This window comes from Xenopus laevis, chromosome 5S (genome assembly GCF_017654675.1).
Source record: "Xenopus laevis strain J_2021 chromosome 5S, Xenopus_laevis_v10.1, whole genome shotgun sequence".
NCBI classification, from domain to species: domain Eukaryota; kingdom Metazoa; phylum Chordata; class Amphibia; order Anura; family Pipidae; genus Xenopus; species Xenopus laevis.
Window position 1 is genome coordinate 134,431,597 of NC_054380.1, and position 288,358 is coordinate 134,719,954.

At 41.6% G+C, this 288,358-nt stretch overlaps 3 protein-coding genes across 6 annotated transcripts; 2 read left to right on the forward strand and 1 right to left on the reverse strand.

The window, feature by feature from the left end:
- Positions 1-13,919: 13,919 nt before the first annotated feature.
- Positions 13,920-64,401, forward strand: rcan2.S (regulator of calcineurin 2 S homeolog). Of its 3 annotated transcripts, XM_041565089.1 has the most exons (7): positions 14,021-14,063; positions 18,609-18,670; positions 18,945-19,035; positions 29,167-29,393; positions 56,789-56,962; positions 58,645-58,816; positions 63,756-64,401. In XM_041565089.1, the coding sequence occupies exons 3-7, from the start codon at positions 19,029-19,031 to the stop codon at positions 63,914-63,916; spliced, it is 741 nt and encodes a 246-aa protein (XP_041421023.1). In that variant the 5' UTR covers positions 14,021-14,063; positions 18,609-18,670; positions 18,945-19,028; the 3' UTR covers positions 63,917-64,401. The 3 variants fall into 3 exon arrangements, with proteins under 3 accessions (XP_018121485.1, XP_041421023.1, XP_018121486.1); XM_018265996.2 differs by lacking the exons at positions 18,609-18,670; positions 18,945-19,035 and having other exon boundaries at positions 13,920-14,063; XM_018265997.2 differs by lacking the exons at positions 14,021-14,063; positions 18,609-18,670; positions 18,945-19,035; positions 29,167-29,393 and adding an exon at positions 48,607-48,906.
- A 9,740-nt stretch (positions 64,402-74,141) lies between these two features.
- On the reverse strand, positions 74,142-105,750 carry trim62.S (tripartite motif containing 62 S homeolog). The gene is given in 11 exon segments (NM_001095963.1): positions 74,142-74,983; positions 75,126-75,179; positions 75,358-76,817; positions 79,705-79,835; positions 80,898-80,920; positions 84,597-84,830; positions 85,865-85,960; positions 87,389-87,838; positions 96,307-96,503; positions 100,851-100,925; positions 105,433-105,750. Coding segments are annotated over 9 exon segments (1,902 nt in total). The 5' UTR covers positions 105,590-105,750; the 3' UTR covers positions 74,142-74,983; positions 75,126-75,179; positions 75,358-76,278.
- A 12,722-nt stretch (positions 105,751-118,472) lies between these two features.
- Positions 118,473-194,217, forward strand: clic5.S (chloride intracellular channel 5 S homeolog). Of its 2 annotated transcripts, XM_041565091.1 has the most exons (7): positions 118,473-118,533; positions 118,695-119,187; positions 166,402-166,511; positions 169,333-169,458; positions 175,073-175,179; positions 191,033-191,214; positions 193,438-194,217. In XM_041565091.1, exons 2-7 carry the CDS (start codon positions 118,741-118,743, stop codon positions 193,600-193,602), a joined length of 1,137 nt encoding a protein of 378 aa, XP_041421025.1. In that variant the 5' UTR covers positions 118,473-118,533; positions 118,695-118,740; the 3' UTR covers positions 193,603-194,217. The 2 variants fall into 2 exon arrangements, with proteins under 2 accessions (XP_041421025.1, XP_041421026.1); XM_041565092.1 differs by lacking the exons at positions 118,473-118,533; positions 118,695-119,187 and adding an exon at positions 148,449-148,780.
- The last annotated feature ends 94,141 nt before the right edge of the window (positions 194,218-288,358 follow it).

The following is a 288,358-nucleotide window of genomic DNA, read 5'->3' on the forward strand; positions in this document are numbered from 1 at the left end:
TCGGTACCCAGAGCAAAACAGACTTTGCAGAGCTGAATTATTTATAGGAAGCATGGCATCCAAGCTGTTGCTGAAGTACAACCCCTAGCACCCCCCAATGAGCTTTGACAACAACAACAACTAAAAGGCTGAAGTTTGGGCAGCACTGATAGAAAGTGTTACTGTCCCATCTTCCCTACTGTGACCATATTGTCCTGCAGTCTCCATCATGATCTTCTGCCACCTCTTTGATCTACTTTCACCATCTTTCATACGATCAGGTGCTGTACTTGATGCTCCGCTATGAGCAGGTCCCTGAGCAGTTCTTGTTATTTGCACCCACCCCCAAGACAGCGCTGCTAAATGGGACAAGGGTTTATTGTGAACATGGAGTGTTTGCAGGTAGCACTGACAATAGGACATGCAGCCATGAAAATTTCAGTGAAACCACAGCCCCCTTCTCCTGTTCCTCTGACAGTAACTCTAATAGTCTAACAGAACATTTCCTTGTTAAATAGAAAGCTGCTCTTAGGAAAACAAATACCTGCGTTCAAATGTGATCCCAACCAGGGCTGAGGCTTGGCTTAATTAATTAACACTCGGGTCAGGGGTTAGGGAGATTGTTATAAAAAAGACACTAATGTCAGAATCCTGGACAGAGCGTAGCTAGAAGTCACTTGGTTTCTTGCCAAACATTGGGGACCATCACAACATCCATCAAGAACTGTATCTGGGCTCACTTGACTCAAGGAACTCATTTTGGCCAAACATGCTATAAGTCAGATGTTGAGGGCTGAATTTGACATGCATGCACATTTCACTACTCTTCTTTATATATGTTGTCTTAGGAATGCTTTGACCCCCATGGTTCCCAAATAGCAGTTCCAAGCAATTCCTTCCAAACCAAACACCTGCTATAGGCAATACCTTTCACATTCAAACAAGGGCCTTAGCCAACCACCATTCCCTACTTAACCGGCACTTTAATATTTATGGAATGTAGCAGGGCACTATCTTGTGGTCTTACTGTGTCAAACAAACAATGAGGAAAACTGAGAATGGAAGCATGTTACAAATAGGCATGGTGGTCAGCTAAGGCATTCTGACTGCCACAATTCTCCCCAAATGGACCATTGTGGCCAAAATGCACCATAAGATGTGCTACCAGGATATCCATAGTGTGCACCTATACTTAGAAATGTATTTTAAATCCTAAACACAAATACAAGAGTTGAAAGGGGGTCTGCCATGTATTATCCAGCATAAATAATATTTTCCATGGCCATAAGATGAGGAAAATGTGAAGTCTACTCTTAATCACTCAACCAAGACTTGATAAATGTGTGTGGCAGGCCAGCAACTCAAGTTGCACGACCCAACCATGACGACAGGTTCTATTTCCTACTCAACCGGCACTTTAATATTTATGGAATGTAGCTGGGCACTAGCCTGTTGTCTTACTGTGTCAAACAAACAATGAGGAAAACTGAGAATGGAAACAGGTAACAGATAGGATTTCGCTGGCAGAAAAACCGTGTCCAGTGTTTTGCAAAACGCTAGCAGGGCAGAAAGGTTTGTTTACTGTATTATCTTGGCTGCAAGAAGTCAGAAATGTTCCTAACATTAACAGAGTTATATGGGGGAAAAGAATGAAAAAAACAGATGACTAGTAAAAAATATATGATGATTGATAGCTAGGGCGTCAGTAGTCTGAGTACAAGCTTTGGGACTTTCATTACATTACCCACATTGTCCTGCAAGTTGGGAGCCTTGGCATCTGTCAGTTGAGGGAAAAGTTTAAGTACGGTGTGTTAAAGAACTGTTCCTTGTGTATTCTAGCCAACTCTTCAACTCTGTTGACTGGATGGTCAGTAAGACCTTGGATATTATCCACAAGCCATGTTGGTAGAAAACTTGTATTACCCTACACTATGCTAGTGGTTTTACAAACTTACAAGACTTGAATTGGACCAGGATGACAACTGAGTTGTGGCATTTTATGAACAAAAACTATGTGTACAGATCATACACAAATGTAAAGGACTATTGTGTTCTATGAACTTCACCAAAACTTGAACTTGACAAAAACTACCAATTTATAATACAGATATATTAGATGTACTAGGAACCTATATATTAAGGGGCAGATTTATCAAAGGTCGAAGTGAATTTTAGAATTAAAAAATGTCTAATTTCGCCAAATTCGAGTTCGATTCGAAGGAAAAATACTTCACAGATCGAAAATCGAAAATCGAAGTACTGTCTCTTTAAAAAGCTTCGACTTCGACACTTTGTCACCTTAAACCTGCCGAAATTGTTATGTTAGCCCATGGAGACCTCCTAGAACCTACAGCCAACATTTGGCTAAGTTTTTAGAAGTCGAAGGATTGTTTTGTAAAATCGTACGATCGTATGATTAAATAGTACAATTGTACGATTCGAAGTACGATCTTACGAACATAAAAATCCTTTGACTTCGAATGTCAGACTACCCTATTCGATGGTCGAATTTTGACGTTTTTTTGTACTTCGAAATTCGACACTTGATAAATCTGCCCCTTAATGTGTCTTTGGTTTATTGCCTTCCTTCCTCATCTTGAAGCTCTTTTCCAGCATAAAGTTCCATATTTCCACCAATAACAGTCAGGAAATGGTTGGGCTCCATTTAAGTTGGGTATCTCCACCTGAGTTGCAATACTTCCAGATTCTACTGTGTGAAAGAAGGGAGCAGTAGAAGACTGTGGGATGGATTCAGATGAAAGTAGAGATGAGCAATAGGAAGAGCTAGGAGCTGCATATAGCCTAGGATTATTCCATACAGAGGACTTTGTCTGGAATCCAATGCTGCATAACACGTGTGAATATATAAAAATACAATACAAGTCAGTGTCACATTAATATACTTGCATTCTCTGGAACTTACATGTCTTTATTCTTATCTCTTTTCCCATGTTTTGATTATATTCTCAGTGTTTCTTCTCTCTGGGTTGGCCTTCCTCCAGTAGATCTTGTTCTATGCTCTTCAACCTTGATAACTTTATCGGTCAAACTGACTGCCCCTAGGTGTCCCTGTGATGTAAGGGGGCAAGGCCATCAGTTCTTGGTACTTACCACGTTTGGGCAAGGGAAATTTTATCAATAAAGATATTTTCCTGGAAAGCCGTCAACAGTGTATCACCCTACAACTTGCAGTGGTGACAACCAGGACTAAAGGCCGCATCTGCCTTCACTATGATGTTGCCTGAGGCCATATCCTGCTGACCTACAGTGGCCAACTCCAGCTTAACAGTTCTTTATTTCATGGTCATGTGAGAGCATTTATTGGAACACAGGGCCACATTTAGAAAAGATGAGACCGTTTGGTAGTTGGAGTTATGGTCCAACAAAAGCAGTAGGGTTACAGGCTAGATATCTATGATGTGTTTTTTTCTCCCCAGGGGCCGGGCCTGGGTGATACTAAATAAGGGCTATGATTTGCTACTGGTAGCCCCTATGTGGACCGGCAACCTACAAGAGGATCTGTGTGGCAGTACCCCTTGTTTTTATGTGGGGAATTTAAAAATAAGCACCTGCTTTGAAGCCACTGGAAGCAACATCCAAGGAGTTGAAAGCAATATGGCTGGGGATCACCGCTATAGAACAATAAAAAATCTTCACTTAGTGAGAACTCAGCAACCCGATGGGCCGTGCCGTGTTCAATACAAGCAGAGAAAATAAAAGTTCTGTTTGAATACCAAGATTAGTAATTAGCAAAAGCCCCATTCTTGCTCTGGCACTTATCTTTTGGATCCAGCTTATTTTGTGATCACCCACACAAGTGACATAACATTCATACCTGAATCTGCATCCATGCATTGACACATACAACCTATACCAGGAGCAGAGTGGCCTACCAGGCCCTAGGAGACCTTCCAGTGGGTCTACACCACAACCTATCCTACATTGTTGGTCATCATGATAGCTTCAACTTACCCACGGCTACTGCAACACTTCTAAAGCTGGACTTCTAGAGCTGGAATTCTCTCCCTGAACCAGTTGTACAGGCTGATACATTAGATAGCTTTAAGAAGGGGTTGGATGGTGTTTAGCAAGTGAGGGAATACAGGGATATGGGAGATAGCTCATAGTACAAGTTGATCCAGGGACTGGTCCCATTGCCATTTTGGAGTCAGGTAAGAATTTTTCCCCCCCTCTGAGGCAAATTGGAGAGGCTTCACATTTTCTTGCCTTCCTCTGGATCAACTGGCAGATAGGCAGGTTAAAAAAAAAGTAAAAAGGTTGAACTTGATGGACGTGTGTCTTTTTTCAACCTAACTTACTATGTAACTATGTTACCTATTTCACAGTCACTGCTTATGTGCACCTCAGCTTGGCCCCCAATAGAAACCCAATTATCACCATATGGCTCTGTATATGTAGGACCCCAGAGGCCTCCATGATATGCAGTGGAAAACATTGCAATTTAGGACACTAGAAGTAACTGTATGTTCTACAGCATTACTGCTTGTAACCACATCTGTTGGCTCTACTGGAGAATCAGTGGATATGGGGTGGGAGTATTTGAGGGGGGCAGCCAGGATAAAATGTATAAATATGTACAACATAAAATAAATGGGAGATGGGGTAGGAGACAGAAGATGTTGGTGGCCAAAACTGGTCCAATCTGCCTTCTGCTTTAAAAAGAAAGAAGTGATGATATCCATTGAGTGGAAAGTGAGAAGGGAGTCAGACAAGCTCTATTTACAATAACAGAAGTGTAGGAGGAGATACAAATACAGGCCTGGGATTCATTATCCAGAAACCCCTTATGGAAAGCTCCGAATTACTATGGGAGACAACCTTTCTGTAATTTGGGGCTTTCTGGATAATAGGTTTGGGGATAACGGATCTTATCTATTCCCTGCGCCGATCTCCTGGTAGCAAGAGGCACTCTCCTCCAGCCAAGACTTTTCTTCCATTATGCCTCATGTCATGTATTCTGCATATTTAGCTGGACTTCCCCTTTAAATGGAAGATATGCTAAATGTACCAGCTATATTTTGTTTGAGTGTACGAGGGGTTTAAGAGAACACTGTTTTCTTTTAGGAGTGGGAACTTTTTATATTGGCCATGACTCCAAAGACTTCAGTGTGAGTATGGGATCCGTTATCCGGAAACCCATTAACCAGAAAGTTCCGAATGATTTCAATTTTTAAAGATTATTAAATTTTTCTCTGCAATAATAAAACAGTACAGGTATAGGATCTTTTATCCAGAATGTTTAGGCCCCCAGGTATCATTGGCACCATCCATGTAATATGTGGTTCCAAGTCAGAATTTCTGCACAGTATTCTCAGAATAACGTTCCATGTCGGTACAGTAGAAAAGGAAATAGGCAAAACTTGACCTTTTTAATGCAGATGTGGTGCATCAGGCATGCAGCCCCCCCATTGCTACGTACTGCTGCCCCGTATTCATTGTGACATTTCCCATGTAATATATGCACAATGGGGGCCATACTCTACATTTAGAAATGCAAAATTCAACATTTAAAGGGATTGCATAATTGCTGTGACATATCCCAATTTTCTTTTTTTTTTTTGCTCTGCTAATGTCATTTTAATAAGAAGAGAGTTAAAGGCAAACTGCTGAATCCCTAATATCGTTGAGACAAGATAATCTCATGGCAATTTGTGTCCAACCAACTCTGTTCTGCATGAACATTTCTTTGGCTTCTTTGCCCCAAATTATGTTTATTTGTACTTGAAGGTTGGGTGCATGCTGGGAATTGTAGTGCAGAAAAATCACAGGATTAGATTTCTTCGAGCATTTTGTTATCCCATCGGTACAGCTAGGGCTCTTACACACAGGCGTTTTTTGCTGCGCTCCCTACGTTGCGATTTCTTCCGTTCAGCTGCAGGGGAGCGCAGAAGTAGACACACTCAGTGCCGGCCCAAGTCAGCCGGGCGCCCTAGGCAACACGGCCAACTACGTCGCCTCGCCACCGTTCTTGACGAGGATGCGCAGAAGACCGGAAGCAACATAGGCGCGCATGAGCGAAAGAGCCGAGGACCCGTGAGTGTGCATGCGTCGAAGAACGGGAGCGCGCATGCGCACACTCACTATTCAGTACTGCTGCAGATTAAGGACACAGAAATGCTGCAGGTTAAGGGAACAAGGGTCCGAGCAGGGGATGGCGTCAGAAGAGGTACGTGCCTGGCGCCCCTCTGCTTTTGCGCCCTAGGCATGTGCCTTTTCTGCCGACCCCTAGTTCCGGCCCTGGACACACTCCATGTTGCATTTCACCTGCGTTCGGCGCATACATGCGTCTGTGTGAGTACAGCCCCCTTCACAATAATTGAATGCGTCTACTTCTGCGCTCCCCTGCGGCTGAACGGAAGAAATCGTAACGCTGGGGGTGCAGCAAAAAACGCCTGTGTGTAAGAGCCCTAAATATTTCATGATTACAGTGATTAGCGAGTAGGCAAGGTATGACTTGTTCAGGTGTGGAAATGTAAACGAAGATGCATTGTGCTTTTTAGCTGTTGCCGAAATAAAACCCAGGCACGTCCAATTATGTCAAAACCCCAAACCATTCCCATTTTTTCAGCAAACCACATAGGGTTGCCACCTCACCCCTTTAAAACGGAACACATATGGAATCCAGAGCCTGCGTGGCTAATTAGCAATACCTTTAGATGCATGGCTGCACATAAATCAGTTCAGTCTGCAGCATGCATCTAAATTAATTGCTAATTAGCCACGCAGGCTCTGAACTCCATATGTGTTCCGTTTTAGAGGGGTGAGGTGGCAACCTAAAACCACCCCTTTGGGGGTCTGAAAAATGTGGTTCCCCAAATGGACTCCCCTGATTTTGTCTTAATGTATTAGTCAATGAGCGTTTTTTCTTATGGCGACCTTGTTGTCCTAATGTATTAAATTCAGTGAGCGTATTTTCTTATGGCGACTTTTTTGTTCTAACGTATTAAAGTGATTGAGCGTTTTTTCTTATGGCGACTTTTTTTGTCCTAATGCATTAAAGTCAGTGGGCGTTTTTTTTCTTATGGCGACTTTTTTTGTCCTAATGCATTAAAGTCAGTGGGAGTTTTTTTCTTATGGCGACTTTTTTCTCCAAATACATTAAAGTCAATTTTTCTAATGGGCGTTTTTTCATAGCAAATTTTTGCCACAGTTTCGTGAAAAAATTCGCACATGGCAAAATTCGGAAATTTCACGTCAAATCCATGGCTGGTGAATAAATTCGCTCATCACTAATCCACAGCCTGCATGGCTAATTAGCAATTCATTTAGATGCGCATAGTTGCACATAAATCAGTTCAGTCTGCGGCATGCATCTAAATGAATTGCTAATCAGCCATGCAGGCTGTGGATTCCGTATGTGTTCCGTTATAAAGAGGTGAGGTGGCAACCCTAAAACCACCCCTTTTGGGGTCTGAAAAATGTGGTTCCCCTACAGAACTCTGTTCCAGTTTTCAGCAGCCAATGGTAGGTATCAGTATTGTAGATTTGAATTCCCGCTGTGAATATCTGAATTAGAAGGTGCAGCTGAGAGCAGAGCGGCTGTATTTATATCCCTGACTGTCATCTCCACTAGCAGCAGGTCCCAGGGCTCTGCTCATTGCTCCGCCACACAGGCTTAATGCTGTTTTCCTTGGTGAATCGCTGAATGGCAGCTGCAGAGCCCAAAGTAACCCAAGATCAGACTGAGCCCCTCTCTGATCATATTTCACTGGCCTCTTCTATTAGAAAGGTGAACCCCCAATAATTGGGCCTATTTAGTACACACTGGAGAGAAACTGTTGAAGATATTCCTATATTACAGAATTTGCCCTTCTTGAGGTCTAATCATTAGTGCAAGTAAAGGGCAAATTCATACTCGTCCAAAAGCGTTGTTTCAATGTGTGTGTGATTAATTGCACCAATTTATGTTCTTCTTTACTAAACAGACCCTTAGAGGTTTTGTCACGGTCGGCACCCTAAACCAGAACTAATGCCAAGCTCCCTGGTCTCGGCTCAGCTTCACCAGTTGTATGACTGCCTTTGGCTTCGGGAGGAGCCCTCAGCGTACTCAGATGCCACCTGGACTTTTCGAGAGGAGCAAAGCGAGGAGTTCTGGCAAGCAAAGGGGCACGACTGTTGTAAAAGTCAGTTAGGCCGATGGTCACGCTACAAATGGAGCAGGCAAGAGAATCGTCAGACAGGCAGGATTGAGGCAGGCAGATATCGAGAATCGTCAGGCAGGCAAGGGTCAAACCGGGTTGTCAATCAAGGGATTTAGCAGGAAGAGTTGTCGAAGGCAGGCAAGGGTCAGGTTCCAGAGATCAGAATAGTCAAACAGGCAGGCAGGGGTCAAAACAGATAATCAGGATCAGATTCAAACGGAATAGCAATAGCTAACAGGAACAAATCCTATCACGGGCACAGTATTAAACTAGAGATCCCTTTAAATACCATTTGAATTTCGCGCCACTGGGCGCTGCATGCGCATAAAACCCAGGAAGAGGCGCACGCCCTAATTAACCGGTGCCTGCAAAGGATATAGATCGGCGGGCATCCCCGCCGAGGGGGCGGCAGGCGTCCCTGCCGTCCCCCCACTAGACCACCAGGGTAAGGATTCCTCACAGGTTTCATCCCTGATAAGGTTTCCACCTGGATCCAGGAAAAGTTTCCATTCTTATTCTTGTTTTGAAACAATCCCCGGAGGTAGAGCAAATGCTGCTCGGAGTACCGGGAAAGGTCAACTTACATTGAACATTTGTGCAATAACATTATAAAGGAAAGCTTAAGTCTTGTAGTAAGTTACAATCTATAGGGTGGAGGCCCCTTTCTTCCTCTAAAGCAGTGATTCCCAACGAGTGGCTCCATAGCAACATGTTCCTCACCAACTTCTTGGATGTTGCACCCAGTGGCCCCAAAGCAGGTGATTATTTTTGAATTCCTGGTTTGGAAACAAGTTTTGGTTGTGTAAAAACCAACGTTTCTGCCAAACAGAGTCTCCTGTAGGCTGTCCGTCAACACAAGGGCTACTAAATAGCCAATCACAGCCCTTATTTGGCTTCTCTAGGGACTTTTCTTGCATGCTTATGTTGCTCCCCAACTCATTGAATGTTGCTCACTGGCAAAAAAGGTTGGGGACCCTGTTCTAAAGGATTTCACACACAGCAGGCTGACCTGGGCTTCAAGTCAGGGCACTGGGTACAATAGGGCAAGATGGGGCCGTGGGGATAAATGATGGCAGCAAACTAATGTTCTTTAAATGCTGTTAAAGGGATACTGTCATAGGAAAAAATATATATTTTTTTTAAAACAGTTGCTGTTAAAGCAATATTCTGCACTAAAATCTCAAAAGAGCAAACCATTTTTTTAATTTTAAAATCTGACATGGGGATATACATATTGTCATTTTCCCAGCTGCCCCCAGTCATGTGAAGCGCTCCGAGTGCCATCCCGCCGGACATTTCCATTCTAGCCAGCGGGGAGGCAGTTCGGGGAGATTAGTCACCCTGAAGAAGAGAAGATTTGTCGCCAGGCAACTTATCTCCGCGAATTGCAGTGTGTCTCTAACAACAGAACAATGGGAAGGTAACCAGATAGCAGCTCTCTAACAGCTGCCTGGTAGATCTAAGAACAACACTTAATAGTAAAATCCAGGTCCTACTGAGACACATTCAGTTACATTGAATAGGAGAAACAACAGCCTACCAGAAAGCAGTTCCATTCTAAAGTGCTGGCTCTTTCTGAAAACACATGACCAGGCAAAATGACCTGAGATGCACCTACACACCAATATTACAACTAAAACTATACACTTGCTGGTTCCGGAATGATAATTTTTATTGTATATTGAATTATTTGCAGTGAAAACAGTGTAATTTAGAAATAAAATCTACATCATAAAAATCATGACAGAATCCCAGCAGCAAGAGCCGAAGGGCCACAGACGGGAAAGCTTTGGGTAAATAAAACAGGCCAGCACAATATATTGCCACAACTATAGACAGTCCTGATTGTATGGCACCATCACTATATCATGGAGAGACGGAGCTGCCACACTGATTATGCCTTTTTGGGGTACTAGAACAATCTAGATCTTCCTACAATATCTCTCCACTAAAAACAGCCCTTAATGTATGACACAGTGCTGCTACTGCTGCTGCTGGTGCCACTTATTGGCCATAAGAATAACTGGAGAACCATCAACATGTACTGGAGACACTGGATCCTGGTAAACAGCCAGCACCCTGGTTCTGCCTCTTGCAGCAATAGAACCCCATTCTCTCAGTATTGTCAAGCTCACATGGTCCTTGATATACCTCTGCCTACTGGCCCCAAGGAAGGAGCCCTCTATCCCCCAAACTGTGAATGAGGGGGTACAAGGGAGCTTCTCAAGAATCTCTATTACCTGTAGACAATTTAAAGGACAACTAAAGCACCTCGGCTAGGCTAGAAATGATGCCCCTAGGACTCACTGTACCAGCAAGATGTATATTATTCTTAACTTACAGATTGAACTTTTTAAGGTCAAATATTCTGTTTTCTAAAGTTCAGCACCGGCCCAGTCTGTAGAGGGAAGAAGAATTAATTAACTAATCACATATTCTATGTTTGGACCCCCCTTTGCTGATGGTGTACAAATTGAGTTTTTTTGTACCCGTCCAGCAGTTCACTTTGGGTAAATTAATCACATCTAACAGCCTTTAAGCACCGTCATTCCAACGTATGCCATCTCCAGCATTGTTAACACGGGTCTGACCTTTCTGCAATATTTAGGACCTCATGCTGACTGATTGCCAGATGAGGATCAGTGGACGTGAACTGCTTATTTAAGGAACAGTTCAGTGTAAAAATAAAAACTGGGTAAATAGATAGTCTGTGCAAAATAAAAAAATGTATCTAATATAGTTAGTTAGCCAAAAATGTAATATATAAAGGCTGGAGTGAGTGGAGGTGTAACATAATAGCCAGAACACTACTTCCTGCTTTTCAGCTCTATAACTCTGAGTTAGTCAGTGACTATAAGGGGGGCCACATGGGACATAACTGTTCAGTGAGTTTGTAATTGATCCTCAGCATTCAGCTCAGATTCAAAAGCAAGTTATGATCCATATGGCCACCCTCAAGGCCTGGTAACCAATCAGTGGAAAGCAAGAGAGCTGAAAAGCAGGAAGTAGTGTTCTGGCTATTATGTTACACATCCAGTCACTCCAGCCTTTATATATTACATTTTTGGCTAACTAACTATATTAGATAAATTTTTTATTTTGCACAGACTATCTATTAACCCAGTTTTTATTTTTACACTGAACTGTTCCTTTAAAGCACCATGTAGAGTAGCCAGGGAGAATCAGGGACTTGGAACAGAGAAGCATCCGGGAGGAACACTGGGTTTGAAAGAAAGCGGAACAAGGAATAAACAGAGACCCTTGTATTAAAGGGAAGCAACCCCTAACCGTGAAAAGTCTTTATGAACATAATAAAGGGGAACCCCCACCCAACAACTTGTTTTTGTCTAATAAAAGAAATGTCATTCAAAGCAACTTTCCAATGTAAGTCATTAAACAATAGCAGTGGTTCTAAAACGGGTTGAAAATGCAATTGTACTTGAAAGCAGGGGTTGTTTATGTCTTTCTCTTCTCTAATTTTGACTCCCCGTCTCTAATTCTGACTCTCCAAAGAGTGTAGCAGAAAGCCATTCTATTTCAGAACTGTTGTTTCTGCCACATTGTTTCAATAGTCAGGATCAGCAGTGCAGGCAGTGTAAACTGTCAGACAGGTAGCAATGTTAAAGGGGTGGATCACCTTGACGTAAACATTTGGTAGGTTATAAAATTGCAAATCCTAAGCAACTTTTCAATTGGTCTTATTTTTTTATATAGTTTTTGAATTATTTGCCTTACTCTTCTGATTCTTGCAGGTTTCAAGAGGGGTCAGTCATCTAAACAGATTCCCTGTAATGCTACAAATGTATTGATATTGGTACATTTTACTCATATTTCTATTCAGGCCTCTCCTATTCATATTCCAGCCTCTTATTCAAATCAATGCATGGTTGCTAGGGTAATTTGGATCCTAGCAACCAGTTTGCGGAAATTGCAATCTGGAGAGCTGCTGAATAAAAAAGCTAAATAACTCAAAAACCACAGATAATAAAAAAATCAAACCCAATTACAAATTGTCTCAGAATATCACTCTCTACATCATACGAATAGTTAATTTAAAGGTGAACAACAAGTACTTGAATTTTGCAGCCTCGTATTTGCTTGCTCGTTTTCTGGGCCAATGACTAGCTCATAATAATGTCTCTGGGAAATGAGTGTTTCCCCATCCAATTCCCACCACCAAAAGTGCCACTAATTGCACCATGTTTGTCAGACGTCCTAGAGCCTGGGCTTTGTGCCACCCTCTGAGAGAAGATCTGATGCAAATACCTGAGGGGAGTGAACTACATTGTTCTGCTGCCACCTGAGCTTGGCGCTGGCCCTTACCTTCTCAGTAGGTGCAGCTGGTACCTGAGTCCAGATGGAAGTGTTACAGGGGGTACAGATTATTGAGGTAGGCAGTGCCTGTATCTGAAGAAGGATTACAGTGGGTACAGTTGGCACAGGAGGGTGCTGGGAGTAGGATTACAGTGGGTACAGTTGGCACATGAGGGTGCTGGGAGTAGAATTACAGTGGGTACAGTTGGCACAGGAGGGTGCTGGGAGTAGAATTACAGTGGGTACAGTTGGCACAGGAGGGTGCTGGGAGTAGGATTACAGTGGGTACAGTTGGCACATGAGGGTGCTGGGAGTAGAATTACAGTGGGTACAGTTGGCACAGGAGGGTGCTGGGAGTAGAATTACAGTGGGTACAGTTGGCACAGGAGGGTGCTGGGAGTAGGATTACAGTGGGTACAGTTGGCACATGAGGGTGCTGGGAGTAGAATTACAGTGGGTACAGTTGGCACAGGAGGGTGCTGGGAGTAGAATTACAGTGGGTACAGTTGGCACAGGAGGGTGCTGGGAGTAGGATTACAGTGGGTACAGTTGGCACAGGAGGGTGCTGGGAGTAGGATTACAGTGGGTACAGTTGGCACAGGAGGGTGCTGGGAGTAGGATTACAGTGGGTCCAGTTGGAACAGGAGGGTGCTGGGAGTAGAATTACAGTGGGTACAGTTGGCACAGGAGGGTGCTGGGAGTAGGATTACAGTGGGTCCAGTTGGCACAGGAGGGTGCTGGGAGTAGGATTACAGTGGGTACAGTTGGCACAGGAGGGTGCTGGGAGTAGGATTACAGTGGGTACAGCTGGCACAGGAGGGTGCTGGGAGTAGGATTACAGTGGGTACAGTTGGCACAGGAGGCTGCTGGGAGTAGGATTACAGTGGGTACAGTTAGCACATGAGGGTGCTGGGAGTAGGATTACAGTGGGTCCAGTTGGCACAGGAGCGTGCTGGGAGTAGGATTACAGTGGGTATTAGAGGGTGCTGGGAGTAGGATTACAGTGGGTACAGTTGGCACAGGAGGGTGCTGGGAGTAGGATTACAGTGGGTACAGTTGGCACAGGAGGGTGCTGGGAGTAGGATTACAGTGGGTACAGCTGGCACAGGAGGGTGCTGGGAGTAGGATTACAGTGGGTACAGCTGGCACAGGAGGGTGCTGGGAGTAGGATTACAGTGGGTACAGCTGGCACAGGAGGGTGCTGGGAGTAGGATTACAGTGGGTACAGCTGGCACAGGAGGGTGCTGGGAGTAGGATTACAGTGGGTCCAGTTGGCACAGGAGGCTGCTGGGAGTAGGATTAAAGTTGGCACAGGAGGGTGCTGGGAGTAGGATTAAAGTTGGCACAGGAGGGTGCTGGGAGTAGGATTACAGTGGGTGCAGTTGGTATATTAGTAATAAGGGAGGTATATTGGGTGCTGGTGTCAGTGCCAGTAGTAAATAGCTGAGAAGAGCAGCAGAGAGATAAGGCGCTTGATGATTGGCTGCAGAGGGTTTGCCGGGGGCGGGGTCAGAGAGCTCAGGAGCTGAGAGTGTGAGAGCCGCCAGAGCGGGAGGGAGAGCGGACAGGAGACTGATCGCTGTGTGAGACCGGGAGCAGCTGCAGCAGGTACAGAGGGAGGAGGGATCCAGGGGCCGTGCGGGGGAAGGACTGGGAGACAAGGAGAGAGTGTGCGGGAGACGGGTCGGGAGAGAGAGTCCTGGGGCGGAGCACAAGTGGGTACTGGGGAGACACGGACTGTGTATAAGAGACGAGAGGTAATGGGGGTAATGGGAAGTGTATGGGGCACATTTGGGGGCAGAGAGTACGGGGAGGGGGGGGGACAGACAATGGGGAGACTGAGTGGGACACAATGTGGGGGGTCAGGGAAGAGGCAGAATATACTGGGGAGAGAATGATGGACTTGTAGAATGGGGGGCAGGAGAGGGAGAGACACAGAGTATGGGGGGTCAGTGCAGAACTGGAAGACACTGTATTGGGCAGAGATAGAACTAATTGTGTCTCACACATACAGGAATACTATATGTGTAACGGGGAGACACTTACCGGTAGGGGAGACTGGAGGAGACGGAGGGGTAGGGGAGAGTGGAGTAGAATTAGGGGAGACTATGGAGGAGACTGAGGGGTAGGGGGGAGTAGAGGAGAGGGAGACTATGGAGGAGACAGTGTCAATAAGGGATGAGTGACAGGGAAGAGATGGAAGTGAAACTGTTTATAGGGGACACAGTGAGGGGAGAGAGAGCAGAGGTTGTACTTGGGGAAGAGAGGGCAGTGCAGGTAAGTGAGAGAAATTGTATGGGAATGACTGTGCAGGGTGGGGGGGGGTTAAATGATAGGGCGACAGTACAAGATGGTCAGATTATAGGGGTGTCAGAGCTCAGGATTGAGTGTGTTAAGGTTATAAGATCATGGGAAGAATCAAGGAGAGTTACTGAAAGCCTCAGTAGAAGGGCAGCTCTGCAGATACACTGGGGACAGAGAGGGACCAGGTCTGGACTGGGAGTCAAATAGTCCCTGGCATTTCAGGTACACAGAGGCCCAAACAGCCCCCCACCAGCCAAATATATAGTGACTGTCTATGGCAACTTACAGCAGCCCCTCTGCCATTTGCCAGAAGCCACAGATTGTCAGTCAGGGCCTGTGAGGGACACTTTGTATTTGGGGGGAGAATGTATTGGGGACACAGCACAATGGAAGGAGACAGTGTATGAGGAAGGGCAGATGAAGGTGGGGGGGAGAGTATATGAGGAGAGGTAGCGGTGTAAGTAACGAGAACACAGGACAGTACTGAGAGGAGATACTACATAGGGTGAAACAGTGTGTGTGTGTGTGTACAGAGTGAAGATGCTGGTTTGGAAGGAAAAATATAAGTCAATAACACTGGGAAAGGAGAGAATGTACAAAGGAGAGGATGGGGGTCAGGGAGAGAGTGTATGGGGGGAATAAGCAGGGGATGTTTGACAGGAAGATAATGAGAGAACACATTGGGGAGAGGATCCTTCATAGAAGATTATTGGCATGAAGAAAGAAACATGCACATTGTATGGCCAAATGCAGCACAATATTATATAGAAATTCCACAGCAGATGCAGAGGGAAGAGGAGCTGGTACCCAGCAGAGCAGACATGGAGACACATGCAACAAGTGGGAGCCGTGGGGAGACCAATAGGAAGTAGCTGAGGGGCTGTAAAAGGCACCCAGGGTTATTAAGGGCTGTATAAGACACCGGGGGTTATGAGGGGCTGTACAAGGCACAGTGTAACATCAATGTAAATCTGCTGGATTGAGTCTCAGGGAAAGATGCCATTACTGGCGCGACAAGGACAAGTCACACTGATACTGAGGAGTAACATACAGGAGGGCATGAAAAAGAATGAGTGGATTAGACATGATTGTGAATCACACAATGGGAGCAGAAAAAGTGGGGTTCATTACAGGAGATTTTGGGGCTGCTGAAAACACTAAATGCTTCTCAGTCATGTGAGCCATAACCATCAGTTCATTTGCCTGAAAATCCCAGTAGGTTGGGTAATGGCTAATCGTTAATTCTATAAAAATGTCTGTGCTACAAAAATGTGGTTTATATCATAACAATGCAGTAAGTACCTGTTCCCCTATAATGTTTGTTAATTTATATCCATGCTTCTTTATTGATATTGTTATAATGTTTTAACCTGTAGGCGGAGCTCCGCTTCAGCCATCTCACCTCGCTCATTATGCGCATGCGCGGGACGTCAGAAGTGCATTTGCACACGAGATCTGACTGACATGGCCGCTCACTGGTGCAGGAGGCCTAGCACTGGTGGGGGGCAATTTAACTGGAGAGCCCGCACCAGGTCCGGACTGAGAATTTAAATAGGCCCTGCATTTCAGGTACACAGGCCCAATCAGCCCACATAGAGGCCCAAACAGCCCCCACTAGCCCACTAAATACTGACTTTCTATGGGACCTTATAGCAGCCCCTCTGGCATTTGCCAGAACCCACAGATTGCCAGTCCAGGCCTGGCCCGCACCTTTGGTTGGGGATAATATTTTTGCTCATTAAACTAGCAGGGAAAAGCAAAGCAACGTGTGTGCTCACAACAAAGAAGCAGGAAGTGACATCATGTAATCATGGCAACCAGGAAGTGTTTCAGAACACTCCACATAGCTGCTGAATTTATATTAACATCCGTATGAACATTGTAGTCCCTGTTCAGCCTCATTGAGTTAAATGAGTTAATCCAATATACTTCACAATTTTTAAGTTCTGTCCAGAATGAAATAGGGCCACCAGTTTGTTTCCAATGAGAATATCTCACTGTTTTCCTTCACACACCAAAACAACCGGCATGGCACTGGACTTAATGAAGCAGACATACACATCGTTACGTCGCTGCATTTGGAAAAAGACACAAATAATATTTACCATATAATGGATCTGCAAAGATAAAAAAAAATTCCCTCTGAGGCACCAGACCTGCACCCCAAAAATGTATTTCTGCCTATATAACTAGGGATGCACTGAATCCACTATTTTGGATTCGGCCGAACCTCCGAATCCGTTGCAGAAGTTTCGGCCGAATACCAAACCGAATCGGAATCCTAATTTGCATATGCAAATTAGGGGTGGGAAAGGGAAACATGTTTTAGTTCCTTGTTTTGTGACAAAAAGTCACGCGATTGCCCTCCCTGCCCCTAATTTGCATTCCGAATCCTGCTGGAAAAGGCTGAATCCCGAACCGAATCCTGGATTTGGTGCATCCCTATATATAACAGAAATCCGGCAATTACCTGTATAAGCACTGCATTAAGATATCATAACATTTTTCTGCCAGAACAGACACTTCTGGGATAGGATTCCACATCTGTCACCGTAAAAAAAGAAAAAAAACAACCTTTTTCGCACCTTAAGATGAATTCTCCTCTCTGCTGATCTCAAGGGATGTCCTTGTGTCCTCTAGAAATGTCCACTGCTGATTAAGGAGCCAACTATATTTATACATAGTGTTCATACACCCTTCCCCCCCCCAAAGTACCTCTACTACAGCTATGGGACCTGTTATCCAGAATGCTCGGCACCTGGGCTTTCCCGATAATGTATCTTTCCATAATTTGGATCTTGATGCTTTGTCTACTAGAAAATGATGTAAACATTAAATAAACCCAATAGACTGGTTTTGCTTCCAATAAGGATTAATTATATCTTAGTTGGGATCAAGTGCAAGCTACTGTTTTATTATTATAGAGAAAAGTAAATAATTTTTTAGACTTACGTTTATTTGATTATGATGGAGTCTATGGGAGACAGCCTTTCTGTAATTCGGAACATTCTGGATAATAGGTTTCCGGCTAAGGGATCCCATACCTGTATGTAAACAGTCCTCAGCCTAGCCAGCCTTTCCTCATACCTGAGACCTCCTATTGCCTTTAACAGCTTAGTTTATCTTCTCAGAGACCAAATCTGCACTGCATATTGTAGATGGGATTTACCAGGTTAAAGGTTGGCTCACCTTTAAATTAGCTTTTACTATGTTATAGAATTGACAGTTATAAGCAACTTTTCAATTGGTCTACATTATTTATTTTTCACAGTTTTTTGCCTTCTTCTGACGTTTTCCAGCTTGGGGTCACTGACCCCCTCTAAAAACAAATGCTCCGTAAAGCTACAGGTGTATTAATAATGCAACTCTACATTACTCCTCTTTCTATTCAGGTCCTCTCCTATTCATATTCTAAACTCTTATTCAGTTGAATGCATGGTTACTAGGGTAATTTGGACCCTAGCAACCACAAGGCTGAAATTGCAAACTGGAGAGCTGCTGAATAAAAAGCTAAATAACTCAAAAACCACAAATAATAAAACATGAAAACCAATTGCAAATTGTCTCAGAATATCAATCTATATCACACTAAAAGTTATTTTAGAGTTGTACAACCCCTTTAATACAGGACAATACCATTTTGGTCCTCCCTTCTGTTGACTGCCATTGCTTGCCACAGCTAAGTCTATTATCCACATGTACCACCAGGTCCTAGTCCATTAAGAATATGTGTAATTTAGTGTCAGACTGAGATGTTCGGGGCCCACACCCCAGTTGCGAGTTCCAGATGTAGCCCTTGAAAATCCCCCCCCCCCACTGTAAATCACATGACTTACTTTCTCCTTGCAGAAGCAATCGGGGAGGAACACCAGCGCACAAAATTGCCAGTTGGGGAGAGCGGACCTGGATCGGTAGGGACCCACTGGGTTTTTGTCCCACTGTATTAACGGCCCAGTCTGACCCTCAACTTATTCTTATAAATGGTATAAAAAACCTGCATATTCTTAAACCCCAAATGCATGAAGTTATTCACGGAGAATGCCCATTGCACTCCACAGATTTGTCCCATTTTACCCACACATGGGTGTACACTCGAATTGATCTTTTCTGCAAGAAACTCTATACTTAGCATGTATCCTATTTATAATCCAAAGCTGGTCCATGTAATGTTTTTTTTACAAGCAGGACTGAAAATCCATACTGCACAGATGAAATTGGGGACGGGGATCGTTTACATTGCGGCCCTGAGCAGACAGCTATAAGAATCTAATGAACGGTATCCGTCGATGATCCCATTTTGTGTAGAAATTCTATATGCACTTGCCTTGAGACAAGGGTGAATTTGCACCTTATTAAATATTCATCCCCTTAGTAGCCATTTGCAGCAGTGCAGCCCATTTAAGCATTTGCTGACAAATCGGTCTTGTTGAGCCTAAATAGACTATCAGGAGAAATATAGAAGCTGAGACGTCACATTACTTAACTGCATTACACCTAACTTGAGACACTATCACTGCAGGAAAGTCACCTTGCTGGCCCGATTCAGTTACAGTAGCACATGTATTCAATAGATTTAACTATACAAGTCCAGTTCCTTAGACACGGCCGGTTTTACCTGCGATCTCCTGTGTTGCGCTTTCTTCTGTCCAGCCGTTGGGGAGCGCAGGAGTAGACGCACTCAATTATTGTGAAGGGAGCTGTACTCACACAGACGCATGTAAGCAACATGCTGCATCCCAACCTGCTTTTGGTGCTTACATGCGTCTGTGTCCCTTCACAATAATTGAGTGCGTCTACTCCTGCGCTCCCCTGCGGCTGAACGGAAGAAATCGCAATTCAGGGGAGCGCAGGTAAAACCGCTTGTGTGTAAGAGCCCCTAAATGCCTTCTCGCCGGCTAGAATGTAAATCGCCGTTTTCCAAAGCCGTGCGAAGTTGTCTTAAAAGGCATTTAGGGGAGATTCGTGTCCCGAAGAAGAGGCGATTTGTCGCTGGGCGACTAATCTCCCCCAGGAGCAGCGTGTGTCACTGCCCTTAAAGGGGTAGTTTGCCTTTAAATTAACTTTTTAGTACGATATCGAAAGTGATATTCGGAGACAATTTGCAATTGCAATTGGTTTTAATTTTTTGTTGCTTTTGTGATTTTTGAGGTTTTTTTTTGCTTTTTTATTCAGCACCTCTCCAGTTTGTAACTTCAGCTGTCTGGTTGCTAGCACTCAAATTACCATAGCAATCATGCACTGATTTGAATAAGAGACTGAGATAGGAATAGGAGAGGGCCTATATAGAAAGACGAGCAATAAAAAGAAGCCTTACAGAGCATTTGAAAAGCTGAGAATAGTCAGAGGGGAAAAAAGCAAATAATTAAAAACTATAAAAAAAATAAATAATGAAGTCTAATTGAAAAGTTGCTTAGAACTGGCTACTCTATAACATATTAAACACAGAGCTGGATTTACATAGGCCTTCTGAAATACATCCACCATGTCCCCCTCCCTTTTATTCACGCAAATTTTCATCATCGGGACCAGAGCAGAGGGGATTGGCAGTAACGTAACTGGAGGGGGCGGGCCCTGGTGCGGGACGTGCAGCCGGGCCCCCGCTCCCCTCCGTACCAGATTATCTGCCCCGAAATCAGCCGATGCGGCCGGAAATCGGCAGTGCGCGAGCTGCCAGGGGGCCCTGAGGGGGTGCGGGCCCTGGCCCAATTGCACCCCCTGCTCCCCCGGTAGTTCCGCCATTGGGGATTGGTGCATGGGAAATATAAAAAATTATTGGATGTCCTGCGCATCTCCAGTGTTTCTGAACCAATGTGGGTGTGGTTGGGCAACATGCCGCCCCCTAAAATCCTGCCACCCTAGTCCCGGGCCTTGCTGGCCATTTCACAAATCCGGGCCCAATTAAACATTAATGTAAAGGTGAAGACTGAGTGATTTGGGCACTTTGGCTTTTGTGCAAGCAATTGTCAAAATTTGAAAGGCCAGTGAGAACAATTTTGTGGCAAACCAATCGAATTTGCTTCTATTAGGGTTGCCACCTTTTTTGGAAAAAAATACCGGCCTTCCTGTATATTTAGACTTTTTCCCTATTAATAACATTGAGATCAAGCATCATTTTTAAAGGTCAGGTGGCAACCCTAGCTTCTATGTGTAAATTCTGTGGAGCCGAGGGCATTTCGACTGCCACCGTGCCCTAGGAACAGCACTATGGTGAGCAAGACTCCCTACTTTCTGTAGGCTTTAAATGCAAAAGTAGAAATTATACTGAGCATTTTTAGTTCATTAATCATTAACTTGCAGCTGTATACAAAATATTGCATAGGGTTTATCAGATCCCCGTGCAATTACTCATTTACACTTGCCTAAATAACCGCACAAGTGGGATCTTATCTAACAGTGGTAAAGTGTTTCAGCTAGGTTACTGCACTCAGCAGCAGGTGATGCAGGCACTTACCTAATTGAATTGAACACAGTTCATTAAATCAGTTAAAAATACCCTTGTTGATCTGAACTGTGTGGTGCCCTATATTCTGGAAAGGAGATGGATTTATTTATTTATTTGATTTTTAAAGGGAACGTTCACCTATAAATCATTTGTACTGTGGGCATATTCTAAGGGCTCTTACTCACTGGCGTTCTGACCTGCGCTCCCCTGCGTTCCGTTTTTTGGCGTTCAGCCGCAGGGGAGCGCAGGAATAGACGCATGTCATTATTTCAAATGGGGCTGTACTCACTCAGGCGCGTGTAGGCGCCGAACGCAGGTTGAGACGCAACATGCTGCATTTTTCCTGCGTTCGGCGCCTACATGCGCCTGAGTGAGGACAGCCACATTTGAAATAATGACATGCGTCTATTCCTGCGCTCCCCTGCGGCTGAACGCCAAAAAACGGAACGCAGGGTAGCGCAGGTCAGAACGCCAGTGAGTAAGAGCCCTTAGCAACACATTATATTTTATATTGGTTTTGAGTTAACGATGGTGTATGAATTTCCAGCCTGCATTGGAAATACGTTGCAAAAAAACTGATTGTGAGGCTTCTGATTCATTGCTGTTCTTATTTTCTGCTGCTTATCTTATATGTTTGGGTTACATTTATTAATCTTCCGTTCTGACAGCTGCCAGGATGGTAGGTTAATTAAGCCCTAGCAACCAGGTAACAGAAAAAACTCCTACAACAAGAAATAAAAATAATGCAATAATAAAAAAATAAAATGCAAATTGTGTTAGAATACCAGTGTCCAGGGGTGTAACTACAGAGGAAGCAGACCCTGAGGCTGCAAGGGGAGAGGGCAGGAGGTATAGGGCCCAATGACACCTTCATATACAATTTCAATAAATATTGGTAAAACTGGTCAACCTTTACACATTTTGGGGGCCTGAAAAATAATTTGCTATGGGACCCAGTAATATCTTTTTACACCACTGCCAATGTGTACAACATTCTAACATGAAATTGTAAATTGAAGTACACCATATTCAGTTTATAGCCTTTCCCTTTGGGCTGTCTTCAGCACTCCGAGCGTTCACAAAAATCATGACTGCTTTACTTTGTGTTCGGGGTGTCTTCATAATGCTGTACTTGGATACAATGTCCAACAGACCGCAGCACACTGACACTTTGTTTCTTGTGAAACTTTTGTGATTTATTGGCTCAGTAGACAAAAAAATGCGACGTTTCGAGTCTCACAGGACCCTTTATCAAGCATGAAGTTACATTCATTACTCTGTGTTAAATAGTGAGCAAGGAGGGCGGGGAAAGGTCATAATGCTGTACTTGGATGACCTTCTCATCAAGGCATGGTCCAAGCAACTGGCCAAATGCAATGTACAACTGACTGTTCAGAGTCTCCACATGTTGTTTGTCAATCAACATTCAGAAACCCTCGTTGACGCCCAGCCAGATCATGCACTTCTTGGGATTGCAGTTCAACACGGCCCTATAGAAAGTCCTCTTTCCACAGGACAAGCAGCACAAGATTCAGACAGCCGTCAGATCTCTGAGGTCGTCACCACTCCCGACCAGGTGTGCATGAGGGTTTTGGGACTGATGGAAGCAGTTCTGGTTGCCCAATTTCACCTCCGACCACGCCAGACAGTGGTACTGAAGGGGTGGAACAGAACATCGCTCCACCAGAGAATAACCCTTCCAGGCACTGCGCAGAAAGCCCTGAGCTGGTGGTTGACACCAGGTCACTTAGGTCTGTAAAAAATCTGTTAGGAATTGTCGTGGCAAATTGTGACCCAGATGCCGGCCTCACCTACTGTAGGGCGAAGTTTCAGGGCCTCTGTGCTAAGGGTCAGTGGTTGCCGGGCGAAACAGACCTGCCATTAAACATCCTGAAACTTTGGGCTATCCTCAGGGCCCTTCAGTCATGGGAAGATCTTTTGAGAAATTAGGCAATCCCAATCCAATCGGACAGCGCCATGGTGGTGGCATACATTAACAGGCAGGGTGGCGCAAGAAGCACATTGCCAAATTCTTTAGTCAGAGGCCAATGTTCAATGCTGTAAAGGAAACCATTACTCACCGCTATGCTTCGCTCCAAGATGGCGCCCTGCTCCTCTGCGTGGATCCTGCTGGTCGCAGCGCTGTGACGCCAGCGTCTTCTCGCCCACCGATTGGTTGTCAGTGTCGAAATGGACGTCGGCGTCAGAACGGGCGCCAGCACGCCAGCGTCAGGACGCCAGCGTTAGCGTCATGACGCATCATGTCCAGCTTTTGGCGCCAAAGCAGGCCTATTTAAAGGAGCTTGAACACTGCAACATTGCCCAAGTATAGGTTTCACTTTGTGCATTCCTGGATGTGACACTAGTATTGTTATATTGATTCCTGTTTACCGACCGTTGCCTGAATTACCGTGTTGACCCTATTCTGCCTGGATTGACCCTTTGCCTGAACTCTGACCATTCTATTGCCGAACCCTCTTGTACCTTGAACTTTATTTGATTAAACTGCCTCCTCCTTGGTCCGCACTACTAACTGTGCCTACAGGCACTTACAAACACAAGCACCAGTTGGACATAGGAGCATGGGAACTGCGCCAGGACGCATTTCAGACCCTAGTCGAATGGTGGGGAGAGCCAGAGATTGAACTAATGGCAACAAGGATCAATCAGAAGGTAACGGAAGACATGGATGCCATGACCATGCCCTGGTGATTTCTAGCATACATGTTCCCACCTCTACCCATGCTACCTCGCATACTACGAATGATTGCCAGAGAACCAGTTATAGTAATTGTTGTTGCCCCATGCTGGCCCAAGAGATCCTGGTATTTCAATCTTCTCAACCTTTCACTGGAAGCCCCTTTGGCACTACTCTCATCCCCTTAGCTTCTTTCTCAGCATCCACCTTGGGTTTTTACCACCACGAAAGCCACCATTGCACGTTGGATTAAGGAGACAATGAGGCAGTCTTATCTGGCATGGAAGAAGGCGCCTTCACATCAAAGTTAGGACCCACTCCACTAGAGCCCTTGTGCTCACAGAAATTCAACTTTAGCCTAGCTAGTTTTTAGGGTGACTACCTGGTCCTCCCTACATACCGTCACGAAATTCTATTGGTTTAATACTTACCTGTCTACAGAGGCAGCCTTTGGAAGGAAGGTTCTCCAGGTAGTAAACTTTCAGAAGTCTTCCCTCCCTACTGTGGGGTTGCCCATGGTCCCTTTGTCCCCTAGACATGGGAGAATAGGAGATTTATGTACTTACTGTTAAATCCTTTTCTCTCTAGTCGTATGGGGGGCACAGTACTTCCCCCTTGAACTCTTGCTCTGCTGTTTGTTCTGCAGTTATGTTCCGGGTTACTTGGTTCTTCTTGGTTACAAACTGGCACCCTTTAAGGATAGCAGGGAATAAAGGGAGAATAAAAGGGTCTTCAGCTCAGATGTCATTAGTGTCTTTCCTATTGATGGGAGGGACAATTAACCCCACTGTCCCTGTGTCCCCCTTACGACTGTAGAGAAAAGGATTTAACAGTAAGTACATAAATCTCCGTTTTCGGTTGACTTGCTCTTTAAATTATATTTTAGCAGACAGAAGGTATATAGATTCAAATTACGGAAAGATCCCTTATCCTTATCTGGATAACAGGTCCTATACCGATATATCTATCCAGTATCACTATTACCCACTATACTCCCTCCCATTACAGGTGTTGCATTACTAAACTTTTCCACATTCTTCTTCTATATACCCACTGAACTCACCAAAAACCGCCTGGAAAAGGAACGTGACAGTAGGACTTTAACCTTATAAGTTCCATGGGCTGTAAGAGTTTCACAGTAAATTTACAGTTATGGGGTGCATCTTTCTCATATTTACTGGTGCGGCAAAATTACCTGGCACTAATGTGATATTTTATTTAACATCTTTATACCCCTTACGCCCCGTTACTCTTCTTCCAGTGCTGTCTCAAATGACTTGGGGTCAGGGCAAAGACCTCATGTAAATAGTGCCCTATGGCTACGGTCTTGGCCCTTGCACCCAATTAGCCAGATTTTAAAATGATACTGGCACACATCTGTTAAAACATCTCCCTTGAATATGTTTCTGTAACAGCTACTCTTTCTTTGCTTTTTTTTTTAAATTATTTTAGTTTCCCTTTAACCTATTAATGGCTGCAATAAAATATTCCCTCCCCACCCACTTAATATCCCTGGCACCAGAGGCTTAAAGGAAAGGACCATTAAATATTTAGCAAAGCCTATGAAATACTATAAATGATAAATGCAAAATGTTAACGACCCATTACTTCCAGGGAAAATATTTACCCAAAATAGACTGGCTTTTATCTTTGATATTTTCTACAAAAATAACAGAACAATAACAACTCGTTGGCTGACAGAATTTTCATTAAACCAGCTGTCTGAAGTTAATTTAAGTAATTAACTCTTTCTTTACACAAGGATCCCTGTTTTCACCCTTTCATTATATGGCATAACTTTACCTCCATGCAATGCACCCTGGCCCCATTTGTGGCATTTCTAGAATGAAGTGTAATGATTTCCCTACTTATTATTGGAATTCCTGTATAGAGAATAAAACCTCAGATAAAAGCTGTTGCTTTATGAAAAATGGATTTTGTATACAGGTATGTCCCTGTTAATAATGACAAGTTAATCATAATTAAAGGCACACTAGACCAGTGTAATACTCAAGTGAAAGTCACATGACTGCAGGTATTCAGCATTCTCATCTTTATTTCCTGCTTGTGGGCTGAACCCTGCCTCGGCTGCTTTGTTGCCCAAGAACAGAATATTTTAGAGCTAGAACAGAGCACTGAGCTCTCTGCCCAGTCCCACGCTCGCCCCGCAGTAAATATGACCCTGTGATTAGCCTTGTGTTGAGTGAGTTGCAGGGAAATAGTAGATACGGGGTTGTATGGTTCTATATGTGAATTCTTGGGAAGGCGGCGGTTTCTTTGAGACTAAAGCATGGCTTAAGCCAGTAATACTACGAGGAATGCCTTCGGCGCTGCTCTGGCATTTTAATAAGGTTAAAACTTTCTAGCTCAGATGAAAAGCTATTTATCACTCGGGGCTCATACAACTTTGTGTAAATAGGGATTATTCTGTGGGATTATAACTTTATTACCCTTCTGCCTTGGCCTAAATAGCATGACGTGCAGTGCCGGCTGCCTTTAACTCCCACCTGCACTTGATAACAATGCTCTGTTTTTCTTTGTGGGGCCTGATTATATAAATAGGACTGCCCAACATATGGTGCTTCAGCTGCTCCTGAACTACACGTCTCATCACCCAGGTGGTGGGCCAGTGATGAACTGAATTAAAGAAATCGGTTTACAGTATGGGCCTATTACCAAATGCGCCAGATATTGTTGTTGGTCTGTGTGAGGCTAACAATTAATGGGGTCATGTAGTAAAAGGCAGGGCCGGAACTAGGGGCAGGCAAAAGAGGCACATCCCTAGGGTGCAAAGGTGGGAGGAGGGTGCTAGGCACGTACCTCTTCCATTGCTTACCGCCTAGGGTTGCCACCTTTTCTGGAAAAATATACCAGCATTCCTATATTCTTGCCATTTTTCCTATTAATAACATTGACATCAAGCATCATTTAAACCGGCCAGTCCAGTAAAATACTGGCCAGGTGGCAACCCTATTACCGCCTAGTCCTGACCCTTGTCCTCTCATTGGCTGGCATGCCCGCTCTTTTCTGTAGCATCCCCGTCTGTGCACATGTGCAGTTGCGCATAAGTGTGAATGGGCGCAGGGGGTAGGGGCTAGGGTGCCAAAGTTTGCTATAGGTCTAGCAGCCAATCAGTAGATACCAAAGCAACAAAAAAGCAAACATCTTATTAATTACTATGGATCGGCAGACCACCGTGGTCACCGGGCCTCTGGGCTCCTCCCGAAGCGAAAGGCGGTTGTTATAGGTGGAAGCATGAGCTGAGGCTGGGACCTTGGGGTTTGTTCTGGGTTTGGGACATCAACCACCATCAAAGGCTACTGTGATACTAAACTCTATAGTTAGTATAGGTATGGGTATATAGAATTTTAATTAAAAGTAGAGAGGGGTGTGTGTATGGATGCTGGGTTTTCATTTGGAGGGATTGAACTTGATGGACTTTGACTTTTTTCAACCCAATTTAACTATGTAACTATGTAACCGTAACACTACCCCTAGTTCTGGCCCTGAAGGACTGACTACTGTTGTATCCACCAACAACACTGGTCCAATTAGAAAATGCTCCATTTACCACCAATCTTTGTAATCTATCCTTCAGCCAGTTCTCTGTCCAAGTACAAATATTATGTTCCAGGCTAATATTCCTTAATTTTATAAGTAACCTGGCACTGGTTTAAGTATATCACATCCACTGCCATCCAAGAGTCAAGGTTCTTGCTCAGCTCCTTGTCGAAGGCAATTAATTGTATTATTGTTTATTTTAGAGGGAATACAGGGTTATGGAAGATAGTTCGTAGTACAAGTTGATCCACGGACTGTCCCAATTCCCATCTTGGAGTCAGGAAGGAATTTTTCCCCCTCTGAGGCAAATTGGAGAGGCTTCAAATGTTTTTTTTTGCCTTCCTCTGGATCAACTGGCAGTTAGGCAGGTTATATATAGACTTATGGTTGAACACGATGGACGTGTGTTTTTTTTTCAACCTAACTTACAATGTTACTATATATATGACAGTTTATATTTATCTATACACCGTTTAACAATCGGGGGCCTATTTTCATTCAGAAAATGTATTTTTTACCTCTCAATGTGATTGCCGTTGCTACACTGAAAAATGTGTTTGTGTCATTTACTAATCCCTGATAGTTCTGACTCAAAAAATATGTTTTTGTGACTGTAGCTCACTGTACTAAAGCTAGAGGGAACATAAGTACCAGTTGCTGTACTGCCTTGGGTCACATATACAAAAAGTAAGTAGTAAAGAATCAGCAGAATACTGGATTATTGATTTGGATGTTAAAGTGCTTTATTATCCAATAAATCTATTCCGCCATCAAAATCCGTGCACTGCTGATTCCTCACTGCGTAGCTCACTCCACTATTGGCATGGGGTTGTACACAGGGCTGGGGTTTTACAGAGGAAATTACATTTTTCAAACTATTTACTCATTAACAAGACTGTGGCAAGGCCACACACAAGCTCCATTTACCAGCCTAAGTACTTACTATTGCCATACTGTATGAATGGAACGCTGATGCAGGAGTTACTATTGCTATGGCCAGACTGTATGAATGGAACGCTGAAGCAGGAGTTACTATTGCTATGGCCAGACTGTATGAATGGAACGCTGATGCAGGAGTTACTATTACTATGGCCAGACTGTATGAATGGAACGCTGATGCAGGAGTTACTATTGCTATGGCCAGACTGTATGAATGGAACGCTGAAGCAGGAGTTACTATTGCTATGGCCAGACTGTATGAATGGAACGCTGATGCAGGAGTTACTATTACTATGGCCAGACTGTATGAATGGAACGCTGATGCAGGAGTTACTATTGCTATGGCCAGACTGTATGAATGGAACGCTGAAGCAGGAGTTACTATTGCTATGGCCAGACTGTATGAATGGAACGCTGATGCAGGAGTTACTATTACTATGGCCAGACTGTATGAATGGAACGCTGATGCAGGAGTTACTATTGCTATGGCCAGACTGTATGAATGGAACGCTGATGCAGGAGTTACTATTGCTATGACCAGACTGTATGAATGGAACGCTGATGCAGGAGTTACTATTGCTATGACCAGACTGTATGAATGGAACGCTGATGCAGGAGTTACTATTGCTATGGCCAGACTGTATGAATGGAACGCTGATGCAGGAGTTACTGTAACTATGGCCAGACTGTATGAAGACTGGTGCAGCCTGGCTGGAGATGCACATATTAAGTCCTGTAACTAACATTGCCTCTCTTTGTGCTTGCAGGGATGAGGGGAGAGCCATACTACGTGGGGATGAGGGACAGCGGCTATTTCGCCTGTGCGGTGGGAGGAGGGGAACTGCTTCTCTTGTATCCCATGCACAGAAACAGAGACCTGTCCAGATACCTCTCAGAAGAAGACTTCCAGGGCATCACTGATTTCAATGACCTCCCCAACTCACTTTTTGCTTGCAACGTCCACCAGTCTGTGTTTGAAGAGGAAGATAGTAAGGTACAAACTCTCTGTTTTACCAGTGGCCTGTCTCTACTAGATACACCCAAAAGCCCAGCATCACAGCGGGGTGAATATCTATTTGCTGTCCTTCATACATTCTATCTAAACTATGACTTAATGATACACTGTAGAGATGTGTGGGCCGACCTCGCACTTCTCTTTGTGGGTGGCGGGCCTCCTTCAAATGCTGACTTCCGGCTTTATAGCCGAGCGCCTGCTTGCCCCGCCTCTTTTGTGACGTCATTAGGGTTGCCACCTTTTCTGTAAAAAAATAGCAGCCATCCTATATATTTATCTTTTTTTTCCTATTAATAACATTCGGATCAACCATCATTTTTACCAGCCAGTAGTGATGTGCGGGTCGACCCTAACCGGCCTGCTCCCTACCCGCATCCCACGCGGGCCCGCAGCACCCCTTTATTTATAGACCCGCGGGGCAGGCGGAAGACTATAAATTCCGGCGCCGGAAGCCGGCAGAACTAGGTCGCGGGCGGGGAGAGCAGGAGAAGAGCTCGACCTGCACCCGCCCGCGACCCGCACATTTTGTCCAGGGGTCGGCCCGAACCCGCCCGACCAGCGGGTAAACCCGACTCGGGTCGGCCCACACATCACTACCGCCCAGGCCGGTAAAATACTGGGCAGATGACAACCCTAGACGTTATCGGCGGGGTGGGTTGGTGCGGGTTTATAAAAGGAGCCCGGAAGTTAGATGCGGGCTGAGGGAGGGCAGGTTAGGGTCGGGCGTGGGTCGGGAAAAACCTGATCCACACATCACTAATACACTGATCATTTCTTGTACTCATTTTATCAGCTGAGGCTGTATTTTTGTGGTTCTTCCCTATAAATAACATTGGCATCAAGCAACATTCACACTGGCCAGGACGGTAAAATACCAGCCAGGTGGCGACCCTTACTGAGGGGGTCTTGACCAAAGGTGGATATTTATTGTACGGCCCTAACTAATGGTTGGACCTTTAAGCTGGGGTTTTACAACCACTGCCTTAAAGGAGAAAAAGTACAAGCTACTGTTTTATTATTACAGAGAAAAAGGAAATCATTTTTAAAAATATGGATTATAAATTGGATTTTAAGGGAGATGACTTTCCGTAATTCAGTGATTTCTGGATAATAGGTTTCCGGATCCCATACCTGTATTGGTTTTGAATTATTAGAGTTCCTGTTCTGCATTCTTGTTTTGAGAATGCCATGGGGTTTTTCTTGGGTTGCCCAAGGAGCCTAAATGTGGTTGCTAAGGAGTTAATGGAAGATTCGTTTTTCTCCATTAAAGAGGAACGAATAGGCAGATATACGAATACAATGACTGTAGTAGCGATTGTAAAGTATCTGAAGGTACAACGTTTGCCAGTGGTGAAGCGCGCCATAGATGTATCCCTAAACTTTATCTGAGCTAAGGGGGGACTTCTGACCAACTGTTGGACCGAAAATGGGGGGCTTGAGCCGAAACAGTGCGAATGCCAGTCTGGTACAGTATCTTGTGCTGATTTAATGTTTAAAACTGCAGAAGGTTATACATAAGCTTTAACAATGCTGACACCTTGTGGTGATATTTGTCATTATCTGGAATTCAGTATTTAATAAATATCCTGAATTTGTAACAAAAAATGTTATATCAGAAAAAGGCTGTGCCAAATAAGCATTTCTGCTGCATACTTGCTTAGACTGTAGTGCAGTGCAATTATTTGACCTTTAAAGGAGAACTAAACCCTTAATTAAAAAAATCCCCGACCCTACATAGACCCCCTCCCTGCTCCCCCAGCCTAGCTGTTACCCCTAGTAAATGCCCCTAACTCTTTACTTACCCCTCAGTGCAGATTCAGGGCATCGGAGTTCACGGGCGTCATCTTCTTCTCTTCGGTAATCTTCGGGAATAGATCGGCATATCAGCACGTGCGCATGTTGGAGCAATCTTCCGTTTTGCGACAACTGCGCATGCGCTAAAAGTCACGGAAGTTGCTGAAGCATGGGAAGACGACCCGAAGATTACCGAAGAGAAGAAGATGGCGCCCGTGAACTCCCCATCGCTACACAGCAGCTTGTTTATATAAACTATAGTAGTACTTATCTGTTATCAACTGTGTATCCTGTGCTTGATTGGCTGCCCCCATGGCTACACAGCAGCTTGTTTATATAAACTATAGTAGTACTTATCTGTTATCTACTGTGTATCCTGTGCTTGAATGGCTGCCCCCATGGCTACACAGCAGCTTGTTTATATAAACTATAGTAGTACTTATCTGTTATCTACTGTGTATTCTGTGCTTGAATGGCTGCCCCCATGGCGAAGAGCAGCTTGTTTATATAAACTATAGTAGTACTTATCTGTTATCTACTGTGTATCCTGTGCTTGAATGGCTGCCCCCATGGCTACACAGCAGCTTGTTTATATAAACTATAGTAGTACTTATCTGTTATCTACTGTGTATCCTGTGCTTGAATGGCTGCTCCCATGGCTACACAGCAGCTTGTTTATATAAACTATAGTAGTACTTATCTGTTATCTACTGTTCATCCTGTGCTTGAATGGCTGCCCCATGGCTACACAGCAGCTTGTTTATATAAACTATAGTAGTACTTATCTGTTATCTACTGTGTATCCTGTGCTTGAATGGCTGCCCCCATGGCTACACAGCAGCTTGTTTATATAAACTATAGTAGTACTTATCTGTTATCTACTGTGTATCCTGTGCTTCAATGGCTGTCCCCATGGCTACACAGCAGCTTGTTTATATAAACTATATTAGTACTTATCTGTTATCTACTGTGTATCCTGTGCTTGAATGGCTGCTCCCATGGCTACACAGCAGCTTGTTTATATAAACTATAGTAGTACTTATCTGTTATCTACTGTGTATCCTGTGCTTGAATGGCTGCTCCCATGGCTACACAGCAGCTTGTTTATATAAACTATAGTAGTACTTATCTGTTATCTACTGTGTATCCTGTGCTTGAATGGCTGCCCCCATGGCTACACAGCAGCTTGTTTATATAAACTATAGTAGTACTTATCTGTTATCTACTATCTAGGAGGTATAGGGGCCCATGAGGCCCTAATTAATAAGCAATTTTAATATATATAATATAAATATAAAATATACTGGTAAAACAGGGCAACCTCTGGAGAGTTTGGGGGCCCCCCAAATTATTTTGCTGTGGGGCCCAGTAACATCTAGTTACACCACTTCCCAGAATTCTCAGTTTTACATGGTACCCCCATTAATACGTAAAGAGATTTATAAATGTCATTTCTTTTGCACTAGTGATTGGTAAAACATAGGTTACCCATCGTTACAAATAAGTCCCAGAGTCTCACTGCCTTCTTGTAACTGTCACTTCCTTTAGCTGCTGTCTCTTATTAGTCTCTCAGTGTCCCCGCTGCTGTCTCTTTATTTTTGCCCTTGTCCTGCCCAGTCTCTCTCCCGATGCCAACTTATAACTTGCTTTTCTGCCTGGCATATAATTAGCACTTATAAGAATATCATTTTCTGTCCTGTCCATTGACGTTCTTGCAAAACTGTCATTTCATCTCATTTTCTGCCACTTCCATCAAGTGAATTATTCCACTTTGCCCCTTGATGGATCTGTTTATTGGGCACAGGGAGGGAATGCAATATTCTTCTGCATCAATAAAACTCTCCTTTAGCCCGATTTCTGCAATCCCATTGGATGCGGCGTAATTTCAGGGAATTAATCATATTGGGTTTGAGATTTGTGTTCAATTGATTCCTGCAGCCGGGCCCATGTAACACGTATTTGTGATGTATGAGATGCTTTCTAGGGACATTGCCTGAGTCTCTCTCTAGATTTCCTGACGTCAAACTGCTTCTTTTTCTGCAGTAGAAATGTGCCCAGTTTAGTGCTGACTCCATCTATTCTCTTCTATCTGCACTTTCCTTAATTCCTGCATTTCTCAAGTTAGTGGGGGGGAGAGAAATAAAAATACGCAAACCAGAGATGCTCAGATTACAGCTCCCAGCGTGGACTTCTTACTGCTGGAACTATAGCAGGGGGACACCCCAATGTTTCTATATATCTGTAACCTTGTTATGCGCTAAGGGGGCCCAGTCTGAAGGTCAGTTAGGGGGAGATTTGGGGTGAGTGTTTATTTGTACCCTGGGTACCCCTGGAACTATAGCAGGGTGACACCCCAATGTTTCTATATATCTGTAACCTTGTTATGAGCTAAGGGGGCCCAGTCCGAAGGCTAGTTAGGGGGAGATTTGGGGTGAGTGTTTATTTGTACCCTGGGTACCCCTGGAACTAAAGCAGGGTGACTGTTACCCCAATGTTTCTATATATCTGTAACCTTGTTATGAGCTAAGGGGGCCCAGTCTGAAGGCTAGTTAGGGGGAGATTTGGGGTGAGTGCTTATTTGTACCCTGGGTACCCCTGGAACTATAGCAGGGTGACTGTTACCCCAATGTTTCTATATATCTGTAACCTTGTTATGAGCTAAGGGGGCCCAGTCTGAAGGTCAGTTAGGGGGAGATTTGGGGTGACTGCTTATTAGTGCCCTGGGTACCCCTGGAACTATAGCAGGGTGACACCCCAATGTTTCTATATTTCTGTAACCTTGTTATGAGCTAAGGGGGGATCTGACGAAATGTTTCCCAACAAGGGAATGCTTCAGCTCAATAGGTCTGAAAACCACTGGCCTGTATGTTTAACCCTTTCCTGCCGGACTCTTTGATCTTCCATTTTACATACCCACATACAAGTTGCAGGGTTCTGGGTTCACCATTAAACACATACACCCTTTTTTTTTGCAAATCCATCCCTCGTTGTACATCTGTGCCTGATTAAAGTTCAAGCCCCAAACAGATCTAGAACCCGATAAATACATGTGTGTGATTATTCCTAGTCCCTCCGGCAGCAGAACAACAGCCCCATGTGTGATCCTTGCATGCGATGGTTCTTATCAGTGGGAAGGAACATTATTAGGAGGCTCCTCACATCTGATCCTTCAGCATTGAGACCAAGTGGGAGAGCTCATTTCCTATCTAGGGGGGATGGAGAATGGAAGAAGGGGGCAGAATGGATACGGGACTCTGGGGCCATGCATGAGAAAGAACTTCTAATTAGAGATCTTTGATTTGCTGCCCTCCAGTTGTAGTTGTACTAAACTCCCAGCATCCTCCAACAGCCTGTGTTACCCCATCATGTAAAAATATAATAAAAAGAAGAGCGCACTCCTAGTGTAAGACTGTATAATAATCAAGTTCTTTAGTAAAATTAGGTAAAAACCACTGAAAACACTGAGGCTCCCACTGCTTCATTGAGGCTTCACAGCTTTCCCTCCAGCCAAGACTTGATTTGCAGATGTGAAGATCTTACACCCAGTAAGTAACTCGTTCTGCGGTGATGTCCACCTGCTACAGTTACTATTGCTTGGAGTCGCCCCTTATTCCTTAGCACCTTGGGTAGTGATTGGTCCATAGTATAGAGGGTTTGTAGATCTCCGCTGCATTCAGTCCAGCAACACCAGTGGGACAACACAAAAGAAAAAGGGGTAAAATATCCCTACACGTTTCAGGCGCACACCTCCCGTCTTCTAGGATTGCAGCAGCACTTTAAAGTGGTGAGGATTAATTTAGAAGGAAAGGCTAAAGCTTTATCAGAAAGGTCTATATAAATACACCAGTAAACCCTCAAAGTAATGCTGCTCTGAGTCCTCTGTCAAAAGAAACACAGTATTTCTTTCCTTCTATTGTGTACTCATGGGCTTCTGTATCAGACTTCCTGTTTTCAACTAAAACCTCCAGGGCTAGGGCTTGAGCATGCTCAGTTTGCTCCTCTCCCTGCTGTAATCTGAGCTCAGAGCTATGAGTGAGCAGGGAGAGACTCAGGCAGGAAGTGATGTCACACCAAGCTAATATGGCAGCTGCTATCCTATACAAACAGAGAGAGCTTCTAGAGCTGTTTACTCATGTATGGTAAAGCATTCTGCAGAATAAATATAGTGTTCTAGCTTGCACTATTGTGGCTAATGTATTGGCAATAAACTACTTTGGTAGCTTTCCTTCTCCTTTAACAACATTCATCGTTTACTTAATGGTGACACTGATTGCTCTTAGTGATTATGTACCCCGTTACTTATGGGCTGATTCTGATATCTGTTCTCCTGTGGCTAAGGCCACGGCTTCAGGCTTGGGCACAGACCCGGTAGACTGGAGACACTTTTCTCATTGGCAGAAATGCCCAACATATTGGCTTGAGCAGCCCTGGAAGAAGAGATGTGAGATGAGTCAACTGCTAGTAAGTAACTGAAGGGGGACAGAGTGCTTTAACAAATACTGCAGAGAAACTGGTAAATCAGACTGACTGCACTCTGCTTGGATTCAGGATGATGGGGTGTACTTACTTATACCAGACACTTATGTGCCAGTGTAGAAGCCCTATAATGAAATAACATTGAATATCTCACCCTTACATGGCCATGAGTCCAGCTTATTTGATGCTCAAAACCATATTGATGGATCGTTGACTTGTTGTTACTTATTACTCTTCCATTAAAGGGCATGTAAAGGCAAAAATATAAAATCCCATTTTTACTTTCGTCAATGAAAAAGAAACCTATCTCCAATATACTTTACTTAAAAAATGTGTATCGTTTTTATAAGAAACCTGACTGTATGCAGTGAAATTCTCTCTTCATTTACTGCTGTGGATAGGAATTGTCAGATGGTCCCTAACTGCTGAGCAGGGAAACAATCATACTTATGAACAGCAGGGGGAGCCCCCGCCTTACTTCCCAGCCATGCAGAACTCAAGCAGCTTTGTTTGTTTCCCTGTAGAGCAGTCGGTGACTGTGTAGAGATTTGTATTGGATTTTATTTTTGCCTTTACATCCTCTTTACTGTTTCCAACTCCAGCTGCAGGGACAAAGATCATGGAGCCAGATTTAAACAGATAAACTGGGATTCTATTTGGAGGATTATTTTGCTGCAGCCACTGGTTCTGCAGAGTTGGATAAAGTTTGTATTAAACAATACAAAAACAATAAAATCCACATTAGATTTCATGACAACACAGGACCCAGTGCAGTCTGTATATTCTGATTATTAATCAGTCTTGCTGTATCGGCTTCTGGCAGATATTATTTGACTTGTGCTGTTTTGATAATTTATGACAATCCCTAAGCAGCCCAGACCCCACTGAGCATGTGCACAGTCTTAGTCTTGCAAAGATGTTTAACAAAGTTACAAGATGGTGACCCCCTGTGGCCAACTTTGAAAGCATAAATCATTTGTTTGATTAGGCTTGTGGTGCAGTAAGTTCATGTTTATGTTTAGTATACAAAATACAGCATTTCTAGCCTTATTCTATTTTAGACTTTACTTCCCCTTTAATGCAGTTCCCAACTGACTAATGCAGAGGGCTTTGTTCGGTATTGTTCTACTGTGTGACTAATAAGTCCTTATAGCTGATTTTGTGATGCAAAAGATGCATAGGAGCAGTTGCTGGCATTCAGGAGGCAACATCACTACTGCTGAGAATGTGCACCAATATGGCTGTAGAAGGAAGTAGGTGGGCTCCATTGGAGTGTAATAGTCTAACCTGAGAACTTATTGCCTGTAATGCTTGTTATTGATAAGCAGACCCCAATGGCCGGCCTATCGGGAGGTAGAGTCCTGCAGTGGGTCGGGTACAAAAACCTGCGGTACCCTGCGGGTTTCTGGTAGAAGTTTCGGGAGCGGGTATAAACGCAGGTTGGCGGTTCTCCGGATTTGCGGGTCGCGGTTCAGTTTTACTCCTTTTTTTCTGATCACGCCTACTTCCAATGATGTCACTTCCGGTTTACAATGACAGCACTTCCTGTTTCTTGATGGTCAGCAGGTCGAGGATTGGGTTGCAGATAAGGTACTTTCAAGCGGGTAAGTATGTGGATGCGGGTTGGGGTTTAACAAATTGGTTGCGCGCAGGACTATCGGGAGGTAGAGCCGTGGGCAAGGCACTCGCTCATCAGTTTCTCAGAAGGACGTGTTTATCATAAATAAGAAAAAAATGGAAGCTTTAGGGGTTGAAATGGAAATGTGGATTTTTATTAACGTTCGAATATTAATGACTTATTTCATTTTTGCCACATACCTTTCCAGCGTGACCTCAGAGTTCTCCCTTACATGTCCATATACCTTGCCCCTACTCCTCTCTACTCCAGTCTTACACGGCTGAGCATTTGTAACTCATGGGGGGGCCCATCCACTGTAGATTTGAAGATGTTTCTGTCTTACCCTTTCACCAAAAAATGCTTCTCACAATCTCAGTAAAGGGGAAGGTTGTCTATAAATTAACTTTTTAGTATGTTTTAGATGAAGCAACTACTCAATTGGTCTTCATTATTTAGTTTGTCTGGTGTTTGAATTGGTATCATTCCTGTTGGCTGCAGCTGACAATCTCATCTGGCTGCTGGGGGTCAGCGACCCCAGCTACAATAAACTACATTGACTATGAGGCTTCGTTTTCATTGTTAGCCCTTTCTTTCTACTCACGACCTTTCCAATTCCATTCTGCATTAAGGTGAGGCAAATTTCTAACCTTGTGGCCTGGACCGGTGGCTTTCCAAACAATTGCCCCAGTAGCACGGGCGACTAATAACATGCGGTGGGAAGATCAGCCTCTGAATGGCTAAAGGTAGCAGAGAGACGGGCAATGGCAAAGGTCAGTAAGGGCATGGGACCATAAGAGATAACATGGGTTTTCTGTAATTTGGATCTTCATCCTTTATATCTACTAGAAAATCATGTAAACATGAAATAAACCCAATAGAACAGTTTTACCACCCGATAAGGGTTAATTATATCTTAGTTTGGATCAGGTACAGGTAAGGGATCCGTTATCCGGAAACCCCGTTATCCACAAAGTTCCAAACTACATACTACATAGACTCCATTTTATCCAAATAATCCAAATTTTAAAAAATTATTTCCTTTTTCTGTGTAATAATAAAACAGTCGCTTGTACTTGATCCCAACTAAGATATAATTAATCCTTATTGGAAGCAAAACCAGCCTATTGGCTTTATTTAATGTTTACATGATTTTCTAGTTGACTTATGTTATGAAGATCCAAATTACGGAAAGATCCATTATCCAGAAAGCCCCAGGTGCCAAGCTTTCTGGATAAGAGGTCCGGTATCTGTATTATGTACTGTTAAATAATTGTTTAATTAATTTGGAGCTGTATGCTTTTATTAGTGATGAACACTAAATGTGTAGTGTTATTTGATCACCACTGATATGTGCCATCCAAAGACCAGGGGGTGCACATTATGACCTTTAAATTAACTGTTAGTATGATGTAGAGAGGGATATTCCGAGACAATTTGCAGTCGGTTTTAATTTTTAATTTTTTGTGGTTTTTGAGTTATTTAGCTTTTTATTCAGCAGCTCTCCAGTTTGCTGTTTCAGCCATCTGGTTGCTGGGGTCGAAATTCCCCTAGCAACCATGCATTGATTTGAATAAGAGACTGGAATATGAATAGAAAGATGAATAATAAAAAGTAGCAATAACAATAAAGGTGTAGCCTTAAAGAATATTTGTTTTTTAGATGGGGCCAGTGACCCCCTAATTTGAAAGTTGGAAGAAGACAAAGGCGATTATTTAAAAAAAAAAATACTAAATAAGTAATGAAGACCAATTGAAAAGTTGCTTAGAATTGGTCTTGTGTAACATACTTAAAGCTAAATTAAAGGTGAACCACCCCTTTTTATACTGCTTTACCAAGTATAATGATGCATTCCTGTCCCTTTTAAAAGCTTAACTAAACAAGTAACTAGAAATGTTGTATATGATGTTTTGTGCTTCTGTACCAGCCCAAGGCAACCACAGCCCTTTAGCAGTAAAGATCTGTGTCTCCAAAGATGCCCCAGTAGCTCCCCATCTTCTTTTCTGCTGATTCACTGCACATGCTCTGTGCTGCTGTCACTTACTGAGCTTAGGGACCCACTCACAATATACAGTACACATAGAATAGAAATGTCACAATATAAGGCTGATTAGTAATTAATACACATAATTACTACATGGCAGCACAGAAACCAGTGCAATTAGCATCAGAATTGAATAATCAGCAAACCTGTAGCATCAGCTTATATTACAGCCAGGGAAGCTCATTTTCTGCTGGATAATTAGTGACGAGCCCTAAGCTTAGCTTCTCAACAGCCAATCAGAGCCCACTGAGCATGTGAGTGTCACAGACACTTTCCAAGATGGTGACCCCCTGTGACAAGTTTGAAGTCCTGGATCATTGCTGCTATTGACAAGCTCAAACTTTAGCCTCGTGCAATAAGTTCACTATATAAAACATGCCATTTTTAGTCATATTCATGTTTAGGCTTTAGTTCTCCTTTAAGAATAGTGTCACATCCTATTGGAGCACTAGTTTATTTTGTTGCACACTCCTGCTGTCCTCAGACTCTAAGGGGCCCATTTACTTAGCTTGAGTGAAGGAACAGAAGAAAAAAACTTTGAATTTCGAATGTTTTTTTGGCTACTTCGACCATCGAATTGGCTACTTCGACATTCAACTACGACTTCGAATCGAATGATTCAAACTAAAAATTGTTTGACCATTCGATAGTCGAAGTACTGTCTCTTTAAAAAGGTCCCCATAGGCTTTCTAACAATTTTTAGGTAGAAGAAAAATCGTTCGATCGATGGATTAAAATCCTTCGAATCGAACGATTCGAAGGATTTAATCGTTCGATTTTTCGTTCGATCTAACTATTTGAGGTAAATCCTTTGACCTTGATATTCAAAGTCGAAGGATTTACATTCGGCAGTCGAATATCGAGCGTTAATTAACCCTCGATATTCCACCCTATGTAAATCTGCCCCCAGATGTCACGTGGTTTAAGGTTGAATTGAGCAGCAATATTGAGTACGAGGGAAGATAAAAAGAAGGAGAAATCATTATCCTGTGAGTGCAGATACAGAGAGACGGGCCCCATTGATTGGCTCAATGTCACAGGCTATTTGTTAGTCCTCACAGCAAACACCTTCGATTAAGTCAAGAAGAATTGTTCTGTAGATCGATAAGAGTTAGTGAGGCAGGACTGTCTGGTACAGAGAAATATCTTCCCTTACAAACATATATAACAAATACATGGATGTTTACACTGATACCCCAGTAAGCTAGAAACATTAACAACTGGTTTCAGCTTCTTTGTTTTTTTTGTGTTATTCAGATCATTGGCAGTGACTTCTAATATCCTTATCATTTACAGTAGGGGGTACATTATCCCTTATAATACATGAGTGATACTCAGAGTTCCCTGTATAACTCAGCCTGCAGCCTTGTGCCTTTATATGGTCACAGAACAACCCCTCAGTGACTTCTAATATCCTTATCATTTACAGTAGGGGGTACATTATCCCTTATAATACATGAGTGATACTCAGAGTTCCCTGTATAACTCAGCCTGCAGCCTTGTGCCTTTATATGGTCACAGAACAACCCTCAGTGGCTTCTAATATCCTTATCATTTACAGTAGGGGGTACATTATCCCTTATAATACATGAGTGATACTCAGAGTTCCCTGTATAACTCAGCCTGCAGCCTTGTGCCTTTATATGGTCACAGAACAACCCCTCAGTGGCTTCTAATATCCTTATCATTTACAGTAGGGGGTACATTATCCCTTATAATACATAAGTGATACTCAGAGTTCCCTGTATAACTCAGCCTGCAGCCTTGTGCCTTTATATGGTCACAGAACAACCCCTCAGTGACTTCTAATATCCTTATCATTTACAGTAGGGGGTACATTATCCCTTATAATACATGAGTGATACTCAGAGTTCCCTGTATAACTCAGCCTGCAGCCTTGTGCCTTTATATGGTCACAGAACAACCCCTCAGTGACTTCTAATATCCTTATCATTTACAGTAGGGGCTACATTATCCCTTATAATACATGAGTGATACTCAGAGTTCCCTGTATAACTCAGCCTGCAGCCTTGTGCCTTTATATGGTCACAGAACAACCCCTCAGTGGCTTCTAATATCCTTATCATTTACAGTAGGGGGTACATTATCCCTTATAATACATGAGTGATACTCAGAGTTCCCTGTATAACTCAGCCTGCAGCCTTGTGCTTTATATGGTCACAGAACAACCCCTCAGTGACTTCTAATATCCTTATCATTTACAGTAGGGGGTACATTATCCCTTATAATACATGAGTGATACTCAGAGTTCCCTGTATAACTCAGCCTGCAGCCTTGTGCCTTTATATGGTCACAGAACAACCCCTCAGTGGCTTCTAATATCCTTATCATTTACAGTAGGGGGTACATTATCCCTTATAATACATAAGTGATACTCAGAGTTCCCTGTATAACTCAGCCTGCAGCCTTGTGCCTTTATATGGTCACAGAACAACCCCTCAGTGACTTCTAATATCCTTATCATTTACAGTAGGGGGTACATTATCCCTTATAATACATGAGTGATACTCAGAGTTCCCTGTATAACTCAGCCTGCAGCCTTGTGCCTTTATATGGTCACAGAACAACCCCTCAGTGACTTCTAATATCCTTATCATTTACAGTAGGGGGTACATTATCCCTTATAATACATGAGTGATACTCAGAGTTCCCTGTATAACTCAGCCTGCAGCCTTGTGCCTTTATATGGTCACAGAACAACCCCTCAGTGGCTTCTAATATCCTTATCATTTACAGTAGGGGGTACATTATCCCTTATAATACATAAGTGATACTCAGAGTTCCCTGTATAACTCAGCCTGCAGCCTTGTGCCTTTATATGGTCACAGAACAACCCCTCAGTGACTTCTAATATCCTTATCATTTACAGTAGGGGGTACATTATCCCTTATAATACATGAGTGATACTCAGAGTTCCCTGTATAACTCAGCCTGCAGCCTTGTGCCTTTATATGGTCACAGAACAACCCCTCAGTGACTTGTAAATTAAAAGGACCCTTCTGATTAGTAATGTATCCTTACTGTAAATTATGAGGATGGCTGATATTCAGAGTTAATGTATAAGCTTACAGCCTTGATGACCTCTAATATCCTTATATTTACAGATAGAGACTAGGGTATCCCATACATGAGTAATGCTTGGTAATGAGTATTTATTTGAGTTCTGTGATGTCTTAAGGTACAAGGTAGATGTAATTGTCAGTGTAAATAATGTTCCATTTGTGGATTGTCACATAAGGTCAGATGTCCCGTAACTGGCTGGAGTAGATGAGACATTGTCAGCACAGTGACCAGGCCCAGAACTCTTTAGTGTGATGTAGAGAGGGATATTCTGAGACAATTTGCAATTGGTTTTAGTTTTTTATTTTTTGTTATTTTTATATTTTTCAGGTTTTTTGAGTTATTTAACCTTTTTATTCAGCAGTTCTCCAGTTTGCAGTTTCAGCAATCTGGTTTCTCGGGTCCAAATTCCCCTAGCAACCATGCACTGATTTGAACAAGAGACTGGAATATGAATAGGAGAAGACCTTACTAGAAAGATGAGAAATAAAAAAAAAATAACAAATGTGTAGCCTTACAGAGCATTTGCTTTTTAGATGGGGTCAGCGACGCCCATTTGAAAGCTGGAAAGAGTCAGAAGAAAAAGGCAAATAACTATAAAACTAAAAAATAAATAATGAAAAGTTGCTTACAATTGGTCATTCTATTACTAAATAGGGAGATTTTAGCCCCTATGAGTGGTCAGAAGTGGTGGATATTACTTTTAATCACCTTTCTGCTTTTTCTTAATTTTTTTGGTATCACTTAGTAAAAAGCCGTCAAGTTGTGCCCCTCCGGAGCCAGTATCAGCTAATTGGCCTGTGTATGGGGCCTGGCTGCAAAACTGCCAGATCTCTATTGGGCAAAGGGTCACATATACACAAATTGGTTCAGTCCTGTGTCCTCCCTCGACAGGAGGTATATCGTTCACTCCCAGCTTCACATGTCTGCCTCCTACATTCTAATCATTTTACATTTTCATGTTATTTTTCTCATATTTATTGATTTTCCTTTTGTTCAACGGATTTTATGTTCCCCAATTTCTGCTTTTTAATGCTGCCAGCCATTGTTCTGTTCTCCCCATTTCGTTTCTGCCCCAATGCCCTAAAGGAGAAGGAAAGGCTAAAACTAAGTAAGCTTTATCAGAAAGATCTATATAAATATACCAGTAAACCCTCAAAGTAATGCTGCTCTGAGTCCTTTGTCAAAAGAAACACACTATTTCTTTCCTTCTATTGTGTACTCATGGGCTTCTGTATCAGACCTCCTGTTTTCAGCTTAAACTCCTTGCCCCAGGCGTGAGCATGCTCAGTTTGCTCCTCTCTCCCTCCCCCTCCCAGAGCTATAAGTGAGCAGGGAGAGACTCAGGCAGGAAGTGATGTCACACCAAGCTAATATGGCAGCTGCTATCCTAAACAAACAGAGAGCTTCTAGAGCTGTTTACTCAGGTATGGTAAAGCATTCTTTAGAATAAATATAGTGTTATAGCTTGTACTATTGTGGATCATCTATTGGCAATAAACTGCCTCCGTAGCTTTCCTTCTCCTTTAAATATTTATTTTTAAATGTCTTTCCTTTCCCCCTGGTTCTCCTTTCTCTCTTGTACTCTGCCTTCTGGCTGCTGTTTTCTCTTTGTCTCTCTTCTCTCTCTCCCTTTGCCATTGTGCTGTCACCCCTGCATGTAGGCAGCTGAATGTCCTTGGCCCTAGCTGGCACTTGTGCACGAGGGTGGCAGTTTGCTTCAGTAAAATAAAAAGATATTGGTTTGTTTCAGGGGTAGAGATCAGTTTTATGCAATACCTCCCATGTGCACTTACCATAAGGGATTCAGTGACTCACCTGGCATTTATATTTAGGAGCCTGTTGTACCAAAATAGCCACATTTAGTTTCTTAATTTAAAAGCCTGTAGCCATTTTGTACCTTGAGGGTGAGACAATGGCCTCAGGAGTGAATCTGCTGTGTGAGCTGGTTCTTTTACCCTCGGTGTTTAGGGAATGAAAGGTATGGGATCCGTTATCCAGAATGCCCTTAATTACAGAAAGGCCGTCTACCATAGACTCCATTTTATCCAAATAATCCAAATTTTTAAAAATAATTTCCTTTTTCTGTGTAATAATAAAACAGTATCTTGTACTTGATCCCAACAAAGATATAATTAATCCTTATTGGAAGCAAAACCAGCCTATTGGCTTTATTTAATGTTTATATGATTTTTAGTAGACAAGGTATGAAGATCCATTATCTGGAAAGTCCCAGGTCCCAAGCATTCTGGATAACAGGTCCCATACCTGTAATAATAAAACAGTCGCTTGTACCTGATCCCAACTAAGATATAATTAATCCTTATTGGAAGCAAAACCAGACTATTGGGTTTATTTAATGCACCGAATACACTATTTTGGATTTGGCTAAACCCCCTAATCCTTCTCGAAAGATTCGAATACCGAACTGAATCCGATTTTGCATATACAAATTAGGAGTGGGTAGGGAAAAACACTTTTATACTTCCTTGGCAATTTCCCTTCCCTCTCCTAATTTGCATATGCAAATTACGATTCAGACGAATCCTGCTGAAAAAGGCCGAATCCCGAACCGAATCCTGGATTTGGTGTATCCCTTATTTAATGTTTACATGATTTTATAGTAGACTTAGGGGCAGATGTATCAAGGGTCGAATTTCGAGGGGTTAAATCCCTCGAAATTCGACTGGGGAATGGAATCGAATAGGCAATTCGGGCGGATTTATGCGCTGGTGAATAGTTGAATGGGCGAATGTTCGCCAGGCGAATAGTCGCACGATTGAATATTCGATCGAAGGATTTTCATTCAATCGAATGATCGATCAAATGCCTTTTTATTCGATCAAAAACGTAGAAAACAAGTGTATGGGACTTTCCCATAGGCTTTTAAAGCAATTCGGTAGGTTTAATCTGGCGAAGTAGGCAGTCAAAGTATTTTTAAAAGAGACAGTACTTCAACTATCGAATGGGCGAATAGTCGCAGCGTTTTTGCACTCAATCATTCTACTCAGGTGAATTTACGCCGATTCAATAGTCGAGGAGCACAAAAAACTACTCGAAATTCGAGTTTTTTTTATCTCTATTCATTCACCCGAGCTTAGTGAATGTGCCCCTACAAGTATGAAGCTCTAAATTACAGAAAGATCTGTTATCTGGAAAACCCCAGGTGCCGAGCATTCTGGATAACAGGTCCCATACTCTAATACCAGTATTGAGGGAAGAGATTCTGTGTATTTTAATCATTCAGTTCAATGCAGAATATCGGTTGTGCTCTGCAAGAACGGAATAAAGACTCGGCATTCCCATTATCCGGATAATCAAGGGGAAGGGGCTTGGCGGGCGAATTGCTTGATTAAGATTAGGGTTCGTTAGTATTTCTTAGTCACCCAGGAATATCCCAAATGAATATGGTAATATTTATTTCTCAGTGTACTACTTTCTTTCACAGTTCTCATGCTGGTTTGTTTATCAGCATTACAGGTGGGTCAGTGAGTATTACAGGTGGCTAGAGCTCGACAAAGGACAGACAGCAGTACATATGGACTGGTTAAAGGGGTGGTGCACCTTTTAAAGGAGATATAAACAATTAAAATGAATGTGGCTAAAAATGCCATATTTTACATAGTGAACTTATTGCACAAGGCTAAAGTTTGAGCTTGTCAATAGCAGCAATGATCCAGGACTTCAAACTTGTCACAGGGGGTCACCATCTTGGAAAGTGTCTGTGACACTCACATGCTCAGTGGGCTCTGATTGGCTGTTGAGAAGCTAAGCTTAGGGCTCGTCACTAATTATCCAGCAGAAAATGAGCTTCCCCTGTAATATAAGCTGATGCTACAGGTTTGCTGATTATTCAATTCTGATGCTAATTGCACTGGTTTCTGTGCTGCCATGTAGTAATTATGTGTATTAATTACTAATCAGCCTTATATTGTGACATTTCTATTCTATGTGTACTGTATATTGTGAGTGGCTCCCTAAGCTCAGTAAGTGACAGCAGCACAGAGCATGTGCAGTGAATCAGCAGAAAAGAAGATGGGGAGCTACTGGGGCATCTTTGGAGACACAGATCTTTACTGCTAAAGGGCTGTGGTTGCCTTGGGCTGGTACAGAAGCACAAAACATCATGTACAACATTTCTAGCTACTTCTTTAGTTAAGTTTTAGTTCTCCTTTAAGTTAACTTTTAGTATATTATAGAATGGCTCATTCTAAGCAACATTTCAATTGGCCTTCATTTTTTTCTTTTTTTTTTTATAGTTTTTGAATTATTTGCTTTCTTCTTCTGAATCTTTCCAGCTTTCAAAAAACTGACCCCATCTAAAAAAACAAAAGCTCTCTAAAGCTAAAAATATATCGTTATCACTACTTTTTATCACTGATACTTCTGTTCGTGCCTCTCCTATTCATATTCCAGCCTCTTATCCAAATCAATGCTTGTTGCTAGCGTAATTTGGACCCTAGCAACCAGCAAACTGGAGAACTGCGGAATAAAAAGCTAAATAACTCAAAAACCACAATTAATAAAAAATGAAACCCAATTACAAATTGTCTCAGAATATCCCTCTCTACATTATTCTTAAAGTTTATTTAAAGGTGAAGAACCCTCATTCTAGTTGGTTCAGTCATGCTTCCAGCTGGTGAGAACCCAAACTTTCTAAATGTTGCTATAATAGGACCCACAGCCAACCTGTATCTTGCCACTTTGTGTGCTACCTCTGCCCGCCCCTTTGGTTCCAAGACAGGGAGTCTTCATTAATGGGCTCCCCCAGTCTGACCTACATCCAACCCAAACTTGCAGTGGTCACCCCCCCCCACACAGGTTTTGGCTTAACCTGGAGCTTCTCACATCCTCGTCTGTGTTGCGGTGAGGGCATCTGCTGAATTGACACAGTGATGTCACAGCAAGCTAATATGGCAGCTGCTATCTTAAAGAAACAGAGCCAGTGTCTAGAGCTGATTACTCAGGTATGGTAAAGCATTAGAAAGAATAAAAATGGCGTTTTAGCTTTCACTGATGTGGCTAATCTATTGGGGATAAACTACTTTGGAAGCTTTCCTTCTCCTTTAACACTGTAAGTACCAGCAAGCATGGAGGGCAGATAGATAAGGGGATCACTGCTGGCATTCAGCACTCACAGGGTTAAACTCCTCATTTTGGAAAGTTCTGCTATTAGTGACGCTCAGTGGGGCCCATTTATATACACTGGGCAAATCTGCACCTGGGCAGTAACCCATAGCAACCCATGACTTTTTTTACAGGCAGATATTCTTGGATTTATTTCTCTGTAAATACATTTTGATTACATTTAAAGGTTGATGGGGGGTAAAACAATATTTACAGACAATCGCTCTCTGTATGTACAGAGCATACGCCGCGTGTGATTGGCCATCGCAAACAACATGGAAATGATACTTCCCCTTAGTGCCATTTCTGGTTAAAGGGATACTGTCATGGGAAAACAGTTTTTTTTTCTTCAAAACACACCAGTAAATAGTGCTACTCCAGCAGAATTCTGCACTGAAATCCATTTCTCAAAAGCACAAACTGATTTTTTTATATTTAATTTTGAAATCTGACATGGGGCTAGACATTTTGTCAATTTCCCAGCTGCCCACATTCATGTGACTTGTGCTCTGATAAACTCCAATCACTCTTTACTGCTGTACTGCAAGTTGGAGTGATATCACCCCCCCCCCAGCAGCCAAACAACAGAACAATGGAAAGGTAACCAGATAACAGCTCCCTAATACAAGATAACAGCTGCCTGGTAGATCTAAGAACAGCACTCAATAGTAAAATCCAGGTCCCACTGAGACACATTCAGTTACATTGAGTAGGAGAAACAACAGCCTGCCAGAAAGCAGTTCCATCCTAAAGTGCTGGCTCTTTCTGAAATCACTTGACCAGGCAAAATGACCTGAGATGCACCTACACACTAATATTACAACTAAATACACTTGCTGGTTCAGGAATGAAATGTTATATCGTAGAGTGAATTATTTGCAGTGTATATAATAGATTGTGTTGCCTGGTAGTACTGGGGTTAGTGGCTGAGGTTGCTCAGTTGAGGGAGGGGTGGGTGGGATTAAGCACACAATCACGTTCCATTTGCTCCGCTGCACTGCCTGCAGATAAAAGACTTCACAAAATAGATTTGGCTTATGTCAGTGCTGATGTCATTGCTGCTGGGAGAGACGGGAGGCAGTTGTTACTATGCTGGGCTGGATCATTGTGCAAAGCTGAAACTGCACGTGGGACACAGAGAGGCACAACAGACGGGGTCCGGGGCCACATCTCAGATGATTGGGAGAGAGAAGAGTAAAGGTGTTGCAGTATAGGAGAAAGTCCCTGAGGATCCCAACCTCCTGCTCGGACTGTAACAAGATCAGAACATGCCGTCCCGCACTATGGACATCGACGTGTGCTCTCTGGTGGTCTGCACCGTCGATATGGAGCTGTTCAACATTCCCGGGGTACAGGTAAGGCTGATGTTTAAATCCTCTGTATCCCTAGAACAGGCAGGTGCCCAGTGCTGAACATGGAGATCCTAATACAGGGAGTCTTACAAAGCAATGCAGAAACTTGCTTGATGGTGGGGTTTTACCCAATAACTGGGACCCCAATATGATGATGTTCATTCATAAATAACATCAGATCAATACACACGTTCCACTCTGCATTCAGTCAATAAGTGCAAATGGTTTCAAAGCAGCTTCTCTCTGTCCTTTTCTGCACTGGCAGTTCTGACTCTCAAAAATCGACGAATTGCACGTTGATTGAAACAATAGTTGCAATACAAACACTAGGCTTCTTCCCAGGTCCGTTACTTGAAACAATAGTTGCAATACAAACACTAGGCTTCTTCCCAGGTCCGTTACTCGCATGGATTCAGCTACATTGTTTCAGTAGTCAGAACCGGGGCTGCAGAGGCTGGAAATGGACAGACAGCTGCTGCTTTCAGTATCAAAGGTCTTCATAAACCATAACTAATTACGTGAATAGTGATGGGCGAATATCTCCCGTTTGGCTTTTACCACAAAATTCGTGAAACGGTGAAAAATTCGCAAAAAAATCGTGAAATTGGAAAGTTTTCAAGAAAAAATCGTGAAATTCGAACGGTTTCACGAATTTATTCGCTGGTGGCGAAATGCGGAAATTCACCGCAAATTTGTGGCAGGCGAATTTATTTTCCCATTACTATACGTGAAGGATACTGGTCTGCAGAATATGTCAGCACTATTTACACAGGAGGATAATGCTCTGCAGTATGTCATCCTTATATGAAGGCTAAAGCTCTGCAGAGTATGTTAGCACTATATAAACGACGGACAAAGCTCTGCAGAGTATGTTAGCACTATATAAGTGAAGGACAAAGCTCTGCAGGGGATGTTAGCACTATATAAGCGACGGACAAAGCTCTGCAGAGTATGTTAGCACTATATAAGTGAAGGACAAAGCTCTGCAGGGGATGTTAGCACTATATAAGCGACGGACAAAGCTCTGCAGAGTATGTTAGCACTATATAAGTGAAGGACAAAGCTCTGCAGGGGATGTTAGCACTATATAAGTGAAGGACAAAGCTCTGCAGAAAATATAAGCTGTATAGAAGTGTAGTGTAAAGCTCTGCACATAAGCAAAGGATAAAGCTGTGCAGAATATGTTAGCACTATAGCTAAAGGATAATGCTCTGCAGAATAGGATAAATCTAGTACCTGGAGGAATTCTTGTCACACCAACTGTTGATATATACAGGTGTGGGACCTGTTATCCAGAAGGGTTTCCGAATAACGGATCTTTCCATAATTTGGATCTTCATACCTTAAGTCTACTAGAAAATCCTGTAAACATTAAATAAAGCCAATAGGCTGGTTTTGCTTCCAATAAGGATTAATTATATCTTAGTTGGGATCAAGTACAAGCTACTGTTTTATTATTACACAGAAAAAGGAAATCGTTTTAAAAAAATTGGATTATTTGGATAAAATGGAGTCTATGGGAGACAGCCATTCTGTAATTCGGAGCTTTCTGGATATCAGGTTTCCGGATAAGGGATCCTATACCTGTATTGGTTTTGCAACCCACCTTCTACTTGTTCTTTGTATTTTGGTTTTTATCCCCAATAGGACCATGGGGATTGAAGGAGCGCAGTCTTGACCAGTATAAAATCTTTCCCCCTTCTGTCACAAGACTTCTATTTGTTCTGTTATCCAGAATGATTGGGACCTGGTGTTTTTTTGATAACGGATCTTTCCATAATTTGAATCTTCATACCTTAAGTCTACTTGAAAATCGAGTAAACATTAAATAAACCCAATAGGCTGGTTTTGCTTCCAATAAGGATTAATTATATCTTAGTTGGGATCAAGTACAAGCGACTGTTTTATTATTACACAGAAAAGGGAAATTATTTTTAAAAATTTTGATTATTTGGATAAAATGGAGTCTATGGGAGATAGGCTTTTCCGTAATTCAGAGCTGTCTGGATAACAGGTTTCTGGATAATTTGCTATTTTAATAGGTTACCGTTGTTCTCATGCAGGAAGGATATTGGGCACTTTCCAAATCATTAGTCCTATGTCAGACGCAGGTGAGTTCATTGTAATCTGTTAGCGTTAAATGCTAATTAACTGATCTGTAGCCGCTAAGCTGCTCCATCTTTATGATTATATTTCTAGCGCATGGATTATGACTCTCAAGACTAATCCCTCGCATACTTGGATACGGAGTTAGATCGGGAATGATTGTCTTGCCTTGCTCACATTCTGAACCTTAAAGGGGTTGTTCACCTTTGAGTTAACTGTTAGTATGATGCAGAGAGGAATATTCTGAGTCAATTTGCAATTGGTTTTTATATTTTATTATTTACGGTTTTTGAGTTATTTAGCTTTTTAATCAGCAGCTCTCCAGTTTGCATTTTAAGCAATCTGGTAGCCAGGGTCCACATTACCCTAGCAACCATGCATTGATTTGAATACAAGACTAGAATATAATTAGGGAAGGGTCTGAATAGTAATAAAAAAATAATAGAAAGTCAGAATATAAATACATTTCTAGTCTTACAGAGCATTTGTTTTTTAGACGGGGTCAGTGACCCCCCCATTTGAAAGCTGGAATAATTCAAAAACTTTACAAAATAAATAATGAGGACCAATTGAAAATGTGCTTAGAATTGTTTATTTTATAAAACATACTAAAAGTTAACGTAAACATGAACCAACCTCTTTAACTCCTGGCAGTGCTCTCAAGCTACTGCCTTCCAGGTGTTGTTGAGGATTCTGGGAGTTGTAGTTCAACTGCATGTTCCAGATTCACCAGTCATAGCAGTTAACTACTCCCAGCATTAACCCCTCGTTATGAGGGTATAGCAGCCGTTCGGTTTGCTCGCTTCTGCCCTCTTGCTGTCATTATAGTAATTATCAATTCCGCAGCTAATTGCTCATCAACGACCTCTGTTCCTGCCAGAGAGTTTCATTGTACCAAAGAGATGTTTCCATGTTTCTTTTGTGGGTGATATTCAGGTCATTGGGTCGGGATCTTCGGGTGCATTAAATTAGCTGCTGCATATAAAGGGGAAATAAGCCCAGGCTTCATTCACAAACACAGAGGAAAGGTCGGAGTCTGGTACAAGATGTTGGAGGGGTTGGAAACGGTAACTATAGTAACAGCATGAACAAAGCCCACCGAGTCTCAACGTATCCTGCTTGTTCTGGATTCAAATATTAATATTCATATAAGAAGCGAATTTATATCTCAGCCAATCCATGAGGCTGTGCACTTTAAAGGGAAACTGCGCCTCCTTCTTTTTTGTCTTTGTGTTTCTCTAGCGGAAATATAAACTGAGTTGTTACACCCAACATTGCCCCACAAGGAGCCTGATAGCACAACAAATATGGTCTTGGGGAGACAAGATTAAAAAGCTGATAATGTATTTCCTTGTACACCCCCTCCCCCCTACATCATCGCATTTACAGGGAGAAACCATAAACCAGTGCCTGTATTGTTGTACTAATCACAATTCAGCAGGAACAGATGCCTGTATTGGTGTTACCATGTATGAAGTACAATGCAGCGGGCACCTACATTTGTTCATTTGTACAGAAATATACGATAAGATACCATAATATGATACCAAATCTATGGCAGCATATGTATTCCCCTGTACTAAGCACAATTCAGCAGGAACAGCCCCTAAGTTTGCTCATAGTCTGTACAGAGAGATCCCATAAAACTATGGCAGCATAGGTATTCCCTGTACTAAGCACAATTCAGCAGGAACATATAAGTGCAGTATATTTATATTATAATGATATATTATAATCAGAGGCCTGTTCATATATTATGTTGTCCTTCCATCAGATGAAATGATCTCTCCCAGCTTTGTGCAGCAATACTTAGGGCCCACCTTACCCATGACTTTGTGAGGCTGAAGGGAACTCAACAAATGAGATGACATTTGTGTTCAGTGTAAAAATAAAAACTTGGTAAATAGATAGGCTGTGCAAAATAAAAAATATATCTAATATAGTTAGTTAGCCAAAAATGTAATGTATAAAGGCTGGAGTGACTGGATGTGTAACATAATAGCCAGAACACTACTTCCTGCTTTTCAGCTCTCTAACTCTGAGTTAGTCAGTGACTAAGGGGACCACATGGGACATAATTGTTCAGTGAGTTTGTAATTGATCCTCAGAATTCAGATGAGATTCAAAAGCAACTGATATGACCCATGTGCCCTCCCTCAAGTCTCTGATTGGTTACTGCCTGGTAACCAATCAGTGGAAAGCAAGAGAGCTGAAAAGCAGGAAGTAGTGTTCTGGCTATTATGTTACACATCCAGTCACTCCAGCCTTTATACATTACATTTTTGGCTAACTAACTATATTAGATACATTTTTTATTTTGCACAGCCTATTTATTTACCCAGTTTTTATTGTTATACTGAACTGTCCTTTAAGCCTGACAGGGCAGGGTGAGACGCTGTGTAATTGGCCAGGCTATTCGGGGGAACAACTGTGCCTTTTCAATGAGCCTCTGTATATATACAGTATATATATTTATATGGGGGCCCTGATTATAAAAAAAACAATACCTATTCATACCTTGGGCTCTGCTAGCCTTACCGTAAGTGCATCGGGTTTGGGATAAACTGGGAGGAGTCTCTTGTCATAACTGGGTGTGGCCTGATCAAATTATAATACAACTTTTTGAAAAACTGATTTCAGTGCAGTCTGCTGGTGCAGCAGTATTAACTCATGCATTTTGGGGGAAAAAACATGTTTTCCATGGACAGTATCACTTTAAATATAATAGGGTGCATTTTGGATAAATTGTTCACTGTGGGGCTATAGCAGAACTTGTAGATAGAATGAGCGAGGGAGAGCAGGTACAGCAGGGCTAAACAGAGACCGTAGAGTCAGGTGAATGCAGTGGGTTGAGGTGGAGACAGTAGAATGAGCACAACTAGCACAAGGTGGAGATAGACAGTGAAAAAAGATGGAGACCGTAGGGGGAGATGGAGACAGTAGAGAAGTAGGGAGGGATGGAGACACAGTGGGGAGAGGTGGACACACAATGACGAGGTGGAGACAGTAAGGAAAGATTGAGACAGTAATGAAAGATTGAGACAGTAAGGAAAGATTGAGACAGTAATGAAAGATTGAGACAGTAAGGAAAGATTGAGACAGTTAAGGAAAGATTGAGACAGTAGGCAGAGATGGAGACACTAGAGAGGTGGAGATAATAAAGAGGGACAGTGGGCGAGGTGGAGACATTCAGGATAGGTGGAGACCATAAGGAGAGGTGGAGACAGTAGGGCAGGGATCCCCAACCTTTTGAACCCGTGAGCAACATCGAGACGTTAAAGGAGTTGAGGAGCAACACAAGCATGAAAAATGTTCTTGGGGTGCCAAATAAGTGCTGTGATTGGCCAATTGGTAGCCCCTATGTGAATTGTCAACCTACATTGAGGCTCTGTTTGGCAGTGCACCTGGTGTTTATACAACCAAAACTTGCCTCCAAGCCTGGAATTCAAAAATAAGCTCCTGCTTTGAGGCCACTGAGAGCAACATCCAAGGGGTTGGAGAGCAACATGTTGCTCGCGAGCTACTGGTTGGGGATCACTGCAGTAGGGTATGGTGGAGACATTCAGAAGAGGTGGAGACCATAAGGAGAGGTGGAGACAGTAGGGCAAGACAGACAGGATAGAGTAAGATAAATGCAGATGGGTGAGATGGAAACTGTAGGGCAAAGGTCCTCAAACTATGGGGCAGGTTCTTGAGAGGGGGGCCTGGATCAGTGGCCGTGGGGTCTCAGTCTGAAAGCCAGTTAGGGAGTTGGTTTATTTCCTTAAATACTCCTGGATGCCCAGCCTGAAGGCCATTTAGATGAGATTTGATATCCTAGATAATTTTAGAACCACTGCAGGGTGACTGATACACAAATGTTTTTCTAAATCTGTAACCTTGTTATAAACTAAGGGGGGACCCTGAATAACAGTTGCACTTCCAAGTGGGGGGCGTCAGCTGAAGGAGTCCAACAACCTCCGCTGTAGGTGAGACGGAGACAAGCTGGTCTGTTACGGCTGAAAGAACATTTCATTATGAGCCGTTTGATCAATTACCCCATCAGCAGCAACACAAGTGCTATTTATATATGCGGCACAGGTAGGTTCCAGTAAGTAGGTCACATGTTCAGGATATAAGGTCACATTCTCATTCCCAGCCTTCCTGGGACACAATCTCTATTACTTGGTACCAGAGACACAATGGAACAAACTAACAGATCACCCAAGTCATCTGTTAGGGCAGAGACACACGTTCAGATTCGGGGAGATTTAGTCGCCCAGGGACAAATCTCCTCTTCTTCTGGGCGACCAATCTCCCCGCGCTGCCTTCCTGCCGGCTAGAATGTGAATCGCTGGCTGGATGGCACTGGATGGGAGTGCTTCGTTTTCCGAAGTCGACTAAAGTTGCCCAACGAGGAAACTTCAGAAAACGAAGCAATCCCATCCAGTGCCATCCAGCCAGCGATTTACATTCTAGCCGGCAATTCGGGGAGATTAGATCCCGAAGAAGATTTATCGCCGGGCGTCTAAATCTCCCCGAATCTAAGCGTCTCTGCCCTTAAACGCTTACTGCCCCCAAAGTGCATCACGTAGCACTTACTGCCCCCAAAAGACCCCACAAGTCCCTGGGAACATCAACCAAAAAAGCATCTAGAGAGGAGCAGCATGTGACTATTTGTATCCTTAGTGTTGGGTGGGTTATTGGTCGTATACGTGGGAATTTCGGTGTAAAATGACCCTGTTTAAGTTTTTTCTTGATGGTCTTGACCTGCCTAACTGTCCTGAATCTGCATTGATTTGTTTATTCTAATATCCCAATACTAATCTTCCAGCCAGTAGAGGAGTAAGAGCCTTATGAATTGGATGAGACGGGTACTGTCCTTCTCCCCTTGTTCAAACAGTATCCCCATTAAATGAACCTGAGCAATAACACATAGACCCGTTTATGTAGCGAATAAAGTACCCCCTTTTGTAAAATATAAGGATATTATAAGTTACCGAGGAGTTTCATGACCATATAAAAACACGAGGCCGAAGGCAGAGTGTTTTTATACAGGTCAGGAAACTCCGAGGTAACTTCTAATATCCTCATATATTACACCTGGGGGTACTTTATTTATTATAATACACAAGTTTCGGTGAGTCATGTGACAGAAATGACATCAGAACTCACCGTTTATAACTGATGACATCAGAACTCACCGTTTATAAGGATATAATGTACAGGATATTCATGGCTTTTGTGTATTATATAATATTATACAATGAGCTGATTTGTCTAGAATCCATTCTGTATATTTCATAGTGCTTTGATTTCATAGTATGAGTGGCATTTGAGTTCTACTGTTCCTTTAAGTGAGCGCCAGACGTGGGGCTGCATTTAGCGCCTCTCATGTGTCATTACTTCTGCACGGCTATCAATGTATTCTCTGGGTCAGGAATGGCTGCATGGAAGGCTGCAAAATGCTACCCTGTTTTTAACCAGCTGGGTGCTGGGTCCTACAGTGTGACAAATAAGGGTTACTGCAGCGAGCCCCCCATATGAACTAAACACGCTGAGACAGAACAGATACATGTGGGTTGTAGTTCAGCACTGGCTATACAAGGGGAAAGTGTTTTCGGAAGATGTGAATCTCCCACACTGACATTGATTGGTCTAATTTGATTGACAGTATAGCCGATGGGCGGGACCCACCTGTTACACTCACAAAATGCTGTGGGAGTACTGGCCCGTAAGGTCCAAGCTGACGTTTATTTGGGTAATGACTCATCTCAGGCCTATTTTTTCCCTGTATCAGGAGAAATTCGAGGGTCTGTTTCGCGCCTATGATGAGTGTGTGACGGTGCAGCTTTTCAAGAGCTTCCGGAGAGTGCGGATAAATTTCAGCAACCCCAAGGCAGCGGCGAGAGCGAGGATAGAGCTCCACGAAACGCAGTTCAGAGGGAAGAAGTTAAAACTGTACTTTGCACAGGTGAGAAGTCTCAGCCCAAACGCAGAACATTCTCCGACCCCACAACTGATCATTCACATGGTCTGGCTCTGAACATAAATGTTATCTGCTTCCAACTAGGGTACCCCAATTTCCCCCACACCCCAGAAACATACAGGCAGGTTAATTGGTTCTGATAAAACTGCCCCTGGTGTGTGTGAATGTGATACTGACTTTAGATTGTAAGCTCCACATCATCAGAGCCCTTTTCCAGCCTTTCCCCATGGAGAGCTAAGGTGATACTGACTTTAGATTGTAAGCTCCACATCATCAGATCCCTTTTCCATCCTTTCCCCATGGAGAGCTAAGGTGATACTGACTTTAGATTGTAAGCTCCACATCATCAGAGCCTTTTCCAGCCTTTCACTTCTGGAGCGCTAAGCTGATACTGACCTTAGATTGTAAGCTCCACATTGTTTATAGCTAATGTAACACAGTAGTAAAGGGGTTGTTCACCTTTAAAATGCAGTTTAGTATGATATAGACACTGCTGTTGGTTTTCATTTTTAATTATGTGTTTTTTTTTTAAAATATTTAGCTTTTTGTGCGGTGGCTCTCTAGTTTGGAAATTCGCCGGCTGCCTGGTTGCTAGGGTTCAATTGAACTTGGCAACTATTCAGTGGTTTGAACGAGAGACAGCAAAATGAATAGAGGAGGGACCATATGGAAAGAGAAGTAATAAAAAGTAAAATCGTAGCTTCACAGAACAATAGTGTTTTGGCTGCTGGGGTCAGTGACCCCTATTTGAAAGCCAGAAAAAAGAGGAATGCAAATAATTAAAAATAGTGAAGACCAATGAGAACAGGTCATTCTATAACATACTAAAAATGTAGCTGAAGGTGAACTAGGCCTTTAAGGCACACTGGTCTTATTAGTTGACGTATGGAGCCAACATGACTCGCTCTAGGACCCAGGAGCACTTTAATAATGGGCATTAGGGGCATATGCTGAAGGGTTTACCATGAGTTCTTATACATGCTCATCCCCTAAAAATGTCTGATCCCTCGTTTTAATTGGCTGCAACACAACAATAAGCTATGCCCTCATACTGTACTGGAACAGCAAAGCAGTATGGCAGCTCCCATATGTATGTTTAAAGGAGAAGGAAAGGCTAACATTAAGTAAGCTTTATCAGAAAGGTCTATATAAATACACCAGTAAACAATCAAAGTAATGCTGCTCTGAGTCCTCTGTCAAAAGAAACAGCACATTTCTTTCCTTCTATTGTGTACTCATGGGCTTCTGTATCAGACTTCCTGTTTTCAGTTAAAACCTCCAGGGTATGGCCTTGAGCATGCTCAGTTTGCTCCTCTCCCCCCCTCCCTTCTCTGCTGTAATCTGAGCTCAGAGCTATGAGTGCGCAGGGAGAGACTCAGGCAGGAAGTGATGTCACACTAGGCTAATATGGCAGCTGCTATCCTAAATAAACAGAGACAGTGTCTAGAGCTGATTACTCAGGTATGGTAAAGTATTCTGCAGAATAAATATAGTCTTATAACTGGCACAATTGTGGCTAATCTATTGGCTATAAACCGCCTTGCAGCTTTCCTTCTCCTTTAAAAGCAACTATGGGAATGAGGAATTGAACATAAAGCAATATGAGGGGCACTTTGTCTGCTGCTTTGTCTCCTCTATTAGTATCTGATTTCTCATCTCCTATAAAGGTTCAGACCCCAGAGACAGACGGAGACAAACTTCACCTGGCACCCCCCCAGCCCGCCAAACACTTCCTCATCTCACCCCCCGTGTCCCGCCCCGTGGGCTGGCAGCCAATTGACGACGCCAAACCCGTTATTAACTACGACCTCCTTTCTGCAGTCGCCAAGCTCGGCCCAGGTAGGTACTTGATTTCTATTTCTTCTTGTCTATACAAAAGCCACTGGCAGCGCTGGAATTAAACCTGTTGTTGTCTGAGCCATTAGCGACCCCCGTTAGCCTGTAATTGCAGGAGGGGTTTCCCACTATGGGGTCTATTTATCATAGAGTGAAGTTAGAGATCGTTACAGTCCTCTACAGTGAAATTCCGCCACTCTCCATTCATTTCTATTGGATTTTGAAAGGCATATTTATCAAACACTTTCCCCCATTGATAAATACTCTTTTATAAATCCCATAGAAATGAATGGAGAGTGGTGGAATTTCACTGTGACGACCTCTAACTTCTCCTCTATGATAAATATACCCCAGTGTATTCTGCCTCTGATAAATGGAATCACAGTTGCACAATGGGGCAGATTTACTAAAGGGCCGTCACTAGTGAAAATTCGCCGAACAGGCGTAGAGGACAATTCGCTAGCGAAAGAGACCGTCGTTAGCGCAGTTTTGCTCCCTATCGCCAGGCGAATTTTCACTCAGGTGAACGATCATGAATGTTACAGAACGTTACCTTTTCCGCTAAAGTTTTCTTCGCCACCTTAGACCCGGCGAACTGATAAGATGAAGCCGCATCCCCCTCAGTCTTATGTCAGTGACATCATATCCTGTATGCCGAAAAGTTATAAAAATTAAGAAAAATGCACTGAATCCACCATTTTGGATTCAGCCGAACCTCCCGAATCCTTCGCAAAAGATTCGGCCGAATACCGAATCAGAATCCTAATTTGCATATGCTAATTAGGGGCGGGAAGGGGAAAACATGTTTTACTTCCGTCACCAGTGGTTGGCTGCTGAGACGCAACTTTGCATTTTAGTAAATCCGTGTAGTGGTAGCGGATTTGTAGCTGACGTTCGCTGGTGAAATTTCCTTTAGTGAATTTGCCCCAATGAGTTTTCCCTCCCTCTATATGTGACTTTGGGTGATACAAGTTAATTAGGGGCAGGTAGGGAAATCACGTGACTTTTCGTCACAAAAGAAGAATTTTTTCCACTTTTTCCTTTCCTGCCCCTAATTTCCATATGCAAATTAGCATTCGGTTTGGTATTTGGCCGAATCTTTCACCGAGGATTCGGCCTAGTCCCAAATAGTGGATTTGGTGCATCCCTATTTTTTTCAGTTATTACAGTTTTGCTAATAAAGGCGAATTGCCCTTTAAAGGAACAATTCATTGTAAAAATAAAAACTGGGTAAATAGGCTGTGCAAAATAAATAATGTATCTAATATAGTTAGTTAGTCAAAAATGTAATGTATAAAGGCTGGAGTGACTGGATGTGTAACATAATAGCCAGAACACTACTTCCTGCTTTTCAGCTCTCTAACTCTGAGTTAGTCAGTGACTATAAGGGGGGCCACATGGGACATAATTGTTCAGTGAGTTTGTAATTGATCCTCAGCATTCAGCTCAGATTCAAAAGGAACAGATATGACCCATGTGCCCCCCCCCCCCCATAAATCTCTGATTGGTTACTGCCTGGTAACCAATCAGTGGAAAGCAAGAGAGCTGAAAAGACACGTAGTCACGAAGGTGAAGTTGAAGTCCTGAAGCCATGAGTTCAATTCCTCTGAACACTAATGTGTGTTTTTGTTTATTTCTTTTTAATCCTCTGGCCACTAATGTATTATTTTAATACTCTTTAGGCCCCTGCCACCAATGTTTTTTTTTTTTAAAAAAAAAATATTCTTTGGGGCCCCAAAAGATTTGGAGTGGGCTGGATCTGGGGGCCCTGAGAATTTTGTTGTACGAGACCCCGTGAATTCTAACGGCCCCCTGCTCACTGCTGTGCAGAATTTGCGGGGTTGGGTTTTTGCGTTCAGGAGGCCTCGGACGAGAATCCAGCCAACTTTCCACATTGACGGGCTGTTCAAAAATGTGGGCTTTTCCTCCATCTAGTATGCGGAGTTTGGCTGGAAATAGCATATTGTGCATTATCCCCAAGTCCCGGAGACGTCGCTTGACTCCATAGAAAGTATTGCGTTGCTGTTGAAGGGCCGCTGAATAATCGGGGTACAGGGAGATTGGGGTGCCTCAGTATTGGACGTCTCCCTTTTTCCGCGCAGACTGAAGTGCTGCATCCCTGTAATTTAGGAGTTTGATAAGGATGCGGTGCCTGGGGGGAGGGCTCGCGTTGGAACCCTGCGCTCTTTCAGCGACAAATTGCTTGGAAAATATGTCCTCGCCAAACAAGTCTCTGAGCCCGTGTTCAGCAAATAGTTCAGGGTTAGATCCCTCACTCCTCTCAGGCAGGCCCACCACTCTAATACTCGAGCAACTCTGTCGATTTTCCATCTGCTCCAGCCTCTCAGTTTCAGCAACTTGTGTGAGTTCACTTGTTACTGGGTCAGTAAGGTCCTCTCCCTTGTGGCCTGCAGATCCTGCTTCAGTAGTGATAATTCCACCTTCACTTCTTCTATCCTGGTGGTGAATGTAGCCGTGACTGAGGATTGGCAGTTAGTAATTGCCATAAAGATGCCCTGCATGGATGGTGCGGGGGCCTCCGAGGGTCCAGAAGTGCAGGCTCACTGTGGCCATTGCTCGGAGAGGGGGAGCGGCGGGCGCCATCTTGGGTTGTATTGCGCGCATATTGCTCCAAACTTCTGAGCGCACTTGCTGGGTTTGCTTTACCATTTTGTTTGCCGAGGTTCCGGGGATGTTCAGCAAGCAGCTTCGATCAAGCGGGTGCTTTTACGGGGTGTAAAATGGACCAGCGATGATCGTGTACAACGGAGCTACCGCAATACGCTGCCTGCCAGCTCGGCATGCGGCTCTGCCCCCTTTTGTCGTGATCTTTCTGGTACATTACGTCTGGAGTAAATGCAGTGCTTTGATTCCATTTTCTGCAGTTTTCTTACTGGTATGCCTGGGGTTAATGGGGTGATCATAATCCAATTTCTTCAAGGACCTTATTGGCATGTCTGGGTCCATGTGCTTTCATCCCATTGTCTGCCGTAATCTTAGTGGCATATCTGGGCCATTGTGTCTGGCTTGACAGAATTTCCAGTGCCAAATGACTCGTGATGCAGTTTTTTTGTTGGGTCCTGAGTTTTGTTGGGTTGGCCCAGACCAATTCAATTCCTATTTATCTGCATGACGGGTCACAGTGACTGACATGTGATAAAGTGCTGGGGGGGGGGGTATTGGGTTTCCCCCGCTGCTTCAGAACGGACCCTGGGAAGGAACTGATTCAATAGAAAAAACCCAAATGGGCAGCGAGGCACAAGGGAGTCTTGTCCTGCAGATAAATGAGTGAATGTGACAGTTGCGCTGCTTTTATTGGCCCCAGAAAGGCACAGGGAGATGATGCAGTTGCTGGGCCGGCTAATAGTTTGTTTGTGCGTGTGCCGAGCTGCCTGTAACCGACAGTGAGAGATTGGCCCTCGGTGCCGGCAGCATTGACGTCAGATTGTGGCTGAGAAATGAGCTGGAGCCCAGGGGGCAATAAAGCAACAGAGAGAAATCAAATCATTTCCTGATAAAGAAGAACCACCGCACATACACATATACACTGCACACACACATATACACTGCACACACACACATATACACTGCACATACACATACACTGCACACACACATATACACTGCACACATACATATACACTGCACATACACATATACACTGCACACATACATATACACTGCACATACACATACACTGCACACACACATATACACTGCACACATACACATACACTGCACACATACATACACACAGGCACATACACTGTACACACACAAACACACATACACTGTACACACAGGCACATACACGCACACATACACACACACATACTGTACATGCAGGCACACATACACACATACACACATAGAACATGGAATCAATCAGTGACAACCCAGTCCTGCTTAGCTGCTACGCACGGCAGGAGAAGGGAACACAAAGCAGGGGCAGCATTAAATATGAATCCTTTCCCAAATTCCCAGCTTTGTTTCCTCGTATGTGAATAATTACTTAAAAGTCATCATTTCAACTCATAAATATGAATTTTAAAAATCATGTCATCAGAATTTTTTTTTTTTGTTGGCTCCGGTGCTTTTCCGTTGTTTACACTGCAAATAATTCACTCTACAATATCATTCCTGAACCAACAATTGTATTTAGTTGTAATATTGGTGTGTAGGTGCATCTCAGGTCATTTTGCCTGGTCATTTGATTTCAGAAAGAGCCAGCACTTGGAACTGCTTTCTGGCAGGCTGTTGTTTCTCCTACTCAATGTAACTGAATGTGTCTCAGTGGGACCTGGATTTTACTATTGAGTGTTGTTCTTAGATCTACCAGGCAGCTGTTATCTTGTGTTAGGGAGCTGTTATCTGGTTACCTTCCCATTGTTCTTTTGTTTGGCTGCTGGGGGGGGAAAGGGAGGGGGTGATATCACTGCAACTTGCAGTACAGCAGTAAAGAGTGACTGAAGTTTATCAGAGCACAAGTCACATGACTGGGGGCAGCTGGGAAACTGACAATATGTCTAGCCCCATGTCAGATTTCAAAATTAAATATAAAAAAATCTGTTTGCTCTTTTGAAAAACGGATTTCAGTGCAGAATTCTGCTGGAGCAGCACTATTTACTGAAAAAATTCTCATGACAGTATCCCTTTAATATGTCATCAGCCAATGATTGCTTCTGTGTGGGCATCTGAAGACAATGTAAGACTGGCCCACCAGGGTACCAGGCAAACTCCCGGTGGGCTCATCTACTCAAGCAACATTTGACCTTGTACGACTGTAACATGGGCCATTCCTTACATTCCAATCAAAACCAAACTGAACACGTTTCACAGCCAATCAGAATCTGTCCTTGACAAGCCATCAGGACTGTAGCCAATGGGGTGTGCGGGTGTCAGTAGAGCATGATTTTTAATATCTGCCCTTTCCTTTCTCTAGGGGAGAAATACGAGCTTCACGCGGGAACAGAGTCGACCCCCAGTGTGGTGGTGCACGTGTGTGATAGTGACGCGGAGGAAGAGGAGGACACAAAGAACTCACCAAAGCCTAAAATTATCCACACCAGACGCCCCGGCTTTCCTCCAACCAAGTCCGACTGATCTGCCCCTGGGGACGACCCCCTGACTCAATCTTTTAGCTTTTATATCCTTAACTCTTCCATTAGAGCGTAGGCTTTTTCTCGTTTTTTTTATAGGAAGGATATTGGCGCATTGTGACATCACACGTTGCTGCTCAACACCGGGAGACCTACGTGACTTTAACTCCCTGGTGCTGATTGGCCAGAGGACTGGGACTTGTGAGTGGGACGCGGCTCATATCAAAATGGCGGGGGAAAAAAAATCTTTTTTCTTTTTTTTTTAAATGTAATATTTGCACCAAAAAAAACCTGTTGATGCAAGATCTCATCATATCGCTCGTCTGCGTTTTTGTTGCTCGTGCGTTTTTTATGTTCTTAAGCCCCTCCCACTGGCGGAGTGATGGACAGAAAGGAGCATGTCGGATATCTGTGTCTCGGATCCGTGCAACGGATATTTGTAAATTGTTTGTGTAACAAAACAATAAAAAGCAAATTTAGAAATTAAAATGTTGCCGATTTTTAGCAGGTAATTAAAGGGGTTGTTGTTCAGCTTTAAATTAATTTTTATTATGAGTTAGAGAGGGATATCCTGAGACAATTTGCAGTTGGTTTTAATTTTTTATTATTTGTGTTTTTTGAATTATTTAGCTTTTTATTCAGCAGCTCTCCAGTTTGCAGGTTGCTAGGGTCCAAATTCCCCTAGCAACCATGTATTGATATAAATAAGAGACTGGAATATGAATAGGAGAGGGACTGAATAGAAAGATGAGGAATAAAAAGTAGCAATAACAATACATTTGTAGCCTTTCAGAGCATTTCATTTTAGATGGGGTCAGTGACCCCCATTTGAAAGCTGGAAAGTTATAATTATAATTAAAAAAACTATAGAAAAGAAATAATGATGACCAAATAAAGTGTTACTTATAAATGGCCAGTCTATAACATAAATATGTAATCATATGGCCTGCTCATGCACGACCACCTTTCTAATGCACCCCAACCACACCCCATTATGCCAAAACTCCACCCACCTCCAAAAGCCACACCCCCTTCACAAATCACACTTGTATGTCTCCTGGAGCCCCTGACTGCAGTTCCTCCTACTGGTGGCCAGGAATATTAACTCCTAAATTCTGCACTGTGCAGGGGCTTCACCCAGGGTGCGAGAAAGCTGGACCTGAACAGTAGGTTGGGAGATTAGCGTGGGAGGAGCCTAAATTAAAGGAAAAATAATCTCTACTGTAACTGGCTTTCATTTTGTGTACACGTAATTAAATTGTCTTTCCTGGAATCTAAGGCTGCTATGCAGTTGCTAATGTTATTTTACCTAGAGACGATCCCTAGTGACGTGCAGTAGTGATTTCCCCGCACCCGCCAGCCGACTTCCAGATTCCTTTTATAGACCCGCCCCGCCAATGATGTCACAAAAGGGGCGGGGCAAGCAGGCACAGTGTTTATAAAAGAAGAACCCAGAAGCCGCCATTTGACGGTGACGGGCGGGGAGAGCAGGAGAAGAGCGTGAGATCGGCTTGAACCCGCCCGACCCACGGGTCCCACTGGTATCTGGCCGGCCCGAACATGTGCAGTTGTGAATATTTTTAGAAAGGAACTTCCGGTGCTACAGGTCTGAGATTAATGTAGTGATCAGTAGCCACTTTCTACAGTAGAAATAAGCAGTAGCTGGCAGAGAAGCAAGGGCAGTAGATATGTTCTCTTCTCCCTGGAAGGGCGATTATTTGTCACAGTTTGGCGACCGTTATTGACCTGAATGATGAAATCCCCCCAGTTATTGATGGGGGACATTTTTGTTTGGTGGCCACACACAGGCACGGGACTATTTATTGGCCAAACCTGGGCAGGTGACAAAGTGCCCCTCGTTCCCTTTCTAGTGGCAGTAATTTCAATTGCTGGTGGGAAAACACTTCAGGCTACTTTAGTGATGTGTACTAGAGTCCTGCGGTGGGTGGGGTACCCTGAGGGTTGCAGGTAGACGTTTCGGGAGCGGGTATAGACGTGGGCCGGCAGTTCTCCCTGGGTTTGCAGGTCGCGGGTCTTCCGAATAGCGAGTTTTTCTCCTTTCTTTCTCATAACGCCTACTTTTAATGATGTCACTTCCGGTTTACAATGACAGCTCTTCCTGCTTTACTCGTTTTTTTATGATCACGACTACTTCTAATGATGTCACTTCCGGTTTACAATGACAGCTCTTCCTGCTTTACTCGTTTTTTTATGATCACGCCTACTTCTAATGATGTCACTTATGGTTTACAATGACAGCACTTCCTGCTTTACTCTTTTTTATCACGCCTACATCTAATGTCACTTCCGGTTTACAATGACAGCACTGCCTGTTTTACTCCTTTTTTTTAAATCACGCCTACTTCTAATGATGTCACTTCCGGTATACAATGACAGCACTTCCTGCTTTACTCCTTTTTTTCTGATCACACCTACTTCCAATGATGTCACTTCCTGTTTACAATGACAGCACTTCCTGCTTTACTCCTTTTTTTCTGATATCCTATATCGAAATTTATCATGTACTGTCTCTTTAAAAATCCGACTTCAACCATCCACTATCTAAAACCTGCCAAATTGTTGTTTTAGCCTATGGGGACCTCCTAGAACCTATTTGGAGTCAATTGGTGACTCAAGTTTTTTTGGGGTAAAACTTTGATTCGAAATTCGCTATTACTTTGATTTGTACGATTCGAATTCGATCGAAAACTGACCTATTTGGCCAAAATAGACTTAATTCCGGTTGGTCTTTTTGAATTCGAATTTCGACGTTTTTCAAATTCGACCCTTGATAAATATGCCCCTTAAAGGTCATGTTGATCGTTTTTTGCTGAGAGGTTTGTTTTTGTAAGTAATTGTTAGTTGAAGTTCCTAAACCTGACTGTCCCATCTCAGCCTGTCAGTTAAAGTAGCAAACAAAGCCAATACTATGATTAGGGATGTACTGAATCCAGGATAGAGTCCTGCGCAGAACCAATTTCTAAGACCCGAATCCGCAACCCGCATATTTACCCACTTTGATCCACTACCTGCCTTATCCGCAACCGGCCTTACACCGTCAAACTGGAAGCGATGTTGCTGCAAACCGGAAGTGACGTCATTAAAAGTGAGACAAGTTTTGTATAACTTTAAAAGGAGTAAAATATGGACAATTTACATAATATAAGAAATTTAGATGAGATCCCCGACCCGCATCTATAGCCACACCTGAAAATCCTCCCCTCATTCCGCAGGTTGCTCGCTTTTTTGCAGGTAACCCGTGGGTAGCCGACCCGCTGCAGGGCTCTAATCCAGGATTTGGTTTGGGAATTGGCCAGGATTCGGCCAAACCCAATTTGAAGATGCAAATTAGGGCTGGGGAGGGAAATCTCGTGACTTTTTGTCACTAAACTAAAGTAATAAATGTTTTCCCCTTCCCACCCCTAATTTGCTTATGGAAATTAGGATTCGGTTCAGTATTTAGCCGAATCTTTCGTGAAGGATTCGGGGTTCGGCCGAATTCAAAATATCCCTAACTACGATAGATGTAAAAATGGTTTAATTTCTGGTGTCAGTATCTCTTTAATACCAAAAATGAGAGTTTTAATTCTCCCATAAGGCATCAGGGGCGGAGACATGCAAATCAGTCCTTTATGTCCCTTTGGCCAACTCTACACCCAGAACGGCTGGTTTATAGCTCAGATACAGCCTAATGGGTCAGAGCCAGATATACAAACTGAGATCTCATCAGTGCAACATATTGGAACATGGCTTCTGAGAGGCAGGACTTGGAGAGAAGCGAAATGGGAAACTGAACTGGTTAGGATGAGATGGGCTAAAAGGAGCCAAAAAGCTCTTCACATGCAAAACCTGCAGCATAAGATCTTCTGAAATCAGAAAGTATTTACTTGCCTCCTCCCATATACACGGCACTGCCTTAAAGGAATGGTAACTAGTTGTTTTCATATAGATCACCAGAAATAACGACTTTTTCCAATTACTTTCTATTTTCTATGTGTCACTGTTTTTCTAATATTGAAGTGTAAAGTGTCATTTTTCACCTTCTAAAGCAGCTGTGGGAGGGGGGTCGCCGACCCTGCAAACTGTTCTAAATTGATCAATTTCTTATGTTTGTCCCTGCTGAGCAGAATCTCTGGGTTTCATTACAGGCAGCTGTTAGAATTGATACAATAGTTGCTGATACTCCAGAGATGCTGCTGAGAAATGTAGCAACTAAATGTAAAATTGTAACAGAATCTGCACCTGAATTACTGAGCTGCCAGACTCCAACACCAAAGACACCAACATTCAACTTTATACTTAGATTTTGGAAAAACTGTTAAAAAAAAAACCGGAAAGTTATTGAAAAAAGTCTTTATTTCTGGGGAACAATCTGAAAACAAATGAACTGAAAAAAGTGTTTGGAAGGAACGTCCCCTTTAATGCCAAAAATGAGAGTTTAACACTCCCATAAGGCATTGTGGGGGGAGATTAGCAAATCCCTCCTTTATGTCCCTTTGGCTACAGGGTTAGATCACTCTGTGTAGAGTAATGGTACTGCCCTCAGCACTTTCAATATAATAAGAACATGGATGGGCGAATTTTTTCGCCTTCTTTCGACGAAAAAATGACGCCCATAGACTTGTATGGCGGCGTGCGTCAAAATAAAATAAAAAGACGCGCGTCCAAAAAATTTCAGCGCGCGACTAATTTTTTTTGACCCCATAGACTTTTAATGGCCGGCGGCGAATTTTTGGCAAAACAAAACGGGTCAAATTCGCCCATCCCTAAATAAGAAGTGTATTATACAGTTGGGGCACATGAAGTAGAAGTGTGACTAGTAGTGGCCACTGATACACAATCACATGATCACAACACAATGAAGTGACATTAGACACAGGGGCCGATTCACTAAGGGTCGAATTTCGAAGTTAAAAATACTTCGAAATTCGACCCTCGGATTGAAATCCTTCGACTCGAATATCGAAGTCGAAGGATTTAGCGCTAATCCTTCGATCGAACGATTAAATCCTTCGAATCGAACGATTCGAAGGATTTGAATCCAACGATCGAACGAAAATCCTTCAATCAAAAAAAGGTTAGCAAGCCTATGGGGACCTTCCCCATAGGCTAACATTGACTTCGGTAGGTTTTACCTGCCGAAGTAGGGGGTCGAAGTTTTTTTTAAAGGGCAAGTACTTCGACTATCGAATGGTCGAATAGTCGAACGATTTTTCGTTCGATTCGTTCGATTTCGTTCGAATTCGAACGAATTTAACCAATTCGATGGTCGAAGTACCAAAAAAATACTTCGAAATTCGAAGTATTTTTCATTCGAATCCTTCACTCGAGCTTAGTGAATCTGCCCCACAGTGTTACTGATGTGCCTCCAACACAAACACTGCTGGGCACAGACACACAACCATTACACATGTACAAACAATTCACAACCCCACACACATTCTTTCTGCTTTTCTTGTATTTGCTTTTTATTTCTGTGTCTTTCTCCTGCTTTTCTACACTTTCCCCTTGTTAATTGTTTTCTTTATTTTTCACAAATAATTCGATTTCAGTTTTGCATTTTTCCCCCACTCCAATCACATCCGCAAGGTAATCGGCAAACTTTCCTCAATTCACTCCCCTCACTTCCAAATTCTCTCTTTTTTTTCTTTTTCACATTTTTTTTGATTGAATTTTTGCAATAAAATGAATTGATTGGACTGTAAATATACAGTTAGGCCCATAAATATTTGGACAGACAACTTTCTATTTCTAATTTTGGTTCTGTACATGACCACAATGCAGTTGAACTGCAGACTTTCAGCTTTAATTCAGTGAGTTGAACAAAAAGAATTGCCTAAAAATGTGACAAACTAAACCCTTTTTTTTTTACCACAATCGCTTCATTTCAGGGCTCACAAGTAATTGGAGAATTGAGTCAAAGGCTATTTCATGGGCAGGTGGGGGCCATTCCTTGGTTATGTCATGATCAATGAAGCAGATGGAGTTGATTTGAGGGGGGGGCGCTTGTATGTGGAACAGACAACATGGGGACAAAGGAGCTCTCCATGCAGGTGAAACAAGCCACCCTTAATGGAACAGTAACATCAAAAAAAAAATTCATTAGTTTACAAAGATAAAAAAAACACCAAGACAATTTTAACTTTAAAATAGCAAAACCTTCTTAGGTGCCAATCTTCCAGAGCAGATTTAATACATAACATGTGGTCATGCCCCCCTCTACAAAATTTCTGGCAGGAGGTGACAAACTATGGTGCTCAGATGGCTGGAAAACCTATTCAGACACAATTGGAATGGGCACTGTTTAGCGATGTTACAAATCTAACACAATTAACGAAAACAGACAAAAACTTAATAGGGAAATTGGCGGCAGCGGCCCGAAAAACAATACTACAGCATTGGCTGAGTAAAGACCCCCCCAACATTGTTTTTGTGAAACAAAAACTACACCACATTTTTTATATGGACTGGTTGGAAGCCACAACCAGTAAGGAACAAAACACTGAAAAATTTTTCAAGACATGGGAGACATACATAGGAACCCTACCACAACAAACCAGACATCTCACAATACATACATTTCGCTATACAACATGGTATGACACAGCGTTGCTCACGGAACACCCGATGGTCATGGAGTCATCCCAGCACCTTGGAAACCAACCATTACACCAACAACTAACGAGTCAAACACCCCCCAGGAGCCACCAAACCAACAGATTGTTAAGTTCTTATTCATCGAATCCTATGTAGAGACTTATTCAACTAACTTATTCTCTTATCTGAGCTGAAAGTTAAATTGTTACTGTTTTTCATTTACAAACCATAACCAACCTCAGAACACAATACTTTAGAATTAATGATAGATAATGCTAATCATACATGACAATGTAATTTTTGTGTGAAAACCTTCAATAAAAACAAGTTTAAAAAAAAAAAATAGCAAAACCTTTATTAAGAAATAACTTACAGAAACTCCACTTCCTGTCCTCTACAGAAAAGGCGACACGGCCAGGCCCGGCAAGCTGTGGGTTCTGGCAAATGCCAGAGGGGCTGCTATAATGTGCCATAGAAAGTCAGTATCTAGTGGGATGGTGGGGGCTGTTTGGGCCTCTGTGTACCTGAAATTTCAGGGCCTATTTTAATTCTCAGTCCGGACCTGGACACGGTGACCATCCATTCTGCGGTGCTCGATTTCTCCTCCCTGGCTTCACTCTCCCTCCAGCTCATGCCGTTCTCAGACGTGGACACACTGACACTGCGGATCCAGGACTGAGCCAACAGTCTCTCCTCCCGGGCTGAACCTCTCCCTGCCCAGCTCCTCCACCACCAACTCCTTTAGAAAGAGTCTCACCCGGGCCGGCTCTGCCTGCTGCTGCTGGCCCTCGCCCTGGGTCTTGAGCCGGTAGATAAGTCCGTAGATCTCTTACTGCTGCCTCTCGGGAGAAGAAGCGCCCACAGCCCAGTACTGTGCGCACAGTCCTCCTCAAACTGTCTGCTCAAATCCAGCTAAATGCACTCACATTGATTGGGAGGCGTTTCATAATGAGCCAAAACATAGAGCCAAAGCAACCCAGGAGTTTATTAAAGCAAAGAAGTGGAATATTGTTGAATGACCAAGTCAGTCACCTGATCTGAACCCAATTGAGCTGCATTTCACTTGCTGAAGACTAAATTTGGGACAGAAAGGCCACAAACAAACAACAAGTGAAAGAAGCTGTTGCAGTAAAGGCCTGGCAGAGCATTAAACAGGAGCAAACCCAGAATCTGGTGATGTCCATGAGTTCAACACTTCAGCCTGTCATTGGCAGCAAAGGAGTTTCAACCAACTATTAGAAATTAACATTTTATTTTCAGTTGTTTAATTTGTCCAATTACTTTTCAGCCCCTGAAATGAAGTGATTGTGTTAAAAAAAGTCTTTAGTTCCTCACATTTTTATACAATCTTTTTGTTCAACCCACTGGATTAAAGCTGAAAGTCTGCAGTTCAACTGCATCTGAGTTGTTTCATTTAAAATTCATTGTGGTCATGTACAGAACCAAAATGAGAAAACTTTCCTCAAATTCTCTCTTTTTCAAATTCTTTTTATTGAATTTTTGCAATAAAATGAATTGATTTGACTGCAAACATGTAAATATCTATCTATCTATCTATGTATCTATCTATCTATCTATGTATCTATCTATGTATCTATCTATCTATCTATCTATCTATCTATCTATTATCTATCTATCTATCTATCTATCTATCTATTATCTATCTATTATCTATCTATCTATTATCTATCTATATATTATCTATCTATCTATCATTCTATCTATCTATCTATGTATCTATCTATCTATCTATCTATCTATCTATGTATCTATCTATGTATCTATCTATCAATCTATGTATCAATCTATGTATCTGTATGTATCTATCTATCTATGTATCTTTGTATGTATCTATCTATCTATGTATCTATGTATGTATCTATCTATCTATGTATCTTTGTATCTATGTATGTATCTATCTATCTATCTATCTATCTATGTATGTATCTATCAATCTATGTATCAATCTATGTATCTATCTATGTATGTATCTATCAATCTATGTATCTATCAATCTATGTATCTATGTATCTATCTATCTATCTATCTATGTATCTATCTATCTATCTATGTATCTATCTATCTATGTATCTATCTATCATCTATCTATCTATCTATCTATCTATGTATCTATCTATCTATGTATCTATCTATCTATGTATCTATCTATGTATCTATCTATCTATCTATCTATCTATGTATCTATGTATGTATCTATCTATCTATGTATCTTTGTATCTATGTATCTATCTATCAATCTATGTATCTATCTATGTATGTATCTATCAATCTATGTATCTATCAATCTATGTATCTATGTATCTATCTATCTATCTATCTATCATCTATCATCTATCTATCTATCTATCTATCTATCTATCTATCTATCTATATGCAAGTTCCAAATTCTCTTCATTGATTTGCTCTACCTTTCTGTGTTTTCAAATTCCTTCTTGTACTCTGATCCAATTTCTTTATCTTCTGTAACACTTTAATTTTCTCCTGCACTTTAATTTTTCTCTACTGTATCCCACCATGACGCCTCTTCCCCATTATGTTCTATTTTCACTTCACACTGCTCACTGAGCCGCTGGTGTAAAGGCCATTTAAGATCAGTGGGGTAACTATCGAGGAAGCAGACCCTGCAGTTGCAGGAGGGCATGGACTGTGGGATCTGCTTCCTCTATAGAGAACAAGAAAACCCCCCTCCTCAGCCGCTCTCTTACATGTGGCAGGGAAATGGGGCACAAATCGGAACAGGGTGGGGATTGGGTGGAGGTTGGGCAGGAGGTGGGCACGAGGGTTGGGGATGAGGATCGGAGTGCACCAGGCCCAAATTCTTTGCAGGGGGCCCCAACTTTCTAAATACAATCTATTAATAATTCTGCACGGTTTCTGAAATAATCAAGTTTATCTTCACTATTCCTCTCTCAGCATCTGTTTCTCTTCATTCTCTCTTCATGCAGCAGTTGGGTGTCAGATATTCATTGACAGTTAGATCCAATATATCTTATAGGGGGGCTCCTTTTGCCTAGAAGATGTATTAGAGCTCACTATTAATCACCAGACATCATGTCTCTCTACATGCAGGATTTGTGCAAAAGGCAGTTATTTTGTTAGATTTTGTTTGTACTGGAATCAGTTATTTGAGTGAGCTCTAATACATCTGCTAGGAAAGGAGCCCCCCTATAAGATATATTGGATCTAACTGTCAATGAATATCTGACACCCAACTGCTGCATGAAGACAGAATGAAGAGAAACAGATGCTGAGAGAGGAATAGTGAATATAAACTTGATTATTTCAGAAACAATGCAGAATTTTTAATTGATCTAAGAAATTTTGCAATGTACATTCATTATTTATTTGTTTTTTTATACCAAGATATTAAGGGATACATGTACTGTTAATATGAATGAATTTGGTTACAACAGCGCCACCTGCTGGTCAGTTTCCCACCAGTCTGACCACCAAGTAGTCAAGGAAGTTGTCAGGAGAAAGAAAGGCTGCTCTGATGTTCTTCTGCTTAGGAAAAATAAATAAAAACCTTTCTCAAATATTTCCTAACCGACCCGTACATCACTACAGTGAATGGCCAGAGGCAGTGCACAGAAAGGTGCAGTAGAACTAACTTTCCAGTGAGAAGAAAGAGGTTTATTTGCTGGAACAATTAATTAAGACATGACAAAACAATAAACGTATAACTCTTAACAAAATCACCTGTGTACTGAATTTATTAAGTTACCATTTTTATAAAATTTCAAGTAAATACAGAGAAACATATAGAAAAAAAAGGTTTTGAAACAAACATTGAACGATTTATTTCTGATTAATAGCCATCTGGACATTGAGTGGTTTGGCTGCTTGTGTTTATAGGTGTCTCAGGGCCGGTATGTATCTCAGTATCTGCTCTTTGGTCAAGTTGCCAAATAAGGTTTAGCAGATCCGGCCACCCAATGGGTCCAAGGAGCAGACCACTCACACTGAAGCAGAATGGGACGGCTGTGGATGACAACCATGACCAGATTTTTATGCACAGCTTGATCAATATCTGGCAAGATCCCTATAAAATACTGATCAGGAAGTGCATTTTGTTGTGGCTCAGTAAAAAATCTGCCAGTTTTTCGGCACCTTAAAGGAGAATTCAACCGTTAACTAAAAAAAACGACCCCTCTCCCTCCTGGCCTAGCTGCCCCCGGGGGAAATTACCCTAAATTTTTACTTTACTAATTTGTCAGGGATCGCAGTTCACCACAGGCATCTTCCGGGTCTTCCTGGCTTCTTCCGGCGCTTCGGCAATTTCGGTGCATGTGCAGTTGTCACATGCTCTGCTTCGCTGGTCTGACATTATCGAAGACGCGGAAGATGGCTGCCGTGAACTCCAAGCCCTGAATCTGCAACGAGGGGTAAGTAAAAAGTTAGGGGCATTTACCCGGGAGAAGTTAGGCTGGGGGGGGGGGAGAAGGGAGGGGGGTGTACAAAAGGTAGGGGGCTAGAGTTTTTTAACGGTTGAATTCTCCTTTACTGGAGAAACAAACTCCTAACATAAAAAACTCTAGCCCCCTACCCTTTGTACACCCCCCTCCCTTCTCCCCCCGTGCTTAGGTGGTACACAGGCGAATTCCCCTAACTTACCCCTCGGTGCAGATTCTGTCCCCCGCAGTTCACGGCAACCATTTTCTTTTCTTCGTTAAACTTCGGAAGCAGACCTTCGTTTTCGACGCATGTGCATTTGTTCAGGACCAGATAATTACTCTAACTGCGCATGCGGCAAAAACGAAGGTCTGCTTCCGAAGTTTAACGAAGAAAAGAAGATGGCTGCCGTGAACTGCAACTGTGCATCTCGGGTCATTTTGCCTGGTCATGTGCTTTCAGAAAAAGCCACCACTTTAGGACGGAACTGCTTTCTGACAGGCTGTTGTTTCTCCTACTCAATGTAACTGAATGTGTCTCAGTGGGACCTGGATTTGTTATCTTGTGTTAGGGAGCTGCTATCTGGTTAGCTTCCCATTGTTTTGTTGTTAGAAACCCTACATGAAGCAGGGTTTTACATATGAACTGTTTTATGCAATATCTTTTTCTAGAGACCTACATTGTTTGAGGGGTATTGTTTTCCTTTAATACTTTAAACTCCATACATTATTACTGAGCTCGACCACACTTACCAGAAATGATTTCACGTGCCTTCACATTTGAAGGGAGTACAGGTATACTGAATGACAACCACACTACAAACTGTTAGTATATGAAAGTATTTGTTTAACAAGAACACATTTGTGCAATCACCACCTCAAAATGCAAATTCTATGAACGCACCATAACCAAGACATATTTCTCTCTATGTGGTCTTGTGACCTCTGCCCACGAAATATATCAGTGACCAGTGTTCTGGCAGCTAATTGAAAATTAGGGATGCACTGAATCCAGGATTTGGCCTTTTTCAGCAGGATTCGGCTTAATCCTGCTGAAAAAAGGCCGAATCCTGAACCGAATCCCGGTTTGATCCACACGTCGTGTGACTTTTTGTTACAAAACAAGGAAGTAAAAAAGTTTTTCCCCTTACCACCTCTAATTTTCATATGCAAATTAGGATTTGGATTCGGTTCATTATTCGGATGCATCTTTCGCGAAGGATTCGGTGGTTCGGCTGAATCCAAAATAGTGAATTCGGTGCATCCCTATGTATAAAAAATCTAGCTCAAGAGCATAGTTTGAGCTTTATCCTATGTGAACCATCTCCATGTTTCCTCTTATATACATGTTAAAGGGCTAATAGTGTTCAAGCTGTAAAGGTTCGCTGTTCCTGCTGTTAAAAGTGACGTGAGGTGAAAGGCATGGGTGCAGTTTACCTGTGAACACTTCTCTAAATGTGTAAATGTGGGTCATTTCGTCAGCATCATAGAATGAGATCATCCCTCCTTCATAATCCAAATACACACATATTCTCGGAGGCTTGCAGGTCAAATTGAGTCTGACAGCGGGAGATTCGATTGCGGTGTATTCATTGCGATTTCTCAGCTGGAGGATCCAGTAGCCATTTGCAGGAATAAGGCTCAGCGTGCCCTTGCGATTGCTCGAGTCTCTTGTCATCCCCACGTCCCAATCGGTTTTGTTTCTAACATTTACCAGCCAGTAGTGCTGGCCTGAATTAAATGCATTCTTTCCCAGCACGAAAGTGTTCTGGTTAAAGCGAGACACGGACTCGAAAACATGGCTCCTTTTCTCTTTATACTTGATCGTGGTCAGCCCGTAAGACAGAAGCAGATTGGGATGCGCGGTGTTGGGATCTGCGGTAACTTGTTCCAGCTCTAATCAAGAGAAGATGAATGTTAAGACAAAAGCTTTTATATAATCTGGCACAACCCTGAAATAACTTCATCAAGAGGTTCTCCAGGAGATAAAGGTGTGTCAAATACAGCGGTAAAAAATCTAAGTGGTTCAGTCAGTGGTTAATGAGAAAACAGGAGGGAACTGGGGATTATCGACGAGCGTGAGACACAAGGAACACTGAAAGATTGGCGAATAAGAAGCTGAAGGTCTGAAAGCGCAGGTGATGGGAGGAAGAGACTAGGATAATGTAAAGCTGGGTCTTCACAGACTAAGTTATAGGGATAGTTCCCCTTTAAAAGAGAACTAAACTAACTAAAGAAGTAGGTAGAAATGTTGTACAGTATGTTTTGTGCTTCTGTACCAGCCCAAGGCAACCACAGCCCTTTAGCAGTAAAGATCTGTGTCTCCAAAGATGCCCCAGTAGCTCCCCATCTTCTTTTCTGCTGATTCACTGCACATGCTCTGTGCTGCTGTCACTTACTGAGCTTAGGGAGCCACTCACAATATACAGTACACATAGAATAGAAATGTCACAATATGAGGCTGATTAGTAATTAATACACATAATTACTACATGGCAGCACAGAAACCAGTGCAATTAGCATCAGAATTTAATAATCAGCAAACCTGTAGCATCAGCTTATATTACAGCCAGGGAAGCTCATTTTCTGCTGGATAATTAGTGACGAGCCCTAAGCTTAGCTTCTCAACAGCCAATCAGAGCCCACTGAGCATGTGAGTGTCACAGACACTTTCCAAGATGGTGACCCCCTGTGACAAGTTTGAAGTCCTGGATCATTGCTGCTATTGACAAGCTCAAACTTTAGCCTCGTGCAATAAATATAGTATATAAAATATGGCAGTTTTAGCCACATTCATTCTTAGGGTTTAGTTCTCCTTTAAGTGAGAGTCATTATAGGTTTTAAGGTATGTATGTTGCATCTGATTTCAGAAGGCTTTTCACTGCCATTGTGAAAGGTCTCTTCTACACCTTTTAGTCTTACTCAACCTAAAACTCTGATGGTTCTTCTGCAAGTTAGAGTTGTCTATATCATACATCGTACATTTAAAAAAAACAAAAAAAAAACTGCACCCATCCTAAACGCTGAAATGTAGAGTCACATAAAGAGACTGGTATCCCAGTGTGACTAACAATGGAAGCACTGGCTACAAATGTCATATTTTTGCAGATTTGATTGACTGGAACACAGGGCAGTGGGGAAAAAAGAATAAGAAGTGGGGACAGGTTACTTTAAAGGGACATGGGAGGAGGAAAGTAGTGGGAAGTGTGTTGAAATCTAGAGACTGCAGTTTAGAATTTTAACAACTCACTCCCCAGCTACATTTTAAAATATGGTTTGCCTTTCTCCATGTATTACAGGTATGGGATCAGTTGTCCGGAAACCCGTTATCTAGAAACCCACGAATTACGGAAAGGCTGTCTCCCATAGATGCCATTATATTCACATAATCTAAATTTTTTAAAATGATTTCCTTTTTCTCTGTAATAATAAAACAGTCGCTTGTACTTGATCCCAACTAAGATATAATTCATCCTTATTGGAAGCAAAACCAGCCTATTGGCTTTATTTAATGTTTATATGATTTTCCAGTTGACTTAAGGTATGAAGATCCAAATTACGGAAAGATCTGTTATCTGGAATACCTCCAGGTCCCAAGCATTCTGGATAACAGATTTCATACCTGTACCTTGTACTTGATCCCAACTAAGATATAATTAATCCTTATTGGAAGCAAAACCAGCCTATTAGGTTTATTTAAAGGGGTTGTTCACCTTTGAGTTGAGTTTTATTATGACGTAGAGAGGGATATTCTGAGACAATTTGCAATTGGTTTTAAATTTTTTATATTTGTGGTCTTTGAGTTATTTTGTTTTATATTCCGCAGCTCTCCAGTTTGCAATGTCAGCAAACTGGTTGCTAGGGTCCAAATTACCCTAGCAACCACGCATTGATTTTAATGAGAATATGGAATATTAATAGGGGAGGGTCTGAAAGATGAGTAATAAAAATTAGTAACAACAATAAATTTGAAGCCTTAGAGAGCCTTTGTTTTTAGATGGGGTCAGTAACCCCCATTTGAAAGCTAGAAAGAAGAAAGCAAATAATTCAAAAACATAATGAAGACATAATGAAGACCAATTGAAAAGTCGCTTAGAATTGGCCATTCTAGAACATACAAAAAGTTAACTTAAAGGTGAACCACCCCTTTAATGTTTACATGATTTTCCAGTTGACTTAAGGTATGACGATACAAATTATGTAAAGATCCATTATCCGGAAAACCCCAGGTCCCGAGCATTCTGGATAAAAGTCAATTACCTGTACTTGATCCCAACTAAGATGTAATTAATCCTTATTGGAAGCAGAACCAGCCTATTGGGTTTATTTAATGTTTATGTGATTTTCTAGTAGACTTAAGGCATGAAGATCCAAATTATATAAAGATCAGTTACCCCAGGTCCCGAGCATTCTGGATAATAGGTCCCATACCTGTAGAAAGTTTCGGGAAAAATTCACTGATACTATAGCCCAAACCCCTTGCCCTGCCTATTCCATTGTGTCTCTTCATGTTATTACTGAATTGGGTTGAGGAAATCTCACAATAACTAACAGGCATAGGCAGTACAATTCCCTAGGACAAAACATTGGGCTCATTTATAAACACTGGACAATGTTGCACCTGGGCAGTACCCCATAACGACCAATCAAATGCTTGCTTTCACTGTTTAACCTGCAGCTGGCTTAAAAAAGATAATCACTATTTGGTTGCTATGGGTTATTTGCCCAGTGTTTATAAATGAGCCCCACTATGTCAAAGGCCCATGGGCTGCAAAAAACTCACTTGGAACAAGGAAGTGTTTCATCCTACTCCACACAAAATACTGGATAGGTCCTTTAAATGTTGCCCGACAAAGTTCCTTTGAAACCACAGTATTTTCAGTGGATTCAACCGCAGTCTTTTGCTTCTGGCACCTAAAAATGGAAATACAATGAATAAAGACTTAAACATTGCAAATACTACAGATACACAGAATCCATCGTCTTAAAATTCAGCATAATTAATAGGGGGTACATTAATTACTATATAAATGGCATTTAGTGGTGTTATCAGTTACAATCAGTGCTTAGTGATGTTATTTCTGTAACAGGACTCACTGAAACCTGTGTATTTTAATAAATTAAGTACCCCCAGTTGTAAAATATAAGGATATTATAAATCACCTCACAGTTCTATGATCTGTATAAAACCCTTGGCCTCATGCTTTTAAATGGTCTTTTTACTCCTGGTTGACTTATAATATCCCTATAATACACAAAAGCCATGAATATCTTGTAAATGATATCCTTATAAACGGTGAGTTCTGATGTCATCAGTTATAAACCGTGAGTTCTGATGTCATTTCTGTCACATGACTCACTGTAACTTGTGTATTGTAATAAATAAAGTATTCCCAGTTGCAAAATATGAGGATATTAGAAGTTACCTCTGAGTTCCTTATATTTTACAAGAGGGGGTACTTTTTTCACTATATATTTTACAATAGGGGGAACATTATTTACTATATATTAAGGGGCACATTTACTTAGCTCGAAGAATTTTTTTGGCTACTTCGACCTTCGAATCGAACGTTTCAAACTAAAAATCGTTCGACTATCCGACCATTCGATAGTCGAAGTACTGTCTCTTTAAAAAAAACTTTGACCGCCTACTTCGCCACCTAAAACCTACCGAACATCAATGTTAGCCTATGGGGAAGGTCCCCATAGGCTTTCTAGCCAATTTGTGATCAAAGGAAAGTCGTTAGATCGATGGATTAAAATCCTTCGATTCGAAGGATTTAATTGTTCGATCAAAGATTTTTCCTTCGATCGTACTAAATGCGGTAAATCCTTTGACTTCGATATTCAAAGGATTTTACTTAGACGGTCGAATATCGAGTGTTAATTAACCCTCGATATTCGACCCTAAGGAAATGTGCCCCTTAATGTCGACCTTTAACTTATTTAAATACTTAAGAACTACAGTATACTTACTCATCAATGAAGGTCTTGATATCCTGCAGGAGAAAAAAAAACAAACAGTTTAAATAAACTGGAGGTTCTAAAAGTGAGTTTTTTCACTAGAGTTACAGGGGTTGAATTGTGTAGTAGTATATACTGTATATACTGTAAAACATTTACATTTAAAAATAAATGGTCGAAAAAGTACTGCAGGAGAACAAAAATGGAGTTAATCTCCATGCTTCTGATTTTACACCACCCATCAGCAATTCTGAAATCAGCAGGCAGAATCCACACAATGTTTACAGTTGTGATATTTATAAATTTATAAAGGTTTGTATTTTCATTTATTCCAGAAATATGCACCATTATTTTATGCCGTCTCAGACCTGGTGTCACCCAATAAAGGGACAAGTTTAGGTAGAGGATAGACTCTTGCATAAAAAGTAACATTTATACAGCTTTCTTATTTGTCATGATAAAACATTATAACATGATAAAACGCTAAATATTCATTTACATAGGCTTGTGTAATTTTACACTTAGAGGCACATTTATCAAAGGTCGAATTTCGAATTGATTCGAGTTTTTAAAAACTCCCAAAAATTCGAAATGCGACCAATCGACATTTATTAAAAAATTCAAATTTTTCAAATTCAGATGAATTAAATCGACCCAAAAACTTAAATCGAATTTGAAGCAATTCAAAATGAATTCCCTGGACCTCTCCCATTGACTTAAGCAGCAATTCGCCAGGTTTTAGGTGGTGAATAGGGATGGGCGAATTTGACCCGTTTCGTAAAAAATTCGCCGCCGGCGAAATGTCGCAGACGCCCATTAAAGTCTATGGGTGTCAAAAAAATGTAGTCGTGCGGCGAAATTGTTTTGAAGCGCGTTTTTTTTTTTTACGCTAGCCACCATACAAGTCTATGGGCGTCATTTTTTTGGCGAAACTAGGCGAAAAAATTCGCCCATCCTTAGTGGTGAATAGTCAAATTTGAGTATGAAAAATCTCGAAAATCAAATTTTTTTAAATAACAAATTGAATTTGAATAACTAACCAAGTGGAATTGACAGTTTTGACCATAAAAAAAATTAGAAAATCCGAATTTTTAATTTGTTCCTTTGATTAATCTGCCCCCCCATAGTGTTTTTGGTAATAAAGTGGGATGTATTCTGACAGCACTATTTTACACATGCTCCTTCCTCCTATAGCTGAAGTTCCAAAACACAACCCTACTTCTCTGCACTAAAGTAAAGAAAATCCTTCCTTACAGAACTTTATGTTTCTAAAACACATACAAAGGCCATTGGTGCCTTCTGGTTCACCAAAATAAACAAGCATCTTTTTGATTTTCCCATAGATAAGAGACAAATATGTATTTGCTTAAAGGAGAAGGAATACCATTTTCTAATTGGGGGTGCCAAAATGTAGGCACCCCCAAGTGACTGCTTTGATTTACCTGACAGGGCCAGGGCTCCTATCAGCAGAAAACTGCACCGGCCCAGGGTTCTTCTAGTGAGCACCACGCAACGATCCACTTCCTGCTTCTTTTTTTTTTTTTTTAAAGGGGAACTATTGTGAAAATTCAAATTTAATATAAGCTTCAGCATACTAAAATACATTTTCTAAATACAATCAATTCAAAATTCTGTACTGTTTCTGAAATAATCAAGTTTATCTTCACTATTCCTCTCTCACCATCTGTTTCTCTTCATTCTGTCTTCATGCAGCAGTTGGGTGTCAGATATTCATTGACAGTTAGATCCAATATATGTTATAGGGGACTCCTTTTGCCTAGAAGATGTATTAAGAGTTCACTCTATTAAAATCACCAGAAATCCTCTCTCTACATGCAGAATTTATGTGAAAGGCAGTTTTCTCCATCATCTGCTTGGGGGACACAGGGAACAGTGGGGTAAAGCTGGCACCACTAGGAGGTAGGACACACCCTCATCAGTAGGCAGAGCCATTACAGTTTTTAATTGTGACCTCAGGAGGATAGGCTCATTTACAAATATGTTCAGTGTTTTTCTGACATGAGAGATGCTCAGTGAGTAGGCTGCCCATGACTGACATCATACAGCGAGGGAGCCTTGTCACCGGGTTCTTTACTTATGCCAGTGACCAACAGCCTTATCATTCTCTCCTTTCCTCTTCATGAGGAGAGATGGCTGCCGTTGAGGCACAACAACGCATTGAGGGAAGGCGAGTTTGCTCGCCCCTTGTTTTTTCTCCCAAGCATACAGCTTGTCTGGCAGACCATAGTTTTCCTCATGACTATGGGAGGTACTTCACCTTAATAAAACGAATACGTGTGAAGCAGACTAAGGAGACACATCTCCCTCAATGCAGGGAAGACAAGCGCCGGTCAATTCTGCAAGCCTGGCGAGTCCAGGGGAAAAGCTCTCACTGGAGGCGCAACGAATAAAATATTTTCACGTCCTTCAGTTTTTTATTCGCCCTGTTTTTCCGGCTCGTGCCGCCATTTCACGATCGCTATCGAGTGAGCGTGATGACGTCACCGTCGTCCGGCATCACAGAGGCGCCTCACAAACAGCCCAAATGACCGGGAGCTCTTTTTCTTACACTCACATATGACTACTAAAGCGAGTGCCAAATAAGGGTTTTTTCATTGGTTATTATTCAGTTAAATTATATTATTATTATTATAACAAGCTAGTTTGCATATGTTGTGTCCTACCTCCTAGTGGTGCCAGCTATACCCACTGTTCCCTGTGTCCCCTAAGTGACTTTAGTAGGGATGCACATATTTGCATATGCAAATTAGGATTCGGATTGGCTGGGCAGAAGGATTCGGAGAAATTTGCATATGCAAATTAGGGGCAGCAGAGGAATCACGTGACTTTTTGTCACAAAACAAGGAAGTAAAAAAAGGTTTCTGCTTCCCACCCCTAATTTGCATATGCAGATTAGGATTCGGTTCGGTATTCGGACGAATCTTTCATGAAGGATTCGGGGGTCGGCCGAATCCAAAATAGAGGATTCGGTGCATCCTTAGACTTTAGAGAAAGAGATTTTACGGTGAGTACATAAAATCTCTCTTATTTTGTTAGGTTTGCTTGTACTGGAGTTTTTTGAATGGGCTCTAATACATCTGCTAGGCAAGGAGCCCCCCTATAAGATATATTGGATCTAACTGTCGGTGAATGTCTGACACCCAACTGCTGCATGAAGAGAGAATGAAGAGAAACAGATGCTGAGAGAGGAATAGTGAAGATTAACTTGATTATTTCAGAAATGTAGAAGAATATTTAATTGACTGTATTTACAATGTTTCTTACGATGAAGCTTATATTAAATTTTCATTTTCGTGATAGTTCCCTTTAAGTTTTTCGGGGAAGAAGCATGCGCAGTAGAGCAAAATAGAGGCTTTTTTATTAAAATTCAGCTTTTCGCTCTACTGAGCATGCACAGCCGCGAGAAGAAAGAGGAAGCAGGAAGAGGATCGCTCCGTGGTGCTTGCTAGAAGAACCCCGGTCCGGTGCAGTTTTCTGCCAGTATGAGCGCCTAACTTTTGGCACCCCAAGTAGAAAATGGTATTCCTTCTCCTTTAATGCTGCCTATAAGAAACAAAGGCATGTACTACATGGTCTTCTCCCAGTACAAGTGATGACCAAGCTTGGGGAAATTTAGTGTGAACATAACCAGCCTATCCATAATGTCAGAGATTCCAGGAAACATTTTAAATATGTTGCTGAAGCACTTACCTTTAGGAAGCACAGAGTATTTGTTTCATCTAGCCTCTCTTTGGCCCTATCAATAGCTTTCTTAATGTCTTTTAAATCATTCTCCAACTTGATGACATTACTTTCCATTTCTTTTAACAGGTTATCCCCTTGTTTCTGCAACTGATCCAGGAGCACCGTTTCACGTTCTTCCAAGAATTTGTGCATCTTCTCAAATTGAGATGTAATGTGTTGTTTATACTCAGCCATTTTTTCCTTTGGAAAAAAAAAAATAGTCAGTGGGCAATAAAGTCTTTTGACTACAGTCATTTCCATCCTTCTCTATCCTGCTTCAAATAGCATAACCTAACCTGACTCTTGCCAGTAGCTTTTCAATAGATGCAGCATAAATATACACTATAGGGGGCAGATTTATCAAGGGTTAAATTTATGGTCAAAACTGTCAAATTCGACTAGGGAGTTATTCAAATTCATTTTGAATTAAAAAAAACAAACAAAAACTAATTAGATTTTCGAGATTTAAACCCTAAAAATTAATATGGCTAAAAATTTTATATAGTGAACTTATTGCACGAGGCTAAAGTTTCAGCTTGTCAATAGCAGCAATGATCCAGGACAGAAGCACAAAACATCATGTACAACATTTCTACCTACTTCTTTAGTTTAACTTTCCTTGTCCTTTCAGAACTTGAATTTGATTATTCACCACCTAAAACCTCCTGAATTGCTGTTTAAGTCAATGGGAAAGGTCCAGGGATCAATTTGGAGTTGTTTGCAGCCTTCCTGAGGTTCGAGTTATATTTGGAGAAAAAAGTTTTTTTTAAAATTCTAATAAAATTTGATTCGAGTTTGGGGTCGATTTAATTCACCAGAGTAAAGATTTCGAATTTATGGGAGTTTAGGGGAGTTTTTAAAAACTCAGATGAATTTGAAATTCGAACTTTGATAAATATGCCTCTAACTAATGACTCTCAGGTTGATTGAATATAGGGAACTACATGTTAGGTCTAAATGCTTATAGAGCAGACTAATAACTAGGTGCTACAATACGCATTCATGATCAAATAAAAATGTGTTTCCAAAAAATTTATAATGGTTCATTTTTAACATTATATTAAGCTACTGTTGAGGATGAGTCTCTGCTGGATGATTTCCCAGCTTGGAAGGCAAGCAACATACTGCTCACAATCACCTCCATTCATTGCTACATCCCGATCTAAGAACATTTTCACCACCATGCCATCTCATGGATGGATAATTATTTGGACAGCAGATTTGAGGACCCTCACCTTATGTTCCACAATTATTTCTCTCTGTTGGCTGGTTATTTCTTCTGAAGCTTTTAGCGAAGAATTTAGTGACTGGAACATGGCAGAAAGCTCTTCCTATAGAGAATACATGTGAAACCAACACCCATAAAATCAAACTTTTGAAGAAATTATGTTTTTTGCTTTGTAAAACGTTTTGCTCTAGTCTCAAACGTGCATTTTCCAGAACCCAATAAGAACGTGCACCGATCATGAAGCAAAGAGGGCAGTTACCCAGAGCAATGAAATAAGAAACTTTCTAAATACAATCAATTAAATATATTCTGCATTCTGAAATAATCAAGTTTATCTGCACTATCCCTCTCTCAGCATCTGTTTCTCTTCATTCTCTCTTCATTCAGGAGTTAGGTATCAGATGAATGATCCAATATATCTTATAGGGAGGCTCCTTTTGCCTAGAAGATGTATTAGAGCTCATTATTAAAATATTAAAATCACCAGACATCATGCCTCTCTACATGCAGGATTTGTGCAAAAGGAAGTTATTTTGTTAGATTTTGTTTGTACTGGAATCAGTTATTTGAGTGAGCTCCAATTCATCTGCTAGGAAAGGAAGTATATATATATATATATATATATATATATATATATATATATATATATATATATATATATATATATATAGAGAGAGAGAGAGATATATAGTGAATAAAGTACCCCCTCTTGTAAATTATAAGGATATTATAAGTTACCGAGGAGTTTCATGACCATATAAAAACACGAGGCCGAAGGCCGAGTGTTTTTATATAGGTCATGGAACTCCGAGGTAACTTCTAATATCCTCATAATTTGCAACTGGGGGTACTTTATTTATTATAATACACAAATTTCAGTGAGTCATGTGACAGATATGACATCAGAACTCACCGTTTATGACTGATGACATCAGAACTCACCGTTTATAAGGATATAATTTACAAGATATTCATAGCTTTTGTGTATTATAGAAGATATATTGGATCTAACTGTCAATGAATATCTGACACCCAATTGCTGCATGAAGACAGAATGAAGAGAAACAGATGTCGATAGAGGAATAGTGAAGATAAACTTGATTATAAACTTGATTATTTCATAAACAATGCAGAATATTTAATTGTAATTAGAAAGTTCCTTATTTCAGTAAGAGGAAGCTTATATTACATTTTCGTTTTCCCCTTTAAAACAGAAAAAAATCAAATGGAATTCTAAAAACGGGGCAGTTACATGATGGCAATATGCTTTTAAAACTAGTCCAAGTACTTGGACTCTTTGGAAGATTTCAAAAGTAAATATTTGATTTTGTAGTCTAATTACAACGGATAATGAATTTGGCAAGTACATTGTGCAATGGCATTTCTTTTTTCGTTAGAATGGCCAAGCTAAAAGGGGAGGAGTCCCTGAAGGGGTTTACACTGCACTTTAATTCCTTGAGTATTATTTTCTCCCTTCCTTTAATTACTACAACTGCCAGACAATCAACAAAAAGGTGAAATGTCTCCTTACCTTGTATACATCCACAGCTTCCATGAGAGGCAGAAAGCTATGATAATTATGCTGTAAGGAGTCATGACAGATGACACAGCCTAACAGTCCATCCTCCTGGCAATAGAGCTTTATTTTCTCATTGTGATCAGAGCACATTCCTACTAGTTCCTTCTTCTCTGTATGAAATCCACCACAACTAAGTGATTTTTTCACCAGTTTCTCGAGCGTCCGGTTGATGATAAAACTCCGCTCAGCAAAGGGCTCTTCACATTCAGGACACGAAGCAGAACCTCGGGCTTCCCAGGCATTTTCTATGCAACTTTTACAAAAATTGTGGCCACACTCCACCAGAACGGGTTCTTTAAATAGCTCATGGCACAAGGAGCAGGTCAGTTCTTCAGCAAGATCCTCATCCGGTGCAAGAGGCAATTCATTTTTTACAGATTCTTGACGCTCAACCTTTATTTTCTGAAAAAAAAGAAGCAAAATGAGGGAATACAAATATATTTAAGGGGTGGTTCACCTTCACGTTAACTTTTAGGATGTTATAGAGTTGCTCAATCTAATGCAATTTTTCAATTGGTCATTATTTGTTTTTTTATTATAGTTTTTGAATGATGTCTTCTTCTTCTGTCTCTACAGCTTTCAGATAAGGGTGGGTCACTGACCTCTTCTAAAAAACAAATGCTCTGTAAGGCTACACTATTATTGTAATTTCTACTTTTTATAACTCATCTTTCTATTCAGACCCTTTCCAATTCATATTCCAGTCTCTTAATCAAATCAAATAATGGTTGCTATGGTAATTTTGACCCTAGCAACCAAATTGCTAAAATTGCAAACTGGAGAGCTGCTGAATGAAAAGTCAAATAACTCAAAAACCATTAATAATTGCAAATTATCTATGCGTCGAAAGTCACAAAGTTTTACAATTTCTTTTTTTCGGAAACGTCGTGACTTTTGGCGCATGCGCAGTAGAGCTGAACCGGCAAATGCTCCTACTGCGCATGTGCCGCCAAAACCGGCAATCCAGGAGGAAGACCGCACGGGACAAGATGGCGCCTGTGAACTCCGTAGAAAGGACCTGCGCCGAGGGATAAGTAGCAACTTGGGGGGGGGGAGTGGGCCAGGGGGGAGGAGTGAGGGATTTTAGCACCAAAGGGGTTTAGTTCTCCTTTAAGTCTCAAAGAAGAAACTGGAGAAAGCACTTGTGATTAAGTAAAGAGTATTTCCTAAACATTACTGGGACCCAAAGAATCTATTGTGTGTGCTAGGCAATCTGGGGAAATACAGGTATGAGACCCGTTATCCAGAATGTTCTGGACCTGGGGGTTTTCGGAATAACGGATCTTTCCGTAATTTGGATCTTCATGCCAAGTCTACTAGAAAATCATGTAAACATTAAATAAAGCCAATAGGCTGATTTTACTTCCAATAAGGATTAATTATATCTTAGTCGGGATCAAGTAATAGGTACTGTTTTATTATTACAGAGAAAAAGATAATAATTTGAAAAAATTGGATTATTTGGATAAAATGGAGTCTGTGGGAGATGGCCTTTCCGTAATTCGGAGCTTTCTGGATGGGTTTCCAGATAACGGATCCCATACCTGTACTCTCGAATACAATGCACGCAGCCTGAAACAGTGAAGTCAGAAGGATAAAGTTAGCCTTTCCAACTCTGTAGATAGGCCTTCCAGTACTTATAGGATGAAGATAAACCTTTATGATATTGTTATTGAAAGTGGTTCAATTACTTACAAAAGCATTTTTACTGTGGTAATTATAACGCAGGGTTAAAAGTATGCTATAAAAGATATTAGATGAGGTATCAGATAGCTACGGTCATAATGTCCTGTATGTTTGCAGTAAACTTTGCACCTTTTGCAGTTTTCTAAGTTTCAACATAACCCATAGAGGCACATATATCAAAGGTCGAATTTCGAATACATGCAAGTTTTAAAAAACTCCCTTAAACTGCCATAAATTCTAAATTCGACCAATGAAAATGTATTAATAAAATCTAATTTTTTTTTTACTCTGATGAATTAAATCGTTCGAAAACTCGCATCGAATTCGATAAGAATTTTAAAAACTTAAAGGGTATGTAAAGGCAAAACAATAAAATCCCATTTTTACTTTCTTTAATGAAAAAGAAACCTATCTCCAATATACTTTAATTAAAAAATGTGCACCATTTTTATAAGAAACCTGACTGTATGCAGTGAAATTCTCCCTTCATTTACTGCTGTGGATAGGAATTGTCAGACGGTCCCTAACTGCTGATTCGGGAAACAATCATACTTATGAACAGCAGGGGGAGCACCCGCCTTACTTACCAGCCATGCAGAACTCAAGCAGCTTTATTTATGACGATCCCTAAGCAGCCCAGACCACACTGAGCATGTGCACAGTCTTAGTCTTGCAAAGATGTATAACAAAGTTACAAGATGGTGACCCCCTGTAGCCAACTTTGAAAGCATAAATTATTTGTTTGGGCTTGTGGTGCAGTAAGTTCATGTTTATATTTGGTATACAAAATACAGTATTTCTAGCCTTATTCTATTTTAGACTTTACATGCCCTTTAATATAAATTTTAAAAAATCTATTCAAATTTTAAAATCTCGAAGAAAATGCTGAGAAAAAAAACTTGACTGTCAGGAAGGCTGCAAACAACTCCAAATTGATCCCTGGACCTCTCGCTTTGACTTAAACAACAATTCGGCAGGTTTTAGGCAGCGAATAGTTGGATTCGAGTTCTTAAATTTTTTTAAAAAACTCGAATTGAATTTGCATAACTCCCTAGTCGTATTTGACAATTAAAAAAAAAAAAAATCGAAAATTTGAATTTTCAATTAGACCCTTGATATATCTGCCCCCTAAAGTACAGTAATTCATAATAAACCTCTTTGGGCTAAAATCGTAAAGACATTTAGCAGCCACCACTGCTCTTTTCCATGAGGACTTTACTGGTTTCTGCTACTGAGAATAAGACCAAAGAGATGGTAGTCTCAGCCATAATTCAGTCCCTAATTAGGGGGCGTTGGTTTCTACAAGTAGTAAACTCCCATCTCTGCATGAGGGATGGGAACTGCTGCTCTGAAACATCTAAAAAGTGTTTCCAATTGTGAGCATACTGTCCGACTGGGTATGTACAGAAGTGCCGAGGTCTGTCTGGTTACTGATTATCTGTTCAAATTGAAAACGTCATCAGTAAATGCCCATTGTCAGTGGGTGAGAAGAGTATCAGCAGATGAAATAACTCCTTCGCTCTGGTTTAAGATGCTGGGATGAACAACTTAGGAGAACGCTAAAACTGCACAATTCGTAATAGAACAACCGCTTCGACTCACCGCAATTTAATGTGACATAACTGGCAGGGTCCGAAGATGCATTGGCCAAGTGCAGGAATCCCTTGGGTCCCACGGAATATGGAGGAAGAAGACTGAGTTCCACAACACAGGGCAGCTTTAAAAACCAATATATTTATTTGTAAATATTGAAATACATGTTTCGGGCGATTTGTTATAATGATTAAGGGCGGAAGTGACTGAAACATGTAAAGTCAAGTATGCTGCGTGTCTCTTAATAATAACAAAGATATTTGTTTTTAAAGCTGGCCGGTGTCTTCTTCCTGCATAAAACTGCACGATATCCAAAGTTTTTGCCCGCAAGCCGATCAGACAACCCTCGAATTGGACCATGTATGGCGCTTTAAGTTCAAAACGGTTTACAGAGCTCTGGCGAGGAATTCCACACATCCAGTTTTTCTAGGGACCGTCTGGTTCAAAACTTTCTGCCCTGTTTTCAACATTTTAAGAACTGGGCAGGAATCAACCCGATCCCTTCCGGGTGATGCAATGGCCCTGCCACCTCCAATGCATCCCGCTCGCTCCAACACCTTAGCTCATCACCCATTTTTATCCCACGGCAAAGGGTAAGTTAGTTTAGATAAATTACACTGGAAAAAAATGGTTTATCTTATTTTGGGGAACAGATTTACCTATACATATACAACACATCACTCTTTAATATTCAGTTTAACGTTATAACTGATCGGCCTGCACACTGAACAGACGGACACCATAGGAGTGGTCAATTGTCTATTGTTCCCTTCGGTGTGAACAGGACAGATAATCCTTGAACCACCATAAATATCGGTTGAAATGTCCTCTGCTTGGCATACATGCCAAGATGTTTAGGCAGTATGGTTGAAATTGGCTAGCTTTAGATCTAGTGCAAGAGGCACAAAAGGTAAAAGCCCGAGAGTCTGATCTTGATCAAGGCTGCATAATATAGTTGAAACATCAATAACCTTAACTAAACTATCTTCCTCCAGGCGGCAGTGAGGAGTGTCCTATGGTAGGCGCATCATAAACAGCAACAACGCTATCAGCAATGAGATCTATGGTTCAATTCAGACCCAGAATAAGTTTGTTTGTTCTCTGTATTTCAGGTTCCTCACACTATCTGGTAACATATGGCAGGTTAATTGGCATCTGCCATAGGCAGCAGGTCTCTAATTCAAGTTACCAGACAGAGGTCTGTGAAAATGTGTTCAGTCTAAAGAAAGGCCATAGACGCAAAGAACCGGTCGTTCGAATCCTCGATCAGACTTCCCCATCTCCTGACCTGCCACTAACCTTCAGTTTAAATAAAGTAGTAAAAGAACAGACCAGCCCATTTTCTGCCCCTGACAGCAATCGTCCGAAAGTTTATGTCCGACAAAGCGGGTGACAGAGATCTTTTAACCTGTCCGATCGACTGAACGACCGATCTCCATGGGACATAAATGTCAGGACTCTCCACGAGGATTCATACGATCGATCTTTGCATCTATGGCCAGCTTAAAGGTGGCCATAGAAGTTACAATTATAATCTTTCGACGATTCAGCACTAACAACGACCGGTTTACGAAACCCTTCAAAGGAGCCCAATCAAAATTTTCTGGCCGACCGATATCAAAGCTTCCTGCTGATATCGGTCGTCTCGTCTCCCACCATACATGCACCAAATATCATACGAAAATCGGTGCATCTATGGCAACCTTAAAGGTGACCATACATGGTAAGATTTACTCATTTGATGAGGTCGCCAAATGAGCAAATCTTTTCTCCATTATGCTGACCTTGGGTGGACTTTATTGTGCTAATGCGATTGTGCGGCCAATTTTTGGCCAGATAATGATCTGGGAGGCCTGCTGGAGGGCCCCGTACATGGGCAGACAAGCTGTCAAATTGGTCTAAGGCGCAAGACAACTATACAGCGAATGATCCTGTATACTATCCAACAGCTACTGTATGAGGGTCCATATATGGTATATCTACCTTACTTTTGTTGAAACGGACAGTTGAAATGATCTGTACAGCAGGAGCTTTACTTCTTGATCTGACAATGCTTCAGATACTGGCAGATATGGTGCATCAGCAGATGATATTTTCCAACATGACGAACCAATCGATACTGGTCAGCATACAAGTATGAAATCACACAACTCTTTGTCCTGTACAATTCGATTTGTGTAGCTTTAGTCAGTCACTCTTTCTGTAGCAGTGTATGACCTTGAAATATGACAAGTCTACATAACACAACCCAGATAATATTGTTTATTGAAATTGGCATTTTTTTTAAAAAATCTTTACCTTTAACACTTTCAGATAAAGCCCTGTAATTAGTAACAGCAGAGATGTTTTATTGCAGATTTGGTGGGGGTGGGAAGAAAGAAACACGCATTTTGGTAGATGTGATTAATAATTTATTGTGGCATTTTAACCATCACTTAAACAAAAGTCTATCAGAAGCTACAATGGTCTTTCTTACATTCCTAGTTACGTAGGCTACCTATGCTCCAAAGCAGACCAAAATGAACATCGCCGGGGGATTGGTCCCACTACTGTATTACTACAACCATTGGATCAAAGCAAACACAGCTACAGTGTTCCTCAGGAGACTGGTAACAGTTCCCTTCATCAGGATCCTCGGGAGACTGGTGCCATAATCAATGCCAAGATCCTACATGATTTTCCCTTTAAATATGTTCATTCCAGGCATTCTAGGTGAACTTCAGCTTCTGCAGATTCGCTTGGCAGCCTATAAAACTTGACCTTGGCCGTTACTTCCCCATCCCCAATTGCCTCAATGCATCAGAACTTGGTGTTTAGCCAAACTAGCCACCCTTATTCTTTCTTACTAACTAGATATTGCTCTACCCCCCCCCCACAAAAAAACGCTTTGTAATGGTCTGTATGCAAAAGAGCTTCTTAAAATTGAGTAAGAATACCTTACTCTGGACGCTGAGGTATAGTGTGCCTCACTGCTCTGTACGCCTGCATTTTACTGTACAGAAATTGCCCCGACGCTTCTAGTACAGTATGTCATCTCTTGCTGCTCTATATGCCCCCAGTATTACATGCCTCCCTGCTCTTTATGCCCTTGGTATCAAGTGCCTCTCTGCTGTATATTCCCTGGTATGGTGTGCTTACCAATCACCCCACTATGGGAACCTAGCCCTATAGCCTACATCAACCTCTCATTCCTTGCTTGTGTCACATTCAAATTATGTCTACTAATACATTGCACCAGAAGGATGCATGTCATGCATCTGTATTCCCACTGGATAGTATGCACACTGTATGTCCAATATGCTGCTATGCTTACCCCCAACATATGCTTTCTTGCAGCTTAGTATTCCCCCTACTTTGTACTCTGGGTACACTATTCCTCATTGCTTTGTATGCCCTGGCTAAGATGCCTCACTACACTGTATTCACTTGAATATTGTGCCCATATACGTTGGTATGGCAGGCCTCCCTGCTCTGTTTGCCCACAGTATGGCATGTCAGGGGCTCCATATGCCACTGGTACAGTGTCTTTGTATGACATGCCTTGCTGCTCTGTATGACCCAGTATGATGTACCTCATTGCTCTGTACTTCCCCAATATGACATGCTATACTGCTGTGAATGTGGAGTATAATGTGCTTCATGGTTCAGTATTTAGTTCCTTAATATTTTGTATGCCAATATGCTGTGCCTCATTGCACATTAACCCAATATGCTTCTGTGTGAGCACCCAACACATGCTTCCTCACAGTTTAGGATTACCCCTGAATGTTTTCTCTCACTGCTCTGTATGCTCCATTTAACTTACCTCACTGCTTTGCATAACCCCGACTACTGTGCCTTACTGTCCTGTATGCTTTGGTCTCATGTCTCTATGGACATATACCCTCTTATATCTTGTTTCTTGTACGACCCTGGTACAGTGTTTCTTCCTGCTCTGTGTGCCCTTTACTGTTCTGTATGCCCTCTGTATGGCATGCTATATATGCCCCTGTATCGTGTGCCTCACTGCACTGTTTACCAGAATATGGTGCTATGTATGTCACCAAATATGTTTCCTTTCAGCCCAGGATGCCCCCTTTATGTTGTATCTCAGGGATCCCCAACCTTTTGAACCTGTAAGCAACATTCAGAAGTAAAAGGAGCTGGGGAGCAAGACTCAAAATGAAAAATGTTCTTGGGCTGCCAAATAAGGGCTGTGATTGGTCGTTTGGTAGCCCCTATTTGGATTGTCAACCTACATTGAGACTCTGTTTGGCAGTGCACCTGGTTTTTATGCAACCAAAATGCCTCCAAGCCTGAAATCCAAAAATAAGCACCTGCTTTAGGCCACCGGGAGCAACATCCAAGGGGTTGGAGAGCAACATGTTGCTCACAAGCTACTGGTTGGGGAAAACTGTTGTATCTTATGGCTCTTTTTGCCCTCTGTATGACATGCCTTGCTGTCACACTATGCTCCATTATCATGTATAATGTACTTCATGGCTTACTGCTCTGCATGCTCTCAATATGCTGTGCCTCATTGCTCTGTATGCAGACAACATACATCTGCAGATAGAGAAGCCATTGTAGGCTGTATCTCACTGCTATTTCCCAGTATGATGTCCCATCAACTCTGTATGGCATACAACAATGACCATCCTTGCACCATTTCAGCATGCTTTATAGGTCTGTACGGCCCTTAGTACTGCAAGTCTCCACAGGCTGCAAGCATGTTGTGCCTCGCTACTCTGTATGCCCCTGGTTTGGCATATGGTATTTGTTACTGCTCTGCATGACCCTGGTAGGACATGCTTTGCTTGCTGTTCTGTATACACCAATATGAAATCGCTCACTCATCGGATGATGTGCATCACTACTCTGTATGAAGTATAATGAAGCGTGTAATATCATTTGTCGCACTGCTCTATATGGCCCTGTATGAAGTGCTTCATGGATATGTATGCACCCAGTATTGCAGACATTACTGCTCTCCACCCCAATATTATGCTATGTTTGCCTATAACTAGATGTCCCTGGTGTATGGCACTGCTCTGTTAGCCTTGGTATAATGTGCCTCACTGCTCTGTATGCTTTGGTATGGCATGTCTCCCTGCTGTTTATACCCTTCAGATCAAGTGCCTTGCTGCTTTGTATACTCCCTGATATGGTGTGCTTACCAATCACAACAATACACCTTACACCAACCTCTCTCTCTCTCCTTGCTTCCTTCACATTCAAAATGATGTCTACTTTTACATTTATTAAGGATTATCAAAATTTTCACCCTACCTTCCAACCTACTTTTTCAAGTTACACTTTCTTCAACTGTATCTAGACCAAATCTTACACCCATCCCTGCATTCTTAATATCTCTTAAGCTTCTTGCAACTTCCAGCGATATACTCACACTCTTTCTATGCTCTATTTCTATTGGATTACACCGTAATTCATGCAAATACTACACTACAAAAGTGCTTTCGCTATAAGCAGGTGCGCTGGAATACATCATAGAGAAGGAAAATGATAATTTACAGTGACATTCCAGACAGGTTAAGATACAAGACGCCGAGCTGTGGCCGAACTGAATTCAGCAGGATTTATCCCCGTGTTACCTTTGGTTCAGGCTCAGGCCCCTCAAGTTTCCGTTTCGGGGATAATGGAGTTTCAGAATCCAGTGTCTCGGTGATGCTACTGCTCTCCTGATTTCTTCTGTTTTGACTTTCTGCACCATTCTCCTCTTCCTTTACGGTCAGTGGTTCAGGCAACAACAAGCGTGATCTGTCCACCCACTCATCTTGACGTTGGTTCACTGCAGAAAAAGTCATCTTACAACACACATTTCCACAGAAATTAAGGATGGAATAGTAAGGAACAGAATAAGCAATTGCATTCAAGATTCTCACTTACTATTGATGCTATGTGCCAAAAAAGGTACATTTACATCCCCTGATTTTAGGTTTTCCCTGATTTTACATTGTTGTTTTGTGGTCCCACCTATATATTATGCGTAATACATTTCCCTGGATTTTACATAATTTTTTTCTGGTTCCCATGAAAAACATTACAGGGCAACCAACCCTTTTGAAATAAAAAATAAAGTGGTATAAAGGCGAAACCGCTATTGGCTAACAAATATAATCATAGCAAGCTCCAATATCCAATATAAGTAATTAAAAAAAAACAACTGGACTTGCTGAGTAATCAATGAAGACGTTTCACTACTCATCCAAGCAGCTTCTTCAGTTCAACTGACTGGTGTGGGAAGTTCTCGGCATATAAACTCTTCCACTAATCCAATCACAACGGCACATTGTAACTCTTCAGAGAGGTGACATCTGAAATTCACAGAGGTGTTGAAGCTTTCAGAACATTTTAGTTCCTTTTTCAAGCGGATTACCACTTTGTTATTTTTTTTATTTCAAAAGGGTTGCCCTGTAACATTTTTACTGGCTAACACGGTACAACTACTTTACCTGCAATTACCATGAAAAACGTAAAATGGCTTTTCTACTGTACAAATCCTGAGGAACTTTGAAATAAGAAAATGATGATAAAAATGCGAACGGAATGAAAGTAAGCACTATATTGTAGTTGATTTGAAGGAGGTCCGACACAACAAATTAATCTAAAGCCACTAAACATTTGTAATTAATGGATTATGGAACGGTGCTTATAATTACATTTTCTTTAATTATAGCATGATTTCCTTTTCATAATACTTCAGAGAAGAGAATGAAAAATTTATGGGGATTTAGAGCAAAGTTTTCATTTTTTCCCCAGCCCAGTGTAACTGATGCGATTGCAGGAGAATTCAGCCATGTTGGAGTGTTAGCTCAGCTTAATAACACTAGGCTGAGAGAGGCTTGGGGGACTTTTGGTGAGAAATATTTAAATGCTGCAACTCTTTACTAACATGTTCCTATGGATTTTCAAAAGAATTTGTCAATATTATTATAGTGGTCAACAGACCACTATACATTTGACTTCAAATAAAAGGCTAACTAGTACGTCATTTTCCTAATTTTCACTGCCACAAATCAATGTCCCGATTACATAACCTAACAAGAATAAAGCTTCAGCTTCAAAGTATAAAAATGCACTTATAGCAACGTTTGTACCGATAACCAGAAATAGCTTACAGTGAATGTTCTCTTTAATCTATCAAAGAACTGATGGAGCAATATAATCCTGTTTTCGGTTAAACTCATCCAAGGCTTCAACTTGGAATTTCAAATTCAAGGGTGGAATATCAAAGTATCAGGTATACCTAATCACATAACTAGTAAGCGTTTGCAGGCCCATAATATACCTCAACCAGTAGCCAATGGAATTTTAATGTATAAAGCACTGACATATTTCTGCAGCATTTTTAAGAGATGGTTTATTATTCACAGCAGCGCTTGCCCGGTGGAGCTTACAATCACTTTAACCTGCTGCACTTGTTAATATTACCTGATGGATAGTCCTCAGAGTCAGTGAATCTTGTTTCAGTCTGGGACTGGTCCGATTGCAGTCAGGAAGGATTTTTTCCCCCCTCAAATTGGAAAGACTTCAAATGGGGGTTTTTCGCCTTCCTCTGGATCAACTAGCAGTTAGGTTATATATAGACTTAAAAGGTTGAACTTGATGGACGTGTGTCTTTTTTCAACCTAACTTGTCACTATGTAACAGTCCAGACCACGGTGACCAAAAAGAATTGACACCTTTGTGCTTTCTTGTCCAAACTGTTCAGTTCTCCCAGCTGCAGTTTTCAGATCTCCACATGTGCTCATTGGTGCTGTGTATCTTTGTTCTTCTTGAAGACACAAAATCTCCAATGTGGCTACTCCAAAACCATTGGTCTTATCTGTCCACAGGACATTCTCCCAGAGGTATTTTGGAATGATAAGGTTGGTTTTACTCCACTTAGACTTTACTATGTTTTGCTGTCAGGAGGGAAATTTTCTTGGGTCTCTTAACATAAAGCCCCTTTACACAAAGTTGGTAAAAGAAGGTGCAGATGAAAACTGTTGTACCTTGCGTCTAAAGGTCAGAGGAACCGGTCTTGCAGTTGATCAAGGTTCTTTCACCACAAGCTGAAGAATCATACTCTGCGATGTTCTGCCCTTGCATCCAGATTCAGGGAAACTGCTTATAGTGTCATGGGCCTAACTAATCAAACTAATCAATAACATTGAATATAGAGGACAGTGGTCCCAGGAGATGGATTTGAGATTGTCCAAGCTTTCTTAAAGTTCTGTTTTTCAGATTGTCTTCAACTTTTCATTCTTTTCTCCGTGTTCAGTGTGGTGCACAAAGACAATTCAGTCTGGTTAAACGGCTGCTTCTTATATGGCAACCAATCAAGTGAGTTAATTACAAGAATCAACAGCTTGATCTACAAATATTTCTTACAACGTCTAAAAGATTACACTCATTTTAGCCAGTCCATTTCAGGACCTCTATGTGGAACAAGATAATGATTGTGTTATATTTCCAGCTTTTTTTGTGTCATTCTATTGCAAACTATGGAATATGAGAATACCAGAGCATTGTGATTTTTCAACAATTTTCTGGCAGTATTTGAAAAATGTGCAAAGGTGCCATTATTTTTGGCAATGATTGAACATACACAGAGTATTATTTTCCTTTGGCTGCTTCACAACCATTGCCATTTCAAAGCACACAGTCACATACATAAAGTATCACTTGTGTTAATAAAACTGCTTGGCAAGGAGGCAACATAATTCCCTCAGCAAGCAGAACGGTCATGAACACAAACAAATGTTTTTAACACAGAACATCTATAAAAACCCTGCTTCCCCTTAACCCAACCCACCAGGAAAGGCCTTGCTTTTGTGGATGCCATTTTTATATCTATTTTCCTGGACATTCATATGCATTAGATGTCAAAAAGTGGCCATACACAGGACAATACAGGTATGGGATCCATTATCCAAAAACCAGTTATCCAGAAAGCTCCGAATTAAGGAATGGCCATCTCCCATAGACTCCATTTTATCCAAATAATACACATTTTTAAAAAATGATTTCCCTTTTCTTTGGAGTAATAAAACAGTACCTTGTACTTGATCCAAAGTAAGATATAATTAATCCTTATTGGAATGAGAAACATCCCCATATTCCGAGCATTCTGGATAGCAGGTCCCATTCCTGTACAAGCTATTACCTTAACCCAGAGAAATTAAGTCAACGGCTTGCTGGCCCTGTGGACAGCCTGCCCAACAGATATTGGGCTGAAAACTGGTTACAAGAACAGCACTGTGATACCCACCTTAACAAATGGGTCTCTATAGGTCCATATTAGGATCCAGGCCTCGTCAGGCAAGACTCTCCTAAAGTTTAAAATGTGGAATGCACTGAATACAGAACTCTGTACATCCCCATCTCACACACTTTAGGAGAGTGTATAGCTCTTGACTCCTCGATGTCTTTTTTTTTCCTTTTTGGATAATGCAGTTTTTTCTGTGATTTTTGCCTAAATTTTGAAATACAAATTATAGTTTGCATTAATTTAATTTTTTGAGGCCAAATTATTGTATGGTGATTCTGTAGGTAGTGATTTACTAGGCAAAACTTTTGCCTAGTATTTTTTTTAATAATTGTTTTTTTATCAATCAGTGTTTGTCCAGGGAGAAAACTAATATACATGGGCTTTAAAATCATAGTAGTCTCAAGAAAAACACCACTCATTATTTGCCCCGGTTCTGCTGTAATACAAATGACTAATCTAACTTCGCTTCCAGACTGATATCTTTACTACTATCAAACAGCACCTGCTTTTTTAATTGATCTTCTTTCCCACTTACCCGAATGGCAAGAGGCTGGTAGCGAGTGATAGCACATGGGGCAATGCAACTGTACATGTAAGATTGTTTTCGGTCTATTGGCTTCAAACGTGCATTTTTAGTTTTCATATAAACATAACAATTAAAGCAATTACAGATCTGAACTGCTTATATAGTTATCTGGCAAACTAAGTCATGACACATGTTTAAGTTGAGATTTAGCAAGGTAGTAAATTGTGGAATGCATTTGTGGGTTTCCTTTTCTGCATATTCGCACCACTGTAATTCTGCCTTTCAACAGACATAAAATTGTCAGTCCCTGTAAATGTAAAATAAACAAGACTTCCAGAGGAAATTGTATTACTTACATCCCACATAATGTACATAGTATTCTAGATGGTCATTCTTCTTGTTTGTTCTGATATTCATTATCCTGGCATCACCTGCAGTAAAATAAAAGTGACACCTTCAGTAGGTACATATCAAGTGTGACATAACAGCCTCAGCAAATCACATTCATTACAGATGTTGTACAGAGACACAGTCAATGTTGAGAAACAATGGCTCCTTCAGACGCCTGCAACTTCTTACTATAAAAGTCATTCTCATTGCCTATAATGAAGCCATGATAAAAAATAAACACAATCTGAACAAAACAAGAATTCCCTTAAGCATCACCTCACAGATTACCATACCAAAATAATGTAAAATAAGTAAGATACATATCACGAGATTGCAGCAGCACACAACAGACCTGCTCAGCTCTTTCACGCTGAGGAAAAGCTATGAAACCCTTAGATTCGGCTACAAATCTCCTCTTCTCGGGGCGACTAATCTCCCCAAACTGCCTTCCCGCCAGCTAGAATGAAAATCGCTGGCGTTATGGCACTCAGATCGCTTCCTTTTCCGAAGTCGCCCGAAGTTTCCTCGTGAGGCAACTTCAAGCGACTTCGGAAAAGTTTCTCCGTGAAGGCATCTTCGGAAAACAAAGCGCTCCGAGTGCCACACCACCGGCAATTTTCATTCTAGTCAGAGGGAAAGCAGTTCGGGGAGATTAGTCTCCCCGAAGAAGAGATTTGTCGCCTGGCGACTAATCTCCCCGAATCTGACCATGTGTCTCTGCCCTAAGGCAACAAATGTGATTCTCACAGGAGATGAGTGACGAGATTGCCTTCTACTTCACTGGCACTTTTTGGTGGCTTCCATCCAGGCTGGAATTAAGACTGAAAACTTTGTAAAGCCCCTAAGTACAAGTATGGTAGAAACCAAATTCCCAGAAACATAGACAACCTTCAATATTATTGACGAGTAAGAAACAGTAAAAATCCTCAAAGTTTTCCACCCAGAACAAAGCGACCTTGACCTAGGCCCTACAGTTCCATTACTAGCAAATATGGGCCACATTTCTCCAGCAGTCCATAAAATTGTCCTGGAAACAGGTGCATTTTCAGAAAAAAAAGTAATTATTAGGCCTTTACTGTAAAAAATCATCTCTGGACCCAGAGAACTTGGCCAACTACAGACCAGTCTCAAACCTTCCCTTTCTAGGAAAGATAATAGAAAAGGCAGTCCACAACAGGCTGGAAGCAAGGCTCTTAAAGGAGAATTCAAACCTTTAAGAAAAAAACTCTTACCCCCACCCCACGGAGACCCCCCCTCATCCCACCAGCCTAACTGCCCCCCGGGGAAATGCCCCATACTTTATACTTACCCCTCGGCGCAGATTCAGGCATCGGAGTTCCACGCAGCCATCTTCCGGGTCTTCGGCAAGCTGAGTGGGCGATCGGCATGTTGGCGCATTCGCAGTTGGAGCAATTTGCCGGTTTGCGACAACTGCGCATGTGCCGAAACTGGCAGAAATTGCAGAAGCGCCAGAAGAAGACATGAAGACCCCGAAGATGCCAGAATCTGCTCCGAGGAGTTAGTATAAAGTATGGGGGATTTCCCCGGGGGCGCAGTTAGACTGGTGGGGGGAGGGGGTCTACCTAGGGTGGGGGGTACGGGTTTTTACTTAAAGGGTTGAATTCTACTTTAAACAACAAGATCTATGACATGTTCCAGCCTGGGTTTAGAAGGGAACACATTACAGAAACAGCGTTGGTTCACATACTAGTGATCTGCGGGCCAGCCCGATACCCATGGGTCAGGCGGGTTCGGGCTGACCTCGGCACACCACTTGAAGGTCACGGACGACCTTATACGGCTGGCTTCCAGATTTATTGGTGTGCTTGCCCGGCCCCTTTTGTAAAGTCATCAGCAGGGCGGGTCTATAAATGGAGGGGGGAAGCCAGATGCGGGCGGGCACGGGTTGAGTTTTTCTCGACCCGGACATCACTATCGCATACTGAATGACCGGCTGATGACAAAAGAGAGTGCACCATCCTAATCCTTTTCACTCTCTCTGCTGCGTTTGACACTGTAGACCAGCGATCCCCAACATTTTTTACCCATGAGCTCAAATGTAAAAAAAGCTTCACAAGCATGCAAAAAGTTCCTGGTCGTGCCTTATTGGCTATTTGGTAGCCTCTACGTGGACTGGCAGCCTACAGGAGGTTCTGTGTGGCACTACACATTGTGTTATACAACTAAAACTTGCCTCCAAGCTATGAATTCAAAAATAAGCACCTGCTATGAGGCCACTGGGAGCAACATCCAAGAGATTGGGGAGCAACACGTTACTCACGAGCCACTAGTTGGGGGATTATTGCTGTAGACCATAACATCTTAATAGAACATTTAAAAACATTCTGTGGTGCATAAGGTAGAGTGCTCAACTGGTTCCAATCCTTTTTGTCAGGGAGGTCACAAAAGATCAAAACTGAAATACACTCATCAAAGTCATTCATATTACTTTATTGCATTCCACACAGCTCAATCTATGCTATTTGCTATATATATACTCCAACTTGGAAATATCACCAAGCACCACAGCCTTAAGTTACCACTGCTATGCAGATGACACTCAACTGTACCTGTCCTTTAAAGGAGAACTAAAGCCTAACTAAAGAAGTAGGTAGAAATGTTGTACATGATGTTTTGTGCTTCTGTACCAGCCCTTCTGTGTCTCCAAAGATGCCCCAGTAGCTCCCCGTCTTCTTTTCTGCTGATTCACTGCACATGCTCTGTGCTGCTGTCACTTACTGAGCTTAGGGAGCCACTCACAATATACAGTACACATAATAGAATAGAAATGTCACAATATAAGGCTGATTAGTAATTAATACACATAATTACTACATGGCAGCACAGAAACCAGTGCAATTAGCATCAGAATTTAATAATCAGCAAACCTGTAGCATCATCTTATATTACAGCCAGGGAAGCTCATTTTCTGCTGGATAATTAGTGACGAGCCCTAAGCTTAGCTTCTCAACAGCCAATCAGAGCCCACTGAGCATGTGAGTGTCACAGACACTTTCCAAGATGGTGACCCCCTGTGACAAGTTTGAAGTCCTGGATCATTGCTGCTATTGACAAGCTCAAACTTTAGCCTCGTGCAATAAGTTTACTATATAAAATATGCCATATTAATTTTTAGGGGTTACTTCTCCTTTAAACCTAAGAACAGAGATCCAACTAGGGTTGCCACTTGTCCGGATTTCACCTGGAAAGCCTGCTTTTTTGGAAGGGCGGTCCGGGTGAAAAGTGCATGTGCGGAAATTAGGCCAATTGCTGATCGCCACATCATCTGCCCCCCCCCCCACTTATGTCACTGGTCCACCACGACGCCATAAGCCCGCCCCCCAATGTCTTCCACTACCCCCAACATCATCTGCCCGCCCCCTGCCCCTTTTCCTCTATTGGAAAAGGTGGCAACCCTAGATCCAATATCCACAATCAATCGATGCTCAGCTTATCTGTAAGTATAGATGAACCTGAAATGGCTTAGACTTGAATCCAGACAAAATAGAGGCACTGGTAACTGGAGGGCAGAGGCTCATAACAAGACGGCAGGGAACACAGGCAGGAGTTAAAACTTAGGGGTGTAAAACTCTAACTCAAAGATGAGTTATACAGGGAACTCTGAGTATCACTTGTGTATTATAAGGGATAATGTACCCCCTACTGTAAATGATAAGGATATTAGAAGTCACTGAGGGGTTCTGTGACCATATAAAGGCACAAGGCTGCAGGCTGAGTTATACAGGGAACTCTGAGTATCACTCATGTATTATAAGGGATAATGTACCTCCTACTGTAAATGATAAGGATATTAGAAGTTACTGAGGGGTTGTTCTGTGACCATATAAAGGCACAAGGCTGCAGGCTGAGTTATACAGGGAACTCTGAGTATCACTCATGTATTATAAGGGATAATGTACCCCCTACTGTAAATGATAAGGATATTAGAAGTTACTGAGGGGTTCTGTGACCATATAAAGACACAAGGCTGCAGGCTGAGTTATACAGGGAACTCTGAGTATCACTCATGTATTATAAGGGATAATGTACCCCCTACTGTAAATGATAAGGATATTAGAAGTCACTGAGGGGTTGTTCTGTGACCATATAAAGGCACAAGGCTGCAGGCTGAGTTATACAGGGAACTCTGAGTATCACTCATGTATTATAAGGGATCATGTACCCCCTACTGTAAATGATAAGGATATTAGAAGTCACTGAGGGGTTGTTCTGTGACCATATAAAGTCACAAGGCTGCAGGCTGAGTTATACAGGGAACTCTCAGTATCACTCATGTATTATAAGGGATAATGTACCCCCTACTGTAAATGATAAGGATATTAGAAGTCACTGAGGGGTTGTTCTGTGACCATATAAAGACACAAGGCTGCAGGCTGAGTTATACAGGGAACTCGGAGTAATATTCTCATAGTTTACACTGCGATTACATTGTTGTTATCAGAGGTTTCAGTGACACAATGTAAATGACTAATGAAGATATATGAGGTTAATGCTGCTGTACATTATCAGTATATAAGAAATACTCACGCAGGGTGCCGCTGCCTTTCTTGCAGGGATAGACACAGCCAATCTCTATCAGCTCGTCATTCCCTCCCGAGCTCTCCCCCGTCTCCTCGGTCACAGTTTGGGGAGCAGTGGGGTTGCTCTGCTCGCTGAGGGCTGTAGCGCCGCTGGGGGAGGCCATGATCCGAATGAGACGACTATAATAATAATAAACGGAGCCTCCAGGTCTGCCAGTGAACTGAGCTCCGCACACCCCGCTAGCGCTTGTTAGGTATTGAGCAGACACCCCGAGGCAACAACTCTCAGACTGATAAAACAAACGGAGGCAAAATGGCAGCCTCCTGTGAGAGAATGATGAAGTGACGCGCATGCGCGAGCGGAGCCCCCTTGTGGTTGAACATGTGGTACAACAGGATTTAGCCCAGATTTTATTCAGATTTCATTTTCTTCTTAGTGTGTAGGGATCACCTTACATTAAAAGTGCTTTGTGTGCTGCAGAAAGGACATTTGCTTGGGCCTCACTGACCCCATAATAACAGTGAATGTGAGAGTTGTACTGAGGTAAATGTCACCTTACCCCACCCCCAAGATGAGGACCCCCTGCTTCTTAGATTGACAATAAAGTCACAGAACTGTTTAATGGGTCACCCCAGTTTCCCACATAACCAGTGGCTTACAGAGCTTGGGTGTAGGGGTGCGACTACCAGCAGGCACAGTCTGACTTGTGATTGCTCATGATATCTGCGTAGGTTTGCCACCTGGCCGGTACAAATTAAAGGAGAACCAAACCCTTTTTATAAAAATCCCCGGCCCTACCCTACATAGACCTCCCTCCCTCCTCCAAAAAACCAACATGGAGCAGGCACTCAATGAAGGAAAACTTCCACCAGGTAATAGTTCAAAGTGAAGAAAGCTTATTGTGTCCACAGCCTGGCGTGTTTCGTGTCATAAACACTAAATCATAGGCCTCCCTCCTCCCCCCCAGCCTAGGTGTTACCCTGGGTAAATGCCCTTAACTCTTTACTTACCCCTCATTGCAGATTCAAGGCATCAAAGTTAACGGACACCATCTTCTTCTCTTTGGTAATCTTCGGGTCTTCTTCTGGCAATTCTTTTCGGGGCATGCACAGTTGTTCAGGACCGGCATATTGCGCCGAATATTACCGAAGAGAAGAAGATGGTGTCCATGAACTCCGATGCCCTGAATCTGCAACGAGGGGTAAGTAAAGAGTTAGGGGCATTTACCAAGGGTCAGAGTCGGACTGGGCCGACGGGACACCGGGAAAAAACCCGGTGGGCCCCAGGCTCTTGTGGGCCCTGCCTATCCAGATCCTCACTGTGCCTTCTTTTTCCTTTTTTCACCACTGGCCGAACACAGTGCTCTCGTACATGCATACGCGCATGCACCCTCACTGGTACGCACATACGCGCATGCATGCTCGCTCGTACACGCAGGCGCGCTCACTTATACATGCTTAAAGGAAAACTATACCCCCCAAACAATGTAGGTCTCTATAAAAAGATATTGCATAAAACAGCTCATATGTAAAACCCTGCTTCATGTAAATAAACCATTTTCATAATAATATACTTTTCTAGTAGTATGTGCCATTGGGTAATCATAAATAGAAAATTGCCATTTTAAAAAATAAGGGCCGCCCCCTGGGATCGTAGGATTCACTGTACTGTATGTTAGGTCACATGAGCCAATTAACAGACAGAGTTGTGTCTTTTGCTTCAACACTTCTTCCTGTTACAGTTAGTGTTGAAGTGTTTCTGGTCAGGTGATCTCTGAGGCAGCACACAGACCATCACGAAATGGTGGCTCAAGGCAAGAGATGTAAAAGGGCAATATTTACTTAAATATATATTCCAGTTTGGTAAGATTCTTTAATATGCCACTTAATATGATATGAACTATCTGTTGCTTAAGTGTTCATTTTGGGGGTATAGTTTTCCTTTAACTGGCTGGGCAGTGCAGCAGGGGGGGCAGCGGAGGGGGGGCCTGCAACAGGAGCCCTAGTGGGCCCGTGCCCCCCAATCCGACCCTGCCCAGAGTAACACCTAGGCTGGGGGGGAGTAGGGGCGGGTCTATGTAGGGTAGGGGGTAGGGGATTTTAATAAAAAGGGTTTAGTTCTCCTTTAAGCTTGATCCCAATGTTATTAATAGGGAAAATGCATAAAAATATAGGAAGGTTGGTATTTCTTTCAAGAAAAGGTGGCAACCCTAGGAAAGTTACGGAGCTGCCCCTAGTAAAGTTAAGAGTTAAGATTATTGCTTTTGTTATGGCTGTGACTCTAAGGCAATGACAAATGAAACGATAAATCACCCCTAGTGTGAACGAATAATCTCCTCCAAATGCTTCCCCAGCTGCAAACATGCAAATTGCTGTAAAACAGTTGCCCCACTAGCAGTTTGCATGTTAGCCACTGGGGGCATATAATGTAGAGCTGTCACATTTTAGGGGTGAACCAAAGCAATGAGAGGAAGCACAAGCGTCACGTCTGATGCGCTGAATATAATGAAAGTGATAAAAACGTCGCATCTACAAACTGATTGCATACGACACGACTGTCGGATGAAGACGCAACGTGCAGCGTTGTAGATGCGACATTTGTATTACTTACATTAGATTTGGTGCATTTTACGTACACTTATGCTGATTGCGTTGGATCAGAAGGACACGCACCGTGTAGTTCCAGCCTAAATGTAGGGAGACATGTTTTGAATTTCTTCTGAAGCCACAGAAACCATTCAGCTAAAATAGTTTGAACATGTGCACATTCGATTTTTGCCTGCAAATTATGCAAAATGTTACAAAAAATTTGTGTCAAAATTCACACATTCGAAATCGAATCCCCCAAATTCGAATGTATCGCACCTTGACCCTAGAAAAACAGCTCTTATTCAAATATTCGCCACCTAACACCTGCCGAATTCATGTAAAAGTCAATGGCAGAGGTCTGTTTGAATATGTGAAAAACTCGATTTGAATTTGATTCAAATTTTTGAGTCAGGACTATTCGATCGAATATTAGACATTCAAATTTTTTCTTAAATAACCTCCCATTCAAGTTGTGAGTATATTTGAATTTATTAGAGTAAAAAAAAAATTACAGAAATTCGAAATTCTTCCTTTGATAAATCTGCCCATTAGAACTCATTTTTGTTTATTTTGCTACTGAAGCATCTGCCTCTCTTGCTGCACTTCTTTCGTGTATAGAGAATGGGCTCAACTCAATGTCATATGGTACATCGACCACCAACGCTTACTTTTTGCAATTTAGCCTGAAAACAATAGTGAATGAAAACTTTTGCGTTATCTTCCAGTTTCCGTTAGGCCACTTTGATGTGGCGGAAATGCTCTTACTCCAATCACTAAAGCCTTTTCGCCTTCTCTCCATCTTCTATTCTCCCACATGCTCATTATCGCGCAAGTGATTTAAAGCCACTTACAGCTATGCCTATATGTATTTCAAACAATAAACTTTTTTTATGTTCTCAAGTTTGTATTCGAGCAGAACCCCCAAATGAAGCTGCTAATGTTGTGGTTAGTTGTAATAAAAGAGGGTTGCAAGATTTTAGTGATGTCTCAGTTGTTACAGATTATCGGTTGATGCATTATATTTTGGAGTTTCCAAAACCGAGTGGTATTTTATTATCTGGCCTCTTAAATTCGGTCAGGTTCACAGGTGAGAGTTGCTGTCGTGTGTAAAAAGGCAAGACTAAGATGCAGATTCCCTAAAGGACAAAGTGACTAACGCTAGCGAAAATTCGCCAGCGTGACGTCATTCTGTAACTATGCCGATTCCCTAATGGGCGCCACTTTGTGAATATGTTTATGTAAGGAGCTCTCACCCTGGTGGTCCAGTGGGCCGGCGGGGACGCCCACCGTGCCTCCGGCAGGGACGCCCGTCGCATAATGTTTCCAGTTCAGCCACTCACGCCGGTCTGCCTTAGGACGCATGCAGCACGCACTTCCTGATTTTACATACGAAAGGTCGCAGGCGTCATGACATCATCACGCAGTATGAAAGGTATTTAAAGGGGCTTTTTGTTCAAACTGATTGCCCGTTGTTGGTTCTACTTAGTAGTTTCCTGGGTTCGATTCCTGTATTATCTGATTCCTGTTTTGACTCCTGCCTGCCTGACTATTCTGAATTCTGTGATTCTGACCCTTGCCTGTCTGACTATTGTGAACTCTGTAATCCTGACCTGTGCCTGCCTGACCATTCTGAAAAATCTTCCGGTATTGACCCTTGCCCGCCTGACTATGAATGCTGCCCACACCAACCACAGCCTGTCTGACCTTGCTTGAACGCTGCCTGCACCGACCCTGGTCCATCTGACTACGCTTTGTCTACCCCTAGAACTGTACCTTCCATCCAAAACCTTGCTAACGATCGTGCTTGGCTCCTCTCATATTAAGACCTGGCAGCATCCAATTAGCTGAGGGCTCCTCTCGAAGTGAAAGGCGGCTGTTAAAGACAGAAGCAAGAGCTGAGACCAGGGAGACTACACTGGTTCTGGATTTAGGGTGTGGATCGTGACAGTTTATTCATGACACCTGTGGGACAGGTGGTTGGGGAATAGCTTTAAAGTTCATCGGGTGGTAGCTCTTGGCAAGACAGTGTGGGTTGTTGTCAATTGTTATGGAGAGGAGCTAAGGCTTTTGTTGGAGTTGCCTTCATTAATAAGCATTTGAAAGTATTTCATGCAGTGTTGGACTGGGACACCAGGGGCCCATCCAAAACCTTAATCCAGGGGCCCACCCAAAAACCTTAGACCAGGGCCCCCCTACAACGCTCTAGTGCTCAAAATGGTATGTGCAGGGTGTGAGGGGGGGGGGGTGGCAAGGAGCCCTGAAACCTGCCTGCCTCCTTTTCCAGATCACATGCAATTGCTTCTGTTTATGTAGGGGAAACCCTAGAACTACCAACACATTGAAGGCATTGTTAACTCCCACCACGTGTTGTGTCACTGTGCACAACAGACTTGAGCCTAAAAAAAAACAGGCACTGACATCATTTTATTATACAAGAACTACTGAAATTTTAAGTGGAACTTGTGGCTTATTCATCAAAACTTTGATGCGTCAGGTGAAACTCCCAACTAATGCTCACAATTATGCTGTAATTTTGGGGGAAACATTGCATTCTGGGTATAGAAAGCATGGCAATTGCACCTGAAATTGCACTTTGCTCACTGCATATGTGGTTGTAAGTTTCCCTATATTTTCATACAATTCCTTCCCAAAAATGACCACAAAAACTTCTGAAACCACACGGTTTGAAATTGCCTTAAACGAGAAGGAAAGGTTAAAACTAAGTAAGTCTTATCAGAAAGGTCCATCTAAATATACCAGTAAACCCCAAAAGTAGTGCTGCTCTGAATCCCCTGTCAAAAGAAACACAGCATTTCTTTCCTTCTATTGTATACACATGGGCTTCTGTATCAGACTTCCTGCCTTCAGCTTAAACCTCATTGCCCTGGGCAAGAGCATGCTCAGTTTGCTCCTCTCCCCCCACCCCTCCCTTCTCTACTGTAATCTGAGCCCAGAGCAGGGAGAGACTCAGGCAGGAAGTGATGTCACACCATGTTAATACTGCAGCTCCTATCCTAAACAAACAGAGAGTTTCTAGAGCTTTTTACTCAGGTATGGTAAAGCATTCTACAGAATAAATATAGCATTCTAGCTTGCACTATTGCAGCTAATCTATTGGCAATAAAATGCCTCCGTAGCTTTCCTTCTCCTTTAAATGTGTCACTGTCTTATATATTAACTGAGTGTCTTCACATATTAATCACTGTATTTCTGCTGTTAGTAACTAGAAAATCCCAGTAGAGAAATGATTAGCCAGCACAGGCTTCAAAAAGTTCAGTTAATCCTGCACTTGCGGCTGCCTTCCAGTAAGGAAGATAATGAGGCCGAGGAAGGCAGGTTATACGTTATGCAGAAGTCAGCGAAGAGCAACGGGTTTAGTCACCAACAAGCAGCTTGATTATTAACTACCGATTGTTTTCTGTCGGGACTTTACTTTCCTTCATTGCTCCTCAGTGAAACAGGCTTGGTTCTCCTTTATTCTTTGTCATTATTTTTATGTACCCTTGGAAATGTTCTCCCCCTACCCAAAGGGGGTGCTGTTGTTTAGTTCCCAGTATGTGCTTTAAAGGAGAACTAAACCATAAAAATTAATATGGCTAAAAATGCCATATTTTATATACTATATTTATTGCACCAGCCTAAAGATTCAGCTTGTCAATAGCAGCAATGATCCAGGACTTCAAACTTGTCACAGGGGGTCACCATCTTGGAAAGTGTCTGTGACACTCACATGCTCAGTGGGCTCTGATTGGCTGTTGAGAAGCTAAGTTTAGGGCTCGTCACTAATTATCCCGCAGAAAATGAGCTTCCCTGGCTGTAATATAAGATGATGCTACAGGTTTGCTGATTATTAAATTCTGATGCTAATTGCACTGGTTTCTGTGCTGCCATGTAGTAATTATCTGTATTAATTACTAATCAGCCTTATATTTTGACATTTCTATTCTATGTGTACTATATATTGTGAGTGGGTCCCTAAGCTCAGTAAGTGACAGCAGCACAGAGCATGTGCAGTGAATCAGCAGAAAAGAAGATGGGGAGCTACTGGGGCATCTTTGGAGACACAGATCTTTACTGCTAAAGGGCTGTGGTTGCCTTGTGCTGGTACAGAGGTACAAAACATAATGTACAACATTTCTAGCTACTTCTTTAGTTAGGCTTTAGTTCTCCTTAAAGAATAACTCAAGTTAATTTGTCATCAGGTGGAATTATGGCAGAAAACCATGTTGACACAAAGGTGACTATATTGAGCAACCTAAGATCCTCCTATTAGTAAAATAGTAACTTTGAAAGTTAGGCTACAACAAGTACATAAGTTGATGGAGTTGAACATTTTCAGGACTTCACTGGGCAAAAAATAATTCCTGGACCCATAAAGTGAATCCGATTACTCATTGTCCCCTTGTCATCTCTACACCGGTGTTGGACGCAGCATGGACACAAAGAAAAATGTTAATTACAAAGCTGCTCAAAAGAGTTTTTAGGGAAGAGTTTTTATAGGCTCTGTACACAAAGAGAATGTAATGCAAATGCGTGGATAATTCAAGATTTATTTATTTGGCAATACAGACCATATACACCTATGAATGCAAATACTTTGTATGATGTGTATTTATGCATTTACAGTTGTTCAAAGCCCCAGTATTAAATTACCAAACTCTTGAGAATAATGTATGCTGCTTTAAGGTAAATGCTTAAAAACAAGGGAGGGTTGAAAGCAGGTGAATAAAGGTTCATGGGCTCAATAAATTCACTTCACAGAATTATGCATTTTTTATATGTTTACCATGTTTTGTAATAATAATCGACACATGATTCTCGCATAGGGTTGTTGCTGTTTTTCCAAACGTGGTCTGGACTGGTGGCAGAATGGATAATGTTATGTAGAGACGATGATGTTGGGGGAAGAGTGATGGCATTTAGGGGCCGACTAATTACATCAGTGGGCATAGTTATGCTGTGCCAGGCAGTAATTGGCTTCATTTTCAGTCAATCTGATAAGATTTTGTCTAGGTTTCAGATCTTTGTAACCCAGAAAATCCATTTCGGACAGTCTCATATTAAAGCTAGGCTACCTGTTTGCAAACCAGTGGCACCCTACTGTCATACTATAACAAACAAGGGAAAGTTGTGCTCACCACTAATTATTAAAAACAGGGTGCAATGAGACCGTGACCTCTCAGGACAAGTGGAAACTCTATTTTGGTCTGATTTATGGAGACTTTTGGAATGGCTGAATTTAAAGGCCATATGGTCGTTTTCAAGCTTCCATAATGTGTAGCTTTTAGAGAAGTTAAACCTGATTAACTGGTTTCCTTTACTAAACCTCTACTTATAATTGACACTGTTATGCCTAATATTTTCCTGTATAATACTAATAATAGAGGCGTTGGTGTTTGCTGAGGTTGAGCTGCTTCAGGCTATTACTATTTAACCAGTTTATTATTTCTAAGCAATATTCAAGGTCAGGAACATTGTCATGATTACAACAGGGAGTTGTATGTGCAGTCCATTGTCCCGTAATAGCAATAATTAAACATGATGTGGTTCCAAGGTCCAAAGAGGTTCTATGTGTAAAGATCGTTATCATTAAATGTTAAATGGCACTGAAAAAACTGAGTAGTCCAGGGATTTCTTATGGTGAGCTTCATTCATGCGTTGAATTAGGATGCTGGAAGCTATAGTTCCCAACACATGGATAGATATTTATCCATGTAAATAAACTCTGAATAATGGAAAAACATCTTAGTTTGATGTTTTCTTTCACTGTATTTCTACCTATCTTTGGCCTTAAATCAATGGCCATTCCAATTTTGTTATATTTTCTCCAAACAAGCTAGCAGTTCCTTTGTCAAATACCCTGCCTTTCCTTGTCAGCCCTCACAGGGAGGAGTTGTTACTCCACAAGCTTCCATTGTTTAAACATGGCTCATAGTCCTGTTATACATATTTTGCTTGAATCCTGCACCTTTCTATTTCTGAGGATTTTACTCTCTGTTTTGGTCATTTGAAAACATCTGCAAAACTGTTCTTCTCATGGAAACCAACCAGTAAATATACTATATGGCCAAAAATATGCAGACATGTCCATTTCACTATTGGAATTGACCTTTAAGCCACAAACTGTATTGTTGACACAGATGTTTATTTGTCATACAATGAAATTGCTGACAATTCTTCGCATCCTACTTTGTGGTAACAATTTTGGGGAAGGTTGTCTTCAGCACGATAATGGTCTCTACATAAACCCAGGTCTGTACAAAATGAGTTTACTGATGTCAGGGGACCTATCGGCTCCCAGCGGGAGAAGTCCGGACCAAGGAGAAAGCTTAGTGTTAAAGTCCAAGTTTGCGGTACAAAATAGGGATCTGGAGTAAACAATATCCAGGCACAGTTCAATAGACAGGCAGGATAGTAGCAAGGTCAAGATTCAGGCAGGGTCAGAAGTCCAGGAATCAATATTACACGAATTATAGAGCACCCAGGAATGCACAAAACAAATCCTATAATCGGGCATTGAACCCGTGACCTGGATGAGCTTTTATCTTCAAATTTTGTGCCAGGCGTGTGACCTCATCATCCAAGCATCAGGGCGCCGCGTCAACCCACATGAGTCATAGGCTCCGCCATTTTGGATCCAACGCTGCCGGAGACAGGAGCGCCATTGGGCGCTCATGACAGCTGAGAATCAATAGATTGAAACTCAAATGCAAACCAAGTCTGATTGCCCAACATCAGGCCCAACCTCACTAAAGCTGGCCATAGACGCAAAGATCTGATCGTACGAATCGAGGATTCGTACGATTTTCGGAACGTGTGTGCAGAGTCCCGACATTTTTCATCCGGCGGAGATCGTCGTTTGGTCGATCGGACAGGTTAGAAAATTTCTGTCGGCTGCCGATAATATCTCTGCGTGTATTGCTGATCGTACGATTTTCAGTGGGAGACTGTCACCAGCTTTGGTTGGACATAGATATCGTACGATTGCTGTCAGGGGCAGAACATTGCTGATCTGTTCTTTAACTAATCTGACTGGTAAGACTTTGATCTGAATGGTTAGTGGCGGGTCGGCAGATGGGAAAGTCTGATCGTACGATGATTCGTACGATCGGATCTTTGCATCTATGGCCAGTAAGGTTCTTGTGGCTGAACGATAGCAGATCCCACCGACAGTTGTTCCAACATGTAGTGGAGAACCTTTCCAAAAGAGTAGAGGCTGTTATAGCAGCAAAGGGATTAGTAACTTTACATGTATTCCCTTGGGGGACAGGAGTTCAGATAATTTAAGCCATATGGTGTATTTTAAGCAATGCAAAACCATAATAGTAATAGATAATAGTAAGAGGTTTAACAATGCTTAACAATTAATGGGTTTTGGTAAATCTCTCCTGGCCAAGAGCTTGTGTTATGTATGCTCACTAATGCTTGCCAGGCACCTGAAGATCCACTTGTTTGGAGACCTTGTGCTGCGCCAAATTGGGCTGATCTGATTATTTGCCACCACAGCCAACAAACGAATCATACTTCAGACCTACAGAGACCCATCAGAAGAGGACCAGATGAAAGTACTAGTGCACTCCTCGCAGGGCCGGAACTAAGGATAGGCATGTGCTTAGGGTGCAAAGCTAGGTGGGGGGCACCAGGCACGTACATTTTCTGCCACCTACTCCTAGTCCGGGACCCTGTCTCTAGCCGGCCTGGCCCAGCACTGATTCCTTGCCAAATGGGGTTCTACCCTGCCCAATAGATATCTGGCCAACTTTTACCCCCATCCTGAAGCTAGCAATGATTCCTGTAACATGTGAAGCATTTTTGCCACCCGCCTGAGGTAAGGTTCCCAATTTGCCTCATGGCAGATAAGCCCCTGAATGCAGCCTAGTAATGCGCCATGGAGATTTGTTTTACCAATTCTTTGAAGTAGTGCTTTCGTATTACATTTTACCTTTCTCCGATGATATCTAATCTAATATTGCACCAAATTAGGTGGTTATCATCCTGGAACACAATATTTATTATGACACACACGCTATAAAATAAATTATATTCCCTGAGTATCTATTTGTACATTGCCTCTAACAATACTGTTGACATATCACATTCCTGTTGCACTGGTATTGAAACTTTTTCAGATAATTTAACATGATTGAACTAATTAAAACAGGGGTTTGAACGGGCGACCAGTGACCAGCGCTGCTGTTGATCTGCGCCGAGTGCTTTCACCCCATAGAGCAAAATGGCATTCGCTCAGAGCAGTTATATTTTAAAAATCTGACATGTTAAATGGGTCAATTTGTTTTAATAACAAAGGAAGTCTTAAGGGGACAGGTGACCCACGGGTGCCACGAATGCTCTGAATTACGGGAAGGCCATCTCTCATAAACTCCATTTTAAATAAATAATAAAGTTTTTTCAACATAGTAATATAGTAAATTATGTTGAAAAAAGACACAAGTTTAAACTTTTAAGTCTATACTGTATATATATATATATAAAATACACAAAAGCCATGAATATCCTGTAAATAATATCCTTATAAACGGTGAGTTCTGATGTCATCAGTTATAAACGGTGAGTTCTGATGTAATTTCTGTCACATGACTCATTGAAATTTGTGTATTATAATAAATAAAGTACCCCCAGTTGTAAAATATGAGGATATTAGAAGTTACCTCGGAGTTCCATGACCTGTATAAAAACACTCGGCCTTCGGCCTCGTGTTTTTATATGGTCATGAAACTCCTCGGTAACTTATAATATCCCTATATTTTACAAAAGGGGGTACTTCACTTTATAACCTGCCTAATTGCCAGTTGATCCAGAGGAAGGCAAAAAACCCCATCTGAAGCCTCTCCAATTTGCCTCATGGGGAAAAATTCCTTCTTGACTCCAAGATGCAATGGGACTAGTCCCTGGATCAACTTGTACTATGAGCTATTTTCCAAAGCCCTGTATTCCTTCACTTACTAAACACCATCCAACCCCTTCTTAGGGTCTGGGATTCGGGGAGATTAGTCGCCAGGCGATAAATCTCCTCTTCTTCGTGGCGACTAATCTCCCCGATCTGCCTTCTGCCGGCTAAAATGAAAATCGCTTGGGGTCAGGCACTTGTAAAGTGTCGTTTTTCACCTTCTGAAGCAGCTCTGGGAGGGGGGGTCGCAGACTCTGTAAACTGTTTTAAACAGGTACATTTAGTTTATATATTTCTTATCTTTGTCCCAGCTGAGCAGAATCTCTGGGTTTCATTACAGGCAGGTGTTAGAATTGAAACAATAAATGCTAATACTCCAGAGATGCTGCTGAGAAATTTATCAACTTTAAACTTGATTTTGGAAAAACAGTAAAAAATTAATAATGTAAAGTAATTGAAAAAAGTCTTTGGAACAATCTGAAAACAATTGAATTGAAAACAGTGTTTGAAGGTGAACAACCCCTTCTTAAAGCTATCTAATGTATCGGCCTGTACCACTGATTCAGGGAGACAATTCCACATCTTCACAGCTCTCACTGTAACAAACCCCTTTTGAATATTTAGGCAGAACATCTTTTCTTCTAATCGGAATGGGTGCCCACATGTCATCTGGAAAGACCTACTGGTAAATAAAGCATGATTTCCTAATTCTCTCTAATAATAAAACAGTACCTTATACTTCATCCCAACTAAGGGGTAAATCTATCAAAGAGTGAAGTTCCGCCACTAGAGTGAAATTCCGCAGCTCTCCATTCATTTCTATGGGATTTTGAAAGGCATATTTATCAATGGGTAAAAGTGAAATTTCACCCTTTGATAAATACGCCTTTAAAAACCCCATAGAAATGAATGGGAAGTGGCGGAATTTCACTCTAGTGGCGGAACTTCACTATTAACTTCACTCTTTGATAAATATACCCCTAAGATATAATCAATCCTTATTGGAGGCAAAACAATCTTATTAGGTTTATTTGATCTTTAAATGATTTTTATCAGAATAAATGTATGGAGACCCAGATTACAGAAAGATCCCTTATCTGGAAAACCCCAGGTCCTGAGCATTCTGGATAACAGGTCCTGTACCTGCATATCTCAAAGAGTATAAGAATAAATAATAAAACCTTTTTCCAAAATAAATGCAAAAAAAGCATTCTATCTATCTATACAGATATTGCATCAGCTATAGTTCCCCTTAAACAAAAAAAGTCTCCTCCAAGTAATGAATATTGACAATCTCCTAAAAGTCTTTTTCTATGGGAACTTCCCCTTTATACAGTAAGCTCCATAATGTTTAATTAAGAAGCAGTGATGGTTTATATACTGTTCTGGTCTTGTTGCTGCTCTTGTTGCTGCTGTACAGTATACAGAGCTGTATATGGGACAGGCAGGTAAGTGATAGGTTCAGTAATGTTGGATTAGCTCCTAATGAAGGCGTCACTTGACAGCCCCACACCTCCTTGTAGAAGTCCCCTCCCCTGGGCATAGTCTGTATCCAGCTCTGCTTACTGCCCTCTCTCCCCACTGATCTCTTCTCTGCTGTAGGCACGGCTGGTGAGTTATTATTCTCTCTGCTCACAGAATAAATAACCTCTGGGAGACCTTTGCAGAACAAGTTTGGGTTCTATCACATTGGTGACCTATTACACTGTCTCTGTTGTGCAGAGGAAAGTATAAAGTTCTGCAGCAAGCTTCTGTCTTCTTCTCTACTACAGGTATCCTCACTCGCTGCCTCTGACTTCCCACCTACACCCACCAGCCATGGAGGAGTCGATATATGAGACCACATTACCCAAAGAGTGGGTTAGTGAGGCCATCTACTCTAGTCCTAGCAGTCCAGACAGTATGGACATAAGTCCAGAAACACCTCAGAGCGGAACATCAACAACGCCATCCTCTCAATTTGGGACAGAAGATGAAGATGGAGTGAACGCTAGACCACCATTACCTCTTGGCCAGATGCAGTTAAATGATGACTTACCATCCCCTGTCTATGTTAACACTCCAACATCTCCCAATGATCTAAAATCTCCATTCAACAACTACTCCAGCCAATCTTCAAACCCTCTGTCTCCCCGTGAGTATATACCTCCCCTGGGGCTCCACACTCGCCTGCTAGATCCTTCTGGACACCTCAACAATAACACACAATATGAGGATCCCATTGACAACGAGGCAGAAGAACCAGACATAGCCATCTATATCAAGGTGAGTTGCACAAAGGCAAAGTAGGTATAGACTTTACTAATAAGAGAAAGATGAAAGACATACAAGATGCTGGATATTGATTGCAATATTACTGAATGATGTTTTGCACTTATTGCATGTAGAGTATTATAGGGACTAGGTATTGAAGTGGTAAAATGTGTATATGTGTAGTCATTAATCCCCTGTTGTATTGTGTTGTATGCACCCAGCATTGCTATACACACACAGCATTTTATGAAGACTTGGACCAACGTCCCTTTAGCTAAAAATATTATTTTTCTCCCTGTAATATCGAGTGATATGCTAATAGAGAAAATGGGGGTGACCGAGGAATCAAAAAGATTTCAAGAGCATCCCAGTTTCAGAATCACCTCTGGAAGAGCAAATATAAAGCTGGTCATAAACACAAGGATACAGTTGTACGGATCGAAGATTTGTACGATTTTCGGATCATGTGTGGAGTGTCCTGACATTGTTCATACCATGTCAATCGGTCGTTCAGTTGATCAGACACGTTAAAAGATTTATATCGGCTACCGATAAGATCTCTGCGTGTTCCTATCTGATCATATCAATGGGTGACTGTCACTGCTATTTGACTTTTATACTATTTCTGTCTGTCAGTTCATGATCAGAACATGGTCTGATTTGTTATTTTTCCTACGTTTAATCTGCATGGTTAATGGGGGATTATTAGACTGAAAAGAACGGGAGCTTGTCGCACAAAGAATAAAATCTGCACGTCTACGGCCACCTAAAACGTATAGGTATGGGACCTGTTATCCAGAAAGCTAGGGACCTGGGTTTTTTACAGATAATGGATCTTTCCATAATTTGGATCTTCATACCTACTAGAAAATCATGTAAATATTACTGGAACATTTGCTTCCAATAAGAATTCATTATATCTTAGTTTGGATCAAGTACAAGCTACTGTTTTATTATTACAGAGAAAAAGAAAATTATTTTGGATTATTTGGATAAAATGGAGTCTATTGCCTTTCCTTAATTCTGAGCTTTTTGGATAACGTGATTAGTGATGGGCGAATTTGCTCCATTTCTCTTTGCAGGTATAAACCTTTAATAACCCCGCTTTCTGATTTTTGCCTATAACTGTATTCCTTGATGATTAAAGGGGTGGTTCAAGTTTATGTTAACATGTAGTATGTCATAAAATGGCCAATTTTAAGCAACTTTGTGCAATTTACAGTGCTCTGTAAGGCTACCCATTTATTGTTATTGTTATTTTTTATTACTCATCTTTCTATTCAGGCCTCTCCTATTCATATTCCAGTCTCTTATCCAAATCAGTGCATGTTTGCTAAGGTAACCTGGACCCTAGCAACCAGATTGCTGAAAATGCACAGTGGAGAGCTTCTGAATAAACAGCTAAATAACTAAAAAAAAAACACAAATAATAAATAATGAAAACCATTTGCAAATTTCTCAGAATTTCATATCAAATATCTTCCAACTGTCCTGTTTTTTTACGGGAACAGTTTTGATTTTAATAGCTCAGCCGGGATTTCTTACTGAAAAATCCCGAGTTTCTCTTCTTCTCTTCTTCTGCACGACTCCAGAAAAAGATGTCTGAAAAATGAGTCAATATAAGAGGCTTTTGGCAGAGAGCCCAGAACGCTCAGCGCCTTCACTTGGATTCATTTGTAACAATTTAAAGCAAAGAAACATTTGTAACTATTTAAGATAAGCAAATCCCTTGGGGTAGAGTCCTGTGCGGATCCATTTTTTGGGACCCGAACCCAACCCGTACCCGCAACCTGCAATCCACAACCCGGACCCGCAACCCGCATTCTTACTCGATTGGACCCGCTACCCGACCCTACCCGCAAGTACCTTATCCGCAACCCGGACCCGCGACCCGCTGACCATCAAGAATCAGGAAGTGCTGTCATTGTAAACCGGAAGTGACATCATAGGAAGTAGACGTGATCAGAAAAAAAAGGAGTAAAACAGGAAGTGCTGTCATTGTTAACCGGAAGTGACGTCATTGGAAGTAGACGTGACCAGAGGAAAGGAGTGAATATCAATATTGAGAAGACCCGCGGCTCGACCCGCAACCCGCAACCCCGCAGAAAAGCCGACCCGCGGGTATACCCGCACCTGGAACTTCTAAACGCAACCCGCAGGGTACCCGACCCGCTGCAGGACTCTACATTGGGGAAACTGAGATTCACAACTTAAAGGGCAATTTCACCTTCCTTAGCTAAACTGTAATAACACATGAGCCATGACTCTAAAACCCCAGAAATGTGTTCAAACTTTCCATAACCTATCAAATTTTGTAAAATGGACATTGTAATTAGAGGTGTGTGGCCACAAAATGGTTGTGGTCTTTTTGCCCCTCTTTCGAATTTTTAGATGTTGGGAGGTATGGGTCAGACCCTTTCTCCAAAATGTATTTTACTTGCAATGTGGTGTGTTTTATTGCAGAACACCATTATGGGCACCCGTCTAAATATTGCGATCAGCAACTTGCGTGCAGTTCACCAATTGGTTTGGTTTTGGCATATATTTTTAATTCTGCCTTTGTGTACTAATGGTGTTACTTCTGGTATGCGGCGTAGCCTAGCGCATAACTGAATGGGAATGTGTTTGTGTGCCAATTATCAGAGCAGGCTGCACTGGGGCATTGGGGCATGCTGCAAAGTATTAGGAACAGGTGCCATTGTGAAGAGCATCAAGTCATGCACAATTTTCTGTCCGTTTTTGTGCACTTGAGCTTGCAGGGTTTACGTAGCTCATGCGTGGCATAATGGGACATGACTGGGGCAGATCAGAGATGTAAACATGCACACAAAGAGGAATATTTTTTAACGGGGCCCCATGATTACTGATTGGGGCGCTGGTTGTCACTGCTGCTTTACAATGACCTGAGCAATTTCTTAAAGGAGTTTGTATGGTTTTCCTTATATATATTCCTACAGGTAGGTGGTTTATTTGGCTCCTGATCAAATTGACCTTAATGAGAGTGTCAGAAGCAGTTTAGATTGCAAGCTCCTTTAAGGTGGTCATAGACGCACTGATAATATTGTACGAAACTAATTTTCGTACAATATTTGGTGTGTGTATGGTGGGAGACAATCTGACTGATATTAGCAGAAGACTTGGATATAGGTTTGCTTGTCAATAGGGTTGGTAGGAATAGTTTGATCAAGCAGCTTTGAAGACACCTGAACATTGGCCATTGTTACAGATACAGGTAGAATTCTATTGTTTCTACCTGTATATCTGATGATTCAGCTCTACGCGTGTGTATTGAAACTAGCGATTTTTCCTTGAAAGATTTTTTCCATGAAAGATCATAATGGTAATGTCTATGGCCACCTTAAGGGACTGACATCAATGAAGAAAATCTTTGTAAAGTGCTGCCTGAAGCATCGGCAATAAATAAACCATAAGACAGGAATGGGACCTGTTATCTAGAATGCTTGGGACTTGAGGTTTTCCAGATAAGGGTTTCCTATATCTTAAGTCTACTAAAAAATAATTATAACTTTAACCCGACAGGATTGTTATGTCTCCAATAAGGATTAATTATAGTTGGAATCAAGTACAAAGCTACTGTTTTATTATTACAGAGAAAAAGGAAATCATTTAAAAAAATTTAAATTATTTGATTAAAATGGAGTCTATGGGAGATGGCCTTCCCATAATTTGGAGCTTTCTGGATAACAGGGTTGCTAATAATGGATCCCATATCTGAGATACAAAGGAAGGAAATGTCAGTCCAACCGAAAGAAAGAGGGAGAACAAGGAATATAAATTTGCTGGCATACAGTTGTTGTATTTTTGACAACCCAACATACACATATTATACTCACATTTAACTTTACATTTCAACCATTCAGCTTTATAGCTATAGGTAGAATTTCATCAGAAAACAAATATCGAAAGCAGAGACAGAGGGGGGGTAATTATGTAGTTGTGAAACGCGTCTTTATACAAAAGCGCATTTTGTGTGTACATGCCACATATCAGTTTGAGTAAACATCTATTATCAAGTATTCCTTAAACAATAAAAATGTCAGGCTTTGATGGTGCAACTCATGCAAGCTGTAACACGCTCGAGAGAAAAAACACAGTGTTTCTTTCTTAATCGAGGCGAGTATTAATGCGATAAACTTATTTACGGCTATTAATGGAGGCTTGCCAGATAATAAGCATGACGCGAATGTAAGGAGAAGCGAGTTTCTGGTTCATAACATTGAGAGGGGATGGGCTCAGTCTAGTGTCCTCAGATAAATGTTGGCCACCCTATACAATTAAACTCAGTGTTCCTGAGAAGTCTCTGTAAAGACAATGTACTAGTGCCAATGCCCCTGCTCTATATGCTATGATTAATAATAAACAAGTGCAAAGTACAGAGGGCAAGGACGCAAGGGCACCCTGGACTAAGCACTAACAGGGGCAAATTTATTTACCTCCGAAAATTCACCAGCGCTGACTTTGCGCACATCGAAACACTTCGCCAGGCGTAGATTTGCTTGGACAACGCTAATTCACGAAGATCCGAAGTTGCGCACAGGGTTCCGAACACTTGCAAAGTTGCGCTAGCGATAATACGATCAGCAGTTCGAAGTTACGCTACTGTTTGCAAATTTGCATACGTCGTGCTGTTAAAATACAATGGCCGTATAAGCTGCAGCAAATACATTACACTACACAAGGCCAGGGAACCTAACGGTAATAAAATTATATAGAGTTGTTATAATGCCTTAAACATCTGCCCACAGTATAATGTAGGTGCCATATGTTATCAAATGTAGGGGGGAAGGAGGGAACCCCAAAATTAATTTTCACTCTTTTTCAGCCTATCACCCTGTAAAAAGGAAAACACGTCAGTGTTTTTTTGGGACTTAGAAAAAATGTAAACTTTTTTTTTTTTTTTACAAACTCCTATCTACTCTATTGTGCTTCGCCTGCTCTGAGCTGGCGAAAGCAACTCTGGCTAAAGAGTTAACGTTCAGTAAAATAAAAAACTTAGTAAATTTGCGAAGTTATGTCCCTTCCCCAGAGTGCAAATTTGTCTGGCGTTAGGGTGTGAAGTAGAGCTAGAGTCTAACTACTTCACTAGCGAATTTATGCCAGGGACCCGATACTTGTTTTTTTTTTTTTTTAGAAAAAAAAAGATTTTCGGTGATAAGCAGCGCAGTGTGCGCATGTGCAACGATGGGTGCTGTGTGCATGCACAAAAAGGGGGTGCCATGTGCAGTGGGGGGACGGGGGGCCTGTAGGGGGGCCCTGGACTGGAGTCCCGGTGGGCCCCGGGCTCCCCAGTCCAACCCTGCCAGGGACACTTAGTAAATCGGCAAAGTGCCAAAATTTGCCAGCGTTAGCCACTTCGCCCTTTAGTAAATTTGCCCCAAGCTTTCAGCCTCTAGTAACGCCATGGTTCCCATAGTTGGCTGTTTTTATACAGGTATGGAATCTGTTATGCACAAATCTGTTATCCAGAAAACTTCACACCTCCATTCATGCAATTCTCACACGTAACACCTACATTTTTGAGTTGCATGACACAATAGTAATTCTATCACAGTAACTACACAGTATTCACAATCGCTGTGTGTTTCACTGCTCCAATGTGATTGGATTATTGGAAGAGTTTATATGACGAGGATTTCCCATACCAGTCAGTTGAACCGAAGAAGCTGCTCTGATGAGTAGTGAAACGTCTTCAATGATTACCCAGCAAGTCCAGTTGCTCTAGATTTACTTCTACTAGATATGCGATCACCTAGATGAATGAAAACCTTCATCTACATATTCCTAGCCAGCAGTTCTTTGGTTCTTCCAATAAAGTGTGATTGGATTATTGGAAGAATTTACTGTATATGCCGAGGACTTCCCGTACAAGTCAGTTGAACTGAAGGCGCTGCTCGGATGAGTAGTGAAATGTCTTCAATGATTATTCAGCAAGTCCAGTTACTCTAGATTTTCTTCTACTAGATGTTATCCAGAAAGTTTAGAATTATGAGAAGGCCATCTCCCATGGACTCAATTTTAATCAAACAAATCAAATTTTTGATTTGTTTGTAATAATAAAACTGTACCTTGCCCTCTGAGATATAATTAATCCTTATTGGAGGCAAAACAATCCTAATGGGTTTATTTAATGTTTACTTAATTTAAAGATGCAAATTATGGAAATGCCCTTTATCCGGAAAAGCACAGGTTCTGAATAACAGGTTCCATACCTGTATTGGCAACTGATTTGTATCCGGTAAATGACACCTACTGTTACTAACATTCAGGGGCGCTTCGCCAATGAGTAGGGATGGGCGAATCTGAGCCATTTCGTTTCACCAAAAATTCGCCACCGGCGAATTGTCGCCGACGCCCATTAAAGTCTATGGGAGTCAAAAAAATGTTGTCAAAATTTTTTTGACGCACATCGCCATACAAGTCTATGGGGGTAATTTCCGTGGCAAAACAAGGCGAAAAAATTTGCCCATCCCTACCAATGAGGCGACTTGAGACTGTCGCCTCAGATGGCAGCACCCCACTAGGTACCAGGGGCGACAAAAATGCCGCTCCTGGTACTTTAAGAGCCAAGGGCTCTCTGCGCTAGTGCACTGGCCCTCTCTGCTGCCCTGGTGAACCCCCCCCGGACCCCCTCAGGCACAAAAAGGTAAGCGCCCCTGCTAACATTGTACACAAATACAATATGAAATATGTGGAATTCTGGGGGAAACACCTGCACTGTAGATGTGTAAGTAAGTGGGGTGACTGCTGAGGCATTTGATACCCAGGTATGCATGAGGCCCCAGGAAAGATCTTTATGATTTATTCAACCTTTGACTTTTCTCCAATAAGCTTTGATAAACGATGGTTTCCTTCTGCTCACTTATGCACTGTTGTAATTGATGTAAACTTATCATGTTGCATTGTTTCCTCTGATGATTTGTGTCAGTTGCAGCATAGTTGGACTGGGGCCCACAGGGCCCACCAGGTGCCCAACTCAAGGGCCCATCACCCTGCCACAGGAGGACCCTCCACTGCTGCTTTGGCCTCAGGCTCAGCCACCACCACTCCCCACTCTGCTGTACAACTTACTTTACTGTAAATTCAGCTGCACCTCCGGAGAAAAAAATTTAAGATGGCTGTGCTTTCCACAGTGGAACACACAGCAGTGGAACTGGCTAGCATACAGGTGGCAAGGTTCAACAGGGTCAGGGACCAACGGGATTTTTCCCGGTATCCTAGTGGGCCAGTCCAACCCAGGGATGCAGTTAGGGTTGCCACATTTTCTGGAATAAAATAGTGGCTTTAGTATTTTACCCTTTTCCCCCTAATAATAACATTGGGATCAAGCATCATTTGTACCAGCCAGGTGACAACCCTAGATGCATTGTCCTTGTGCACAAAGGAGAGCTATTTTACCTTGTATTTAGTACAGGGCTCTCGCTGCACTTAGTGCCTCTAGTTAGTATGATAGGTCTCTGTAGGCCTATAGAATGATCCCATTATTAGCCCTAAAGTGCTGCACACTTTACAGATCAGACAACACTAATTACTGCACTGCTGCTAAATCCATAGTTGTCTCTGCTTTGCTGCAGCTGTAAAAAAACAATATCATTTTTTCTTAGCCGTGTTATTTTTGGAGCAGTGTGGTTCTGTTATAGGGGCAACATGTTAGAAAAAGAAGAAATCCCATCAAACTCTCTTGAGGTTCAAAGCCAAAGGGAAAGTGATCACGACCTTCAGATCACCATGGAGATTCGAATGATCAAAGTGGATTTGAGGCCTTTGTGCCCGACTTCCAATGAGTTGATTGAGTTCTTGGTATTATTTGTGTGAAATTGGGCTGCCGGCAATCATGGCCACTTCAGCCTGAATACAGCATTGTAACCTGAAGGGCTATTGTATTTGTCCCTCCATGTCATAGACACATTGTCTATGTGTCACTTGGGCACAGTTTGTACTCCCATACAGGGGAACTGCATTTAAAAATCATAGTGATTTCATACATCCTAGGGTTTCTGCCACTGTACCTTGCAAATAAACACGATGCATTTCAAAGGCAAGGAAAGTTCAATTTCAATATTGTTGTATTGTATTAGGACATAGGGTTCTTGTTGTGGAAAGATAAATAGTTATCTATAGTTAGAGGGCTTAGATCATACCTCAGAGTAAACTCATTGCACAGCCTGGATCTGTCGGAGGCACATCGAATAACACAGAAAAGCCACAGAAGGGAGCACGGACGGGCCCTAATGGTATATGACTAGGGATGTAGCGAACGTCGGAAAAAAAGTTCGCGAACATATTCGCGAACTTGCGCAAAAATGCGAGCGGTTCGCGAACGGTTCGCGAACCCCATAGACTTCAATGGGAAGGCGAACTTTAACATCTAGAAAAGACATTTCTGGCCAGAAAAATGATTTTAAAGTTGTTTAAAGGGTGCAACGACCTGGACAGTGGCATGCCAGAGGGGATCAAGGGCAAAAATGTATCTGAAAAATCTGCCTGTGTGTGCTTGGAAGAGATAGTGTAGGGGGAGAGCTGTTAGTGATTTCAGGGACAGATGATAGTAAGTTTGCTGGCTAGTAATCTGCTTGATACTGCTCTGTATTGGAGGGACAGAAGTCTGCAGGGATTTGAGGGACATTTTAGCTTAGGTAGCTTTGCTGGCTAGTAATCTACTGTTCTCTTTAAACAACTGCCATACGTTGACCTTGTAGGCATTGTTTGCCCAGTTTTTTTGGACGCAGCCACTGAAGCACAGTTGCCAGAAAAAATATGCCATATAAATGCTGAAAATAGTCATTTTTCGCCATACGTTGACCTTGTAGACATTGTTTGCCCAGTTTTTTTGGACGCAGCCACTGAAGCACAGTTGCCAGAAAAAATATGCCATATAAATGCTGAAAATAGTAATTTTTCGCCATACGTTGACCTTGTAGACATTGTTTGCCCAGTTTTTTTGGTTGCAGCCACTGAAGCACAGTTGCCAGAAAAAATATGCCACATAAATGCTGAAAATAGTCATTTTTTGCCATATACGTTGAGTCAACGTATGGCAAAAAATGACTATTTTCAGCATTTATATGGCATATTTTTTCTGGCCTCTGTGCTTCAGTGGCTGTGGCCAAAAAAACTGGGCAAACAATGCCTACAAGGTCAACGCAGATCCAGTCCTACCACCCAGTTCAAAAAGGTACTCGTTGACGGCCCTTTGTTGTTGCAGCAGACGTTCCAACATAAGGAGCGTTGAATTCCAGCGAGTCTGGCTGTCAGAAATCAAACGCCTGACTGGCATGTTGTAGCGCTGCTGAATGTCAGCAAGGCGTGCCATGGCTGTGTAGGAACGTCTGAAATGGGCCGACACCTTTCTGGACTGGGTGAGAACGTCCTGGAATCCTGGGTACTTGGAGACAAAACGTTGGACTATTAAATTTAACACATGTGCCATGCAGGGCACATGTGTTAAATTGCCTAGTCTCAACGCTGCCAACAGATTGCTTCCATTGTCACACACCACTTTTCCGATCTGCAGTTGGTGTGGGGTCAGCCACCGATCGGCCTGTGACTGCAGAGATGACAGGAGTACAGATCCGGTATGGTTTTTGCTTTCCAGGCACGTCATCCCCAAGACAGCGTGACAACGGCGTACCTGGCACGTCGAATAGCCTAGGGGGAGCTGGGGGTGCACAGGTGTGGAGGAGGAGAAGGAGGACCCAGCAGCAGAGTAAGAAGAAGAAGAAGACGAGGTAGAGAGCGATGGAGGAGTAGAGGTGGTGGCAGAACCGCGTGCAATCCGTGGCGGTGACACCAACTCCACTGTTGTTGTTGAGCTACCCATTCCCTGCTTCCCAGCCATTACCAAGTTCACCCAGTGGGCAGTGTAGGTGACATACCTGCCCTGACCATGCTTGGAGGACCATGCGTCAGTAGTCATATGGACCTTTGGCCCAACACTAAGTGACAGAGATGCGGTAACTTGGCTCTGCACATGTTGGTACAGGTGTGGTATTCCCTTTTTAGAAAAAAAATTGCGGCTGGGTACCTTCCACTGCGGTGTCCCAATTGCTACAAATTTGCGGAAGGCCTCAGAGTCCACCAGCTGGTATGGTAAAAGCTGGCGGGCTAAGAGTGCAGACAAGCCAGCTGTCAGACGCCGGGCAAGGGGGTGACAGTCAGACATTGGCTTCTTACGCTCAAACATGGCCTTCACAGAAACTTGGCTGGTGGCAGATGACTGGGAATGGGAACAGGTGGTCAAGGTGGAAGGCGGAGTGGAGGGTGGTTCAGACGGGTCAAGGAGAGCAGAGGTAGAGCAGTAAGATGCTGGACCAGAAGGAGTGTGGCTTTTAGTTTGCCTGTTGCCTTTGAGGTGTTGCTCCCAAAGTGCTTTGTGCTTGCCGCTCATGTGCCTTCGCATAGAAGTTGTACCTATGTGGCTGTTGGGCTTACCAAGGCTCAGTTTCTGACTGCACTCATTGCAAATTACAATGCTTTTGTCAGAGGCACACACATTAAAAAAATCCCACACTGCTGACTTTTTGGAAGTGTGCGATCTGGCGGTAACAGTAGAAGTTGGCGGAGTTGGCGGTATTGGCGGCAATGGCGGGTGCGTTGGCCGGCTGAACACAGGTGCCGATACATGTTGTTGCCCTACTGATCCCTGCGGGCTGTCCTCCCTGCTTCTTCTAAGTCTTATTCTCCTACTGCCTCTCTGACTCTCCGTCTCTCCATCTGAACTACCCTCCTCTTGCTCTCTTCTACTAGGCACCCACAAAACATCAATCTCCTCATCATCATTCTCCTCAGATGCATCAATTTCTTCTGACACATCACAGAAGGAAGCAGCAGCGGGGACCTCCTCCTCATCACTCATTATGTCCATCTCTATCGTGTTCTCTGCCAGAATTAAATCTGGTGTAAGGTCCTCATCTCCTTCATCTTCTTCTGGCAATAATGGTTGCGCATTACTCAGTTCAAGAAACTCATGGGAAAATAACTCCTCTGACCCCAGTGAAGAAGGGGCACCGGTGGTGGAGGAAGTGTTACGTGGGGTGGCCATAGCAGTGGAGGATGAGGAGGATGTTGTGGTAAAGTTAGAAACGGTAGAGGATGGGGTGTGCTGTGTAAGCCAGTCAACTACCTCTTCAGCATTTTGGGAGTTCAGGGTCATTGGCTTTTTAAAACTGGGCAATTTGCTAGGGCCACAGGATTGCATAGCAGCACGGCCCCTAGCACGGCCTCTGCGTGGCGGCCTGCCTTTGCCTGGCATTATTTTTAAAAAAAACAACAACAACAAAAACTCAGTTGGTTTTTCTGGAAACGATAATACACACAGCTAGATGGCGGGTTGAAGAAAACACTGTGCAAATAATGCCTACAAAGTCAACGTATACACTACTACAGCGGTGGATACGGATTACGTAAAATATATGAATGCTGCTTGAAAAAAAGTAACTCAAGTGGTTTTTCTAGAGACGATAATATTATCAATATTTAGACAAAATGTGAACAAGGTCACACAGCTCGATGGCGGGTTGAAGAAAACAGTGTGCAAATAATGCCTACAAGGTCAACGTATACACTACTACAGCGGTGGATACGGATTACGTAAAATATATGAATGCTGCTTGAAAAAAGTAACTCAAGTGGTTTTTCTAGAGACGATAATATTATCAATATTTAGACAAAATGTGAACAAGCTCACACAGCTCGATGGCGGGTTGAAGAAAACACTGTGCAAATAATGCCTACAAGGTCAACGTATACACTACTACAGCGGTGGATACGGATTACGTAAAATATATGAATGCTGCTTGAAAAAAAGTAACTCAAGTGGTTTTTCTAGAGACGATAATATTATCAATATTTAGACAAAATGTGAACAAGCTCACACAGCTCGATGGCGGGTTGAAGAAAACAGTGTGCAAATAATGCCTACAAGGTCAACGTATACACTACTACAGCGGTGGATACGGATTACGTAAAATATATGAATGCTGCTTGAAAAAAAGTAACTCAAGTGGTTTTTCTAGAGACGATAATATTATCAATATTTAGACAAAATGTGAACAAGCTCACACAGCTCGATGGCGGGTTGAAGAAAACACTGTGCAAATAATGCCTACAAGGTCAACGTATACACTACTACAGCGGTGGATACGGATTACGTAAAATATATGAATGCTGCTTGAAAAAAAGTAACTCAAGTGGTTTTTCTAGAGACGATAATATTATCAATATTTAGACAAAATGTGAACAAGGTCACACAGCTCGATGGCGGGTTGAAGAAAACAGTGTGCAAATAATGCCTACAAGGTCAACGTATACACTACTACAGCGGTGGATACGGATTACGTAAAATATATTATGGCTGCTTGAAAAAAGTGACTCCGGTGTTTTTTCTGGAGACGGTAATATTATGGATATTTAGACAGAATGTGAACAAGGTCACACAGCTCGATGGCGGGTTGAAGAAAACAGTGGTGCAAATAATGCCTACAAGGCCAACGTATACACTACTACAGCGGTGGATACGGATTACGTAAAATATATGAATGCTGCTTGAAAAAAGTGACTCCGGTGTTTTTTCTGGAGACGGTAATATTATGGATATTTAGACAGAATGGGAACAAGGTCACACAGCTCGATGGCGGGTTGAAGAAAACAGTGTGCAAATAATGCCTACAAGGCCAACGTATACACTACTACAGCGGTGGATACGGATTACGTAAAATATATTATGGCTGCTTGAAAAAAGTGACTCCGGTGTTTTTTCTGGAGACGGTAATATTATGGATATTTAGACAGAATGTGAACAAGGTCACACAGCTCGATGGCGGGTTGAAGAAAACAGTGTGCAAATAATGCCTACAAGGCCAACGTATACACTACTACAGCGGTGGATACGGATTACGTAAAATATATGAATGCTGCTTGAAAAAAGTGACTCCGGTGTTTTTTCTGGAGACGGTAATATTATGGATATTTAGACAGAATGGGAACAAGGTCACACAGCTCGATGGCGGGTTGAAGAAAACAGTGTGCAAATAATGCCTACAAGGCCAACGTATACACTACTACAGCGGTGGATACGGATTACGTAAAATATATTATGGCTGCTTGAAAAAAGTGACTCCGGTGTTTTTTCTGGAGACGGTAATATTATGGATATTTAGACAGAATGTGAACAAGGTCACACAGCTCGATGGCGGGTTGAAGAAAACAGTGTGCAAATAATGCCTACAAGGCCAACGTATACACTACTACAGCGGTGGATACGGATTACGTAAAATATATTATGGCTGCTTGAAAAAAGTGACTCCGGTGTTTTTTCTGGAGACGGTAATATTATGGATATTTAGACAGAATGTGAACAAGGTCACACAGCTCGATGGCGGGTTGAAGAAAACAGTGTGCAAATAATGCCTACAGGGCAAATAATGCCTAAAAGGTCAACTTATACACTACTACAGCGGTAGTAAAATAAAAAAAAGTAAAATAAAAAAAAAATGAATATTAAAAAAAAAAAATTAAAGTTGGTGCTGCTGAACTACTAGGAGCAGCAGATTAGCACACCAGTCCCACTCCCCAACACTGCTAGACTAATAGCACTGGGCTCTTATAGTAGTAGTAGTAGTAGTAGTAGTAAAACAACAAAAAAATAAATAAAAGCAGTCCTTACAAGGACTACTGTTATTGCAGCAGTCAGCAGATGAGATCAGAAGCAGGACAGCTGCCCACTGCAGCTACATACAGAGCACTGCAGTAGAAGGTAGATTACTAGCCAGCAAAGCTACCTAAGCTTAAATGTCCCTCAAACCCCTGCAGACTTCTGTCCCTCCAATAACAGAGCAGTATCAAAACGATTACTAGCCAGCAAACTTTCAACTGTCCCTGAAATCACTAACAGGCAGCAGCTCTCTCCCTACACTATCTCTTCAGCACACACAGGCAGAGTGAAAAAACGCTGCAGGGCTTCGGTTTTTATAGGGAAGGGGAGTGGTCCAGGGGAGAGCTTCCTGATTGGCTGCCATGTACCTGCTGGTCTGGGGTGAGAGGGCAAAAAAAAGCGCCAACAATGGCGAACCCAAAATGGCGAACGTCGCGCGACGTTCGCGAACTTCCGGCGAGCGCGAACACCCGATGTTCGCGCGAACAAGTTCGCCGGCGAACAGTTCGCGACATCTCTATATATGACTGCTTGTGATTAAAGCAGCACTGTCTCGTCCAACTATTAAAATAAGTTAAAGGTGAATTGAATCTTATTTTGCCTTTTACATTGAGATGCATGGTCCATGGCTGTGTGGTCCATAAGTTCCCCAATGGTCTGAAAATCCCTCATGGTTGGAAGTCCCCTCCTGTGACCAGCTAAGTGTCGGACCTAAATTGGATATGGGGGGGAATGAGTCCTTTGTCCCATTCGACCCCAGGAGGGGTTGGATACGACTGATGCAGAGAGAATCCACAAGGTTGGTGAGCTCAAGGATACTGGGACCCCAATAATCATGTGGGAGCTCAACCCCAGGGATGTATGGAGCTCAGAGACAGCAGAGAGAGTGTGCCTGATGATGGATCCATGAGAAAGAAGCCTTTGGTGGAGCATGGTCTGAAGATTTAAGAGTTCTGTGAGATGCTGTGGATGCCTGTACCAACTCTGTGTGAGTCCTTGGTGAGTGTGCTGCCCGATGGAAGATATTGTAAGGTTCCAGCGTGTGTCCCCTGTGTAAGGACAGGTTTTGTTCAATAGCCTGCTGTGTGGGAGCGACTGCCTTGTCCATAGGGAGAGTTACTTTTGGGCAGGTAGGGATACTTGAGGTAGCTCTTGAGTGCACTTGGGAAGGGACAGTGACTGTGTTTGTCCATCAGGAGTGTAGTGTGGGACTGTGTCCTGGGTAAAAACTGTGAGTTGGAAGACCACACAGGTACTCCAGGGCAGGGTTGATATTATAATTTGCCTTTTTCTGCTTTTTTATTTTCTATTTAAAGTTATATTTGATTGCCACACTGGTGTGTTTTATTATTTGTTCCTAGTAGGGCCACACGTAGGTGCCTCCCTGGATCCCACTAGGTGGATCCACTGCACATTAAAAATCCACTGTATCATATATTCACATAGCAAAGGGGATTCAGGCCCTGTATTGAAAAAAAAAATGATATTTTATGAGAGTGTACCAGCAAAGGGTTACAGCTGCATAGTTACCAGTGCGACCTGCATGTGAATTATTTGCTAAATTGCTGCACTGGATTTCGACTTGATAGACATCTGGTTTTATATGGATGAAGTGGCACCCGCATAATTAAAAGGATACAGTCTGGTTGAATACAAAGGGCTCACAACTGGGGGAAATGTTGGTTAACCTGTCTGGTTTGATTTAGTTTCCTGAACTTGTGAAGCTGAAGTGACTGAGTTGTAAATCTTCCGCTGTAAAGATGTCAGAGGTGTCTCTGAATTTGGTCTGTGTCTGTATGTGTCTGTATGTGTCTGTATGAGAACTGCTGAGTGTTCCGACTGTGCTTATATCTATGCCAAATAATCTTGAATCCCAAATTGAAGTGCTTCTACAAGTGTTCAACACCAGTTTGGTGTCAGGTACAGTGAGGTGTAAGGCCCAAAGCTACCAAAGGCCGCAAAAATGTATCTAAACAAAACAAAATACTAATGCCACTGATTGGTGACAGGTGTTTTTTAGCTCATAAGAAAGTGGCAACATTTCAGGCCTATACAGGGCCATTTGTCAAGTCTACAACGGGCCCTGTATATAGGGTCGCCACCTGCCGGATTTTGAACCGGACAGCCCAGTTTTTGAAGGGCTGTCCAAGTCAAAACTGCCTGCCCAGTTTTCCAAATTAGGAAAACCAGGTAGGATTTCCTATAATTGACGCGACAACCGACCAATTGCCGATTGCCGTATATCGTCATATCCCCGCACCTGACATCACGGCGACCACGCCCCTGGTGTGTCACTATCCCACCCCACACCTCATCACAGCCACGCCCCTTGCCTGGATTCCACTTTTTTATGAGAGAATTAACACCTGTCATTGGTTCAACTGCATCAGTGGTGCCATTGTTGTTTTGTGCCAAATTAACTGGCATGCCAACATAGGTTTGAGATGTGTAGAGTAGTGATATAATTAGGGCTGTGGGCTGTGTCAGACTGGGGAGTGTCCAAGCCCATCAGAGCTGCCACATTAGGGGCCCACACTCCTCTCCCCGGGTCTTTGACACCCCCACTGCCCCCGTCCCTGCCACAATCTCCCTCAACCCCTTGCCAGCACTCAAATGCCTGTGGGATTGGTCTTGGACAGCAGGGCCCATGAGGCCCAGGACCTAGTGGGTTTTTTCCCGGTGTCCCGGCAGCCAAGTCCAACCCTGGGCATGGAGGTTGGGAAACATGACTTCTTCCTATATTTTTAATCTTTCTTCCCTATTAGTAACATTGGCATCAAGCGTGGAATTGGATTGGAAGTGTTTAGAAGAGAAAGCCTGTAGGAGTTCTGTCTGCTTTATGGGGTGGCATTTCCATCCTAATAATACCTACACTTTATATATCACTCTGGAACTATTTCTGTGCACCTTTATGTTTCTTCCATGTAAATGTGAAAGTCCAGGTATCTCCGTCAGTAAATGAGAGGAGTGTAATCTGAGGAATGTCAGGGTAAAAGTTCTCTAAAGGGCAGCTCCTATTGGCTCAGCCCTCCCATGCTGTAATAAAGATATTAATAGCAGCAGTATAAAGCCTGCCAGGCCAAGGGAACATTCACTTTCTAAAAACAAACTACAGCCTTTCCTTTCCCTTCATCGCTCCTGATAATGTTCTGCATGATACATTCATTTGCATTAAGGGCTGTCCCTGAAATTAGAGATTGCAGCAGAGAGTCATGAGTTTAAAGAATGACAATATAATAATTCTAATCGGTTTTGCAGTATATTTTATATAAGAACATACTGTGGTTCTAAGGTTATTTATATATGTAATTGCTGCAAAAAGCTGTAACAACGGAAACCCTCTATGCCAGCATCATTTTCTATAGAAACATAAACATTTTTGCTTCTAAATAGTGGCACTTTAAAGTTCCCCACCAGGGGCGTAACTATAGAGGAAGCAGACCCTGCGGCTGCAGGGGGGGCCCAGGAGGTATAGGGGCCCCACGAGGCCCTAATTCATATACAATTTCAATAAATATTGGAGAAACAAGTCAACCTCTAAACATTTTGGGGGCCTGAAAAATAATTTGCTGTGGGGCCCAGTAATATCTAGTTACGCCACTGTTCCCCACCTACAGCACCCCTGACCTGTGATATAAGCATGTTAGAAATTGTTTGCTTTTTCAACAGTGACTTGTAAATGCTCCCTGCTGATTGGTCACTATGGGTTAAAGGAGAACTAAAGCCTAACTAAAGAAGTAGGTAGAAATGTTGTACATTATGTTTTGTGCTTCTGTACCAGCCCAAGGCAACCACAGCCCTTTAGCAGTAAAGATCTGTGTCTCCAAAGATGCCCCAGTAGCTCCCCATCTTCTTTTCTGCTGATTCACTGCACATGCTCTGTGCTGCTGTCACTTACTGAGTTTAGGGACCCACTCACAATATACAGTACACATAGAATCGAAATGTCACAATACAAGGCTGATTAGTAATTAATACAGATAATTACTACATGGCAGCACAGAAACCAGTGCAATTAGCATCAGAATTGAATAATCAGCAAACCTGTAGCATCAGCTTATATTACAGCCAGGGAAGCTCATTTTCTGCTGGATAATTAGTGACGAGCCCTAAGCTTAGCTTCTCAACAGCCAATCAGAGCCCACTGAGCATGTGAGTGTCACAGACACTTTCCAAGATGGTGACCCCCTGTGACAAGTTTGAAGTCCTGGATCATTGCTGCTATTGACAAGCTCAAACTTTAGCCTCGTGCAATAAGTTCACTATATAAAATATGACATTTTAGCCACATTCATTTTTTAAAGACTACCCCTGTCTCCAGCACTTTTTCCTTTTTGAGGGTCAAGTGGAAGCGATGTGTGCTGGATGTGGGTGGGGACTTTAGCGCTGTGTGCTGCGTGTGGGTGGGCTAAGTTCAAAATGTTAGGAGGATCTCATGTTCTCTTTGCTCGTTGTAATGACGGTTGTTACCCGCCCAGGAGTTCACAGGTCTAGATGGTAAATCACCAGCAAAGGCCAAGGCTGGTATTAAAAATGTATTGACCCCCCCTTTGTTTGCAGCTTCTCCATTTTGGCCATGATTAGTCACAATACACACTCCTGGCAAGGCTTCTCTCCCCAACTTCCTAACAGACTGCCCCCCATCTCCCTTGCATGGCATTGCACAGTCCTAGCTCTATTCTTGTTATTATAGGTCACAAGGAGTGTACTATAGGCAGTACTATCCCTGACACTTTGAAGAACACAGATAAGACTATAGTGACCTGTAAAGGCCCACAGCAATACTATGCCAAACGGGGCTGATCTTGGCCTGCATAAAATAGCTGGGCAAGAATCATCACCCCTGGTGGCAATTTCTTCTTTGCCTGCACCCAGAACAATTGCGTCCACCCGGGTGCAAGCATTCATGGCAGATTTCAGAGGAGGAATGCAAAAGTTGGGTCTTTGTGCCTGCGCCCCTTAAAGTAGCTTAGTGTAGAGACTAAAATGAACTGATTTAGATGGTAAGCTCTTTAGGCAGGGCCCTCTTTACCTCTTCTATCAGTTATGAGTTGAATTTTTGAATGTAACATATATTTTTAGCATATGCACCTATTTATTGTACAACACTGCAGAATAATAATAATTTGTGTTATTTTGCTATAAACCTGTGGGTACTTTCAGCCACCTGGCCACAGCTCTCTCACTACTAGCCAAGAGTAACCCATTGTTTCTCACTCAGCAAGGTATGGGATCCATTATTTGTAACACCCTTTTATCCAGCTCAGAATTACAGGAAGGCCATCTCCCATAGACTCAGCTTTAATCAAATGATTTGTAGAATGTGTTTACTTTTTCTCTGTAATAGTAAAACAGGACCTTGTACTTAATCCTAACATATTTAATCCTTATTGGAGGTAAAACCAAACCTTTATGGTTTATTTAATGTTTACATGATTTACTAGTAGACTTAAGATCCAAATTATGGAAAGATTCGTTATCTGGGAAACCCCAAGTCCCGAGCATTCTGGATAAGAGGTCCCGTACCTGTATTGTCATTTAGTTCTGTATGTATCACACTGGGCAGCTGAGAGAGTATGATCAGAAGTGCAGCTCCCACATTACAATGGTTGCTGGTAGAGGAGATTCTGCTGCTTTACCTGGAAGGGAGCGACTGTGTAACTGAGTGCTGTGTAGTTTCCCATTCAGAAAGCAGCTCTTAGGCAAAGGGGAGGGTTGTCAAGAACTCAGAGGGTAAGGTTAACATAACAGTAAAACCAACAATCCTCCTGATAATAAAATCCTGGTAAAGTTTGTGTATAATGGGAGGCTGTAAATATGATATGCATTCTCGTGTTTATTAAAGGAGAACTAACCCTAAAAATGAATATGGCTAAAAATGTCATATTTTATATAGTGAACTTATTGCACGAGGCTAAAGTTTGAGCTTGTCAATAGCAGCAATGATCCAGGACTTCAAACTTGTCACAGGGGGTCACCATCTTGGAAAGTGTCTGTGACACTCACATGCTCAGTGGGCTCTGATTGGCTGTTGAGAAGCTAAGCTTAGGGCTCGTCACTAATTATCCAGCAGAAAATGAGATTCCCTGGCTGTAATATAAGCTGATGCTACAGGTTTGCTGATTATTCAATTCTGATGCTAATTGCACTGGTTTTGGAGTTCCGACACCTGCAGCAATTTTTTAAAATGTTAGACAAAGTGCATAAAACACGGTGATTTTCAAACTCGATAAATGACTCCTACTGACTCTAAACAATCCTTACAGCTAAGTCTCAATGGCTCTTTGTGTGGCACTAGGGGGCTGCTCACAAAACACTTGCGGCAGATTTACTAAAGGGAGAATTTTTGCCTTTGAAGTCTCCGCCACCCTTCATGCAACTTCATCAGACATTAATTCCCAGAGCATATGCTTATTCATCAAAATGCAAAGTTATGTCTTGGCAGATGAAAATCTCTCAGCGCGAGCATTTCTAAGGAACTTACACTAGCGTTACTTTCTGCCTAGAGAAACTTCATTAATACACCTAGGTCAATTGAAATATGTGCGGGTACATATAGGTCATATATATACGTCTTTATTAGAGATGTTGGTGCAAATGCTTGAAGTGGCCACTTATTATTACACATGTCCAAGGAAGCAAAATAAAGACAAAAGGGACCTGCAAATGGTTTTTTTAAAAAAAATTAACAGTTACAACTTTTAAACATAATCACACTTTAAAATATGAAAAAACTCCAGCATTTTGTCTTTTTTTTATGACTTTTTAGCATACAGGATATGATGTAATTGACATAAGAATGAGGAGATGTAGCTTCATTTTCTCAATTCACTAGGCATAACCTGGCGAAGCAGACTCTGGTGAAAAGGGTAACGTAGTGAAAAGTTTGCACTTTGATGATTGTTCACCTGGCGAAAGGGCACAAAACTTCTTTAGCGACAGTCTCTTTCGCTAGCGAATTGTCCTCTACGCCTGTAAACTGGCGATGTCACTGCGAATTGCCGTCGCTAGCGATGGCTGCTTCGCCCTTTAGTAAATTTGCCCCTAGGGTTTATGGTGGTTCTGCCTCTGAATTTTCGGCATATACAACTGTATATATAGTTGTACCCACTAGATGGCGATATACTTCAATATATTCTAGACCAGAAAGTTGAAATCATAGATTATAGGTAAGGGTATCCCCCATCTGTTAAATGAACGGTTACTAGAGAGAACCAAGGACTTCCCTGAGCAAATAGTCAGGAGGCAGCTCATAAAACCTTAAAAGAGAACATTATTATCATCACCATAAAAATCAGTCCCTGGCTGAATATCATATGGTTAAGTGGACCACAGCAAGGTTGGGACTGTGTTAGCAGTTGACAACATGGCAGCTCAGTGGTTAACACATTCAGACCCCCAAGTTAGCGAGTGCTATAGGATGCAAGGCATTGGGAAGCTCATTGGATGGGTCCTAAGGGGAATTACACCCCTTATCTCTCTAGTCTAGCACTTGTAACCCTGCCCATGGTAAACAACCTCGTACATGTTTTCCTCCTGGTTGGCCTGGCTGCTCTCATTTCATTAAGTTAAGGACTTTAACATGATCTGTCAGTGTTTCTCCTCCAAGTCTTTGTTCCACTTTACAAATGGCAAATGGTCTTACAGAACAAAGCAAAGACTCTTTATCTCGGCACCATTAAACAGAGGCAGTCTTTTCTGCTTAATCCCCAACCTACAGTGAATCGACTTAAAGTAAGTGTCCTCTTATAGTAAAGGAGTCCCCTAATCTCCTAATGATCTTGTTTTGCCTAGAATCCTATTAAACTGATTCCTTATTTACTGAGTCCGGATACCAAATTACAGGGTAACTTCACCCCAGCAAAGGATTTGCCTACAATCTATGTACAGTAGGGATAGGGTTTTGTGCTTTTGTCCAATCCACAAAAAGTCCATGAAAATTCCATATTTTGCCTTTGTTTGACCAAATGCTGTTGACTTCACAAAGTGTGTACAGAGTATCAGCTTCCAGAATGATATCCCTGTGCATAAAGTGCCTTATTTCTACCCTAATCCCTAGTTGTTCTTGCCATTTGAACTTTCTCTTTGGGACTCTACAGTCCCTAGCTCATAAGAGTATAATCATAGGCTTACACACACTCACTAAGTCACCTAAAAACCAATAGTTTGGGATTCAAAAATGGGTCCCCATGGTGTATAGACTTGGACTTCATGATACCCTTTAAAGAGCATGTAAAGGCAAAAAAAAAATCCCATTTTTACTTTCTTTAATGAAAAAATGTGTACCGTTTTTATAAGAAACCTGACTGTATCAATCATACCTGACTGTAAACAATCATACTTATGAACAGCAGGGGGAGCCCCCGCCTTAATTCCCAGCCATGCAGAACTCAAGCAGCTTTGTTTGTTTCCCTGTAGAGCAGTCGGTGACTGTGTTGAGATTTGTATTGGATTTTATTTTTGCCTTTACATCCCCTTTACTGTTTCCAACTCCAGCTGCAGGGACAAAGATCATGGAGCCAGATTTAAACAGATAAACTGGGATTCTATTTGGAGGATTATTTTGCTGCAGCCACTGGTTCTGCAGAGTTGGAGAAAGTTTAAAATTAAACAATACAAAAACTATAAAATCCACATTAGATTACATGACAACACAGGACCCCGTGCAGTCTGTATATTCTGATTATTAATCAGTCTTGTTGTATCGGCTTCTGGCAGATATTATTTGACTTGTGCTGTTTTGATAATTTATGTCGATCCCTAAGATTAACCTCCCAACTGAAGCCCAGATCACACTGAGCATGTGCACAATCTTGGTCTTACCAACTTTGTTCATCCTTCTGTAGACAATTATCATTTTAAGTCATTAAAAAGAGGTGCATAATTGGTTCTATGTTCAGGCCAAACTAAAATTAGGGCCTACTCCCCTTCAGTGACATTGAAACACCTGTACCTCTCTTTGGTAACTTAATTGTCCTTCTGTGACATCATCAGAAGGGGTTGGGTCTGGATATTAGAAATGGAGGAGGACTCCGGATTGGGTTTGGGTGCAAGAATTAAGGTGGTAATAGACGTTAAAATTCCGATCTTTCCTGGAAAAGATTGTTCCAAGAAAAATCGTTTGTTTCAATGAACACGTGTAGAGCTGAATCGTCAGATATACATATAGAAACAATAGAATTCTAATCTGACGATTCAGTACTAACAATGGCCGATGTTCAGGTGCTTTCAAAGGCGCCTGATCAAATTTTTCCAGCCGGCCCGATCGATCAGCTGATTGATATCCAAGTCTTCTACCAATACCGCCATATACGCTCCAAATATGTTATGAAAATTTGTTTTGTATGATAATATCGGTGCATCTATGGCCATCTTTAAGTAAATTGCAAAATTGGGGTTGGGTTGGGATTCATCAATGGTCTGTGTTTCTGAGAAATAGATTGAGAAACATGGTTTTAAGGCAACTCATCTCTGTGTAAAAATGAGACGGTTCACTAACATAGATCCTACAGGTGCAAAGAAAAGATCTCCATAAAGCAACCGTATAAATTCCTTTGGAGTGTTGGTGGCGCAGAGGAGTCATTAGGATCCATTCTAGCCTTGTCCCATCCCGGCGTGAGTAGAATATGCCAATAATTCGACATAAACACGTAAAGCTCTCCACAGCTAATAAACACCACCTCAGTCATGCCCTTTTAACAAACACATGAACTCACCACGTTGGACTCATGCCTGTATTCCGGGCTGGGGACATGGATGGGAAGGAAGAAATATAATTTCCTTTGTTGTGGTAACACTGGGACAGTACCTATCCGTCATCAGCCTCACCTTCTCCATTCCACACATTTCCTATTTCTTTCTTGCTTTCGTTTAGTTTGGGGCTGAGGTTAATCTGTGCATCAAAACTGGAAACTTTGACTAAAATGACTTGTCTTCATTTGGATCATTTACTGCTAAGCCCTATACTGTCCCTGGAACCACAAGAACTCTTCATAGGGGGCGTAGGGTTTTTTATTAGGGATGCACTGAATCCAGGATTCGGTTCGGGATTCGGCCAGGATTCTGCCTTTTTCAGCCGAATCCTTCTGCCTGGCCTAATTTGCATATGTAAATTATGGCCAGAAAGGGAAACCACGTGACTTTTTGTCATAAAACAAGGAAGTAAAAAATGTTTCCCCCTTCCCACCACTAATTTGCATATGCAAATTAGGATTCGGTTCGGTATACGGCAGAATATTTCGCAAAGGATTCGAGGGCTCGGCCAAATCCAAAATAGTGGATTCGTTGCATCCCTAGTTTTTATAAGTGATCACAGGTAGAGCATGTGCAATGCCAAACTGGAGTGATGTAAAGTTCACCAACATTTGCTATGGAACCCTGATTTCAGCCCAACCAAACCAGCAACAGACTTGGGGGTCCAGGGCCCACCAGGGCTTCTGTCTCAGGTCCCCACCCACACCCCTCGGGTCCCTGCCTCATCCTAACCCATATCTCCCAACTGTCCCGTTTTTGCAGGACAGTCCCATTGTTGACAGCTCAACTTGGAGTCCCGGATTGTTACTGAAATGTCCCAACTTTCTCTTTGATCACCTGCACTGAACAGCCAGAAAAAGATACAAAGTTTCTAAAACTGAGGATTTTGGCCCAGAGCCCAGAATGGCAGGTGCACATACATTTGTAACAATTTAAGATAAGCCAAGAAACAATTGCAACTATTTAAGATACGCAAGCCTGTTTGGGAAACTGTGACTTGCAGCTTCAAGAGCAATTCACCGTCATTAGCAAAACTGTAATAACACATATCACCTGACCCTAAAACCCCCAGAAATGTGTTCAAACTTTCCATAACCAAATTTTGTTAAAAGGATGTGGTATTTAGGGGGTGTGGCCCTAAAATGGACGTGGTCCAAAACAATTTCGCTGCACTGCTCATGGCAAAAGTTTCTGTCCATCTTTCCATTTTCCAAATATTGGGAGGTATGCTAACCCCCAGCTGCCATCCCCCAGCCTTACCTTGTTTGCGAGTGAGTGTGTTGCCAGGGGGACGTCAGCGAGCAGCACTTAGGGTCTCAGGCGGGGAGCAGATCTAGGCTGGCGGGGCCCAACTTTATTTTTTTCCTGGTGACCTGCTGAACCAGTCCGTCCCTAAACTGAACCACTATGAAACTGGAATAGGAACCCTGGCTGCGATTTAGGCATGTTACCCAATTTCAGTGCCCAACCTCACCAATGCTCTTGTGGCTGATTGGAAATAAAATCCCACCAACATTATTCCAACATCTAGTGGGAACCTTCCAAGAAGAGTAAGAGCTGTTACAACAGCAGAGGGAGGAGCAATCGCCACCTTCGTAGCCCTCCTTTGATGGAATTATCTAATTTGTCCCATTGATACTACGCCCACTGACCACCGAAGGACAGACTTGCAGGCTTTCTACCTACCTCAAAGAGATTGTGATCTGACAGAAACTTTCACCAAAACGAAAAAAAAAATAAGCCGTTTGGAAGCAAAATGCATCTACATTTACATTTTCATACTGCTTTTAAACTCTGAGGGGCAAATTCACTAAGGCGCGAAGCGCCGAACGCTAGCGTTAATTCGCTAGCATTTGGCATTTTCGCTACTGCGCAAATTCACTAACGAACGCTGGCGTAGTTTCGCTAGTGTTACTTCGCAACCTTACGCCAGGCGAATCTTCGCTAGCGACGAAACTACGCAAATTCACTAACTTGCGCAATGTAGTGAACGCTACCTTTTACGCTAGACTTCCTTCGCCACCTCAGACCTGGCGAAGCGCAATAGAGTAGATAGAGATTGTTTAAAAAAAAGTCAAAATTTTTTCTAAGTCCCAAAAAAACGCTGGCGTGTTTTCTACATGACGGCTGATAGGCTGAAAAAGATCGAAAATTTTTTGGGGCTCCCCTTCCTCCCCCCTACATTTCCTGACTCATGGCAACTTACCTAGACAGTGGGCACATGTGTAGGGCAAAATAAAATTTTTATTTGCAGATTTGAAGGTTTTCTAGGCATTTGTAGTGCAGATACGTGTTCCTCCATTGAAATTTGAATTTCGCGCCGTATGCAAATTAGCCTTCGCTAGCGCAACTTCGCTTTATATAGCGAAACAACGCTAGCGCAACTTCGCAACCTTACGCTACCTCTGTGCGCAACTTCGGATTTTAGTGAATTTGCGAAGCGCTGGCGAAACTACGCCTGGCGAAGTGCGGCGAAGTTGCGCCTGGCGCAACTTCGCATCTTAGTGAATTTGCCCCTGAGTCTGAGCTTAATAAAAACGGGATATTACCTGCAACACATACCAGTAGAATTGCAGGTGTAGAAAGCCAGTTGAAACCATGACTACAGCTCCACGAGTAAACTATGCTTCCTGCAAGTATATATATATATTTCTATCTTCAAACACAGTTATAAAACCATTAACATTTTACGCATATCTGTGCAGGATAAACTTCTTACTAATAGTATCCTGTGTCACACCCAGCCATAGAGACTCCATGAAATAACACACATTTCTTGTTTATAGTCACCGGGGCCATAACTACTGGGAGGTGGCTGTCATTTGCTTAAGGCGTATTCTGCTATCATACAGATGCTTGTACAGGAATGGGACCTGTTATCCAGAATGCTCGGGAACTGGGGTTTTCCAGATAAAGGATCTTTCTGTAATTTGGATCTTCATACCTTAAGTCTTAAGTCTACTATCAAGTAAACATAAAATAGGCTGGTTTTGCTTCCAATAAGAATAACTTATATCTTAATTGGGATGAAGTACAAGCGACTGTTTTATTATTACACAGAAAAAGGAAATCATTTTTAAAAATTTGGATTATTTGTTGTGATGTGCAAATTTATTTGGAATAAATTTGCAAATCTGCTGTGGAAAATTCGTCAAAAAATTAAACTGCGACAATTAAACGGATGCCCATTGACTTTAATGTGTGTCAATTGTCGCCAGTGCCGAAATTGTCGCGGCGTCAAAAATCCAGTTTCGCAAATTTTTCACCTGTTTCGGAAATTTCGCTAATTTTGTGGCAAAGCAAAACAGGACAAATTTGCCCATCACTAATTATTTGATTATAATGGAGTCTGTGGGAGACGGCCTTTCCCTAGTTCGGATCTTTCTGGATAACGGGTTTCCGGATAATGGATCCCATATCTGTACTTGAGTCTGGATGATACATATTGTACTCTTTGTAGAATGGCAGAGACATTAGATCATTTTAAAGGGTTCACTTTTACGTTTTTTAATTATTTCCCTTCTTCTTCTGACTTTTTCCAGCTTTCAAATGGGGGTCACTGACCCCATCTATAAAACAAATACTCTGTAAGGCTACACATGTATTGTTACTTTTTATTACTCATCTTTCTATTCAGGCCTCTCCTATTTATATTCCAGTCTCTTGTTCAAGTAAGGTTGCCATTCTTTTCTTTTTGTGGAAACCGGGCAGGGGACGGATGATGTCGGGGGCGAATGATGATGTCAGGGGCGTGTCAGTGACATTGGGGGGCGGGGTGGTGATATCAGGTGGCGGGCTGTTGCCATTGGGGGAGGGACCGGTGATGTCAGGGGTGGGAGTGATGACGTCAATGTCCTGTCTGGATTTCAAACACCACAAGTAATGAAAAAAATGAAGACCAACTGCAAATTGTCTCAGAATATTGCTCTCTACATCATACTGAAAGTTAACTGAAATGTGAACAACAACATTTAACTGATTGTGGGAAGAATTGCATATTGTATATTGTATATATTGAATTGTATATAAGACACAGACACTCCCATACTGGGGTTAAGGAGCAGAACAAATGGCAGTGAAGATCCCTTCAGGTCACGGTCGTATGGTTCTTTATGAATTTTTAAAAATAGCTTTCTTGTCCCGGCTCTGCATTTTCCTGTTTTTCCACTCAAGAATACGTATATATACAGTTCACTAATATTGATGGGTGAATCAATTCGCCTGACGCAAATTCGTGGAAAATTTCCGTGTTTCACCATTGACAGATAAACTTGCGAAAAAAATTTGGACGAAAAGTCGATTGCGTCAAAACCACCGCGCGTCAACACTATTTGGACGCCATTGACTTTAACATCAAAATTGATGCGGACGTCCATTTTTGAGTTTCCCTAATTTTTCGCCGTTTCATAAATTTCGTGGGAAATTCAATAATTTTTCGGCGGAGCAAAACGGGAGAAATTCTCCCATCACTACTCACTAATGCAGCCTTTTCTTACACAGTATAACATAGGGTGAACAGAAAAGGAATTAGATTCTTGGCCAAAGAGCATACTGTTTATTGGGTGATGAGGGTGATGAAATAATTACAGTGTAGTGGATCCTGTTTTACCAATATATGTTCAAATTGCTCATCAATGAGAGTCTCATGGGGCCCCCTGTACCTCCTGGGCCCCCCTGCAGCCGCAGGGTCTGCTTCCTCTGTAGTTATGCCCCTGATCGAGGGTTAATTAACCCTCGATATTCGACTGTCAAAGTTAAATCCTTCGACTTCGAATATCGAAGTCGAAGGATTTAGTGCTACTCGTTCGATCGAACGATTTTTCTTCGTTAAAAAAGAAGTTTTTTCTTAAAGAGACAGTACTTCGACTATCAAATGGTCGAATAGTCGAACGATTTTTAGTTTGCATCGTTTGAGTCGAAGTCGTAGTCGTAGTCGAAGGTCGAAGTAGCCCATTCGATGGTCAAAGTAGCAAAAAAAACATTCGAAATTCAAAGGTTTTTTTTTATTCATTCCTTCTCTCGAGTTAAGTAAATGGGCCCCTTAGTATGTTATACAATAGAAACTTTACAAATGGTCTTCATTATTTATTTTTTTTATCGTTTTTTTAAATTATTTACCTTTTTCAGCTTTCAAATGTGGGTCACTGACCCCATCTAAAAAACAAAAACTCTGTAAGGCTACCCATTTATTATTATTGCTACTTTTTATTACCCATCTTTCTATTCCAGTCTCTTATTCAAATCAATGCATGGTTGCTCGGGTAATTTGGACCCTAGCAACTAGATGGCTGAAATTGCAAACTGGAGAGCTGCTGAATAACTCAAAAAATAAAAACTGAAAACCAATTGCAAATTGCCTCTGAATATCCCTCTCTACATCATACTAATAAATTTAAAAGTGAACAACCCTTTTAATATTGTCATTGTATTTATTATTGAAAGCCGTATCCGCCTGGCTGCGTTTATATTCACTGCACTGCTGGTTCTGACTCTTGAAACACAGTAGCAGAAGCCAGCTGATTTCACAGAGCTGACATAGAAGCGACTCCTCCTACTTTGTTTCAAGAGTCAGAACTAGAGAACAGAAAGGGACAAGCACGGGCTGTTCTCAGTTGCAATCCAGAACTAACTTAATGAATGTATATAGGAAAGTTGCTTAGAATGATATTTTCTTTCGTTAGGTGAAAAACTGTTTTTGGGTGGAGATCCCCTTGAACGCAGTGACAGTTGAGTGCAAGCCAATCATTCATAGGAGGGGACCTCTGTCACCCAGACAGGAGTGAGCTGTCATTGGCCCATCCCCTGTCATCTAATCCCGCCCCCTGTCTTCAACGCTGGGTGCCAGGGCTATTTCAGGCTGTCAGTTTATGTGACATAAGGATCCAGCACAAGGGAGGACTCTGCTGTCTCTGAGAGTGTGGAATAAGCAGAGACACCTGCCTGCTCTCCCTGTAGGATGAGGGGTGCTACCTTAACCCCTGGGACTCGTCTGTAGGGTCCCCTATTTGCCAGCCGGGCACTTTGAGAGGCTGATCAACTGCACCAGGCACTTTGGGATATTATCACACTGTTACTCTGACCAATCGCAACGCAGAGAATATTCCTCAGTATAAACAAACAATGACAGACTCTGCTCCCACCAACGGGGAGGAACGGGATCCGGACATAGAACTTTTTGTTAAGGTAGGTGGGTGCCAATTGGCACCCCAGCTCTGGCCAGAGGTGGGTTTAAGAGAGGGATGTGCAGTCTGATACAGTGGGTACTAATGAGTCAATTGCAACTGTCATATATTAGTCAGTGTAAGCTATCCCTTACTTGATCCTGTTGCACATCTCTAGAGCCTGGGAATGAAATGGGTTAATTCCAATTAAATGGATAAACTTAGCCTAAACAGTGTTTCTTATCCCTTTAGTTACAATGATATCACAATATGGTACGGGACCTGGGGTTTTCTGGATAATAGATCTTTCTGTAATTTGGATCTTCATACCTTAAGTCTACTAGAAAATCATGTAAACATTAAATGAACCCAATAGTCTGGTTTTGCTTCCAATAAGGATTAATTATATCTTAGTTGGGATCAAGTACAAACTACTGTTTTATTATACATAGAAAAAGAAAATCATTTGTAATATTTTGGATTATTTATATAAAACAAAAATGTGAATTATTTGATTATAATGGAGTCTATGGGAGATGGCCTTCCCTTAATCCGGAGCTTTCTGGATAACGGGTTTTCAGATAACGGATCCCATGCCTGTATGATGGAATAACTTACTGACCCCACAAAACCCTCAGTGTTTTGCATTAAAACACAGATGCGGGAGCTGCCATATAACTTGCTCTGCTAATGTGGCAGTTGCTCCGGGCATATATAGAATATTTAAGAATATATATAATATATATGTAATAATAAGAATATATAATATATGAGATATATTGATGACTATTAAACCTGCTGTTGAATTAAAAACTATGAGAATGTCTCTGCTGAGGCAAGCAATATGACAGCTCCCTCCCTAGTGCAAGAATACAGATAGGCAGAAAGAGAGCTGAGAGTTTATAATGAGATATGCCCCGTACGCAGTTCTGTACAAGGAACATATATTCTATTTATAAAACATCAACAACTACATCACCTGTCAAGTGTTGGAGGCTATTTATATAACATGACTATACGGGTAACTTGCTTCTCATTATGGGGTATGAAAAAGCAGGTTTGGGGGCCATGATCCTGTACAACTCAGGCTATATATATATATATATATATATATATATATATATACACACAAGAGCCATCAATATCCTGTAAATGATATCCTTATAAACGATGCTTAGTGATGTCATCAGTTATAAACGGTGAGTAGTGATGTCATTTATGTCACATGACACACTGAAACTTGTGTATTATAATAAATAAAGTACCCCTTGTTGAAAAATATGAGGATATTAAAAGTTGGGATGCACCGAATCCAGGATTCAGTTCGACCATGATTCGGCTTTTTTCAGCCGGTTTTGGATTCGGCCGAATCCTTCTGCCCAGCCGAACCAAATCTGAATCCTAAATTGCATATGTAAATTAGGGGCGGGGAGGCAATTCACATGACTTTTTGTCACAAAACAAAGAAGTATAAAATGTTTTCCCCTTTCCACCCCTAATTTGCATATGCAAATTGGAATTTTGCAAAGTATTCGGGGGTTCTGCTGAATCCAAAAAAGGAGATTCAGTGCATCCCTAATTAGAAGTAACCTCGGAGTTCCATGACCTGTATAAAAACACTCGGCCTTCAGCCTCATGCTTTTATATGATCATGGAACTCCTCGGTGACTTACAGGTATAATATCCTTATATTTTACAATAGGGGGTACTTTATTCACTATATATATCATTTTTGCCTGTGGTGCTATTTACAGAATGAATACTGTTTTGCTGTATGTAAGATTAGGATAAATACGGAATAGGACCCCTTCCCCTTCATTAAAAAAAAGGTGGTTGCCCCAGGGCCCTGGTGCAGTTCTGCCGATTGGGCAAATGATGGGTCAGCGGGCAGTGCAGAAACTCACAGATGTATGGGTGCACAAGGTACTATGCTCAGACTGTGGCTTTACCTTCCCTTCCCAATCCTTCCAACTGTCCCATTTTTCGCGGGACAGTCCCGATTTTGACAGTTCAACCCGCAGTCCCAGATTTTAACTGAAATGTCCGGACTTGATCTCCTGCACTGAACAGCCAGAAAAAGATACAACGTTTCCAAAACTTAATTGGCTTTTGGCAGAAGCCCAGAATACGTGGCAGGTGCATCTAGAGACATTTATAACAATTTAAGATAAGCAAAAAACAACTGTAACAATTTAAGATGAGCAGGTCTCTTGGGGAAACTGTGATTTGCAGCTTAAAGGGCAAAACTGTAATATAACAGAAAAAAACACAGAAATGTGTTCAAACTTTCCATAACCTGCCAAATTTTGTAAAATAGGCATGGTAATTAGGGGGTGTGACCATAAAATAGGTGTGGTCAAAAAAAAATCTTTCTATTTCCAAAATGTTGGGAGGTGTGGCTTTACTGTGCCAGGAGGTCAGAGACAGGCATGTCCTTATGCTCCCAGACAAGGTGTAACTAGATGTTACTGGGCCCCACAGCAAATTAATTTTAGGGCCCCCCAACATATCCAGAGATTGTCCTGTTTTACTAATATATGTTGAAATTGCTCCTTATTTGGGCCTCATGGGGCCCCCTATTACTCCTGCCCCCCTCTTCTTCTTCTTCTGTAGTTACACCCCTGCTCCCAGCATTCCTCTCTCAGATGAGCCAGCAGTTGGTCAATGGGAACTGAAGGTCTGTTTGACACACTGAGTAAGTAGCCTTACTACTCCCACTGCTGGTGTCACAGGTTTGATTCCAGGCAGGGCACTTTCTGCAAGGATTTAATATATTTGTTCTGCGTCTGTATGTGATTCCTCCCACACTTCATATTCAAGAAATTTCGGCAGCACTCTGATTTAGTGAAAAAAGTACAATTTTATTTGTGCCTCAAGCTAAGCGACGTTTCGAGCTTATCCAGCCCTTTTTCAATCCTCCCATACTCCAAAAACACACAGGCAAATTCATTGGCTCCTGATAATATTGAATAAAGTTTATGTGATAGGAACCTTATCCTGTAAGCTCCACTGGGGCAGGAACAAGTGTTAGTGATGTAGAAGCAACTGTTCCTTTATAAATAAAGTGCCCTTTTGGTCTCCATATAACTAAATACAAAAGGGACAAAGGCAGCCACCGGCTTTCCGGCTTTTGGGCTGCAGGTTTCGTGCCCCTCATATTCCTGAGACGTCAACCTCCAGGGAACTGAATCTTGGTCTTTTAATTTCGGTCACACCCTATGACAGTTATAAATATGCCTGCCTGGGGCCCTATGTTCCTGAACTTTGGCCCTCTATCTTCTGGTGCTATATATATATATATATATATATATATAATTGTGAAGAGGACCAGCACTCTGTTTCCAAAACTCAATAATTTATTGTAGTATCACAGTATATATATAATTCCATAGAGAGAGAGAGAGAGAGAGAGAGAGAGAGAGAGAGATGTATATATATATATATATATACATATATAGATAGATAGATAGATAGATAGATAGATAGATAGATAGATAGATAGATAGATAGATAGATAGATAGATAGATAGATAGATAGATATAGGTATGGGATCAATCCTCTGGAAATCTGTTATCCAGAAAACTCAGACTTATGGGATAGCTGCCTCCTGAAGACTTAATTTCAATTAAATAGTTGAAAATGTTTTCCTTACTTTGTACTTGATCCTAAGATAATTATATATAATAATGAAAAATTTAAAGGAATACTGTCATAGGAAAACATGTTTTTCTTTTTTCAAAACGCATCAGTTAATAATGCAGCTCCAGCAGAATTCTGCACTGAAATCCGTTTCTCAAATGAGCAAAGAGATTTTTTTTATATTTAATTTTTAAATCTGACATGGGGCTAGACATATTGTCATTTTCCCAGCTGCCCCCAGTCATGTGATTTGCACTCTGATAAACTTCCGTCACTCTTTACTGCTGTACTGCAAGTTGGAGTGATATCACCCCCTCCCTTTTCCCCCCAGCAGTCAAACAAAAGAACAATGGGAAGGTAACCAGATAGCAGCTCCCTAACACAAGATAACAGCTGCCTGGTAGATCTAAGAACAGCACTCAATAGTAAAATCCAGGTCCCACTGAGACACATTCAGTTACATTGAGTAGGAGAAACAACAGCCTGCCAAAAAGCAGTTCCATCCTAAAGTGCTGGCTCTTTCTGAAAGCACATGACCAGGCAAAATGACCTGAGATGCACCTACACACCAATATTACAACTAAATACACTGGTTGGTTCAAGAATGAAACTTTATATTGTAGAGTGAATTATTTGCAGTGTAAACAGTGTCATTTAGAAATAAAAACTACACCATAAAAATCATGACGGAATCCCTTTAATGTTTAAATTATTTTTAGTAGCCTTAAGGTATGGAATTCTAAATTAAGGAAAGATCCCTTATCCGGAAAACCCCACTCCGAGCATTCTATATAACAGGTCCCATACCTGTATATTGTATGTACAATATATGTATAGAATTGTATTGAATGTCTGACATTGTGACAGTCTACAGTGATCAAATGCTTTGTGGGCCGAAGGCATTTTCTCAATATTTTGGCAGAGAATCTTGTGTTAATGGTGTAGTGTTTTGTTAAATTATAATTAGTAGGGGCATAGGAAATTAGCATAGAATTGGCTGCTAATTGTTTAGATGCATATGTCATGGCAGCTTGGAATGCTGTTTAGTCTGCTGCATTGAGATGTTTTGCTAAAAGCCTGGGCAGGGTGTGGATGTAATATGTGTCCTGTTTTATGGGGGTGCAGGAGCCTGAGAGCTGGTATCACAAGAGGTCAATAACGTAATGTAGAAGAAATGCTTTTGCCATTTAGAATTCAGCGTGTCACACCCACCTCACTATCATGGGGAATTCAGCAGAAGAATATGGGATTCTGGAATGGCAGTTTATACCTGTCTATACATTGCTCTGTTTCTCAGTCAGCTCCACATGAAACGGGATGGGACACTGGTAGTGCCAGAGGGGTGACTCTGTGCCAACAAGGAGCTTTCCAATATATATTAACTAAAAACTCATTTAAATGTTATTTGTGAATGTTATTGCCACTGAAGCATTCTGTCTGTTACTATTCCCTTATTTACTTGCACCAACTGCTTATAGATAGCTGACATGTGAATTTCATCCCACTGAATGGGCAGCCATCCATAGTGAAACTACAACTCCCAGAATCCCCATCCAGTCTTTAAACAAATCACAGTTTCAGTAAGTTACAGTTAATTCCAGGGACTTAGCAATAGAAAGTATAGACATCTTACCTTATTCATGTTTATAAAATAGATCTTCATACTCAATGTTAGTTGAAGGTGACAACAAATGTTCTCTGCAGCCAAATTATTCTAGTTAAATCAATTATTAGTTCTTAAGGGCACAACTGAACAGCTAAAGTGGACTGGCTCAGATCATCTTTTTTGGACTGGCCTAAACCTGCTGGTTGGTTAATTCCAGGCTGAAATATACTTATTCCATGTTGGGTTCTGGTTGGGTTTGGGTAAGATTGGCTGGGCACCAGGCCCTGGCATTTCAAGTACAGAGAGGCCCACTCAGCTCCCCACCAGCCCACTAAAGAGTGACTTTCTATGGCATCTTATGGCAGTCGCTCTGGCATTTGCCAGAACACACAGATTGCCAGTCCGGGCCTGTTGGGCACCACCATGTAGTTGCACCTATTGACTTACTCACTACTGATCCCCACTGCTCTTATAGCCTGCCCTCTCTGATGGGGATCATATAATTAATTTTCTTATTAGGAGAAAGGAGGTTCCGGCTAAATATTGGGAAGGGGTTTGTTACAGTGAGAGCTGTGAAGATGTGGAATTGTCTCCCTGAATCAGTGGTACAGGCTGATACATTAGATAGGTATAAGAAGGGGTTGGATGGTGTTTAGCAAGTGAGGGAATACAGGGATATGGGAGATAGCTCATAGTACAAGTTGATCCAGGGACTAGTCCCATTGCCATTTTGGAGTCAGGAAGGAATTTTTCCCCCTATGAGGCCAATTGGAGAGGCTTCAGATGGGTTTTTTGCCTTCTTCTGGATCAACTGGCAGTTAGGCAGGTAATATATAGACTTAGAAGGTTGAACTTGATGGACGTGTGTCTTTTTTCAACCTAACTTACTATGTTATTATGTTACTATGTAACTATGTATGTCATTAGGGCAGGATGGGCATTGGGTCCCTTTTCAACCTCGGTTGGGGTTGGGCAGAGATGGGAAGAATAATTAGTAATGTAGAGATGACTCAGTAGGGTAAGATTAAGGAAACGGGTAAATGCAGACTGTATATGTGTGTCCAGCTTTAAAATTAAAAAAAAATCTACAGCTGAAGGCTGTTTGGGGAGTCGTAGTAAAATAATAGTCGATAGGCTATAGTTTTAACTTTCTTCAAAATATGATTAAACCTGGGCCCCTCCAATCATCATCACCATCATTGCTGTACAGATTATACAGGGCCGGATTTACATAGTAGGTGCCCCTAGGCTAGGGTTGCCACCTTTCCCCCCGATTAACTCTGGGGGAGGCGGGACCAAGACGTGTCGGGGCAGTGATGCAGCTGGGCGGGGCTATAATGCAGTGGGGGCAATCGGCAATTGGCCAATTGACGTGTCAGTCCCAGGAAATACAACCCAGTTTTCCTAAATTGGAAAAATTTCCTGGGGATGGGCTTGTGGCTCGCGCCCCCAATGCTTGGCAATCAATGGGGTGCAGCTGGGAGACATGCCACTCCTAAAATCCTGCCACCTTAGGACCAGGCCTTTAGCACAAATCTGGGCCCGTGATTACCTCCGACTGAAGTTGCTCCATACCTGGGACTTGAGCACCTTTCCCAATGTTACACAGCCTTGTGATTGGCTGCTTTACCTTTTGTTTTCTGTTTGTAATAGAGTTATATGGGGAAAACCTAAGTGCAGGGAATGGCCCCTGAGAGAACACTGAAGGTCCCTGCCAGGATTATAGCACTAAAAGGTCACAGGTGTCACATGGCAAAAGTGCTCCCAAAATAGTCTGTGAAAACATCGGCCGTGGTCAACAGGGTCAAGAGAACCCCATGGTTGGCCGGACTGCAGATCTGATGCTTAAAAGAGAAGCAACGACAGTAAATTATATTTAGTAACATTTTTATTATTCATGGGAGCCAGTGTTATAATATACGCCTTGTAAAATATTGGCACTAAACATGATACTTATTGATCAGGGGAACTACAATAGAATCAATTTACTCCTCCGGCTAATTATGTATATACACAATCCCTGTCCTGTTCCGTTCAGTCATGCGCTAAGTTGCATTAAAGGGGCAGTATACCTTCATGATTATATTTATATACACACAAATACTACAGGTCCTCTGCACTCAACCCATTATCAATATATTAAGGACATTGAGACATTTTGTGCCTTAAGCTACTAAAAAATGCCTTACCCTTTAAACAAAACAGGGATTGTTTGTCCATATATTGCAATATATTTAAGCTGAACAACTACATCAAAGTCATCCCATATCTGGCCAGTCCTACACTGAACTTGCATCTGATTCATTAAGAATTTTATTGCTTCATTATACATGAAGCAAGCGCATGCGACTAAACGGATGCATTGAAGATAATGTAAGTAGAAATGTTGCAAACTGTACAAACTGCATCATGTTGGATACATGCAGTTTGTAGGTGCAACATTTCTATTACTTACATTATATTCAGCGCATCCGTCTCGTCGCATGCGCTTTCTCTCAGCGTGTTGGATCTGAAGAAGGTGCACCGTGTAGTTCAGCCCTTACCCGGAACTTAAGGTGGCCATAGACGCACAGATAATATCGTATTAAACAAATTTTCATACGATATTCGGTGCGTGTATGGTTGAAAAAAAGCCAACCGATATCGGCAGAAGACTTGGATATCGGTCGGCTCGTCGATCAGGCTGGATGGAAAACTTTGATTGAGTTCCTTTAAAGGCATCAATGCCCATAGTTAGTGCTGAATGGTCAGATACAGGTAGAATTCTATTGTTTCTATATGTATATCTGACGCTTCAGCTCTACACGTGTGTATTGAAACAAATGATCTTTCTTGGAAACATCTTTTCCAAGAAAAATTGTAATTGTTACGTCTATGGCCACCTTAACCTTGTCCTCTTCACCAAATCCCCACCTGATCCTCCCGCTCTATATATATAGATTAGGGATGCACCGAATCCACTGTTCTGGATTCGTCCAAACCCCTGAATACTTTGCGAAAGATTCGACCGAATACCGAACCGAATCCGAACCCTAATTTGCAAATGCAAATTAGGGGTGGAAAGGGGAAAACATTTTTTACTTCCTTGTTTTGTGACAAAAAGTCATGTGAATTGCCTCCCCACCCTTAGTTTACATATGCAAATTAGGATTCGGATTCGGTTTGGCCGGGCAGAAGGATTCGGCCGAATCCAAATCCTGCTGAAAAAGGCCAAATCCTGGCCGAATCCTTAACTGAATCCTGGGTTTGGTGCATCCCTAATATATATATATATATATATATATATATATATATATATATATATATATATATATATATATATATATATATATATATATATATATATATATATATATATATATATATATATATGTATATATATGTCTATGGCCACCTTTACTTGCTGCTTTCAAAGTAAAACTCCCAAACTTGGCTGCCCTTTTATTAGACACCAGTGGGATCACCGGACTATAGCTGGGAAGGGTGGGAGCTACAACATGGAGCTGGTCACTGCTCCTGTATAAATTATAACAAACAAGGGAAAGTTGTGCTCACCGCTAATATATATATATATATATATATATATATATATATATATATATATATATATATATATATATATATATATATATATATAGACATTTTCTGTTTGCTTGGCTGCCCACATCCAGACTGAATACAGAAGATAAGAAACTATAAATATGTCAACCAACCCCCCTGCAGGGTTGCCCACAAATCTGCTGTATCACATAGGGGGACAAAATACCCCATGCACCATAAGTGTATACTGCTCACCCCAAGCCGAGTCATTCTTCCCTGACATCGGTGAAACCTAGTGATCATTCTGTACTTTTTTATAACTATAGCCTAGGCCTAAGAGTAAATACAGTAACACAGAGCTATTTTTAGGAGAATAAATAGAACATAAGCCTTTTTATGAATAGGTTACATTTCCTTTTTATCTGTATGCCTTTTGTTGAACATTGTTCTCTCAGCCTGCAGCCTTGTGTCTTTATATGGTCACAGAACAACCCCTCAGTGACTTCTTATATCCTTATCATTTACAGTAGGGGGTACATTAGCCCTTATAATACATGAGTGATACTCAGAGTTCCCTGTATAACTCAGCCTGCAGCCTTGTGCCTTTATATGGTCACAGAACAACCCCTCAGTGACTTCTAATATCCTTATCATTTACAGTAGGGGGTACATTATCCATTATAATACATGAGTGATACTCAGAGTTCCCTGTATAACTCAGCCTGCAGCCTTGTGCCTTTATATGGTCACAGAACAACCCCTCAGTGACTTCTAATATCCTTATCATTTACAGTAGGGGGTACACTATCCCTTATATTTTTATTTTGGTTTTGATGCAGCTGTACATTATACAGGGGTTGATAGTAGATTTCTCAGCTGATATTGCTGAGGGCAAGATGCAGAGTGACATTTCTGTGCTTGCAATGGGAGATTGTAGTTATCTGTGTTAATGTTTTTAGAGATGTTAAGAGGGAGGGAGCACAGCTGATAAGCCGGGGTGCAGACTTTAGGGGCAGATAAGACACAGTGAACAGAATGCAGTCGCTAGAAGGAGGATCAGTCTGTGTGACAATGCTGAACTGGGTGGATTCACATTGCTCCTGGCAGCTAATCTTATGGCCCTGCGAATTTGTATATTTGTACTATTCTATTAATGCTCTTTGCACAACATTTTTGTGAATTGGGATCTTCTAGATCCAGATCAAATCTGTATTTTTAAAATAGGAACAGATTTCCTTTAAAAAAATATAGGAAACAAAGGTATTTCATGTGTATATTACAGGATTATACAGGATTAGCTGCAGGACTGGACTACCAGAGCACCGGGAGGAATCCTGGGTTTGTTCTCAGAGGTTGGTGTAGGTATTTCGTGTCAGGTAGATTTGGGGTGGTGGCGGATGTTATCGGTGCTGAGACTGGTCAGTGGCCCATGAGGTGGGCTCAAGGGTCTCCAGTCCAACACTGGTTAGCAGATAGATCCTTCTTTCTCATACGATACAAAAATGGAGGTATATACGATTGTCAAGTCCCAGCGTACCAAATAATTTGATGATCATATGCTGGTGACTGCAAAGCTTCTCTGGGTTGAGTTTCACTTGGGTCCTTGCTTCTAATTGTATACTATCCCTGCTATGAGGAGCCAAGAACCTCCTGACTGTCTCACACTCACAGTGTGTGTTATGACAAAATTAGACTTACACTTACCAAAGCCATCACCCTTGGGGTCCCTTTCCTTGTCCTTGGTCCAGGCTTCTCCTAACAGATGCCTCCTGCTTTAGGCTCCTTTAGGACTTCCACTCCTTGCTTAGAGTTGGATTCCATCCATTCTATAGACTAGGGAACCCCTTAGGCCAGGGATCCCCAACCTTTTGAACAAGTGAACCGCATGAAAAATCTTCCAGGGTGGTGCAAAATAAATGCTGTGATTGGCCACTTGGTAGCCCCTATGTAGACTGGCAGTCTACATATGGTTTTTATGCAACTAGACTTTCCTCTAAACCAGGAATTCAAAAATAAGCACCTGCTTCGAAGCCATTGGGAGCAACGTTCAAGGGGTTGGTGAACAACATATTGCTCTTGAGCTACTGGTTGGGGATCACTGCCTTGGGCCAATCGGAACACATCCTTCCCAAAGAGACCTCCCAATAGTCCCATATTTTGGGTGATAATTCAGAATCATGGAACTTAAAAATAGGGCTTAGTGTAAGTGGGCAGTGTTTTGTCTGGGATGTAACTGGCCACAAGGAAACAAAAAGGTGATGGACACTCAAGGTCAAGTAAATGTAGTGAAAAAGGAGACTTTTATTTAAAATCTCCAGCAGATGAAGTACTTTCTTCTAGGACTGCCGGTTAGTTCAACAACAAACAGTCAAAACTTTTGTAACTACAAACTACCTGCTGCGAAAGCTCTTGTGTTGTTGCTCCTCTAATCACCAGAGATAAAATATTCTTAAGGAGACTCACTCAGGATCAGATGTTGCAGCAGATGTTTCGAGTGCAAAAAAGATTTGGAAGCCCTCACTCAAAATGGTCCCTCACCAGAGAGCCCCAGTGCTATTTGAACAATCGGACACAATTTTTAATGAAAAGGAAAGCGCCTGTTTGCCTTGTAGGCCAATAAAGAGGATGAAAAGCTCAGATGTCCCGTCTTGTGCCGAGCCAGAATCTCATGACTGGGACACGGGCCAGATGTGTTATTTATATTTAATATCAATGTCTCATATTTGGCACGCTCGTGTTAGAATGAGCTCCAGTTATCACTTGGATGTCCCTGAAACCTTTCCTTCTTCCGCTTCTCAAGAGCACCACTTGGCTGGCCTTGCCCTTAATCTACATGTACTTGCAAGCCGGGTACCACCAGCTGACAGCTAGTAGGCATGGCGTTTGCTTTACAATGAACTTTTACAGCCTTTTCACTTAGATTTGTGCATTTCTGAAAATAGAGCTTTCCTACAGAGATGCTTTAGAAATTAAAGTTGTAGTTCACCTTCACAAAACCCATTGTTTACAAATGATAGACAAATAATGGTTTTTCCAATTTCTTTCTATTTATATTTGTTTTCTCAAATTTACTGTTGTTTTCTTTTGTTGTTTACAAAGGTATCTATGGTAGATACTTCAGGCAGGGTCGTCACTAGGGGGAGAGGCACAATGGATAGGGGCGCAAAAAGAGGGGAGCAATTGGTGGAGGAAGGCATAAGGTTCCTACAGCAAAACCTTTTTTTGGTTATTCTCTTTATCTTTCAAGACTTCAGGATGATGGAGCGAGATCATGGGCTGGGCAGAATGTGACATTGACTGTGTGAAACAGCATGTGGTTTGTGCAGAATGCGTGTGGTCTGGACATAATGGGTGTGGTCTGGGCAGAGTGGGTGTGGTCTGTGCCGAATGGGTGTGGTCTGTGCAGAGTAGGTGTGATCTGGATAGAGCCAGGGCACAGCCAAAAATCACCAGGGGTGATATCCAGTAAAGTTGTTATCTGTATATTATGCAAATTAATACTGAATCTGAACACCAGTAGGAGCCTACGATGAACCCTCGCTACTTTTTGTCTCCCTGCAGCCTCTGGGTCTGCTGTCTTCTTTGTTAGACATGCATGTTTACATTATCAATGGGGTTTATGCTAAATTTGGTTCAGTTCACTATATATTTAAGAAAAGTGAACGCCGTTAATTGAGGCACGAACAGTCCATATTCAATAAGCTTTGCTATTAAGTGCCCTTTACTACTCTAGCGGCCAATACCTATGAATACGTATCGGTTCATACGAAACGCATCAGGGAATAGATGTTTTTAATAAGTTGAAAATAAAAGTTCACTTCTTTTAATTCTACGGGTGTTTGGAGTGCTCGTCAATTACTTTCTACAGACATTCATGTTTACGTTTGTTTTTTTTTTGTGACAATAGGGTTGTCATCACTGCTAAGAGACAATACTGCATTGGGATATAAATAGGAGAGGACTTGAATAGAATGATTAGTAATACAAAGTAGCAATAACAATACATTTGTAGCTTTACACAGCAGGAAGAGCGCCAGAAGAAAAAGGCAAATTATTAGAAACCTATAAAAATAAATAATGAAGACCAATTGAAAAGTTGCTTAGAAATGGCCATTCTATAACATACTAAAAGTTAACTGAAAGGTGAACCACCCCTTTAAAGAGCACCTGTTGGTTAAAAAATGTTATCCCCAACCAAAGGTGCCGTCTAATAGAGCCTAATAGAGCGCCTTATGCGCATGCAAGTGACCGGATATGGCTGCTTACACCCTCCCAGTGCGGGTAGCGCAGAGCCGGCATTGGGTATTTTTAAAAAAAATAAACTACTGAAATTCCCAACCAGAATGCGGGGTCTATTACCCCGCACTTTTGTTTGGCGATACCGTTTTTACCGAACAGGTGCCCTTTACGTCAAATGTTCTGCCATAGGCTGACTCTTATTGCATATTAAGGAGGTGTTATAGGGGCATCTTCGTGAATGAAATAAACACAGAGGCCACATTTAATATTATAATTAATCACATTTAATTGGATACAAACATGAACATGGCAACAGATATTCCCTTGTGCATTATAGGTATATCATATAGAGCCATTGATAATGCATTATTTTATACCTGTACATTGTCTATGGCGAATTGTCAGCAGACAAAAAGCCCAGTGCTGCAAAACCAGCGGCACATGACGTCCTTTGTTCCCTGTGTATATTCTGGACTCTAATTCCTCTTTGTTTGTTCGGCAGAATATTATGTTACAGCTTTCATTCTGTGCTCCCTGTCTGAATGGAAAGCTTAATTCAAAAACATGAGATTGGATATCAGGGTTGCAGATTATAGTCTTGCATCCATCTACTGACAGTCTATTGTGTGCATGGGTTTTAGCAGGAGTTATTGGAAAGATCAATATGGGACGTGGTCCTTCCAGAATGTACCCAAAATGCTCAGCAGCCTGAAAAGCATATCCTGTCCCTTTAAGGGGCATTTTAGGAAGGAGGGTTGCTGGGCAATCCTGTAGCGAAAAGCAGGCAGCAAGCTCACTTCCATTTCTCTGGAGTCACTTGGCTTGGAACATTAGGGGTCTGTAGTACTGGAAGTACTGCCATCCCAATTTGCTAGGGTTCCAAAGCATTAATGTCAAAATAGTGTTAGTTTCCCTTTAAGAACATGCATTGCAAGTAACACACAATTTCTCTACTGTCAATGCTTTGCTTTTAGCATCAACCAGAACTGGGCACCCTATAAGTTAAACGTACTCTTACTGGACAAAAATGTCTGGAAAAAAATATAAGTGGTGATACTTCCCCTTTAAAGGGAAGCTCTATACCCTGTTTTTAAGTATGTTTAATTTTGACATAATTTTGCTGTAAATTTTCATGTGGCCATGCACTGTCTGTAGATTGTACATATATTTGCATTAACGGATGCAGTTGGAGCTGCCATACTACATTTGTTAAAGGGACGTGAAACGCACACAATAAAATTTTGCTTCATAGAAGAAAATATCATTTAAAGCAATTTCCCAATATACATTCATTATTACACGTTGTCAGTGGTTTTAAAGTAATATGTAAATGTATTTAATATTGAAAGCTTTATGTGTGTGTCCCATTCTACTTCCTGTCCTGGTGGCATCGTCGTTTGAAACAATGTAAGAGAAGCTGCAGAGTAACAGGAAGAAAACCGCAACATTGTTTCAGAGTAGAGAAATGGACTCACGGACATTGATTTCTGTTGCAATTACATTTAAATATATCTTTAAAACCACTCACAATGTCTAATGAATGCCTATTGGAAAGTTGCTTAGAATTTGCATTTTTTTAAATTAGGCAAAGTTTTATTTTCAGGTTTACAACCCCTTTAAGGAATGGAACAGCACCTATAGATTCTAACGAAATAGTGGCCTTGGAAGTGTGACTGGTATACAGACTGGAGAATCAGAGGCCCACCATGGGTGTGACTTCAAGGTCCCATGTCACAAGCTCCTGGGCCCGCCTCCTGATGTCTGCTCCACCCCCAAACCCCAGAAAGAGTACACGCATGTGCATCTACACCTGTAGCCTTATCTCCTTTCTCCTCAACTCTGATGGGACGGCCTGGGTAGGAAAACGAGGCCCACTGGGTTCTTTCCCAGTGTCCTGCCGGGCCAATCTAACCCTGGGAACGTGTTCAGGCTCCCAGATCTTGAGCGTAATGGAGCTGCTGTACTTGTGGGTTTATGCAGCAGCTTTGTGACCCTTTTAGATTGCCCTCCATCAGGATTATTATACCTTCACTCATTGTATGGGGACATCTCTGCCTCTTCTGGAATAGAAAATTTTATAAATGATGGAAAACATGAATTTTAATGCACACGGCAGTACCAGCTGCTAACCCCTTTATATAAAGGATATTTCTTCTAGGGTTTAGTGAGCCTTTAAGAAATGCATTTCTTCTTGTGCATCATACCATGTCTGTACCCACCACGTCTCTGGATGGAGTAGTAGTCTGTAGTAACTGGCACAGCGAGCAGCACTGCCCTGGGTGCCTGGTGCAAGCCCTACTAATGGAATTTAAATGAATTATTAAGGCCCAGTTTGTGTTTCAGGGCAGGTATAACTTTCAGTGGCTCCATTCTGTGTGACTCTGGAAGCCCATACCATGGGAATGTGCAGTTCCGACTGTGAGCAGGAGCCTCAAACAATGATGGATTAGGGGGCCCAGCTGGCCTACAGGCAGCTAGAACCCCCTACATACCTCCGGTGCATACCTTTTCCTTCATGTCGCCAGTGATTGGGGCCAGGGAAGGAGGTTGGGACAGTGACTGGGGCCAGGGAGGGAGGTCAGGAGAGCAGCAGTGCAGGGAGCAGGTCCGGGCCAGAACATGAGAGTCGGGCACATTGGGTTTATTTCCCAGTGTCCCGCCGCCCAGTCCAACCCTGGCAAATTCATCAAATTAAATATAAAAACATAGGAATGAGCGCTATCTTCTACTACTGATGGACACAAGTAAATATGTGGCTGCCCCCCACCCAAGAGTTCTCCAAATTCAGTAAATACACTACAGGGCTCAAAGTTCTGTCTTGTATAAAAAAGGGCAGTAACTCAAGGGATGAAAACATAATTATTCAACATAATTGAAAACCAATAATGGTGAGGCCTCATCTGGAGTATGGGGGCAGTTTTGGACTCCAGTCCTTAAAAGAGAATTGAACCCTAAACTTAAAAAACCCCTACCCCCCTTAACCTACATAGACCCCCCCCCCCAGTTTAAGGGGGTTATTTATCAAAGTGACGAATTGAACTCATTATTTTCTGCTACAAACCGATCAAATCCGCTCAGGATATAAATGAGCTGGAGAGAGTGCAGAGACTAAGTGCAACTAAACTGGTTAGAGGGAGGGAAGACCTAAATTATGAGGGGAGACTGACAAGGTTGGGGTTGTTTTCTCTGGAAAAAAGGCGCTTGTGAGGGGACATGATTAGACTTTACAAGTATATTAGAGGACATTATAGACAAATAACAGGGGACCTTTTTACCCATAAAGTGGATCACCGTACCAGAGGCCTCCCCTTTAGACTAGAAGAAAAGAAGTTTCATTTGAAGCAACGTAGGGGGTTCTTCACAGTCAGGACAGTGAGGTTGTGGAATGCACTGCCGGGTGATGTTGTGATGGCTGATTCAGTTAATGACTATAAGAGGGACTTGGATGATTTTTTGGACAGACATAATATCAAAGGCTATTGTCAGGGCCGGATTTGTGGAAAGGCCACCTAGGCCCGGGCCTAGGGTGGCAGAATTTTAAGGGGGCGGCATGCTGCCCAACCACACCCATATTGGTTCAAAAACACTGGGGATGCGCTGGAGATACAATCATTTTTTAAATTTCCGATGCGCCAATCCCCATTGCTCCAGTCCAGATGATGAAAAGGTAGGTGACAGGGATGACCAATGGCAGTGGGCCTAGGGGCGCCCACTATGTAAATCCAGCCCTGGCTATTGTGATACTAAACGCTATAGTTAGTATAGATATGGGTATATAGAATTTATGTGAAAGTAGGGAGGGGTGTGTGTATGGATGCTGGGTTTTCATTTGGAGGGGTTGGACTTGATGGACTTTGTCTTTATTAAACCTGATTTAACTCTGTAACTCTGTAACTATGTAAGTGCAATTTTGGGTGCAATTTTCCACATTTTTGCCCACAGTGCAGTATTTTTACTCCTTTACACCACCTTCTTTGCACTCGCACTGCCACTCCCTCTTTCTTGCACACTTTATAGCTGCACACTTTATAGCTGCATTTATTATCTTTATGGCCCATGGGGGCGGTTAGCCATGCGAAATTAAAAAAGTCATGGCAACACTATCTCCTTGCATGCTTTATGATCGTCCCATCCGTCTGCACATTAAATGGTTCCTTTTTACTGCTCACTTTGTGCTCCCTTTCCTGATCATATGCTGCTACACTTGTACAATTTCTCTTTTAGCAATTCTACTTTAACTTATCCACTTTAAAGAGACTTAAACCTTACAATACATTGTTTTACAGGATGAAATCAACGGCCCTGCCACTTTGCTCTTAGTTTTGTTATTTAGTTTTAGTCTTGGGTTGTTCTCCTTCTTGGCAAATAGTGACAATTCATTTCCGTTACCATGCCAACCAGGTGGCACTGTAAGTTATTGTCATGGAGAATTGGGTTGGACCCAAAACAATGGGCCCTCACACTGTTTTACATTGGACCTGCTACAGTATATGATCCCATTTAAAAAAATTTTACAAGTTATACAAAATCTGGTTTAAACTGGCAGCTAAATCTGGTGGTACCTATTTATCGGGGCACATTTGGCAAGATTATGACTATTGTTTCTGATTTCTTTCAGGCTGGGAGCGATGGAGAGAGCATAGGGAACTGCCCCTTCTCCCAGCGCCTGTTTATGATCCTCTGGCTCAAAGGGGTTGTGTTCAACGTTACAACGGTAGACCTGAAAAGGTATGTATCATGTAAGAAAACTGACGGCTTTAAGGACTGGCAACTGACCCATGGGCTCTGGCATGTGGACTTTGGAACTGACAGTTGGTATTATGGACAGGCTCATGATCTTTTGAATTGGCAGTTTGTCTTGGGTAAGAGACATGGTCTTGGGAACTGGTACATGGTGTTGGGGATTGACAACTTGCCTTAGTCTCTAGTATGTCGTGTTGGGGGCTGGACTTGTCTTAGGGCTCAGGTATGTGGTCTTGAGGAGGGGTGCATAGTCTTGAAATCCAATAGATTATCTTGGTTAGTAGGTAACTACTCTAGGGGCAGGTATTTGGTCTAGTAGACTGGTAAGTGACTTCTGGGGGCTGAGACATGGGCTGCTTTGCAAGAAACTTAGTTGTTCTCTTTCTTCTAGCTACAACTTTCCTTATCTCCTCCCAAAAGCCCTTGTAGATTGTGATAATACCCTCATAAGATTAGTCAATGGGGGGGGGGGTTTGGCGGAGTGTTTGTACCGAGGGGCATAATCATTTATAGACCAGGCAAAGTAGCAGAATAACAACCCCTCTTGCATAACATATACTTAGATTTCAAGTGTACGTATTCCTACTTAAAATGATTATTAAATATAAAATATTACAGCCAAAGAAGGAAATTCTAGAGTTCAGTGACCCTTTAGTTCCTTCATATTTTGGCAGAGATCAGTCATACAGTTAATAAACTGTCAGTTACACGATAACACTTCTTGTGTGTCAATTCCAAACACATTAACTATATCCCCCCTGCAGAGTACAGAGACTTTGCTTTCCCCCTTCCCATATAATCCAAGTGCAATGGGGAACTGTAACATTCAGTTCTGTAAAGTGTAAACCACCACTACCTCCTCTGTGCTGCCTGTGCTCTCAAGCACTATATATATATATATATATATATATATATATATATATATATATATATATATATATATATATATATATATATATATATATAATACACAAAAGCCATGAATATCTTGTAAATTATATCCTTATAAACGGTGAGTTCTGATGTCATTTCTGTCACATGACTCATTGAAACTTGTGTATTATAATAAATAAAGTACCCCCAGTTGCAAAATATGAGGATATTAGAAGTTACCTCGGAGTTCCATGACCTGTATATATGGTCATGAAACTCCTCGGTAACTTATAATATCCTTATATTTGACAAGAGGGGGTACTTTATTCACTATATATATATATATATATATATATATATATATATATATATATATATATATATATATATATATATATATATATATATACACATATTTGTCCTTAAATAAATGTTTTTCACTATTTTGACCTTTTTGCCTTTTATATAAATCCTGTGAGTGCCAGTGCCATGGATATATATATATATCGTATACAAGTATGGAATCCGTTATCCGGAAACCCATTATCCAGAATGCTCAGAATTACGGAATGCCTGTCTCCCATAGACTCCATTTTATACAAATAATCCACATTTTTAACAATGATTTCCTTTTTCTCTGTAATAATAAAACAGTACCTTGTACTTGACCCCAACTAAGATATAATTTATCCTTATTGGAAGCAAAATCAGCCTATTGGGTTTATTTAATCTTTAATCTTTACATGATTTTCTAGTAGACTTAGGGCTAGTCCACACGGGGAGATAGCGACGCGTTTGCGGTCGCGGCGACAAAGCGCAGCGACAGTCGCCGCGACCGGCGCAGGCGACAGTTTTGTATGGGCGCCTATGTAAAAACGCCTGTGCTAACCTGGCGAGGCATTTTCAGGCGACTGTTGAAAAGCGCATCGCCTCGTGTGGTTAGCACAGGCGTTTTTACATAGGCGCCCATACAAAACTGTCGCCTGCGCCGGTCGCGGCGACTGTCGCGGCGCTTTGTCGCCGCGACCGCAAACGCGTCGCTATCTCCCCGTGTGGACTAGCCCTTAAGGTATGAAGATCCAAATTATGGAAAGATCCCTTATCCAGAAAACGCCTGGTCCCGAGCATTCTGGATAACAGGTCCCATACCAGAAGAAAATTTACTTGATTATTAGGCCACATACAGTAGTTCTCTTTTATCGATTCGGTTTTGGATTTGGCCTTTTTCAGCAGGCAAATGCCTTGCTGAACTGAACCCAAAAAATCAAGTGACTTTTCGTCACACAAACTGCGCACTGTGCACACGGTTCTCTTTCCCCATTATTTCCCTAATGTATGCAAATTAGGGTTCGGATTCAGTTCAGTAATTGTCCAAATCCTTCACAAAGGACGCTGGCGTCAATTCTGATGCAGTCAATGGGCGTCCATTTACTTGTTGGCGGTGTTGAAATTGTCTCCCGCATCGGAAATTGTCGCTGGCGTCAATGAATTTTGTCGCCGGCCAATTTTCGCTGCGATTTCGCAAATTAATTGCCTGCAGCAAAATGTGGAAATTTGCCGCGAATATATTGGCCCATCACTAATAAACGGCACTAAGTTTGCCCAGGATCAATGACCCATAGCAACCAATCAGCAGGTAGCATTTACAGGTCACCTGTTTAAAAGGAACATCTCATTGGCTGCTAGGGGTTACTGCTCCTGGGCAAACTTAGTGCCTTTTATTACATACGGGGGTAAGAATTGTTTGCTGAAACAGAACTGGGGTGGGAAATAGCATTCCCGTATGCATATACTGGATAATGGGTTGCCAGATACTAGATCCCATACCTTGCATCATTTGAACTTTCTTTAATAATAGTGGGCACCGACACCAGGGCTGTCATTTTTTTTTTTTAAAAAGTTGAATTTTCAACCAATGTGTTTTTCTGTATAGAAAACCAGCTGACCTCCATAACTTAGCCCCCGGGACTCACCCACCTTTCCTGACCTTCAATGGGGAAGTGAAAACGGATGTGAACAAGATAGAGGAATTTCTGGAGGAAACATTGGCACCACCAAGGTAGGCACATGAATCCAGCTTTACCACTCCAATGCCTCAGGCTTAATGCAGCCAGGACATGGGTTAGATATAGGGGATGTGTGACAGTATAAAACAGACTATTAAATTGTGATGGGCGAATCTGACCCATTTTGCTTTGCCGAAAATGTTTGAAAGGGCGAAAAAATTCGGCAAATGCATTGAAGTCAGCAGGGAACAATGTTTTTGACTCATGACAATTTTTTCACCCTTTGGAGTGTATGGGTGTTTTTTTTCACTATTCACTATTTAAATATTGTTGTTTCATGTTCTTTCTCTGACTTGTAGTCAAAATCCACAGTTCCACCCTCCCCGTCGGAACAAGTGAACCTCCGGCTGCCGGCTAAAAAAAGATTCTTTTATTTTAGGACCTTAATTATAAACTTTAAATAAAGAAAAAGAACACAAACCGGACACACGGGGGAGGAGGAGACGGCATTGGGGAGCACAAATAGGGTTGCCACCTTTTCTGGAAAAAAATACCGGTCTTCCTATATATTTATCTTTTTTCCTTATTAATAACATTGGGATCAACCGGCGTTTTTACCGGGCAGGTGGCAACCCTAAGCACAAAAGGTTCAATAAATGCCCAGGCCATTATCTAGTAGTCTAGAAGGGCGAGCGTTTTTATCTGCGCTCCTCTGCGTTCCGGTTTCATGCACTTAGCCGCAGGGGAGCGCAGCAGTACACACACTGAATTCTTTTCAATGGGGCTGTACTCACACAGACGCATGTAAGCATCGAACGCAGGAAAAATGCAACATGCGTCCCAACCTGTGTTTGGCGCTTACATGCGTCTGTGTGAGTACAGCCCCATTGAAAAGAATTCAGTGTGTCTACTCCTGTGCTCCCCTGTGGCTGAGCGCATGAAACTGGAATGCAGTGGAGCGCAGATAAAAACACTTGACTGTAAGAGCCCTAGGGGCTCTTACTGACGAGCGTTTTTACCTGCGTTCCGTTTTTCTGTGAGTACAGCCCCATTGGAAAAAATTTAATGCGTCTATCCCTGCGTTCCCCTGCAGCTGAACGCAGAAAAACGGAACGCAGGGGAGTGCAGGTAAAAACACTTGACTGTAAGAGCCCTAATACTCTGGGATTCTGGGAGGTACCATCTGGTGGAGGCACAGCTGAGTTTGAGTCCCAGTAAGTAGGAGATAGCAGTTTGCTTTCACTGCAGCCATGCACACATTTCAGCTCATTTTATTAACCCATGGAGACATCTGTATAAGGGCAGGACTTGACGACGCGATTGGAGCCGACACGTCGCAATGCGACTAAAGGCATGCAACGTGTCGGATGCTTTAAAGAAAACGGAAGTGAAGGAGAAATCGCAGGTAACAACTACATTTATCCGACTGTCGGATGAAAACACGTGCAACGTTTTGGCTCCAATCGCGTCGTCAAGTCCTGCCCTAAGTCCCATGTTTGCACAGCCATGCCTCAGATTTTATCTGGCCACTTCCCAATTAGGCTAAATTTATGTACTCCCCAAAGCCTCCCTAATTACCTGCAAGCCCTGTCCTTTCCATGACAAAGGAATGACCCCTGGCTCTTTTCCATCTCAGGGGTTTCCCTCTGCTATAACACCCCTGACAGGGCAAATTATCTGAGAATATTACTCTCTCTGCCATAGTAAAAGTTAATTTAAACATGAACAACCCCTATAAAAGTCATATCACTGTCTAGCACTTGGCAGCTGGAGGTGACACTTTATGGGGTAATTCAGTGTTTTTGGGAATATTCTCAAATTTGAGTTCAGCGTTTCGCCAAATGTTAACTGGAGAATTGGGTCATATCAGAAATTGATGGAATCCGTGCTCCGTGCTGCTGTATTTTCCTTTTAGCCTCAATATAGAGAATAGCCGTGGGCCTCAGTGATACGTTTCTCTCTTATTATATCTCACTCTGCCCCAGCTCCTCTTGTTTAGCACTTCTGGCCCTTTTCTAGAGGTTTTGTTATTTAGCCAGCCTTCTGGCACTCAGCAAGGGAAACTAAACACATGTGGGTTCTGGGAAGCTGGGGAGTTAATGAGTCTTCATTGCTTAGCGGCATTTCCTAATGTTGATATTAATAATGAGAGGAATGAAGGGAGGAGAGAGGAATGTGCTGTATAGCAAAGTCAGGAGAAGCATGGGGGGAAGAGAGAAGTTGGCTCTGTGTACTGATTGGTGCAGCTGCCACCTGACATCATACAAGGTACTTATGACATCATAACACTTTGATCAGGTTCTTAATTAAAGGGGGTTTCAAATTAGCTTTTAGTGTGATGTAGAGCAGGGGTCCCCAACCTTTTTAAACCATGAGCTCCCCAAAAAACAGTTGGGGAGCAACACAAGCATGAAAAAAAGTTCCTGGGGTACCAAATATGGGCTATGATTGGCTATTGGGTAGCCCCTATGTGGATTGACAGTCTAAAGGAGGCTCTGTTTGGCAGTACATCTGGTTTTTATGCAACTAAATTTGCCTCCAAGCCTGAAATTCAGGAATTGAAAAATAATTGAAAAATAAGCACCTGCTTTGAGGCCACTATGAGCAACATCCAAGGGGTTGGTGAGTACTGGTTGGGGATCACAGATGTAGAGAGTAATATTCTGAGACAATTTCCAATTGGTTTTCATTTTTTTTTATTCAGCAGGTCTCTAGTTTGCAAGTTTATCAATATGGTTGCTAGGGTCCAAATTCCCCTAGCAACCATGCATTGATCTGAATAAGAGAGTGGAATATGAATAGGAGAGGGCTGGCAAGAAAACTGGGTAATAAGTAGCAATAACAATAGATTTGTAGCCTTTAATTTATATAAATATATGTATATATTTATATCCAGTGGTGTAACTGGATAGAGGAAGGGGGGCCCGGGAAACAGAAGGGTCAGGACAGTGGGGTTTGCTTCCTCTATAGTTAATAGAAAAACCCTCCTCCCCAGCCGCTCTCTTACCTGCGACGAGGAAGGGAGACCCAAGTTGGACGGGAGTGGGAGGAGTCAGGGCCGGGATTAGGTGGGGAGGAGGGATGTGGGCGGGCAGAGGCAGGACAGGAAGTGGGTGGGAGGATGGGGATCAAAGTGCGCAGGGCCCCTTTAAAGATTTTTTTGCAGGGGGCCCGACACACTCTAGTTAAAGGGGACCCGTCGCCCAAAGAAATTATTCAAAATCCAATTTTATCACATTAGTGAAGCAAAATAAGCTTTAATTACACTATATAAATCATTTGAATCTTGTTTCCTTCCATCTGGGAATTCATAATTATAACAAGCAGGAAAGAGCCATTTTGTGGACACTGTTATTAAGACAAGTCTTGTATCATCTCAGAATCTTGTTTGTGCACCAGAATGGGGGACCTGATGTCCATCCCCATGTCCTGGCTACACAATTAAATGGTTAAGAGAACGGGGGAATGTGGGGAGAGCAGTGACATGTAGGAAGTGCTGAATGGAAAGTGAAAGTAATTGCCTAAGGCATAGAGGAGGGGCAGACAATATTTGATTGACAGCTGAGATGTTTAAATGAGCTTACAACAGCTATGAATGGTTTAATAATAAATAAAAATTGGATTTCATGTTTAATTTGAAAAGGACTTTTATTATACAGATTTTTGTGTCTGGGTGACAGGTCCCCTTTAAGCCACTGTTTATATTCTTATATATGTTTTTTTAGACAGGTCAGAAACCCCCAATGATTCAGAAGAAGGCAAAACATTTAAAAAATATAAAAAGGAAGACATGAAGGATAACTGAATATAATTAGCAATCCTACAACTTTTAGTATGTAATAGAATGGCCAATTCTAAGCAACTTTTCCACTGGTTTTCATTATTTACTTTTCATAGTTTTATAATTATTTGCATTTTTCTTCTGACTCTTTCCAGCTTTCAATCTAAAAAACAGATGCTCTGTAAGGCTACACATGTATTGTTATTGTTACTTTTTATTCCTCATCTTTCTATTCAGTCCCTTTCCTATTCATATTCCAGTCTCTTATTCAAAAAAATGCATGGTTGCTGGGGGAATTTGAACCTTAGCAACCAGATTGCTGAAATTGCCAACAGGAGAGCTGCTGAATAAAAAGCTAAATAACTCAAAAACGTTAAATAATAAAAAATTAAAACCAATTGCAAATTGTCTCAGAATATCACTCTCTACATCTTACTAACAGTTAACTTACAGGGTGTGATTCATAATGTTTTGCCACTTGTCCCTTCTATTACACTCGTGATGGAAAACTTGATGGCAGAGCAATGACTCAGTAGCGCAGTTCCTTTGCCTCTCTGGGGCCCTGAGTTTGATTCCGGCTTGGGCCGTATCTGTTTTGTGAATATTTTATGGACCTTAGATTGTAAACTTCACCAGAGCAGGGACCATACCTCCCAACATTTTGGAAATAAAAAGAGGGACAAAACAAAGTTGCCGAGCTAAGTGCGTAAATTATTTTGACCACGCCCATTTGTGTGGCCACACCCCCTAATTACCGTGTTCATTTTACAACATCTGGCAAGTTATGAAAGTTTGAACATATTTCTGTGGGTTTTTTTCAGTTATTACAGTTTTGCTAATGAAGGTGAATTGCCCTTTAAACTAACTTCTCCCAAGAGACCTGTTATCTTATATAGTTACAATTACTTATTTGCTTATCTCAAACTTTTTACAAAAGTATCTAAGTTGCACCATGTGGCTGTTCTGGTCTCTCTGCCAAAAGACAATTGGATTAGAAACGTTGTATCTTTTTCTGGCTGTTCAGTGCAGAGAAAGTCAGGACTCTTCAGTACAAATGAGAGTTGAGCTGTCAAAAGCAGGACTGTACCCCTGAAAACGTGACCGTTGGGAGGTATGGCAGAGACTGACGTGAATGATAATCTCTGTAAAACTGCCAGTACAATATAAATACAGGAAATAATAAACATATTCAATAGCTGTTGTTTATTGGAGGCTGTGGGATTTGTAGTTCAGCAACCACAGCAGTATAAGTTATTACCCTGAAGTTAAAGGGGAACTTCAGCTTCCAAACCACAATTTGATAAAGAGGCCACATAACATAGAAACCCCTAATATATCCATCACAATTACCTGTTTCTTCAAAAAGTATGAATAAATGTCATTTTCTATGCTGAAATCCAGCTGTTTGACAGTTCTTCTCTTTCTGCATCATTTGAAATCCTGGCAGGGAAGGAGGGACTAAACACCGATGTTACAAATTGTAACAACTTCTCCACAGCTTACAGACAGCATGCAGGAACTACATAACCCACAATGCATTGCACTGGGATGTTCCTTTCCTTATTGAAATCACATGTGCAGGGAATTGTGGGGTTTGGAGGATGCAGGCTGAGGACAGATGGCTGTTGATACAAAGTAACAGTAGTCAGACAGCTCAGCAAAGTAGTCAGACAGATCAGCAGGGGGCTAGGCTTAGGGAACTGTCAGAAACCATTAAAAATCATGAAAAAGTCTGTACATTTTTTAAATGATGTATATTGCAAAGTTGCTTGAAATTATGTTTATTTTTCAAAATGCTCAAGTTATGTTTTTATGGAGTTTCCCTTTAATCATGATGGATGGAAACCGCTTTGCCGTGTTATTTAGAACTTGTTTTATCCTCGCAGATACCCCAGACTGGCTGCAAAACATCGTGAGTCCAACTCTGCCGGGATCGACGTCTTTTCCAGATTCTCAGCGTACATTAAAAACACAAAGCAGCAGGATAATGCCGGTAAGTTATTTGCTGTCTGTCTGTCTATTCGGCAGCTTTCTGCACTGCTAAAGCCACTTATATACTTTCATATTGAATGCACATCCTGCATTGCTATTCATTTAGATGCGCATGGCTGCACATAAATCATTTCAGTCTGCAGCATGCATCTAAATTAATTGCTAATTAGCCGTGCATTCAATATGGGGTTGCCGCTATTAAAGGGGTGCGGTGGCATCCGTAGTACTGGCATGGACGGGAGAGGGGTCCATAAACCGCAAGTTAAGCCGTTGCTGTGTAGAATGGTAACCATGAGTATCATTCCCTAGCAACAGTCGCTAACACATCCACTTCCAAATATGACTGATACCAAACACTGGTGTTTACGGGGCCCCCGAGTGCTGGGAACATTGTTTCACTGAGTTATTTATCTCTCTGGAAAAGGAACAGTGGAATTTCCTTCTGCCCAAGGCCGCACCCTTTCCTTTAGATTGGTCTCTGTTTATTTAACATTCTGTGTGTGCGGACAAGGGCGGGTGCAGTGTAAAACGAAACGGGACTGAAAGGGACCCCCTGTCCTCTACTAATGGGGTCACAATAACATATAACTACGGCTGCCTCACATACAATCCACATGCTCAATAGCTCGTTTGGGACACTGCACAGAAACCATTGCAGTCTGCAGCATTTATAGATCTTTACTACTAATTTGGCATTTACATTCAATATGTGTTTGGCATCAAAGCAGTCTGGTGTGGACCTTATAAATAAGTGAAAGGTTGTACTGTATGGGCCCAGGGTGCAGACAAGGAGATATTAGCGGTGTTAATTAAAGGTGGCGACACATACAGAGATCAATATACCAATATAATCACCATGGCTGATCCAATCGTAGAGATAATGCCCATGGGATCAGAACGAGCAGAACACAGGCAGTTGGATTCAGGATCACAGAATCAGTCCTCAATCCAACAGGATTTTTAAACCAGTCCGATCAACATCTGCTTGACTTTCGGGCACATATTGATCAGGGAAGTCTGTTTGAGGGCCCCATACGCTGCCCAATTAGCCGCCGAATGAATCTGTTGGCAGCTTATATCTGCCCGTGTATGGGGACCATGTTGCATTTCACATGCGTTTGGCGCATACATGCGTCTGTGTGAGTACAACCCCTTAATAACTGAGTGTCTCTACTCCTGCGCTTCCCCTGCGGCTGAACTGAAGAAAGAGCAATGCAGGGAGCGCAGGTAAAACCGCCCGTGTGTAGGAGCCTAAAGAGTAGGGCAAGTTGTAAAGAGAAAAAACAGGTGCAATTATCCTTGTATTATGCACTTTACACCCTGCCCTGCTCCTTCCTCAATGGGGTCATGTTCCCAAACTGAAGCTCAGACGCCTGTACCTGCCATTGCTGTTGATGAGGGGCAGGTGGGGGGCATTATTCAGATGTGACAGTTAGCAAGTGTTGTTGGGTGCAGGCTGAATGGTCCCCTGTACTTACACTTGTAATGAAATCTAGCGCTGGGTACAGAGTGCAATCACACCCCCGACACAGATACTTTTTTTCATGAGGACTATGGGATGTGCCCCTTTATGCTCTTACACTTGTATTCCTGGCTGGAAGTGCACTGCTGTCTGTACTAATGAAGTCGGGGTCAGGGAAGGAGCTGGAAACAGTGGGATGGTGGGTATGGGAAGGAGAGACCCTGGGAAGGGAAGAGTGTGTATAGTAAGGCAAGATAGTGGCAGGACAAGGGGCTGTTCATTTTGGTATAGGGTGTAGTAACTCAGGATGCTGTGAGGGGCATGGATATGACAGTTAGTAAGTGTAGTCAGTCAAGATGGTGTCAGAAGAAGGGGCAGTGTGTATAGTAAGACAAGATGGTGTGATGGGAAGGGACTTTATCTATCAGGTAAGTAGTGGAGTAAACATAGGAAGCAGACTCTGCGGTCATGGGGGGGGAGGGTCCTGGGGGGTCAGGACCATGGGGACTGTTTCCTCTATAGTTGTTAGAAATCCCCCCTCCCAAGCCAGTTTTTTACCTACCCTGGCATGAGGGCAGGGGAACTTGAGCCGGCAGTTGGGTGGGTGGAGGCAGGGCCATGTCTGCTCCTATGTTTTTTTTTCTTGCAGAAATGCCCAGGTTATTCTTGTTACCGCTGATAGTAAGGCAAGTAGTGTCAGGGGAAATGGCTGCAACTGTCAGGTAGTGTATATAGTAAGGCAAGTAGTGTCAGGGGAAATGGCTGCAACTGTCAGGTAGTGTATATAGTAAGGCAAGTAGTGTCAGGGGACATGGCTGCAACTGTCAGGTAGTGTGTATAGTAAGGCAAGTAGTGTCAGGGGACATGGCTGCAACTGTCAGGTAGTGTATATAGTAAGGCAAGTAGTGTCAGGGGAAATGGCTGCAACTGTCAGGTAGTGTATATAGTAAGGCAAGTAGTTTCAGGTGACATGGCTGCAACTGTCAGGTAGTGTGTATAGTAAGGCAAGTAGTGCCAGGGGACATGGCTGCAACTGTCAGGTAGTGTGTATAGTAAGGCAAGTAGTGTCAGGGGAAATGGCTGCAACTGTCAGGTAGTGTGTATAGTAAGTCAAGTAGTGTCAGGGGAAATGGCTGCAACTGTCAGGTAGTGTGTATAGTAAGTCAAGTAGTGTCAGGGGAAATGGCTGCAGCTGTCAGGTAGTGTGTGTAGTAAGGCAAGTAGTGTCAGGGGACATGGCTGCAACTGTCAGGTAGTGTGTATAGTAAGGCAAGTAGTGTCAGGGGACATGGCTGCAACTGTCAGGTAGTGTGTATAGTAAGGCAAGTAGTGTCAGGGGACATGGCTGCAACTGTCAGGTAGTGTATATAGTAAGGCAAGTAGTGTCAGGGGAAATGGCTGCAACTGTCAGGTAGTGTATATAGTAAGGCAAGTAGTGTCAGGTGACATGGCTGCAACTGTCAGGTAGTGTGTATAGTAAGGCAAGTAGTGTCAGGGGACATGGCTGCAACTGTCAGGTAGTGTGTATAGTAAGGCAAGTAGTGTCAGGGGAAATGGCTGCAACTGTCAGGTAGTGTGTATAGTAAGTAAAAGTAGTGTCAGGGGAAATGGCTGCAACTGTCAGGTAGTGTGTATAGTAAGTCAAGTAGTGTCAGGGGAAATGGCTGCAGCTGTCAGGTAGTGTGTGTAGTAAGGCAAGTAGTGTCAGGGGACATGGCTGCAACTGTCAGGTAGTGTGTATAGTAAGGCAAGTAGTGTCAGGGGAAATGGCTGCAGCTGTCAGGTAGTGTGTGTAGTAAGTCAAGTAGTGTCAGGGGAAATGGCTGCAGCTGTCAGGTAGTGTGTGTAGTAAGGCAAGTAGTGTCAGGGGACATGGCTGCAACTGTCAGGTAGTGTGTATAGTAAGGCAAGTAGTGTCAGGTGAAATGGCTGCAACTGTCAGGTAGTCTGTATAGCAACCCAATATGTGTTATGGGAAGTGGCTGTAGCAGGGTCACACTGTACATAGTAGTAAGGTGTAATGGAGACAAGGGGCAGTTACACCAGTCTAGTGTTATTGATATAATATGGGGGCAGCAGTAGCCCAGCTGGATTTCCCTTGTGACTCTGGATGCTGAGACTAAAGAAAAGGAATAAATTGTTGGGATTTTGGGGGGTGGTGAATAACATTTTCCATTAAAGCTGATCCAGTCCCTTAAGCTGCCCTGCAACAGGTTAAACGAGTAAATAAACTACAGAGCACCATCTGCTGGCTGGCTGGAGTATTTTGCCTTATTTTAAAGGGGAACTCTCATGAAAATGAAAAAATACACTTTTTTAAATACAATCAACTACATTTTCTGTACCATACTGTATATGAAATAATCAAGTTACTCTTCAGTATCTCGCACTCCACAACCTGTCACTCTTGGGTCACATTGACAGGTAGGTCTAATACATCTTTTAGGGGGGCTCCCTCCTTAGCAGAATAATTCAAACAACCAACTCCAGCACAAACAAAAGGTAACAAAATAACAGACTATCTTAAGGGTGCAACCCCCTCCCCCCCAAAGGATGTATTAGATCTGACTGTCAATCAAAAACTGACTCCACCTACTGCATGAAGACAGAATGAAGAGAGTCAGGTTGATCAGAGGGGGAGAGTGAAGAGTAACTTGATTATTTTAGAAATGGAACAGAATCTTTAATTATACTTAGAATGTTTCTTATTTCAGCAAGATGAAGCTTATATTACATTTTCAGATCCTCTTTAATTGCCCCTTCCATCTCACCCCTTTGAAGAGTCTCCAGTTGTGGAGTTTATTATGTGTTATTAATTATAATTAAAAAAGGGTTCCTAAATCCTCGGCCCCCCTGCAGTGCAATAATGAATGCCTTTAAGAGGGGCTTATAAGATTTCTGGATCAAGCATTATATTCAAGACTAATGTGTAGTGATGCGCGAATAAATTCACCTGGCAAGAGTTCACTGTGAATTTCCACGTTCTGCCTCCGGCGAATAAATTTGCGAATTTCCTGTGAAAATTTGCCGGCGTCAATTTCCGATTTTCATGATTTTTCCGTGAAAACATTCGAATTGCTTGATTTTTGTTGAAAACATTCGAATTGCTCCATTTTTTTGTGAAAACGTTAGAATTGGTAGAATTTAGGGAAGACGTTCGAATTGCTTGATTTTTTTGTGAAAACATTCGAATTTCAAGATTTTTTCATGAAAACGTTTGAATTTCCAGATTTCTTTCACGATTTCACCGTTTCGCGAATCACTACTAATGTGATCTAAAGATCTTCAATTAGTTAGTATTGATATTGCTATATACAATTTATATAAGTGCATAGGTCTGTATATATGTGTGTATATAATATATATATATATATATATATGATGCACCGAATCCACTTTTTTGTTTCGGCCTAACACCCGAATCCTTTGGAAAAGATTCAGCCGATTGGAGGGGGTTAAACTTGATGAAATTAGTTTTCTTGTTATGGCACTGCTCCTATTAATGGGAGGATCGCTAATATTGATGCAGAACTGGACAAATCAACTTCCCCCTAATCAGCTCCAAATAAAATAAAGTATCTAAAACAGTACAGATATATTCCTGGCAATTAAGATTAACCTGGGAGGCGCTCAAAGCGTATATTAGAGGGGAGGGGGCTCATATTTAATATAAATGCCCTTATAAATAGTATGACCAGGTATGAATCTCTGTTACATCCCATAGGTTGAAGGAATGTGATGCCTCATATCGACCTATAGAGCAGCAAGTCGAGGGGAAATAGATTGTGAGTTTCAGTGGTGCAAGGGTTGACGGGAATAATGTTTAAATTAGAATTGTTGCCCTGCAGCGCTGGGTTCTGAGGTTCAATTCCAACAGGGCAATCTCTGCGAGGAGTTTATTTGTAATCTCCTCTGTATTCTCACTCCCAGGTGACTTCATTGGTTTCTGATCAAATTGGCCATAGAGGTTTTATTTAAGAAAATGTTGAAACTTGATTCGTGTTTCACAGCACTTCAGTCTGCAGTTGTCACTCTAATCACTAGGGGGCAGCAGAGTATCACTGATTAACACAACACAGACCAATTGACAGCGGCAGGGTTTAGCAACTATGGAAGGTGGACAGTCACTTGGGTTCAGGTCAGTGCAGCATGGGGATGAGCTGAACCCCATTAACAGTAACATGTTCATAAATATATATAATATAATGAGTTCTGTGATACTTAATTATGTATAAATATGTGAAAGGCTTGTCTGATGTGCCAAACCCCAGCTGTTGTTGTACTACAACTCTCAGCATGCTGGAAGTTTTAGTTCAACATAAGTCAGGAGTTTAAGGACATCCATGGGGACTATTTTTGCCCTTCTGGCCATGGATTTTTTTTCAGTTTTTTAACCATGTTTAAAAGCCGATATTCTCCAATTGACATGTCAGGTCTCACTCAATGGCCAGAGTTGGTTATTCTGTGGGTCTTTCACCATAACCACCTTGGTCAGACTACTGACCTAACACAACCTTCTAGGAATTCCCCAATTGTTCTCCAGTTGATTCAAGAGACAGGAATTGGTTTTAAATGTCTTACTGCAAAATGCATCGGGACCCCCTGCTGTTGGGGTGCTGGGAACTGATAACCTCCTTGATCAGGCTACTGACACAACACAACCTTCAAGGAATCACCCACTTGTTCTCCAGTTGATGCAAGAGGCAGGAATTGATTGGGTAGGGACCCTCAAATGTTGGGTCTGATTTTGCTGGCAGTTGTAGAGACACAGCCTGATTGAGCTGTTTGCCCTAGATGCTTCTGTCTCTATCCCAAAACTGCCTACTAGTCAGGACTCCCCTGGCTCATTAATAGGTGAGTACATTTTTTAGGGGACACATTGTCTTTCAAGCACTCAATGCATGTTGTCAGAGAGGTGCAGGGATTTCGGCAATGCAAAGTGCTCATTGTGTGACACTGATAGTAATACAGCATGGAAAGATTCTTATTCCCCACTATCCCTATGATACATGGCTAGGGAATTTATATCAGAGATGAGCAACTGTCAGATGTTATCATGACAGTCATGAATCTATGTTGGCCCCAGTTCAGCCCCTTTCCTACACTGGATGTGATAAGTCTTTCTGGCACAGGAGACAGACAACAAGCAATCACACACTCTCTTCTTGGCTGGGATTTGACACTCTGATTGTCAATGTTTATATAGTTCAGGCAGCTAATCCCAATCCCCAGCAATGAATTCACATTCTCGAGGCTCTGATACCCTAATCTGGAGATCAGCACATGTGGAAGAGCAAGAGGCTCGAAATAGCACTGGTCTCAAGGGACCGGCACAAGGCCTGCAGCTCAATCTAAGTGATTGTTTGGCTGCTCACATGGGACCGCGCCAGTTTAAATATTTTGGTTCCTTGGAATGATTATTAATCGTGATTATTTTACAGCCGTAATGATCAGTGTCAAAACACATGGCTGTGAAATCTACATTGTTATCACCATAAAGGCTTGTTGGCTTGATATGGGCTGGTAATCTCAGGGGGAGGCTCAAACCCATGGACATGGGATCTGCAGGCGGCACAATTAGATGTCGTAGAAAGATCTGGGACAAATTTCATCAGATCCTTTTTGGGGGGCAGGATTTGGGACATGATTACTGTATATTGACCTACATTTTAATCTGGACAAATCTTTTTGGGAGTTCAGGGATAGGATATAATTATATTGGCCTACATCTTTATCTCAACTGGTCATTTTTTGGGGGACATGGTTATATTGGCCTACATCTTTATGTCAAAGGATGCTTTTTGGGGTGCATGGTTATATTGGCCTACATCTTTGTCAAAGGTTGCTTTTTGGGGTGCATGGTTATATTGGCCTACATCTTTATGTCAAAGGATGCTTTTTGGGGTACATGGTTATATTGGCCTACATCTTTATGTCAACGGTTGCTTTTTGGGGTGCATGATTATATTGGCCTACATCTTTATGTCAACGTTTGCTTTTTGGGGTGCATGATTATATTGCAGATACTTTAGTCTGTGCTGCTGCCACAATGGAAAAATCTATAATGCCACCTCACAAAAATAATTATGAAATACAAAAAATAACAGAAAAATATAAATATGAAAACACTCACAGTTCACCTCAGTCCCAAGGTGCAAAAAGCCAAGAACACTGTATCACAGAGTTGTGAGGGTTTCCAAAAAATGAAGAAGTCAGATGTAAAAAGTAAAAAGTCTTTATTAGGACATGGAGACCTAACGCGTTTCGTGCCTGTATGGGCACTTACTCATAGGCTCAGCCCAGCCTATGAGTAAGTGCCCATACAGGCACGAAACGCGTTAGGTCTCCATGTCCTAATAAAGACTTTTTACTTTTTACATCTGACTTCTTCATTTTTTGGAAACCCTCACAACTCTGTGATACAGTGTTCTTTGCATGATTATATTGGCCTACATCTTTATCTCAACGGTTGCTTTTTGGGGTGCATGGTTCTATTGGCATTCATTTTTACAGTATGTCAAAGGTTGCTTTTTGGGGTGCATGATTATATTGACCTACATCTTTATGTCAACAATTGCTCTTTGGGGTGCATGATTATATTGGCCTACATCTTTATGTCAAAGGTTGCTTTTTGGGGTGCATGGTTATATTGGCCTACATATTTATGTCAAAGGATGCTTTTTGGGGTGCATGGTTATATTGGCCTACATATTTATCTCATCTGATCCTTTTTTTGGGGGGGCATGGTTATATTGACCTACATCTTTATCTCAACCAGTCCTTTTTGGGGGGGGGCATGGTTATGTTTGCCTGCATCTTTATCCCAACTGATACTTTTTTGGGGGACATGGTTATATTGGCCTACATCTTTAACTCAACTGGCATGGTTGGAGTATACACTGACCTTCATTTTTATACTGTATAAATGGATTCTTTTTGGAGGGGGGCAGGTTTGGGACATGTTTATATTGGCCTACAACTTTACTTTAACCATTTTTTTAGGGGGGAGACGGGTTGGACATGAATATGTTAGCCTGCACTTAGGCGTGCCCTAACAAGCCACAAACCAAAGAAATCGGGAAAAATCATCACTCCATATGTATGATGGAACATTGAAACTGGATGACCGGAAACTGGGACAATGCTAAGTAATGTTTAGGTTTAGGTTGCACGTTACTTTAGAATATTGACCGTCTAGTTCTGTTGCTATACTGTAACTCCCATTATCCTCACCAAACCTTTTTTCTGGGGTCATATGGTGCAACGTCTGTTGAGGCGCTGGAGTCCTAAAAATGTGTTTCTAATCATTCACTTTTCTTTTTTGTGTTAGTTAAACACAACCATTGTTAAATAGACCAAATGTGGTGTTAAAATAAATAAGGAGGAACCTAAGGGAAGTATAAATAATTAAACCTCAATGATAAATTTCCTGATCCTATGCAGAATGATGTTTGCTAGAAAATTGAACAAATTGAACATGGTAGAATAATTCTAAGGATTCCGGAATATAATAAGGAAAGAGAGGTAACTGAAATCAGTTTATGGACCAAGCGGCTTTCTAGTGTCTTGCCTGTTTCTTTCTACTTGGCCGTAATAATGTTCTTGATTGATCTTATGTAGATTAAAAGAAAAATAAGCTCCAGTGTTAAATGAATATGGCAGACCAGGAATGTCTACTTAGAGGAGCAAACATCTAAAGGCAAGTAAGTCCCATAGTGATGTAGGCAGCTCTAGAACTTTGTGTCTTATACATAGACGTGTCCATGAACATTCCAGATCATTCTGCTTTAAACCCGCCCAATCTTTACCCTACAGAGAAGCATGAAGGTCAGTCCAGTGGCCTCCTTTTATTCGGGTATCCGAATGTCTCTGGTCTTCCATCTCATGTCTTCTTCACTTTTTGTCTTTTACTTAAGTTCATTTCAATGCTGATGAAGCCCTTGTGAACTCCGTTTCATAACCAGCGTTTCTTAAGTTTGGCCACCCCCGTAGATACTCCCATACACAATACAAACATGTCATAAAAGAAATATTCCATTGACTGCAGTCATTTCTGGGACAAACCCTTAGTCTTGAATCTTGACAGTTGCCCAATCGTCTGACTCAGGAGTTTGTGAAATTGAAGTGTAAGTATGGGAACAAAATGGAAATCTATTGTTTCATGCCAATTCTGAGCCCAGAAGTTGAATCATCAATCATGAACACCACCAAGATAATTCTAGAATATTTTAATGACTCTGAGATTTGCTGTTGGATTACATGGGGAGACACCTACAGTATGTACTCATCTTTAAGAAAAAGGAGGCTTTGTTCTTCTCTAACATGAGAAATATTAGCAAGGCAAGGCACAAAGACGTTGCTTCTGCCAGAGATATGACAAAACTTGCTTGGCTTTAAAACAAAACCAGAATTTGGAGGAATTAAAGTAGAAATGGTAGAATTCAATAAGTAATAAAAATACACAGTAACACAATAGTAAGAGACACAGGAGAAAGGAGGTCCCTGTTCCTTAGAGCTTGCAATCTAAAATTTTTGCTGTGGGTTATGTTACTATATAATTAGGGATGCACAGAATCCAGAATTCGTGGTGGGATTAGTCCAGGATTCTGCCTTTTTCAGTAGGATTCGGATACAGCTGAATCCTTGTATCTGGCCGAACCGAATCTGAATCCAAATTTGCATATGCAAAGTAGCAACGGGAAGGGAAATCATGTGACTTTTCATCACAAAACAAGGAAGTAACATTTTTTCCACTTTTCCCCTTCCTGATCCTAATTTGCATAGGCAAATTGGGATTCGGTTCAGTATTCGGCCAATTCTTTCATGAAGGATTCAGGGATTCGGCCGAATCCTATATATAATCCCCCTTAACATCTCTTGGATAAAGCTAGCGGTGCAAAATTTAGGTGAGTCAGGAATATCAAGCCTAATGTTCTCAATCCATGTTATTAACCATCTAGGTAGTGATTCTACTGGCAGGTTCCTGGTGGAATCCAAAGTCATGTCACATATTTATACGATGGGACAGTGGATCCCAAAATGCCTTGAATGGGGGGGGGGTGAGGTTCAGCCTGAAGGTCACTTAGGCAGAGATGTGGTTGGATTGCCTATTTGCTCTCCTAGATACTCTTGGAAGCTAAAGCTTGTACATAAGGATGAGAAGATGTTGTGAGCTAGATATTCGTGGAACTTTGGATGAATGGCTAACGCCTAACCGTCGCTTTATATATATATATATATATATATCTCTATCTATATATATATATCTATATAACCTATATAATAAAGTTGAAGTGTCTCTGCGTCCAGTCCCTGTGTCCGTGGGATTGCGCTTCTGCGCATGTGCCCCATGGACCGTCTCTGGCGAATGTTTGACTACATATGTTCTAGCGCCCGTTAATTTAACGGGCTTAATGTCTAGTGTGTGTGTGTATATATATATATATATATATATATATATATATATATATATGTATCTATAGTAAATTGAGTGGCACCATTCTCTTACTATGAGCTTTACCCCAATACTTTGCTCTGGATGAGACCTTAATTCTCAGGGTTTAAACCCTCACAACGTTGAGGAGGCAGGGTGTGTGGTATAACTGGAGGAAACTTGAGGAAAGGCTAATGGAAGCCTGAAACGTTGCTGTATTTCGTGCTGTATTTCGTCTGAATAAAGCCCTTGAAATAAAGGCTTTTTAAGAAAATTCCTGCTGGGTGCAATGTGTGGTATAACTGTAACTTGGTGCAGGGTACAATAATTGGGCATACAAATTCCATCCAGTAGACAGCACTCCCTTTTCAATAAAACCGTCTTTATTCTTATTTGGACAGCAACATCATGCAACGTTTCGAGTGGCACTCCACTCTTTGTCAAGCTTGACAAAGAGTGGAGTGCCACTCGAAACGTTGCATAATGTTGCTGTCCAAATAAGAATAAAGACGGTTTTATTGATAAGGGAGTGCTGTCTACTGGATGGACTTTGTATACACTGGAGCAGCCATTGTGAATAGGCTACTAGACGTGCACCCAATTATCAAATTTGGGCAGAAAAGTGAGTGCGGTCTGATTTGCTTTTTTTATGTACAATAATTGGGCACCAGTGGTTCTTGTAACTTATATATATTGTTCAATATATTTATTGAACAGCATAATCTATAAAGGAGTGTACATATAGAGCAAGCAGGATCATACAGCAACAGTGGATAGGCATATACTCACAGCACCAATGGTCAGTATAAGTCCCCACAGAGAAGAGAACATATACAGCAGTAAGAAGGCCCAGCTTTCAGCCTTTTCCCTAAGTGGAACCCAGGGGAATCTCTACATCCCTAAGTCTTTATACTTAGTCCCTACTTCTGGGCAATTAGTACCTGGGATCTTAATCCCACTCACACTCCTCATAGGTGTCTCAGGCTGCTCAGATAAATAGCCTGTCTGTCTGTCACGCCTAGAGTGACCTCTTAAGGTGAGTAGCCTATCCTTACTAGACCTGACCTGTCTAGGTTCCACGTTACCCTTCCTGCCTGCACAGGCCAGGGCTTGCACTAAATGGACCCTGAGCACATCTCTGCCCAGGACTTTAGAAAAGTGCCATCTACTGGGCACTAGTTGAACTGCAGGGAACATAGCTTTAAGCAAGATAAGGAAACAGGTCAACCTCCTAAACGTATTTTAGGACCCAGTTAGGCATCCACTAACACTAGGGGACTGCCTGTCTAAAATCCAGGAAAATGTAAAATCAGAGAAATGTATTATGCATAATATATAGATGTGACCTCAAAACAACAATGTATAATGACGGGAAAACTTAAAATCAGGGGATGTAAAATGGGGGTTCTACTGTATCTGTAACCATGTAAAGATACGTCTAAAGATCTCTGAACTATGGAGACAAATGCCTAAGTGAATTAGTCGGCTTCTGTCCCTACATCCCATAACCAGTCATTGTTTTCTGTTTTTTATTGGTTGTTGTTAAACCTGGTTCACATGTTTTACAATTGCGCCATTTTTGGGCAGGATGTAATTCAGCAAAGAAAAAAACAGGTGATTTTTGTTCCCCTGGAGCGAAACTGTTTATTTATCTCCCCGTGAGATAGAACGTGCACTGCAGCATTTTCCTTGCTTTATGGTATGTCTGCTCTTCTGAAATTCTTCTCTCTTGCAATTACGTCTAATTATGTCTAACCATTAGAATGCGGATGATTGCAGGCCTGTGCCAGGAGACTTGAAAAATGCGAGCAACTTCAAAATCCTCGTTTAGACCTAATTATGGGTAATTAGAGCGAGCTCCTGTGTGTGCACGTGTGAATTCACAGTACATGCATTGTTTGACCCCGCCAATTATTGTCATCAATGGCTGCGTCTTCGCCCCAACGTATTTCCGGAAAACCATAAAATGAAATGTTTGTAATCACAATATTAAGACTTGGCCAACGTATCTGGCTGTAGACAGAGGGTGGAAAGGGATCTCTGATACAACAGAACTTTTTTTGCTGAAATAAATCTTTTCCTGGGGAATAAGGATACATCTTTGACAATTTTCTTGTTTGTTTTTCTGTTGGCCAAAAGCCATTGGTTTGTTGGCGTGAATGAAATGCAGTGCTAAATAAATCAATTGTCACATGTAATGTATGAGAATTTCACGCGATTAGCAGAATGGAGCATTTAGTAGCCCAGAAAAAAGGTGTGATTATGCCTATATATAAAGGAGCCACACTTGCCACTAATTACTATTACTATTTATTTTTTTATGGTCTGCAGACTGTTGTAGCAGCATATAGGGGTCATTGACAAGGACCCTAGACATTAGCAATAAAGGGCAGAAAAAGTGCATCCCTTAAAGCTCATTTAGAGTCTGGCTCCATTTTGCACTTGCTGTTGGATAAAGCATACCTCTAAACTGTCCTGTTTTCTGTGGGACAGTCCCGATTTTGACAAACTCAGTCCACAGTCCCGGCTTTCTTACTGAAATGTCCAGACTTTCTCTTTGATCTCCTGCAGTGAACAGCCAGAAAAATACAAAAAAGCTTCTGAAACTTAATTAAAATAATAGGCTTTTTGGCAGAGAGTCCAGAACAGCTGCACTTGGATACTTTTGTAACAATTTAAGATAAGGAAAGAAACAATTGTAACTATTTAAGATGAGCAGGTCTCTAGGGGAAACTAAGACTAGCGGCTTAAAGGGATACTGTCATGGGAAATTTTTTTTTTTTTCAAAATGAATCAGTTAATAGTGCTGCTCCAGCAGAAGTCTGCACTGAAATCCATTTCTCAAAAGAGCAAACAGATTTTTTTTATATTCAATTTTGAAATCTGACAATGGGCTAGACATATTGTCAATTTCCAAGCTGCCCCAAGTCATGTGACTTGTGCTCTGATAAACTTCAGTCACTCTTTACTGCTGTACTGCAAGTTGGAGTGATATCACCCCTCCCTTTCCCCCCAGCAGCCAAACAACAGAACAATGGGAAGGTAACCAGATTGCAGCTCCCTAACACAAGATAACAGCTGCCTGGTAGATCTAAGAACAACACTCAATAGTAAAAACCCATGTCCCACTGAGACACATTCAGTTACATTGAGAAGGAAAAACAGCAGCCTGCCAGAAAGCATTTCTCTCCTAAAGTGCAGGCACATGACTGGGGGCAGCTGGGAAATTGACAAAATGTCTAGCCCCATGTCAGATTTCAAAATTGAATAAAAAAAAAATCGGTTTGCTCTTTTGAGAAATGGATTTCAGTGCAGAATTCTGCTGGAGAATCACTATTAACTGATGTGTTTTGAAAAAAACATGTTTTCCGATGACAGTATCCCTTTAAAGGGCTTTTTTTTACTTTCATTAGCAAAAGTAAGATCTAAAACATTGCCCTAAAACGCCCAGAAATGTGTTCAAACTTTCATAACCTGCCAAATTTTGTAAAATGAACATGGTAATTAGGGTTGTGGCCATAAAATGAGCATGGCTAAAATAATTTGCCATGCTACGTGCAGCACAACTTTTTGTGCCTCTTTCCATTTTTCAAATGTTGGGATGTATGGATAAAGCACAAGGGGATGAGCAGGCCTGGATTTGTAGGAAGGACACAAAGGCCCAGGCCTAGGGCAGCAGGATGATAGGGTCTTAGGGGTGGTCTGCCGCCCAGCTCCATCCATATTGGTTCTAAAGCACATGAGCAAAAGAATTGTTATGCATGGGCGCAGGTGAGGAGGAGGGGACGGGGTTGACATGTGGCGGTTGGGCTGGGGGCGCCCACTATGTAAATCCAGATCTGGTGCAGAGTACAGCATCAGTGGTTGTAGGGCTGACTGAGGGGTAGTTTACAACATGGAAACACTCAGGGCTCATTTATAAACAATTGTCAAATTTGAACCTGAGCAGTAACCTATATCAACCAATCAGTGATCTCAACCAGCTGCAGGTAGACTAATTACAAATTTGATTTGTTACTGCCCCAGTGCAAATATGCCTTCTGTTCATGAATTAAGGTGGCCATACAATGAGAGATCCACTCGTTTGGCGATGTCGCCAAACGAGCAGATCTCTCCCGATATGCCCACCTTGAGGTGGGCAATATCGGGCTGATCCGATCATGGGCCCTAGGGCCCAACGATCGGATCCTAACGAATAGCAATGGGTGGTCGGATCGCAGGACCGCATCAACGAATAGATCTGACGGGATTTTTCGTCCCATCCGATCGAGATCTGACTGACTTTCGGCCAGATCTCGATCAGTGAAGCCCGTTGGGGGGGCCCCATACATGGGCCAATAAGCTGCCGACAGCTTTTATTGGCCCGTATATGGCCACCTTTATCCCTGTGTTCAGCAGTACTGTATTCATAGCAGGCAGAGGCATGTAGGGGTCGTCCTTCCTCCCCCCAACCCAAATGTGTGTGTCATTTAGACAACAAGCTAGAGAGTGCCAATGGGTGCAGCCCACATTGAGACACTGTACATACATCTGCCTGAAATGGAGCCAGTGTTGTATTCGTGGGTGCTGTTTTGGGTCTCTGTGTTCTTGAATGGAGCTCAGAAATCTGCAGAACTTCATCTAGTGCATAGGGCAGGGTGCAACGTTCAAAAACATGGTGGATTATGTCTTTTTATTGCACTTTGTGTCCTGTCCTCCACTTTGTAAATGACCCAGTTTGAGTACACAGGAGTAAACCTGACTAAACGTGCACTAATTAAGGATGCAGATTTTTTACCGTTTTATTGAGTTAGGATTCAGTTCAGCCAGACTCATGAATTCACCCAAATCTTGATAAAAATAGCTTGGTTCAGCCAAATCCTTAACCAAATCCAGGATAATCCAGCCCTAATAAATAAGGGCACATCGTAACAATAATTACAGTTGAGATGTCTTGACCAATTTCCATGTAACCCACAGCCTTACAGAAGGGTCTGACAAAAGCCCTGAAGAAACTCGATGACTATCTGAACACACCGTTGCCTGAAGAGATCGATGCCAACAGTCGGGAGGAAGAGAGAGTTTCCAAGAGGATGTTTTTAGATGGAGATGAGTTTACGTTGGCTGACTGTAACCTACTGCCCAAGCTCCATGTTGTGAAGGTAATTGGGGTTATACATGTGCCAGTCTTCAGTGGGGCAGAGTTCAGGTGCTTCTGCTGTTTGGCAGTTGGAGAGTACACAGAATAGTGGTCCGGGCAGACATCAAGCAATTATTGGTGGGATGGTGGGACTGGATAATAGCCGGCTGGACACCCTTAAGATATATTGCATATCAGACCAATATATAACATGTGATCTGATGAATTTAAATATTCAAAAATGCCTCTTTTCTATGAACTCTTTGAGTTTCAGTATGAGGAATCAGCAAAGAGTTACAGATCAGCCTTTTCTATCCACAGAATCAGGTTCTAATTTCCAGGGACTTGTATTCAATTTAGTATTCATTAGGGGGATTCCGTACAATATTGTATATCAATGGACACACTGCCTCATTCCGGCTTTTATTGACAGCGGAGTAGCTAGAAGATATTTGGTTCCAAATTAAAATCAAGATGCATTATTGCCAAATTTATATTGAAATTTTCTCATCTGGCAAGTGTCTACTGTGCGCTCTACACACCCAGGGTCTTCTTCCACTACTGTTACATCCCTACCTATTTAATAACATCTTCCCCTTCTTTTCCGTGAGCCTTGTGGGAACTGCCATACTGGTTTTCTTAGCTAAAGAATCAGTAGACCTCAAAGTAGCATCGCTCCTTCAGATGGAGCAATTTTTTTTTATTTGAGCTGAGGCAAGCAAATGTGGTAGAATTCACACACACATACTCATCCATGTCTTTGAACAAAAAGGGATGCTATTGTAGGAGATGTTATTTGTTCATACAGAGGCAGTATGACCCTTGTTCAACATGAGTTTATTGAATAGAGTTGTTTTAATCAGGAAAACCCTAGGGTTGTTTTTATTTCTTGAGCTAAACAAGGAGACAATACTCCATGTTTAAACTTTCGGGTTCTTCCAAGACAATCAGATTAGCTGTGGGCAGATAAACCCCATGCTTATCTATAAGCTAAAGCAATCGCAACAAAGGGCTGAAGTGAGGGGGTTGTTTATACAGAGCTAATATCTCTACTTGAACTAACTGTAATGCTAATTACTGTATATAGGATGTTGTTAGTGTAAAAGCAAAGCAATTCTCCCATGCGGCTTAATAATAAAGGAAACAAAGAAAATCGAAATTCCCTTATTCTGACTTAACATAAAACGTACTGACGTATTAAGGTGGCACCATCCACTGAGCAACACCGGTGTTGTTTATATTCTTTTAATGGTTCTTTTATGGGTAAATAATCCAGAATGGACAGCATTTGCTAGGCTTTAGTTTAAGGCAGATATGTGGTTTAGAGTTGCCTCCTGTCTGGATTTCACCTGGACAGCCCGGTTTTTGGAAAAGCTGTCCGGGTGAATACCCGAATATCCAAATCAGGAAATACGGATTTTGAAGTCAATGACTGTCAGGAGCGGCCCGCGGCACCCCTGCTCCCATCTGCGTCAAATCCCAAGATGGCGGCACCCATGGTCGCCACGTGGGTTTGGGTGCCAGTTCATTGACATCAGCACGCAAACGTATGATGTCACAACACCGCGTTTGGCACCAAATTCAAAATAAAAGAACGCTGGTTCAATGCCCGATTATAGCATTTGTTTTAAGCATTCTGGTGTCTTCCTAAATTTGTGTTAATTGTACTCCTGGACTTTTGACCCTGCCTGTACCTTGACTTTGCTATTTATCTGCCTGCCTATTAAAGTACTGCCTGGATTTGACTACGCTTATTCCTGATCCCTTGTCTGTTAACCTGAACTTGGACTTTTGCCCGATCCTTCCTTTTTTGGTCTGGACTTCCCCAGCTGGGAGCCGATAGGCCCTGACAATGACATGGCGAACATCCAATCGCAACCCCTGATCTCTCCTGCCCCTGATGTCACCTGCCCCGCCTTCTCATGTCACCCACCCCGCCTCCAACATCACTGACCGCCCCTTGCCTGTTTTCGTCCAAAAAAAGGTGGCAGCCCTAATGTGCTTCCATTAGCAGAGACCATCCTGTACCTTTAATGACAGTGTCATACTAGGGAACTGTGGGTAAACTTATGAACAGATACAGTTGATTCCAGTTCTACTAACCTATTCTGACCAATCAGCAGGAAGCCTTCACTCATTGGTCTGCTGTAAAAAAAGTCACCATCTGATTGGCTGCTCAGAATAATTGCCCCATAAGATGTATTTTCTTATTTTCAAGCCTAACCCTTTGATGTTTTCTTTTTAGATTGTCGCCAAGAAATACCGTAACTATGAAATCTCCTCGGATATGAGCGGCATCTGGCGGTACCTGAAAAATGCTTATGCAAGGGATGAGTTTACCAATACGTGCGCAGCGGATAAAGAGACAGAGCTCGCCTACGCTGACGTGGCCAAAAGGCTCTCAAAGTAATTTGTTGGTCTAAATTGCCCAGCAGTAATCTCATACCCACAGACTCATATCCTTATTGCCTTTGGATCCATCTACACATCATACCGGTGTAGGTTTAACAATTCTGCTTCTGGATAGGCCGGCTGTGACTTTGAAATACATTACTGCTGACTGCACTGGATAACTAAGCCGTGATTCCTTGCCTTCGAGAGGCGCCAAACTCAAGAAAGGGAAGGCGATCAGGATGAAAAAATAAACTCAATATCTCCGACACCGAATCTTAAGGCAGCACGCGCTATCTATAAAGTATTTTTGTAATGGAAACTGATTCCTTTATCAGGGATTTATGAAATGTATTATCGCAAAGGGAATGTTATATTCTTAGTGATTCTATAAAGCTTAATAATAATAATAATAATAATAATATTAACAATAAGGAGAATACTTTCTTCTAATATTAGTTATTCATGGTAGAGCAGCTTCTCCTAGTGGAGGTCAATGTACTACTAGTAGGGTGCAGAGACTAGTTTGGATTTAACCCATGGCAGCCTTGGTATAAAAAAAGAAAATGGACGATGAAGAGAAGCTGAAGATGGATGTAAATATTATGGAAAGAAATAAACATTGAGTGCTGAGGTGAGGCATAGATACTATAAAACTGGTAAACAGAGGTTGAAGGAGCTTGGGGAACTCCTCAGGGCTTTCGTGATACCCCTTAAGTCTCATGGCTACTTGACATCAATGCTACAGGCACATTTTGGCCTGAAAAACATGGTAAAACCTGCCTGTACCATTGGAGACAAAAAGGAACACCAAGAGCCCCAATAGTGTAATATGTTTTAACAAGGAGTAATGGTAGAGTAAACAAGTTAATACTCACAAACCAGGGTTACCGCTAGGCAACCACTGTATAGGCAGGTGGGGAAATTATCCTGACCCCACTCAGGAATAAGAAGTCGCTCTCTGTAAAAGAAGAAAGTGGGGATGATACCCCTCCACTCGGGGTGGACTCGATATGGTAGTAAAACAAAACAGAGGCGCCAAAAGGATAAAAATAGCTAAAAGCACTTAAAAACCCAATGGGTAATTCAGAGGAGGTAGTAATAAACTTACCTCCTCCAAGCAGACACCAACAAAAGTGGTAATTTTCAATAGTAGTTTATTCACAAAACTGTATTGCAAAGTTTTGTGAATAAACTACTATTGAAAATTACCACTTTTGTTGGTGTCTGCTTGGAGGAGGTAAGTTTATTACTACCTCCTCTGAATTACCCATTGGGTTTTTAAGTGCTTTTAGCTATTTTTATCCTTTTGGCGCCTCTGTTTTGTTTTACTGCCTGTACCATTGTCTTCATGTGTATTTTTATTGCCCTATGAGCTGAGGACTTCACCATTGTCTGGTCTCCTGCAACGTGGCCACCATTGTGGTGGTTCTGGGCAATGAGGCCCTAGGAGTGAAGAAAAGTATCAAAGTTCAGAAGCTGGAGAAGGAGCTAGAGGAACTCCTCAAAGCTTCCATGATACCCTTTTTAGGCCAATGGCATACTAGATATTCTCAAATTGCTGGCACAGGTGTATTTTGGCCCAAAATGTCTAATATTTTTAGGCGTTAAAAAATTATAACGAATTAACAGCCAGCAATATTGCTTTCAACCTTCTGCCATCGTCCTGGCTCTTGGGTTAGATAAGGACAGCACTCCAGTTGTTAGGGAACCTACAGGAGCTTGCAGCTGGACTTCTGGAACTTTCCCATCCCTGTTCCAGATTGTCAGTAAATGTGTCCCTGCAAAAGTGTAGGAATGTAATGGGCATCACTAAAACAAAGCCGTTGGGGGATAGTTAACAAGGGTAAGGTTGCCTTATATGAATACACAATAAATGAATTTAAAGTATTGCTGTATGCAGCAGTTGTGTTACATTCAGTTCACAATAATCCAGATAAAAAAAGAATACAACACCACAAACCTACTGCAGCTTCGCTTTTGGCAAACGTTCTTGCTTCATCCTCCATATTTCAGAATGTACAACTCTCTTATGACTTGTCTTCCTACAGTAACAAACACCTGTGTTGTGATTTAACTGGCCAATTACAGTATGTCCCCTAAATGCCATCCTCTTAACTGTCGTCTATAGGTGTCCACCACTGGCCCCTACAGGAACGATGCATAGTTGCCCCACATTTTTATGTATGGTTGGGCAAACACACCACTTGGACACAGAAGCCAAGCTGCTTCTGAAACACCAGACTTTGTTTGCTTTTATGAATAGATTGATTTGGACAGAGAGGGTCAATATTTTGCCCTGATAATATCATTGTGACCTAATGCACTGGGGCTGCAAGTTCCCAATGGACACAATGTTCCAAAAACCCAGAATTCCTTCAACGCACCTCAGGTGTAAGTGATATACAAGAGTGGTGCGGAGAGGCCTCGGTGCTGACATGTTTTCTGGATCACTGAGCAGGTGCTTTCGATCAAGTCCTGGATCTGCTCTCTGCACACAGACTGAGAAATGTATTCACCCCTCCCAGTCAATAAAGTGCTGTGCCCCTCAGCAGAGCCCACCAGTAACACATGTGCCGCCGGTGCTGTAGCTTGTTAGTTACTGACATGAGTTCCAATAATGTCAGGAAAATAAGGATTAGGGCAGATTTATCCTGGATCAAACTGGAGAATCCAGAAGGGTTTGGACAATTGATAATCTATTAAACTTTCCTTAGTTGTTTAACACTGGTCAATTATATGGAGTGATAGAGCGCAGTGCCACTCAGCAGCAACCCTGAGCACTATCACCCATCCAAATCATTTTAATTTTTATTGGTGTTCTTTTCTCCACCTCTGTCCATAATACATGCCGTGTGCCTCTTCCCAGTCCAGCATAGAACAACATGGATTTGATATGGTCCCCCCCCAATAGGGCTTAAAGGTAAATATATTGCTGAAAGAAGGAAAGGTTAAAACTAAGTAAGCTTTATCAGAAAGGTCTATATAAATACACTAATAAACCCTCAAAGTAATGCTGCTCTGAGTCCTCTGTCAAAAGAAACACCCCATTTCTTTCCTTCTATTGTGTACACATAGTTACATAGTTAAATCAGGTTGAAAAAAAGACAAAAGTCCATCATGTTCAACCCCTCCAAATGAAACCCAGCATCCATACACACACCCCTCCATACCCTCACATAAATTATATATATACCCATACCTATACTGTATCAGACTTCCTGTTTTCAGCTTAAACCTCCAGGGCTAGGGCTTGAGCATGCTCAGTTTGCTCCTCTCTCCCTCCCTGCTGTAATCTGAGCTCTGAGCTATGAGTGAGTAGGGAGAGACTCAGGCAGGAAGTCATATCACATTAAGCTAATATGGCAGCTGCTATACTAAACAGACAGAGAGAGCTTTTAGAGCTTTTTACTCAGGTATGGTAAAGCATTCTGCAGAATAAATATAGTTTTATATCTTGCACGATTGTGGCTAATCTATTGGCAATAAACTGCTTCTGTAGCTTTCCTTCTCGTTTAAGCTTACACTTGTAAATATGAATGGAACATTAGCACTAAAACAGCAAGTGACTGGGGTTGCATGGGGGGTACCTTACAAGGAAAATACCAGTTTCTCTTCTTAAATTTCCTTGTCCTTTAAATGTCCCTATTTATATGTTTGGAAGGGGCATATTTCAGTTTCAGTGCTGAAAATATGCACATTTTATTTATTGTAGAGCATATTCCAAATAATCCATATTTAAAGACTCCGTGGGCTTTTCCTCCTTTGGCCCCCACCGCACATCCATGGCGCAGTTTCCAGCAAAGGGGCTGCTCGAAGCGAACCGAAGGCGAAAGGCAAGACGAAAAATATAAGGCAAAGCGAAGCTGACGCGGCATGGACACAATAATTCTCTTTCTCACGTAAAAAGGTTTTAGGCTGAGATTTGAACAGGGCTCATGAAATAAAAGAGACAGAAAGTTGGCTCATCCTGCGCTCCGAGCCCCGAGAAAAAAAAGAGAAGCCGTCGCTGTCATTTAAGTTTCTCCCATTAGTTACCTTTCCATTTATGAATTCTTTTCAACATTCGGGCTTTGCTGTACATACGTTTAAATCACTAACATGTTTCATGGCTCTATGATTTGCTGATTCCATATGTCGCCTCTTGGCCTGTTGGCTTGGCTCCTGCTCAACTCCAGCTCCTGCCCCTGGTTTACATTTTGTAAAGAGAGAGAATGAGTTTATTCATCTTAAGCCACCTCCATGTGGAATTCATTGTGTGTGCCAGTGCCGAGGTGAGCTACAGACGCACAGAGTGGAGTGTCTGCAAATTCACATTTTCTTGTTGGTGCTGTCTTCTATTCCTAGTCTAAACTAGTGTCGGGGCGCTACCTTTGTACTTATTAAAGGGTAAGCGCAGAGTATTTTCTAATTATAAGGCCCGAAACGTTGCATAGCTGCACTGATATATCTATATGAGTAGGAGCTGCCATGCTGTTTTATTTGAACAGTCCTGGGATGGAGAAGGTGACAAGTAGAACTTTACTGAGGCGGGAGGAAACACAATTTCACCATCAGCATAGAAAGGAATTTATTTTCGTAGGTGATTGGAGTTCCCTATCAAGCAAATGATTCATTGTTAGAATTCCAAATTCAGTCGGATGCTTTTGTAGTGGACAAGTCTTAATCGCGAAAATGAAAATTGAATATACGCGTCATCATACTGAAATAAGAAACTTTCTAAATAGAAACAATTAAAATTTCTGTACCGTTTCTGAAATAATCAAGTTTATCTTCACTATTCCTCTCTCAGTATCTGTTTCTCTTCATTCTGTCTTCATGCAGCAGTTGGGTGTCAGATATTCACTGACAGTTAGATCCAATATATCTTATAGGGGGGCTTCTTTCCTAGCAGATGTATTAGAGCTCACTCAAATAACTGATTCCAGTACAAACAAAATCTAACAAAATAACTGACTTTTGCACAAATCCTGCATGTAGAGAGACATGATGTCTGGTGAGTTTAATAGAGTGAACTCTAATACATCTTCTAGGCAAAAGGAGCCCCCGTATAAGATATATTGGATCTAACTGTCAATGACTTGACTGACACCCAACTGCTGCATGAAGACAGAATGAAGAGAAACAGATGCTGAGAGAGGAATACTGAAGATGAACTTGATTATTTCAGAAACAGTACAGAATTTTTAATTGATTATATTTCGAAAGTTTCTTATTTCAGTATGCTGAATCTTACATAAAATTTTCATTTTCGTGATAGTTCCCCTTTAATTCTTTTAAAATATGGCTGATTGGCCACTTACCTGCATGTTTGCTCCCTTCTGACATGTTTTAGAATTCAATAGAATCAAAAAAGCTTACACAAAGGTTAATTCAATAGACATGCCGTACTTTCATCCTTTCCAGTGAATGTCAGGTTGAAATTAAGGTGCAGATGAAGGAAGGCATTGCCTCCCCAAAAATGGACCCGCTGCTAAATATTAATTTACAGGATAAAGCTCTCCAATGGAAAACTTCTATTGGCAGCCTCCCTAAACAGGTAATGGAGGGAGTTTATATTACAATTCCTTTATTAGAGATAGAGAGAGAAACCAGCATTTTAAGCCCATTTCCAGTGTTTCCGGGGTCACTGACCCTAGTATGAACACTTGGCAGAGAGGATTACAAGGCAAATAATTCCAACTCATCTCCAAAGAAAAAGAAATATAAATGAATTATGAAAAAAAAACAATTAAGAATTGAAATTTGCCTTTAAATCAATTTTTGACACCTAGATGGAGCCGTGCTGCCCAGAATACTATAGGTTCCTTATATATCATACAAAAAAATCTATTTAGGACTTTGTGATGGGGAGGGGTCAAAAATTCCCTTGGAGGTCTACATGCGGCCTGCAGGTCTCCAGTTGGAAAGCCCCAATGTAGAACATATTCCTAGCCTTGAAAAAACCCCGAACCACGTGGTGTGGTAGACCACTATCCTATGATTACTTATAACTGTTTCAAATTTATTCGTTAGGTGGGAATTTTCTGATTGGAGGTTTAAACGAGATGGCGGCTCTCCTATTTCTTGATGTCCTTAGATTTCTATAACAAGGGAAGCTGAATGGTATAGCTCAATAACAGCTGCATGGAGGCTTCTATTGTAGGACATCCCCATCATTAGTTGTGCAGCATGGAGCCAAGCCAAACAGAGGTCCATATACTTGTATGAGGGTGGTTAATGCAATAAAATTGTTTGTGACCAGCCACACATTAATCAAGGTTTGGATCAAAGTTGTGGAGCTTTACGGTTTATGAGCAAATACACAGAGCCTTCAATCCTGAGTTCCTTCCTTCATACTGAGCTGTAATTCACAGCTGCCCGGTGTTGGCAGAGCAGATGGGAAATACCAGCACGGTTCATCTGTGCTCATATTGGCATGAGATAGGCACAGGCCTTCCATTGGCTCCTTGAGGAGTTATCTAAGGACCGCTAAATGCAATCAGTTTACCACGCTGGAGCCTTACTGTAATTAGCATCTCCTCTAGAACCCTATTATATGATTCTGGGCTTCAAAATTTCCTAAAATAACATTCATTGTCAAGGTGAAGAAGAGGACTTTGGAACTCTGTTCAAATGTGGTTCTTTGGTAAAAACCAGAAGGCATTTTACAATCCTGTGAACACTCAGTCTCCCATATTTATTCCCCTTGTAAAGGACAGAGCAAGGGCCTTGGTTGGGGATGAGGAATGGTCATGAATGTCTCTGGACAATATCCAAAGTAGAAGAGATGAGCTACTATTATGAATCCAGGGCATAAGAAGGCAGGGCCATCAAGTTCTGTCCATTAAGAAAGGTACTAAGGCCACATTGAAGGGCATTAGAGGACATCAAAAGGCTGAACTACTACATAATGTCCCTTGTACACCAGTCCAAAGCCTGTAATATTCTGTATATCCCTCCTATGTCAACTTCTGGGCTCCAGTCACCCCATACCTGGCATCATGTTGTGTCCATAGTCATCAATCAAAAACATATACAGTAACATATATACAATATCCAGGTGTACAGGTTATGCCAAATCAAATGGCAAAGCCCAGAACCGACCAAGAAATAAATTAGCAATATTTATAACGTTTTTGCATAGGACCTTTTAACAGATATATGTTGTATTTGCGCTCTTTATGGCCCATGTTTAGATGTTACAGGTCTTCTGTAATTAGAATACTATCAGCAAATATCTGATTGATTGCTGTGGGTTTAGATCAGCACAAGGAGATTCCCAAATCATTTAAGTACTACACCGACCTGTGCAGTTTTTCACCCCCATTCAGTAAAAGTCTGGATGGCAGGTCCCTGTGGGATTTTGGGGTACTGGTCAGTGTGGGGGGCACTAGTGTGGCTTGTGTAATGAGTGAATGACAAGGCCAAACTGTTACCATAATTCTGTCTACTCCTTATAATGTCACCTGCCTATGGATTTGGGCTGCCAGAACTGTAAGCTCTGTGGTACATCAGCAGCTCATAGATTCCCTGTGTCTCTATCCCCAGCCTGTTACTAAGGGACATTCACTAGCAAATAAGGAAGAAATGAGGGGCAAATGGGAGAAAGTGCCTGTGGGTATTAGTTGTGCTATTATATATTTGTGGTGGAGCTGTGCATATTCACCGTACAGTTATTAGAGGCAAAGGTGACTTTCCTGGTGATTTTCCACATGTTGTTCCTCCTGTGCGTGTGCTGTTATCTACGGACTGTGATGACGCCTCCTGCTGTACCTCCTGCAAAATTCCGCCTATTGGAGTCTGACATTCAGCTGTACCAGAGCGATGAGAGGCCAGAAGTGCTGCAGAAGATCCTCATTCATAAGGCTAAAGACTTGACTGAATATTGTACTGTCAATTCCCAAACATCACTGAGGTACTGTAAGACATGCAAACTGCTAAAGCCAAACAGATGCTACCATTGCCCAGTGTGTAACATCTGTATCCTGAAACTGGATCATCACTGCGTATTTCTAAACAACTGTGTGGGATTATCCAACTACAAGTTCTTCCTCCTGTTCCTGCTGTATGCAGTGCTATTGTGCATATTCACTAGTGCAGTGTCGCTTTATTGCTCCATTCTACTCTGGACTCATCAGCTGCCCAACAGCCAATCCAAAATCCCTATCATTGTGCTGTTCATCTTATGTACACTGTTCTCTATAGCCCTATTCCAATTGTTCCGCTACCATTTCAACCTGGCTGTAAGGAATATAAGTGAGAGAGAGTATCATGGTGACACAGAGGAGTAGAATCCCTATAACTTGGGCTTCAGCAAGAATCTGAGACAAGTGTTTGGCAATGAAAAGAAATATTGGCTCCTCCCAATCTTCAGCAGTTTAGGAGATGGCTTCTCATTCCCAATGGGAGATGCCACAGAGGACATAGAGAAAAATGCTGCTTTTGCCTGCCAAGCCCCCAAGTGAAATTCTTTTGTGTCCAACCCCCAACCCATAGTCTAGGGTTCTGGGGCTGGAACCTACAACTGAAATTGTTGGAGACAAAGAGGAACTTTGGAAGAGGAAAAACTAAATGACACTCGTCTTGTCATTACATTAATTGTAAGCGCACTCCAAGGACTTGAACTACAGCTTTTTTTCTGTATTTGTTATAGAAATCCTGTAATTTATTTATATATATGTATATATTATAATAAATATTTCTCTAATAATAATAAGAACTTTATTGTTCATGTGTCGTATTTATCCTTTGAATATACCCAGACAGTAAAAGTGTGCCATAGGGCAATGCTCTGTTACAACATTTTTTTAAAAGGGAGAAGTGTAAAATAGAATGTAAAAAATGTAAAAAAGAAAGAAAGAAAGAAGTGTAAAATAGAATGTAAAATAGAATAAGGCTAGAAATGCTGTATTTTGTATACTAAACATGAACTTACTGCACCTCAAGCCTAATTAAACAAATGATTTATGCTTTCAAAGTTGGCCACAGGGGGTCAGTATGGTCTGGGCTGCTTAGGGATCGTCATAAATCATCAAAACAACACAAGTCAAATAATATCTGCCAGAAGCCGATACACAAGACTGATTAATAATCAGAATATACAGACTGCACTGGGTCCTGTGTTGTCATGTAATCTAATGTGGATTTTATAGTTTTTGTATTGTTTAATACAAACTTTCTCCAACTCTGCAGAAACAGTGGCTGCAGCAAAATAATCCTCCAAATAGAATCCCAGTTTATCTGTTTAAATCTGGCTCCATGATCTTTGTCCCTGCAGCTGGAGTTGGAAACAGTAAAGGGGATGTAAAGGCAAAAATAAAATCCCATTTTTACTTTATTAACTGTATATACTTCAATTAAAACGGTACAGTTTTTATATGAAACCTGACTGTATGCAGTGAAATTCCCCTTTCATTTACTTGCTTTGACTTAGAGATTTGCATCTCTACACTGTTGCTGGCTGTTCTACAGGGAAACAAACAAAGCTGCTCACATTTTGGGAAGTCCCCCCCCCTGGGGTTAGATCTATCTATCTATCTATCTATCTATAATCTATCTATCTATCTATCTATCTATCTATCTATCTATCTATCTATCTATCTATCTATCTATCTATCTATCTATTTATCTATCTATCTATCTATCTATCTATCTACCTTTCTATCTATCTATCTATCTATCTATCTATCTATCTATCTATCTATCTATCTATCTATAATCTATCTATCTATCTATCTATCTATCTATCTATCTATCTATCTATCTATCTATCTATCTATCTATCTATCTATCTACCTTTCTATCTATCTATCTATCTATCTATCTATCTATCTATCTATCTATCTATCTATCTATCTATCTATCTATCTATCTATCTATCAATCTATCTATCTATTAGACTTTATGTCTATCTGCCATTCTATCTATCTATCTATCTATCTATCTATCTATCTATCTATCTATCTGTCTGTCTATATCTATCTATATCTACTATATATGTATCTGTCTATCTGTATGCCTGCTTGTCTATCTATCTATCTATCTATCTATCTATCTATCTATCTATCTATCTATCTATCATCTATCTATCTATCTATCTATCTATCTATCTATCTATTATCTATCTATCTATCTATCTATCTATCTATCATCTATCTATCTATCTATCTATCTATCTATCTATCTATCATCATCTTCTATATATCTTTCAATCTGTATCAATGTACTGATTTATCAATTGTCTCTCTACTTGTTGGTGATTTTTAGCTACACAGCTAATCTTGAAAGATTCATTTCCGAGAGGCTCCACCATCACATGTTCCCCCTATTCAGCTAATAAGTCAGGGGAAAGAACCTCCAGAGCTGACAATTCAGCTGTGTTGGGCAACAACATTCAATGGGAAAACAATAATCATCATTCCTAGATCAAAACTACATCCCGCCCGACTGTATGATTTATGCCCTGTATTGATGCACATACGTGTGATTTAATACTGTAAAAATACTGGGCAGTGCAGTAAAAAAAGGAAAAAATGCCTTGAGATAATAATCAAGACGAATGTTCTCCTTAAGAGGTTTTCATGGTGATGCCACTTAATTTAACATCTTAATAGTGGCATGTGGCCTTTGTATGGACTCTGGTTTTTGCGCTGTAGGAACAATCGTGTGTCTGACGTTTCTGTTTGACTGCAGTTAGAAACCTTCACGTTGGGCCCAATGTGCTCAGGACATTGTTTGAGCTGAACTTTGTCACATTATTAAACTGTCAGCAACGCGCACTGGTTATTGAGATTCCTGGTGGGAACTCTGAGCATATGTTTTAGGTTCTCTGCCGGGATTATATCAACACCATTTGTATGCAATGTCTGCCGAGCGAGAGACGAGTCGATGAAGAAAAGGCATCTGTGAGAGGGATACAGAAAATCTTGTGTTTATGTATAGGCTTTAACATTCCAGCTGACAGGCTCTGATTTCCCACGTGTGAACGTCGTTCCTGTTCTAGGGAGGTGCAAAGTCCAAAATGCCAACTGAAAATGGCACTTGTTAAGGTGAAACATGGGGTGACATTCACCAAAGCCAGAGCATGTAATACCAGCTGGGGTTAAGGAGGACACAAACTGTATTTAATGAAAGAGGAGACATGGAAAGCCTGTCTGTGCTCTGCACAAGTACAGAAATAATGTGGATTTCTTTGCTCAGGGTCCTGTAGGGGGGTCAGAGGCAAAACAATCTGTCCATAGTATTTGTCAGACTAGGGAAGCCATGGACTTTAATAACAGAAACACTGATGTAAAGCACGACTGTTGCCATCTCATTCTGCCATCTTGCCTTACTATTCCTTCTATCCTCTAGTCCAGTGATCCCCAACCAGAGGCTCAGGAGTAACATGTTCCTCACCAACCCCTTGGATGTTGCTCCCAGTGGCCTCAAAGCAGGTGATTATTTTTCATGGTTTAGTGTCTCCCCAGCTCCTTTTACATCTTACTGGTGATGTTACTTAAGCAACCAATCAGATCTTTGCTGTTGAATCCTAATTGCTGATTGGTTCCTATGAGCAATATCACAAGTAAGGCTTCACTTCACTTTTTACACAGCATGATTATAGGACCCTTAATGTGAGTCATGGGCAAAATTTGCTGTCTAGATAGACTGCAAGATATACTTCAAACTTTGACTGATGCACCAATATCTGTACTTGTTTAATGAGCTAAAGTGGGCCCTCAACAAGGGGGGTTTGACTTGAAAACGATGTATAGGCACGGTTCTGGTCTAACTTCTTACAACTCCCATTCAACCCTACTAGGTATGGGGCCAAGGGCCTCCTCCCTTTTCTAGTGGTTCCAAAATTGTGAGGCTGCCCCGGTGATGGGGTCTCAGTCTAAAGGCCTGTTAGAATGGGCTTGATTTATACATAGGCACCCCTAGGCCAGGACCAATTTGCGCCCCACTATCCCCCTTCCTGAGCTTTGTAGGCAATGCTTATTTGACATGCTTATTTGGCACCTAAGAGCCCAGATTAAAAAGTCAGTTACAGTAAGATTTGAGGTTCAAAAGTTTTTTGCTGTCCTAAATATTCATGGAACTATGGCTGAATGACTCATATATATATATCCTTGTTATTCGCTAAGGGGGGCCCTGACTAAAGGCTGGACCTTCAAATGTGTCTTGAACTAAAAAAGTCCTACTTGAACCCCTGTAAAACCTTGTGAAATTCATTAGCCAACAGGAGCATGGGCAAATTTGTTAAGGTAAAAGTATTTGTGGGCAAAATATTCTGCAGAATATCTTATAAAGAGATGTCATTATCTCAGATCTTACAGGACATTGTGGTTGGGTTTTGCATAGGGTACATGTACCTGCGGTGTTTCAGACTAGAGGAATCCAAGTATCTGAACAGAGGGATCTGGGAACATAACATACAGATACAGAAATCTGAAATTAAATTTAGCATCATGCATTAGAAGCCGGATAGCCATTCTAGATTCAGTACATCTGTGGATGATTATTCTGGGTGTTCACAACATATGGAACTTGACTTTTGTGTTCATATAAGTAAGAACCTGATACATTGCAGTTTTGTCATTGATCGGCATGCCGGCTGTTGGACCAAAAATAAATTAAAGCAGTGAATTGCTGCCAGCTAAGTGCACATTGTTGGCAGGAGACTAAAGTGCAGAGGAACTATATGGACATGGATGAACCATCTGTGGAACCAAGAGCAACCTGGCAATGTTTCATTGCTCTGCCCTCTAGACGTACCCTCTATCCATCTATCTATTATCTATCTATCTATCTATCTATCTATCTATCTATCTATCTATCTATCTATCATCTATCTATCTATCTATCTATCATCTATTATCTATCTATCTATCTGTCATCTATCTATCTATCTATCTATCTGTCATCTATCTATCTATCTGTCTATCTGTCATCTATCTATCTATCTATCTGTCATCTATCATCTATCTATCTATCTATCTATCTGTAAAAAAAATGATGAACTATTTATTCTGGGCTATAGGTTACTGGGCCTTAGGCACTTTACTCCATAAGTAAAAAAAAGCCCCTAATAATATTCTGCAAACCAGCCTCAGGGTGCATTTAAATAAGTTGCCACCATGGAGATACTTTTTGATCATGCCTCTTCAATGCTACTGGATTGGTGCATACACATTACTTGAATTGTAACGTGAGGAATAGCTTGTGACTGTGTAATAAAGAGTGTCTATGGAGAAAGCCTTTGACAATGTCTTTGATGGGATGAGTTGTAATTCAAGAATCTGAGAACCAAGAAAGCTGTCCAACAATGAGATATTAAGTCTTCACTCTTACCACCAATAACTCCACCAACATGTCAGCTGATCACACACTGTCCAGGGTATATGTGTGTAGCGTGCCTTTGCTAAGGGATCATGGGATCCTGCTAAGTGCAACACAAGTTAATTGACTTCAGACTTGTGTTTGTACCCAAAGGATTAGAAAGAACTGATCAAGACCAAATGTTTCTGTTGATGATGCCCACTCCCATAGGTACAGACCAACATCATAGGTTCCAACACATGGCTCTTCATGACTATCCGCTGCTGGTTGAGTTAAACTGACCTTGGCCTTGTACTCTTAATGGAATTCATGTTTGACTTGATTGGGTAACCGATTTTCATTAGGATTTAATTAGGATTTGATTGCAATGAGATGGGACTTAAGGTTATTTTTGAAGTCATAAACTCCAGTGTTTACAAAGACTAACAATATAAATAAACAAACAATTTCCCCATTCTTTCTTTACTTTCTTTGTGGACTCAAACCCTTTTCACCTGTCTTAAACAATTTCCTTTGACATAGGCTGCTAAATTTAACTCCGAACGATAGGTCTTTAAAGAAAAAAAAAACCTTTTGGCAACGAGTCCAAAAAAGCGATTTCCCAATACCCGTCATGATAGTTGCAGCCAAGAAAATAGGAAATAAATTTGCGATGAATGGAAACAAAAATACATTCCTAAGCAAGAAGAAAACAGCCTTCATATGTTGCATTCAGTGTTACGCCAGATTATCTCACTGGGTTATCTCTTGTATCATTGTGCCAACTGAGGAAACAGTAATCATTTTGTTTCTCAGACTAGTAGCAAGTACAGGCACTCAACGTTGGTTTGATTTGCTAAGTTGTAATTCCAGTTTAATTGGCGGATTTATGTTTCATAATGAGTTCCTGATTTATAATGCTTACCCCCCAACAACCAGGAGTGCAATAAGATGGCTTAGAGAACTGGTGAGGGTCCATCGTTTAGTGCTTTATCTTTAGATCGAATTACACTCCACTTGACTTATGTGTTAAAACTGTCTACAAATTATCTCTAATTATCAATGCAAGTGCCATAATTATTCCCATGTTTAATAAATGGTAAAGTTCTATTTAGTCTCGCATTAGCTGCCATTATTCATCTACCAGATACCAGGTATCACTGAGACTTCTTTTGGAGTTTTTTTTTTTTTGCCAATGTTTAAGTTCAATATTATCTTCTGCTATAATGATTCTATATTTTCCAGTGAAAATGAAAGGCAAAAATATGACTTCATAAATGGAAGGAGAAGCTGAAAGCTTTGTAGAAAAGAAAATCAACATCTTAAAGAGAATCTACGCCTCATTTATGGATGGTCTTCTGATCTGTTAGAGAAGACATATCGTAGACCAACCACAGTGACAGATTCATGAGATATGATAATAATAATTCATCATTCCTCCTTCGTTGAGATCATAAACATGTAAATAATGGATACCAGTCATGTTTAAAATGTTTAAAGTGTGGTACTTAGTTGACTGTGTCATCATCTATTTCTTCGACTCCCAGTGGAGTATAGGGCATCTGTGAAGACTCTCCATTCAGATCTATTTGTTGCTATTCTCTTGATCTCATTCCATGTTTTTCCCATCTTTATAATTTCTTCTTCAACTGATCTTCTCCATGTTTTTCAAGGCTGTCCCCTTCTTCTTGATTCCTGTGGATTCCATTCTAGGGCTCTTCTTTCTATAGATTCTGCTCCCTTCCTGAGTGTGTGGCCTATCCAACCCCACTTCTTTTTCCTTAACTGAGTTTCTATTGGTAGCTGGTTAATGTTTTTCCACAGTTCTTCATTTGTCACTTTCTCCGGCCATTTTATATGCATAAGTCTCCGTAGGCACCTGTTTACAAAGATCTGGATTTTTGTGGTAATAGGTTGCGTGACCTTCCAAGTTTCACTTGACTGTTGTGTAGCATTAAAAAATGATGGATTCTGTGCAACCCTAGTTTGACCATGAAATTTGGTGCTACCATGACATTGGCCAAAATATGTAAGCACTCGTGTCATATCAAGGGCCTTGTTGTACTTGGTTGATAGACTACCTGTTTGTTTTTTAATGGGAAAGCCTGGTTTTTAAGGGGCTGTCAGGTTTAAAGCATCCTGTCCATTTTTTAAAGTTTTTAAACCTGGAAAAGGTGCATCCAATGTTGGACATCACAGCCTTGCCCCCAACATCACTGGTCTGCTCCCAACTCATTACCCTGCTCCTATGTCCAGCTTCTCCTGGCAAAATTGACTACCTTAGTGGCCAGCATGGACATTAATGGGGGGAGGTAAACCTGTTCTCCCAACCAATCTCTTTAATACTGGCAGCATCCCAGTATGCCTTTAAAACATTAGGTCTATATAGGTTATAAAAATAACATTTAGCATTTGCCAAAAACCTCCAATAAATATCATTCTTGGCATCCTTTGAATCATAAGGTGTTAACCTTACGCCCCAGATTTTCATATAAAAAAAAATGTATGGCTTTTGTATGTTATATAGTGAATAATGAACTGATGATCCCATAATTATTTCCCTTTGGACTCAATTGTAAAGGATAGTTTGTAGTTTCTGATATCTACTCACCAAAGTTATGATTTGGCTGTAGATTGGAATGTAGTACAGGTATGGGATCCATTATCTGGACATCGGTTATCCAGAAAGGTCCAAATTATGGGAAGGCCATCTCCCATAAACTCCATTGCATCCAAATAATCCAAATATTTAAAAATGATTTCCTTTTTCTGTGTAATAATAAAACAGTAGCTTGTACTTGATCCCAACTAAAATATAATTAATTCTTCTTGGAAGCAAAACCAGCCTATTGGGTTTATTTAGTGCTTAAATAATTTTATTTCAGTAGACTTTAAGTATGGAGATCCAAATTATGGAAAGATCTGGAAAACCTCCAGGTCACAAACATTCTGTATAACAGGTCCTATAATAGATGTATCCAGATATCCAATCACTCAAGTAGCTCAGCGGGGATGAACAAACTGTTCTATATCTCCAAGTATTTTTGATGGAAGTGAATAAATTGTTTTCTGTTTAATCTGCTTTGAATATCAAATGTACAGGTATGGGATCCGTTATCTGGAAAATAATTTATTTTTTCTCTAATATTCTGGATAACAGATACCATCCTTGTACTGAGTAAAATATGTTTTTCTGTATTTTGTTGTGGAGGCCAATATTCCTTCTGATGTGGGATTTATAGTTCACCTTGGATTCTGTCCTTCACTTCAATGTATGGGAGCTACCTGTAAAGAACAGCACACGCCAGTAGAGTGCAGGAGCAGTTAGCCAATTTATGTAAAACAGTTTTATAATCTCGCCCAGTTACCCCAATACACCTCAACTCTCCCACTTTCCAGTAACCCCATCTCTTTTGGGATCCACAATTAAAGACTGTCCGATGGACCACTATTCTTTTTTCCATTCTAATTTCAGAACTGTCCCCTGGTTGCTAGGGAGATTAAGTCCAAATAAAATAGATTATAGTTTGAATTCTACGCCAGGGATTCAGAATACAAAATTTAAAGAGTGTACCCTAACAAGGATTTGGCCCCCTTTATCCCTAAGCCACCGTCAAAAATGTTTACTCTAGGCACAGTAGAAACAAAACATTTCAGGGTCTCTGTTTAAAATGATTAAAAATGAGATTTTAGGGCCCCTTCACTGTACCCCTTGACATCTCTTCTGCATGCCATAGGGTTGTGTAGCATTTCCACAATTTCATAGAACTCAAGAGCACTGTCTATTTCTGACCACTAGGGGTGCTAGTACTGTTTAAGAAAGACTATACATTTATAAAACAAAGGAAGCTTCTGTATACACAACACACTTAGGGGGTTATTTACTAAACTTCGAATGCAAAAATCACGATTTTTTTTCTAAAATCAGACTTTTAAAAAATCACGAATTTTTCGGAATTTATTAAACTCCGAATCTGAAAATCCGGCATCTCAGACCTGTTGAAGTTGCATATAAGTCAATGGGAGAAGTCCCAATAATTTTTTGATGTGCGCTGGGTTTCGTGCAATACCCGAAGTTTTCGGGCAAAAGTTATATGATGAAAAATCTGAAATAATTGTGAAAACTGGATGAAAAATCCAAAAAAATCATGAAAACCAGATGAAAAATCCCAAAAAATCCAAAAACTGGATGAAAAATACGAAAAATTTGTGAAAACCGGAAGAAAAAATTGTGAAAATCATATTTTTTCCTGCAAAGCAAATTTTCGGGAAAATGTAATAATAAATAAGCGCAAAAAAAAAAACCAGAGCGGATTTGATTGGAGTTTAAAGCAGAAAATAGTGAGATAAATTCATACTTTGATAAATAACCCCCTTGAACCCCCGTCTCACTTTGAATACTCTTGTCTCATTACAACTTCAGACTTTGGCTTTTTTCTTGCGCTGTGGATAAAAGTTTGAAATAACCATTACTGAGCCCCCGATGTGCAATAAATCATTAGTCCGTAGCACCTTTCTCGTGTGTTATTCTCAGCTCCAGACACATTTTTCTAAACTATTATTTTGGTATAGTTGTAAAATCGTAACAACTGTCAGCCGTCATCTTCTGGGAGACGCAGGATAAACACAGCCGACTGCTCATATTTGCTTTTAATCACCCCCAAATACGTTCATTGTTCTCGCCTGACTCAAGCTCCGAGTTGGAGCAAATGACTTCCATATTGGCCCGACGCATTTCCAACATATCAGAGGGCAGTACATTACATTAGAGCCCAACATTTATATTGAAACATTGTAAAGATATATATAGACTCAAGGCCCAAGAGGTAATGTAGTTTAGTAGATATATGTAGCATAGAATATAGTATATCTAGGGCCAGAGATAGAGAAGAGGGGTCCCACATTTTGTTTGTTGGTTCCAGGAATATAACAGAATGAACCAGGTTTGGACTGAGAATCAAAACAGGCCCTGGCATTTTAATTACACAGAGGCCCAAATAGCCCCCCACCAGTCCAATAAATAGTGACTGCCTATGGCATCTTACAGCAGCCCTTCTTGCATTTGACAGAACCCACAGATTGCCAGAAAGAGACAGCAGATGAGACCAATGGACTGCTAAGAGCCCAACTTTAATTAATGGGGCAATGCAAATACAAAGGTATTTGCAAAGTTTGCCACAGGTCTAGTAACCCATAGCAATCAATCAGATTTTAAAGACCAGATTACTAAATATTGGTTGCTCAAATATTCCGTTTTTGTGTGCAGAATAGATTTCCCTGAAGCCCTATGACCTCCACGACTGGTGTGGTGGTACTTTGGGTGTTGGCCTCTGGTTGGCCTCAAACACTGGGAATATGGTTGGTGTTCTCTGAAAATGCAACAAGCAGATTTTCTTATGTGTCTTAGAACTTATGGTTGGGGAGAAGTTGATCCCTATCCCTATAAACTATTGCTGTGGGGCCCAAGGGTTGGAGCCCTTTAAGCCTCCCAAAGTTCTAGTGTTATATCGGCTGAGTACAGTGTTGCAATCGCTGAATTTGGTCCAATGCGTCAAAATGAAGGCATTTGCATGAACGCTCATTCATGGGGCCGACGTTACAGCTAAACATTCTTAATGGGGATAGCATCGCTTCCGTGCTTCCCATAAAAACTGCATTAGCTTGTGATTTTTTTGGGTGCAAGTCTGTAGTGCCTATTGAAACAGTCTGCTGTGGGAACCCCTGGAATTACAGCCATGTTCTGGATGGTGGTCGTTCCACGGTTCCCGCATGGCAACAGTCACTTACACTTACAGAAGTGTGAGGAGCAAGTTTGGATACCAGTTTTGGGTTCATTTTAGTGAAGCAGAACTTGTATTGGGAAATGAGCCCTATTCATTTTACAAATATTGCAGTGTATAGGAGACTCAGATATGTTTCGTACTCATCTATAAGTAACATTAACATTAACTGTTTTTTTCTAATTAGAATAAACAAAGTCTTAATTATGAAAATTGAGCTTGAAATGATAAAAGTCATCCTAATGAATAAGAGCATTTGTTGTTGGGCTGTGGTACAATGCAATATTATCAGACACAAGGGAACTGGTACTAATGGCTCAAGACTTCTCAGCCTCCTGTTCAAGTGAAAGGGGCATGTGGCATTCTGTAACTTGATGGATAAGCACCTCTTGACAAATGTGACCCTTGGGGTGTTGATGGTGACAGATAATAAGTGCTTCTATAGAGCAGCACAAGATGGTATGGAGTAACACAAGAGTCAATGGCATGCAGCCTTCCCAGCGTGCAAAGAATTCCGTTCAAAAATGGCAAAGAAAGAAATAAACAAGACTTTAAAAGCTCATATACGACAGCTTTCAGTGGTTGCCTCTGAACAGTAAGAATGTCTTTGAGATTATGGAGACTGACTGAGGCCCATATCTGGGAGACTTGACTGTGCTGAAAGGCTGACACTCAAGGCGTTGACAAGTCTTTACCACTCGAGGTGATGACAGGTCTGTAGCATTGTAGCAAGCAAAGCATGGATGTTGTGTTTCAAACCAATTTTCCATCATGGAATATCTGGAATAGCAGTACCATCACAACTGTACAATTGTTAGAAGAGCCACTCGGAGACTGTTGTATTTAAGGTCAATAGATGCTGATGAAATTTCACACTTGTAGGGCCAGGTCCATGCATATACTGTAATTTACATTCATTATTAATTTTTTTTATTCCATAATATTAAGGGATACATGTACTGGTAATGTAAATTAATTTTGTTACAACAATATCGCCACCTGCTGGTCAGTTTCCCACCAGTCTGACCAGCAAGTAGTCAAGGAAGTTGTCAGGAGAAAGAAAGAGGCTGCTCTGATGTTCTTCTGCTTAGGAAATATTTGAGAAAGGTTTCTAATTTTGTTCCTAAGCAGAAGAACATCAAAGCAGCCTCTTTCTTTCTCCTGATAACTTCTAAAAAAAAAATGAATGTACATTGCAAAATTTCTTAGAGTAGCACCCTCATAAATTTAACATTCACTTATTTCAAAAGTTTACTTATTCTTGAATTCAAAGCATTCCATCTTCATCACCATGAGCATGTGATCATTAGCAGATGACATTCATTCAACGCCAGCAAATGGCTGCCACCTCCCAGTAATGAGACACAGAGTGTTGATGTTATTAGTGGTTTTTAGTGATGTGAATTTCGGGCTCAAAGAAAATGCAGTTTCAGAAGAAATAAAGCCATGAGTCCCATGATCAGTATTGTTTTGCCTTCAACTTGTATCTTGTAACTCCTGAATTGTGGGATTGTCCTCTAGCAGGTTACAAACGAGAGATCCACCATCAATATGTTCCTACACCAAAAGTCTGGCACATGGAAAAAAATAAAGAATAAACCTATCCTTATGCTAGACTAGGAACAGTCCAATAATCACCAAGGTTTAGGTACTGCAGGTAACACTGGGAGAAGAAATGATGTGGTCATATGTGAAGGACCTTCTCCAAAGTGCCTAGAGCCACCTGGAGTTGTGGCTGCATCTAAATTCAAGTCATTTTCCTAGGAATTCACGGCATAAATAAAACTCCATTTTACCAGGAAACTCTTAACCCGTGATCTTTTTTGTCCACCAACTCTAAGGGGTTTGGCATGCAATAAAAGCATTGTTCTCTGTAGGTTCTGTGGCATCTCCTAAGCTGCTGAAGATGGGGAAGAAACAATATTTATTTTCATTCTCAAACACTTGTCACAGGGTTCCACAGAGGCCTAGAACGCTTATTCAGTCTGCAGAGAGCAAAGATGACCACATTTGTTTGCACTGATTTAATATTGCGTGGTTTGGAGGTGGACATTAACAGCGAGGAAGTGGCCCATTTTCTGGAAACCTGCCTAGACCCCAACTAACAATGGTAGATGAGCTACAGCTGGTAGATTACAGGTTGCATGCATCTGTGCAAGAGTAAAATGCTAAGCGGCAGTGAAATCTATATTTCAAACATATGTAAGTGAAGGTTTATGTTTTATAAAGCTCTGCTCGTGAAAGCAGAAGAAGACTGCCAACAATTAAATCAGAACAGCCAGGTTGGCACAGATCGCAAGACATGGCCTTCTTTTATAGTAACGAATGTTGACTTCAATGACATGCCTGCTTGGTTCCTCTCTCGTAAACACAATTCCTAAACACTAACATGGCAGACTGGTTTTGTTAGGGTGTGGGAGAACAGAACACACATGAAATAAGGCAATCTATTGCTCTCAGTGTGCTTGTGTTAGTTCATGGTGTGTATCCTACCAGAAAGCCTCCTATTGAGAACATGTGGAAAGCTTGGCCGCCTCGCCACTTAGATGGTGTAAACCCAATACCCTGGCTACTGTTCTGTGTCTGTACAGTATCGCTATATCAATAAACAGCTGCAAACTGAAATTAAGGATGTTTACTGTCAAACTGACATGGATATTGATACCCCCTGGTTTGCAGGTTCTGAGCAATCTGGAGTGGAAAAGGGGACACAAAGCAGGAGAGGACAGTTCCCTGTGGCTGAAAGTCATTCATATCAAACTGTAGGAAAGACTTGCAAGATAAACAGTATCTTTGGAGGTCCACAGGCTCACTGGAAAGGTATCAGTTTCTCCCAGATGCCTGGTATTTGTTTTTTTTACTTGCTTGCTTTGTTTTCTGCTTAAACCTTCTGCAGTTGGCTCCTCTGTAGTTTGGGGATGCTTAATGTAAAGCTGATTGGATGGATAGTCTTAACTGGGGTACAATATTTAATGACCATACTGCATGATGGATGGGTAGTCACGGAACAGATGAAATAAAGAAACTGTTGACATAACATTCTGCTGACACATTCAGTTTTCTCAGGGCTGGAATTTGTTAAATAATAAAATGAGGTTCCCCACCCACATTTGTGCCACCTAATAAGTGGATAAAGAACCAGGCACGATGAGTGTTTCCCTCCGGTAGCAGACTAATGGAGAGATTATGAAAGCCTCACTATGACTTATACCTATACGACTACCCTGAATTGTATAAAATCTAGATTTATCTTCCTCACCCCCTCATGGAGGAAGATGGACATGAGTATGTCCAGAGCTAAGAGTAAGAATAACCCTGTAGAGTCTAACTATATATGTAAATATACTGTGTATATTTCTCGCAGAATGCTATGATTTCCCAATCCAACAGCACAGTAAATGCCAACAGGTATCAATAAAGCGGAGCAACTTTAAACTAAACCAGATAAATGTCATGGCAACATCATGAGCTATGAGCTTGACCATCAAAATGAATCTACATTCCATCTGTCTTTATTGATATAGGATTAAGCCATAGTGAAGTAGGTAGGGGAGGCCACCATGTTGGTCTCATCCATGGGCCAATAAGGTGTGTACTTACTGTACCAGGAGTGGCTGTGCAGCCATTGTCATATCGTATATGGCTTGAGGTACACATTGTACACATTGTACCCCATTGTACCATCTTTGGTTGCACTTTGAAATCCAGCATATTCCTTCAAACAGGGCTTTAAGTGGGAACACATTTAAGTGTAGAGAACACTCTGCAACCAATCTTACCCACGTGCCCACTTTGATACCTGCCTGTTCTCAACCCAGTCCCAACCCAATCTGAGCTGGAGAAAGGACTTTTATACCTGCATGTGACCTCTAGGGTGACATCAGAGATGATGTCAGAGGAAGGGAGCTTGCACCACACTATCCCTCCAACAAACACTGTAGGAATAGGGAAATCAGCTACAAGACACACCTGGCCTTGTTTCTATGGGTCCCACCACTGGTATAGGACCAACTTGTGTATCGATACTGTGAGATAAGTGTGAGGGGGGCAGCATCTAATGTGCCGACTGATTATGGGTAATTTATAATGACTTAGGTTACTAAAAAACCCTCATTTTGGAATTTATTATTGTGCCATACTCAGAAGATGATGAGGTGAGTCACCTGGAGAGGCATAAAGGGACAACACCCACATTCTGAAAGTGTTTTTGGGGAAGTAGAAAAGAATGACCACGTCTTAAAGTAACAGAGAGAAATCTTGGGAGATACTTAAGGAAGATGACAAATGGCCGTGAATGAATTTAATATGTGTAAATAGCTGGTTTGCTCTTGATTCCAATCGCTACAAACATTCTTTTGGATGAAAATTAATAACCTAAAACAATATTGCTTTCACAGACTGTAACTGAGACTCAGTCTAAACATTTAGAAGTACGGGAACTGCAGCACTTGAAATAGTTTATACTCTGTAAGGCGCTTATTCAGGACTCGGGGAACTAAGCAGTGTTCTCCAAAAAGAAATGTAAAGAGGCATTGTAACGGCATTGTTCTATTTGTTTGAATGCATTGCTTTAATAGTGATATACTTAAGCAGGGCCATCTTTTACAGGGCTAAAATCTGGGACCATAATATGTATATATATATATATATATATATCTATAGATATATATATATATATTGACAAATACAAGAGTCCTCTGCACTCAACCCATTATCAATATATTTTAAGACATTTTGTGCATACTGCTACTAAAAAATGCCTTACCCTTTAAACAAAACAGGGATTGTTTGTCCATATATTGCAATATATTTAAGCTGAACAACTACGTCACAGTCATCCCATATCTGGCCAGTCCTAAGCTCAATTTTCATCTGATTCATAAGGGACTAAGTTTTACCTGCAACTTAATAGCTACTTTCAAAGTAAAACTCCCAAACTTGGCTGCCCTTTTATTAGACACCAGTGGGATCACCTGACTATAGCTTTCCCTTGTTTGTAACAAAACCTGCACTGCCCAATATTAGCCGGTTTTCTTTCACACAAGGGTTTTTGTTTTAGTGATTTGCACCATCAACACCTCAATTGCACCTGTCACTCCTCTAATGCAGTAAAAAACAAATGTGTACTTGGGTGGAATGGAAAGGCCCATCCCGTACCTTCCCTCCCATTCCAGAGTCCTGGCCCCCAGACTCCTTCCTGGCATCCCAGTCAAACCCTGGTCACCGTCTGGTCCTACTTTTACCATCTTGCCCATCTGTTGCCATCATGACCTAGTGTCTGCATGTTTCCTTCTATGGCCATCTTGCCCTATTCTTGGCATCTTGTCCAACTGTCACTATTGTGCTTTATAATTGTCAGTCTGTCCTGCTTCCTCATCTTGCCCTGCTTTTGTCATTGCCCTACTGTTGTCATCTTGCCTTTCTGTCGCCATGTTGACCCACTGTCAGCACAGGTCTATCATTGACTGGTTGAAGCCTTTTTAACAGGCTAGGGATTTAGGAGATCAGCAGAAATGATATCAGGGCTTTGAAGGAACCTCACTTATGCAGAACATCAGGGCTCAACTTAATGTTTGATGCACAGGTGAAAGGAAGGGGCAGCCTTAAATATCCTCTCATTTATTAAAGCCCCTTAATTGCTTGCAGCCGTAATGAGTCTGCGAGTGTTATAAATAGAGAGTAGAGACCATAGTTATAAACATTACTTACAAAGGGAATCCAAAAGAGCCTCCTATGGCTCAGTCAGTAAAAACACTTGCCTAGTTGCATAAGGTCCAAGGTTCTAAACTTGACAGGTTCTGATCTGTATATACAGGGAGCAAACTTATAAACAGATACATACTCTGGGCAAAATTTCCTTCTGAAGCTCAAGTGCTCTCACATGCATTTACATGTATCTGCATTACATTATGTAGGAGACATCAGTCATAACAAACCAGGCTTTATGCACTTCTAAAGATGACCTGTAGGGTTCCATCATTTTTCTGTTTAAATGTTAAGTGCTAACTTAGCATCTCATCATAGAGTTACTGTATATATAATTAGATTCTATAAATCAAAGCTCAAGGGCCAGTTTTAGGAAAGGGTAGAAAGACAGTTTGGTTGACATCTCTGAGAAGTTGTAGCTCAATAAACATTTTTAGGATTTTAAGTTGAAACATCTCTGAATTACATGAGTTTGTCCTACGATAGATGCCTAATGGCTCATCTTCTCTGTCTCCAAGAAGACCAATTCCCACCAAATCCTTAAATAACCTTCCAAGGCAAGGCTGCCCAAAATAGTCCAAAATTCAGATTCTCCTGGATATAATAAAAAAAGCAAGCAAGAACCATTCTCTGTTGGAGAAATATCCCCCAATTATTTAGGAACCTGGTACAATGCAATCCAATCTTCCTAATCCCTTCAGTTATATGTGATGAACTGAATCTCTTGTGTCCGTGCCAAAGTCACACACAAGTATGTTTGGATATTTATTTCTGCTATTGAGTTTTTACAGAAACACAAAGTTTTTTCTCTGGTTACAAGGCATGTATTATTTCTAAAACTATGCCTAATGCTAAAAGACCCTTAGAATGGAAAATTGTTCTGCTAAAAATACCTTTTTAATAAAAAAGTAAAAGTAAAAATAAAAGTGGCAATTATGGTGATTACGAGGCAAGGGGGAGTTCATTAACTTTTAGGAATGCATTTAAAGTTTATTTATTCATCTGAATAAAATTTTGGTAGATCAAGGTCGTGTTTATATCAAGTTTGTGTTTATATGGCGCCCATAAGTTCCGCTGCGCTTACTCTGCACTGTTAAGTGAGAAATATTTTAGGGACATTTTCAGGGCTATTGAAGTTTGAGGGGGGAAGCAGGGAGCTTGTACTATCTAGCTTAGTAGGAGGGGATTTTCTTAATTTGAGGGTTAAGTTCTCCATTAATGTCACTGTATAGCTCTTCTGCCACATCTAGTCCTATTGTGTCCATTTTGAATTACTGTAACCATCTTGACCAACAATAATACCATAATCCTTACTGTATTCAATTTATCCTTTTGTCATCACCTTGCCTTAATGTCATCATCTAGCTCTGCTATCATCTAACTCTACCGTTACCAAGATGAAGATAACAAGGATAAATGGAGACAGCAGGGCTAGATCAAGAGAGCAGCTCTAGATGGAGACAGTAGGATTCTGCAATCTCCCTGTAGTCCTACTGTTTTCATCTATCCCTACTGCCTCCATACATCCCTACTGTCTCTATCTTGACCTACTGTCACCATCAAACCCCAGTGTTTCCATCTTCACCTATGTCACCATCTTGACCATCAATGCCCATCAATTCCTACTGTATCTAAATTTCACAATCATGCCTTACTATTGCTTTCTAGCTTTACCTTCAATGTCTATCTAGTATGTTCTTCTTCACATACTGTCACCATGGAGCTCTGCTTTCACCTTCTACCTCAACTGTCACCATCTATTCATACTGTCTCCCTCTAGACATACTATCTTGACCTACTTTCACCAACTATCTCTATTGAATAAATCTTACCGTCTTTCACCAGCTTGACTTTCAGTCACCATTTAGACCTACTGTCTCCATCTAGCACTTCTATCTGCATTTTGGCCAACTGTCTCCATCTTGCCCTACTGATTATGTATTATCCTACTTTCACCATCTAGCCCCTTTGTCCATTTTGACCTAATCTAGTTGTCTCCCAATCCTCTAATCTACAATTGTAACTTTATGCTCAGGACAGCTGCCCCGTTAGCACCTCTGGAATCTTAAGCAACTATAATCAACAAATATAATTTAAAAAGTAGTTAAATGAGAGGTCCAGGAAGACTGCACAGTTTGTTATACCATTTCTTCAGAATATCAGGAACAAATATTCAGTTGAAAAGCATGTAATGGTGGAATGAAACTGTCATGTATTTATTCACACACAGAGATGATTTATTCTCATTGGTACGAAATTGCACCAGCGCAGTTGCCTTAACCAACCAGACATGTTTCCAACTTGTAGTTTCTAAATTGTAGGTTAAAACTAATTGGTGAATGGTTGCTACTGGCAAAAAGTAATTTGGCATCTACATCAGAAAATCAGCTCTGTAACATTAGCTACTACAGCTATGGGATCCATTATCCGGAAACCTGTTATCCAGAAAGATCTGAATTAAAGAAAGGCCATCTCCCATAGATTCCAGCATTCTGGATAACAGGTTCCATACCTGTACTTGAACAAATGGCTCATATGGAGCACAATCCACATTTGCACATTATCTGAATCAGTTTAGGAAAATTGGGAAATTGCTGTAATGCACATTTTATGGCAGCCCCTCTTTAACCTGCAATTAAGAATGATAGTAAATATTATTGATAAAGGACAGGTAAGGGCATGGGTAAAGGACAGTAACACTTTTATGGACTCCTTTCAGGCCTCCCACTTCCAGACAGGCAAGTTTATATCTGGACCCTGATGGTATAAAGGACCTGCTGCACTGCTCGTAGGCTTGACCCTTTAGTTACTGTATATTGGGCAGCAGCCCTGGTGTTCTAAATGGTTTTCTGGATATAAAATTAAATCCAAAGGGTGTGGTTTCCATCTGTCTCAGCTACATGGTGTCCAAGCACTCAAGCTCTCCAGACAAAAACAGAAAAGTACTTGTATGTTGCACTCATTGGGGGATAAAGATATACCCAAAGCTATAGGCACTACTCACTATGACTGCATTAGCTAACATCTGGAATATGTATATTTAATATGCTTTATTTCTAAAGTGGCTCTTGCACTGAAATTATTGAAGAGTGACCAATGTTTTATGCAGACTCTAGAGAGACAATAGGAAAGCTTGACCCTCAGGCTCAAGGAGATGCCACCATGTTCTGACACTTGCTGGAAAAAAAGTCATAACCATTTCAAAGACTGGTCCCTCTGAATTCATTGCTTTATTTCCACCTCTACAAGCCATTATAACCTAACTAGTGTTTAAAAGGATAGTTATTAATGCAGTGGCCATGAATATTTTATGGATTCCAGAGGAATTGCTCCAGTGGTCCTGTTAGGAGAGGGGATAAGGTTGCCATTGCCATAACTGGAGGAGAAGCCCTCGGGGTTGAGGTCTATTAGCTGCTTGTTGGCCTCCTGAGTTTCAGTTAATGAAGTTTTAGGGAGGGGGCACTTTTTCACGGCTTGTTTTAGTTCCAACATGTTTTTCTAATCTGGAGCTTGACTGCTCTGTCAGTCTATTTCCATACGGGGTCAAAAAGCTGTAAGAAAAGCACAAGCTGCTCCCTGTTCCTTCCATCCCGATTGAGTTTGGATATGACAAGGTTGTGTGTTTTGATGTGTGATTGTGTGTAGTGTTGGTGCAAGAACAAAACCGCTCCTGCCCCGACCTTACAGACCTGACATGCCTCTCCCTCCCTGGGATCACTTTCACTCATGGATCACCCATTTCACTTTTAGGGGAAGTCTCATTTGTGCATTAATTTCGCCAAATAACTCATGGGTCATGGTGTCTGGCTTAGGAGTTATTACTATACAGGTTTGGATTTGTTATCCAGAATGCTCAGAACCTGGGGTTTTCTGGATAAAGAGTCTTTCCATAATTTGGATCTCCATACGGTAAGTCAACTAAAAATCATTTAAAGGGATCCTGTCATCGGGAAAACATGTTTTTTTCAAAACGCATCAGTTAATAGTGCTACTCCAGCACTGAAATCCATTTCTCAAAAGAGTAAACAGATTTTTTTATATTCACTTTAGGAGAGAAATGCTTTCTGGCAGGCTGTTGTTTCTCCTACTCAATGTAACTGAATGTGTCTCAGTAGGACCTGGATTTTACTATTGAGTGCTGTTCTTAGATCTACCAGGCAGCTGTTATCTTGTGTTAGGGAGCTGTTATCTGGTTACCTTCCCATTGTTCTTTTGTTTGTCTGCTGGTGGGGAAAAGGGAGGGGGTGATATCACTCCAACTTGCAGTACAGCAGTAAAGAGTGATTGAAGTTTATCAGAGCACAAGTCACATGACTTGGGGCAGCTGGGAAATTGACAAAATGTCTAGCCCCATGTCAGATTTCAAAATTGAATATAAAAAAATCTCTTTGCTCTTTTGAGAAATGGATTTCAGTGCAGAATTCTGCTGAAGCAGCACTATTAACTGATTCATTTAGGCTGGTTTTGCTTCCAAAACGGATTAATTATATCTTAGTTGGGATCAAGTACAAGCGACTGTTTTATTATTACAGAAAGGAAATAATTTTTAAACATTTGAATTATTTCATTAAAATGGAGTCTATGGGAGTTGGCTTTGCCGTAATTTGGAGCTTTCTGGATAATGGCTTTCTGGATAGACGATCCCATATCTGGAAGTCCTTTCTATAAAACCAGCATGTTCTGCATCACTTTACAGGGTTCATACAGGATATTATTGGAAATCTATGCAAGCACAGGGAAAACATGCAAACTCCCTGCAGAATCAAACCTAGGACTGCTGTGCTGCCTGGAGGTTGCTGTTGAAAACTGCCCTGCCGTTGCCATCTTGCTCTTATTCTTCCCACATATTAGATTGGGGACCCCAATGTGTTGCCTCTATTAAGATGCTACACCTGGTCTCTCACTCCCTGGGGTGTCACAGGCTCAGCATTACAGTTATGTGCATGTTTATTGCCAACAGACTCCATGGCAGTGCGTTCAGAGCTTTCCTTCAATTAAACCATAAAGTGAGTTTGGCAGCTCCCCCTAGAGCAACTTGTTAGAGCTGTCAAACTTCATTCTCCTTCTGGATTTGAGTGATGCAGGTCATATGTAATGTTGTACGGGGGCAAGGCCAGGTCCCACCAAGATTCCACACGTACAAGTGACAGCTGATGCAGAACATGCTGCAGCTCAGGGGGTTTGTAGCCATATAGTATGGAGTCTAAGGGCAAGGCCGGACGTGGCGTTTTTACGTTGCATTTTTAAAAAAGCTCAGTCGAGCGTAAATACGGATAAACTGCCACTAATGGAAAACGCACTATGGCAATTCCCACAGGGCGCTTGCAAGTTGAAATCCGCCACGGGACGCCAGTATTTGTGTTTTCTAGCAGATACGCCAATATGTCAATAAACTACCAAATCAATAGACCACGGGTTGGAGAGCAAGAGTTGGAGAGCAACACAAGCATGAAAAAGTCCCTTGGGGGCCAAATAAGTGCTATTTGTTAACCCCTATGAGGACTGGCAGCCTGCAAGAGGCTGTACTTGGCAAAATACTTAGTTTTTATACAACCAAAATTCAAAAATAAGCTCCTGCTTTGAGGCCACTGGGAGCAACACGGGCTACTGGTTGGGGATCACTGCAATAGACTCTATGGGATCTGCAAGTTTGAAACCACACTTTACATAAATACGCAGCGTATTTTAAATATAGCGTCCAAATTCTCACGAGATAAATGCCGCATATAAATTTTTCCGGCGTATTTACCCGGTGACATATTTAAGTTGCGTACTAACGATCATTCCTGCTCCATTCTGCATGTAAATAGCTTTTCTATTTCTAAATAGCTTTTCTCTTTTCTATTTTCAACCAGCGGAATTATGGGGAACGAGAACAATGAGAAGTGCATGCTGGGAATAGAAACCTACGTGCTGAAAAACGCATGAAAAAAGCATGTTGACGGTTGCGTGTGGTTTCAGTGACGTATTTACGCCTGACGGAACTTTTTTAAAAAAACGCCACGTCTGGCCTTGACCTTAGACTCCATAATATATGGCTCACCCTAAAGATGAACTTTTAAGTGAATGTTTTTAAAAAGTGTGTATTCAGTATAACCAAGTTTAAATATAAATTTATATGAAGAACAAGACATACGTTTATAGGAATACCCCTAGGCATTGTGAGGGCCGGTGGTCCAGTTGTCATGGAACCCAAAGACCCTTACAGTTCAAAAGAGAGAAATCATGGGGAGTCATTTTGTTGATTTCTGCCCCAACATAATCCTACAGTAGAGCCTCGTTCTAATCCTCTAGACCAGGGGTCCCCAACCTTTTTAACTCGTGAGCCACATTTAAATGTAAAAAAGAGTTGGGGAGCAATACAAGCATGAAAAAGTCCATGGGGATGCCAAATAAGGGCTATGGTTGGCTATTTGATAGCCCCTATGTGGATTGGCAGCTACAGGAGGCTCTGTTTGGCATTAACTCAGTTTTTTATGCAACTAAAACTTGCCTCCAAGCCAGGAATTTAAAAATAATCACCGGCTTTGAGGCCACTGGGAGCAACATCCAAGGGGTTGAGGAGCAACATGTTACTCACGAGCTACGGGTTGGGGATCACTGCTCTAGACCCTACTCAAGTATAGAGACTGCAGTGTGTATGTGGTACAGCTGATATACATTACCATCAGCCCTATAGCAGATCATTAAAAGCCAATTTGTGGGGTTTTAACTCACACTTAAATACCTAACGCTGAATGATGTTTATAAAATACATATTTTTAATATTCAATATAAAGTTAGAGTTTGTAAACTCCCCTCCCATAGATCGTCGGACAAAATAATCACAATCACAGTTTGTCCCTGAGAAACAGATAATCAAAATTAAATATTTCGCATTCCATTCATTTTTAAAGATAATGACACCAACAAATGAAAGTGTTTTAAAGGAATGACAATATAATGTTCTGTTGCCCTGCACTGGTAAATCTGGTGTGTTTATTATAGAAACACAACTATAATTATATAAACAAGCTGCTGTGTAGCCATGGGGGCAGCCATTCAAGCACAGGATACACAGTAGATAACAGATAAGTACTACTATAGTTTATATAAACAAGTTGCTGTGTAGCCATGGGGGCAGCCATTCAAGCACAGGATACATAGTAGATAACAGATAAGTACTACTATAGTTTATATAAACAAGCTGCTGTGTAGCCATGGGGGCAGCCATTCAAGCACAGGATACACAGTAGATAACAGATCAGTACTACTATAGTTTATATAAACAAGCTGCTGTGTAGCCATGGGGGCAGCCATTCAAGCACAGGATACACAGTAGATAACAGATCAGTACTACTATAGTTTATATAAACAAGCTGCTGTGTAGCCATGGGGGCAGCCATTCAAGCACAGGATACACAGTAGATAACAGATAAGTACTACTATAGTTTATATAAACAAGCTGCTGTGTAGCCATGGGGGCAGCCATTCAAGCACAGGATACACAGTAGATAACAGATAAGTACTACTATAGTTTATATAAACAAGCTGCTGTGTAGCCATGGGGGCAGACATTCCGGCACAGGATACACAGTAGATACAGATACATTCTGAATTTTTTCCCAAATGCAAAAAAAATTAAAAATGTGCTTTTTTTTTTTGGACAAATTTGAAAAAAATCTACTGATAAATTCCTGAAACAGGTTTTCTTCCTGTCTGACCTGCAGTGGAATCTAGGAAAACATTTAGGTAGTGAGAAACCCTGGCGAAGGCTCAGAAGAGACGCAAGATCAAGCCCAGGCAGGTGCCTCTCCACACACGGAGCCCAACACATGTCAGTCTGTGGTTTGGGGGAAGATTAATGAAAACCTTACTCAGGATAATTATGTTTACAATAAGCTTACAACCATCTTTTCACAAGGTAGTTCGTAGCCACGGGGGATTATCTTAAACCAATTATTTAACTTTCTCAGCCATATCAAGAAAGAGTAAATAGTTCCAGCCTGTGGGAGAGACCTCCAGCTTGTAGGAAATACAAATCCCAGCATTCCCAGTCAGGCACACACCCCGGGAAGATGATGGAATTTTCATCGATATCTATGAATGTTTATAAAGCGTTTGGGGATACCAATTTTACCACGCAATTTTCTTTTTTAAAATGTAAGATTATAGAATATTGTCCAAGAAATATCAGCCTATGCCTGTACAATCCTGAGTATGATACAATCCCACCATATACAGATATAGGACCTATTATCCAGAAATGTTGGGACCTGGGGTTTTCTGGATAATGGGGTCATTACTTTGTCTATTAAAAAAATCAATTAAACATTAATAAAACCGATATGGACTAATTATATCTTAGTTTGGATCAAGTGCAAGGTACAGGTATGAGACCTGTTATCCAGAATGCTCGGGACCTGGAGTTTTCTGGATAACGGATCTTCCGTAATTTGGATCTTCATACATAAAGTCTAGTAGAAAATCATGTAAACATTAAATAAACCCAATAGGCTGTTTTGCTTCCAATAAGGATTAATTATATCTTAGTTGGGATCAAGTACGAGCTGCTGTTTTATTATTACACAGAAAAAGGAAATTGTTTTTAAAAAATTTGGATTATTTCGATAAAATAGTCTCTGTGGGGCAGATTCACTAAAGGGTGAATTGTTGGCAGCGACCTCTTTGCATCACTTCGCCAGGAGCAAATTAGTTACCACTACGCTAATTCACTTAAATGCAAGGTTGCGTCTTGAACGATGGCGACTTTTCGGTAGCGATACTTCTTGAATGAGAGCATATCATAGTGAAGATTCGCTAGCGTTCGTTTGTGTCTTATGGTGGCCATACACGGGCCGATAAAAGCTGCCGACAGACAGTGTCGGCAGCTTATTGGCCCATGTATGGGGCCCCCTGACGGGCTTCACCGATCGAGATCTGGCCGAAAGTCGGCCAGATCTCGATCGGATGGGACAGAAAATCCCGTTGGATCGCAGCCGCATCTATTCGTTGATGCGGTCCCGCGATCCGAACGCCCGTTAAGGCATCGTTAGGATCCGATCGTTGGGCCCTAGGGCCCACGATCGGATCAGCCCGATATTGCCCACATCAAGGTGGGCATATCGGAGGGAGATCCGCTCGTTTGGCGACATTGCCAAACGAGCGGATCTGTCAGTGTATGGCCACCTTAATTCAATATTAATCTAACGCTTAGGTCAATTTGAATAGGGGAGGTGCATAAAATGCTGTCGTTAGGCATCTATCAAAGTGTGAGCAGCACATGGCTGGATCCTTTAATAAAGTTTTCCTGCAATCCTGTGCTGTTTGATCTCCCCTTCATTTCTATAGGCTGTTCTTTTTGCAGAAGAGCAAAGCTCATACCCTTGAGCCACATGCATTGTGACATCTTCACACCAATGTAATTAGGTAAATGCCTTTAAATCCATAATTTGAGAGATTACCGTCTTTTATTCAATCTTGTCAATTGTGGTTTCTGATTTGCTAAAGTGCAGTAATCACAGCAGACAAAAAAGATCCCTAAATCTACTCCAGGAAAGTCTCTTAGAAAACGTATTGCTCAGCTGGGACAACATCTCTTATGCATTAGTGTTTCTGACAATGAAATATTTTTTATTCCCTAACAAAAAAAAAAGAATCAAATTGCAGGAGAACATAACCAGAGAGATGATGACACAAACCATGACATCTTTAATATTTCAGTTTAACCTTTCGTATAGTTCCCTAAAGAGAAGGTTGAAACAGTCTATATTATATATATAACATAAGGTTAATGTGATGTAAAAACACTTTACTCTGATCAGATCTGATATTTCATATCATAGACAACGTAAGGTTCAAGTGAAGGAGACACCATTGGACGTTCCATACTATATATAATACAAGGTTTGTGTGATGTCGGCACGCATGTTACTTGTGAATGGAGATTCTGTATTATGGAGAAGATAAGGTTCAAGTGAAGAAGTGAAGGTTCAAGAGGCAATAAGGTTCAAGATTCCATTTTATCCAGAATACAGACATAGGCGCACGAGTGACTTGTGATTGGACATTCCATATTAAAGAAAACATAACTTTCAAGTGAAGAACACGTGTGCCCCATTTGAAGGGATTTGATGGGTTACTTGAGATTGAACTTTCCATATTACAGAGAATATAAGGTTCAACGGGCATAGACATACAGGTTACTTGAGATTGGACTTTCCATATTACAGAGAATGTAAAGTTCAAGGGATGTAGACATACGGGTTACTTGTGATTGGACATTGCATGTAACAGGGAATGTTAAGTTCAAGGGACGTAGACATATGGCTTACGATATTAAGTATATTTCTGTATTGTGTTTTTGGCAAGGTCTGTCGCCGACCCCCTGTTTCACATTGCAGCACATATTGCTTCTGTTATGTTTTATTATGAAAATTAAATTAGCACTTTAAATGGAAAAAAAAATAAAGTGAATATCGCAGGTCATCTCCCCCTAAATTTCGAAAGGCCGTAGCTAACAACTGTGCAGATGAGTGCGGGAGACAGATGCCCTGCAGGGCAGATTTGTCTGTCCAAAGACTGAGCAATGAGCATGAAACTCATGGAAAAACACTGCAGCATTTAGGGCTCGTTTACTAACAGAGCATTAATCTGCCTCAGCGTAGTTACCCATAGCAACCAATCGGGTATTTGATTTCAGTATTTTAACTGAGCCAGGGTGAACAAAGCTTAATGCTTGTTGGTTCATATGGGTAACTGCAATTAAGCAATTTTGCCAATGCTGAGCCGGGGCCCACCAGGGCCGACCCTGGCCTTAGGCATGGAGGAGGCAATTTTGGATTGACAGTTGACACTTTTAAATGAGTTTATAACAGTTATGGGTCTTTTAATAAAAAAGAGAGTTTGGGTTTCATGTTTAATTTGAAAAGGACTTTTATGCTACAGCTTTTTATGTCTGGGTGACAGGTCCCCTTTAATCAGGTCCCCTCACAAACATAGAGAGTAGTGCTACACAATCAATCTCACTGCTTTTTGTAGCGTCGGGTGCCGGCTGCGACTCTGTCTGCCCAGGTCCAGTTCAAATTCCGATACAAACTCCAGCAGCACTCCGGTATAGTGAAAGAAATTTATTTGTGCAAATGAAGCAACGTTTCGGGCATAACCAGCCCTTTATCAAGCAGCTTGATAAAGGGCTGGTTATGCCCGAAACGTTACTTCATTTGCACAAATAAATATCTTTCACTATACCGGAGTGCTGCTGGAGTTTGTATCGGACTTTAATCAGGTCCCCCTTCCCATGTTGCACCGGGAGGAGTTCCTGCTTGCACCTACTGGGTGGAACCCAGACAACATTATACAGGTATGGGACCTATTCTCCAAAATGCTCGGGCTGGATCTTCATACCTTAAATCTAAAAGTAAATCATGTAAACATGAAATGAACTCAATGGGGTTTATACGAGAAGAAGGTTTGTTTTGTATACCCTACTTAAATTAAATTCACTTTCTAGATAGAGAGAGGTATAATTACCTAATTATTGTACAATTACTGAGAATGAAAAGAAGTAGATAGAGAGGGGTTTTACTCCTTTTTGTTCTCAGTAATTGTATTAACCCAATTTGGGGCTCATTTATCAACACTGGGCAAATTTGCCCATGGGCAGTTACCCATATCAACCAATCAGTGAAAAGCTGTTTAAAGCCAGCTGCAAGTAGAACAGTGAATGCAGCAATTTGATTGGTTGCCATGGGTTACTGCCCATGGGCAAATTTGCCCAGTGTTGATAAATGAGCCCCAATGTGCTGGTTTTGCTTCCAATAAGGATTAATTATATCTTAGTTGGGATCAAGTACAAGCTACTGTTTTATTATTACACAGAAAAAATAAATAATTTTAAAAATTTTTTTAAAATGGAGTCTATGGGAGATGGCCTTTCCGTAATTCAGAACTGTCTGGATAGTGGGTTTACGGATAACGGATTCTATACCTGTACATGCCATTCTCTGAAGTGCCCTCATTGACTCTGCTACAACATGTACCTGATGTATCAGGTTCAGTTTTAATAGTTTGCTAGACTGGGCAAATAGGGAAATTGAAGCTACTCCATGTTTGGTCCTTGCGAGGCACATAATTAGATTAGCAGTTTACAACCACCCTCCCCCCTTTGCTGTGACTGTGGAGTCCAATATGCAGGGAGATTATCTATTCCAAGGAACAAATGCGGATTAGCTTCTGTCTTCCTGTTTGCCCTGTTTAGGTCAAGAAATAATAAAATCCATCTTTTTTTTCATTATTAAAACAGTAGACAATAAGTACAGCACAAGCCCTATTCATTGCACTCGTGTTTACTGCCCCGTTAAGTGGGTATCCTTCTACAGCCACTGGAATGTCATTCCCACAAACACATATTTTCGGGGTCCAAACTGAGAGCAGCAGAGTGAGTGTTAATAGGGAAGTCTAAACCTGCTATGATGGAGACATTTCCTCTGTCCTTTTTTAATTATTAAGGTTTTAGTTTTGACTCTTTTGAGCTTGGAATTGAAACTCTTGACTTGTTCCATCTTTTTATCATAGGGCCCATCTTCTTACCCTAAGACCCATCTCCTTTGCCTAGGGTCTATGTCCTTACCATAGAGTAAATCTCCTTAGTTTAGGGTCCATCTTCTTACCCTAGGGCCTTTTCCTTACCCTAGTGTCCATCTCCTTACCCCAGGGCCCATCTTCATACCATTGGGTCCATCTTCTTACCCTAGGGCCCATCTCCCTACTCTATGGTCTATCTCCATACCTTAGGGCCCATCTCCTTAGCCTAGGGTCCATGTACTTACCCGAGATCCCATCTCTCTACCTTAGGGCCTATCTCCTTATCCTAGGGTCCATCTCCTTTAATTAAATTAACCCCTAACAACTCATGTAAGAGGGTCCATTATTTGTTAGCTGAAAATGATCAGGCAAGGACTCCTTCTAATGGTTGATGGTCTCCCAGTTTGATGGTTGGTGAAGTACAATTTGCAACACCCTGAGCAATATCTTGGCGATAAGGTCCAAGGGCGATCAACATGCTTTGACCAGTGCCTATTGGGTCCATCAGCTCAAGCTTATTGGCTGAAAACATTGGTCAGAACTGAAACTGATATTTGAGCTGGTTTCTCCACGTGTACCAACTTAGGTTCCTGTGACTTGCCTGCTATTTCTCAAGACATACCTTTAAATATCCTTAATCTGTCCTTTAAATCTTAGAGAACTTCTGATGTTCACAGAGTTGTAAATGAGAGACTGTTGTGACCCTCTCCTGGATTTACAAACAAAATTGCAGGAAGTTTCACAATGGGAATGGCCAGTATTCCAGTAATCCCTCCAATGACTCCATCGCTAATAAGAAACACCAGCCCAAAGTTTGTGAATTGGCTGAACTATTTAAATAAGATGACTCAAGAGAAATCCCACTGGAGTCAGCAAGTCATCATTTCTTCAACAAAATCTCAATTTACATGAAACGTTGAGCTTTAAAGGCACGTACGGTCTATAAAATGTTACTGTCCATAAAGATACAGTACTGCTGATGAGTGTTCTTTAACTGGAAATAGTTCAACAGACCTATGCCATGTAATAGCTACTGTATACTAAGTGCAAGACCATGCTTTCTTGATATGAAAGATTATGTACCATCTCTCCCTACTATACCTGCTATCCCACAGTCACACTCCCTTCCCAGAGACTATTATCCACTGTTACTATAGACACATCTCTCCCTACTATACCTGCTATCCCACAGTCACACTCCCTTCCCAGAGACTATTATCCACTTACTATAACACCATTCTCCCTACTATACCTGCTATCCCACAGTCACACTCACCTATTATCCGACTGTTACTATAGACACCATCTCTCCCTACTTAACCTGCTATCGCCACCCACACTCCCTTCCCAGAGAGCTATTATCCACTGTTACTAATAGGCACAATCTCTCCCTACTCCCTGCCTGATCCCACAGTCACACTCCCTTCCCAGAGACTAAATTATCCAGCTGGTTAAGCTATAGACACGATCTCTCCTACTCCTGCTATCCAAGACAGTCTAGAGCTATTCACTGTTTACTATCACCATCACTGTTATCTACCACACTCCCTCCAGAGACTATTGATTCCCACTGTTACTAATCGGCATCCATAACTATAGGCCTGCTATACCACAGTGCTCCCAGAGACTATTATCTATGCGCACTGTGTACTATTAGACGACCATTCCACTATACTGCTGATCCCACAGTCACACTCCCTTGAGAGACTATTATCGCCATCTGCTATATGGCTACCATTCTGTCTCCGCTACTAATCCCTGCTATCTCCAGTCACATCTCCTCATCCCTAAGACTATTATGCTCTACTGTTACTGATATTTTGGACTCCTCTCCGCATGCTGATCTGTACTGACCACATGCATCATCTCCTCCCCAGAGATACTCTCTTACTGTGTACTATATCTTCTTATCTCTTCCTACTATTACTGCTAGTCACACGTCCCCCAAAGACTATATTCTCACTGTTACTATATGACCCATCTCTCCCTACTAGGACCCCATCTAGTCACACTCCCTTCCCCAGAGACTATATGTCCACTGTTATAGCTGGCACACCACTCTCCCTACATACCTGCCCATCCCACCCAGTCTTTCCCAGAGACTTATTATATCTCACTGTTACACCATCTCTCCTACTATACCTGCTATCCCACAGTCACATCTCCTCCGAGAGACTATTATCCCACTGTTACTATAGACACCAAATCTGCTCCCTACTATACCGTTGCTATCCCACAGTCACACTCCCTTCCCAGTGAGACTATTAGTCCACTGTTACTACCCATCTCTCCCTACTATACTTGCTGTCCACAGTCACACTCCTTCCCAGAGACTATTATACGCACTAACTATAATGACATGTGCCAATCTCTCCCTACTATACCTGCTATCCCGACAGTCAGCACTCCGCTTCCCAGAGACTATTATCACTGTTACTACACATCCATCTATTCCTCCTTCATATCCGACCTACCGTATCTGCCCACTGCGTTACTATAGACACCATCTCCCCTACATATACCGCTATCCCACAGTCACACTCCCTTCCCAGAGACTATTATCCACTGTTACTATAGACACCATCTCTCCCTACTATACCTGCTATCCCACAGTCACACTCCCTTCCCAGAGACTATTATCCACTGTTACTATAGGACACCATCTCTCCCTACTATACCTGCTATCCCACAGTCACACTCCCTTCCCAGAGACTATTATCCACTGTTACTATAGACACCATCTCTCCCTACTATACCTGCTATCCCACAGTCACACTCCCTTCCCAGAGACTATTATCCACTGTTACTATAGACACCATCTCTCCCTACTATACCTGCTATCCCACAGTCACACTCCCTTCCCAGAGACTATTATCCCACTGTTACTATAGACACCATCTCTCCCTACTATACCTGCTATCCCACAGTCACACTCCCTTCCCAGAGACTATTATCCCACTGTTACTATAGACACCATCTCTCCCTACTATACCTGCTATCCCACAGTCACACTCCCTTCCCAGAGACTATTATCCACTGTTACTATAGACACCATCTCTCCCTACTATACCTGCTATCCCACAGTCACACTCCCTTCCCAGAGACTATTATCCACTGTTACTATAGACACCATCTCTCCCTACTATACCTGCTATCCCACAGTCACACTCCCTTCCCAGAGACTATTATCCCACTGTTACTATAGACACCATCTCTCCCTACTATACCTGCTATCCCACAGTCACACTCCCTTCCCAGAGACTATTATCCACTGTTACTATAGACACCATCTCTCCCTACCTATACCTGCTATCCCACAGTCACACTCCCTTCCCAGAGACTATTATCCACTGTTACTATAGACACCATCTCTCCCTACTATACCTGCTATCCCACAGTCACACTCCCTTCCCAGAGACTATTATCCCACTGTTACTATAGAACCATCTCTCCCTACTATACCTGCTATCCCACAGTCCACACTCCCTTCCCAGAGACTATTATCCACTGTTACTTATAGACACCATCTCTCCCTACTATACCTGCTATCCCACAGTCACACTCCCTTCCCAGAGACTATTATCCACTGTTACTATAGACACCATCTCTCCCTACTATACCTGCTATCCCACAGTCACACTCCCTTCCCAGAGACTATTATCCACTGTTACTATAGACACCATCTCTCCCTACTATACCTGCTATCCCACAGTCACACTCCCTTCCCAGAGACTATTATCCCACTGTTACTATAGACACCATCTCTCCCTACTATACCTGCTATCCCACAGTCACACTCCCTTCCCAGAGACTATTATCCACTGTTACTATAGACACCATCTCTCCCTACTATACCTGCTATCCCACAGTCACACTCCCTTCCCAGAGACTATTATCCACTGTTACTATAGACACCATCTCTCCCTACTATACCTGCTATCCCACAGTCACACTCCCTTCCCAGAGACTATTATACCCACTGTTACTATAGACACCATCTCTCCCTACTATACCTGCTATCCCACAGTCACACTCCCTTCCCAGAGACTATTATCCCACTGTTACTATAGACACCATCTCTCCCTACTATACCTGCTATCCCACAGTCACACTCCCCTTCCCAGAGACTATTATCCCACTGTTACTATAGACACCATCTCTCCCTACTATACCTGCTATCCCACAGTCACACTCCCTTCCCAGAGACTATTATCCACTGTTACTATAGACACCATCTCTCCCTACTATACCTGCTATCCCACAGTCACACTCCCTTCCCAGAGACTATTATCCCACTGTTACTATAGACACCATCTCTCCCTACTATACCTGCTATCCCACAGTCACACTCCCTTCCCAGAGACTATTATCCACTGTTACTATAGACACCATCTCTCCCTACTATACCTGCTATCCCACAGTCACACTCCCTTCCCAGAGACTATTATCCCACTGTTACTATAGCACCATCTCTCCCTACTATACCTGCTATCCCACAGTCACACTCCCTTCCCAGAGACTATTATCCACTGTTACTATAGACACCATCTCTCCCTACTATACCTGCTATCCCACAGTCACACTCCCTTCCCAGAGACTATTATCCCACTGTTACTATAGGCACCATCTCTCCCTACTATACCTGCTATCCCACAGTCACACTCCCTTCCCAGAGACTATTATCCACTGTTACTATAGACACCATCTCTCCCTACTATACCTGCTATCCCACAGTCACACTCCCTTCCCAGAGACTATTATCCACTGTTACTATAGGCACCATCTCTCCCTACTATACCTGCTATAATACAGCCACACTCCCTTCCCAGAGACTATTATCCACTGTTACTATAGACACCATCTCTCCCTACTATACCTGCTATCCCACAGTGACACTCCCTTCCCAGAGACTATTATCCACTGTTACTATAGGCACCATCTCTCCCTACTATACCTGCTATCCCACAGTCACACTCCCTTCCCAGAGACTATTATCCACTGTTACTAAAGGCATCATCTCTCCCCCCATCTTCAGTTAATAGTTAATAATACATACAAAAAATACACTTTCTCCCTCCAAATGATTGGGATGGGTTTAATGGAAGGGTTAATGAGGAATAACTTCTAATTATCTGACTTTTAATGCGCATTATGACTTGGCCTTTTAGTGAGATTTCCAAACATTCCAATTCCAGAAATTCCATCACAATAAGTCTGTGCACCTCATTTCCCCCCAAGTATACTGATGTGGGATCTCGGCCAAAAATTGCATGTGTTCACAAGATGGAAACGGAGAAAAATAAAAATGGGCCTTTTTAACAAAAAAATGTACTTTTAAAATAATCTACCGTATGTCAGTGATACACATGCAGATACACAAACACACTCATATATATCATACCGCCCATCTGTCCCACTTTTCACAGCTCAACCCGCAGTCATGGATTGTTACTGAAATGTCCCGACTTTCTGTTTGATCTCCTGCACTAAACAGCTTTAAGGAATTGTTTTTTTAGGTCTTTGACCCCTCATTGAAAACTGGAAAGAGAGAAAAAGGCAAATAATTAAACAAAACTAAAAAAGTAATGAAAAACATGTGAAAAGTTGCTTAGAATTTAACATTTTTTAACATACTAATGGTTAACTTAAAGGTGATCCACCCCTCTAAATATAAAGACATCAAAACATCTTATGATCATATTCGAATCATAAAACTGCCTCAATTGACTTCTAATATCTATATCTGTATATTCTAATGTGTTTCAAGTGATGTATTATTTTCAAAGAGTCATGTGACACAAGTGACATCACTAAGACTGGCCCTGCTGATGTCATAATTAATGGAGAACTAAACCCTAAAAATAAATGTGGCTAAAAATGTCATATTTTATATAGTGAACTTATTGCACGAGGCTAAAGTTTCAGTTTGTCAATAGCAGCAATGATCCAGGACTTCAAACTTGTCACAGGGGGTCACCATCTTGGAAAGTGTCTGTGACACTCACATGCTCAGTGGGCTCTGATTGGCTGTTGAGAAGCTAAGCTTAGGGCTCGTCACTAATTATCCAGCAGAAAATGAGCTTCCCTGGCTGTAATATAAGCTGATGCTACAGGTTTGCTGATTATTCAATGCTGATGCTAATTGCACTGGTTTCTGTGCTGCCATGTAGTAATTATGTGTATTAATTACTAATCAGCCTTATATTGTGACATTTCTATTCTATATGTACTGTATATTGTGAGTGGGTCCCTGAGCTCAGTAAGTGACAGCAGCACAGAGCATGTGCAGTGAATCAGCAGAAAAGAAGATGGGGAGCTACTGGGGCATCTTTGGAGACACAGATCTTTACTGCTAAAGGGCTGTGGTTGCCTTGGGCTGGTACAGAAGCACAAAACATCATGTACAACATTTAATTTCATTTATAAGGATTAATTTAAAAAAAAAAACTGTTCGTTTATGGTTGCCACCGGTACAGATTTTGACAGGCCATGCTATTCAAGGTATACAAGGCTGGCATCAGTCCATATCATTGCATAACCGAGTGGGGGGACTTTCCCAGAAAGCACATGTGGCATCTGCTCCCTCTATATTGACCCCAATATGTTTTGCCTCAATGCAGATTTTACTAATGCTTCTGCTGCATCTGAAGAGAGTTTCATTGTCTTTTGAGGGTCAGTCTGACCTGCCAGATTACTTTCCGCTGGGTCCCAGTCGGGAACAACATTAATCCTTTCTAAAATTCCCACCGTAGGCCTAATGTCAGGGCCTAAAGACTCCGCTAGGATTTGCGGACCAAGGAGGAAGTGGCATGTCCAAACATAGTTCAAGGTATCCGAAAATTGTTATAGAAGAAAAATAGGCTTGGGCGAATTTGACCCATTTAGTTTCGCCAAAAATGCGCTGCCGGTGAAATGTCGCTGACGCCCACACATTTTTTTGGACGCGCAACATTTTCTTTTGGATGCAGGGCTCCGTACAAGTCTATGGGCATCATTGCCGAGGCGAAACGAGGCGAAAAAATTCGCCCATCCCTAAAGACGAATAGTCAAATCCAGTAGAACCTATAATTGGTCAAGGTCTGTAAGGCTCTGGCATCTTTTATATGCGGATTTTTGCGCTAAATGAGCGTGATGACGTCATGAGTCACATACTGACGCTGCCCGGTTTGACGCATTGGCGTCAGAACGTGCCCCATGGAAGTACTGGGCGCCGCCATCTTGTCCATGGCATTGGCGTGAACCGGAACGTTGGTAAGTATTCCTTACACCTACATAGCACCTGTAATATATCTAACTATCTACATCTAATTGCTGGGAGGGTAGTCCTTGAATGTCAGACTCTCTAGTAGCTCCTTGAATGCCCAGTCTGTCTACTACAGCTGAATGTTGTTCAGTGAATAAGTTATAGGTAGGCTAGAGGTCTATCTTGGGGTAGACGTATATTGGTCACGTATATTGGGTGGCTTCCCAGCAGTAGTAGTGCTATTGTGGTGCAGAGATATCGTGTTATTGTGTTGGTCGCTGCTAGAATTTATCCTGTTTTGATCAGCAAAATCTCAGCATCAGTTTATGGAGCTACACCCTTTTGTAACATATAACACTGACTACAGGAATCTCAATAAAACAGAAACGGCAGATTTCAGAGGTAATTTAGCCTTTATCTTAATTTGAATATGTTTTCCCTTTAAGGCACATGTTTGGTTATAAGAACTTGATTCCCTAATCTGCAATGTAATTTGATTTCATCCTTGCTTTACGATAAGGTTCTTTTTAATCTGTAGATTTAGCAGACACATGTGGTACGTTTTAAATTGTGCTACTGGACACCACTACTACTTCCATTTTTTTACATAGTACGTATTCATATTGTACGGCTCTTTTGGCATTCAAACCAGGGACCTTTAGGGCAGGACTACATCTACACGGCTGATTCCGTCGCATCTGACGTGACTCCTACGATTTTGCGCATTATGTCGGAACGCGGCAGAATCGGCCGTGTAGTCCTGCCCTAAAGGTCCCTGGTTTTAATGTCAAAAGAGCCGTACAATATGAATACGTACTATGCAAAAAAATGGAAGGAAATAAATGATAAAGTGTGTGATTTTTCTAGTTGCGATTCTGCGCAGCGCTTCGGATCGCGGCTGAATCAGCTGTGTAGTCAGGTTTCTGACTCTATGCCTTAATCATTAAGCCAGGTGAGCATCTAGCAGGCTTGCTCGTTATCTATCACCTGCAGTGTATTTCCAACAGCAGCCTAATTGGTAGGTTGGGGTCAGCCAATCAGAACTGACCCTGCACTATATAAGGCCAGCCCTCCTCACAACCAATGCCTGAGCATTTGTCTTCCTAAGCACTGTGGCATTGCCCCTAGCTGGGTTCCTACTCTAACCTTTCCCTAGATCCTTGTCTTCTTCTTCCTTGCCTTCCCTGCCTAGTCTTGCTCTGTCTTGCCCTCCAGTCCTGTTCCTTCTCCAGTTCTGTTCCTGCTACAGTCCTGCTCCAGTCCTGTTCCTGCTCCAGACCTGTTCCTGCTTCAGTCCTGTTCCTGCTCCAGTCCTGTTCCTGCTCCAGTCCTGTTCCTGCTCCAGTGCTGTTCCTGCTCCAGTCCTGTCCAGTCTGTTCCTGCTCTACGCCTGCTCAGTCTTGTCCTGTCCAGTTCTGCTCCTGTTCTCCGCCCGCTCCATCCTGTCCTGTCCAGTCTTGTTTCTGACTCATCGCCCTCTTCATCCTGATTTTGCCTCTCCGTGTCCAGCCTTACAGCCCCTGCCTTAAGGACACAGCCTACACCCTCTGCCTCAGCAGTGCCCCCTACCCAACATTTAGTTGCAATATCAATACAAGCTGGAACAAGCTGGACGTTGCCATGTCCCACAACAATGTAATAGTAACAATCTAGGGAAGGGAGATGCAACTTTTAGTGGCCCCAGCTGCTTCAAAACTTTAATTCCCAGATTCATCCTCTCGGCTCTGTTTTCTGGTGCACATTGCTCTGCTTTGGCTGAAGCACCATTAGTTTCTTTGGTTTGACCAATGGTTGGACTGGCTTCTTAGGTCACTGCTTCACGCAGCAAAATGTTAAGTGTATGCTATGAGTATCGATACTCCAGCGTTCATTTGTCATGAGGTTGTCATACCAACTGTCATATGTGGCATTCAGAGAGGGCCACAAACAGTGCACTATACACATGGCAAAAAACAGCTTTGACATTGTTGGGCCATTAGCTTCACAGTAAGATCTGCTTTACACTGGTAATGTCACCATCTGTTTGTAGACCAACACTACTGACCTTAAAGTCCAAGCATGTCCTTCTCTCCACTTAAATTGTCCTGTGTTGTATTGACTGCAAGCAGACCTACACGTTGGGCAGTACAGGTTGATGCACGGTGGCTGAAACAAAGAATTGCTGATCATCAATTTGCTTATATTTGGTGATGTCATTCCTTAACAGATGACACATCTATAGAAGACCCATGGGGTTAACTTTCCCTACTGCTCATGAAGAACTGCTCAGTAAATAATGCCCTGTGGGAGGAAAGTATTTCCCCTTGACCTAAGGGTTTCTGGTTCCCTAGTGAATTACAGGAGAGGGAATATGTGCTCAGTCTCTTTCTTGACTACATTCTAGCATGAGATGTATCCACCAGAGACCTTGAGGTGAAGGTAGGCCGAAGTATCTGAGGAGCAGTGGTTGGACCCTAAGGTAAGCATGAAACTGGGATACAAGAACTTCATAAATAAGATTAACAAGTGACAGATTATCCTCTGTTCATAGGGATGTAAGATGTCAGGTCTAGTCCTATGCTCCACCAAGGAGATGTAGTAGGGGTTAGTATTTCCCAGACACCTGCCTTAGTGAAGGGACCATAGATAAACCTCCCCCCAATTCAATCCATTACACCTCCATATCCAAACAAACAAAATAAAAACAGGGAGGCTTTTCATTAAGGTGATTTTGAGACTTTGAAAGAAGAGAAGAATCAGCGCTCAAAACTCACCACCGCTGACATATATATATGGTGCATAGGGTCCATGGTTTTCCTGCCCATCAGAGAACCAAGGCAGAGAGAGGAAGGAATTTTGATGAATTTGTTAAAATCATAAATCTTTACTTTTAACCACTCGTTTAAGAGTGTGGCTTGTGAGCATAAATATGTGTGTAAAGTAACAATTTATTGTCACACGAATAAGAGCTTACTGCCCAAAACAAGTCGTGAGTATGAAATAAATTTGCAGCCGAATTCTGGGTTTGTATTCTGATTAGCACCGTATTCTTACTAACACCACTTTTTATTGTTCTGCTGCTATGTTCTTCCCAGTATACCAGATTCTGTTAGTGTGTTATGTGGGTCCTCCAAGTTTCTTCAGCATCAGCTATTTCAGGGTTGAGCACAATATAGAAAATATATTAGGCCCTTGCTTTAGCCATGTGGTCCAGAGGTTGGGAAAGCACTGTAGTTGGGCTATACCAACATCATGAATACCCCCCGCACATATGACTTTGAAATAAACCAGTAGCTCAGTATAACATATTCATTATGCTACTGAGCCAAATCCATCCTGGGGTGAATAATGGTTTAATCAAATTAAACAAGAAACCTGTACGTCCTGAGCACAATTTTCTCATTGTATTAAATCTTTAGATGGGCTGATATCCCGGGCATATGGCTCCCGAAGTAGAGTTACAAGCTGCTGCCTTCACTTCCAAGACTCCGCATTCCTCTGATCCTGGGAGAGATGAGACCATACAAAGAGTCCAGTCCCACAATGTCTCTGCAATAAATTTCCATTATGAATACGTTACAGCGATGGTCCCTGGAGCAGTGCAGGAACTGCTACCAATCGGATGTCTTTATTTCTTTCCTGATTTATGCCTTGAAAAAGATACGGATCTCTGGGATTTTGTAAACTTGTTCCGCAGATTGAAAGAGAACAATGTGCGGCGTTGCTCCGAAAGATGGTGGAGTTGGGTTTCCGGACTGCAGTGTAATGTTGGAAGCTGGTAGCAGAAATATAGAGGCTCAATACCTGAACATGATATGAACTAATGTGAAACAATTTATTGGTTTATTGGCTTCTCCATCAGTTGTCCCTAAGGTGCCACTGAATTTCATTTCTCAGTAAAACCGCAACACGTTACAAACCAGACTGTAGATCTGTATTGCCATCCATAGTTCTCATCATTCTTATGAAGCCCATAATGCTAGCAGTTGCTGGTCAAAGGGAGGGATAAAGTGGTGTATGGGGTCTCCTAGGTCTCACCAAGAACACCCTCTTAGCAATAATCTATACAGTGGCAAATGGGTTTTATATAGACCCATGGTGGATATAAGGATGGGCTGATTGGATTTTGCCTACACTGGGAGATCTTTGGTGACCTCAAAGATAAACTCTCATTGAAAAAAATGTATTGATATTCATTTTTTAGAAAAGGCTTAATTACATTCCAAGAAATGACGTAATTTAAAAATCGTTGTGCAAAGCTTAAATTTGGATGCAATTGAATTTCTATAATAAATTTGAGATATTAGGGTCTCCGAGTATAAAGTGATAACTCACCACAAGGAGGAAGAGGTCCAGGTGCACCACCCTGAGCCCTCAGCACGGGGAGCGGACAAACCGGAAACCCTTTTTGGAGCAGACACTCAATGTCCCGCAGTGTCGGACTGGCCCACCGGGAAACCAGAAAAAGTCCCGGTGGGCCCAGGTGTCAGTGGCCCCTCGTGCTGCTAGACATTTGGCCTATTTCATGGCCATTCCATATTTCAAGCAGAATTAAGTGGCTAAATAGTTGGAATAATAGATTATAGTATGTAAAGAAAAGAGACTAGTAGAATAGAGGTTGAGTGAGGAGTATAATAGTAGTGTGAGTGAGCCCCTGGTCCAAGATTACATGGTGGGCCCCTGTTCAAAGTTTTTTGGGTGGGCCCTAGGTGTCCCAGTCCGACACTGATGTCCCGTGTCATGAACACTTAATTATAGGCCTTACATGAAACGCGTAAGACTGTGGACACAATAAATGTTCTTCACTTTGAATTATTTGCCTGGTGGAAGTTTGCCTTCATTGAGTGCCTGCTCCAAAAAGGTTTTGCAATTGAATTTCTACCTACAACTCCAGCGTCACTGTCACTGGCAATGGCGCACTATGCATCAAGATAGTTGGAACTGTGCTAGTGTTTCGACGCAGGTGCAAGTTGTGTGTAGCATCTACAAACAGTGCATCACATCTGGAGCATGTGTTCGGCATTTGCATCCAATTTGTTGTGCACAGATCTGGTGCAGCTGGTGGCACAAACCATGATGGGGAACCTGGAGCTACTGGCAGAACAAGGGTGGTGTCAGCTCTAGGTTACCCCGAAGTCAAAAGGTGCATTTGAACTCCATTCATCAGAAGAGCTAGAATGGACACAATTTGTACCATGTGGATCATGTTTGGACACATGCACCTTAATGAATTGCCTTAACATGTGGCCTCCATTGCATCTATTTTGGAGAACCCACAGGTGCAGGTGTGTGTTTATAAATGACCCATATATTTATGCCTAAGAATTGGGCTGATTTTAAGTGATCCATAACTACATCACTAATTATTGCTAAAAAGCCTGGAATGGGGATGGTATAGTCACAATGTTTTGTTTTATGTGTGTATAAAAAGCACTTGCTTACTATGTTGTGCTATAAAAAAATCAAGGGATTTAGAGTGTAAGCTGTATGGTACAGGGATTTGTGACTGAGGCAGTTGTATATATTTTTATATATCTTATATGTACAGCATTGTTGCTTTGTCTTAAAGAAGAACTAAACCCCCCAATAATAAAAACCCCTACCCCCTACTCTGCATAGTCCCCCCTCCCTGCTTTCCCCCCATTTCGGTAATTACCCCTGAAAGTGTCCCTAATTCATTACTCATGTAAAGGTGCAGAGTAATGCAGTGGAGCTCATGGGCGCCATCTTCCAGCTCTTCTGTATTCCTCCGGAAGTGAATGCCGTATTGGTGCATGCACAGTTGGAGCAGTCTTCTGGTTCGTAGCAACTGTGCATGCACCAATTGCCTAAGGGAAGGAAGGGATCCCGAAGAATACAGAAGAATTGGTGCCCATGAGTAGTGAAGGGTGAATTTGGGCCGTTTCGTTTCGCCGAAAAATTTGCGAATTTCGTGTGAAATTCGCGAAACGGCGAAAAATTCGCGCAACGGCGAAAAATTTGCGAAATTTGGCGCGATGTCTCGTTTTTGACGCCGTTTTTTTGAGAAAAAAAAATTTGACGCCGGCGAAATTTCCCGGGCGTTTTGCGAATCTATTCGCTGGCGGCGAATCGTGCAAATTCGCCGTGAATTCGCGCCTGGTGAATAAATTCACCCATCACTACCCATGAGCTCGGCTACACTTACTCTAAACCTATATACAGAGCTGTAGTTAGGTCCGATGCCACCCTAGGCATCGGACCTAAACACGACCCTACGTCGTGCGTGTGACGTCACCTCCCCAGTCTTCCTCGGACCCCTACCCCTCACCCCCTCAGCTCCCTCACTGGATTTTTCAAAAAAAAACAAAACCGAATAAAATAGGCACTCCGAGGGCCGCCCCCAAAACCATGCTGCCCTAGCCACAGGCCCTCAGGGGCCCTGCCTATACATGAGTAATGAATTAGCGGCACTTTCAGGGGTAATCACCTATGCAGGGGGGAAGCAGGTAGGGGGTATTATGTAGGGTAGTGTGTGGGGTTTTTATTATTGGGGGTTTAGTTCTCATTTAATGTTTACATTAGAAACATACAGCTCCATATACAATTAAGATCCAATCAATTATTCAGGCAAAAATAATTTGAGTTTCCATTTTAATTAACAGTTTGAACAAAGGGTTTGGTTCAGACTTGCATTATTTCTTGCATTACAGACAGTGGCGTAACTAGATATTACTGCCCCCCCAAAAAAATGTCTAGAGGTTGACTTGTTTTACCCATATTTATTCAGAATGTATATGAATTAGCGCCTCATGGGCCCCTCTACCTCTTGGGCCCCCCTGTAGCCGCAGGGTCTGCTTTCTCTATCGTTAAACGCCCATGATTACAGATGGTGTAGCTACAGTATTTATTTGAGCTATAGGGTCATTCGAGTAACGCTACAGGTTTCCGCCGTGCTAATACGCATTGATGTAGCACATTCTGGGGCTGCTCTTCCACAGCCCATTGTATATAAGATTGATGGCATTTCAAAAGCCATCCTGACAAACGTCATCCTCTTCTATCCGTGGCGGCCATAATGAACACGACGTGGATTACGTTTATGGAGTGGAGCCTGATCCGTGCACAAAGGGTACCTGCCCTTCTCCATCCTCCTAGAACTCTCTTTCTATACCAGCCTTTCCAAAATGGAACTAGTGATGGAAACACAAGAAACCTGATTTCCCTCACATATATATATATTTATATCATACTGGTAACAAATCTTACAACACGTTCCCAGGTCGCAATAGAGTCCAACAGAAAAGAAAAGCAGCTGAGGCAAAGTTTAAATCCTCTTTCATTTATTAAAGTCCGACTTTTTCTTTCTAGTGAGCAGGATATGTTTTTGGCTTTCCGTCATGTCACATGATCTCCTGTCCAGATGTGCCGGTGCGTGTTTAGGAACGGACCAGCCAAACCACAGGACTCTTTCTTTGCTTGTAGTTTGTTACTGTAACTAAACCTACATCCCAGGGGCCACAGAAGCATTATATTAATAAATATGCGGTCTGAAAAACAACAACACATCGGAACGGAAGAAGCCAGCCGTAACCTTAATACGGATCTACAGTCCAGCAGGAAGATACATTTCTTTATTATAAGGATCTGTTTGCAGGGAAAATACTTTCCCTCTAGTTTATCATCTGAATGGGTAAAAAATCTGCACCGAAATCCATATCCATAGAAGAGAACCTGTGCCCACAATGAGTTTGTATAAACGACACAGTTTTATTTAGACCCACCCTGCTAAGTAACTACAGTAACTGGGTAACAGAATTTGAGCAAATTTGGGTAATAACAAATAATAGTGATAGTGATAAACCAAATTATTCGCCAGGCATAGATTCTTAGCGAACGTCCATACTTCACCACCTGTGATTTTTTTCACAAAACTGAGGCAAAGATTTGCCGAGGAAGAATTTGGCGCAATGAAAATGTCACACTAGTAAAAATGGTGGGGCATGAAAAAAAAATTTTCGAGGAAGAATTTTCCGCAACGAAAATGTCACACTAGTAAACATGGATGCACTAAAAAAAATTTTTGACGCCCATTGACTTTATTGCATTTGGACAAAAAAAGTTGCAAAGAGAAAAAAAAGACGGCAGGACAAAATTGTCGCTGACTAAATTCTTTTGACACTGACTTATTCAGGGTCTGACTGGGGGGCCCAGGGCCCACCGGGACCAATATCCAAGGCCCCCTCCAACCCCCCGCCCACCTACTATGACATGCTGAGCGCGCATGCATGAAGGTGCCTGAATGGATAGGTGCATTGCGCATGCGCAGATGGCGCTGAACGGTGCCTAAAAAAAACTTTTTTTTTTGCCGATCGGGAGAGGTGACTGGCCCAGCGGGGGCCCGTTAAGGGTCGGGCTCACCAGGTTTTTCCCAGTGTCTCGCTGCTCCAGTCCGACACTGGACTTATTGATAGTGATGGGCGAAATTGCGCAGTTTCGCTTCGCCGAAAAATTCGCGACCGTTTTTTCGAGAAATTTTTTTAGACGCCGGCGAATTTTTTCCGCGAATTTATTTGCTGGCGGCGAATCGCGCAAATTCGCCGCGAATTCACGCCTGCCGAATAAATTCGCCCATCACTACTTATTGACTTTAATACATTTGGAGTGAGAAAAAGGCTTGCATGTGAATAAATTGTTGTGCGTAAAAAATTTTGGATGCACATTGACTTCAATGCGTTTTGCAAATTTTTTGAATTTCAGAATTTTTTGCAAGTTTTTCGGCAAAGTGAAACAGGGCAGATTCTCTTATCCCTACTAGTGAGGGGCGAATCTGGGCTGAAAAATTTGCAAATGCATTGAAGACAATTTGTAATTTGTAAATCCATTAAAGTCAAAGGGAATCTGAATAATTTTGACGCACAACAACTTTATGCGCGCGACTATTCTGACAGGTCAATTCACTAATCCCTACCCATTAACATTTGTAATGAGACATTTTAAACACACACACACATATCTACTGCATGTATAAATAAAGTTTATCAGTCAGTGGCCCCTGGGCACCCTTTATCTACTGGTCCTACTTCAGTTTCAATTGCTTCCTCTGTTATTTTGTACCATCATGTGGGCCAGTGCTCCATCTGTAGTATTTCTTAAAGTCCACTACACTTCATCATGGTATATTCACAATATGGGCCTTGTGTTTGGGTAACCTCTCCAGTCTAAAATATAGAGGTAGGTTAATTAGCCCCTGATGAAACTGATCGGGTGGTCATATGGTAGGGAATAGATTGTAAGCTTCACTGGGAATGTTGGATGGATAATCATTTTTCTGCAAACAACAAACTCATTTTCCAGTATAAATGATAACAAAACCAGTAACCATGAATTGGTCATTATAAATGCTAAAAGGTTTTCATTAAAAAAAAAAAAAAAGAAAATCATCTAGTGTGATGCCTGGTAGAACAATACCCGGTGTTTGTGCACCATGTTATGGCTCATGCTGACAGTTGCTGGACAAGATCAAACCGGCGGCTCCCCCAGTCGATCGCTGCAGCTTTTCATCAATCTGAATGATTTGGCTTTATGTAATGCAAGGAAGAACAATGTTTCATAAACAACTCTCAGATGTTCATGGATGTTATATGATGATGTCTTGTCCCTGAGGATGTCAGCTGGCAGAATGTTTCCAGTATTAGCGTCTAATGATAGCAATATAAACCATCTGTTTGTGCAAGGTAGACCGTTCTTCAAGTGATAAGACAGACACGTCGGCCTCGTGCACTTTGAAGACAGTCCAAGTCGAGTGTTTGGATTACTTCTGAAGAAGAATGCATTTTGTGTCAAAAGGTAAACCTCGCCATGTGCTAATATTGAACATTGAACGTTCAGTCTTTTAGTGATCAACTCTTAAATGTTCCTCTAGGACATCGCTTGCTCTGGAACCCAAACTCACTTTCCAATCAATACTGCCCCCTTCCCACCCAGAAACCTCTCTTTGCAGATCAAATCAGGTAAAGAAGCTCATCAATTTGGAATTTGCTGACTTTTATGTGCTGGGGTGCCTTTGGCCAAAATATTTTACATCTGAGGCATGCATAATAATCAGACATTTCTCTTTGCTTGATGCACATATGGGATGGTTTGTCTCTTATTTGCTGCTTTCCTTCCAACAGTTGTTTCTTTACTGCACTCCTCTTACATGAACTCATGGTGGTACTGGTACGTGGTGCAGGATGATGGCTTTACATATGGACATTACAGTTCAGCAAAAGAGGAAAAACACTTTATTAAAAAGTATGACAGTGTGAAGCATGTAATGGCTATTCTAAAAGGCTATCATCTCCATGAAAGTAGGATGTATCATGGACAAGAGGTAGGGTTGCCACCTGTCCGGTTTTGACTTGGTTTTAAGAAGGCCAGGCCAATCACTGATCGTCATGTCATAGCCCAGACCCGTGATGTATCTCGTCCCGCCCTAAAGCATCACTGCCCCACCCCTTCCCCAGGTCATGAGCCACAGAAAGGTGGCAACCCTAATAAGTTCCTGGGGTGCCAAGTAAGGGCAGCCAATAGGTTCTGTTTGGCAGTACTCCTGGTTTTTATGTAACCAAAACTTGCCTCCAAGCCTGGAATTTAAAAATAAGCTCCTGCTTTGAGGCCACTGGGAGCAACATCCAAGAAGTTGGGGAGCAACATGTTGCTCATGAGTCACTGGTTCGCAAACATTGCCTTAAAGTTTGTCTGTTGCATTTGGACATGGGGCCAGATTAATTTCAGTGAAAAAAAATTATCTCATGGTTTATCACGGACAAGATTCAATTCGAGGAGAAAAACTCTTCTCCAAACTCAATTGTAGTTTTATCATTTCATGAATTTCATCAAAGAGTTTTCATGTGTTTCAAGCTTATGATTAAGTGGTTGGACAGCATGTGCCCCTTAAAATACTGCTGCCCTAGGCCCGGGCCTTGGTGGCCTTTCCAAATATCCAGGCCTGGTCCTGGGGCAGGAGCACCTGGGCCACTTTTCTACCTTGGTGAGTTCTCTACTGGGAATAGATATATTTGTGCTTGCTCTTACATTTTGGACATTTCATGTGATGAACCTTTTTTCTCACTGAATTGAATTACCGTAACAGGAATAGTGAGTGGGATCTAACGGCACAAAGAACAGCCCATTAAGCAAGCAGGCGTCATGGCCCCTGGCTAAAAACACACTGCGTTTCCTGCACCTTCTGATTTATTTCCTGACCCACCTCACAATGCTGCACTTAATGAGGGGAGAAAGATTTAGAATCCATAACACATGGATACAGTTTTCAGGCCTGGTGGATTGGATTTGGCTTGCAATTCCACAGACGCTGCTCAAATAGACTCCACCCCAGCCTTGTCACTTAACTCTGTTGGATCACAACATGCCTTCATCTGCTACAGCTGTGATGTTGGTTTTGACTAAAAGACCCAGCAAGATTGAGTTACTGTCACCTAAACTGTCATCCCTATAATGAGTTACTTAAAAGCTGCCGAGTGACCGCTGTCAACTTATTGGGCCATGTATGGGAATGTCTTTGTAGCCTACTTACTATACCTACTTACTATACTGAACCTTATCAAGTGCCCAGCATTGATCCCCATACTACTGTGAGTCAGAGATGTACAACCTTCTTCTCTTTGTAAAGCTTAAGGGGCCTCCATCCCTCATGGTTGCCCAGGGCTGTGCACATGACACTGACGTAAAAAAAGTTCTTGTTTTATTCTACTGCTCATTTATGACACTTTAATAGCACCCCTGCCCAGTGCAAAGAGGCCTAACAATCTGGGATTCTCCAGTGATTAAGTGAGCTTGAAATGTTTAGCGATAATTGGGCTCCTTGGGTTAGTTTGATACATACAACAATCAGCCCTCACAATTTATGTCAGTTTTCTGGGGCATGTTTATAAAATAAACCAGCCTGAAGCTCAGGTGTGGCCCCAAACTGATTTATTAGAAGTGAATGGATGTGCCGCTTCCTTGTTGCATCACTGAGCTGCTCTGTGCAGTGATTAATTCATTACCAGTGTGGTTTGAAGGAAAACTAATTGGGAAATAGAGTTCAGATTAAAAATGGGGGACTGCAGAAAGAATGGACCCCTGCTTTTCACGTTCTGAACAGAATATGTCAAGGAACTTATTATCTACATTGGGCAAGGTTCAATGTTTTTTATTCAATATTTCCATATTATTGTAACCAAACCAACATGTTTGGTCGACTGATGAGTTCAAGAGATGCCCAGGTCTATGAGTTGTTTGTAAATATTGCCATTTTGGTGGTCTCATGGGCATGACATGGACATTCTGTTATTTGGCCTCCATGAAGTCTGAGGTTGAGGCCAAGCAACTAGATTGTCCAGAGTGCCCTGATGTAGCTCGGCCTGACTCTTGTACTGGAGGATACAACAGAGGATACAACCAGTTTAGCAAGTGAGAAATACAAGGTATTTAGAGGCTAACTGGCAAATGCTCATTTGCTGATTGACTGCCTTTTGGGAATCAGGAAAAAATTCTGTGTTTCTCCTCCTTCTCTAGAAGCTACACAGAAATTACTTCAGCAAAATGACAGAACATGATGGGCATCTGTCTTTTTTATTTCAACCTTTACTGCAACGAAACTTATCAAATGGCCCAGGTTTTAATTGGTCTTGTTACTGACCCTTGAAGTAGAAAAACATGTAGGATCCATCTGTGCATGCTACAAAATGCATTTGTGTTATGAGCAGGGACCTCTCACTTGTAAGATTTGTGGTTGATTAACTGAGAAACTATTAGCACCTTCCTTTCCTTGGAAATTACATGTTGTATTTGTATTTAACTCTATAAAATATCTCTGTAAGCAGCCAAGGGAGTGTGACTGTGGGATAGCAGGTATAGTAGGGAGAGATGGTGCCTATAGTAACAGTGGATAATAGTCTCTGGGAAGGGAGTGTGACTGTGGGATAGCAGGTATAGTAGGGAGAGATGGTGCCTATAGTAACAGTGGATAATAGTCTCTGGGAAGGGAGTGTGACTGTGGGATAGCAGGTATAGTAGGGAGAGATGGTGCCTATAGTAACAGTGGATAATAGTCTCTGGGAAGGGAGTGTGACTGTGGGATAGCAGGTATAGTAGGGAGAGATGTGCCTATAGTAATAGTGGATAATAGTCTCTGGGAAGGGAGTGTGACTGTGGGATAGCAGGTATAGTAGGGAGAGATGGTGCCTATAGTAACAGTGGGATAATAGTCTCTGGGAAGGGAGTGTGACTGTGGGATAGCAGGTATAGTAGGGAGAGATGGTGCCTAGAGTAACAGTGGGATAATAGTCTCTGGGAAGGGAGTGTGACTGTGGGATAGCAGGTATAGTAGGGAGAGATGGTGCCTAGAGTAACAGTGGATAATAGTCTCTGGGAAGGGAGTGTGACTGTGGGATAGCAGGTATAGTAGGGAGAGATGTGCCTATAGTAATAGTGGATAATAGTCTCTGGGAAGGGAGTGTGACTGTGGGATAGCAGGTATAGTAGGGAGAGATGGTGCCTATAGTAACAGTGGGATAATAGTCTCTGGGAAGGGAGTGTGACTGTGGGATAGCAGGTATAGTAGGGAGAGATGGTGTCTATAGTAACAGTGGATAATAGTCTGGGAAGGGAGTGTGACTGTAGGATAGCAGGTATAGTAGGGAGAGATGGTGCCTATAGTAACAGTGGGATAATAGTCTCTGGGAAGGGAGTGTGACTGTGGGATAGCAGGTATAGTAGGGAGAGATGGTGCCTATAGTAACAGTGGATAATAGTCTCTGGGAAGGGAGTGTGACTGTGGGATAGCAGGTATAGTAGGGAGAGATGGTGCCTATAGTAACAGTGGGATAATAGTCTCTGGGAAGGGAGTGTGACTGTAGGATAGCAGGTATAGTAGGGAGAGATGGTGCCTATAGTAACAGTGGATAATAGTCTCTGGGAAGGGAGTGTGACTGTAGGATAGCAGGTATAGTAGGGAGAGATGGTGTCTATAGTAACAGTGGGATAATAGTCTCTGGGAAGGGAGTGTGACTGTGGGATAGCAGGTATAGTAGGGAGAGATGGTGCCTATAGTAACAGTGGATAATAGTCTCTGGGAAGGGAGTGTGACTGTGGGATAGCAGGTATAGTAGGGAGAGATGGTGCCTATAGTAACAGTGGATAATAGTCTCTGGGAAGGGAGTGTGACTGTGGGATAGCAGGTATAGTAGGGAGAGATGGTGCCTATAGTAACAGTGGATAATAGTCCTCTGGGAAGGGAGTGTGACTGTGGGATAGCAGGTATAGTAGGGAGAGATGGTGCCTATAGTAACAGTGGATAATAGTCTCTGGGAAGGGAGTGTGACTGTGGGATAGCAGGTATAGTAGGGAGAGATGGTGCCTATAGTAACAGTGGATAATAGTCTCTGGGAAGGGAGTGTGACTGTGGGATAGCAGGTATAGTAGGGAGAGATGGTGTCTATAGTAACAGTGGATAATAGTCTCTGGGAAGGGAGTGTGACTGTGGGATAGCAGGTATAGTAGGGAGAGATGGTGCCTATAGTAACAGTGGATAATAGTCTCTGGGAAGGGAGTGTGACTGTGGGATAGCAGGTATAGTAGGGAGAGATGGTGTCTATAGTAACAGTGGATAATAGTCTCTGGGAAGGGAGTGTGACTGTGGGATAGCAGGTATAGTAGGGAGAGATGTTCTAACTCAACTGTGGCCCTTCAGCTGAAGTATAACTCCAAGTACCCTGCAACAACCTAAAGGCCAGACATTGGACAGTGTTTATATAGCAATGAAAATCTTTTTTTCCCATGGCCCAACCAAAGAGAAAGAGTAAGAAAGTCTTGATGAATACATTAGTGACTCAGTTAGCCTTTTATACAGTAGATTACAGCAATGGTAATTTCATATTTTTCCTATAATTCAGTGTTGCTTTTCATGACACAGAGATAATATTGGTCGTATGGGAGATTTCGTCTGGAAAAGTGTTCTAACAGCTTGACGTGCCACATGTGGGGGTTTCAGTTGGAAGAAGCAGTAGCAGTGAGACTTTCTGGAATTTCAGTGCTTCTTTGGGCTCATAAATGTAACACTCGTTAATGTTGTTGTTTTGTGGGGCTGCGGCAGTGATCAGAAAGTTACATATCAGCAGTGCAACAGGCCTCTAGGAACAATGTACAACAACGAGGCTTCTGTATATAGAGATTTTGTTTCTGGGATTGAAGAGTTTCTGAGCTTGAGGCTGTTACAATGGAATGACAAGTGTTCTCAGATGCAGCTACTGGTTTTGGTACTATAGAATAAAATAAGTAATTTAATGAAATTCTAATATGCATTAATTATTATTTCTGCACCATACAATAAAAACTTTTTTGTCTCCAGGTCGGAGAAGAAGGCCCTTCAATCTGTTTGCAATGAGGGCTGGGGGCACTCCTGTCTACAACAGGGAGCAGCAGCAAGTTGGAAGTGAGTAGGTGTTTGTGTTTCCTCTTAAACTAGAAATCTCTGCAGTAATAGAAACTCCAGCTTAGTTGGCTGCCACCCTACTCAGTCACCAGGACTGCCGGCCGGAGGAATATGGTGTTCCTTCATAAGTAGCCTTCAGACAAGCGGTTTTATCTTAAAAACATTATATTCAAAAGAAGCCAATGTACAAAATATATCTGTAAAGTAGCCAGCCCATCACACTTTCTTTCTGAATATAAATTCTTTTTAAGAAACATCATGATGGATTCATAGAAAACAGGGTTATATGGAGAGCCTATGAGGTGTTCTGGGTAAGAACATCATTAACTATGGTAAACATGTCTCCCAACATCCCTAACGTGAAAGTCTGGGAATTTTAGATCAAGCCCAGATACATCTGGCCCAACATGTCTTGATCCACCATATACTGCACCTACTTCATCCAGTGCACTTGGGCAGGAGCACACATATTAAGACACCATAGTAATAGTTGGACCTACCAACTAGTCTCCACACCCAACAAGCAAACTGACTATGGTGTTCCTAAATAATTGGGTTTAGTATAGAGCAATAGCTGTGCTGGTGTTGGCTAATAGTATCTCACTCTCTACATTACAGTTGCATATTGGATTTGACTCTCTCCTATAACTTACTAAGGAGCCCTGATGAATGATCTTGTTGTGGGTGGAGTGGGTGGAGTGACAAATCCATAGAAGTTTTGTTTATCCCTCCAAACGTCCCTAGAAATGGTCCCACATTCACAAGCCTTTGTTGTATATATGTAGAGCTGTCACAGAATGTAAAGCATGAAGGTAACTCAGAGAATTATTGAGTCCAGGGAAAGTGACTTGGGGGATAACTGTGATGGTTTTCCAAAGCTCTAGGCCTGTGTAAGTGCATGTTCCCACTGAATTATGGTGACCTACCATAGTGCATAGAAGAAAACATCTCAGCATTAGTGATGAGGGAATTTTTTTTGCCAGCCATTGATTCCCTGTGAAATTCTGCATTTCCCCATCTGCAATTTTTTTCACGAAACTGCTGCAAAAATTTGCAGTGGAAAAATATATTCGCCGAGATAAACTTTACGCATTTGGACAAAAAAGTTGCCATAAGAGAAAACGCCCATCGACTTTAATGCATTTGGACAAAAAAAAGTCGCCATAAGGAAAAAACACCCATTGACTTTAATGCGTTAGGACAAAAAAGTCGCCATAAGAAAAAACGCCTGTTGACTTTAACGCATTTGGACAAAAAAGTTGGTACAATAAAAAAAGCCCATTTGGAGCAAAACATATTGTCGAGCGTGTAAAAAAAATTGTCACGGGTAAAAAAAAAATGTTGACTCCCTTCCAATGCATTTACCAAATTTTTTGCCGTTTCACAAATTTTTCTTATGGACAAATTTGTTCTTCAAAGTTCTTCTTGCCAGGGCTTCTCTTTGACACGATTTGTACAATCCAAGATGTGCAAAGGCTTTAGGATTTGTCGCCCAATTCATTTGCAGATGTAAAACAGAAATATTTTCAATGGAACAGGTCAAGTTACTCCTATTCATATGTTGACATTTTAAAACTTCATGAAAAAGTGATTAAAATGCTGTTTATCACCTACATGAACGCTGTGACTAGTAGCAAACATTTCACCATTCATTACATTAGCCCCATTGAGCTTTAGCAATCTAATGAAACCTGCCTCCTCCATGATTACGCTCAATGGAAAGTAGTATAACAGCTGGACTTCCATGTTTGTTGATATTGTGTCCCAATATCCCCATCTGGAATCTGACTTCATTTTCTTATCCGTAGAATGTTGCCAAATGGACCATGTGCAGGAGAAACCTGTAAAGCGATATATGCTGCAATATGACTTTCTTTTGCTGTACAAGCACAGCTACCATATTAGTATAAATTAAGTGAAATCTTTTATTTGTGTAAGATAAGTATTTCTCAACTTTTTCCATGAGTAAGTGATATCCTAATTCTGTTTTGGAAACAATGTGCTCAGAGTTTTGCTGGAACACTCTGTGAATCTGTAATGAGTTTAATTTTGTCTGTAGAAAGGACGGGTGCTCTCAGGGTCACAGGAAGGACCCAAAACTAAAAGCTCTTGCTAATTTGTGATAGTCCTGAGACTTGCTATACTTTAGCACCCAGCCTCGTCTCGGAGCTTGTACACATTCTAAAGTTAGAATGGCACATCAGGTCTATCAACATGTATCCCAACATGGAGCATGATGCAGGGGTCAGCTATAAGAATGCTCCAAAAGAATTAAGCCCCTGGGGTATGCCTCTCTAAGACTATATTTGTTCATTAAATAAAAGTCCCCTACTGAATAGGAAATTCCCCTACATGTCTGGAAGCTAAGTCCTGGTCAAGTAACCTAAGCCCCTAGGTAAGACAGCTTTCTCCATTGGCCCAGGGGAATAGTGACCACTATTTATTATAGTGAGAGCAAGCACTTTGATTGTCCTCTTTGGCCACCGCCTTCTGCACAGGTTGGATGCTGTTGGGAAGCCTCTCTTGTAGTGTAAGATTTAGCTACAAAGAACAGCACTGAGCTCCAACCATTGATACAATGGAGGTAGCTCTTCCAAGGTTTTACTGACCTTAAAGTAAAGGGACTACATTTTGGCGAGGGGTTCAGGCTAGCCTTGCTCCCGTAAGTAATGTTTTTTTACGAAAACTTAAAACTTAACTTGTGTAAATGCCTGACATACTTTCTTTGACTTATTTGTCATACAATCTGGTCATCCCGGCTGGCTCAAAAGTACATGGATGAATGGCATCTAACATGGAAAAGTTGGCATCTCCAACGGAAAACAGTTCTAATTTTGGTATATAGCTGCAAACAATTTTTATTACATTCACATATCCCGAAATGTTTATGTATGTGCTCATTTTACCATGTAAGGGTCAAAATAAGAGCCCCTTGATTAATATCTGGTAGGCTTAGCCAAGAGTAAAATTCCATCAGAAGATGAATGTGGGTGTGATCATCTACCAACCTGCCTGCACAGGTCCCCTATGTGATCTAAATTGCCCGCTCGCCAAATTTCTGGATTAACAAAGTTTGGCCCATCACCTGGTCTTGGATTACAGAGCCACCTATAGGGGTATATTTATCAAAGAGTGAAGTTAATAGTGAAGTTCCGCCACTAGAGTGAAATTCCGAGTATTTATCAAAGTATTTATCAAAGGGTGAACTTTTACTTTCACCCATTGATAAATACGCCTTTCAAAATCCCATAGAAATGAATTGAGAGCTGCGGAATTTCACTCTAGTGGCGGAACTTCACTCTTTGATAAATTTACCCCTAAAGGTGGCCATACATGTGCCGATAAAAGCTGCCGATAGACCGTGTCGGCAGCTTATTGGCCTGTGTATGGGGCCCCCCGACAGGCTTCACCGATCGAGATCTGGCCGAAAATCGGCCAGATCTCGATCGGAAGGGACAAGAAATCCCGCAATCTGCAATTTCTGGTTGGACTTTGGGAAGTTCATGACTATGAATTATTTATATTGCCATTGAGCACAACAGACTGGGTATCATCATTGTCTAGACAACAAATAAAAAATGGCTGAACACAGCAGAGCTGATAGCAAACACATTGCAATAAAATACAGGTCTACATCAAAAAGAGGATTTTACAGGATCAAAATAAATAGTATGTCAAATCAAATAAATAGTTTTCATTTTTGGCGCTACCAGTCCTTTCAACAACCTCATTACAAAAGTCGTAAAAAGTCTACAAAACGAGACCTTCATAAGCAAGTAACTTTCTGGGGATCTGGGCTGATAAACTGAAATAGAATGTTCCACCCCAGTCACACAGGATATAATGGAGATATTTTTTTCTTCTAAGTTCTTTTGCCCTACAAGGTTGTTCCCACCATGGTCCAGTAAAGCCAGTTGCTGTTGGGGTCCAGCCTGAAGGCCAGTTAAGGTAATATTAAGGAAGAATGCCTATTATTTGCTGTCTCAGCATGATTGACAGCTAAGATGAGATATGGGGTAAGTTTTTCCTCTCTGTCCTATATACTCTTGGAATTAAATTGAATGGGTGAATTGCTGATATACAATGTTTATAATCTATGGAGTCTCCTGACCAAAAGTTTGGTCTCAAAAGGTGGACTTCAACAAAAAAGTATACGCTAACGTGAAGGCCTATTTCATATTAAGACTCCAAAACACATGGGGAGGCCCATTTATCAACATTTTGATTTTAGTGATTTTAAAGATTTTAGAAACCACAAAAAATCTTTTTTTTTATACCAAAAATGAACAGCCTTAAATAAAAAGCACGAATGTATAAAAATGAGATACTAATCTGAATACTAATACAAAAGCCTCAAAATTCCTGAAACTTTCATGCAAATACAAATGAAAAAAAAAACCCCACCAAAAACCTTAAATTAAAGATAGGAAAATGACAAATCCCAATGAATTCTTCATGCCCTGGACAGCTTTTAGATGGTGAAGATTTTGGATTAGTGTTTTTCATGTTTTTTTCTTTTAACAAATTCAGCATTTTTCGTGGTTTAGAGTAATGTAATTAGTTTAAGACAAAATTTTTGATTCAAATTTTCGGTTTTGGGACTATTCGATGGAATAGACGTTCAAATTTTTTCTTAAATAACCTCCCATTCGAGTTGTGAATGTATTTGAATTCACAAGAGTAAAAAAAAAATCACATAAATCCGACCTTTGATAAATCTGCTCATTAGATACAGAGTACAGAGCAAAGGACACATCCTTGTGGAGCATAATTGTGGAATCTGTAGATTTTTAGATTTTGTAGATTTTTAAAAAAGTATTGTGCATGTTAGGCTTCTACTCGTCTGAATGAGACAATTTGTTGCTTGAGTTCAGGCAGAGTTATGGCACAAGACCAGCTTATTGGACAGATTCTGGGTATTGTGAAGGCATCAGCTATATCTCAAGAGGTTACTAGTGATGGGCGAATTTATTCGCCAGGCGCGAATTTGCGGCGAATTTGCGCGATTCGCGGCAGGCGAATAAATTCGCTAAACGCCCGCGAAAATTCGCCGAAAAAATTCGCCGGCGTCAAATTTTTTTTCGAAAAACGGACGCCGGCGTCAAAAACGGGCGTCGGCGTCGAAAAAACGGGCGCCAGCGTCAAAAACGAGACGCCGGCGCCGTTTCGCGAATTCGCCCATCACTAGAGGTTACTCCAGGATTAGCAGTTCTCTTGTTTAAGTCATTGACCCATCCGCCTTCCTCATCCACCATTATAATGAGAAATCCCTTGTTCTGTTCACGACCACTTACACGTTATTTATCTTTTTCTCATTTTCCAGTCATCATCCATGAGACCGGAGTACCAAAATGACTTGATCCGGCGGAGTTTTTAATACGCTGAATATCTTTATTTCTCTTGGCCCCTAACCATTTCACATTGTTGAAGAAACAGTGGAAACCGGCTAATTCCATGTCCTTGAAAATTGCCTGTATTAAAACACTGTAAGGAAAAAAGATTAAACGAATGGTCTGCGGGATCATGTTACCATTGAAGTATTAATGTTACATGATTTTGCCAAGGATTTAGCTAAAAATAGCTTATGAATTGGAAATTCGAAGCACAGGAATGAGATTGGACTTCAGCATAAAAGTTTCTTTTCCCCACATTTGTGTATAGTGTTAAGCATCAATACGACTTCTCCAGGGATGTCCAGATGGAGGCCCCTGGGGCAGATTTGGCATTTTATGGCTAAAAGACACACTATGGACTTTATCAACTGCTGTCAGCTAACCGACAACAACACGAGAAATGTTGGACTGCATTTTCAATTTACCCCAAAAAGTTTGATCATGTGCTACACATGTTCAGTGTTACCTCAAAAAAGGGTTATTATATATATATATCTATATATCTATATATATATATATATATATATATATATATATATATATATATATATAAAATGTACCCCCTACTGTAAATGATAAGAATATTAGAAGTCACTGAGGGGTTCTGTGACCATATAAAGGCACAAGGCTGCAGGCTGAGTTATACAAGGAACTCTGAGTATCACTAATGTATTATAAGGGATAATGTACCCCCTACTGTAAATGATAAGGATGTTAGAAGTCACTGAGGGGTTGTTCTGTGACCATATAAAGGCACAAGGCTGCAGGCTGAGTTATACAGGGAACTTGGAGTATCACTCATGTATTATAAGTGATAATGTACCCCCTACTGTAAATGATAAGGATATTAGAAGTCACTGAGGGGTTGTTCTGTGACCATATAAAGGCACAAGGCTGAGTTATACAGGGAACACTGAGTATCACTCATGTATTATAAGGGATAATGTACCCCCTACTGTAAATGATAAGGATATTAGAAGTCACTGAGGGGTTGTTCTGTGACCATATAAAGGCACAAGGCTGCAGGCTGAGTTATACAGGGAACTCTGAGTATCACTCATGTATTATAAGGGATAATGTACCCCCTACTGTAAATGATAAGGATATTAGAAGTCACTGAGGGGTTGTTCTGTGACCATATAAAGGCACAAGGCTGAGTTATACAGGGAACACTGAGTATCACTCATGTATTATAAGGGATAATGTACCCCCTACTGTAAATGATAAGGATATTAGAAGTCACTGAGAGGTTGTTCTGTGACCATATAAAGGCACAAGGCTGCAGGCTGAGTTATACAGGGAACTCTGAGTATCACTCATGTATTATAAGGGATAATGTACCCCCTACTGTAAATGATAAGCATATTAGAAGTTACTGAGCGGTTGTTCTGTGACCATATAAATGCACAAGGCAACATCTAAATATCCCAGGGTATATAAATAAATGTGTACTGCTGTAAGCTATATCTAATTTTGTCATCTGATAACTAGACCTCACCCCTGTATAATGGTTTCAAATTTCTTAATGTGTGGACTTATGGATATTAAGTGACAGTTGACCAGAGACACTAGACAAGTGGTTTTCCAAAATGTGGTGCTGGACCCCTTGTGGGCTTTGAGCAGTGGCAGGGGGAGCTGATGGACAGTTAAGTTGAGAATTAGGAAAATGGCCATTTGTTCACCTTGATACACCTGAAAGCCCAGCTTGAAGGTCAATTCAGTTACATTTGGGGTGAAAAGTATATATATAATAACATATGTTAAAACTTATGTAGGGGATCAGACAAGTCCATCCCCTGTTTTTCTGTCTGTGACATCATCTAGCCCAGTTACAGGCTGGAGAGCCATCCAATTGGCTGGGCACCCCAGTGCATTCCTGTGAGAGGGGGGGGGGTGCCTGACTTTGGAGCCAAATTTACAGGATTACAGACAGAGCTTATAAATGAACCCCTGAGGCAGCAGCCAGAGCCAGATCTGTGGAGTGTAACTGTGCTGTATGAAAAGACTAATCAGAAGAGCTTGGAAAGTGCTGCGTTTAGTGATGGGAAAATTTATTTAAATCGTCACTTTGCAAATTTTTCACCCGTTTCGTGAATTTCACAGGAAATTTGCGAAATTTGTGGCGAAGCAAAACTGGACAAATTCGCCCATCACTAGCTGCGTTGTGCTCTGCGTTGAGAAATGAGAAAGTATTTGAGCATTAGGGAGAGCAAGTTTCTATCTTCTGCCTGTGGATACTTTGGCCACGGTGTGTTCCCCAGGGTGAGGACAGGTCTTGCTCGTGTACCTGCCACGTGGGAGCGGCTACTACTTTCAAAGGGAAAAGTACTTTGGGGCAGGTAGTGCTACCTGGGGACATAAGAGCTCTTGGGGAAAGGAATTGATCTGACCGAATTGATTCCACTTTTATCCACCTGGTGTGGATTGTGGGCCTGTGGCATTGAGAGACTGTGCCAGGGGTTGATAGTCCACACAGGTTCCCCAGAGTAAAAGCTATATTGTGTGATTTACATTTAAAATTGTTGCATACAGTTTTACATAAAGTTTATATTTGTTTTACTGCAAACTGTGTTTTATTTGTCCTAGTGGAAATTCCCTGAGATGTGCTCCTCAGTGTTCCCTAGGTGGAGGCACTGCGCTGTAAATCCCAGTTCCCATTACTTTTCATACTCAAAAGGGACTCAGGGTCCTGGATTGCCAAGGGTTAATTGCTATTTGAAGAGACAGTAACCAAATTAGGGTTATACTTATAATATAAAGTATATATTTAATCATGTTAAAAGGGGGTGTCTAAACAATATACAGAATCTCCAATGGGTGTTTGAACAGAAAGTCTGACAACCACAGCACTAGGCAGAGTGAGACATGACTATAAAAATGTTCCAGATGTCCATCCCAGTTCAGACAACTCTGACTCATCTTATGCTCAACATCTACTGGTTTCTCCTCATTCTATCTAACAATATTCTTGCCCTTTTTCAAGGCTCTGGTCTGACACCTCCCATTAAGTAATTAAATGAGGTGATTCACCTTTAAGTTAACATTTAGTATGTCATAGAATGGCCAATTCTAAGCAACTTTTCAAATTCAAATTCAAAAAATGTTTTAATAATTTGTTTTTTTCTTCCGACTCTTTTGAGCTTTCAAAGGGGGTCACTGACCCCGTCTAAAATCAAATGCTCTGTAAGGCTACAAATGTATTGTTATTGTACTTTTTATTACTCGTCTTTCTATTTAGACCTCTCCTGTTCATATTCCAGTTTCTTATTTAAATCAGTGCATGGTTGCTAGGGGAATTTGGACCCTATGGCTGAAACTGCAAACTGGAGAGCTGCTGAATAAAAAGCTAAATAACTCAAAAACCACAAATAATAAAAAATTAAAACCAATTGCAAATTGTCTCAGAATATCCCTCTCTTCATCATACTAACAGTTCATTTAAAGGTGAACAACCCCTTTAAGTGGTTCTTGGCCGAGTATGAGCACATTATTATTTGCGGTTCCGCATATAGACGTAAATCCTTCCTTGGTGGCTCTCTCTTGACATCGTATCTATTTCACACATGGCAAAGCCTGTTTGCCCCATAAATGAAAGCTCAGCATAAAATGATTATATTTATTAGACTGTATAAAACATTACTGCCCACTGTACAGCGAGTGAAATAGATTCAGATGACAGAGCCAACGGTTTTTGAATCAGATGTTCAAACCACATGTTTTTTATTGAATTTTATTTTCTACGACACCTCCTCCTCGGCGCTCAGTTAACAAGCCAACGTTCCCCATACTCTGCTCAATAAAGACCCTTCTCTGGCTGCTTATGGCTTTCATTGCTGTGAATAAAAACATTCAAAGGAATAATTAGGATGACAGATCCTTCCATAAACATTCCCCCCGTCTTTGGTCCTGATTGTTTTTTTTATCTTGGAGCTCAAAGGGGATGCAAAATTCTCTGCTGTAAATCAGCAAAATCTATTTCCCATCTGATCCTGATGAACATTTCTGCGCAACGTTACAATCATCCCTATTACATCGCGCGAGTCTCCCGAGGATTCCTGGGAAACATCGTTTAGCGATGAGAATGTTCATATTTAATCCTGTCTTTCATGCAACTGGATTAAGAGGAAATTGTGAAACTTGTGAAATTTAATCAGAAGCAGAGGAATCGTCAAAACTGATTGGCCAGAAATGTGCAAATTCTGTTTGTCACTCTCTGACATCATCAGATACATGAGTATATTGTATTGAGTGCAATGTGTATCATTATTGGGTAATACACAAAGGCTAAATACAGAAACGGGGGAATGTAATATGTTTCGAACAGTGTGTGTTTCGAACACTGCGAACAGTGTGTGTAATAAAATTTTGCAATCGCAAAGCACATTTCGCAGTGCAATATTTAACGGAACTCCAGAGCAGGTGTTAACGCTAACCTTTGCTAGCTGATGTAATAAACACCAGAAAATTCATTTTTTTATTGTGAGCAGCACAAAAATGCCATTTTAAACAACACTTGGGAGTTTGCCAACTAGGGAGCGTATGCAGTTTTCTGTACTCTTGAAGAATAAGCCCCGTTGCATAGTCCTACTATGATAAGGCAATTAAGGAGCATAACTACAGAGGAAGCAGAGTCCATACAGTGGCGGAACTACCGGGAAGAGGAAGAGCTCTCGCACACGTGTGTTGTATAATTAATTAGTTGGGATGCACCAAATCCACTTTTTTGGATTTGGCCGAACCCCCGAACCGTTTGTGAAAGATTCGGCCGAATACCAAAACAAATCCGAACCCAATTTGCATATGCAAATTAGGGGTGGGAAGGGGAAAACATTTTTTACTTCCTTGTTTTGTGACAAAAAGTCACATGATTTACCTCCCCACCCCTAATTTACATATGCAAATTAGGATTCGGATTCGGTTCGGCCAGGCAGAAGGATTCGGACGAATCCGAATCCTGCTTAAAAAGGCCGAATCCTGCCCGAATCCCAAACTGAATCCTGGATTCGGTGCATCCCTATTAATTAGCAAATTGCTTGGTGCTCAGTGATAGAGGCAACGGCAGCCTCCAGTTATCTGTAGAAAGCAAGCACACTGGCACACAAGACTTTTGCAGGTATCCCCGTGCAATCATTTTAATCCAGAAAATGCGATGTTTCGGGGCACGCCCATTTTTTCAAGGAGCTACCGGGGATGCAGAAGGTACGACTGCACTAGGGCCTGCACCACCTGGTGTCAGACTGGGCCGGCGGCTCTGTCCACACTGGCACGGCAGGGTTGGGCCGTAGGAGGGCCCTGAGGCAGCAGCCCTGGTGGCATAGTCCATCCAGTCAGCACATGCGCATCAATCTGCATACACTTCAGCGTGCTTGTGCACACATTTCATGCAGGTCCATATTGGAGTGTGTGCATCGACTCAACTCGCAAGCATGACCTTTCGGATTCCTGACTCTTGGCTTGTTTTCGGACCACTCTTCTTGAAACCCCTTTGGCTTGATTTCTCAGCTTCTGGATCTTCTGGTTATGACCCAGCCCGTTCCTTGAAAAAGGCTCTTGTGCAACTACTAATCTCTGCCTGCAGTTAAGTGCCTATACCCATAGACTGTATGACTATTCTCATGAGTTTCCTGGCACTCCTGACATTTCTCAGCTTGGATTGTCCTGTTTTCATCTCCAGGGCGCAGGCCGTGTTGGAAGGAAGGGGAGGCTATCACCTTCAGACTGTGGTACCTGACACAGACCCTGTGGCTGAAGGGGGGGGGGCAGGAGGTATAGGGTCCACACAATGTCCTAATTCATTTACAATCTCAATAAATATTGATAAAACAGGTCAACCTCTAGACATTTTGGGGGCCAGTGAAATAATTTGTAGTGGGGCCCAGTAATATCTGGGTGATACAGCATGCTGCTTGGGTAATGGGGAAATAAAACCTTACAAAGTGTAGAGAGGATAATTAGACAAATAACACTGAACATGCTGGTTGTGTTATTCTATAAGAACTATGGGTTACTGGACTGCAATTGCCATTTTTCTTTTCAAATAATTCCCATTGTTTAGGCCAACACATGAGAGCAAAAATGTAAATTCATGACCAAATCCAGTAGATATCAGACAAAACTGAGCCTGTTGGCTTGGCCCATGCTGTATGAATGAAATATCAACTCACTGCCATGTGTCAGCCATTGAGATTGTAAGTTTTACTACCCAAAGGTCTAGCAGAACGTTGAGTGCATGTTTACCGGAAGGGGTAGAATTTCTTGAGGTTGAAACATTACAGTGAAAAGCAGAACCAAAGGATTTATGCTCTTAAAATTAAAAACTGACCCACATTAGAGGGACACGTTGATCCTGCTCTGCTTTGCAGTCCCTTCCTGAGGTTTTACATCCATTGCTTGTTTTTGAGAAAAAGAAACTTAAGACCGGGGCTTGATCAACCTGTTCTCTTGACCTCGGTTGAGTTGGGAAACCTTAATCCAGCTGGGACTTTGTAGTCATACTCTATATTCATTATGCTGCAACATGTTCATTTTCATGTGGGGTTCACAGGCTCGAACAGCTTCTTTAAAGCCCAGCAATATTTTGTCGCTTCTCAGAGCACAGCTCTCCTCCCGTATTCCTTTGAGGCTGATGCTTTCAGACCACAGCTCTGTTCCCCTGCCAACTCCTTGGAAGTGTTTAGTGACTGGAGGACTGCTGCCTGCTCCCTTCAGAACTTCACACTTCATTTTTCCAGATCCTTGCGAGCAGCAGCAAATATTTCACCAGGCTGGCTTGCCGGCTACCGCAATAAATCAGACTTAGGACCCAAAATAATATCCAGGCCTGTCAAGGTATTAAGCTTTTATTCTCAGGCTGGATCCACTGCTAAATGAAGGCTTGTATTTACCCTGAGAAACGTAAGGAGAGTAGAAGGATTGTGTTTGGCCCCAGGCCAGAGGGAAAAAAGATAAAATGCAGAATGTACAGTGACTGGTTTGAAGGGATTTGAAAAGGACTTAAGCATGAAAAGTGGCTTTTCTTATAGGGGTCTCAATGAAATATGAAACCGGGTCTGAATCTCATAAAGAATCTGACATGGGCTGCTCATAAGAAATGCAACAGAAAAGTAATTAAATGTTACCCTACAAAGAAAGGGGTAAAGTCTGAAGTTAACTCCTGTTGTGGCCACCAAATGTATTTAGTAACTAAAGTGAAAGGAGATCAAGTTAAATAAAAGGGTAGTTATACTGGCCAGCTGTGGGATTAGACAATCAGGTCTTGCTGAGAATGGCCATAGTATGATCTTATGTAGGAGATATTTTATTTATAAATTATTCAATCATAAAGCACAACAAGCATTCCACCATGTTTCCTGAACATTCATCACTGGAGGTCAATAATGGAGGCAATTAGTGATGTCATCACCCCTTTTGTGACGTCAACGGTGGGGCGGGTCTATAAGAGGAACCCGGAAGTCAGGAAGGCACGGGTGGAGGTTGGGCGGGTGGCGGGCGGGTGCGGGTCGGGAAAAACCCAACCTGCACATCACTTGAGGCAACAACACAATGTAGGTACAGCCAGAGCCATATCATTTATGATCTATAGCAGTGTTTGATGCAATGGGCAATTTAGTTTGATTTGGATCGTTCCATGTACAGGGATGGGATCTGTCATCCAGAATGATTTCCTTTATTTGGATCTTCAAACCTTAAAGGATAAATAAACATAAAATAAGTGAATGTAAAATTGAAGAGGGTGCAATGCTACACTTTTGTAATTTACATTCATTATGCATTTATTTTTTATTCCAAGATATTAAGGGATACATGTACTGTTAATATGAATTAATTTTGTTACAACAGCGCCACCAGCTGGTCGTTTTCCCACCAAGTAGTCAGGTTGTGTGGAATAAGAAAGAGGCTGCTCTGATGTTCTTTTGCTTAGGAAAAACAATTAGAAATCTTTCTCTAATTGTTCCTATGCAGAAGAACATCAGAGCAGCCTCTTTCCTTCTCCTGACAACTTCCTTGACTACTTGGTGGTCAGACTGGTGGGAAAATGACCAGCAGGTGGCGATGTTAGAACAAAATTCATTCATATTAACAGTACATGTATCCCTTAATATCTTGGAATTAAAGAAAAATAATGAATGAATGTAAATGACAAAAGTGCTTAGAATAGCACCTCATCATTTTTAAATTCACTTATTTTAAAGGTTTACTTATCCTTTAAGTCTACTAGAAAATCATATAAACATTAAATAAACCCAATAGGCTGGTTCTGCTTCCAATAAGGATTAATTGCATCTTAGTTGGGATCAAGTACAAGCTACTGTTTTTTTATTACAGAGAAAAAGGAAATCATTTTTTAAAATTTGGATTATTTGGATAAAATGGAGCCTCTGGGAGACAGCCTTTCTGTAATTCTGGATAACGGGTTTCCGGATAACGGATCCAATACCTGTAATTGTTGTTCTTCTTTAAGGTCCTTTACCTATGGAATTGTGGGACCAGAATTGTTGACTATAAAAATTCCTGCAAGCTTGTAGAGCCGCCGGTTTCTACAAGTATCCTTATCCTGGTGGAACAGTATTGTTGATTCAATGTCCGTGCGACATGAAAAAACCCCAGTTTTGGAAAGTGTAGAAGATATGAAACTTCTTCAGTAACTGAAGCTTTGGCACTTCAATAGTTCACAATATGACACTTCTTCAATAGCTGAAGATATGATTCATATTTAATAGAATATTAAAGACCCATAATTAGATGTAGGAGACCCAGGCCTTCAAGGCTTATCTTAGAGCTTGCTAACATCACATATATAAATCAGAAGCTTGAACGTCGCTAATTAAGTGCACAAAGTAGGTTCTCATGAGCTATATTTCACTGTCCCCATATGAACTTCATAAGAAGCCGTTTAAGCGAGCATTAATGCAAAGCTGCTCTATAACTTCAATGCCGTCTTTGCTTATTGACTTGCAGATGCAATTAAAGCTCCTCTATAGTTGATTAGTGTTCTTGTCAGGCACAGGAAATCATTATTCACACCACAATGAAGTAGTTAGCTCAGTCTGTTAAGTGAAGAGAGCCAAAGAACATTTCCTATAAGGATGCCAACTGGAAGACTAAATATATGGAGTGGACATTTGGTCATGTTATATTACATATATAACAATTCTCCATACACAGAAAATGTTCCCCTATTTATCATATGCAATCATTTTCCATCTGACTATTTATAAATGCCAAGAAGCAAACAGTCTCAAATTTTATTCTGCAAAATATAAAAAACAAATTATAAAAATTGTCCAATAAAATGTAGCATCTGTTAAAGTGATATTGGCTTGTTTCAATTAATGGCAGCGCTGGACTTCTGGTGTTAAATAACTCTAGGCTATGCAGTTTTCTTTTGATTATTTTGTAAATTGTTCACTGATCTGAATTTTTTCCATTCGGAGTGTACTTTCTGTTCTGTATAGTGTTAGGGAAGGTGGGACTACACCCCAAGCACAACATCTGTGATCTCAGTTCCAGTGTGACTGGCAGATGCAGCACCAATATAAGTATCTATAGTGTACAACTAAGGTTTACAGGTCTTTTCTATTCCCGCTCTGGGCCAGGTAACAGTAGAGCATGAGCTATACTCAGAACCCTTACACTTAGAAAGGTCCCTGTATATAAAATAAAGAGTGATAATGTAGAGACCATCTTCACATGGTTGGAAATCTCCTTCTTTTTAAGTGTTGGACCTAAATTGGATCTGGGAGGGGGAGCGAGTCCTTTGTCCCACGTGCATTGAGCCCTGGCAGATTCCAGATTTGTCCAGAAGGTGTCACTGTTATGCAAGGAGTATAAAAAGCTGAGCTGCCATGTGCTCACTAGGAAAGCTTGGGAGCCCAGCCAGAGGATTGAGTTGCTGTGGATGCCTGACCCATCTGTGTCCCCAATGAGAGTTCTGCCTGAGGGAGGGTATGGAAAGGCATGTATGGCCCCTGTGTGAGGACAGGTGTTGTCTGTGTGCCTGCTACGTGGGAGAAACTACCTCTGTCCAACAGGAGAGGTATTTGGGGCAGGTTACACTACCTGGGGAACACTACCTGGGGAAAGTTTAAGAGCTCTTTGAGAAATGGACTGTGACTCTCTTTGTCCCCCAGGAGTGGAGTGTGGGACTTTGCCTGGTGAAGACTGTGCCAGGAATCGGACTACCTCACGTAATCCCCAGGGCAGAGGTGTTATTGTCATGTAACTGCATTTTGCCTTTATTCTTATATAAAGTTCCATTTGTTTTACTGCAACAGTGTGTTTACTCATTGGTTCCTAGTGGGGCCACCCATAGGTGTATGACTGGATCCCACTATGTGGAGGCACTGCCATTGAGAGGAACTTCCAGTACCATTTCATATAGCAAAAGGGATTCAGGGCATGTGTATGGTATACATCCTATAATTCATGTGGCGTCAAAATAGTGTTATAATTATATAGGGGATATGAATAAATTAACTTAACTTATGCTAGTGTAAGGTTAGTACTCTCATTGGCCCACATGTATTTGGGTATTTCCTGGTTCCCTTGTTTTAGAAAAAGGGAAGGAACCAATAACACATACTCATTGGAATCCTCTGGATATGCTAAATCAACTAAGAAAAGGGAGGCTTTAATACTAGAAAATAATGCCTCATCTAACCCATCACTTTAGTGAAGTTGTGGAATGGGACCCTCTGACTGAGGATTAGGATAAAGTAGTTATAGTGCAATCCAGGAGTAAGGACAGTCATGGTTACCCCTCTTCCCTATTCTCATACACTTCAGGGTAATTGGTAGCTCTGCCATTGGGGTAATAAACCCATGACCTGTATATATTTTAAGTGGAATTTAGGGCTAAGTGCTTGCTGTTACTTTAAATCTAGTCACTTCCCCATCAACAGTATAGGCCTTCCACTGTACTCAACAGAACCTTGATAATGCAACCAATGGCCTATGCTTTAGACAACATCCATGTTGTAAAAAAAATAAGCCTCTCATTTAGTTAAAAAACAACTTTGGCCCCTGTACTCTACAATTTCTTGTCCTTTGCTTGTTTGGGGAAACAATGAAATATCCCCCATTCCCAGTACTTATCATTCTGAAAATCTATTGCGACCAGGCTGTTTTGTGTTATAAAAATTGAATTTGAATGTTGCTCATAGTTTGGTTCATTTTGTGCAGTAAAACATGTGTTTCTTGGATATTTCAAAATCTCTTAATGCAAAAAAGGAATATGATGCGTTGCTACTGCTTTAACTCCTTAGATTAAAGACGCATGTGCTGTTATTATTTACTAATGACTTATCGGTGGAAACAGAAGCAACAGTTTAGCAATGATACATTGTCTTTAAAATTCAGCAAAATACATTCTATTACAGCAGCCATGTAACTACAGTATATTCTTGGAGGGGAATACAGGTATGGGACCTATTATCTAGAATGATTGGGACCTGGGGTTTTTTTAGACAAGGGATCTTTCTGTAATTTGGATCTCCAACCATTTAGGTGGTTATTTATTAAAGTCCAAATGCCAAAAACTAGAAAAATTTTTACTATGAAATCCAAATTTTTAGTGAAAAAAAACTATTTGACGTTTCTGCGGCCTGCGCAAAAATTCAACTGCTGTATGTCGGACTACAGGCAAAAATCTGCGAAAGTTGGGCTTTTCAGGGAAAAAATCCCAGAAAAAATCGAGCCATTCATGAAAAAATAGTACGATTAGGATTTCCCCTCGTTTTTATCGAGTTTGTCCCTGCTCTGATTAAATCATGCTTTTTTATTAATAAATGAGGTCACATTGTGGATTCTAGTTTTGTCAGACTTTATTAATTAAAATACTCAGAAAAATTAAAAATTAATTTATTTAAACGTTAAATAAACCCAATAGGGTTGTTTTGTCACCAATAAGGATTATACTAATTAATTATATTAATTATAATTTAATTATTACAGAGAAAAAAATAATTTTAAAAATCAAAATGTTGTGATTAAAATGGAGTCCATGGGAGATTCCTGTCATTCAGAACTTTCTGGATAACAGGTTTCAAGATAACAGATTCCATACCTGTATTAATCATTTCAAACTTTATTTTTATGTTTACTTATATGGCTACTAGACTTTCATTTTTTAAATTTCCCTATTGAGACTGCCCAGGTAGCTGCTAGGATGGTGGGAGAAAGAGAACACTGCTAGAAAGTTGGGGGGACCCTTGGCACTCAAAAAGGAAGAGGTGCCATAGACCTCAATAAACAACCCAACTGTCATCTTAATACTCTATAATTGAAGGCCATGATAATAGCTGAGGCATGGAGCTCCGCCTGTGTCTATTCTTCAGGGACTTATCATTCACCAGTTACACTGCCAGAAATCTAAGAGGTTATAATGGTGACACCACTACTGTTTAGAGTTCTAGTCCCATGGAGGCATTTAAGATATTCGGTGAGAGAACAACCACAAACAACACATTGTGTCTGCTTTAAAGGGGCTTATCTATCAGTTACACTGCCAGAAACCCAAGAGGTGACCACCAGTGTTGAGGTTTCTAATTCCATGGAGATATTTCATACATCCAGTGAGAGGACAACTAGTGAATAAGCCACCCCTGGGTTGGAATTGGATGACAAAGAGGCTTCACATTCTGTGAGGATTATAAAGTTATCAGGTTGGTTTGGTTGTCTGGTACATGGAGGTAACAGCATGCAGTATGTTCAGCAGAGTGGTTTAGGGAGGACTCACGTTGACCTTTTATTTGTTATGTAGACTGAGGCTTCTCAGTCTCTTCCATTATCCCCACTGAGGGTTTCGAGATTTGCCTCACCGGCAGCAAGTGAGTACTTTGAGTTAAGGTGGCCATACATGAGCAGTTTAAAGCTGCCGATATCGGTCCTTTAGACAGATTTGGCATCTTATCTAACTGTGTGTGGGGCTTCCGATGGTTTTCCCCCATCTATATCAGGCCAAAAATAGGCCTGATCTTAATCTGTCACGTTTGATTTTTCCTACGATCGAAGACTGAATCGGATAGTTGATGCAGTCCTATGATCTGTCTACACCCATTTCCTTTGTTGCAATCCGATCATTCGACCCTAGGGTGGGTGCCCTGGGCAAATCGAGGAAAGATCAGCTTGTTTTTCGTGTATGGCCACCTTAACATGGAATTCTGCCTTAGAAGGGAGCTTTGTGTAGAGCAACTAGTTTGGCTTTGGCACATCTAATAAAATGTGGATAGCGGGTTGCGAGATAACATTGAGTTTAGTTCACTGAACTTTGTACTTAATATATTTATGGTGGTGCTGACTAACCAAAGCCGCTGGTAACCAACTTACTTCTGTCTGTTTCCATGCATTATACAATACAAGACCGTGAACACATGTAATAAATAGTGAATAAAGTACCCCCTCTTGTAAAATATAAGGATATTATAAGTTACCGAGGAGTTTCATGACCTGATTTCCACCCCACATGAACCCTTTGTGGTCTACTGAAAGAAAAAAATAACAGTAAAAAGAAACTACTGATGAAAACCAAACTTAGTTAGCGGTGGCACTGGAATCAATTTGAGGGCTGATCAGCTTAACCACAAGTAAATACTTTTAAAGACAGTAAATTAAAAAATGCACGTTAAGAATGGTTAAGGAATGTAATATGTAATTCTGAGCATAGCCCATTACTATTGGCTACCAAACATGGTTTCTATAAGTGTGCAGAAATTCTCAGGTGAGGTGAGTAAATCATTGTTCTGCATAAACAAAGATGCGGAACATTACAAACAAGTGTGCAAAGTGCAAAAAACACCCATAATCCTCCAATTTTCTTGCACATGGTCTTCCTCTCTCCTTGAATTGTAGCACATCGTTGCCCTCTATTTTATAGTTCAGAGACCTGCTGCCTTTCCTATGAATACAGTGCTGCCTGTGTCCATCAGTCCTGTATTCATGGAGGGTGGGAGAAACACAAGGTGTCTCAAATCTCCCCTTCTGCCCAGTCCTTGCCATTCAAAGGCACAAATTATTGGGATTTGATTCCACAAATTAATTAGGGTCCCTTGAGAAAAAAGTTAAAGAACACTGGGGTTAGGCATGATAAGTACAACTTATGGTAATATGAAATGATAAAAAAGGAAACGGAGACCCTACTCATAAATCTGCATAACAAAAAGAACAGAAGGAAAAGCCACTCACCGACACAGATGCTTCAATGAAATGAGACAAATGCTATTGTCAAGGCAGAAATAATTATTGGATCAGGCTGTGAGCAGCAAAGCAGAAGAACATGTTGCTAAGGCAGAGCACGATGATGTCCTGCTTTAAAACCTTCCATGGAAACCTCATCATCAAGGATGGTCTCAAGAAGAAGCACCAGCAGATGTCTTGGAACCAGTTGCCCAAACTATCTCAGGTAATTGAGTGACCTCCAGTGTCAGGCCAGATTGCAAAGGAACTTGGGTTAAAAATGTCATTAATGTTCTGTAAATAAACAGTTGAATATATAGAAAGAAAACTGATTTATACTGCTTCTGCCAATTGAAGTTGCAGTCACTATATCGAAACATCAAATCAACTCTTCAATGGTTGAAGAAATTCATTGTGGGGAAAGTAGAATTCTGTTGCCATGCATTGCTGAACAGGTTGGACTGGGGTAAGAGACCCTTTGAAATGGCTACCCCTCTTCTTCAATGAAGGACCAGAGATAGAAAAGGGGCCACCTCCCATGAAGGAAGGTTGGAGACTCCAATAGTGATACAGGATCTTCTGCCACCTGTAGTCTCTACCATATGCTGCCCAACTTCCTACTGGACATGGACCAGAGAGACCACGCCATGTTCTCATACAGTTGTAAGAGCCAAACTTGCTCACAGAACTATCGTCACTCCTGCTGAGGCCACCATAAGTGAGTCTATGAAGATTCTCATTCATCCAGATCATGATATACAGTATTTAGTAGAAGTCAAAGGCAACTGGACTTACTCAGTTTTCCTGAAACCGTGTTACCGCTCATCCGAGCAGCTTCTGAACTGAAGAAGCCGCTCAGACGAGTGGTGAAACGTTTTCAAGAAAACTTTAAAAGTCCCACCTACTTTATTTTACTAGATACTGTACACCTTAAGTAAGGGTTTTGACTTAGTTCTTGGGTGAATAATCCTTGCAGGTTCCAACTTGTGAAAACAATATGTACATAAATACAAGGCTGCAGGTGGGGCATCCTGATTTTGTTGAATGGCATCCTGATATAAGGGACCAGGATGGAGCAATAGACATGGCTGGGATTTAACTAGGGATACTGTACCTGGGCATGACAGGGACATGGCCAAAGTTAACACCTGGAATTCAGTCAGTGGAGGTTGATATCTCTGTAAATGCACTCTTATTCCCCTACCTTAAAGGGACAATCTGTTTTTAAAAGAGCAAATTTTGAAATTTGGCATGGAGCCAGGGGTGCTGCGCCAATGAGTTTAAAAATGGGGTGGGGTGGCGAAAAGCCACTTCTGGAACTTTTCATTTTTTTTTTTTACTTTACTAGTGTGAGAAAGCGCAATTGTACTCTCTGCACTACTGTTGTGGTCTCCCCCCAGACCCCATTCCAGGTAAGGTAAGCAGACTAGGGAGGCTGCTTTGTGCTTCTGCTTCAGAAACAACCCTGCATGGGGCTAGACACATTGTCAGTTTCCCAGGTACCCTCAGGTCATGTGACTTGTGCTCTAATACACTTCAGTCACTCTTTATTGGTGTACTGCAAGTTGGAGTGATATCACCCCCTTCCTCCCCAGCAGCCCATTAGCAGCCTATCAAGAGAACAATGGGCAGCTAACCAGATAGCAGCTACTTGACACCTCTGCTGAAAGATTTGTTTGCATTGCTAAAGGTGTTCCCTGACCCCATCTAGTGGTAGACAGGAGAACAGCACCAAAGCGGGGGGGGAACCCTGCTTTTTCCTGCTTGGATGCCATTCACGTGTCTACCACTAGGGGGGCTAGGGATCATGACTTGGGTTGTGGCGAAATACAATAAGAAGGGAAGAAACAATAGCTGTCTCAAAAGATTTCCATCTTGAAGTCCTGGAACCTTCTCAAAGCTCAGAATCAGGCACAGTTCAGTGAGATGGCGCCTCCACACCAATATTACAGCTAAAAAAAGTACATGTGTTGGTTCAAGAATAACATTTTTAATAGCAGAGTGAATTATTTGCAATGTAAACAGTGTAATTTAGAAACAAAAAATAAACCATAAATATCATGACCGCATCCCTTTAAAAAAATCAACTCTGTAACCCAGGATTCCAAAAACCATCAGTTCCTTGTTGTGTCTTTTTCTGCTGTTTTGAGCTTGAATTTAAAACAAATCTAAATCCGCAAGTTGAAATGGAACAGTTAAACAAATTCTCCCCAATATATTTTCCAATTAGAATGGAAAAGTAGAGTTTTGTTGTCAGGCAGACAGAAATAGATCGTATCTGCTATTTACTGTAAGAATATAAAATGCTATTGCCGAATGTATTTCTGTGATTCTCTTTAAATACAAGTGACAAGAGCCTCGATCTTAATCCATGAATCTACTGGCAGCCAGTATAAACCTATGTACGTTTTAGCTCATTCTCAGTCTGATGGATCCGAGGCTTCATCTCAAAAGGGCTGTAATAGAACAGAGAGAAGGTCTTCATGTTTTTCACAACTACAAAGAAAGACTGTCCTTAGACAACCTCTCTGCCGGGAAGTATCCGAAGTATGTTCCGTCTTTCCATAACACATGTCCAACCCATGCACCAAATCCAACTCTCCATAACAGGGATATAATGGGATCAGTAAAGACCCACCACAACCCCTTCCCTCATGACAATCTGCAGCTATTTATTTAAGACACACCACAACTTCATTTGAAGAATCTACAACTTAGTTCATAGGTTCCTCTTAGGGAGTTTGTCATGGGGTCCCCTATGTGCTGCTTTGGAATCTGAAGCCGAATTCTTATTTGCTGCCCTCAATACTCCTGAAAATATAGCCGGGTGACTGTTCCACCAATGGCCCAGTCTGAAGGCCAGTTAGGGGGAGATTTGGGGTGAGTGCTTATTTGTGCCCTGGGTACCCCTGGAACTATAGCAGGGTGACTGTTACCCCAATGTTTCTATATATCTGTAACCTTGTTATGAGCTAAGGGGGCCCAGTCTGAAGGTCAGTTAGGGGGAGATTTGGGGTGAGTGCTTATTTGTGCCCTGGGTACCCCTGGAACTACTGTTATCCCAGTGTTTCTATATATCTGTAATTTTGTTATGAGCTAAGAGAACGTAACCTGCTACCAAAAGAAAGCAAGAAATCACTGCACAGAGATGATTCTCTCCAAGCATAGATCAAGTCTATCCAAACTAAACCCCACAATTTAGAGATGTTTACTATTTGAAAATCATCAACTGCACCAACATCTTCTTTCTTGGTCCTTGGATTCTTCAATCTTCAAACCTTTTTTATAGTAAACACCAAAATCATCAAAAAAAAAACCTTGAAGTGCATCATTGCTACTTTGTTGCTGTACAATTAGGACCCTTCATTTGCATAGATCTATTGGGCTCCCTCTTCAAAAGTAATAGTCCCAGATTTTGATGAACCACTATTTGTTTTTGGTGAGTCCAATCAAACCATGGAAAATTAGATGCCTCAATAGGAATGTTACAACTTGGCCTTGCTTTTATTTTGGGCTGTGCTTGTTTTTATTATGAGTGCATAAATTAATAGGCGCGGGGAACATTTGGAGTTTGCTCATAGACAAGTTTTGTTTATGTGCTGGAATCTAACAAGTGGTTAAGGGCAAAAACTGGAGCGTTGTTTATTACTGACGTTTCCATTGGTAAAGTAGTAGGTGGAGTTGGCATATTGTCCAAGCTGATCCCCAGGCTTACAAACAAAAATGCAGTTTTGTTTGTATATCTTTTCCGTAACTGATAAATATTTGCAAATTCCATTGTCAATAAACATGACCTTCTTCTTGGGAACTCAGTAGTTGTAACTTTAGTGACTGTTGGAAGAGGAACCAGTTGTGGGTTTAAAGTATAGCAATGGATTGTATAGCCTTTAAAATCAGGTATATGTGGTTAATCAATCAAAGAGACAAATTGGAAAGAGATTGGTTCAACTGTTGAAACAATGGTATCATAGTTACATAGTTACATAGTTTAATAGTTGAATCGGGTTGATAAAAGACAAAGTCCATCAAGTTCAACCCCCTCCAAATGAAAACCCAGCCCCATACACACACCCCTCCCTACTTTTAATTAAATTCTATATATCCATATCTATACTAACTATAGAGCTTAGTATCACAATAGCCTTTGTATTATGTCTGTCCAAAAAATCATCCAAGTCCCTCTTATAGTCATTAACTGAATCAGCATCACAACATCACCCGGCAGTGCATTCCACAACCTCACTCTCCTGACTGTGAAGAACCCTCTACGTTGCTTCAAATGAAAGTTCTTTTCTTCTAGTCTAAAGGGGGGGCCTCTGGTACGGTGATCCACTTTATGGGTAAAAAGGTCCCCTGCTATTTGTCTATAATGTCCTCTAATGTACTTGTAAAGTGTAATCATGTCCCCTCACAAGCCCCTTTTTTCCAGAGAAAACAACCCCAACCTTCAGTCTCCCCTCATAATTTAAGTCTTCCCTCAATCTAACTATTACTCTACTAACAACACTGGTCCAATAAGAAAATGTTCCATTTACCACCACTCTTTGTAGTCTATCTTTTAGCCAGTTCTCTATCCGGGTACAAATACTATGTTCCAGTCCAACATTCCTTAATTTAACCAATAACCTTCTGTGTGGCACTGTATCAAATGCTTTAGCAAAGTCTAAGTAAATCACATCCACTGCCATCCCAGAATCTAGGTCTCTACTTACCTTCTCATAAAAAGAAATTAAGTTAGTCTGGCAAGATCTATTACCCATAAAACCATGCTGGCACAAAATAGTTGGCTTAGAAAATGTAACTCTGCAAAAATGAAGTTGGCTTTTACAAAAGAACAGTGAAAAAAAGAAGAGACTTGATTGATGCTGATGTATATTGTTTGTGTAGGTTCTTGCAATATGTCTTTATTATTAGCGTGTCCAACTGTGGACCTTGAGAATGGATGAATCCAATCGGAACTCACCATATTATTATTATTATTATTATTAACATTTATTTATATAGTGCCAGAATATTTCGCAGCACTATAAAGTAAATGTGTTGTTCTTCCAAGTGGAAATTCCATCATCCTCTAATAAAAGGGAGAGTCTCTCTCTTTATTAGGGGTCATGTAAGACGCCTGTTATTATGCAGACAGTTTTTCGATGTAGACCAAAGGAAAATTATGTTCAACACTATTATTAAAATGTGCCTATAACTATGGCCAACATAATTGGGGGAAAAAAATTAATGGGTACCCTCAACTTTCTACATTTGCATGTAGTCTGGACAGTTTACAGCACTAGCTCATTTGATGTTGAATAATCCACTAGGATACTGGTATAATGTACTAACAGTAAATCCCTGGAAGGATTATTATGCGCAAGAGCAGGTATTACTGGATGATTCCGACGTCTATCTCAAGCCACCACAATCTTTATTTTGACTGTGTGACTGCCTCACTGTCTGAACGTATTGCTGTAGAACCCATCTCTATCATTAACTTAATGTGCTCGATGTATCAAGATGAAACAGGATCGTGTGTGGGCAACGTTTTCCACACTTTGTGGTGGATGGATCATGATGTTTTGATTTTCTTGAATTTCAGTCATTTTTTCTCGAGGTGCTCGTTGATAGGGCGCACAGTAAATCAGACGCTCTTCATGGAAGCAGCTACTGATCAGAATATGTTCAGCTGCAATAACAATTGCTGGTTTGGAGGAATACTCCAGCTAATTAAAACCGTTGACATATCGGAATTTGGGACCGTAATTATTGTTATTATGTACCGTAATTATTGTTAATATATGACCCAAATATCGGGCTACAAACCTTTCTAAAAAACTCAGCCACTGGATCTATCCGCCAACTAGTGCCTTAAACAATGACAGAAATATTCCAAGTGGTGGGTTTTTCGAAACTGACTGCAGAAGGAACGTTTCACTAGTGGTGGACCTGTTTATTAAGACTTGGAAGTGGCTGTTAAGTCAAGAGTTCCAAGTATAAGTTCTAGAAGGTCTGGGCTGTAGGGCAGTTCCACCATAAAGAACAACTAAAATTGTCCCATGCCATGAAACTTGGGGCATAGGATGTTTCTCACAAAAATAAGATTCTTTTCTTTTGGTTAGGATGCCAGCTTGGTATAGGTATCCGGAAACCCGTTATCCAGAAAGTTCCGAATTACGGAAAGGCCAGCTAACATAGACTCCATTATAAGCAAATAATCCTAATTTTTAAAAATGATTTCCCTTTTCTGTGTAATAATAAAATAGTCCCTTGTACTTAATCCCAACTAAAATATAATTTATACTTATAGAAAGCAAAACAAGCCTATTGGGTTTATTTAATGTTTACATGATTTTCTAGTAAACATAAGGAATGAATATCCATATTACAGAAAGATCCATTATCCAGAAAACCCCAGGTCCCGAGCATTCTACATATGTATCCGGAAACCCGTTATCCAGAAAGTTCCGAATTACGGAAAGGCCGTCTAACATAGACTCCATTATAAGCAAATAATCCAAATTTTTAAAAATGATTTTCTTTTTCTCTGTAATAATAAAACAGTCCCTTGTACTTGATCCCAACGAAAATATAATTTATCCTTATTGGAAGCAAAACCAGCCTATTGGGTTTATTTCATGTTTACATGATTTCTAGTAAACATAAGGAATGAATATCCATATTACAGAAAGTTCCATTATCCGGAAAACCCCAGGTCCTGAGCATTCTACATAATAGGTCCCATACGTGTAATATCTAATCCTATCAAGTCCAAGAACCAGTGGATCTTTGTATAAACCCCATGAGTTGTGAAATAATTTCATTGCTACCCAGGAGCCTTGGGTTTGATTTCAGCCAGGGGACAGGGTTGTGCCTAATGAACTGACCCTAGGGAGTGTGATACAGTCATTAGATTGTAAGCTCCATTGGGGAAATGTGCTTTGAATTTGTATCCAAAACATCTTGCAGGGAATTAGAGAGTTTATTGTAGACATTTTTGCTCTTTCCCTTTGATAAAAAAATGACTTTGCACAAAAACCCACCCCCCACACATTTTCTTCTACACATTCCCCTAAAGTGATTATATTTGGGCAGCTTTTTGCATTTCTGCGCATGGAGCCTCCCACCAAGCTGTTTAGCTTACCGGTTAATTCCACGTCCTTTCGTTTCAGCTTATTATTCTGCCTTTCCGTGCTGTTTCAAAAGATCCAATAATAAACATACAACCATTAACTGTCCTTAGTATGTTGCAATGGGTTTAATAGCTCTGGGAAAGGCACAACATAAGCAAGGCACCAATTTAAAAAGAAGCCAAAAATAACTTCAGATCAGTTGATAACACAGACGTGAGTCAGAGAAGTGTTTGTAGAACTGAATCTATTAGAGACCTTTCCAACATTCTTACCTTTCCTGGCTTCCTACAGACCAGAAATTCAACTTGACGGCCCTTATTTTCTTTAATATCAGTGGGTTTTTGTATCCAGGCGTCTCCCAGAATCTCTGTGCCAACCACCCTGCTCTTTTCCATCATTTCTCAGATCTCGCGTCTTCCTCCAACCAGGGCCGACGGCAATTTCAGTCAAGAAAGTCATTGAGGCAGAAAGAGGCAATGTTAACTGCTAATTTATATCAATCGTTTGCTCGTTTATAGTAAATATTGCAACGTAAGAGCAAATTATATCTGGAAAAGAAAGTAGAGAAACCAATCATTTCATATTTAGGCAAGCTGCTTACCTGCCTTATGGTTTCTTCAAGATGTTCTAGGGCCAAATGTTGTGTCAAGTCCAATAATGGAATCCAATAATGGTCATTGCATTCTAGGTGGGTTTTCTAATTGCATTGCTTGTCTCGTGTCTAGTATATGATGATAGCCCTCTTCTTTGGGGGGAACATTTTTACATTCAAGCAAGGATGGTTATGAACAATGTGCATAAATGTAATATTTGACAGTAGAAGATAACCAATTTGATCAGCGGTTTCCAGACCTTTGGAGACCCAACCTTTTCTCCATGTCTGGACTGGGAGCCAAACTAGACCCTTGTATTTCAAAGCCCCCAAAAAAAGCTCCACACAGTCAAATCTAAGACACTGGTGGTTGGAAGCTTAAAGCAGAAATTGTGATATTTTCTAGAGTTTCCAAATTGCCATTTAGGCCCTGCTTTGGTCAGGACCTAAAGGTTATAGATATATCAACTCATCAAAGTATTAACCGTTCAGCCATAGTTTCAAGAATATTTAGGACAGAAAATAAACGTTGCCCTAAAAACGTTTTATTGGAACTGACATTCAAGCTGGGCCTCCAGGAGTATCTAAGGCAGTGGTTCCCAAACCTGGAGGCACCTCAGGGCGTTCTGCACCTCTGTAAGGTTAAGCGCTACCTGAAGGTCAGTTAGGGAGAGATTTAGGAATAATACCTGAAAGTTAGATAACCAGTTGGGAATAGATTTAGGGTGAATACTAGATACTCTTAGATCTATGTCTTAAGGGCAAAGACTCATGGTCAGATTCAGGGAGATTAGTTGCCTGGCGGCAAATCTCCTCTTCTTCAGGGTGACTAATCTCCCCGAAATGCCTTCCCCTGCCTTCCCGCCGGCGATTTACATTCTAGCATAGAATCGGAGAGCTTCATTTTCTGAAGTTGCCCGAAGTTTCCTTGTGAGGGAACTTTGGGCGACTTCGGAAAACGAAGTGATCTGAGTGTCATCCTGCTGGCGATTTCCATTCTAGCCAGCGGGAAGGCAGGGGAAGCAGTTTTGAGATATTAGTCCCCCCCGAAGAAGAGGAGATAATCTCCCCTAATCTGAGCGTGGGTCTCTGCCCTAAAAATGATGCACAACTGATTCACCTTCCAAGGGGCCTGAAAACCAAAAGATCAGACCCTTAATCTAAGGAAACAAATGCCCAATTTGCCCTTATTCTGGCCCCCCAGGGGACCAAACTAATAAAGCATTAAACATATCAATGTGTATGAACAATAAACCTCAACATAGTTTGGAGAATCGGATTTACTCCAGTGGAGGATGCCTCATTGCGTGGGACATTCACTAAGATTCGTAGTTGCGCCAGGTGTAACTTCGCCGCACTTCGCCAGGCGCAGTTTCGCCAGCGCTCCTCAAATTCACTAAAATCTGAAGTTGCGCTCAGGTGTAGCGTAAGGTTGCGAAGTTGCGCAAGCGCTGATTCGCTAAGTAAAGCGAAGTTACGCTAGCGATGGTTAATTTGCATACGGCGCCAAATTCAAATTTCAATGGAGGAATATGTAGCAGCACTACAAATGCCTGGGAAACCTTCAAAACATCAAATAAAAATTTTATTTTGCCCTACACATGTGCCCACTGTATAGTTAAGTTGCCATGAGTCAGGAAATGTAGGGGGGAAGGAGGGGAGCCCCAAAAATTTTTTCGATCTTTTTCAGCCTATCACCCATACTATAGAAAAAACACCAGCGTTTTTTTGGATTTAGAAAACATTTTTAACTTTTTTTGAAGAAATCCCTATCTACTCTATTGCGCTTCGCCTGGTTTGAGGTGGCGAAGGAAGTCTAGCGTAAAAGGTAGCGTTCAGTACAATGTGCGCGTTAGTGAATTTGGTAAGTTATGTCCGTTGCGCAAATTCGCCAGGCGTAAAGGTGTGAAGTTACACTAGCGAAGTTACGCCAGCGTCCGTTAGTGAATTTGCGAAGTAACGAAAATGCCCAACGCTAGCGAATTGACGCTAGCATTAGGCGCTTCGGCTCATAGTGAATTTGCCCCTTAGAGTGAGGACAATTGCCCTTTAAGACGACCCAGAAGGAATAAAAAACCAACAGAAGGCAAACTGCTTTTAAAAAACGGCTTAATTGCGAAGAAAGATCATTTACGGTGGGCATGGCTGTTCATGTCAAGCATTGAGAAATTACCCAAATGCATCCCTTAAACAATCAAGGCCAGAGTCGCTCAGATGTCGCTGCTTTTATACAGAGCTGGTGTTTTGACGTAAACAATCATTCTCCATTTTTGATGGTTCAACCCCATTAATGGCAACTGTCAGTCACAATTGTATGAGGCTGGAAGGAATAAAATCAAATAAATTCAGGCCGTATGTTGGTAGAATTAGACTGAGGCCAACGAGGGGGCGGGCGGCCCTTGTCTGCTATTTGAGCCAAGTTTTGTCTAGAGTTCTTGGGACGATGTTGTTGTGGCATTGCCACATACTCTGAAAGTTTCTCGCATTCTCAGAAAGCCGCACACATCAAACGGCTCGATAAACAAGGAAGTGTTTTGGGTTGGGGGGTGGAGAGGGTTGGGTGGAAAATGTTGTTTTCATCTGTCTGTGTTTAATAAGATCATATCCAGAATGCCTGGTAGCCACATGGGCTGGGGAGAACCAGCCTGGAGGTGGGATCACTGATACCTTCCTGCTTGTGTTGGGGGAATGAGACAAGTGCCTGGGCAGGTTGTTACAAGTGATTAATATGTTGTGTCTTTTCCTACACACACTCCCTGCTGTTGCCTCTGGCCCCGTGTAATGTACAAAGCGACAGTATCATTGACATACAGGGCGTTCTCATTCTAGTTAATGGCCAAATAACATACATTTCCTACATCTTTCCTTTATTTTTATCTAATTTCAGCATTTTCTAATTTATATCTAAGCCATGTGTATTCTGCTTTTTCATTAATTCCTTAAAGGTGAACTAAAGCCTAATGGTTTGTGCTTCTGTACCAGCCCAAGGCAACCACAGCCCTTTAGCAGTAAAGATCTGTGTCTCCAAAGATGCCCCAGTAGCTCCCCATCTTCTTTTCTGCTGATTCACTGCACATGCTCTGTGCTGCTGTCACTTACTGAGCTTAGGGAGCCACTCACAATATACAGTACACATAGAATAGAAATGTCACAATATAAGGCTGATTAGTAATTAATACACATAATTACTACATGGCAGCACAGAAACCAGTGCAATTAGCATCAGAATTTAATAATCAGCAAACCTGTAGCATCAGCTTATATTACAGCCAGGGAAGCTCATTTTCTGCTGGATAATTAGTGACGAGCCCTAAGCTTAGCTTCTCAACAGCCAATCAGAGCCCACTGAGCATGTGAGTGTCACAGACACTTTCCAAGATGGTGACCCCCTGTGACAAGTTTGAAGTCCTGGATCATTGCTGCTATTGACAAGCTGAAACTTTAGCCTCGTGCAATTAATTCACTATATAAAATATGCCATTTTTAGTCATATTCATTTTTAGAGTTTCGTTTTCCTTTAATAAATAGATGTGTGGCATTTATTTTACATGTATAGATATTCTTCTGACCACTTTTGCAATATAGTTCCATATTATTTTTAATACAGTTCAGGAGAGAAAATGTATAAGATTTATTTAAAGGGCAAGTCAACCCCCAAAAAAACACAAATCGAAACAATTTCCAATATACGTTTATTAAAAAATGTCAGTGCTTTTAAAGTAATTTGTAAAATCGATGGCTATTGAAAGCTGCATTCGCTTAACTACTGGTTGTTACTATTCAAACAATGTTACAAAAGTCTTCCCCAGACAGGTCAGTTAATCAGTTGCCTCGTCTTACATTGTATCAACAGTCAGAGCCACCAGTGCAGAGAACAGAAAGGGGCAGACATTGCTTTCAGTAACAATATATACACCAATAACTTAAAGACCATAAAAACATTGTAAATAATGCATACTGCAAATTTGCTTAGAATTATGTTTTCTTATACCAGGTAAATATTTTTATAGGGTTGGCATTCCCTTTAAGAGCAGTGTCGCTGCTTTCTCATCTCTACAAGTGCTCCCTGTATCTCCCACAGGAACAGAATTCCCCAATAGGGTTCCCAACTTTACGCACAGAGTGGAACCAGTAACGTAGGTGGTGGCCCCTATTCTCCTTGAGATGGAGTGCTGCTTGCACTTTATCTGTGGCTGAAAGGGTGGGACACCTTCACTTGAGCTTATAAGTCTAAAGACACTTTTTGGCTCGTATTTGACCGGGGTCGGCCTTTGGCTTGTGCTCAGAGTGCAATTTACCCCAAGTCCATTAAGACTTGACAGGTTTCACAAGCTCAAAATCTGCAATAAAATGTGAAGAATCCAAATCCTTGGGGAAAAAGTGCTCTTGCTGCTCCTTTACCCAATAATGACCTAAATGGCTTGACTAGCATGTCTGGCCTTATTCAAATTCAATGGTCAATTTTATACCTTTCAGGATCAGTGATGGGCGAATTTGTCTGTTCCACTTCGCCGAAAAATGAGTGAAATTCACGTAACGATGAATTTTTACGCCCGTTTTAAATTTGACACGTGCATTAAAGTCAATGGGCGTCCAAATAATGTTGACACGCAACAGCTTTGACGCAAGTTACTATTCAGATGCCCGTCCAAATTTATTTGACGCTGGCGACTTTTCGGCGAATTTTATTGGTAAATAAAATTGTGAACTTTTGAAGGCAATCTCGCTTTGAAATATGAAAAAAAACGCCAGCATTTTTTATAACTTTTATAAATTTTTGGCATACAGGATATGATGTCACTGACATAAGATTGAGGGGGATGTCGCTTCATCTTATCAGTTCGCCAGGTCTAAGGTGGTGAAGGAAACTCTGGTGAAAGAGGTAACGTTCTGTAAAATTTACACCTTAGTGAATTTGTGGAATAATGAAAAAACAAAATTTGCCTGGCGATAGTTTGCAGTCTCTTTCACTAGGGAATTGTTCTCTACACCTGTTAGTAAATTATGATGTCCCTGCAGCTTTCTGGTGAATTTTTGCTAGTGATGGCCACTTCGCTGTTTAGTAAATCTGCTCCCAAGAATTACAACACCTGTTTCAGGGTCACAAACTATCTCCTGGGGCAGTGCTGGATAGTTAGTGCGGTTCATTGAGTTTTATAGGCCATGTACGGCAGTAATCCTAAGGCAGAGGTTTTAAACCGAACAGAAGATGTCAGGGACTCACAGATCCCACAGACAGGCTTGTAAAAGAGCTGAGAACTTTATTTAAGCCAAAAGTAGATAAATACTTAGCCGTACTCCTAATACAGCCTATAATCAACTTTGTACTTACAGTATTTATATCTGAAATAACAGAGTAATTAGAACTTGATCCCCTTTAAAAACCTGTGTCCGATGCTCTGGGAACTCTTGCTAAAAGCGATACGTCTTTATTATTGGCTTTATTATTCCTTACACACAAGTGTTGTCACCCTGAGCCTTGACTTTGAGGGCAATGGAGCTCTCTGGGGAAATAACAAGAATGCGGCTTGTAAATCACCTGATAACATTGCAATGGGTGCCCTGGTGTGTGGAGCCATTTACACAGGCAGCTTTTAACTAAACAGACGTCTTGGTATGAAAAAGAAGAATTTTGGGCAGTTCCAACTGTATTTAAGCCTGTGCAGGGGAATTCTATGAGGCTCTGATCTCAGTGAGTCCCAATGTGCGTGACTGGGTCATCTTTATTCTGTTTATTCTTCCTACAATACAGATGCAATGAAAGGCTTTGCATAGGAATATGTCTTGTAAAGGAATGGAGATGCATTTCTATAGATGTATATATATATATATACATTTTTACACTATTATATTTAATAAAACTCTCACATGGTAGCCACACAATTCATACTGATGTAGGGAAGTAGTGCAAAACAGAGCCTGTGTCTGTGTGCTGTAAGCTGTTACCTAGCAACCAGCTGTTCAGTGATCTCAGTGCTACAGGAAGTGACACAGCAGCTAGTGAGTGACTGGCAGGAAGAGGAAGTAGCAGAGCCTGGCAGAGAGAACCACATGGTGGACAGAGTGAGAGAAAGAGGAACTGCTGATGGGCCCAGAGAGCTGGAAGGCCCCACCGAAAGCAGACCTTCAGATTAGGCTGGCACAGAGACACCAGATACTGTCCCTAGACGGACAGAGAGTGTGAAAGTAGTCCAGACTGGAGGAGAAACCAGCATCAGCAGGGGATTTCCATCTGAATATCCAAAGTGGCTGGTAGTCGCACTGCAGAGCTGCAAGTGTTGGACACGCCTGAAGGATCTGTGTGAATCATCCAAAGAGACTTTTAGAGTGAGTATCCTGTTTAAAGGGACAGTACCCTAAATAAGTGCTTGAAGATACAGAGACTGTGTTGTGGAAGGACATTAAAGGACTTTGCCTTCTTTTTAGTTAGGCAGATAGTTAGAGCAAGCGAGTTAGAAAGTGAGGTCCTATTGCTACCTGGTAGGAGTGCTGTTTGTACTAGTGTCCATTTAATTTAGATAAACAGCAAATGCTGTGTGTTTTATTACTGTGTTCCTAGTGGGGCCACCCGTAGGTGCATTCCTGGAACCCACTAGGTGGAGTCACTGGGCTAGTAAGTACCAGGTAGCCAGTCTCTGTCGAAACAGTTACACTGACCTGGCCCTTTTTTCAAAACCATGAGAAGTATTGAGTAAAAATACCATGAATGTCCCATTATAGAGTGCTTGCATGCTTATGTGTATAATGTACAGTTACCCTGCCCTTGTAAATGTGACTAAAGTTTATATAAATGAGCAGCTGTGATAACATGGGGGCAGCCATTCAAGCTCTAATAGGACAACAGGGCACATGTTTTCAGAAACCAATCTGAGTAGAATATCATGGTTTTTGGAAGATAAACAGGAGTCCAATGCCAATTCATACGACTCTATATAGGGCTGTAGGCTTTGTCATATAATATATGGCATTTGAAGACTATTTGGCGTTGCTGGATGAAGAGATAGAACATGTAAAACTAAAAAAAGAAAACCATGTTCACTTGATGGGGTTACTGTTCCATTAAAAACTGTGTATCTGCCATAATGATAAACGGTAACTTAACAAAAAGTAAGAATACTAGAAATATATAACCCGCAGCATCCCGCCACCTAATACAGTGGCTCATAGAATTGTAATATCCCTGTGGTTACAATTGGTGAGAAAGGCTGCGCAGTGCATAATTATAGATTCCAGAAAATATCAGCAGGGACACGGAATAAGCGCAAAAACAAGACCCGAGCTTGGCCAGAATGAACCTACACTGATAGAATTTGATGCTGAACTTGGACAGAGAGAAATATACTTTTATGTACTGAATTTACTGTACCATCCCAGAGGTTCAGCTGCCCAATAAAAGTAATAATCAAGGTCTTCAGTTTTGTCAACAGCAGCTCCCCATCTTGGATCTGCTTAGGCATCTTTTGAGTGTCAGTGGCACTGCACATGCTCAGTGTGATCTGGGCTGT

Excerpts from the sequence above, each read along its gene's own strand:
- rcan2.S (XM_041565089.1), top strand. Across the intron at positions 29,394-56,788 it reads TTGAAGAGGAAGATAGTAAG|GAGAAATTCGAGGGTCTGTT; the intron begins GTACAAACTCTC and ends TCCCTGTATCAG. Across the intron at positions 56,963-58,644 it reads TAAAACTGTACTTTGCACAG|GTTCAGACCCCAGAGACAGA; the intron begins GTGAGAAGTCTC and ends TCTCCTATAAAG.
- clic5.S (XM_041565091.1), top strand. The coding sequence starts at position 118,741 with ATGGAGGAGTCGATATATGAGACCACATTACCCAAAGAGTGGGTTAGT. Across the intron at positions 169,459-175,072 it reads GAAACATTGGCACCACCAAG|ATACCCCAGACTGGCTGCAA; the intron begins GTAGGCACATGA and ends TTATCCTCGCAG. Across the intron at positions 191,215-193,437 it reads CCAAGCTCCATGTTGTGAAG|ATTGTCGCCAAGAAATACCG; the intron begins GTAATTGGGGTT and ends TTTTCTTTTTAG.